The sequence below is a fragment of the Oreochromis niloticus genome, linkage group LG6 (assembly GCF_001858045.2).
Source record: "Oreochromis niloticus isolate F11D_XX linkage group LG6, O_niloticus_UMD_NMBU, whole genome shotgun sequence".
Classification (NCBI taxonomy): domain Eukaryota; kingdom Metazoa; phylum Chordata; class Actinopteri; order Cichliformes; family Cichlidae; genus Oreochromis; species Oreochromis niloticus.
The window spans coordinates 14871186-15097078 of NC_031971.2; the positions used below are offsets into that span (position 1 = coordinate 14871186).

At 40.6% G+C, this 225893-nt stretch overlaps 12 protein-coding genes across 23 annotated transcripts; 5 read left to right on the forward strand and 7 right to left on the reverse strand.

Moving 5' to 3' along the window:
* The first annotated feature begins 868 nt into the window (after positions 1-868).
* stox2a (storkhead box 2a) lies at positions 869-23269 on the forward strand. 3 transcript variants are annotated; one of them, XM_005469812.4, is made up of 4 exons: positions 869-1483; positions 11674-11826; positions 15194-17765; positions 21837-23269. In XM_005469812.4, exons 1-4 carry the CDS (start codon positions 1144-1146, stop codon positions 22036-22038), a joined length of 3267 nt encoding a protein of 1088 aa, XP_005469869.1. In that variant the 5' UTR covers positions 869-1143; the 3' UTR covers positions 22039-23269. The 3 variants fall into 3 exon arrangements, with proteins under 3 accessions (XP_005469869.1, XP_005469870.1, XP_025763943.1); XM_005469813.4 differs by lacking the exon at positions 869-1483 and adding an exon at positions 8796-10264; XM_025908158.1 differs by lacking the exon at positions 869-1483 and adding an exon at positions 11161-11314.
* A 2698-nt stretch (positions 23270-25967) lies between these two features.
* Positions 25968-84798, reverse strand: tll1 (tolloid-like 1). Of its 3 annotated transcripts, none has more exons than XM_013274116.3 (22): positions 84344-84798; positions 82534-83009; positions 64194-64316; positions 63943-64023; positions 61733-61906; positions 61520-61637; positions 58655-58833; positions 57981-58086; positions 56644-56768; positions 53293-53408; positions 52940-53042; positions 52136-52252; positions 51748-51893; positions 51143-51338; positions 50916-51041; positions 47945-48105; positions 47651-47831; positions 39696-39821; positions 36133-36260; positions 29312-29525; positions 28776-29026; positions 25968-27692 (listed from the first exon to the last, which is right to left on the reverse strand). In XM_013274116.3, exons 2-22 carry the CDS (start codon positions 82712-82714, stop codon positions 27558-27560), a joined length of 3087 nt encoding a protein of 1028 aa, XP_013129570.1. In that variant the 5' UTR covers positions 82715-83009; positions 84344-84798; the 3' UTR covers positions 25968-27557. The 3 variants fall into 3 exon arrangements, with proteins under 3 accessions (XP_013129570.1, XP_025764075.1, XP_003449738.1); XM_025908290.1 differs by having other exon boundaries at positions 82534-83012; XM_003449690.5 differs by lacking the exon at positions 84344-84798 and having other exon boundaries at positions 82534-83246.
* Positions 84799-96478: 11680 nt separating this feature from the next.
* Positions 96479-113884, reverse strand: cpe (carboxypeptidase E). 2 transcript variants are annotated; one of them, XM_019360082.2, is made up of 9 exons: positions 113483-113884; positions 103740-103951; positions 103398-103565; positions 102282-102399; positions 101638-101820; positions 100561-100700; positions 99935-100034; positions 99623-99741; positions 96479-97676 (listed from the first exon to the last, which is right to left on the reverse strand). In XM_019360082.2, the coding sequence occupies exons 1-9, from the start codon at positions 113718-113720 to the stop codon at positions 97578-97580; spliced, it is 1377 nt and encodes a 458-aa protein (XP_019215627.1). In that variant the 5' UTR covers positions 113721-113884; the 3' UTR covers positions 96479-97577. The 2 variants fall into 2 exon arrangements, with proteins under 2 accessions (XP_019215627.1, XP_003449737.1); XM_003449689.5 differs by having other exon boundaries at positions 97578-97676; positions 103755-103951; positions 113483-113720.
* A 1448-nt stretch (positions 113885-115332) lies between these two features.
* On the reverse strand, positions 115333-121709 carry msmo1 (methylsterol monooxygenase 1). The gene is made up of 6 exons (XM_003449688.4): positions 121562-121709; positions 120502-120798; positions 120234-120382; positions 119620-119746; positions 119300-119454; positions 115333-116012 (listed from the first exon to the last, which is right to left on the reverse strand). The coding sequence occupies exons 2-6, from the start codon at positions 120754-120756 to the stop codon at positions 115823-115825; spliced, it is 876 nt and encodes a 291-aa protein (XP_003449736.1). The 5' UTR covers positions 120757-120798; positions 121562-121709; the 3' UTR covers positions 115333-115822.
* Positions 121710-125211: 3502 nt separating this feature from the next.
* klhl2 (kelch-like family member 2) lies at positions 125212-136014 on the reverse strand. Of its 2 annotated transcripts, XM_005469814.4 has the most exons (15): positions 135549-136014; positions 133308-133427; positions 133105-133211; positions 132869-132990; positions 130795-130957; positions 130521-130630; positions 130309-130425; positions 129080-129229; positions 128866-128983; positions 128471-128668; positions 128232-128333; positions 127825-127953; positions 127516-127656; positions 127279-127422; positions 125212-126738 (listed from the first exon to the last, which is right to left on the reverse strand). In XM_005469814.4, exons 1-15 carry the CDS (start codon positions 135614-135616, stop codon positions 126710-126712), a joined length of 1818 nt encoding a protein of 605 aa, XP_005469871.1. In that variant the 5' UTR covers positions 135617-136014; the 3' UTR covers positions 125212-126709. The 2 variants fall into 2 exon arrangements, with proteins under 2 accessions (XP_005469871.1, XP_019215626.1); XM_019360081.2 differs by lacking the exon at positions 133308-133427.
* A 2511-nt stretch (positions 136015-138525) lies between these two features.
* Positions 138526-141931, reverse strand: med28 (mediator complex subunit 28). Its single transcript, XM_003449687.5, has 4 exons — positions 141571-141931; positions 139331-139397; positions 139140-139252; positions 138526-139000 (listed from the first exon to the last, which is right to left on the reverse strand). The coding sequence occupies exons 1-4, from the start codon at positions 141727-141729 to the stop codon at positions 138797-138799; spliced, it is 543 nt and encodes a 180-aa protein (XP_003449735.1). The 5' UTR covers positions 141730-141931; the 3' UTR covers positions 138526-138796.
* Positions 141932-142417: 486 nt separating this feature from the next.
* On the reverse strand, positions 142418-148177 carry lap3 (leucine aminopeptidase 3). The gene is made up of 13 exons (XM_003449722.4): positions 147987-148177; positions 147697-147818; positions 147561-147615; positions 147369-147474; positions 146352-146511; positions 146094-146258; positions 145383-145541; positions 145157-145281; positions 144974-145062; positions 143416-143518; positions 143229-143308; positions 143038-143150; positions 142418-142917 (listed from the first exon to the last, which is right to left on the reverse strand). Exons 1-13 carry the CDS (start codon positions 148083-148085, stop codon positions 142731-142733), a joined length of 1563 nt encoding a protein of 520 aa, XP_003449770.2. The 5' UTR covers positions 148086-148177; the 3' UTR covers positions 142418-142730.
* Positions 148178-148613: 436 nt separating this feature from the next.
* Positions 148614-152456, reverse strand: clrn2 (clarin 2). Its single transcript, XM_003449686.5, has 3 exons — positions 151032-152456; positions 150430-150609; positions 148614-150362 (listed from the first exon to the last, which is right to left on the reverse strand). Exons 1-3 carry the CDS (start codon positions 151282-151284, stop codon positions 150094-150096), a joined length of 702 nt encoding a protein of 233 aa, XP_003449734.1. The 5' UTR covers positions 151285-152456; the 3' UTR covers positions 148614-150093.
* A 359-nt stretch (positions 152457-152815) lies between these two features.
* tapt1b (transmembrane anterior posterior transformation 1b) lies at positions 152816-166292 on the forward strand. Its single transcript, XM_005469826.4, has 14 exons — positions 152816-153043; positions 155609-155739; positions 155839-155957; positions 157460-157622; positions 157726-157861; positions 158281-158378; positions 158479-158548; positions 158722-158802; positions 158994-159103; positions 160781-160840; positions 163516-163584; positions 163673-163749; positions 163843-164015; positions 164095-166292. Exons 1-14 carry the CDS (start codon positions 152872-152874, stop codon positions 164346-164348), a joined length of 1713 nt encoding a protein of 570 aa, XP_005469883.1. The 5' UTR covers positions 152816-152871; the 3' UTR covers positions 164349-166292.
* Positions 166293-167135: 843 nt separating this feature from the next.
* prom1b (prominin 1 b) lies at positions 167136-194055 on the forward strand. 6 transcript variants are annotated; one of them, XR_003220376.1, is made up of 28 exons: positions 167137-168048; positions 178088-178149; positions 178923-178949; positions 179048-179253; positions 181501-181621; positions 181728-181791; positions 181891-181980; positions 182540-182757; positions 182850-182924; positions 183036-183099; positions 183239-183247; positions 183372-183531; positions 183726-183878; positions 184256-184379; positions 184497-184600; positions 184729-184813; positions 184906-185052; positions 185394-185465; positions 185620-185712; positions 186698-186751; positions 186868-186948; positions 187667-187735; positions 187964-188053; positions 189924-190039; positions 190509-190571; positions 190723-190821; positions 191873-191907; positions 191993-194055. XR_003220376.1 is itself a non-coding variant. In XM_025907722.1 (27 exons), the coding sequence occupies exons 1-26, from the start codon at positions 167778-167780 to the stop codon at positions 190790-190792; spliced, it is 2688 nt and encodes an 895-aa protein (XP_025763507.1). In that variant the 5' UTR covers positions 167136-167777; the 3' UTR covers positions 190793-190821; positions 191873-191908. The 6 variants fall into 6 exon arrangements, 3 of the variants coding, with proteins under 3 accessions (XP_025763507.1, XP_025763509.1, XP_025763508.1); XM_025907722.1 differs by lacking the exon at positions 191993-194055 and having other exon boundaries at positions 167136-168048; positions 191873-191908; XR_003220378.1 differs by lacking the exon at positions 190509-190571 and having other exon boundaries at positions 167140-168048.
* Positions 194056-195850: 1795 nt separating this feature from the next.
* fgfbp2b (fibroblast growth factor binding protein 2b) lies at positions 195851-197178 on the forward strand. Its single transcript, XM_005469827.4, has 2 exons — positions 195851-196720; positions 196887-197178. Exon 1 carries the CDS (start codon positions 195916-195918, stop codon positions 196699-196701), a length of 786 nt encoding a protein of 261 aa, XP_005469884.1. The 5' UTR covers positions 195851-195915; the 3' UTR covers positions 196702-196720; positions 196887-197178.
* Positions 197179-198880: 1702 nt separating this feature from the next.
* Positions 198881-200572, forward strand: LOC102079821 (fibroblast growth factor-binding protein 1). The gene is made up of 2 exons (XM_005469828.4): positions 198881-198989; positions 199073-200572. The coding sequence occupies exons 1-2, from the start codon at positions 198919-198921 to the stop codon at positions 199746-199748; spliced, it is 747 nt and encodes a 248-aa protein (XP_005469885.1). The 5' UTR covers positions 198881-198918; the 3' UTR covers positions 199749-200572.
* The last annotated feature ends 25321 nt before the right edge of the window (positions 200573-225893 follow it).

Here is a 225893-nt window from a genome sequence, read left to right on the forward strand (position 1 = left end):
CCTCACATTGCAGCTATTACAACACATAACATTAATAGTACAAGAGTCCAGGTGTAGACTGTAATTCAGATCTTACACCAACTCAAAACACAGCATGAAAGAGAAAATACAACAACTAAGACCCAGTAGCTAGAATCGTATTTTATATGAGAATACGATGATATTCAGTAGTTCAGTTTCCAGATGTTTGCAGACTGTTTTTAGAAGAAGAGGTGATGATACACAGTGGTAAACATGGCCGTGTCCTACTTTTTTGGGGGAGAAATCTTGCTACCATCAAATTCAAAATGACCTCTGTAATACCCTTTTTTAATTTTTGAATTAAATTCTTTTTAAATTAATTTTACTTTCATTTAGGCTCCAGGGTGTGTGTGTGAGAGAGCGTGTGTTTAAAAACTTTATTACTAGTTTTAGTTTTAACCAGTTATGTCTGGGTATTTTAAAAAGAAATGAAAGAAACTGAACTTAATGCTTGTGTTTACAAATGTGGCAAATACCGAAATCATTATTTTTTGTTATTATTATTTTAAGTATTGGCTAGTTTTCATTTTTCATTGTAGCTGTCTACGATCACTTTGGTTGTAAAGCTGCCTGCTACACATTTGCTTTCCATTCAAGCATCGCGAAAGCTTGAATTGAAATTCCTTTTGCATTTCTTTTTGTCTCATATTAGTGTGCTCGTTTGGTGTTTTAAGTCACTGATGACATTAAATTGTTGTAGACGGTTAAGTAAGGATTAGATCAGATGCGGATTTCTATCAAAAACGTGGATTTTGACCGTCTAAAGTGAAATGTGGTAGTTTACAAGGAGTGCTTGAACGCATCACAAGTGCTCGCCTTTTTTGTCGCTGAAAGTAGGACCTAAAAGTCTTTGACAGTTTGGGAGAGGTGGCTGCAGGGGACGGGTATCAGGTTGCTGATTTCCCTGGTTTTACATGGAGCACCTGTGTTTGAAACATTTAAAACTCTTTTACTGGGACGTCTGGAGCTTTCAGAGGAATCTGTTTCTTAAATATGCCCAAACCAACAAAAACTCTCAGTTTGGAGATAGAACCGCGAGGGAGACCTGCACTGTCCGAACCATGCAGTGCAGAGAACAGACTGTAGTTTCCTTTTGAGTCCCAAATTTTGACCGGAGCGACTATGGACAAGTTCCTCCAGATCGCTCCGCACTCCCTGGCGCTGGTGCTGTCGCGCCTTGGCAGAGGAGATGGAGAGGACTCACCGTCGCCGCCGGCCTTGCTCTCAGTAAACTTAAAGCATCACTCTGGCTATGAGGTCTTCGCTAATTTCAAAGCCGTAAACATGCAGCATTTCTGGAACAAGGCGCTGACATACGCGCTGACAGAAATCTTCTTCCTGGGCTGGATAGATGAGCATGTGCTGCTGATCCAAGGGAAAGAGGTGCACCTTCAGGTCCTCAGGAACGGATGGACGAGACGGACCTTGCAACCTCCTGAGGGCTTTGACATCAAATACATAGGTGGGTAAATTGTCTAGACATGCGTGATAACAACTACAAAGCATCATAGAAAGTTAAATGTAGCCTCAGGGTTTTCTTCCCACATGGATGTGTTCTGATATGGGTTGTCTGGGTTATAGAAACAAAGTACTGCGTCCTTTAGAAGTTTAAAATACCCAATTCATAGTTGGAGACAGTATTCAGCAGTAAAATAGACAAATCTTATCTCAAAGTTAACAATGTGTGTTAAGGGAGGTATTCATCAGAGTGAACTTGCTCAGATGTCCTTATAATAATAGCCGAAGGAAGAAGAACAAAAAAAACGTTCCCCATGTTCACCTTCTAGTGCTAGACTTAGACTAGGCCTAACTGAGACTTTTCTTCTAAAACATTTGTGAGGATTAAATTCTGACCCATGAAGTTCAGGTGCAAACAACAACAACATTAAGCCGTACATATGTTTTTATTATAGTTTCATATTGCATTCAAAGCACTCATTAAAAGAATTACCAGCTTCATTAAAAACAAAAAACCCCCATTATAATTACTAATTATCTAATGATTACTATAATTACTAGTTATCTCTGGCTCTCTTCCACAACATGTCTTTGTCCTGTGTTCCTCCCCTAACCCCAATTATTTGCAGCAAATCAATGGCCGTCCCTCCCTGAGCCTGGCTCTGCTGGAGCTTTCTTCCTGTTAAAAGGGAGTTTTTCCTTCCCACTGTCGTCAAAGCGCTTGCTCATAGGGGTTCATGTGATTGTTGGGGTTTCTCTGTTTTCTTTGTATGATTGTTGGTCTTTACCTTACAATATAAAACACCTTGAGGCAACTATTGTTGTGATTTGGCATTATATAAATAAAACTGAATTGAATTGAAAGCTGGATCGCTCTATTAAAACGCTGTCCACTTTATAAACTCCCTTTCTGGTGTGTTGTGTGGATATGTTCTCATCAGCAGATCTTCTCGTCTTTTCTGGCTCTTCAGAGCTCTTCTGTTTTTGTTTTTCATGCTGACGTCCACGCCTCTTTTTTTACGAGCTGGCAGATACTACTGATTGGCATTTTTAGAGGTGAGAGCTCAAATATGTTCTCCTGAAGTTGAATAATTGAATAATGTGAGTCACGTTTCGACTGGCTAGTCTCAGTGAAAAAAAAGGGAGTTTAGGCATCATATCACCTTTTAACCTCAGCTGCTTCATGTCATGAGGCTTACTCATCCAGATAGCACAGACAGGATTGGAGCCCAGTTTAACTCCAGTTCAGCATTCCCACACTCTGATTCCGATTCTTCTGACAAGGCCATAACTCATGTATGTGCTGAGACAGGTTGGGACGACTTGAAGTGTTGTCAGCGAGTCTAACCACTGCACCATCATACTGAGAGTTCATCATACTGGGTTTGCTCTGTGCGTGCGTACGTGTGTGTTCAAATGAGACAGAGGCGTGCAGCTTGTCAGAGATCATCTTATTTATGTTTATTTCACAATAGAGCCAGGGTTTGAATCATCTTGTTCTATCGGTGAGCAGCATCAACCTGCAGCAGGGTTGGGTGAGTGAAAGAAGTGAAGACTGAAAGTTTTAGTACTCGTCTTTTACTGCATAGCCTGATATCAAGAATCTGCAGTTTGAAGAATATGAGTAAAAGCATGGTTTCCAGGATTATTTGCCGTGGACGTGGATCCTAAAAACTTAAATGTGGAGGAAATTATTGTGATTCAGATGATTGCAGCCATGACAGTTAATAACTTGGATAATGCTGACAACATTAGTGGTCATTTGAGAAGTCCTGTCCATATATAAGGTTGGTCACTGCTTACTCTCTGGCTGGAAGCTACTAGCCCAACAGCATCCTTTGCTCCTAGCAGTAACAACTTAAATTGATTGCCTTAAAGTTGAGATCAGTTTGACTGCACATGAGTGGTATGTTTGCCATTAGAACATTAAATTGACGTCACACACTCATCTACCATACTTTCACTGCTTGTTAATATGAGTATCTACTCAATCAATCATATGGCTGCAGCTCAATTCACTTAGGCATGTAGACATTGTCAAGATGACCTGAGGTTCAAACCGAGCATCAGAATGTGGAAGAGAGGTGATTTAACTGACTTTGGTTTTTGGTTCCAGACAGACTGGTCTGAGTATTTCATTAACTGTTAATATTCTGGGATTTTCCCCCACAACCATGTCTTGAGTTTATAGAGAATGGTCTGGAAAAAAAGAAAATATCCAGTGAGCGGCACTTCTCTGGATAGAAATTCCTTGTTGATGCCAAAGGTCAGATGAGAATGGCCAGAGCTGATATGAAGGCAACAGTAATTCATACTTGTTACAACCAGACGAGCATATTCATCAAAGCAGATGAGCTACACAGCAGAAGGCCACACCAGCTGCTGGTCCTGTAAGCTAAGAACAGGAAGCTGAGACTGGTCTGATGGGGGTCAGAGTTTAGTGCAAACAACAAGAAAGCACACATCCATCCTTCCTGGTATAAACAGTTCAGGCTGCTGGTGGTGTAACGATGCAGAGAAAATTTTCTTGGCACACTTTTGTTCCTTCAGCACCAACTAAGCATGGTTTAAATGCCACAACGTACCTGACTACTGTTACCTGAGTACTCACCACGTCCATCCCTTTATTAGCGCAGTGTACCTATCTTATAATGGCTGCTTCTAGCAGAATAACACACCACGTCACAAAGCTCTGTTCATCTCAACTGATTCTTGAACATTGCAATGAGTATATTGTACACAAATGGCCTCCACAGTCACCAGCTCTCAATCCAAAAGACTACATCTGGGATGCGGTGGAATAGGAGATTTACAGCTGACAAATCTGGAGCATTATTGCTGAAGCAGCGTTATGCTATCATGTTAAAATGAAGTTTTGTAAATTGTTGCTAGACCTTTTTCTTAGGTGAATCTTTGGATTGGGTTCTTCATATCATCAAATAGCTCAGCAGATATTTTTCAGGTAGACTTTCAGGGTTATTCACTTCATCTTGCTGTTTAAACAGTTGTAGAAACCATCAAACCAAACTCTTCACTGTTAAATTTAATAAAATAAATAATTCTTTTCCTCTTGAGTGACTTTACAGTGAGTGTCATCATAACTCTGTCTTTGAGCTGCTTGAAATCAGCTCTGCTGAGCTGAAAAGCTACTAGTTCTGTTACAAAAGACGTGATAGATTGGGATTGTGTTGTTCTGTGAGAAAAGGTGGGATAGCTTGATTGTTACCGGTGAAGCAAACACAGATAAGCTCTGGAATGTTTGTCTTATAGCTAATAACTCACCAGACGCTATAAATCCTGAACCAGCTGACTTTGTATGCTGTGAATCCAGATGCTCACTTTCTCATGTATGTAAGCTTTGTGTAGGATACATATTTTTAAAACCAAACCCAAAAAAGACAGACTGACATCATTTAGAAATCATCGATTAGTTGTTGTTTTTGTTGTTCTGTTGTAGTACAGTATAAGGGCTTGTGTTTTTGTACTTACCACCACATTACTGGGAAACCTATTCAGTCTCTGGTTTTGTGGTGTTGTGTTGAACTTGAACCATTTTACCTCTTTTCGCCTGATTTCAGTTTATTTTTTCCAGATTGAAACACTCAATATGTGTTTCTTTACTTCTTTGTGAAGTAACAAAATGAACTATAATTGTGATATCTCAATGAAATCTTCTGATTTTCAAAAGTGAGCTGCAAGTTTCACTGACTCATTTTCCCAGCTGTGGTGTCAGGATGTTACTTTTTGGTAGACAAGTTCTAACAAAGATCAGACAAATTTCCACCATAGGGTACTCATTAACTAGAGGTAAGTGTTGGGGGGTAATGCATACACACACACACACTGATATGATATTTCATTAGCATTGCTATGGAAAAAAAAAAAAAAAATAAAAAAGCTCCAGTGGGCTTTCAGGACTTAAACTATGCAGTGAATTTAAAAAAAGGACTGCACTTGCACATAGTCCAGATTATCAACCAAACAGTCTGAGAATGTTTGATTGGGGCTGTGAGCCAAATAGCAGCCGGATTAATATATTTAGAGAAAAGTTGTGGATTTTCAGCTATGTGGAAACAAAGTGTTTTTTAATAGGCGACTCAGTCTGATTAACAGAGGGACTTTGTATCCTTTAGCAGCCTACAAACAATAGACAGGGGACGGGGTGTACCCCTTAGGAAGGAAAAGTCGAGTATTTGTTCAGGAAAAAAAATTCTACTCAGCTGCATTCCCAGCCACAGCACAGCTCTCCACTGGAAGGAAAGGGAGGGTTTTAGCAGAGAATTGAGGGAAATGTTTGACGCAGTGGAGAGATGGGATGCTATATATCTTAATGTCATATCAGGATGTGTTATGGTGGCTGTTGTGTCAAAAAAAACCCCAAATATTAGTCTCTTAATTCGAGAGCTTGAGGGAACAAAAACATGTAATGCTACAAATGTGCCGCAGGAGGGCAGACCGCTGGGAAAAATGCTTCTGCTTCTGTTTGTGAGGAAGTTGGATGTGAGTGTGTGTTGAGTGGAATCTCTCCAGGAGCATCACTGTTAGTCAGTCGACCAGTTTAGTCCACTTGTATGGTGGACTAATGCTATGGTGTTTGGTGCAGTGTCCCTTTGGGTTTTTTTTATTATCAGGTGACTATTTTTTTGCACGCTGATGCTGGACAAGAAGGCCTGGCTCATAGTCTCCTCTCTAATTCATCCCAAAGGTGTTCTGTCAGGTTGAGGTCAGGACTCTGTGCAGGCCAGTCAAGTTCTTCCTCACCAAACTCTCTCATCCATGTCTTTATGGACCATGCTTTGCACACTGGTGCTCAGTCATGTTAGAACAGGAAGGGGTCATCCCCAAACTCTTACCACATGAAGCATTAAGAGTTCCTTTCACTGGAATTAATGAGCTGATCCCAACTCCTGAAGAATAACCCCACATCATAATCCACCAGACTTTACACTTGTCCCAAACCCAGACTTATCCATTGGATTGCCTCATGGAGTAGTGTGATTCATCACTCCAGAGAAGATGTCTCCACTGCTCTAGAGTCCAGTGGCGATGTGCTTTACACCATTGCCTCCAATGCTTTGCATTATGCTTGGTGAAAATATGTAGTCTATCTTTAAAAAGTAGGTGAACTAGCAAAAGGCGACAAACTGTGATCAGGAATGGGTCACCATCAGTCAGGATGTGGCCCAGAAGCTGATATCCAGCATGCCACAAAGAATTATGATAAGTCAAAGTTATGATGAGGAGCGGTCTTTATAAGTACTGACTCTTAATTAAGATTAAATTGCCACTAAAAGTCTTCAAAGCATATTGTTCTTCACGAAAACTTTCAAAGATCTATTCCTGCCCTGTCAGTGCTTTAATCACAACTTGTCGACTTCTGCCCATCCACCTGCTTCTTAGCGATTGAGCACAGATTTTTAATGGATTGCATTTATAAAGCGCTTTACAATTCCACTATTCATTCACTCTCACATTCACACACTGGTGGAGGCAAGCTACAGTTGTAGCCACAGCTGCCCTGGGGCAGACTGACAGAAGGCTGTCATATCGCACCATCTGCCCCTCTGGTAGGTGAAGTGTCTTGCCCAAGGACACAACGACCAAGACAGACAGAGCTGGGGATCGAACCGGCAACCTTCCAGCTTCCCAACCCCCTGAACCACGCTCGCCCTAACTTTTAGTCAGATAAAGATCTGATCATTGGTCCAAATTGTAATTTGACAATTTCTTCCCTCATTGGGCTCCAATATGCTGGAAAACGCACAGATTGTTGCCAAAATGCTCCTGGAATCATTGGAAGCCCACAAACTGTGATCAACTCAAGCTCTGATAAAGCAGGAATGCAATGTTAATTTCTTATTTATTTAAAAAAGAAACAATGCAGTTTAGGATAGTTCCACTATGGAACATGAAGCGAATGTGCTGCACATAGAGTTTATAGCCCTGTTATTTTTCAACCTGTCCCTTGTTGGGCTTTTACCAATTCATTATCAGCTGACTGGCCAGTCAAGTGTCTTAGTTTGTGCTAACTTTGTCTTAGTAGTCTCATCTTTACATTTCCTGAGGATATCTTACAAGTATTAAAAGTTGAAATAATCAATAAAACAGTAGATTCACATATTTATGTGAATTTTTACATCATTGCTACTTTCTCATGCATGCTCCAACTTCAAACTTTTCTAGAATTACCCTCGGGAGATGCAAGCTTAAAGGCAAACAGCTCACTTATGACAAAGTCCATGTCATGTCTGATAAGGACAGCAGCTGATGCACACTACCTACTTTGGTGTTCTGTATTAAAAAAGGAAAACTTGAATCATTCTCTCAGGTCCAAGTCACCAATTTCAGGAGAAATTTGTGAAAACAGCTCATGATGCATTTTTTTTCTCTCAGTATATGTAGCTGTGTCTTATAGGCAAAGTTGAAGGATCTCCATTTTTCAGCATCACTGCAGGAGCATCGTGTGTCCGTAGAACAGGCAGTCCTTGTGCGTGCGTGTGTGTGGAGCCTGTCTGCTTTCTATTTTGAGTCGCTGGCTCTTTAAGAGAACAGCACTCAAAGGTAACAGCTATGAGATCATCGGCTTGCGTCGTCATGGCAACAAAGGCTGTTGCAGCACTACTGAGAAATAAAATGGCTGGCATGGTGGTGTCGCTCTCCCTCCTCCTCCTCCTCCTCACCACCCCTCCTTTCCTCTCCTCTTTCTTTTTGGTATCAGTGAACTGGAGCAGATTGGTTGTGACACCGTCCACCCCTCTGCCTGCACCCCATCCTGCCCTCACACTTTTTGCTCCTTATTCTATCCCCCCCACCTCAACCATCCATTCACACTCCACGCATGTGAGTCAGCACGAGCCGGCTTCGAGCGGGGGAGCTGTCGCTTTTGGACGTTATTAGGGTGATGCTTTGGGGTTTTTCGGTGCTCGACACAGTTAAGTTACTGAATCAACTGGTGGAAAGCGCTGATGAGAAAGACACAAATCAGCAGGTTTAAATTGACTCCCACACTAGGTTGTGGCTTCACAGTCAGCTGAGAGACAAAAAAAAAAAAAGAGGAAGGCTGGTTGTTTAAGGGGCCCCTCATCCTTCAAGAGTACAGCCAGTAATGCTGAGAGGGTTGGAGAACAAGAGTAGGAAGGGAGGATGTAGAGACTGAGAGTTTTTGCAGTTCCCCTGGCTATCATCTGGATGCTGACATTTATTTATTTTCTTCTTGTATCTATTTTTCGAGCTGTTAATATTTGCTCTCCTTTCTGCCTTCTCTACGTCCCTTCTCTCTCTCCCTCTCTCTCTCTTGCTCTCTCTTGCATCCTCTCCTCTCCCCTCCCCTCAGCCTCAATCACCCAGACACAGACGCATGCATGCTCACGCAGAATCGCGCGCAGCAGGCGGATGCGCGCATACACTCTCTCTCACACACACATACACACACACACACACACTCACACACTCTCTCACACACACACACATACTCACACACCCTTCCTGGAGGTGCTGGGAGCAGCTGCAGCATTAGCGTTGAAAGAGATTTGCCGTTGACTGGAGTTTGCATCCCCCCCCGTTAATGAATGGATGCTACGGCGATCAGCTCAGGAGCTTCTTCCGTTGGATTTCGGGATATGGTGGATATCTATTCTTGAATTTATTTATTTATTTCTATGCTCTCCATTTTTTTCTCCCCACCCTCTGCTGGTGTGCTGTTGTCGAAAGGACGATGGGGTCTTGTGCTTGATCGGATAAAGATGGAGGTGAACGTGGCGTCTCCGCTGCTTGGCATACTATTGAGGTTTCACTGCCCATTAGGGTGAATGGAGCTTTTATTTCTGTGTTTTTCGAAGCGGGCTCTTTTGTTTTACGGGGATCGGCCGAGCACTCCTGTGGTGAATTGAGCTATTGTCGAAGACTGGGCCTCTCTTAAGCTTTGAATCTTTGACCATCCATCCGTCCCCTGCCTCTCTCCCCCTGCTACCTTCTACTCGAAAGGAACAAGCAGATCCCAAAAACCTCCGCTGAAATCTTCCCTCACCATCCTCCTTCTTTCCAATGCCCCATTTCCCTCATCTCTACCCCTGCCCCCCCACCTCTCTCCTGCTCCCTCCTCCCACATCAGAGTGGCTACGTAATGTGCCTCCCTACGCATGCAAATGGGGATGCTACGAATGGTGGCTGGGACTGATGTCGATGAAAGGGTGATGCCTCGCGCAGTCACCTGCACCTCTGCTGCCACTGCCATCAATCCAGATCAGCCTGGGAGAGCCCAGCAGCCGATGACAACCACCCACAGTGCGAACACGGTCGTTTGTAGCTTGCTCGTGGATGTAAATGAGACATGTGTATGTGTGTGAAGGAGCACACTGGTTCCTGCCATGTCTGGTGTGTGATCGCTCTAGCGGGACGTTCTTACTAATGCGGGGGAGGCACTGAGCCCGAGGTTTGTCGACCTCCCCCTGCACACCCCCCCTTCCCCTTTCCCCTTCTCCCTCCTTCCCTCCCCCCTTCCCTCCCACCCCATTCCACCCCCCTCCCTCCAACCTTATCCCAAGGGGGTGAAGACCACCTGGTTTAAAAAAAGAAAAAAAAATAAGATTTTAAAAAAAGGGGGTCACAATGAAGAAGAACCGCAGCAGCAATCTGCGGCGGGCCTGGCCCAGCTCGGAGCTCGCTGAACGGCCGCTGGAGCACAACCTCTCTCGTAGTGAGAAAGACATCCGTGTGCAGAAGCAGCATCTTCCTCCGCCTCCTCCCCCTCATTTCTCTCCATCCCCGCCAAGTTATCGTGCGCCAGGTGAGTCAGACCCTCCCACTCTCAGAAGCTCCACCCTCTCTACTCACGACTGCTCAGTCAGTAAACTTTGGTCACTCTGAAGTAGGAGGTGTTAACAGCTCGCTTTTTTCCTTTTTCTTTAGTTTTCCACGGTGTTATCATAGAATCAATGACTTTATTTGCACTTTAGTGACTCCTGCTTTCTATCTTAAGGTTTAGGGCTTCTTGTTTTTCATTGAGGATTAATTTCATATTCTGAATTAATATTGTAGTGTTTTAGTAGATTTTTACAGTGTGTCTGAATAGTCTCAGTACAAGAACAAGTTGTGCATTCTGTGGCAGATTTGTATTTTGTGTTTGATAAGATTATGTTAAAGCTTGGGGCCATCCTAGTATCAGGAATTCCATTACCAGGAATTTCTTTATCCTTTCAGTACTTCTGTTACAAACATTAGCTTGTTTCTCTGCTCTCTTTCTGTTTTTTATTTTTTGCTTCTTTGCTATAAGACATTATAAAAGCAAACTAGGAGGTGATTTACTTTTGTGCCGATCTTGAGCATACATGGCTTTTCTTATGTTTACTAGAATACACGTAAAGCCTTATACAGCCACATAAAGCTTAATAGGGACTGTGATACTAAATAGAGATAACGTCATTGTGTTGCTTAACTGACCATTCAGCTGAGCAGGCTGAGGAGGCAGAGCTCTGCACACATTTCAGCTTAGGCAGAGGAACCATGGACAGCGAATTTTAAGGAAACGGTGGACGATGTGGCAGCACCAGATCTGTTTTCAAGTTGCTGAAGATGAGGAAGCACAATGCTTAAGCAGAGATTAAACATAGAAGCTCTGATGTTGCAGTTCCTGCACCTTGTCATATGATTGTCAATCACCTGATGCAGGTCAGAGGACAGGGTCACTACAGCAGATGCCGCAGCAGTGGATTCAGTGTGTCGCTTTGCAACCTTTCAGCAGAACCAGTGTTTGCTCTTTAAAGGGCTTGAAGCTCGGCCGCCTGGTTGTAAAGATGATTTCACTACTCACTACAGCTGACGGCAAAGCTAGCTTATGGTAGGTCTTCTAAAATAGCTTTTCATTTAAATTTCAGATATGTTGATTGTCCAAGCTCCCGTTTCTGTTCGTAAAACGATGTTAATCAGATAGCTGCGCTGTGGAGATTCAGATGATCTCATACTCCGGTCGCCGCAGCAGCAGCTGCCTCGCTTTGCTAAGCTACGAGAAACGGGAGGAGCAAGAGGCTGAGGAAGCAGAGAGGAGGGGTGGAGCCGTTACAGGCAGGCGGCATACACACTGCTGCTGTTTGACCATTACATCATAGCTTCACACGCTGCGCCTGCTGTTCATTCATGATCTAACAGTTGTGCTTTTGCCTCCTCCTCCTCCTCCATCTCCTCCTCCTCCTCCTGCAGGTGACGTGTCTCCGATCAGTATGTCACCTATCAGCCAGTCACAGTTCATCCCGCTGGGAGAGATCTTGTGCTTGGCCATCTCTGCTATGAACTCTGCCCACAAGCCTGTCAACCAGGAGGCACTGGTGGAGCACCTCACTGCCAGCTTCCCAGGTATGCCCTCTCACCCGCGTCTTAACATGGTACTACACTCAAACATACAGGAAAAATTTTGAAAAAAATGTTAAAAATCTAAGCCTGAAAATCTAGATTTTTTATTAATTTAATAGATATGCATGTTGTTTATTTACAATTTATTTGTCATATCTTGGTTTTTTGTATTTTGATGTTTTACATTTAACTAAATTCTTCAAGCAGAAGAGTCACGCTCTTTATGTTTCACATTTTATGCACGTCAAATGCAGACGCTTTGTTCAGAGAGCAACTTAAACATGCTGATATACAGTCACTTCTTGTAATATCTCACTAGTGGCTGATATCACTGAATGGGTTCTCATGAGACGCCTGACACTTTGTGTTGATTTGTTTATCATTAGACACTGAACTGGAAAGCATTTAGAAAATAATCTCATTTCAGTTTTTCACAGATTTTGGTTCCTGCCATTTCTTTATTTATTTGAACTAAGACAACCTGTTGCTTTTCTGCTTTTCGGTGGTCTTTCTTATGTTTTCTGACATATTCTATGAGCTAGCTGAAAACCTGACAGAAAATATAAAATCCATCTTTGCACTTAAATGATGACCCAAGTCTAAAATATATTAAAATACAGTTAATATAGATATATGTGACACTGAGTGATGGTTCTGTATTTGTGGACTGTTTTCCCAGTTTTTAGCTTTACAAATACAATCGTATTTAACATTAATAGCTGGACTTCTATCTAGAATCAGATATTACTATATTTAGTACTGATGAATATCTCTTGCATGTTTTTACAGTTAATATTTATCTGTATGTCCTGAGACACCAACAGGTTCTAAGACTGACACAACTCTGTAATAGCGTCCATATAGTATTAAAATAAAATGGATCAGTTTTCATATAAATATGATCAGTTTAACACAAAATCATCCTCCATTTGGATATATTCAATATAATTAATGTAGTTTGAACAGTGTTGGCCAGTCAGTTTGTCCAGTTACGTTTAAATCCTCTGAAAATGGGGAACTGTGTATAAAAATGGCTATAAATCTTGAACAGTTACAAACTTTAAACTCAAAGCCTGCACTTTGATAACATCCTGATTATTTGATTTGGAATCTACTGTTGTACAGAAGAAAAAGTGACAACAAATGTATCATTTTCCGAAACATTATGGCCCTAGCAGCATCTTACTTTCATATTAAACCTTGTAAAACTCGAGCAAGAGAATTCAATTTTATGAAACTAGAGTGTTTATTGAACAAGTACAAATTCAAAAAAAAGAAAAAAAAAGAAAAGACATTAAATCAGTAATATCAGTTTGCATATGTGAGTTTTAAATTTAGCTATATCCATCATTTTTATACAGTGTTTTCCTCACAATAGCTCTGCATGTGTCTTGACTGGTAGAGGTCTCCAACTGTGATCACTGTGTAGCCTGTTGTCATTCACAGATATGCTTGCATATGTTTCCTTGCTGTAAAGCAGTTAAAATAAATTGTTGCATCATTTCTGTGTTAAAAACTATAACTGATATAATGTCAATACATTATATGAATGTCTGTATAAAGCTTATGAGTGAAGCTTTTGATGATAACTGGGTATTTATGAAAGGGTCGGTCAATGTCAGATCATCAGATGTGAGTGATTATCCCAATCACTTGATGCATGTGGATGTGATATTAACAGAAACTTACTTTTTCTGAAAAAGGTGACTTGAATGATGTACAGATCTGGAGGATAGGATGATAAAAAATGATTTTTTCCCATATTTAAGTTGGAACTATTCAACAGTTTTGGACTGTTTCTGAATTTAATGTGACTTGCATTTAATAAGGTTTACACAAAATATCGCTCCTTTCCTGCAAAATTGTGGATTCTGCAGGTCTCCAAATATGCTGTCAGAGATTACACATCCAAATTATTAGCGACATCAGGCATCGATCATTTGATGTTAACTTGAGCTACACTTATAAGAGTTCATATTCAGAGAGCCATATTACCAGCTATTTAACTTTAAACATTTGAAGGACCTAGATCAAGCAGTTTTGTAGTTAATGGAATTTTCAAAAGGTCCCTCAAAAAAAGAAAAAAATGGAAAAACATCTAAAATAACATCTAAAATGAAATAAATATTGTTTATTTTTTTAGGGACTTAAGTACATTAGGGACCTGAAATTTTAATTCCCATTGAGTGTGTACCTTTCCCATTTAAATTAGGGCAAATCTGTGCTGATCAGGTGGTGTTCTGTTTGTTTGTTTTTTAAATTAGGAATTGAATGGAATAGCCCAGAAAACAAAACTTTTCGGAAACTAAACGTGCATTGAATCCAGACTAGAAATTCTCAAAGTTTATCTGGAGTTTGCATGGAGACACTGGCACACATGGCAACAATAATTTGCACATTTTTGAAGGCAACATTGAAACCTGAACAACATTTTCAGGTTTGGGGGCAGCATGTGCTGCTATCCAGATGGCTTCTAATGGAGGGCTTTGCTTATTTCAGCAAGATAATACCAAAGAACATTCTGCACGTATTACAACAATATGGCTCAGGAGTAACAGAGTCTAGGTGCAAACTTGGCCTGCATGCTGTCTCAGACCTGTCATCCATTGAAACCATGTATTGTATTATGAAAAAAAGCATACTGCAAAACATGCCTCAACTTTCTAAACAGCAAGAATGGGAAATGCAAGCTAAACACCAAAGAGCTGTAAAACACTCTTTTTATTTAAAGTGAAAACCCCTTCATTCTCATGGCATGGTCATGTTTAACCTAGAAAACACACATTTATTTGGGATTATTAGGGAATTAAACAGATTACATTTAAAATTAAAATACTGGATCTGTTTTTGTGGTAAACTTTCACCTGTGGTGCACCACCAACAAATCAGAATCTTAAAAAATCCTGGACTAGATTCACCAAACATAAGAAGCACACTAAAGATGGCATATGAGTAAAAAAGTGGGACTACTACCACTACATTGTCCTTTAAGACACGGTATTTAATAGCCTGGAGTTGATTACAGTTGCAGTTGGAAAAAAAACTTCCCTTGGTTAAGACTGTTCAATTGGGTAACTTTATGCGTATAAAGAGGGAAATTCACTTTGAGCAGTGTGTCATGAAAAGGTGAGGCAATGCAAAACGTGTTAAACAAAAGTAAAAAAAAAAAAGTTTAAAAAATTCAAGATATTCCTGATATGATCCCCTTTTCCACTTCTTTCTAAGTCTTAGTCTCTTAAGTTTTTTACATTCCACTTTCTTTGCCTGCAACAAATGTTACCTACATCCCTGTATTTGAAGTGAACTTCAGGAATTTGAAGCTTTTAAAATTAAGTTGTGACTCAACTAATTTTTCATCTGTTTTCTGCAGGTGTGCCTACACCCAGCTCAGAGGTTTTGCGACATACCCTAAACATGCTGGTGCGAGAGAGGAAGATCTACCCAACTCCAGAGGGCTACTTCATTGTCACTCCCCAGACCTACTTTATCACTCCCTCTCTCATCAGAACAAACAACAAGTGGTATCACCTGGATGATCGACTGCAAGAGCGTCCACAGCAGCAGCAGCAGCAACAACAGCAGCAGCAGCAACAACAACAACAACAACAACAACAGCCACAGCAACAACCTCAGCATTGTGCTACACCTCAGTCTGGCAATGCCACACCATCCACGCCTGGCTGTCTGAGGGAGAGGCCTCCTCGCAAGAATAACAATGATTCGTACAATTCCTATCGCGAAGACCCGTCCAAACATCACCCCCCTGCACTCCCGAGCAAGTCACCAAAGGAGCACAGGGGAGATTCCTATCAAAGTAAGCCACCCAAGGATCACAGCGGCGGGGATCCTCCGCCGAGTGCGTCAGCCAAGGAGCACCGAGGTGAGCCGCCATCGTACCCCCATCCCCCGGCTCCCACCTCTCCCCCTGCCCAGCAATCGCCGTCTCAAGATCCAGCTGATAAGGGCAAAAGCATCACTTCTTTCCCCTATAAAACTGACACTCTGACCAAAAAGAAAGAAGGAAGTGGTGGGGGCGGCGGAAGCGGCGAGAAGCAATCCAAAAGGTTCGGACTCAGGCTCTTCAGGCTGAGTTTTAAGAAGGACAAAATGAGGCAGCTGGCAACCTTCTCAGCCCAGTTCCCTCCGGAGGAGTGGCCGCTTCGTGACGAGGATGTGCCGACCACGCCCATCCCCCGCGAGGTGGAGATGGAGATCATTCGCAGAATCAACCCCGACCTAACGGTGGAGAATGTTGCGAGGCACACGGCTGTGATGAAGAGGTTAGAGGAAGAGCGCACGCAGAAGAACAAAGCGGGGTCTTCAGCCCAGCACAGCGCACGCAGCAGGAGGGGCAGAGGCCACCGGAGGGCTCCACATGGTAAGTCTCGCTCTCATAGCAAACCGCGGACCTCCAGGGGAGACCCATCTGAGGGTTCAAACTGGGATCTTGTGTTCATGGAAAGGGATTACCGCTTCTTTAGCCACTCGTTAGTTCGCTCACCCCGAGAGGCTATGTACACCTTGGAGCGCAGGCGAAGTGGCGGCGCGACATACCTGGTCCACAGCAACCCAAACATCACTGAGTCATACTGCCCTGTTACCCCCGAGTGGGATGTGTCTGGGGAGCTAGCTAAGAGACGGACAGAGATGCCCTTCCCCGAGCCTTCACGTGGAACATGCCAGTCCAGAGTGCAAAGGAGTCACAGTCACAATCAGGACAGGAAGTCTCGTCACGAGAGGTCAGATCAGGCGAAAGAACGATCTCGGTCCATGGACAACTCTCTAAAAGGCCCGTCACTGGGTGCACCAGAAGACTTTGAACCGAGTCTGGAGGAGCGTAGTCATTACTACACTGATGATGGCACCCTGCGGGCCACGCAGAAGTCCTCCCATTACTCAAGGATCATGTTCTCTGCTGCTAAGTTCCACTCTGATTTCAATGTGCCTGATTTGGGGAAAGGGAGTTTGGATGAGTCAAGGATCCGGAGTACAATGGAGAGGAACAAAAGCAGAGACAGCCTGCCAACGTACAATGAGCTAATGGGACTTTCTTCTAAGCCCTCAACAGATGAGTACTTCCAGTGCAATACGTCAAATGAAACAATCTTAACTGCCCCTTCGCCTCAGGCAAAATCAGAATATGACACATTAACCTCATCAGGGGGACTCCGAAAGGGCTCTCCGGCTGACCGCCAAACGCCTCACCTCACCTCTCCTCACACGATGGAGTACAAAGAGGACTTGTCGGCAGCAAAAGGACAGAACGGCTCAACGCGACTGACGCCAAGCCAGACGCCGGAGCCGGCGCAAAATGCCCGTTTGACGCCACACCAACACAATGTAGATCCCGGAGGGGGAGGAGGTGGTATGGTGATCAAGAGGAAAGAAATCTTCAGCAAGGACACTTTGTTCAAACCTCCACACAATGCCTTGTCCAGCGGCTACGTGGACAGCAGCTACACCAAGTCTGGCACATTGCGGAAAGCCTCACATGCCAAATCAACAGAGGCCCTAGACAATCCTGAGCCCCAGCAGCCTTCCAATTCAGCGACTTCCTCAGCGTCACCTGCAGTTTTACAGGGCTGCTTAGAGCCAACAGTCCCCTCTGCCTCCTTTGACTATTATAATGTATCCGACGATGAGGACGAGGAAGAGCCAGAGGAGGACTCGCACAAAGAGTTGGCTTCGGCAGAGGACAACAAAGACCACGGGGAAGGGGGTGGTAATGGTGGAGGCAGTGGTGGTGGTGGGGAGGGAACCATGCAGTGGCTCCTGGAACGGGAGAAGGACCACGATCTGCAGCGAAAACTGGAGACCAATCTGACTTTACTCAGCCCCAAGGAGACAGAGAACAGCAGCAGCCAGAAGTCAGCCCACTCTGCCCGTTTGGACAGCATGGACAGCAGCAGTGTCACGGTGGACAGTGGATTCAACTCCCCCAGGTATGTGCTAAAGTAAACTGCGTATGACATAAAAGTGCAACTTAGAGAGCGGTTAGGATGCTGAAGTAGAGCACATGAGGGCCTAAATATTTCCTCTAAAACAGATGTCGTGGTTATGTGTGGTTTGTTGAAATAAATCAAAGCTTCTTGCACCCAGACCTTAGTGAAAGATGTCATGGGTCAGTGTGAAGGCTCCAAGACCAAAGAATACTTAATTATAATTGATATTTTATCCCGTCGTCAACCTTCCTGGTTATGAATCTATTCACTGTAGCTGGCTAACAATCAACTCATCTGAGACTACTCATATCAGTGTCGTGTTACACTGTTTGCTTATCACTAGGCTGAAGAAATATGAGCTTTCAGCTTTGGCAATAGTGCTGTAAAGGTTCTGTATGTATGTCAAAGTCCATCCATTGAAGATGCTGGTTTGTGCTCATCCACCGATGTGCTTATTTAGCCGCTGACTGCTTTGTTTAAAGCAACAATGAGGTTTGTACATGTGTAAATAGGGTGTGAACATCCTCACAGATATTCTTTTCAATAAATAGATGAAAGTGTGCAAAATGGCACGCATTAACATCAGAGTCTTGATGGTGAGCAATAAACCAGTCTCTGCCTATCAAACCTCTATTTTTTTGGTCTTACAGGATCTGCACAGTTTTCAGTTTAAACACACACACACTCGGTGGATGACACCGAGTTGTGACAGGGTTGTGTCATCATACACAGTATGAGCTTAGATGGGCGTAACTACTGTGATGTCACTGTCGGCATCTGGCATGGTTGGAGAAGACAAAAACAAATGTGAAGAGGATGAGCGGGTCTGACTGTGAAACTGCACACTCATTGATTTATGCCTTGTGATTGACAATTTATTAGCTAATGACTGTGTGGTTTCATACCATGGGAAATCTTACCACAGATGATCAGGATTTATAGCAGGAAACATACCTTATTTTTTCTTTTTTTTAAATTCTGTATAACCCAAAATGAGTGATCGAGCCCATACAATCAGACTTCTACAGGACCAAAGTCTTTTTGACAGCACAGCCCTCTGCTGGCCTTCAGACAGAATGCAGGGTTAAGGCACCTCTGCTTTGGCTTTATTGTTCAAACCTGGAAGCTACAGCCATGTTTGCAGCTAAAAAGGACTGTATAATATACTATATGGACAAAAGCACTGAGCCGCCTACATAGTGCATTTTGCGAAGCTCCGGGTGTACAGTTTTTGTGCTGATGTTAATGCCAGAGGAGGTTTGGAGCTCTGTAGCTATGCAGTCAACAGAGTATTGGCAACATTTAAGCGTCACTGATTTGGTTCTTTATAGCAAAGTTGCTTTAGTTCCTAAATGCTTACACTTTCCAATATTGCCACTTATATCTGATTGCGGAATATCTGGAAGGGCGAAAACTCCACAAACTGACTTGATGCAGCATAGCATCCCATTACAGTACCATGCTCAAACTCACTGAGAAACATCTCTGAAAGAACAAGCCTTTCTTTCAGAGATGTTTGTAAAGTCAGACTGCATGGCTAGGTGCTTGATTTTATGCACATGTAGCAATGGGACTAAAAACACTTGAATTCAAAGATTAAACGGCGTATCCCAATACTTTTGTCCATCGTGTAACCAGAGATGGGCGTTACTGTAATCTGATTACTTTTTTTCAAGTAACGAGTAAAGTAAGAGATTATTATTGCAAAAAAAGTCATTCGATTACAGCTACTTTCCCATAGGCACGCTGCGTTACTGCGTTACTAAACCGTGATTTTGTTTGTGAGTGTCTCATGTCAATGGCGTAAGCGCGTATGATGTCCGTGGCAGCAACAGACGTGTGTAGATCAACATTGGATAACATGGAGGGCGGGAGAGAGTAAGACTATGCAGCGTTTAAAGCTTGGAAGTACTTACATTACTTTTGAGTTTGATTCCATAAAAAGTGACAAAAACATTAGCGTCCGCTGTAAACTCTGCATGGAAAGAAAACTTCTTTCTACAGCGAAAAATTAAACTTCAAATCTGAGCAAGCACCTAGCACACTGCCACGGGAATGTGAAATTCACAGAGAAACCCCCGGATCCCCCCACTGACATGACCGCTGTGGCACCGGGCAAACCTCCGCCTGCACCACTCGTGCTTAACAGGTGAAAATAGACTTAAGAGCGACAGGACTTAGTGCCGCTGAATCTTTGATTTTATTTATTTTCTGCTGTGTTTTACTTGCATCTATTTGAAAGAGTGAGTGCAAACACAAAAAAATATTTTATTTTATATGCTGGAATATGCAGAAAATAGGTTTAAATGTTAAACAAATTTCGTCCAGTCAGAGAATGTTGCATATGATTTCATTTTTGCTTGATGCAATGTGCATAAAGTTAAAAGATTAAAACTAATAAAACAAGTTTTAAAAAGAGACTTTTTCCATTTGATTTAATTTTCTATGATGGATTATGCAGAAAAAAATAGAATTGGGCTGAAAGGTCTATTGCTTTATTACGTGTTCAGGTTGTGTATCATGTTTTTACAAAGCAACTAAGTAATAAAGTAACTAATTACTTTTAAAAATAAGTAATCAGTAAAGTAACTGGATTACTTTCTTGGAGAAGTCATCAGTAATTAGCAACTAATTACTATTTTCAAGTAACTTGACCAACACTGGGTTTAACTGTAACAAACTTAACTTTCAAAAACACCCAAAAGTAAACAGAGGTACATAAAGGCATCATACATGGCTATTCCAACTCCATATTTTACTGGTTGCAACCATCTGTTTTACAAGCCATTTCTGTTTCTTTGAGTGAAATATGAAGCCAGTTTAATGTCTGAGAATCTTGTGTGAACCAGTTCTGGATAAACTGACAGACAGCATAGGGGTGTATATCTTCCAGACGCTTCTAGAACGCATGCATGCTCTCACTGAATATTATCAAAAAGTAAAAATTCAAACCAAATGCAATTGATGCTGGGCAAGCTCCAAAAAATGTTGGTTGCTACACTTGGTAAAATAGAACATCTTCCATTAAACCTGCCTTACTGTTATGAAACTTGGCTTTTCAAACTCACTTGCAGTACTACAGTACTACCTCGCATTTTGTAAATGTCTCTAGTTGATAAAAGAGAATACAACCTTGATGGCAGATGTTTTCACACACTGATGATCATGTGTAAAATGAAATAGCCACTGTAATACATATTTTAATTGTGCTGTGTATATAGCCTTGATACAAAGACTAATATTTATTTATAAACTAATAAATATCCTGTATTTTGGAACTTAACATTGGGCTTTAAGATACAAGAAAGTAATTAGCATAATGTCTTGATGCATCCTCAATCATCCAGGAAAGTAAATCTCCAAAAGTTGAATCTGTTCATCTGGACGTAGCGTTTTGTGGGAGAAACGTTTCGTCACTCATCCAAGTGACTTCTTCAGTCTCAGCTGACTGCAGGTTTCCCCAAACCTTATAAACAGTACATTTGCATAATGACTGAAACCAGCCCACTGAAGGAACAATGGGCTGTGAGGTCAGTTCCTTAATCATAATTATGCAAATTCCCATGACCATTGATCAACAATCACTGACCAAAACCCACTGATCAAAGAACACTGATCAATGGCCATGAGTACCATTCACAGAGAGTTGGGGAATGGCTGCAATCACAGCATTGTAAGATGGTGACAGATGTACCCTTAGGCCCCCTCCTCGATTCAGAGATGGTCTTTCCCTTTTCACGTAAATGGCCTCCTTGACTCCGCGCTCAAACCTGCAGTCAGCTGAGACTGAAGAAGTCACTTGGATGAGTGACGAAATGTTTCTCCCACAAAACGCTACGTCCAGATGAACAGATTCAACTTTTGGAGATAATTAGCATAATCAACATGTGGCAGATGTAATTGTTAACACTTGATTTACATTACCTTTTTGTTTAATAGCATGCTAATTTTGTCAATAACCTACAAGCTTTTTTCCCCTCAGCATTCGAAGTGTGCTTTAAAATGGTGTCAAAAGTATTTCAGTGGGTTTCCAATTTTTTTTTGTCATGTCATGTCGTCTTTGTCGTGCAGGACACGTGAAAGCCTTGCATCCAACACATCCAGCATAGTGGAAAGCAATAGACGGCAAAATCCAGCGCTGAGCCCCGGCCACATTGGCACCAGTAGTATCGGACTGCCATTCAGCTTTCGCACCATCCCAGAGCCCCCCACCACACAGCCTGAGAAACTCCAGAAGTCATCGAACTGCCTGGCCTCCATCACCAGCGTCTGACAGGCAGCACAGACTGAGACCATAACGGTGGTGGAGGAGAGAGGAAAGTGGGGTGCTTCACCAGTTTTTTCCACCCACGCTTTCCTCAACCAATACACACACATAAACACTCACACGCGTACATCTTCAGACTCCTGAGAATCCATTTACTGGGACTGTTATAAAAACAGGCATGGCTTCAATAGACTGTTCCCACAGCTTCAAGAACTTAACTGCAAAAAACAGAAGAAAAACTACAGAATATCCAGACAACCGTAGGTGAAGGAACCTACCTGAAGTACTTTGATTTTGGTGACATGGACTCTAGTTTGGCTTATATCAAGATTCTTGACTATTGGTATTGGAAAGTAGTAGACTATAGGATTCAAGTTACATTTGGAAATATCAAGGAAAAAAAACAACTTTTTATATTGCTTAACAATACATGTCCAATTAAATGTTCTCCTTCCTGAAATAGTTCTTCAGGACGATTTAATGTATCAGCACAATGTCAAGATAATAAAAGTTGATCCTGAGAACAACAAATGAAAGATATTAACACATAAATCAGCTCAGATTTGTGTACCGCAATGCAAATTATGTATGTATACTCGATACTTTTGATATCCTAATTATTATAATGGTGGTATTAAAGATGCTATGTGACCAAAAATGATGTTTGGGTAAAATTAGCTGCACCTCACCGCCCACACAGGCATTGCAGAAGATCAAACGGCTCTTGCAGCACAGCGTGGTTTTGTGTCTGATTTTGGAGCTTTTCTTCGTATCACATGTGATGTTCAGGAAAAAGCAGATGTTTAAATTTTATTTTTGCCTCAGGACCTGAGTGTTGGCCTAAAAGCTGAAGTCATAGGTAACGGCACACTTTCACGCTCATGCTGAAGTTGTTTTGGAGCGCTCAGTAGTCTAATCATAATATTCCCGAGCAGATGGAGTGTGTTACCTGTGTTTTATCTGCTTAATGAAAGGTAAAAATGTGGTGCATTTTGGGAAAAAGTGGGCAGATTTGCTACAGCCGAATCAGTTGTGGATTTTTGTGAAAATTTTTGTTGGTACTTTTATTCTTTTTTCAATTTCATTAGGTAGGTCGTTCCTGTGGCTTTCACGTTAGCCTGCCAAGCAAAAGATCCATGGCGCGATTCCACAAGGAGATGCAAATCGTTTTGGGGTTGCATCTGGTGTAAATATCAAACGTGCTGTTGTGACGCCCAGCAAATATGACAGTAGCCAACAGTCACTTAGTCCATAAAAGTTCCTGTTAAAAGTCTCAAACTGACCAGAGGTGATTAATCAGTTAACTAAAAATCAACCTTTCTGATGAAAGTTTTGGTTGATCTTTGACCAAAAAATTATAAAAACTTGTTCCTGCTCTCACTATGTTTTTTCGAGAGGGCTTCTCATAGTCCATTATTAGTCTCACAAAACGACTCACTGTGGGCTTTGAGTGGACTTTGAGGACTTTTGATGATCAGATGGTAAAAAAGAGAATATTAATTAGATCGGTCAATAATGAAATTCATTATAAGGTTTATCCCTACACATGGTGCACTAAGGCAGAGTTCATAAACTGTATGAGTACAGCTACAGTAACTAAGCAGTTGTTGATGTTTGTTTAGAGAAAAAAAAAGGCACGGAGATTTTCAAATTTTTGTTTGTTTGTTTTTGACCACAAAATCAGTCATTTATAACTCTATAACACAAAAGGTGTCTTGCAAAGCTGAAATTGTAAGCCCAGCACTACTGCCTTAAAGGGCATAAAGTCTTCCAACCCAAGTGGAAGGAGCTGTAGTCTCTATGGTATTCATTTAAAAAGCCTTTCCTTCAATTCAAAACAAAAATGTTTCAGATCTCTATCAGGTTTCAAAGCCTTTTAATAAACAGATCTATCTTTTAAATAATAAATTGTACAATATTTTGGACCAGTGTACAAGAAAGCGTGATGTTTGCTCGTTTTTCACCCTAAAACGTTGAGAGATGGTTACATCAGTCTGGCTGCAGTTCTCTGGGTGAACTGTAGGTGGAGACAAACACAGCTCTAACACACTACTGCAGCAATATTGGGAAACAAGCATGAAGGGACGCTTTAAGGTGTCCAGAAGTTTATGGTTTAATTTTCTCATTTTAAAGACTAAAAAGTGTAAAAAGTGTTGTACAGCATGTACATGAAAGTTTTCCCCATGATGAAAAATTAACAGCCTTGTTTGCCTTTAAAAGATTATTCAAGAGTTTTAAATATTTCTAATCAGTGTCGTGTTCATCTGGGAGAATACCAGAAAAACAGATTTCTAATAAAAAATTTATTTCTTTTATTTTTGGGGGCTCTGACCTTTAAAAAACTCATTAAGGGCGCACTCTAGTGGTTGTCTCCTGGTAAAGCAGCGGAATCAAACTGTTGGGAGTTTGTTGCGCCGAATGAGAGATAAGTGAAGCTCATTAAATTGATCTTATAAAGGTAAGATGAGTTAAGATCTTCTCATGCTTGAAAGCTGCGGGGTTTTTTTATGTTTACAGGAGTCCCACAAAGACAGAAAAAACTAATTCACAAGAGCGAGTGGACTGCTGTTCTCTGTGGCTGTGTGTTTTTATGCGGAGTGTGCGCCACTTGAATACTTATAGATTTTTTTTACCAGTTTATTTAAAAGTATAAAATTATTTAATAGCGTCAAAGTCCAAAATCTCATTGGACGACTGTTACTTAGCTCTGTGATGACGTTCCTGTGTGATCAGCAGCTGTCCAATCACGTCTCCCGCTCTGGCACGTTGTGTAAGCATCGTTAAATATACAAATAGCAGTGTTTGAATTAAGAGTTGAAGCCAGAGAATAAAGCATCGGAAGACTATAAGAAGACACAAATCAGGAATTCATCTCGAAATGCGGAAAGGTAGAAAGCAGGCATTCGAGCTGCAGGTGCATACTGCATCCAAAGGTCAAGAACAAGGTGTCAGGGTCAAAAGTAATAATGGAAAAAACAGCATGTATGAGAAACCCTTATGTTTCCATGGCAACTTGTCAAACCAAGACAAATCTTCTACAATTTAATTTTAGAGGACAATGAGGAATTCATATTTTCAGCATGACAAATAGAACTGATGATCCACGATTTTGTTTTTTCTTTTATATATAAACAATTATTGAACAATGAAATTTAAATTTAATCCAGTAACAAAGATAGAGTTCATCTGTACTGCCAGTGTGGGTTTGCTTGTTGACTTGACTGTGATTGTTTTTCTGTGTGTTAGCTCTGTGATCCACTGCCCTATAAGACATACCTTAAATAGGTTTCTGCCCTTCTGAAAGTCACAGGGCTTTATGTTTTACTTTGTTCCCAAAAGCATTCTCTGAAGTTTCTCTGAAAATCTTTTTAAAATGATCACTAAAAGTGATCGTGTTGGTAAAACACGATGCTGTAACATCATTAAAACATTTTCGGTGGCAGGTTATTTAAATGAATGCAGGCTGACCCCTGCTGACAGCACAGAAAGGACCCAGCTGCCCAACAGTCTCAGACCCAGTCAACAAGTCAAGTCTTAAATTGAGGTTTTATAAAATACAATATATGTCACTGGATAAGTGATGAAGTCACAAAAACTGGTTCATTGTCTGATGACTATAAATTTGATCACCAAATTCAGTGAAAATCCATATGGAAGCTTGTTTCTGACACCGAATCTTGATGTATTTACTTAAATAAGTCCAAATTATGGGTTATTATCTCAAAAATAGATTTAGGGTCAGGTTTGGTCTTAGACTCATTTGAAATTCTCAGAAAATGTTCTGCCATCCCCGAAAAAGTGGGAAAGTAATGCTGTGAGAAGGTTTCAGATATCGGATATCATGCTGTCACATGATAACTACCTCAAGGTAAACGCTGGGATTTTATGAACAGATTAATATTTCCTTTAAAAACAAAAGACAAAGAGAACACGAGTGTGGCTTTAGCCTGTGTGTATTTTAATGACCGATGCAGAGGACGTCATGTCAGACCCAGAGGTGGAACGATAAAGCAAAAACTACAGTTAACAGTGGGATCAGGGTCACCTGGAGCTTGGCACATACAGCAATGAGAGATTCAACTTAAAAACACACAACTTAAAAGACACACACGCACAGAGAATCACCTACAACACATTAAGAGAAACAACGCAGCTCATTTGCAGCACATATCCTTCGAATTGTCCTTTTTTCCCCTAAATGCACAAAAAACACGAGTGTGTGTGCATGTAACCACGAAAGTGACACAAACACACATGCACTGCAGATACCGTCTCACACCCAGACTTCACGTCCCATGTTCTTTTGTTGTTGCTATTTTTTTTTACAATAAAACCAATCTCACCAAACAAATCAAAACATGGCTCCGACACGAGACGCCTGTGCAAGAGCGTAAGAGCGACGTCCGATAGCATACATTTGGTTCTAAGGCAATATTGTAGTTCCATAGGACTAGTGCTGTTGATTGCAGAGTGCTGTTTGCACGCTGTCTCCATTTGAAAGCCTCCATTCAGTCTTTCAGTGTATTCTTTATTTTTAGCACCATGGGAATCTCTCCTTCAGTCACTGACTTTCAAGAGACAGCTGTGTAAAATATTCCCTTCTGCTATCCACTGGGGAAGAAGAAGAAAAAAAGAAAATCACATGTTCACTGTGGAGGAAGGGCAACTGGACACACCCACAACTTACAGTGAGGCTTAACATTAACATCACACATTGTTTTGGAAGTCTTTATTTGCATTTAATATTCTTTATTTTCTTTTATTCCACAATCTGCATAAGCTGTAAGCAAGAAAAACAACAAAAAGGGCAAAGGTCAGACTCAAGCCTCTTTGTCCCCCCCCCACACACACACACGCACGCGCACACACACAGTAAACACAATGAGTTTTACGATACAAAGACATGGAATAAAATAATCTGCAGCCGTTCTGAGCTGGGCTGAAGAGACCAGTTCCCAGGCCTCAAAGGCAATAAAAATGTTTGTCAGCAGTTTGTCGAGGGTTACTGTGGGTGATAAGCAGCCGTCTGATCACAGTACGTCGCACGGTTCCAGACTCTGGACTCCCTCCTTGGATGCATTTTTAAGTTCTTTAGTTTCTTTGGCATCCGTGGTTTATATCTCCGAATATGAAACTAGTGTTTGTGCTTTTTATTTGCATTTGTTCAGCTCCGGGTATCTCAGTGAATCTATATGGATCTCCTGCAACCCTGTCGTCCTGTACTGATCACATAGCTTTGATGTGCGGTAACGAAACCATCTCCTCCGTGAAAACAGCTCGCGCGGTCATCAGCGCAATCCCCCAAGTGTTTGCTGATAAGTCTCGATGTTTTTTCCCCGCCTCATCTCGGAGTGCAGTGACCTGTGTGGAGCCACAGAGGGAGACAGATATCCACAGAAGAGTCATCTTCTTCTCATAGCTGGCCAAGAGGGGACGAGCTGTACTTTTCTCATTGCCGTGGTGAAGGTCAGGGTAACAGTGGCTGGGGCTGCACAGAGGTCAGAGGTTACGGGCTACGACTGTAGTCATTTCCTGGTGTGAAGGTTCTCCTGGAACTTGGTGCTCGTGTAGAGGATGTGGAAGCCCTTCTTGCTTATTGTGTCGTCGCTATGGAAACGGATCAGCATAGCATCTCCAGGTGAGTAAATCCCCTCTCTAGGCTGAGGAAGGGACAACAGACACACAGTGAAGAGGTTGTTTTTATATATTTCAGTATACAGTACTATGCAAAAGTTTTGATCCACGTCTTGACTAATTTCTATATATTTTGCTTCCAAGCAGCCAGACTTTCTTGTGCTTTTCTAAAGTGCTTTTAAGCAACACTTATCCAGGCTTTCTGAAGGTCTTTTAAAGTTTTTTTTATTGGACATTGGCTGCTTTTTCACAAATTTTCAGTCCTTGTACCTGAACATTTTCACAATGATGTTGTTTTTGTTTGTTAAGCCACTTACACTGACATATGATTCATTCAAGCATTAAAAAACACCTTCTCAATGGATGAAACAGTGTTGTATATACACAAAACAGATAACTTAGCAAAGAACAAGTCTTAAATCATAAATTTAGGCAATTTGTTATGAGAAACCTGTTTGTTGAATTTATAAAATATGGCACAGGTGTCAAAATTGATGAAATTATGAATGCAGTAATGTATCATCACACTTGGTTCCACCACGCATTATATCATCTGGACATTGTCTGATTGGTAGACAGCTTCATTTTTAGCATGACAATGATCTCAAACACACTGTCAATGCAGTAAAAAGCATATCTGGATAGAAAAACACACAATGTAACACTATCATGGACTGGCTTCCCCACCATTACTGAAGCAGTGTGGGATCATCCAAAGAGGAGCTTTGACTGCCCTTCAAGAAGCCTGGAGAATTATTCCTGAAGACTACTTAAAGAAATGAAAAGAAAGCTGCCTAATAGAGTTCAGGCTATGTTGAAGAATAAAAGTGGACTTTCAAGCTAATTAAAACTGCCTTATATACTGCATTTCCTATGTATGTTTGCACATTTCAATAAATCGCTGCACGCTGCAAAAGTTAACATTGCAAAGTAATACAATGCACATTTATAAAACTAGTTAAAGCTTCACTGACTCAAAGTGCCAAAGCAAACTCTAATGTCTAACCTGAAGTGTTTCATTGTCGACCACTAAAACATGTGGCGAGTCCTCCACAAGTCTTTCAAGTTTACAGAACTCAGAGACCTCCCTGAAAATAACGGTGACTCACCCCTGAACCGCAGAAGCGTCCCAGTCGGTGTGAGTTGGCATCATATCCATTATAGAGCTCGATGTAGTCATAACCACAGTCGGCCTCCTCCTCAACCTCAAATGTAATGAAGCTGAGCTCGATGCCGTAGCCCTGTTCTGCCGTCAGCAGCCACTCGCAGTCAGTGTGACCCGGATAATTGTTGTCTCCGAACTGGGAGTGGGAGTAAAGGTTCTTCTGATGAGCTTCTGCTTTCAGCCGACCTCCACACTCTAAAGAGGCACAAAGAAAGAAAAAAGTATGAAAAAAATGGGTTTTGGGGGCACTTTTTGTTCTTCCCAGCAGTGAAGAACTAAAGTTGGATTTCATGAAGGGTTATTTCAGCATGCACGTGCTGTTAAAAACCACTAGAGGGGGACATTACTCCTAACTTCAAGAGGATTAAGCTGATGACTTTGAGTGATGCTCTCAACAGATATGGTCTTGCACAGTGTTCCAAGAACAGACTTAAAATGCTGCTTTATTTACTACATAAGGATATTTATATGGCCACAGACCTGTTGAGTGTGAAGCTTGGAAACCCTTCCTTTGCACTGAGGCGTCAGAAATGAAACGAAGGTACATCTTGTTGCCAGTGGACACCAGCGACTCCGGGATCTTACTGCCACACAGTCGCCCCAAGATGGCCGCTGTGTCACTGTCCCCGTCAAACGCCTCCAGATGGTCATAGGCACATTCCTGATGCTGCTCGATCTCAAACTCATTAAAGGTCTGAAAAGAAGGAAGCGGGGAGAATTGCAGAGACGGAAAATGAATGAATGAGTGGGTGTTAGGACAAGAGGAGCTACCAGACATACTCAAAAGGATACTTCCGATATTCGCAAAAGTGCTGAGAGCGACCTTTAACACAAGGTGGTGTCGATACAGTTCTCTATTGATGAAATCATGAACTTACACATGTATCTGCATGATTGGCTGGCAGGTGACCAGTCTTTACCAAGCAATTCATTTCATTAATAGGCATGGCTTTAATTCTAAAATACTGGTAAGTTGTCGCTCTGAGAATTGAATCTTAGGGTTTTACAGCTCTGAGTGATGGTAGCATGCTTATGGTGTCATATGCTAGATCACGGATGTCCAACTCGTTTTACATCATGGGCCGGACCAGTGAAAATCCCCTTTTGTCTGGTGTGTAGAAGTTTGTGTCAGGTTTTCTACATGATAAAGAAATGCTGCTGTGATAAAAGAAAGAAATATGTCAGCACATCTCTTAAACTGTAAGAAATGATTGTGTAATGTCCTTGTCCTTGATGTAAATATGTAAAAATTGTGTATGTTTCTGTTCTGTGTCCTGTGTACTGTTTGTTTGTATATGTGTCTTTCTTGCTGCTGTTACACCCAAATTTCCCCTTGTGGGACAATTAAAGGATTATTCTATTCTATTCTATTCTATTCTATTCTATTCTATTCTATTCTAAACTTTTAGATGAAGTTCTGGTCATTGGCCAGACTGTTTAATAAATTTAAAACAAGATGTTTTTGTTAATGCACAGATTATGTCCTCTCTTTTTTCAACGTGGATCTACTTTTCTGTCATGTAATTGTTTATCTACTACTTAATTACTTTGGTAGAGTATGAATGGGGCATTGGGGGCATCTTTATCAATAGAAAAGGCTGTTAAAGTAAAAAGTCCAAAATGTATGTGCTCCTTCATGTTTTCCAAAGCTGTTCAGTGGGCCGGATTGGAGTCTGTGTTGGGCTGATTCTGCCCCTGGGCCTTATGTTTGTCACCCTTGTAGCAGGTCAAGAAAACTACATCTAAAGCTGAGTTCTTGATTTAACTCTTGGCACTACATCTTTGCTGAATTTCATTTTGCTGTTTTCACTATCTCTCTTTTCCCTTTGTTTTCGATCTGTTTCTGGTATCCAGTGAAGGCAACACGCTCCCAAAAATCTATAAATATGCAAGAACCCTTTCGTAAAGATGCTGCACTACTAATCTAATCTCTCTTTTCCTGAATTTGTATCATCCTGGCAACAGGCAGGCAATTCTGAGGTCCCTCACCGGTCTCTCTGAGCGACATTAGTTGGAGAACGGCACGAATAAAATCCCTAAAGTTGTTCAAGTCACTTTTCCATCTCACTTCTTCATCCAGGTGCTGTTGAAGGAAAGGGCTTAACTTTATCTGCTTGCTTGGCTCCGTAAAGCAGATTAAATTTGTCCATGTGAGGCACGAAGAGCAGAACTCGGAGATCAACAAGCTTGTAGGTACGAAAAATATTTTTGTAGTGTTTACAAAGCCTGAAAATGTGAGGGCTTTATTATTTTAAAGAATTATTTATAGAACTCAGGAATGTAGACAACATGTGCGAGCTGAAGGAAAAAATAAACACAAAGAAGAGCAGACTGAAGGAAGAGAATGGATTATTTCCAAATGTATTGTTTGTTTTTATAAAGAAATATCTTCACGGTGAGTCTTTCATTAAGCATCAAATCATTTTTTAAACACAGAGAAGTAAACATGAGTTAATGTAGCTGGAATGGAAATGCATTATTGCACTGTTATTGGGTTTTAATTAAGCATTAGATACCCAAATTCCGTCCCCAATGAACTAACTGACTGCCTGTCAGGGGCATGCTTAAAGCTTCCCAAACATCCCTGGTCAATAGTACTGTCAGTCTAAGAAATCCCAAAGCAAAGTGAAGTTATTAGGAAGTAATTAAAATGAGCTGAGGCCACAATACAAAAGAAAATACACACTGTATCCTCAAGCCCATATTTATTTCTGATTTCATTTTCTTTCTCCCATTTGTGGCAGATTAAAAATAATTCCTGGCATTGTCCGTGCTGCATGATATATTACACTGGGTTGTTTTTTTTAATGAAAGATGCAGGATGCTGCATATCATGTTTAGGCTGTTAATCTATCAGTCTGTCGGCTATCTTTCCAAACATTCCTTCATCAAACGTCACTCACTGATACGATCTCGTTTTAGAAAATAAATGCTATTTTCTTTCTAAGCGTCAGAGAAGAAACCCCTGGCCCATGCAATGCCTCCACGCGGACAAGCATGTACACAGTGTCACGATTTATAATCCAATCATGTCACCGTGAGCTGAGTCATAACACCTTGCAGGCCTCGCTCCCACACAGTCACACACTGGATTGTCTCTGTCACGTCACCATAACCATCACAACACTCTGATTTTTTTTCTTCTTTTTTTCCATAAACCAACTGAGTTGAAGCAGAAAGGAGGGTGAAGGTGGGCTGATGCGTGGATTTCATTACACAGATGGGAAGTGTTTGATTCTGAGGTCGTGATGGCTTCCAGATGTTTCTAACCATACCTCAAGCGAGACACTGGTTTGATGGTCTGACTTGAGCCGTGTACTACATCCAGGCAAGTTGTGTGTGTGTGCCAGACAGAGTGAGGAATAATTAAATTATCCTAATGCCATGTTCAGATTTCTGGCATTTTATATGTCCTTCTTTGATGTCATTACTGTGGAGAAAGAGAGCACCCCTATTTATTATATGCACACATTTGTACTCATGTCTTTGTGCATACTCACTGAAATGCATAGGACTTTATTGAAAAGAGAGTTTGCTAACATACAACTACAAAAACCCCCTCAAAATCCATCATAAGGGGAATACATCGGTTTGATTTTGGTGTGATCTCTCTCTTTACCCATGCATAACCTTAGCCCTTACCCTGCTTCTAAGCTGATCTGTAACACTAAATGAAATGAATTTTAATGCCTGACCTAATTCAACTCCCCCTAAAAAAAACAAAAACAAAAATGCCCTCACTCCTCGAGTCTAAAATTTAAAACTGGTCCTCACAGATATATGTAAAGCTAAAGTGCACAAAACAACAAGTAATGTTAAAAACATAAAAACAAAGGAGTGTGTATTTAGTATCATTTGAATCACATAAAGTTACAAAGTTACGTTCAAAACGGGAGCAAAACCTCGTAACTGTGCTATCGCAGATGATGATGTAATGTGTTTTGGTTACATAAGCGGTCATTAGAGATTATCAAAAACTAAATGACGGTGGATGACAGTTTTGATAACAAGCCCATATTGTGGCTGCAGAGTGGAAGTAAGGTGAAGAGCCAAATGTATAATGCATCCTTTCAGCAGGGTGTGTGTGTGTGTGTGTGCATGTGTGTGTGTGTGTGTGAGAGAGAGAGAGAGAGAGACACATGCATGGGAACATGACTTTAGGAGGATTATCTAAAGCATCCTGTGTAAATGTGAGCATGTGAGTGATTTCCATCTTCTGTATTTTTTTTTTTATTTTTTTTTTTCTTTGAAATCTTTGTGAGGACCAGCCTCTGGAGCTGAAACATGAAGCCAACACAAGGATTGTTTGAAAAGTTAGTCAATCCACACAGACCTTCACGATAAAAAGCCCAACATCTACATTACATCTGAAATAAACAGCTTTATCCCCCATTTAAATTGCATTAAGACTTCAAATTATCCATGATTAAAAGAGTGGCTGTTTTGGTGAGGGCGGCTGACATAGATGGCTGTACTGTAGCTGGCAGAGGTCTGCTAGTCACAGAAGTGGACTATTGCTGTAGCAGGTTCCTGTGTCTGTTTTGTGCACCCATACAGTGGATGAGCCTTGCTAGACAAGCTGATAACACAGGCACTCTACCCTGTTGTTTAAATATGCTCACGGCAGTGTTTTTATACGAGAATATCGGTGACGCAGTAGCTCATCTGGCTCATAATCAATCACAATTCACAGGTTATTGCCTCTAAAATGACAAATGTGACCTTGACCTTGAACACAGACTGTGTGAAGACCTGTTAGGGCAGGGATATTAAACTCATTTGCATTACATTTTACATTGTAGGTGTCATGCTTTGATCTCTGGTGGGCCGGCCAGTGAAACTCCCCTTTCTGTCAGTGCAATGAAATTTTACTACACATTTAATCTCTTATATCTTAAGATCTTAAGATATAAGATAAAGAAGTGCAATTTCAACAATGCATCCATTCTTTTCCGCTCATCCTTATCAGGACCGTTGGAGGGGCCTGGAGACGGGATATACCCTGGACAGGTCACCAGTCTGACGCAGGGCTAACACAGAGACAGACAACCATTCACATCTATGGGCTAATTTAGAATCACCAATTAACCTAACCCCAATAACTGCATGTCCTTGGACATGGAAGGAAGCCAGACTACCCGCAGAGAACCCATGCAAACACGGGGAGAACATGCAAACTTCTTGTAAAACTTAGGAACTTCTTGCTGCAAGGCAACAGTGCTAACCACACCACCATGCTGCCTCACAATGTCAACAATTTACCTCTCTTTTTTTTTCTACATAAGAACACAACGTCAGATTAAACTGTGAAAAATAAAGGTGTAAAATTATGGAGAAATTTCTGCAGCTCGTAGTATATATTAAACAAAGTTTTTGTTATTTTACAGAAAATGTCTCTTTTGCACCGTAGACTCATAGTAGTTCTAGAGTAGATGGTGAAAAAACAGAACTTTTCTGTAATCTAATTGTTTAATTTGGTGTAGTATGAATGGCCATGGAGGATGACTTTATCAGTAGTAAAAGCTGTAAAACTACAATAAAATGTCTAACATGTATACCGGCATTCACATTTTCAGTCATTCAGTGGGCCAGATTGGAGTCTAGTGTCAGTCTGATTGTGGCCACTGAACCTTATCTTTGACACCCCTGTGTTAGGTGGTTATTTTGTGTAAATATGATTAAATTCTAACCAGTACTGTAGGAGTACTGATTCAGAACACAACTCCACAAGCCAATTAGAGGCCAGGTTGCTCCTCCCGTTATTTAGTCCCTTGTCAGACCAAATTTGAGCTCTGCACTTATGACGTTCATACCTTTAGAAAGTAAAAGTAGTATTCTAACAGTCAACTAACAGAAAGTTACCTGAAGGCTGCAATAATTAACAGATTAAAGCCATTCTTTAACCTTAAATGCTACTAAAACTCAAACCAATTTTGGCTTCATAATTGAGAAGTCTTACTAATATTCGTAACAAGTCACAATACATGTTATAGTTTATCTTTGGTGGACTGCTATTTTCTGAACTTTTGAAATTTATAAACTAAATTATTAATATATTGAAGAGACAGTTACAAATAATCATCTTTTTGCAACATTTCTTGGCCAAACAGTGAAAGCAGTCATGATGTAAAGTAAGGTTATTTCTTCTTCACAGCATCATCTCAACATGTTTTAGTGCACCTGTGTTGTGCTTTATTACGTTCTTAAATAAAATGTTTGGTCAAGATGAACATTTTTAGAAGCTGAAGACAAACATCAGCTGTCATTTTATCATCTGAAGTGAAAGAAAACAAAGATTGTATGTCATCACTGGTTTTCTGTTTTGTTGTTCTGACGTGTCTTCATCTCTATCCATCCATTCTCTTCCACTTATCCAATTCAGGGGGGCTGAAAAGGCAGGGGTACACCCTGGATAGGTCGCCAGTCTGTTGCATGGCTAATGCAGAGAGACAGACAACCAATCACACCTATGGGCAATTTAGAATCATCAATTGACCCCACAAACTGCATGTCTGTGGACTGTGGGAGAAAGCCGGAGTACCCAGAGAGAACCCATGCAAGCATGGGGAGAAATGCAAACTCCACACAGATAGACCATTATCATTGCCCCTGGCATCACCTCCATCAAGAAAAAGTTCAGAGTCAGATATTCTCCCTTTAAATGACTTCCTAAACTGCCAAGGACCAAATAACCATTCAGATTTGTCTTGGAGCTAAAACTATGCTTAGTTTGCAATTCTCACATCACTTTCTCTAGAGAGGCAGCACTGAAATGTCTGAGTTTCTGCAGCAGAAACAAACACTTCACCAAATGGTACTGGAGCTCAATTTTAATGGTGTCTTATAAATACATACATGTGCACCACATTAGAAAATACGCAAAAGACTTTGTATGTATGTATGTATGTATGTATGTGTGTGTGTGTGTGTGTGTGTGTGTGTGTGTGTGTGTGTGTGTAGGCAGCACACATGCATACACAGGCATAGAAAGGCACACTGACACAGATGGCCACTGCCCAAGGCCTTTCTCTAATGCATGAACACTCACTCACAGTTAGCCCAAATATACAAACATGCACTTTCTCCCTCATTCACATTTGGGTTTCATAAGTGGAACACGAAAGGAGAAGACTGTGTAGCAAGAGGAGAAGCCAACCCAAGGCTTTAACATACAAGATGACCCCACAGACAGAACGGTGCGTCGTTACAGTGGGGTGGCATTCCTGTGATTTCCAGGAAAAACACACAGAGAAAGAAAAGCCTGACAATGTTGAACCCGTTTTTACGTGATGCACACTTACAATTTTGACTCTGTGTCCCGGTGTGGCTGTGATGTCCCAGGTGCACTCTTTCCGGCTGGGGTACTTGTCTGGCCAGTTTGGGCTGCTCAGGGTCCCACTGGGACTGTGGATCTTGTGCTCACACTCGGCTGGAGACACACACACAAACACGCAAGAGCACACACAGAGAGGAAGTTTAAAAATCATGGCTGCACAGGAAAAGGTCAGAGGAAATGGAAAAGGAACAGGAAGGAGAGAAACACAAGAACTAAATGAGAGAAGAAGATTTCAAAGAAGCACATCCTGGTGACAAGTTCAGAGTGGGTTTCACTTGAAATTGGCAGCAAGCTTTGCACAAACACTGCAGTGGGACCTTTGCACTTTCTATACTGTACCGGCATACAGAACTGCTTAAAGAACTGAAAAGCTTACACCTAAACAGCAACATGATAGAGCATAACTGTAGTGGTAACAGAATAGCTGAGTACATTTATATAGGTACACTATTTATTTGTATACAGTAATTAAAGTAACAACCATATCATTATTTTGGATTTGGGAGAGGAGGTGGGCCTGGATGCTTTCTATATGCATTCAGTGACTTTAGACTGACAAATAGTGTACATTTGTGTAACCATACCTGCATATGTAACATTCAGAGTCTGTTTAAGATTGAATGCTTTTCCAAACACCATTGCATTCATTGGACAAGTATCAAACTCAGTGGTTTTTGTTTCATTCCTGATGACTACTCTGTCATTTGACCCACTTTCTTTGATTTTAAGGCTTTGTCAGCTCCACCTACTCATTACAGTATAGAAAATCTTACTCAGCAGTCAGCTCTTTGTTGCCACAGAATCTCAGAAAGCGTACTGAAAAATATCAGCTGCACTTCATTTGTCACTGATGGACGAGTCTGGGAACACACAGGAGCTGCTTGTTAACACTGACTACTTTCCTCCTGGAGTCTGTCTCAGGTTAAAGCTGTCCAGAGCAGCCCACACACAGTCACACATGGCATTTTCATGCATTCGATTTTAATGAGACAAATGCTATGGCTTTATGAAGGTGCGGGGAGGCAAAAGGCATGCACACGACAAAGACGATGTGTTTGAAGGTGATGGCTTTTATTTCTCAGGAAAACCAAACTCATGTACAGCATGAAATGGCATCCACAAGAACAACACATGGGCCTGAAAAAGCTTTTTTTTCCTAGCATGCAAAGTATCACATACAGATGTCAAAATCTCCACACAGTTTTGTTTTTACAGAAGAGTGTAACATCTTATGTTACAGATAGAGCCATGGGTACAATCTGATCAAGTTGCTGGTAGAAACTAACAGTTTCAAAGTCATTGCAAGAGTTTAAAATGAGATCCCTGAGACTTTAAAGGATGCCGTGTGTCATTTTTTATATTTCCCACTGATGTGAAAAGCCATAACGGTGTGTAACAATTGTGCTTAATGATGAATCCAGGGTGTAACAACAATTGCTGAAATCTTCTCAAACACGCTGAAGCTCATGTATGTATATAAACAGGGGCACAGGCCGTGTGACGGGAATATGAATTAGTATGACACGGCAAGGCTAGCTTACACTGGTGTTGTGCACATATAAACACACATGTACACACAGGAAGACAACGCTACACGCAAAGCTTTCAAGGTCCCAGATGTTTGAAACATGAGTCTTTTTTATGAGCATCACGGGGAGTCTTTAGTGAGGTGTGTATGTCAGTGCTGATGTTGTGAGTGTGTGTGTACGTGTTCAAAAGTTCAACTTCAAAGAGCTGTGTATAATATGGCCATTCAGCAGGGTGTGTGTGTGTGTGTGCGAGTGTGTGTGTGAAAGTGCAAATAACTTTTAATAAATAATGTTTTCTGTCAAACTAAAACTTTTTTCCACCCTTTGTCCGTTTCTCACACACATCACAGTGAACAGAGTTTTAGAGACTGCCAACTGGTTTTTAGGTCATCTGAGAAAAGTTCAAGAGTATCAAGTTGTTCAGAGTGGAGCATCTCCTGAATTTAATCCCCTACATATAATTTATAATGTCACAGTTTTGTGGGACATTTCTGTGGTAATTAATTTGGACTTGGTGTGTTTCTGTTTCAGGAATGTCCTTTAAGAAAAGTCCAAGTGAGTCCAGTGTAAGCCAACTGCCCTTCAGGGCCAGTAAATGTCAATGTGAAAGCTGTTTCATTTTCAGTCTCACTACACAAAATAAATACTCTTAATATATAATTAAGTTTTTAATTTTTGCTGATGTTGTCCTAAATCTCCCCTGGTAGAGGGTTGCGTTTATTGTTCCAGGATCGGACATATCAAGTCAATGAGGTGAACACTTGACACTTTTTGATTTAAAAGCTGAGACTAATTAGCCTAAAGAAAGACTGTCTGCAACTTAAACAAGCAGTTCACCCCAAAACTGAAAACACAGTCACATTAAAAAGAAAGTGTAGTCTCTGTCAGTTCTACAGTTTTACATATCAGGACATAATTTTAAAAAGTTATCTTGACTTTAGCAGCTCTTAAAATGAGGTAAATACAACCTGAGATGAATAACAATGCATGACATATGACACTGTTTATTTAACAAAAATGCAGAAACAGTATGTGAAAGACAAAGTGCGCCCCGTCATTCCTTAGCTAGGAGAAATACCTCAGCTGGTGGTAACTTTATCAGTCTCTCACATCATCTCACATCATGTGATGACTCCTTCTGCATTTTGTCTCAGTTTTTGTTAAAGAAATGGTAACGTTGTGTAATATGTCATGTTTTGAAGTTCACCTGAGGTTGTATTTACCTCATTTTAAGACCTGCTGAGGACTAATTTGTTCTTAATATGTCCTGATATATAAAACCTTAAATTTGCGTTCCCTTCGGGCTGTAGTGCTGTTTATTTGTCTGCATTGTTTTGGTCTAAGCAGGTTCACCCAGCACCTATTTTCTTTCTGTCTGCCAAGCTTTTCATTACCCAACAGGAAGAATGCCTCTACCTGTCCCGAGGCTCATGCGAGTGACAGCGTGACAGGATGTAAACACTGATGGCGTCTCCTCTCTGAGCTTTAATGTTAGCTAGCTGCATGCCTTCTTTGGTTGGTGGTTGGTGTACTTTGACAGAAAGAAAGCAAGGTCATGATTTCAGAAAAAAGACATTCCTGCTGAGTTTTTCAATTTCCTTTTTCACTGGGGCACACTCCAAGGGAAATGCCATAAGGTTTTATTATATTCAGGATAAGGCATTCATTTCTACAGCGGACATCCCAAAAACTGGACAACTCTCACTTCAACAATCTAGATGAATAAATAGTGCCACAGGCCAGAGAAACAAATACATGAATTTGGATTTTGGGGTGAACTGTCCCTTTATGTGAAAAAAATATAAGCCAGAGAAAAAAATCCTTCAAATGTAAAGCCCGCTGTCATGTGGATGTGTGTAGACAGCGTGTGAGCTGTGCGATGGATGATGGCTATTCTTATGAATGAGCACATGCTTGTGTGGATGCGCGACAGCATGCACGTGCGCTCTGGTGCTTTTATGCCAGTGTGTGTGTGGGTGTGAATGCACATGAAACCCACCTTCCTTACAGTCATGTTTGTTCTCATGCAACACGAAGCCATGGCGACACTGACACACGTAGGAGCCCACCGTGTTGATGCACTCGTGTTGGCAGCCGCCGTTGTCCTTGCTGCACTCGTCTTTGTCTATGAGGGATACACATGCAACACGTCAGTGATGTGGAAACATCAGAGAGATGAGATGGTGGGAAGGGAGAGAAATAAAAGAGGACAGTAATGAGGTGGGGGTGCAGTAGCAAAGGAGAAAATGAAGACAAGTTAAACATTTTATTACAGGGCTGAGAGTTAAAGCCCAGCAGGATGATCAAGTGAGCCATCCCGGCTTTGAACGCTTTCTGCAGCTTACATTTTTTTTACTACAGTAACAGCTGGAGATCAATAAAAGAGAAGTTACTCAAAAAGGCAAAAGTTTGCATTGATTGGCACGGAGAAGAATATCTAACGAAAGAAAAAACAAAAAAACCTTTCTGAAGTTTGTTAGTCTGTGTAAGTCTGTTGTTGTGTTGCAATCTTCTACGTTCAGGTCACAGCAGCTGTCTTATTTAGGTTTACTGAATTGTGATTATTCTTTGTGTTCCCTTTTTTATTTTGAAAGTATTACTTTCCCTGTGTGTCCCAATGTGTTGTTTTGCTTCCTTAGTTGTCACTACTTTGTGATCTATTAACTTGTCCTTGATTAGTTTCATCTGTTTCTTGTTAACATACCCTGCTTGTGTATCTTGTTTGTGTACTTGTTTTAGTCTGGGGCCCAGTTGCAGTCCAGCCCCTGTAACCTCTCTCTTTGTTATGAGTGTAACACAGACTGAATGCACCCGTGGCTGCTGAAGGGTCTCTTAATTAATGGGTAGAGTAGAACCACAGGAGTAAGCTTTGGGATGCTCTTGGCTTTCTCTAATGGTAGAAGGAACTTCAAACCATCTGCAGTGATTTATACTGCTATCAGATGGAAGTAATAACATCATGTCCATAACTTGCAACATGCATACACTCTAATGAACAGTCTCTGTTTATGTTATTCGTATTTTAGTGTAGAGAGACAGAATATCAACCAAAAATCCAGAAAAAAACCCACATTACATAAAATGTATAAATTGATTTGCATGTCATTGAGTAAAATAAGTATTTGAATCAACACAGTCTGAATTTTGGCTCCCACAAATTGGCTGTGTGTCCATGTGGCACACAAATTACAAGATTGTAGACTTGCACAAGGCATAGGGAGCTACAAGGCCATCTGCAAGATGCTTGGTTAGAAAGTGACAACCACTAGTGTGAATATTAGGAAATAAAATGACCATCAATTGCACTCAGTCTGGTGCTCAAGGCAAGATCTTGAATCACAGGGTTAGGATGATCATGAAAAAGGTGGTAGATTTGGTAATTTGGTAATGACCTGAAGACAGTTGGGACCAAAGTCACCAAGAACACCACTGGTAACACACTACACCATGCAGCACCGACGGGGTCTCCCTACTCAAGAAGGCATATGTAGAGGTCTGTCTTAAGTTTGCCGTGAACATCTAATGATTCAGAAAAGGCTTGGGAAAAAGTGCTGTCGTCAAATGAAATCAAAATAATACTCTTTGGTGTCATCTTCATCTGCCAAGTTGGAAAGAGGAGAAATGCTGAGTATGACCTAAAGAACAACATATCCACAGTCAAGCATGGAGATGGAAACATTATGGTTTTGTTTTTCTGCTAAGGGTACAGGAGGATTTCACTGCCTTGAGGGAACAATGAATGAACCTCCTTCCTTCAGCCAGAAGACTGAAGATGGGTCATGACACCATGACAATGACCCAAAAAATATCACCAAGGTAACAAAGGAGTGGCTAAAGAAGAAGCAAATTAATGTCATTCAGTGGTCTAGCAAGTCTCTTTTATGTAATGTGTTGTAATGTGTTTTTTCTGGATTTTCAGTTGATATCTCTCTCTCTCTGCATTAAATTGAAACTACAGGGTGGGCCATTTATATGGATACACCGTAATAAAATGGGAATGGTTGGTGATATTAAAGTCCTGTTTGTGGCGCATTAGTATATGTGAGGGGGCAAACTCCTCAAGATGGGTGGTGACCATGGTGGCCATTTAGAAGTCGGCCATCTTGGATACAACTTTTGTTTTTTCAATAGGAAGAGGGCCATGTGACACATCAAACTTATTGGTAATGTCACAAGAAAAACAAAGGTGTGCTTGGTTTCAACATAACTTTATTCTTTCATGAGTTATTTACAAGTTTCTCTTTGTTCACAGCCATTGACATGTCGAAGAGGTTAACACGTGAGGAGCGGATCGAAATTGTGTTGATATCTGGTGAACGCAGTAACCGGGTCATTGCAGCAGATTTCAATGCAAGACACCCTACGAGACCACCCATCTCCCATGCTACAGTTAGCAAACTGCTTGCTAAGTTTCGTGAAATTGGTTCAGTGTTGGATTTGCCAAAGTGTGGACGCAAGAAAACTGTCTCTAATGAAGAAACATCAGTGGCTGTCCTAGCTTCATTCAGCAAGAGCCCACAGCGTAGCACTCGCCGCATGTCACTGGAGAGTGGCATTAGTCGAACATCCCTTCGGCGGATATTAGCTGCTCACAAATGGCACCCTTACAAACTCCAGCTACTGCAGCATCTCAATGAGGATGACCCAGATTGGCACACAGAATTTGCAGAATGGGCAAAACAAAAATTGGAACAGGACCCTCAGTTCACGCAGAAGATTTTGTTCAGTGATGAGGCAAACTTTTATGTGAATGGTGAAGTTAACAAACAAAACCACCGCTGTTGGTCTGACACTAACCCACATTGGATGGATCCCTCCAAGACTGTTGGAACAACAAAAGTGATGGTTTGGTGTGGTATATGGGGTACAACGATAGTGGGTCCATTCTTCATCAATGGAAACCTCAAGGCCACTGGATATTTGAAATTGCTACATGATGATGTGTTTTCCTCTTTATGCACTAAAGCTGGCACGTTCCCTGAGTTTTTCCAGCAAGATGGTGCACCACCACATTATGGGTGCCAGGTCCGAGCATTCCTAGATGAACAGTTTCCTGGAAAGTGGATTGGTCATCGTCTGCCAGTTGAATGGCCCCCAAGGTCTCCCAATCTGACCCCCTTAGACTTTTATCTTTGGGGTCATCTGAAGGCAATTGTCTATGGTGTGAAGAAACGAGATGTGCAGCACCTGAAACTACGGATACTGGATGCCTGTGCTGGCATTTCTCCTGCGGTGTTGCTATCAGTGTGTGAAGAGTGGGAGAAGAGGGTTGCATTGACAATCCAACACAATGGGCAGCACATTGAACACATTTTATAAGTGGTCAGAAACTTGTAAATAACTCATGACAGAATAAAGTTACATTGAAACCAAGCACACCATTGTTTTTCTTGTGACATTACCAATAAGTTTGATGTGTCACATGGCCCTCTTCCTATTGAAAAAACAAAAGTTGTATCCAAGATGGCCGACTTCTAAATGGCCACCATGGTCACCACCCATCTTGAGGAGTTTGCCCCCTCACATATACTAATGTGCCACAAACAGGACTTAAATATCACCAACCATTCCCATTTTATTACGGTGTATCCATATAAATGGCCCACCCTGTATAGTGAAAACTAGAGACCGTTCATTTCTTTGGAAGTGAGCAAACTTATAAATTCAGTGGGTGATCAAATAATTATTTGCCCAACTGCATATCATAAACTGTATGGTTTCTTTCCACTCATCATTCATTTTTGCTATGTGCTGATACATAAAAGATTTCATCATTCATCAACTTTTTTCAGATCAGCTGTACAAGGAATTTGTCAGAATCCAATAAAAACTTCAGTCTTCGTCACTTTTGGAACCTTTGAGCCTCTGCATTTATGTTTATACCCCACCATCGTACTTTAAATGGTAGGTTGGAAATAAAATCCCATCATATATTAAATAATTATATTAGATTATTATTGGAGCTACATATTGGTTGCACTGAGTAAAAGACTCCATTAAATATGCAAAATATAAAAAAATTATTCACAATCTTAATATAAATTAAAAAGTTTGATTTATTATTCAATACACATTGCCTCAAAAGTCAGAGTGAACATGCGGTGTCTTGTGAATGTTTTGGGAATCTGCTAGAATTTTAAAATAAGATTGTCTAAGTTTGAACACCAAGTAATGCGCAGGCTACAGTATTGTTTGGTCTGTCCGTCTTTTAGTCCATTGTTATGTGGTTGCTAGGTAACATGATGATGTTGATGAATATATCAAGCATCAATAAATTTGTTGCTATAAATTAGAAATTAGTTATTGTTGTGAAATGTCAATGATACAGCGCCTTTAGGTGTTATAGATGCATAAAAGCTGCAAATGGATTATTTTATCCTCTTGGTAACTGGCAACATGATGACATCATAATATTTGATATAGATGAGAACCTTCAGGGCCTAAGATGTACTTGTGTACCCATGTTGTTTGCACCACTCCCGATCTTGTAAGAGGAGTTTTTAGGTAAACAGACACAGATTGTTTGTGTTACAGTAAAATGTTTGGCTTGGCACAGAGTTTGATCAAATTGATCCGGTTGCAGGTTAAAGGTGGAAACGTTTTAAAGTCCAAAAACAAACTCACTTCTCAATCATTTTCTCTCCCTCATACTCAATTTGTGGTGTCCTCTAACCACGTGGATTCACCACAGGATGGGCTGGGTGATAACAAAGCCCTTTGGTGAGGCTGAATCCCGGGTGGAGGCGGAAGAAGCAACGGAAGGTTCGCTCTGCTCGGGGTTGCCACGTTAAGCGCGGAGACAGAAAGAGGCAGAGGAGGTGAGGATGGATCGCAGACCGCACAGGAAGACAGAGGACGTACGGGGAGAGTGTGGGAGCACAGTGTGTTTGTGACTGTGAGAGAGAAACAGATTCCTATAAAGAGATGTGAGATTAGACACAGACGCCGAGTCTCACTTCAACTTTGGAGCTTGTGAATTAAACTAGATCTGCTTTTAATGAAACCACTAAATCCTCTCTCTCTCCCTCTCTCTTTCTCCGTGTGTGTTTGTCTGTGTCTGCTGTGGTATTACAGTGCTATTGTGGGCTCAGTCTCACCCTATCACAGGCTAAGAAGCTTTGCGGTCGATGCTACACAGTGTTCATTGTAGCTGTCTTCAGGTCAAGCACAAAATGTCCACACACACACACGGATTAGTAGTATGTGGGAGGCTGAGGGGACCTCCCTAAAGCTGCTGGCTGTTTACCAAACCAAAGCTATCCCTAAAAGCTTCTGACAGTAACTGAGCCACACAGCAGCTTTTAAAACACAAGTGCGCACATTATTCGTATCTGAGTAATTTCCTTTTGCAAGCCTGCCCCACTGAACTGTGTTAAAGGTGTGCTGCGGGTTAGTTGGATGCAGTTAACAGCTTTTCTTCCTCTGAAGTTTAAACTGTCCTGATTTTCTCTTTTAGTTTGCAGTAAATTGTTAGAGTAAAAAAGAGAAATCTGTATCATAACATCCAACAAATTTCTCCCTCAAACGGCAAGCGGGGAACATTTGTTGTATTTTTAGTTGAAAACCGGGCTGTGTCCCAATTTCATACTGTTTAAGACTGTCGTTGAGATTGCAGTTTTAAAAAAAATCAACTTAGGTATATTTGCATAAGATAATCATGGCCTGGATTTATTAAAATACATCATGGTGACAATACTTAAACATTTTGGATAATAAAAAGCTATTTTCACATCATGTATGCTATATTTCTTTTGGCCAGCTTTGATGGCACAGATTTGAGGGGTGTTGTTTCAGTTTGCACTGTCACAACATTCATTTTCATCTAGACTTGGACTATTTTTTCTCCTGTATTGATGATGGGAGAGTCTTTTCCAGCGCATCCCAAACATTCTTAATGGGATTAAGGTCTGCACTCTGTGATTACCAAGCCAAAAAGTGATGTGTCATGCTTCCCAAACCGCTCTTTTACTCTTTGAGCCTGATGAATCCTGGCATTGTCATCTTGGAACCACCAACAAGGAAGTAAAAATCTGCTGATGGAAAAACCTGACCGCTCAGTATATTCAGGTACTCAACTAACCTCATTTTTTGCAGGGCCACATTACGCTGCTGAATCAAGACCTGACCAACTGAACCAAACCCAGATCATAAGACTGTAGCCAGAGGCTGGTACAGTAGGCAGTAGGGAGTATTGCTTCATTTCCCTCTCCTCTTACTCGCATCACTGTCCTACTTTCATTGTTCCAGAGTCCACTCATTATGGCCTTCAGCAAACTGGAGCCACACTTCTTTGGTGAAGATGATGGTTCTCCATTATACTTCAAGGTCTTTAATAATGTGTAAACCTGATGTTACTAGGTTCAGCAATCTCCATATTTGTTTTATTTGCCTGGTGCAAACCAATAACCTTTTCAATCCTTCTGAAAAACAGTAACATGTTTTTCACAACCACACGATATGTCTTTTAACATGGTTGGTTAAGCTCCTCACAGCATCAGTTATGGTTAAATAACCTGTTACCATCCAAAACATCGTAATCACTGCAGTAATTATCTAGTGTAAGTCTTAGTTTGCTTAGTTAACCAGGTGACGACTTGTTTTTGGCATGTACTGTATATTACTTTCATTCAATAAACAGTAAGTAGCCATATAGTACATTTATTCGCTGAATATTTTAGAATCTGTAAATTGATCAAACTCACCACTTTCTTCATGACTTTTTCCCATATTAGCTATCATGCAAACACTGTGTGACAATAACCACACACACATTTTGGGTAATTCCATTATTTACTTTACTTACTAATTTTTTAAGGGTTTTATTTAAAGCCTAGCTGGAAGCTTTGATTTGGATGACAGAAAGTTGTAGAATAACATCTCATTACTCCATGTTATCACAATTTTATTCCACCGAATCATAGATTTGATCAATATTTCGTACGAAACTGGGACACAGAACGTTTCCTTCTGGAGCAGAATGGATAAAGAAAGGATCCACATCAGTAAAGTAGGATCTATCCATTCCCTTAATTGACCAGAGCCAATCAGAGATCAATCCCGATTGTGAGGTCATGTTACCTCTGACCTTTGATGAGATTGCCAGCTTGGTGCCGACATGACCACGAGTTGAACTGACGCGCGTTACGTCCTGGCACGACTCAAACACAAACATACGCTCCTGACACTGTGCCAGTCTGTCTGAGGGAGAGAGGGCAGAGAGCAGGGTGGGTGGAGGAAGCCAGAGAGCAGGTGGAGGCAGCATGAAAAAAAACAAAAAAAACAGACAAATATGCAAACAGCTCTGCATACACATGAACATTTCACCTAATACTAAACCATGCAAACAACCTCAAATGAATTCACAGCAGAGGGAGATGGGGACACAAAATGAGGCATGTAGATGCTCAAATAAGAGTGTTTATAAGAGTGTTAATGCCTCCTAAAGCCACTTCTTCTGCTCTGGACATTACACTGTTATTTAAATCTCTGCGGCACAGTCAGTGATGGCTTAGATATCAGTAGCAGTGTGATTACTATCTTTTAAACAAGTGTTTTATTTACCTAATCTAAACAATCTAAGCAATCCAGATTTTTCGGTGAGTGCAACATAAATGGAAAACTTTAGCACAACACATGGCTAATTCTGACTAATCTCTCTTATTTCTCCTGTGTGCATCTCACCTTAAGACTGATATGTCTCGTTAGTCTAAACACTGAAACGGCTGCCAGCTTCAAAGGTTAAAATGTTTGCAGAAGGGGAGGATCAGTGTTCGGCATGAGTTTCTGGCAGTGTGACTGAATTCCAGTGGTGCCGAGCATGAAATACCAGAAACCGCCCCTGCACCATAATCCACTTCTCCTGTGTCCATCTCATTTGAAGACTCCTGACATTCCAGTAAAAAACAGGCCTGACACACACAGTCTCACACACGCTGAGTCACACGTGTGTTTTACCTGAGAAGAAGTGAGCTTTAAAGCCTTTCTTAGAAACGGTGTTGTCCGACTTGAACTCAATCCTCATGTTGTTGTACTGAGAGGTGATGACCTCCGGGACCTCGGTACCACAGTATTTACCATGCAGCTTAGAGTCGGATGAGAGGCCGCTCCGCACTTCTACGTAGTCGTATTTACACACCTAAACAAACAGGCAAGGCTCTTGTAACAAACCTTCACGAGGTGGCTGCTATTTTTACCTGCTTTCTTTTTCTCTCACTGAAATGTTGCATACAAATACATGGACGCACTCACCTCGTTGCCTTCAAGCTCGAACGCTTCAAACTGCATGGAGATGCGATACTGAGTGGGCGCGACCACCTGCCACACGCAGTTTTTGTTGGGTGGGTATTCTTTAGGCCAGCCAGGTGTGCTAATGGTCCCATTTAACTTTGATAGAAGACCACCACATGCCGCTGGAAACACACAGGTGTAAGCAGTTCAGAAAACACACAAATTCAGCTTTTTTGCCTTCATTTGACAGTTGAAACGAACAGAGAAAACTGAGACAGTGTAAAGTAAGTTTTTTTCATTGTTATAAAAACTTTGGGATGCACCTTCTCATTGAATTTAGTTTGAAATGCTGCTTGAAAAAAAGACAACATAGAGTATTTGAAAAGAGTTGAATCACTACATTTATAGTTGTGGTCAAAAGTTTGCTCCACTCATCATGGTCAACTGAAGTTTGCAGCTGTCCAAGCTAAATGCCTTGTGGAGAACAGTTTTATAGTCAGACCAGACAAAGACTGAGATATTTGTCTATTCACATCAATGTGAATAGATGTGTGTTTGAGGGGCTTTCAAGTAAGTAAGTATAATTTTATTTATATAGCACATTTCTAGATAAAAGATCACAAAGTGCTTCACAAGTTATAAAACAAAAACAGACAACAGTTAACAAAATGCAATTCTAAAAAGATGTGCTTTTAGTTGTTTTTTAAAAGTGACCACTGAGTCTGCAGATCTTAAGAGGGGCTTTCAAATCTCAGACCTTTGTACTAACTGTGAAGCACGGTAGTGGCACCATCATTGTCGGGGGCTGTTTTGCTGCCGGTGGTACTGGGACATTGCAAAAAGATGATAGAATAATGAAGAAGCAGGACTACCTCCAAACTCTTCAATGTTATCTACAATCAGGATGTAGACAATTGAAACTTGGGTACAACTGGGTGTTCCAACAGGACAATGATCCCAAACACACCTGGGATCATTCCACAGGTTTTGGAATGAAGAAAGCAGGCTAATATTAAGCTTCTGGAACAGCTTTCCTAAACCAACCAACCAATTTAAAGGAAATTTATCAATTTTGCCAAAAAGAGTGATCATCTATCTAGCCAGAATCATGCAAGAAGCTTGTTGATGGCTACTAAAAGTGTTTTATCAGCTTGCAAAGAGATATATAATTATAATAGATATATAGATATAGATATATAGTTGATCCCGTATGTTTGCTTTTGACCCAGTGTGGATTGGAGAAACTCCAAAATAAATTCAAACTTATACACCCTGTAATTTTAAGAGGAAAAGAAAGAAATCATTAAAAGCCATTAAAATTTATTCTTAGATCCATTTGTCGTGGTATTTATGCCCATGATGAATGTATGTAAACTTCCTAGCACAACTGTATATGTTTTATTACGAAGCAGCAGGAATCTCCAGTGCCAAACAGAAGTGTAATGACGTTTTGGTCACTGTTGCAACTACTACAACATGACATGATTTTACTTCCTTCAACAGTGGGAATTCATTAAAAATGACAGGTTAACGTTTGAGTTTAAAAAAAAGGTCAGTTACTATTAGAGGAAATATGGTATTGATGTAACTAATTATAAGGCAACAGCAACACCGTTATGCTATTATCAAAAATCTTTAAGAATGCTATAGCTAGCTAGCCCAAGGTGAGCATACATCAGGTGTCAGACAGATATGTTACCATTTGGTTTTACTATAACAGTTTAACCTTCCACATTTTGAGATGCTCCAAAAATTAAAAGGATGTTTCATTACCTTTTCATCTTTGCTGGTTAACATAGACTAGAGGAAAAACTGATCAAATTCACTTTGCTTCTCTTTAGCAATCGAGTAGCAATTTTTAAAGGGGATCGTTTTCATGCATGCTAATCACTGTATAAATTAGCAATAAGTCATCTAGGTACCTTAAATATAAAAATGTTTTATTATTGTCTCTCTTTTATGACAGCTACTGTCAAGCACCTGTAGTCCAAAACCTAAACTAAAGAGGCGTAAACTTCAAAGTCATTACGAGAGCTTCATGTCTCTGCCCTGGAGAGTCACTCCATTAGAAACACCTGCAGTTCCACAAATTCTGGTCACTCCCCACCCAAAACCTTTACCACAGAAGTACCCCTGATACAAATAATAGCTAAAGCTATTTTCCTTCTTAATCAAAACTGTGCTTGTGTTATTAGGGGCAGGGTCTGTTTGAGGCTTCACCGCTTTTAATTTAAAATTCTGAAATGCCTCTTAGCTGTGTTTGTGGTGTTGGCAGCTGAATACTCTCAGGGGAATTATCTGATAAATAATATTCCTTGTTGTGTGAATCGCTGTGCTAACAGCCTGACCAAGAAGTCCAGTTTCTTTCACTGAGTGCAATCTAGTGGTATTTTAATTTAATTTATATGTTAGCACTAATTAGCGGGCATCTTTATCTGTGCATGTTGTATAACAACATGTGTGACTTTACAGGCTACTCACAAAACACCTGCCCTCATCTGAGACTCTCCTGACTGTCTTTTGACCACCAGATGTATACAAAAATGTGGCTACTTCTCCTCTGAAGAAATACTGAAAGGCATCAATTTAAGTAAATTTCACTAGAATAAATGGTAAATGGTAAATGGCCTGTATTTATATAGCGCCTTTATGGTCCCTAAGGGCCCCAAAGCGCTTTACATACCCAGTCATTCACCCATTCACGCACACATTCACACACTGTGAATAGAATAGCTTTAATTTTCCTCACTCTCAGAAGTGGTTTGTTCATTTGTTTCAATATGTGGCTCATTACAAAGTAATCTTGAGGGATTACAGGGCAAAGCATGTGGCCATGAGTCAGAAAGATGTTTTTTTTCCTGTTGACGGCGACCGTTCGGATGTTTTTTAGTTTATTTTGCCAAGTAACATTCACATCCTACAGAAACACAATACAGAGGAATGCACATAGAAGCAGGAATGCAGCATGCCAGGCACACATGCTAACTGTTACCTTCACAGCTCTTCTTGTCAGGGGCTAGTTCATAACCTGGGTCACAGGCACACTTGAAGCTGCCGAGAGTGTTTACACACCTCTGTTCACATCCACCATTGTCTGGCTTGGCACACTCATCATCCTCTGAAAACACACACACACACGTCAGAGTGCATAACAAATGCTTTGTGAAAACACAATCAACTGACGCAGAGCTTCTCTTTTTCTCATAGTCACACACACACCTTTGAAAAAGTTAGCAGCAAAGCCGGCCTTGTTTACAGTCCCATCTGAGACAAACTTCATCCACAGCGTGTGTGAGGTAGAGCGCACGTCCTCGGGTTTGTCGTAGCCACAGAATCGCCCAATCAGAGGGCTCGTTTCGAGCGGGCCGTCCCGAACTTCCAGGTAATCGTAAGCGCAGCTGTCGTGCCTCTCGATCTGCACCAGAGGTATGCACAACAAAAACAGTGAGATACGCGAAACATGGTCCTTTTTACAAAGAATCACGGCTCGTGCTTAATCGTCTCCCTGCGTCGTAGCTCATTTTTCCCTCTTAATCTAAGCTTCACTGAAAACATGACCTTTGACCTTACCCATGTGGAGTCAGATTGAGTCGTTTAGCAACCTGACATTTTAACAGCATTCAAACTACAAAACTAATCCTCCGCCGCCTGCTGCGTGTCTCTGCACACTCACACAGACACACACATGCATGCGCCACTACATTTATTAACTTCTGAGCAGCTCTACAAGCGTGAAATTTGACCCAGACATTCCTAAGCACAAGCACGGGATACACATAAATGCATGCACAGAAAGACACACACACACAAAAGGAGTGAGTCACCTCGAAGGCCTGGAAGCTGAGCCCAACGTTGTATCCCTCAGATACAGAGATCCTCCACACACACTCTTTGGAGGGCCTGTAGTCATCAGGATAATTGGGAGACTGAATCTGCCCCGAGTCCTTGGTGATTTCCCCTCCACAGATCGCTGCACCGGGGAAGACGAGAGGAGAGAGAAAGGTTGGGTGTGCATCAGCTGCACTGACTAAAGACACCTGAAACACAGTCTGTGTACACTATGAATAATGAAAGCCCCGAGATAACTCACAGAACACACAAGGTCATCAAATTCACAGGCTGGAATTATTATTCACAGTAATTATTTAAGGTCTCTGGATTCGAGTGTACGAATGCTTTTATTTGTTAGTTTGTTTGAATGAAGGCGTTTACCTTCGTAAATGGCAGCGAAGCCTTTTCCTACCCAGTTGCTGCTGCTGCGGAACTCAATCCACATCCTGCTATCAGTTGAAATCAAGACGTCGGGAACTTTATCTCCGCAAAACCTGCCTGTGAAACACACACGCAAAAGCAAACCCTTTAAGTAACGTCATTCACTGACTGCTGGGGCAATGCAACTCACAGCTGACAACATGACACTGTTACAGCCTCCTCATTCATTTCAGTGCGATCGCTGCAGCTGGCAGAAAAAAATTAAGTCATCTGCCACTTAAAATCTACAGGCATTCACACTGTGTATGTAGAGTGCACTATAGTGTGTCTGCACGTATGTGTGTTGTAATACAACAGCATACTGTGGAAGCATGAAGACAAGAAGAGAAAATTGTATTGCTGCTGCAATACTTTTGCCTCAGAGGAGTTTAAACAGCTGTGAAGCAGCTTGTTATCTCATCAACTTTCACCTGTATTTCCTGGCATGTATTTCTCGCTCGTATCCCTAACACCATTATGTGTGTTAGTGCAGATTGTGTTGATGTATACAATTCGCGCAGTTGTCAATCCTAGCACAGCCTTAAGAGCAATTAAATGAGTCAAGAGGAGGTAAAAAGCCGGTTATCTATTTTAGAAAATTGCTCCTACTTCTTAATCTCTGAGTTTTAAAAGCTAAGTGGAGTGGAGGAAAAGTGAGCTGCCACAAGCTAAAAATAGGAGTGTAGTTACTCATTAACTTAGTCAGGGAGTAATAGAGTAATTAATTTTAAGGCAGTCAGCCTGCTTCCTGCCTCTTGATCTTACCAAGCAGCGGAGCTTTCCTCCAGTATCCATCTCGAACTTCGATGTAATCATACCAGCACAGACTGCTTTTGTACAGATCCATGGTGGTGAAGTTCAGAACAATCTGGCAGAGCAGAAATATGGAAAAGCAACAACAACAGCAAAAACGTGTTTAGTAAGTTTAATACAGATCTGTTCATTGAAGATAAGGAGAGTGAGAGGACAGGAAGAGTGGCCTACCTGCGGTGTTAAGACTTAATCAATATCCAGTCACTCTGGCAGAGGTTGCTTATTTTTTATTGGCTTTGCATGCACATTCACTACACTGTAGGGTGCTACTGAGTGTGTGCGCATGCATGTGTGTATGTGCGCACCTTTTCTCCGGGTGTAACAGATATTCTCCAGACACAGTGTGTGTATGAAGGGTATCCATTGGGGTAACCAGGAGATGAGAAGTTGCCCGTTGACTCTTGGAGCGTCTCCCCGCATGCTGCAATACACACACACACACAAATGGAGTTAAATTTTTGTGGCAAACCCTGCCATCGTGTGCAGTCCTTTCAGCTTTGTACCGATGGTTTATAATCGGTACGTTACTAAAGAACACATGGCTCTCATATTTATTATTACTCTCAACCTGCACAAAATCTTTTAACTGCCATTTTAAGTAAATATATTTCAGCCTATTTATTCAAAACAATAGCATCAGACATGCTCTGTTTGTGAGCCATTTATGTGTATATTATCTGATGCGTCCATATGGAACCTGTTAGACATTATTTCTGACGTAGAAACAAACTCGCGTTCCGTGTTGCTTTTGGCTTCTTTCAGTTTTGCACGTAGGAGGCCACATTTTTTTGTTCCTGTATGCATCCATGTGCATGTGAGGTCCAAACTCAGTCATGAAGCCCTTTCACCATTTAGCAGAATCAAACATTCCTCAGTAGTAAAGTCACTGACTGTAAGTGAATAGAAGTGGCAAACTTTTAATTCATCACATAGGGAAAAGAACAACAGGGCTGAATGGAAAAACGATCCCGCTGCTTTTCTCTCTTTATCCGTCATCTTGAGTTCAGTGCTGTCGCTCTCTTTCAAAAGGAGGTTAGCCAAATGTGCCCTTCCAATCCCATGATGCATGCTGTTTTCCCCCCACAATGCCCTGGGGCTCTGTTCATCTGTCACTGAATATGGTATCACTCAAATCTGACCTTATAAGGCTGAAGTTGTATCTGTTTCCAGCTGAGACCCACTAACACAGACTCGCTCACTATATACAATCAAAATTATTAATAGTATGTATGCATATAGTATTGAGCCACCCATCATTTCTTGATATTTTGCTAGGAAAATAGGAAATATGTGCTTGGCGTGTACCGTTATAATGAGGTTGAATGTCAGTATTTGGTGTGACCAGCTTTGTTCTTCAACACAGCCTGAACCCTCTTAGGCAGCTTTCTAGAAATTTCTTTAAGTAGTCTTCAGGAATAGTTCTCCAGCATTCTTGCAGGACATTCATGGCTCTTCTTTGGATGTTGGCTGCCTTTTGTTCTGTTCTCTGTCAGAATGATACTGCTTCAGTAAGGTTGAGCTCCCGGCTCTTGAGAGGGCGAACCATGACTGAAAGTGTTCCGTTGTGGATTTTACTTACAGATCAACTTTGCCTCCTATGTTGATCTTTAGAGTTAGATTAAGTTAGTTTGATGTCTTTCAAACTGTAATATATGTGTGTTCAGGTGTATCAGTAAATGAGACTACATTTACATGTAGGTATGGCATATGCAGCTCTGAATCTTGTGTAGTGTGTGCACCGGTCCTTTAAATTTGTGAGATGACGCTTACATCAAATGACCACCGCCATCCATTGTGGTTCTGTGTAAACTGCTGGCATACACACAGGTCAGATCTCACACGTCTTAAGTAGGCCCGAGTGACAAATTTCACATTAGTTGGCTGAATTGTTTGACACGTCATAGACTTGGGGATGAAACACATTTGAATTCATCAATCCATAAGACCTGTTACCACTGACTTTCATTCCAGTTCTTGTGTAATTTGGCAAACATCAGCCTTTTCTCTCCATTTCCCTTCCTTAAGAATGGCTTCCTGACAGCCATCCTTCAACTGAGAGCATTTCTGATGAGACTGAGTAGATGGATCAACTGAAGGTCCAGCTGCAGGTCCTGTTTCCTGTGCTGGATTTTTTTTATATTACTATTTAGTGAATCCATGAGTTTCAGATACTTTTTTTTTCATTTTCTTTGTCTCTCCTCTACTTATTCAGTTTCCTCAATTTATTTATGGACACACTGCACACCAAGTTTTCAGCTTGTGTTTTTGATTAGCACGTTATTAGTGCAAAAATACTATTTTATGCCTTAAAACACAATCTGAACTCAAACTGTGTTATCACTGGCATTTCTTCATAGATTAAAATAAAGACATAGGACATGTGCTAAGGCACATTTTTATGCTTAAATGATTAATAGATCAGTTTTAAGTGAATTAACCAACACGATTCCTCTGAAAATGGTCAGGTACACAGACTGGACTAAAAATGGGTTGTTAAAAAGCAGCTATGTCTAATAAATAAATCTTTGAAAGAAATTAAAAATAATTTTAAATTAATTTTTTAATAAAAAAATATTTCTAATTTCTCCTTAAACTGGCTCTTTGGAAGCAAAATGAAAAGAAATGAAGAGCAAATCACAACTTTTTCACAGTAGTGTATATGTCAACAGTAATATACTAACAGAATACATACATTAATATAATAACACGCTGGTTTTATTTAAATATGTCATTTATTGTGTCTCACACTCAGTAGATCATGAAACACAGAGCTTATTTTCTTCAGTGTTCAGTTATTCAGCCACCTACTCCACAGTACCTTCATCACATACCTGCTATGGCTGAAGTTTGCCTGCATATATGGCTGGACTTTTGTGTGCTGTTGCAAATCGCACAATAACACTCTGCACTTAACAGTTTGATAGATATCCAGGTGCAAGTGCAGAAGTAGAATCATTAAAGGATCAGTAAATTTTACTGTGTTTCTACAATGAAACCAGAGCAGCTCTTCTGTCTGTAATGCTGACTCTTTTGCTTTAGAGATACGCATTGATTTTGCAGCTGTCATTTTGTGAGAACAGTACACGTAATTAAAATGACCCATGCCATGCCAACAGTTTACATTGTGTAAACTCTTGGCATGCATACTCGTCAGACCTCACACGCAGGCCCGGGTGACGATTTTGACGTTAGCTGGCTGAACTGATGATGCCTCATAGACTTGGGGATGTAACTGTGTGTTTGTGTGTCTGTGTGTTTTCATATGTGGTCAAAAGTAATGGCATCACTTGCAATTATAAACCTCTGTGACATCGCTGCACTTCATTGTGAGAACAGATCCTGATCACATTAGAACGACTCACCGGGGACCAGAGGAACGCCAGACAAGCACGGGCGTGCACTTGAAATGCGTGTGTGTGTGAGAAAAAGACGCCGAAAAAATGGAGGGAAGCATCACATGAAAAAACAAAACATATTACTCAATTTCATGTCCAGACCCTGGAGAATAGAGGGCCGGGCCAGTCTTACGCCAAAGACGTAAGCAGATAAACAGAAGTAATTTTTTTGTATACGTGCTATGACGACAGCACTCACATTCACTGACGCACACAAACATGCACAGACACACTGCAGACTGAAAATAAAAGCATCTGTACCTGGACATCTATACAGCTTTCTTGCCTGTGCAATGTCTCCTTTACTCAGCCTGGTCCGCTGACCAATTGCAGGCCGGACCCCATTTTCATCTCTGGATGGAAGGATGGTGTCGAGGAACATCCCGCTTCAGGAAAGAGAAAAGAGACAACATGTAATATGTCACTGCAACACATCAGTAAAATTAAACAACAATCTAACAGTATGGACAAGCAAACACTTATCACCCCACCATTGCAGTTTTGTGTTTTCTCTAACATGTGCATTGGAACTGACTGGGGAATGGGAGGGCTTATATAAGCGGGTATGGCGCAGATTAAAACGCATCCTCAGTCGGAAAAAATGTAAAGTAAACCCATGACACTTTCTGCTGCCAAATCCAAACTTTTTTCACCATTTTAAATGGTGCAGATGTATAAAAAAATTGGAAAAGATTTCTTAATTCTGAAAGGCTTCCATCAGCTTCACTGCATCATGTAAACACATCTGATTTCAGATGAAGTAAATGTGCTACAGTTGTCAAAGTCAACACAAGCACAGATCAGTAGGGGACACATTTCAGTGGTCACAAATATGCTTCAAATGCAAAACAAATCATAAAACCGATTTTTAATTTTTTAAAGTTGCTAAGCAAAAACAAACAATATGAAATACATGACATATTGAAGAAGAGCATGGTAATGACAGGTGAAAATAGTTTGCGTTACAATAGAGTTTGCCATTTTGACTCATGCACTTTTCTAGACGCCCCTCTGAGGTTCATTTGATATCATAAACTTGCGCAGCAATCAGACTGGACATTAAACAAGCTTTAGCCTGCCAGCTACCTAGTGTAAGCAATGTATGATGCCCAGCTGAACAGATGTAAGAATTGTGCAATCAGGTGGATTCAAAGCTAGAGCTCTGTGTCCTGCTGCCTCCAGCAGCATCATCTCCTGAATCAAACGGAGCATTTATGGTAGTGGGAACTATTTCCTGCTGTGTACTGCATGTGAAAAAGATCAACTTTGGACAGGGTCCCAACCTGATTCTCCTGACGTTATGTAGAGATCATGTGAGAAAGAAGCTTTTGACGTGTGGGCAGGACACCTAAAAATTGTTAATTGGCAATTATACCCACGCTGGTTCACAGTGTTTCTTGTTGTGTTACTATGTAAGTCAGGTAGAGTGTTTAATTTATGCATGGCTGATGTTTGCGCACGGAAAGACAGACTGGAGCTAACATAAACAAACCAAACCAAACAACAACAGCACAACACAGAAAAAGCCCAGACTTTACTGTCAATAACAAAATCAATCTTGGCATATCATAATCTTTGAAATTCAAACCACTGCTTACCGTGAGAAGGTGTTCCTGGCGTAGTGCATGATGCTATCAAAATCATATGGCTCCCCAAGAGAGTTCACCTCCCCTGGCTCCATCTTGAGGAAGTTATATTCCTGGCCTGGGAACCAGAAATTCCACGCACGCCATACAAACACACACATACGCACAAATATTTGCACACATGCAGATGTAGCAGCATGAGGAGGTTTTAGTTTTATCAACAGTCAGACTGTAACTACTTAGTTTGCTTTCATAAGTGCACAAGCAAACAGCCTGCGCAACACAGCTCTAAAAAAAATAAAATGAAATGTGAACAGAAAGGGTATCTTGGGGCTTTTATTCAAATACTTAAAGTCCAGCAGAGCAAAATTGGTGAAAGCTCTGATATGCTTCTAAATAAAGCCATGGGTCAGGTCTGAGATACTGCTGTGTGATTTGATTTCACACCTGTCAGATTACACTACGGTGCAGAGAGGTGTGTTTGAGCAGAAGTGACAGACTGTGGTAAGAGCGGTCCAGGTGACTTCACAGTCATTAAAAGGCTCATTCACACTCACTCCGCTTCTAGACTGAGTGTGAATTTGGAAACGCACACACTCGGTCTAGAAGCGCTGCTGTTTGTCCGTGTCTAGAAACAACCTGATTGATCCCAGCGGAGACCACAGGTGTCTAATAATAGGTCTCACCTGGTTGGATGTTATCCCGGATGATGGTCACGTGATCGTCACGGTCGGGCCGCGTGTGTTCGTGCCAGAAGCCAATGACGTGGCCCAGTTCATGCACCACAATGCCAAACTTGTCACAGTTCTTTCCTATGGAGATGGCCTGGGGCCCGTTTCCACGACGACCCACATAGGAACAACACCTAATGAGGATTAGTAGGAAGTTGATAGCAGAGAGATAGGTAATTTACTACACAGTTGGCAGTGGAAATAAGAATCTGCAGTGTTATGTTCAAGTAACAATAAACGCACACACACACACAAACGCACACACATCTTTTCAGGATTTCCTGGCCTCCACTACATCCACAAGAGGAAAAGCGGCAGGATTTAGGTACATAAAACACTCTGATAATGCTGCGGTTTCATAACCCAACGCTGTGAGAATTCACATATCACTATTCAGAACACACGCATGCACATAGACACACACACACACACGCTTTCCTTCTCTTTTGCTGGTTAGCAGAGTCATTCGTGCCAGGCTAACAAATCTGATTAAAGTTATCCAGTGAGCTGATTGCACGGTAAGGATCAGGAGTCACTGGAGTAGATACAGTCTCACTCTCTGCTTTTTTGTGGGGTGGAGAGAAACCGTCAAGAAATTCATACAAACACACACAACAGATGTACATGTACTGTGGTTATGTGTGCATTTTCTTTTAGGTTTCTTTGTTTGTGTGATTTACACACATCCACACTGCACATCCAACCTGCAGGGTACTTAGACATCAGCTTAAAGTGCCTATTGCAGCCAACCAATCACAGAACACGAGGCAAGTGGCTTCATCAGTTAACGCATAGATATTTTCCTCACCTGCTGGTTTTTACATTTAATTCAATTCAATTCAATTCAATTTTATTTATATAGCGCCAAATCACAACAAAAGTTGCCTCAAGGCGAGCTAACTCATTTGGATTCATCCATGTATAACTTTTTGAGCTTCATCAGGCAACAAATATTATCATTAGAAAAAAAGAAGAAACCATTTATTTACTATGGTTGGAAGTATTTTTGATGCTTGTGGCTGCATGGCTGGAGATATCAAAAATTCAATTTCTTTTTAAGCACTTCATTGGAAAATTATAAAGATGTCTTTCACTATTTCAGAAAAAGAAAACCACAAGTTAAATTCCTTCTTTACATAAACACACTGTCCAAAAACTTCACACATAAATTAGAATTGCTCTAAAATGGGAGAAGTTTATTGTCTCACGTTAACTTTTCCTTTAAATGCTCTTCAATACTTTTCATGATGCCATGGACACATTTTAGTCTGTGAGGTTTGATACCACAGTCTCTTAACATGTTTGCAAGAAAATTTCCAAAGGTACCGAGAGTCTGCAAGCAAGCATGTGATTGTATTTAATTCTTCAGCCATAAAAAAAAAGCATTTCAAGATGTGACTTTGCCACAGTCACCAAGGGTATTATAACGAACTCAAACCAAAAGAGAAACCAAATTAAAACTACAAAAAAATATTACAAGAGACACTAAAAGAATCCTGAACTGAATTGCAAAACATTAATGGTGCTTATATAAGAGGGAAACAAAAGCTTTTTAAAACCTGAACATTTCTAAGCATTTTTTTATATCAAATTTGACTCTATACATCTATATATCCAGCTTTAATGTTGAGTTAAGGTTAAATTTCGCAATGCATCAAAATAAGTGTTAAAAGTTCAAATGACTCAGCAGTCAGAAGCAAGTCTTAGAAAATGTTATGATCTTCTTTTTAAATGTGGTCAAATTTTTGTGCGCTGTTATCGCAGGGAGAGTTATGGGATGTCATGTCTGTGACCCAGCTATGCTGTGATTGTAAATACTAGTACTAAAACTACTAAAAACTATATTAAACATGGGTGTTGATTTAACTCACTGGGTTGGGCAGGTAACCCAAGGCTTATGCAAAGGCACTGGTTTCTTTCCTATTGCAATAAAAACTAAAAAAGCCCCAAATACCTAAATATGTTTAACTCTAACTGAACAAAGACAAAAAAATACATTAAATTGTATTTATACAGCACCAAATCACAACAACAGTCACTGCAAGGTACTTTATATTGGTAAAGACCCTGCACTAGTGGAGAGAAAACCCTAACAATCAGACAACTCCCTATTAACAAGCACTTGGTGACAGTGGGAAGGTAAAGCTCCCATTTAACAGGAACCACCACGGTACTGGATATTTGAATTGTCTCTTCTGTTAACCACAATAACCAGATAATGAGCGTTAATAATAATCTATGTACACATACTGTAATAACTACACAGTCTCTTAATGTAAAACAGTTTGGTGCTGGCAGAACATTGGATAAAAAAATCAATACATAGTGAAAATCCCTCTTTCAAAAACATGATTTAAAATTTTTGTTACTCCAAGTCAAAAGCTCCAATTTTGCATCTATAAAACACTTTCTCATATAAGCAAAAGCACCAACTCTGTAAAGTCACAGTTGGAGCTGGATATCCTACTCTTTCAACCATGTGCACAACACTGTCTCAGAGCGATAAATGCCCTGATCTCAGGCACCCTAAAACCTCCCATCCAGTTAGTTGAAGTGTCACCACTGTACAAACACACTCTGACCCACCGTGCTGCCACTCGACAGAACAATGCACTTCTGCAGAATATGAACAAAAAAACTGCACGAACATACAAACACTTAAGCCAAGCGCCGTGATTGGTGGGATGGGGAAACAGGAGCAGGACAGGAAGGAAAGTAGAGCTATTGTTGAGTGACCACATCGTCTCTCTGTGTGACAAGGTCACTTGTGAACTCTAGGTACACACACAATCACAAACAGACACACATTTCCAAACCAACCCGCAGGGTCTGTAGGTGAAGACTATGTAGCTTTCTTCATCTGTCTTCTCAATGAAAGTCACGCATGTCTGTTTCTCCCAGTGGCGCATGGCCTGCTTGAACATGGCCCTCTGACTGCCTGAAACACACAAATTTTACATCCTCCTTTTACACAATCACTCATGAGTGTGTGTTTTACTGCTGATCGGGCAGCCGTCCAGCGGAGTTGCTTACCAGTGAAGTTTCCTCCTATGACGTAGGGAATGACTCCTCCAGGCCATATCCTCTCAGCTCGGGAAGTGGCTGCTCGAGGAATACGAGTTTTCACAAACTTTCCATTCTTCCCAGCTTTCCCACTTTGGCTCTTTGGACTGGCAGCTTCCTTGCTGTCATTTTTGGGGAGATAGTCTAACAGAATGGTGAGAGGAAAAGCCACAATTAATTAAGTGTTGTGTTCAAACCTAATAAATGTTATAAATATGTGGTCATAATGATGCTTCTTGTTATATTTGACCTTTCACAGTTTGTTTTAAAGGCCCACAGTAATAAAACTCAAACAGACATAATGTAGTTATTCTAATGCAATGCAGCTTTTTACTGAACATTTCATTTACAGACATTTACAACGTTACAGTGAGTCAAGCTCTAAAAATAAAAGTATAGCAAACTTTCAGTGGTGCCAGATATCAGTGTGTAGACCAGAGGTTGTGGTGCAGCTTTGTCAGGTCTATCAACACTTGGAAGAACTGAAAACAAGTAAACGTGTAATGGATTCAGTCTCTAGATCTGCTTCTGGTGTCTCTATTTCCTCATTGTGAAGCACTTCATTTGCCTAAACAGCAAAATAGGCTTTTAGGGTTTGATGAAATTTCAATTTAAAATCATCCCAGAAAGATGGGCAAGTTGTCTGAGGATTCTTGGAAGGAAAAGGCACTTTTCTAACAAGCTACCATGGTTGTTACTTTCTACGATGTGATTATTTGGTGCTTCTTCTAGAAAAATCAGCTTGTCACTGATTTGTGGTATGACTTTGGGTTTCATGAGTGGGCCCTCATAAAAGTTTATGGTGTAGTTCCAGCCATGTGAAAAAGAGAGCTTTCACAGCAATCTGTGAAACATGACATATTTCACTGTGTCACAAAGCAAAACTAAACTGCAGAAGCAGAGGGTGAAAAACTTAGTACAGCCTTACTGCTTCTATTGGAATTAAGGGTTGAAATAGCAGCCAGGTGCTGCTAATTAAATGCACTTAAGTGAGTGATCATGAGCAAGTGTGAGCACCTCTATAAAACCAGAACTTTTGGCAGTTTGCTGGTCTGGAGCATTCAGCTGTGTATTAATGCAGTGCCACAACCTGGATGACCCTGCAATGCTTGGACTGCAAAAAACCCAAGAGCTACATCTGAGACTCTACAGGCCCTAACGTGTTAAAGTTCGTGACAGTTACAAAGAGAACAAGGAGAAACCCCAAAACTTATAGAACAATGTCTTTTGCACAGATGCAATTAAAATGGAGATGGTTACCCGTAATGCAGAGCACTACATTTGGAGAAAACCAAATACAGCATATCACCAAAAAACACCTCACAGCAGCTGTCAGCACTGTGATGGAGCAGTGATGATTTGGGCTTGTTTTGCAGCCACACAGCCTGGACACCTTGCAGTCACTTAGTAGACCACGAACTCCAGTATACAAAAGTATTCTAGAGTCAAATGTGAGGCCATCTGTTTGACAGCTAAAGCTCGACCCAAATTAGGTCATGCAACAAGATAATGATCTCATGCACCACATGAAATCTACAACAGAATGACCGAAAAAGAAAAGAATCAAGGCGTTGTAATGATGCTGTCAAAGTCCAGACCTCAACCCGACTGAAATGCTATGGTGGGACCTTAAGACGGCTTGCATAAGCAAATGCCCACAAACCTCAAAGAAGTGAACGAGACGTTGTTATGAAGAGTGGGCCAAAATTCCTCCCCAACAATGCGAAAGACTGTTAAAGTCATGCAGAAAATGATTACTCCAAATTATTGCTGCTAAAGGTGGTTCTCCTAGCTAAGGAATCATGGGGTGTGCTTAGTTGTTTGCAGGACTGCATAATGTCTTGTGAAAATTTCTTTCACATGGCACAGCATATCACCAGAACGATTCCTATTAAATTGAAAGAAAAAAAGTTAATCTCACTGGGACTGTAGCCTAATTTATGTATCTTAAATGCTTTACTCTGTCTTTTTTTTTTTTCTTGGTTGCAGCTGCAAGGGAAAAAGAAATTTTGCTTGAAAAGAAAACCACTAGGCTGTCTAGGCCATCCAGTTCCATAAACATTAATGACTAACAAAGTAAGTTAAATAAAGTCACTAAGCTCCATCATGCAGACTCAGCAGGTTTCATGAAGATCCTTAAAGTTTGAAAATCAGCATGTGATGAATTTTAGTTTGCTTACCAAAACCAAACCTACGTATTCTTTCTAGCAGAAGGTATAAAGACCCTCTCTTCTTCACAGTTTCATGTTCTTCGATTCCACCTGACAAACAAAAAAAAAGAAAAGAAAAATCAGACAATGACAGATCCTGTTGTCCTCAGGTGACCTGTTTACTTCCTTCCTTTTCAAGCTACTCTACTCTGCAACTGATGTGTAATGAGAGAGTTTCAAAGAAAACACAAGACAGTCACAGTTAGAGTGAGTCCACTTACCGGATGTGTGCCCCTGTCGAGAGTGTGTGTGCATGTGTGTGTGTTGTGTCAGGTCTATCGTCCTGTCAATCTGGAACATGCGCAGGTCTTCCTCATCTAATGCGATGTCGCCCCAAAATACAGCTGGAAGTAAGAGAACATTTTCCAGTTATTATCAAATCCTAACCGTTATAAAAAGTGAAAATGATTGCATTTCTGTTGATCATCTTAGTGCATGCTTGTAAAGTTCAAACACAAAGACCCAAAGCCAAACCATGACCAGAATCACAATGTGCTGAAGTGTAACAAATGTGTGTTTCAGTTTGAGACCAACAGGAGCCAAAGAGTGTGATGCTGTACCGGCTAATTTAACAGCACAGCAATCGAACTAAGAACAAAACAATGTTTCTGAAGTTTGTGAACTTCAGTTTTGATGCCTCAGCTTGAGAGACGGCGACCACATCACGTCACAAGTGAGAGGCTGAGGGACGCTGCACACATACACAGTAGTAACTTAACAATCACAGGTTTACCCTGTGATGATCAGTAATGAGCCGCTCTAAGCAACAGTGGGGAGGAAGAACTCCCTTTTAACAGTAAGAAAACTCCAGGAGAACCAAGATCAGGGACGAGCAGCCACCTGCGCGACCAGGTCAAGGTGAGACTATTGCAATCACGATGATGATTTAAGAATTAAACATAATTTTGTCTTTAAAAAAAGATGCTAAACTTGTAACTGAGCTCATAAACTCACAAGAAAAAATGTTTATTCAGGTAATAAATGCATTGAGCAGTGAGATAATTTCCTCAGAGACTTTTATACAGTTAGACTTCTTTTGAAACCACAGGAGTCGCCCCCTGCTGGCCATGAGATACAATGTTGGTTTAAGGCTAGTTTGTATTGACCTTTCAGACTCTGAGGTCACCTTTTTCTAAATAGCAGTTTTAATAATGGTTCATATGTATGAGGTGTTTTTACAGAAGCATTGTAGTTAATAAATTCTTGAACCTTAATTTGTACATGTTATACATAATGTCTTTGTAATGTGCAGCCATATATGATAAATGCCACTACTCAAAGTAGTGCCATTTATCATATATGGCTGCATAAAAAAACCCTAAAAAAACAATGAAAAAAGAAAAATAAAAGTTAAGTACAAGTTAAACGGAATACTGTGTTTCAAATACCACATGTACAACAGTCTGTGACAGAGTGGAAATGGAAATGTTTGTTTCGTTCTACTTTTATTTAACACATGGGAACAGAAAGAACTTAAATGTACCTGTAGTCCTATTGTAAATGAACATTTCAAGGTTGTTACAGCAGGGATTTATTTGTTCTGAAGTCTGATTCATGTTCAAAGTATTTGACCTATTACAACCTCCAGTTCAGTGGTCATGGTTTCTCGGATTAGGGAAATACAAATATTCTTTTGTTAGAGTCTGGGCAGCTGCTAAGGTAGATGTTACACATACCAGGATATTACTCAGTGACATCCTATACTTTTGAAGTGATGACTTAATTTAACCCTCTGGCAATCAACTGTCTAACTTCCTGCATAGCAAAACAATCAATTGCCAGAAGCTCCGCTCTAATATACAGAAATCTGTATCTAATATAAACTCAGAGATCAAAGCAGCTGCCTATTGCTACTTAACACACACACACACACACACACACACACACACACACACGGCTATCTTCAGTGTTGGGTGTAACATGTTAATCGTGTCTAATTGTGTCACACTACATTTTTCAGTAACACAGTAATGTAACACATTGCTGCACTAAATTCAGTAATCAGATTACAGTTACAATTATGTAATCACTTTACAAAGGTTCCTCAGTTAACTGCATACTGGGCAAAAAAAAAAAAAGAAAAACATATGAAGGTGTCTTTTTCTTCTTGCAAATACAACATCAGCTCTCCGCAAGCAGCTGCACAGACAGCACGTTGACACAAACTAGTCAAGAATCCAGAATGGCCTTAAAGTTGAGTGCATGCTGACCCCAGCCAAGCAGCCAGAGCCTGAATTTGAACAGGTAACAAAGACAATGAAGAGCAGTTAGGCTTAAAGCCTCCTTTACACCTGTACATGTTTCTACAGTAGAATCACTGTAGCAATTACTTTGAAGTCTCTTTGCTCTAGGTTCAAACTTCGCTTTATGTTCAAATTTAAACACTGTAAAAAAAAAGTGTGCGTGATCGATGTGTTAGCATGTGGGGCTATGGTTTATATGCATTTCAGGTCGTGTTATGAAGTAATGTATAAGTAATGTAACAAGTAGTGTAACGAATTACTTTCTCCAGGTAGTAATTAAGTAACTTCAGCACTGGTAACAGTGGCTGTTACAGTGGTCTGAAATCAGGACACTCACTGCTCTGCTGTTTACTCTCTCTACTCCTGCCCTTGCACCACTGACATCCTCTCTTTCCTGGACAAATGAGATATAATCTATCAAGCCTGTTCTGGTGCTACCTCGTGATCTTCTACCAGTTACTCTTAATGAAAGTGGAAACATCCGATCGGATGCTCAGACCACTTCAGTGGGTTCCTCTAAATGCAAAATAGGAGTGGCTCCAGTCTGTGCTTCCTTAGGAGGTTCAAGCTACAAGCGCTCCATTTTGGTGTTTACGTTTCAACAAAAGACAACCACAACATATTAGCCAAGAAAACACAAGGGCTGTATTTAGGAAAACTCCAAAATCTCTAAAAGCTCCATGAACAAAATGCAGGATTTCTGAAAAAAGGACTGGAATATGGCTGTGCACCTGCACTCCCCATTCAGTCTCCTTTCAACCATCCTGCTGAGAACAACAGATTAATGTTGATGATGCTGACTTTCCCAAGACAACCTGAGAAATTACTGACAATGATGCTTTGAGGGTAAAGAGTCTTAAACTTTACTCAGAATTAAAATTAAAAAACAGTCCAAAAACCTGTTTTTGCTTCATTTTTTGATATATTAATGAGATTAAAGAGAAAACATAAAATGTAATCATTTCAGGGTGACCCTGAAAACAGATAAAAATGTGCATTTATCTATGTTTGTACATGAAAAGGACAAATCAAAGACTTAATTAGAACTTTTGGTCCAACATCACCGTCAGGGAGCATGCTGCTTCGATTTTTCAAATGTCAGGTCTACAGGCGAGCTGCAATGATACCTCGATACCTTTGAGAAGCTACACGGTGGCAAAAACAGCTGCAGTGCACGTACTGTAATAGACCTTCCCTCCTCAGTCTCTTCATCACCTCAGTCCAACACACACACACACATACACATAGACACACACATAAACACAATTACCCCGCTAGCTTGTAACAATGGACAACTGAACGATAGTCATCTCTGAGTGATTAGCTGAGCTGAGTTATTGGCCTCCACAGGGATTCAAGACACTAATACACTAACAATGGCACGGGAGAAGATTGTCACTTAGCTAATCGGGATTGCCGCTAAAGGAAAAGGGGGTCAGGGTGCCATTGTGCTCAACTCGGCACTATTGTTACAGAGAAGAGCAAACCACTGCGTCCATAGATTTATGAATAACAACATCAGATGCAGTCTGGGAGTGTGTGTGGCTTAGTGGTGTTTTATATTTTGCTTAGATTGGAAGGATAGCAATGTAAATTAGAGCTGGATGTGAAGCGATGTGTTTATTTTATATATATTATGTAAAAAGTCATCTTTTAAACCAGAAAGAGCCAGCATCTGATCAGGCTGCCTGAGGTAGCTTGAAACAGTAAAAGAAATAGATGTGCGAAGATATGCATTTATTAAACATCATGTTAATCGCTGCTTTTATTGCATAACTTACTGAATGCACACTGTACAATCAAGAGAGAGCAACGAGCAGCTGGCTTTGTTCGCACAATAGTCCAAAGTAGTCAACACCAACAAAAAGCATCAGAATTTAACTTCTGAAAGTCTGAAAAATTAATTCTTTTCAGTCTTTCTTTAATTAATCTTTCATGATTCAGTGTCTTGGTTGCTAAATCTGACTCAAACTCGAGCTGCAGGTGGTGGTTGCTACATAACTGGGTTCATGCTGAACTTCACAGAGATGACCAATCAGTTTTTGGTATTTTAATGAGGGCAGTACGTCACACACTTGTGCACAGTTCAGCTTGGAAAGAGATTTGTTTAGGAAAATCCATTCTTCATTTGTCATGAATGGTACTAATCAAACTTCTAGCTGTCATTTTTCGAGTATTTGCAGCTTGGTTATTTATGCAAGACTGAATGCAAAACAGACTCTGCTATCCCTTTAAATATATTTTTTCCCTGGGCATTTTATAACAACAGTCTGGATTGGATTAATCCTTGGTTGAAAGGAAAACCATTTAAAAACACATATAAAAACAAGTTTAATAGTATGTGAAAAGGCTGATCTGGGTGCGACTTTGACGCATAAAGTCGCAAAAACCGCACAATTACACCAGCACGTTTTTTAAGATGTGGTCTGGATAGGCCTATTAGAATTGTTATTTCTGACACCAAACTGCTGTGGGTGTCAAAGTTTTCCTCTAGTATGTTCTCTGCTGTCATAGTGAGCCACAGAATGGTGAAAAAACAAAAAACACTGAACAAACAATCGACTTAAATCTGCCACTTCAACAGCGAAAGGACAATGTGACAATCCTCATACAAACACAGTCTGCATCACCTTGCATGTGCATTGGAAAAAGACTTTCCCTTCATTTTTGCTTCTATTTGTGGGCCAGCGTGAATGTGACAGTGTCCTGAGATTACACTTCTCTTGGTTCTGAACATTTCAGGACAACAAGGGAAAAATATAAGGACTAAAAGTTTTCCAGAGAAAAGGAGCTGACACAAGCAGAGATACAAAGTGAGAAGTGGAGGGGGAGTACAGTGATAGTAAGTTTGGCCCATTGATTGTTAGGGTCTTGTTAATCCATAGAGATACCATAAATAGCCCAAAGTCAAGCCATGGGGTGAGGAGGGATGAGAACAGTGATGCAGGGAGATGCAGGAGGAAAGGTATTGATCCAAAAACCCCAGGACGTCCCAGGAGGCCTACATCATGCTGACCAGGGCCTTACTGTTCGCCCTTCAGCAGGGGCACTGCAGCAAACACACACAGCAGCACACAGGGACACACACACACACACAACAGTAATGCACCAAACACAGTCTGAGAGGTAGAGTCATCACTACTCACACGTATTCACCCCACCAGCCCACCATGTTGCCAGCTAGCAGCTAGACTGCTTTGTGTCTTATTGATCAAGTTCTCAAGCAGACACAGCTGAAGTCGGCTTTCTGCAAGTAATTCTGCAGCCCGACAGCAAATGTCCAACAGACGCAAGCGTCACTCATTGTCATCTGAACAAAGCATGCACACACTGATGCAAAAGAGCAATCAAACATAAGCTTTTAATACAATGATAACACAATGCGATTCAATTAGGATTTAAATAAAAAATAATAGCTGCCCTGTTTTAGTAATGTATTATTTTTCCCTGCTTGAACTTTTGTGGTTGTTTATGATTGTTTTGTGATCACCAGATGGAAAAGATTTTTGTTTTTGCTTGGGTTTCTCTTAAACTAGTTTAAACACTCACAGTCGTTGCCATGTTCATTTGAGTACTGCCACAGAAATGTTTCACTGCATTATCTTTCCCAGTAGAGTTTGTGATAAAAGCGTTAAAACTGGAATGATAATATTAATCCTAATGCTATCAGTGAAATGCGTTTTTAATGTCGATTGATGTATGATTTGTAATTTCTAACTACGCTCAAAATGCGAGTGCAAAGAGGTAGAGAAAGAGCCTATAACTATAACTGATGAAGTTAAACAAGAATTCAAAGCAGTTAGATCGAAGTGATTATTTCCTGTGTAGTAATACTTGTCTGGCTTCAGCTTTGTAACGTACCATCTGTTTTCAGAACAACCAGGTTTTAATTAAAAAATAGTCTGAATAATAAGTATGTGTATCTATAAATGCTCAAAACACCCTCAACACACAGCTTACAATATCATAGACATCTGTAAAGGAGAATCTACATATTATTCATTGCATCTATGCTGATTTATTCATTATGCTTTCACTACCCTGAAAGTGCAGGTCTATAGAGAATGAGGTCAATCTTCTGTTATTCCATGCAATGAGTTGCAACTCAGATGTCCAGTTAGCCCTTTTAATTACTTGGCAGGTTTGTAACACAGCCACTGATGGCCACGTTCCAACCAAACAAGGCATCATGGGATTGCTAAGAGCTACGCTAACAACAACAGGGGCGTTTCAGGCATTGAAAATTGAATATGTGACCAGAGAACACCTTCATTACCGCATCTGTCGGTACGGATTTATTGTGCAAAGTTTCCAAAAAGACAGAGAGACTCCAGGCTTCATTACAAAGCTTTTAAAAAAAGGTTTTGATCACATCAGAGCCCTCGTTTAAAGGAGACGCCAGCAGCTTTCAAGGCATGAAAGTAAACTACTGAGTTCTCAAGATATTTAATCTGTCACATAAGACATTGTCAAACTAAGATGGTGAAAATGCAGCTAGATTAACTGTTTTTTTTAAACAGATTTGTTTGCTTGAATGTTATTTGTGATAAATGTTGCAGGTTTTTTTCTGTACGTTTTGACTGCACTACAGTACAGTACACAATTATGCACTACTGAGTTCTACACTCATGCTGTACTCACTGGGGTGTATCTAACACAAACACACATACACAATGACCGCACACACACACCTCACTAAGCTCCTCATTAAGCAAATATAAGGTCACAGTGTAGGTGGGCTAAGATGTGGGCGTCCATGTGTGTGAACATGTGCATGTATATGAGCCCGTTCACTCGTGTGATATTATTATGCTGTATATAAATGTGGCTGCGAACGTGCCGTTATATTAAAAAAGAGATTATCTCGGCCCCGTTTGAGGATTTTCTCCAAAACTAATCATTGTGCAAGCTGCTTTATCTACTTTAACCCTTCGCGACCAACAGCAGGTGCTGCAGTTCGACACTGATGGTGCCGGAAAAGGTCACGATGAGCCAAAGTACCAAAAATGCAGGCCTCAAAGCGTTACAATACGGCATGCTTTTGAGCTGAGAGGCTTATGAAGTGGATTTATTAAATTGGTGTTCCACCCAAATATCTGTTCACTATTAAAAACTCAGCTTTGTTAAGAAGGAAATCTGTGTTTATACTGTAAAGAACCTGTTTTGTGCATTTTTAAAAAATATATACTGTGTGTATGCTCTGTTGTGTAGTGATTACCACATTTGCCTTACACATGAAAGATTCCCGGTTCTAGACCAGGAGGAGACATGAACCCAGCCTCAGGGGTCGCAAGCTGGTGTAATCCTAGTGCCGGATAAACAGGAGGGTTGCATCAGGAAGGGCAGCCAGCGTAAAATTTGTGCCAAATCAAATATGTGGATCCATCCGCAGTGGTAACCCCTTGGGAAATAAGGGAGCAGCTGAAGATAGTTCCTTTGCGTTGGTCAGAGCTGGATTATCACACTTTGATTTACCCATTGGAGCTCCTGATATTTTGAAGCATTACTTCACTGTCTGGCTTCACATTGTTTTACTTCTTTAGGCTCAGCCTCGATTTAAACTCGACTCTGCTACGAATGATTCTGTTTTAACGGAAGTCCTGGATGAGCAAGCAGCCTGTGTGATGAAGGCCAGAATCAAAAGCACTACCAGGACTAAAGCAATAGTGCGTAAATACTCAAATGGAAGCCATTCATATTGGCTTGTTTTTTAAAGACTATAACTGAAACATGCAGTAGAGCAAACCAGTGCAAAGTGAGGGGAAATATCAATGAGCCTGGAAGCTAACATGATCTGTTAAGTGTAAAAGGGGAAAAAATATGATTACATTAAAAAGCCTAATATGGATTCAAGATTTCCATGTCCCTTGTAAGAGACAACGGTGATACCGAAGATTAAAAAATGGATATAGATGCCTCCACTGGTTTGTCAACTAATATTCTGAAACCTCGACTTTTGCCCATCACCATCTCGGTCTTTTAAAGTTAGGCACGACAAGTGAAGGCTGGAGCTGACTGAAAGACTTGGACACTGCTCAATGCAACACCAAAATCTTTAAAATCAGCTCCATGATTTTTTTATACCAAACTGACAAAAAGCTTTATGACTTAGAAACTATGAATCTTACAAGTTCAGTATGTATTGTCAATATGTATAAAGTACCATATAAAGAGTTAAAATATCATGTCACATTTGACCTCTGACCTCACTTTTACACTTCTACTCCAAAGTGTGTTGTATGTTTAAAGACAGCGTTGCTAAGAGAAAGAGAATGAGCTGCCTAGTTAGTCATAGTGGTATAATATCATATACTAAGATCAAGTTTTTCATGTCAGGTCATTTACAAATCAATGCCTGTAATCTCTTATCTGACTTTTACTGCACTACAAACGTCTTGAATTTAAAAACCCAAATGAATTTATACAAAATACAATATTTCCTTTAAAGGTAAATATTGGAGAGTGATCTGGCTCGGTGAGTTTGCTTCTTTTTATCTATTTTACTCCTAATTTACAAAGTTTGCAAAAACCATATTCAGTAAGTTTTGAAACTGGTGATTGAAATCATAGATTTCCCCAGGTTAATACATACAGAGGTCATAAATAAGTAAATAGTCTTATGGTCTTGTATAACATTAGACTGATTTTACCAACTAAAGGAGTCAGGCGCCCATGACCATTCCAAAAAATACAATTTTAAAGCACTTTCAAGTTGGCCTTCCTTTACAGAGCACACGGAGGGGGCTTGTGACACGGCTTATGTGTGACACAAGCCCACGTATCAACCTTCGTAACGTTCACAACACTCTGATCAAACATTAGGTTCAAACACAAATTGTAAAGTGTTGACATTCCTGGAGATGTTACATGGATTGTCTCTATGGATTTTTTTTATCCCGAAACCCAAAATAACTGCTGTGAAACCAAACTGTCCACAGCCCCCATTGTCCATTGTGAAGCAAAGTATGACTTTGAGTAGCACTTGAAACTGAAACGGCCATTTCTATTCTTCTTTGAGTGTTTAAGATGGAATACTGACGAGCTACTGCACTTACTGCAAGGTGCTGGAATGTAAAGAGATGCTGCAGTTTTTCTATCACTGGTCAAAAATGTACTTCCAGGGGGGGGGAAAGGCGAAAAATGTAGCTGCTTAGTCCAAGTCCAAAAATGTTCATATCCACACCCTGCTGCAAGTAGGTTTGACAGAGAGAGACACAGAGGCAAGAGACAAGAGTGACATGCAATAGAAAAAAATCCTGAATAAAACTGGGTATTTACAGTATGTTGGTGAGTAATCACTGAATTGAAACCATAATTAGAAACTTTAAAATCACCAGTCGCGCTGAGGTCTGACTCTTAGGTCCACACAAAACACGCAAACTCTAATTATATGTTTTTACAGACGTAAATATAGTCCCAGACACTGACAAAGACCCAGTTACACACTTCTACACTGACACATCACTGTGTTTACCTGCGCCACAGTGTGCGTGTGTGTTTGTCTAGAGATTAGAATAAGCACAGTTTCTTCATCCGTGAACACAGCTGAAAACAGATGGCAGGGCCGTGAGGCACACACCTGGACGTTTGAAATGACCCGGAATGAAGTCCAGACTGATCATAAGCAAATCCAGTGAACAGGAGCTTTTGTCCATTGGAGCTATTTTTAGTTTTTTCAGTAAATACTTCTAGTAGTCTATGCCAAGAGATCAAAAGCAAAAGACAAAAATGCTGTAAAATGCTATGGATGGAAGATAAAGTGTAGAAGAGCACAAATATGTTGAGTAAAAATCACCTAATCTCCACTGTTCATTGCTCAAAGGGGGTTTTCTCTTTTTTCTAAGGTCTTGACCTTAAATGTGCTGTGACCTGAGATGACTTGTGTTGTGAACTGGTTGCTGTGTAATTAAATCTGAAATGAATGAAAAGATTTCAAAGGCCTTGCTCACTTAGAACTCTGAACTATAAATTGACAGCGAGATCGGGCGAAGAAATGTTTGGTACGAGACAGAATAACATAATATCATATGACACATGCACACACACTTACTGGTGTAACCCCCTAATCACTTTACTGTGACACTGGGATTCCTCCCTAGCGGGTCATGGGTTTGGCCAGACATTGTGACGGGACGTGATTACGGCTCGGTTTCCCGTCAGCGTGCCCCGGGTCTGCACCCAGGGAACGAGCAGCCAACGGGCCTTTAAATGCACAAATGAAAGTCATAGAACGGAGAACAATGTTGTTCTTGTTGAGATCGCAGATAGCTGAACCCAGGTGTGACTACATAGTTTCGATTACCGGATGAGTAACTTCATTTGAAGTTGGAGTTCAGCGCAGTTACCATAAACGATGAGTTTCAGTTAGATCAAGTGAAGGCATGAAATCTGACAAGGCTAGCTCCATCCATACTTCAACTCTGCTGCTGTATCAAAGGCAGTTGGCTAATAAAGTATTTGTGTTTGTGTATGTTTTTGTACTTTATTTATTTATACAACAGGAACAACACATATTATTTAATCAAAAAGCAGACGACATATATAGGACTTCTAGGCACAGCTAACAATAATAATAGAAGCAATAGCAACTCATACTACAAAAAATAGAAACCTTTGAGAGTAGCCATTAAGACCAGCAGAAGGCCCATTTCAGTGATCACAGAATTTCTTTTGTTTAAGTCGTAATTTTGCCTTTTGCATTAAACAACTTAAGATCGTCTAATGTTTTAATTTCTGGAGGCAAAGTTATGGTAGCTACTGCTGCATTTCAAAATCATCTGACTGAGTGATTTAAAAGTTAACATTAAAAAGGAAAACGTATGAAATTCTCAAAGCTTAACAAATTATGTTACGCTTTGGGTAATCAAGTAATAAAGAGAAAGACTATGTCGTGAAGTTAAGTGTAGAAAACCTGGTTAGTATGCTAAACTTTAACCTACATTTTACTTTTATTTTTTTGTGACAGTGAGCAGCACATCAGACTTCTTTGTGTTGTAGCTCTTTCCAGTGAAGCAGCCTTCACATGAGACTCAGGCGGAATTGATTGACTCACATGGGAGGAATTTTTGAAATAATCAACTTGTAGCTGTTGTTCGTCCATTAGCTGTGCCTCAAATTCCACTAAGCAGTATGATATTGAGAGGGAAATGGAGACATCGCTTGGTGAACTCTGTACAAAGGAGAAGCAGCACCACAAGGAGTCGTACAGCAGCAGAAGACCACAGAAGAGGAAAGAAGAGGTACGATGAACTGCCCTCCACAGTCACCTGATCTCAACAGTGCTGATTATCTATGGGGGCAATTAAAGACTGAGAAAACCAGAATTTATGACATCATAAGGATCCTAAAGAGATCCTTGTCAGAGATCTCAACTCAAAAAAAGATTTCTCTTTACCTGGTTTGGTTAAATGTATCTGTCTTCAGCCACAGGTGACATTACAGGCTTGCTCAGGTATATGGTCATCACTCCTGTAGGGTTAGCTTGCTTAGGCATCAAAGATTGCAACTGGAGCAGGTGGAGTGTAGGGAGGAGCTGTGAGCATAGCTTTGCTGCTACAGTACTTAGACAACAAAACAAGTTTGACTGCCAGGAGAAAGAGGCTTTCCTTTAGACATTAATGTGTGAATGGGTCTGATTTTTTATTTTTTATTTTTTTTGCTTCTATAAATACCATCAGGGAAAGCTGGGTGACATAAAAGCACCCAGACATTTAATAATTGAACGGTGCGTGGCAGGTGGGCAATGTGAAGGCGATGCTGACTCATGGCTTCTGCTGCTCCGGAACAATGACGCTCCAGAACAAACAGTCGGCCCTGGGCATGGCCGCAGAGTTTGTGCTGAGGCGGGAATCCTGAGGAAGACTTCGGAAGCTCAGTGGCAGGAGCACTCTGCTCGGGAAAATCCTGTTTAATATAATATGAGTGAGACCACTTGCTCCCTCGCTAACACACACAGATGCAAGGCAGCCGCGGTGCCAAATGTACACATACACATGTTGCTCTAGTTTCCTTCCTACTGATGAATGGGGGAAGGGATGAACAGTAGCTGCAGCTCACTGTCACGACTTGGTGGGCTGCATGTACAGTACACAGCGAACATATACGTGCACAGGCGTTCAAATCCCAGGATCCAAGGTACGCTTGGGACACTTCTAGAAAATTTAAGTGTGAGTTCAACTCGTACTAATCAGCTGTATTGGTTATCATTACTAATTTCTTTCTCTCTATGCCACTGCAGTGGGTTTTAAATCAAACAATAAAGATGTGATTGAAGCACAGACTTTCAGGTTTAATTCAAGGGTTTCAACAAAAGCTTTGCATTAACTGTTGAGGAATTAAAGTCATTTCAATATACAGTCTCAACGTTTTCAAAGGCTCAAAATTAATTCAACAATTGATTGACAAGCAGCTCTTTTATAACCAGGTTACTGCTGTTCCTTTATGACAAATTAAGCAGATAAAAGATCTGTATAATTAGCCCAGTGCATTCTTTAAAAAAAAGGAAGCCTGAAACACCACAGACGATAACTAAAGTGGAAATCCATAGAATTATTCCCATTGTTAAGAAAACCAACAACAACAAAAGCATGGAGAAGGAGGGAAACAGTTCATTATCAAAGTATGCCACATCATGTATAAACCATGTTGGAGGTAACGTTATGGCGTTAGACATGTATTCCTGTTTGTGCAACCAGGCTACTAGTGTTTTTTATTGATCATGCAACTGCTGATAGAAGTAGCAGGATAGATTTTGAAGTGTACAGGGTTATATTCTCTGCTCAGACTTAGCCAAATGCTGCAAAACTGATCAGACAGTGCTTTACAGTGCAAATGGACAATGACCTAAAGTATAAAGCAAAAACAACACAATAGCTTCTCCAGGCGAATAAAGGCCATATTCTTGATTGGCCAAGTCAGTCTTCCGATCTCATCCCAACAGAGCAGCTTCTAAGTTATGGAAATGATGACAAAGAAACCCACAAACAAGCAGCACCTAAAGGTGATTGCAGCAAAGGCCTAGCAGAACATTTGAAGGTAGAAAGTGTACACACGCATAACACATTGCATGGATATATGTATGTATAATGTTCATCAACCTGTATAACAACATCAGATTTTTTCCCTCAATATTGATAAGAGCACCTGGTGTGCATCTGCAAGCCACTTTGCAACCTCCACCACAGCTCCTCCTTTTCATGCTACAGTATGTCTGACTTAATCCGTGTCCTGTTTATTTTGGATTTGTTTTGTTTGACGCTCTTTCTGCTGTCCTTCTTGACTGAAACAAACCTATCCACGAGACTTTCAAGCAAGCACACCTTGCATCTGGTTCTGTGGTGAACAAGATAACGCAATTCCCTCAGTCTGTGGCGTACACTTTAAATGGTTCTTTAAATCCCATGTGCCAGTATCTGCATATAAAATGAGAAACTGATAGAACAGATCACAGTTATTTTACAGTAAAGTACAGTGTAGTATAGTACCTTATATATTCCACCATCACATCTGAATGAGCGTCAGCCAATATGAAACAGTTTATGAGATGATCCCTCCAAAGAAAGGTTGAATTGAAGACTGTGATGTAACTAGCCATGTTACCTGACTATGTGCAGTGACAATCTGCTTTAGGTGCACATGATGCAGAGAATAAACAACTTTGGTTCATTCATTAATTTCATTCATCCATTCTCCAAACTGCTTATTCACATTAGCATTGTGGGAGACCTGAGGCTATTCCAGCTTTCAAAGGGCAAGTGGTGAAGTACACCCTGGACCGGGTGGCGTGGCTAACGCAGAAATATAGAAGTTGGCAACTGTGGCAGACTTTTAGACTCACTGCTTAATCTGACATGCATGACTTTGGGAGGAAGTTGGAGCACCAGAGAGAACCCACACAGGCACAGGAAGAATATGCAAATTCCACACAGATGTGCCCGTGCCGGCCGGTGGATTCAAAGCTAGGACTTTCTTGCTGTCAAGCAACAATTCTTAACTATTTTGCCACTGTGCCACCCCTCCAACAAATTTTGCTTTAAAAAAATGTGTTGTAACACCTGATCTCAGTGATGTGTGTCCATAAAAAACAACACATTGTGCCCACACACACTCCTACGATGCCCGACTATTGTGTTTAAAGTAGAGAAAAGGTAGTTATGTCTCGGATTCCTCCTGAAGAAAAGACCCACAGCCTTTAGATACCGAGGTTTGTTTAGCTTTCACTCGATGTGTGTGAGGATTTTATGAGAACAGTGATTTGGAAGGAAGCATGAATGACTCTTGAGTGAGCGTAGGGGCACATACGTGTGCGCATTTGTGTGTGTGGGCGTGCGCGTATGTGTGTCATCTCCAGCTGAGTAGCAGGATGCAGACAACCAGGAAGAGATAAGCGCGGGTGAATGGAGGGAGCTTAGCATGTGTGTGTGTACCGTGTGTGTGCGCATGTGTGCATGTGTGTTCGCGTAGGGAAATCACTTCACAAAGGCATGGAAGTGTGTGTTCCCCTGTCTACCAGCGCGGGACTCGGAGGAGATAAGCAGACAGCCAAATATTCCCCTTGTGTTTTCCCAGCAAAAACAGGAGGCGGAATACCAACCACTCAGACCGATGCCATGGGGTCAGGCGTGGAATGAGTCGCGCTTCCACTTCTTACAAGCTGCATATAGCTGCCAAGTCAGTGCATTAATTGCAACACGATTACTCCAGAAAATCTCAGGAGACAGTCAGATCTGTGCGTGCGAGTGGGTTTAAATTCAGCTGCACATCAGCAGACACTCATGAGTGTCTGTCAGAGGCTCTGCAGGCTCACACTGAAACATTTCTGTGTCCGTATCTGTGGCTGTATTAGCATATTGAAAGCTTATATTTCAGAATGTGCAGGCAGATATTAAGTGACATGCTCCCACACAGTACTAAGTGGGACAGTTACAGACACCAGGTGGTGAGGATGCAGGCATAAAACAAAAACAGAATCATTTACTCATTTGTATTTACAGTAATGTTATTTTTTAGCCCAAGACTTGTGCATCTAAACAATAAACTGACACCATAAAATGAAGAAAACTTTGCAAACTTTGAGCCGGATGAGAAGATAAGCAAACTGAATCTGCCGATGAGCATCATGCAAAACAGGCCAAAGCTCCAGAGCACCCTCCACACCAGTGGCTCTCAATTTTTTTTCCGCCTTCAGAACCCGAAAAAACAGTTCATTGACCCCACCACACACACATGCACAGCTTTTAGCAATTATTAACAATAAAAAAATGACCCAAATTAAATTTTAGAGAAATAAAGGTCATCAACATTGCATCACCAGACTCATATTTATTATCTCTGCACAAATCCATCCATCCTCTTCCGCTTATCCGATCCTGCACAAATCATTCAAGTTAATTACATATTTTTTTTACCTTGGTCGTCCACACCCCACCCACAGCAGTTTCATACCTCACCAGTGGGGCTGGATTCACAGTTTAAAAAACCTACACTGACTCTGAGATGTTATGGTTTTGTCATTTTCTTATTATAAACCATATCATCAGAGGAGAAAATAAAGGGAGAATGAAATTTGGGGACTCAGTATTTAATATAAATGAGCTATACATGTTCAAATGATGTAAAAAGGTGCCAATTGTCAAATGTCCAGTAAAACAGAAATGCCTAAAAGCAAATGGCACTTGTAAAATTATAAGGCTTATAAGATGAACATATGTGTTGATTATTAGGAGTGTGTGTGCCTGTGTGTGTTTATGCAATGTGCTGCAAGAAATCTCAGCAGCTGAGTATAGAAGGTTCTTTATGTTCGTCGATATTTTCAGAAAATAAATGCATTCGCTGTGTTTTTTCTCTCAGTTATTTTAACCTTAAAGACTCGCTCGGTCTCGCAAACATGCGTAGACTTACGGACTCCCTTTAACCTGCCGGGCTCCCATCAAAACACACACAAACGCATGAACGGTAAGTTCTTTGCATAGCTAAAAGCCACAGAGACATGGGATTGCAGAGTCAACATAAAAATCACCCACATAGAGATCAGTGTAACATGCACATGAGCAAACACACATGCAGACACACACACACACACTGGCCAGTGTCCACGGTTGTCAGGTTTGTGTATTTGGTATGTGAGGAATGTGTGTTGGTCAGCTTGCGGACGCTTAGCGCTCTGGGGTGGAGTTCTTATCAGTCCAATGTGTCATCGCAGACAACATTAAGTACCACTAAAACACACATGGACATGCATGTACACAAACACACACAGAGAAAGACACACAAAGTCAGGAGGGTGTAACCCCAAACAAGGATCCAGATTTTAAAAGATGCTTATTTATTTTACACCCTCCCAACATCCCTCTTATAAAAAGAGGAGAGGAGAGGGTCAGAAAAACCTTAAAAAATATATCAAAAAAATAGTAAGTTAGCTTATGAAATTCATTGTTCTAGGATTAAAAGCAAGAAGATCATCACACATGTGTCCCGTTGTTGGCGTTTTCTCTCTAATTTTGGAGCAAACTCGAGCACCTTGAGCCTACTGTGATTGTGAATTGCTGCTCTATATATGAAACTGAACTGAACTGCATTTTCGCTTTTACCTAAGACACAACTACTAGGTGCCAAATTTTTCTTATTAATGGTTTGTGCACTTCAGGGATCATTAGGGGAGGCGCCAAGTAGTGGCCAAGGATGGCCAGGGCCACCACACAGTTAACTGTGGTCATCCAACACAACACAGGATGGAGCTCCACAGGGCACTGTGTATATACTCATCAGTCCTGAGGTACATGTATTCTTCTGTTTTACAGGAACACCTTTTTGCAGAACAATTTCTCCATCACTTTTGTTCCCAAATGAACAAAAACATAAAACCTAAGAAAAAAGGTAATAATTTTATAGCTCATCAATAATTAAAAATTAATAACTTGAGCAGCAGCACAAGCTTGTTTTCATCAAGTGAAGGTAAAAAAAAAAAAGCATTAGATGTATTGTCTGTATAAGATAATAAGAAGAGTGAGGACTGAATCTAATTACTCTTTGGCCTACAGTCATTTACACAGTGACTGGTGGTAAACACCATTACCTCACAGCAAGAAGGTCCTGGGTTGAATCCACTGGCCTGTTGGGCCCTTTCTGTGTATTTGTATGGTGTCTTGGTGACTCCGTGGGTTCTCTGCCGCATATTTGGTTATTAGTGATTCTTAATTGATTATAGGTAAGTGTGTCTGTCTGTTTCTCTGTCAGCCCTATAACAGGCTGGTGACCTGTCCAGGGTGTACCCTTCTTCTAGCCCTAGTACAGCTGGAAGAGGCTCTCACAAAAATCGTAACCATTAATTGGATAAGCAGAAAAACATGGATAATTCACACCGCTGAAAACGTAATAATACCAGTTTCTATGCGACCCTCTATAAATTATCTGGTGCTGCCATTGGTCGTCATTACACTAGTAACAGTCTAAAACATTTCCCATCATCGCCAGCCTTAATAAAATGGGAATATGTAAATGGTCACCAACAAGTACTGTATTTAAAGGATATGGTCCAGGCGCTAGCAGAGGAGAATAACTAGGAGGAGAGGGACTGGTTAAGTGAGCGACTATATAAAATCCAAAATAAATCTGCAGGCTTTGCGGTGAAAAAGACAAAGACACCCCCAATAAAACACCTATTTAAAAAAACTACACTTTTTATGTATAAAACCAACTTTAAAAACTGGCAACCACTCGCCGACACAACCGACACATTTATTTTCGATCCAGTGAAACATTTTCTCTCTTTTATTTTTTACACACAAGAAACTCGTTCATAGCCTATTAAGCCACATCAAGGTGTTACTCCACAACAACTACGTAAATGTTAAATGTTTATCACGTGTGCACGCGCGTGTGTGAGAGAGACAGAGCGTGAATCCGCGCCTGTGTAAATCCAGCTGTTATTTTTATCCCTGTTATTAGTTGACTTGACATCTGCACACGCGCGCAAACCTACACATCCATGCGATCCATGCGCGCCACCAACATTTGGACTCTGGGGGATGCTCGAGCTGAATGTGAGCATGTTTGTGTGTTTGCATGCATTGAAAAGTGCATCAGACTTAACGTGACCGTCACCGTGGCATGCACGTGGCATGCATCTGCGAGATCGCCACAGACACCGACACCGGTTATGCGGTTATAGGCAGAAGCGCGCTGTCATCCCTCATACACACATGCACGTGCCGCCTCGGAGCCAGCTGTAGGAGGGCAGGATCACCGCGACCAGAGTAATAAATATAGTTCTTGTGTTACTTTTATAATTTAAAAGCTAAAATAAAGTAAAATGACTCACCAGCTTTGCAGGGGTCCTTGTAGTCAATGGTCTCCGCTCTCTCTTCCTCATAATATTCATAGTCTGGCTCCTCGTAGTCGAAACAATTACAAATAGTAACTTTGCCCCAGAAAGTCAAGCCGGCAAGCACCAGTGTGATCCAGCGCATCTTAGCAGCAAGTGCGGATGGCACACGGTCCATCTGAAGACTGAAATAACCAAATAACGGCCTCTCTGCTTGTCTCCTCCGCTACTGAGAGATGGACAATCCAATCTCCGAAGCACGGCGTCAAGAATTTATCGGGCCATCTTGAAGATTGGCGTCCTTTGTGACAGTCTGTTTGTGGATGGTGTAGGTTGTAGTAAGTTACCCTACTCCGACTGACTCTCCTCCATGGTTAAAGTACGCTGAGGGCTCTGTGCGTCCGTCTCTCAGTCAGCAAAGTGTCCGCTGAGAAGCTCCGCTGTCCTCCGCTGTGGCTTCGCAGGTGAAGCTGCTGCTAGACAAGCAAGAAAGAGGAGAGGTTAGGAGATCAGAGCTGGGTGATCTCTGAGCGTAAAGACGCACGGTGGTGTGTCTACTGCTGCTGCTGCTGCACGCACGAGAATCATCCACCTTGTGTGTTTCCAACCAACACTCTTGTCTCTCGCCTAGCGCAATCTCCCTCTCTCTCTCTCTCTCCCTCTCTCTCTCGCTCTCTCTCTCTATCTCGTGTCCGGCGGTGGTACTGTCTCTCTCTCTCAACCCAAGTCAGCGCACCGCCCATTCACACACACACACACAACCGCACTGTTTGTCCCAAGTGGTGCAGAACCACAACGTCTCTGTCTTCTTTTGTCTCCATTCACTGGACCATTCGCAGTCTTCATCTTTTTTTTTTCATGCGCAAAACTCCTGAGGCTTCTCTCTGATCTCAGCGCGCTGACCGCGGAGGAAGCCGCTCACTAATCATCACCGGCTTAATTGGACCTTTATTCACATTGACCCGCAAAATAAAGTGAACTGGCAGTAAAGAACCGGTAGCGGTAAAAGTAACATGGTGGCCACAAATTTGCCTGTGACTCTAAGTAGGTGTTATCTGGTTATTCTGAGGCAGGTGCCAAGTAGGTGAGAGCCAAACCATAAACACCCAGAGGCAGGTAAGCTTTACAGTCATGGCTTGACAAGTGGTCCTTTATTCTGGCCCCCTTCTGAGTTGCTCTCATAGAGAGAGGGAGAGGGACACCAGTTTTAAACCTTTGAAACTTAAATAGTGAATTTCAGTAAATAAATGCCTACTAAACGATGGCCTTTAGAGTGGGGGACAAGTAGAGACAAGAGAAATCTTTAATATGTAGAGCATAATCACATCAACCAAAACACTAAACCAGACTAGATAGATAGATAGACCAGTCTGCCATTCACCTATGATGTCTTCTCTAATCTCTCATAAATACCCTTGGCAGCAGTAGGTCGGTCAACAACAGATGAGTGAACCGAGTTCACGTGGGTTCGTGATCCTCCCCTGCATCCCTGACATCCACAGGTCCAGCGCAGCAGCCTGAGCGTGTTAGTTCATGAAAAGACCGCTAAGAGCATTTAGGCAAGAGGGGGAGAAAAAAATCCTTTACAGTCAATTTCATTTGACGTATTTTACTCTAATTTCGCACGGGCTGCAAAGTTGACAGGAACCACCCATAATCTCCCCCAGAGCTGCCTATACACGCGCACATGCACCACGGCAGACTCCAGCAGTAAAAATAAAACCCCAGCAGTTGTTGACAGACAGTGAACACCTTGCCAGTGTAAATCCTCCTGAGACAAGCTCGCCCATACGTCTCCACAGCTTACCTGCTGCGTTTACCTGCCCGGGGCGCGTTGGTTTGCTGCGGAGCCACATAGCGACCCATCGTGCTGCAACTGCGGGGACTTTTTCCGGAGTCTCAGGGGGCCTCGGGGTGTCACTCGGTACCGGCAGTTTCAAACGTGCCCGACTCCCCCCATTTATTACCGGGAGATTACCGGATCGCTGTCTCTGCCGCTCCCGACTAATCCTGCCCTCGGGGAGAGGTAGCGGCGCGCTGACGTCACGCCATCAATCCAGCCGCAAGCTGTCCACTATCCACGGGTTGGACACAAATCCCTTAGAGGCAGCACACACACACTCACACACGCAGGTCAACACACTCCTGTTTTTTGTCCCAAAATTAACCTGCTGGACAACCTGAAAGTTTGTGGGAAAGAAAAAAGGAGCAACAACCAACTCTGACAGGATGAATCTGTGTCAGTTTAATTCCTCATACAAAGATCAGGGTTCTCATATTATAAACGAGTCTTAATGGCATGAATTGCACTAACAAGGATAATAAAAATAAATCGGTAGATAAAGAAAAACTTTGGGGAGAGCAAGCAAATTGCCATCACCAGCAGGGTGTGCTGAAGCACTACTGCTTAGCTCAGCAAAAAGTTTGGCAGGTAAATGCCACGAGCCACTACTCTAAGCCAAAACAAGCTCTTGCCCTCCCACTCCACATTTTCAACCATTGTACAAAAACAAAAGACAAATGAAATTTTAATGAAATAAAAGTCAGCACAGCACCACTGGCTGACACTTGCTTGTGTATGTTTTCCAACCAAATTCACCTTTATTCAGCTTCATTTCCCTTCACAAGTTTGTACTGGTCATCCATGCCTAGGGTATAGTTTGTGACTCACTGCACTAATCGGTGTGTTTAAGTGTGTGGTTTGTTGTCAACCGCAGGTCAAATAAATTCTTTCTACATCCATGTTATGCCGATGCGTGTTGATCTGCATAGACATTTGGGTGAAGCTGGTGGGCATGTTGTTGTGGGAATGCATGTCACAAGACTCGTACTTACCACGAGTACAGTGTTAAAGTTATTTTAAAAAGCCTCCACACTTTACTTAGTGTGTGTGTGTGTGTGTGTGTGTGTGTGTGTGTGTGTGTGTGTGTGTGTGTGTGTGTGTGTGTGTGCATGTGCGGTCTGGATTTCCCTCTCGAACACCTGCAAATTAACACCAGGGAAGGCATTTAGTGGCATTTTTGGCCTTTCAAGCCACTTACAGTCTGTCTGTGTGGTTACTATCCACCCAATCTATTCAGCAAAAAAGCTTCCTTCTTAAATAGGCTCCAGCTATTGAAATTAATGCTGTGTTCAGGTATTTGTGTCCCTATTTAAAGCACTTATCGATCAGTGAAACTCTGTGAAAGTACCTCGCCAGCATTCTGACCCAGCGCGCTGACCACCACCCCTCCCTGAAGCCACACTCTCTCATATCCAAACACACACATACACCCGCACACAAATATCAAGAGAAACCCTCAAACAAAGCAGCAGCCCCTCGAGACTCCTCCAAGTGCTGTGGTCTGCAGGTATTGGAGCACTAATATTAGCTTTGTTTCCAATTCTACATGCAGTAGAATTGAACTGCACCAGGTTTGCTGCACTTTACTCTGACTTCAAAGATATGCATTATCTGAATAAGGCATTTGAGTGATCCACTCTGGTTATAAAAGACTGTTTAAGCTATCTTTCTCACTCATAGCTTCCCTGGTTACCTTGAATTCATTTTTGCTGTAATCCATAGAAACATATCAAATCTACAGCAACATTTCCTTCACTGCCGTTGATCTATATGAGGACAACGGCCACGTTTTCATGATATTCATGTCAAAATACTCCATTCAGCGATGTGCAGCTGTGATGTGCAACATATTCATAAACTTGGTGAAATACTGCTAAAAACAGAGATTTTGACCCAAGATGTGACTTGAATGAGATTTAAAGCATGACTTATCAAGCTGAAAGAAATTTGTAATGTAAAAAATGTATGCCATGATATGAGCATGCAGCTGTTTTTACTTAAATAAATAAAAACAGCTGTATGCTCTGGAAGGCAGACACAGTGGTGGTGGTGGTGGAGCATTTAGCTGAAGAAGCAGATGTTTCCCTCAGGAACATGTCATGTATGTTATGTATATTTACCAGGTTGCCAAGAACATAAATAATACATGTACATTACAAGAGAATGAGAATCTTATTTCTGATGACCTGGTGTATCGCTTTGTTTACTGCTGCAGCAGTATAAGTAACACAACATGTAGTGGTACAATGTGACACCATGTTACTGTAAGCATTGTTCAAGTAAATATCACATGTATTTAACATCAAGTTTCAGGTAGGCTTTTGCAGACTGTACCATGACGCAGCCTACTGAGAACCTCTACTGTGTGTCATAGTCTCAGGTGGATACATCATACAAATAATACAGCACTTCATTTTGCTTCCATTTATTCCATTTGTGTTTGTTTGTTTGTTTGTTTGTTTGTTTGTTTGTTTGTTTGTTTGTTTGTTTGTTTGTTTGTTTCACTTGATGCGGGATCAGCACATCATTTCATCATTTCATTCATATTTCTGACTTTTCTTCAAATTTTAGTTTCAGGCCCTTTTTGGTTAAAAGGTTTTTAAAATGGCTCATTTGTGACGTAGCACAGCTGCTTTGTAACGGAAAGCATAGCTAAACGTCGATTAGTCATTCAGCCAAAATAAACTCCTTTACTGGACTTTAAGGCCAAAGACTTCAAGTGTCAAGTTTTAACCACAATAACAAAAGTTTTTAACAAGCCTGGGTAACTGACTCCATAAAACTGTAGCATTTTTCAACACTGATACCCTACGTAATTACAAAGACATTTCCTGTATACATTTTTTGCCCACTAATCCCTCATTTATTATATCTGTAACTTTGTTCATCCCAGCTGTCCTCTAGTTGTTGTTTTTCGCTGTGTTTTTTGTTGAAGGCCTCATAATTCTATATCCTATGTTCCTATTTTTTTTTTAAATATATATAATAATTACATCTCTGTGTTTATAAATACATATAATAATTTATTTACAGCACTTTGGTCAGTGAAATCTGAGTTTAAAAATGTGTTTATAATTTGTGCCTTATAAATAAATTTTTACTTACTTACTTGCCTACTTACTTACTTTTTTGTCGGAGTTTATCACTACAAATTGCATTGTGTGAGCAAGAACCCCCAAAGGGCAAGGAAAGTTATGCTGACCGCCTTTGATCGAGCTGGAGAAACTTCACCTTTCTGTAGCTTTCTTTTCCCTCAGGGCTTACAAAGCTATGACTGCTAGTTAGCTGACGAGCTAAAGTCAACTACAGTAAACTATGTAAATTATGGAGAATTTTTGGAGAAAATGTGGGACTGTTGCTACTGTTCAACTTTGTCTGTGAACTGCTGCTAAAAAGTCATTTCCACCCACCTGTGTTGGATAAGTAGCAGCTAAATCTATCACAGTAAGTTGATTTAAAAACTATGAGTGCTGCAAGAAGTTACTCTACAGATTTGTTGCATTATTCTTGTTCCTTGTGTTAAAAAAAATGTGGTTACAAGAGCAAAAAGGTTTTTTTCTCCAGAAGTCCTCGATAAAATGATTATAATTTTACAATTTCATACAAACCATTGACACACTCCGGGGCCTGATCGACCCTGGCAGGGCCTCCTTGGATGAGGGTGTCTAGTGATAATGGCCGAAACACCCAATGAATCCAAGGTCCACTACTGACAATCTGTCCAAATTTTAATATGATAATCTAGATCAGATCTCTAATCCCTGAACCTAACCAAGGAAGAAAAAAAATGGCAGATTAGCTCGGGTAAAAGACCGAAAGTTGAGACACACAACGATGTGTTTCTGGGCTGCCTTTCCTCATAACAGCCATCCCTCAAGATTCTCTCCATTTAAAGCAATGCATTATCAGGGATTGTAGCATCTAGTCCTTTTACTGAATAGGACTACAGAGCAGGTAGATGGCACTCCTCTAACACAAATCCCTACATATCCAAACACCTGCTGGCTTTGAGTTTTCTTTTGAAAGAAGACAAATTTTCATATGATTTGGTGGCAAAATAATAGCAGCAGAGGAAAAGCTGGGAGCTCACTGGCAGGTTGAAGAGAAAAGTTTAGATTAATATTTCTGCCTCTCCCACTCTGTCAGTTAGTCTCTTCACCGCCGGCTCGGATCATTTCTCCAACTGAATTGAATGCAATTTTTATTTATTTATTTTTGGCTACAAATTATGAAATCATTTGAAAATGGTACTCGTTTCAAAACTATATAAAAGCACGCAGTGCACAACCAAGCTGGTCATTTCAGCGTTTAAATGGTGTTTCTACGACAAACACTGCGGGACTCGTGAGGCACAGATGTTTTGGTAACGTTTTTTCCATGCAGCAACATATACTGGGAAAAGCAGTACCTTCACGTTTCTGCTATGGTAGTGATTAGTGATAAGAAGGAAACTCTATTGGAAGCCCTCTAAGAATACTTCTTGTTTTACATTTAACTTTACTTTAGTGGACTTCAAACAGAGTTATATTACTCCTGATGTTAGAGTCAGACCTTCCTTAGAGTCTTTTCCTGACAGTGTGCTTGCTTTCTTGGGCATATCAAAACTGTTATATAAAAAATAATGACCTACTCTTTTACAAAATAAAAGATAAACGAGATTCCTTGGTTTCTTAACAAACACCACTGCGCTTTACACGTAAGACGATAACCTCTACTACAGCATGAACATCGCACTCTTGCCCGATCTTTGTAACTTTCACTGAAGTAAATTAGTGAAAGATAAGTCTTGGATAGCTGATGAAAGAGGGAGACAGGTTAGAGGGGGACAAGCAGAGGCGGAAAATGAAGACAAAGCTCAAACGATAAGAATACCTTAGGTAAGAAAAAAGAAAATATTATGTGTTCTCCTAGGTCTGCTGACTGTGGAAGTGTCCTAAGAGGTTTATGAAATTCCTCAAGAGGGAGCAAAGAGGTGGCCAGAGACATCCATCACCTTTTGGCTAAAATGCCACAGGAAGACAGTCTGCTGACACCACAACAGAGCCCAGCAGAGGATGATGATAATGCCTGGATATTGCTCGGTAGCTTCAAAAAAACGTCGAGGCAGTTTAATTTCCTCATAACTTTTACTGCTGAAAAAGAAAAAACAAAACAAACAAAAAAATCTCGAAACAATGTGAAACTTGAGGTTTTTATTTTTAAGTTCAGCAGCAAAAGAAATGAAGGCTCCCACGTATGCTATTCTCCGTGTTACTGGAAAGTGCACATATATATGCAGCGCTCACATACAAGACACACATGGCAGCTATGTGAAGTGACTCCTTATGTAAACAGAGCGAGCGGAGGGAAGACGAGGTGTGGAGAGGAAATCCTCTGTATAAATGCCAAGCTGTGCGTGCCATTCGCTCTCCCTTGTTCTTATTTCCTCTTTTCTGCACCTCTCATGGCTCCGATTCTGCTCCTTCATCTCTCCTCCGCTGCCTCTCGTGTGTCCGTGCGCGACTGTGCGGGTGTGCGCGTGCCAGTTTGCAGCTCACGTTCACAATCCTGGAAAGATGACACAGACCGGCTTTTTGTCTTTGTGCCACCAGAATTTGCCGACACGGGAGAAGAATGAAAGCAGGATGCACATTGGTGTTAAAAGATGGCCGGAGCTGCAAGGAGGTAGAGACGGGAAAACATATGCTGGAAAAGGAGGAAGGGAAGATGTCCCAGTAAACGCCTTACTGTAAAAGGGTCAAAGGGGCTGTTGAACCTTTACGCTCTTATATACAGTGTCTTAGATTCTTCCTTAGTGTGTCCTGCAGAGTTCATGGATATGTTATTTTTTTTATCTCAAATCATTTTCTGGTACTGAAAATGTATTTAGAGCCCAGTGATGATGTATTCATCAATGAGAATATAAAAGTAACATCTACTATTGGTTTTGGACTTTGAACTGTTTTTTAGAACCAGAAGTTACCATATTTAGATTGAAGGGTGGAGCGCTAAGTTACTGTATCATCAGTAAATTGTGCAGGTACACAGACACACGTATCAGCTCATTTATATAGGCTGCTGACTAATAAAACACTGGAATTTCACCATAGCCCCATAACCGAAGCCCAACCTTCTCAGATGGTCTGTACTACACAGCAAGCTAAAACAGAAATCTGATAATCCATTAAAAATGCCCCAAAAGGCACCGATGACTGACCCACAGGTCCAGTTCAATGATTTAAAGTGGGAGGACAGGTGACTGGCTCCAGGACATCTATCAGTCATCCTTAACTCAGTTATCCAGATGGAAAAGTTATTAACAGGAAAAACCCTCCTCACAGTTGTTGTGAAGGGGAAAACTATCCACAGAGGCCAGCACTGTGTTTCGTTTATTTGTTTGTTTGTTTGACCAAGTTGTAAAATATTCTTTTTAATTATGTAAAGTTGGGCATTATAACATGAAAGTCTATGGGGATTAACTCATTTTTGGAGCAAGCCTCAAGTGGTGGCTAGAGGAACTGCAGTTTCATTTTTTCAGCTCTCTGCGTTTCAACTTGATCAGGACACATTATGCTCCACATTTTTACCGACTGGGTTAAGGTTTATTGTTTTGTTTTTTGTTTGTCTTTTATCTACAATATGAAATTAAATGGAGAATGTCCAGACACAAGATTAGTGCGTCTGAATTTTGTGTCACTTTCATCCTCACTTTATGACACTCACTTGGACTTATTGAATTAATATCTAAGATGAATTTAAAAAAACAACAACTTTTTGTTGATCCAGTAATTACTGAATTACTGAACAAGAAGGAAGAAAGTTGAGTTGAATGTTGAGTTAGAATTTGGGGAACAGTAACAGACAACGCCACGCACTGAGTGAGACCGCCTTAACAGACCAACCACCTTGCTTCTCTGAAAGCTGAAGATGTTGTGTGTGTGTGTGTGTGTGTGTGTGTGTGTGTGTGTGTGTGTACACTAGCCATTTGCTGACATTGCACTTCTTCTGGAACTTGGTATTGGGTGTGCACTTGTATTACTCGTGTTATGGGGACATAAATCTATTTACGCTGTCATAACGTGGAGGCTCAGCTTTGTTTTGGAGGGCAAAAAAGCAAGTTTTCATAACATGATTTGCCAAATTTTAGAAGAATTGATTTAAGGTAATGTAAGACTACACTAGGGTTAAGCTCCAGGAACTTAATGTAAGTCAATGCAATGTCCTCTGAGATATGGTAACACAGCTGTATGATCAACGTGTGTGTGCTCTGGCCTCTGCTTACTGCAGATATGCTTCCTATCAAAAAGGCTATAGAAATATGCAGTGTGTGTGTGTGTGTGTGTGTGTGTGTGTGTGTGTGTGTGTGAGAGAGAGAGAGAGAGAGAGAGAGAGAAGAGAGTGAGTGAGTGAGGGTTGATTTGCTGTATAAGACCTTTCAGCTGCAAAATCAGCTTTGGCACATTGTGAGAACCAATGTTTTCCTCAAAACTGAGAAAGACATTGCACATCCTGTTAACCAAAGTCAAGCGACAGACCATAGCCTGTGTAAAAGTTAAACAAAGAACACATTTTAAACCATATCTTGAGACACTTTGTTGATAGCAGCCTGTTTAAAAAACACATCATTTATTCACATTTCTTTATTTGAATCTATTAAAAATGCAAAAGATAACACAGTGTGAGAGGCAAATTTTAAACTTTTATTCATATTGTCACTAGTAGGTCAGGAGAGGGGTACAGCAGTGCACCACCTGTAAAAAATGTTGGAGGCTCTATTATAACTTGGGCCTGGATTTTGGCCAGTAGCATCTAATTGGCTTCTTTTTTCAGCATGCCGATGATCCCAAACTGCTAATACAGTAAAATGGATAGAAAAACACACAATATAACACTATCAGTCATGGATTGGCCTCACCAGAGCACGCACCTCAACATTACTGAAGCAGTGTTCATGGTGACATAGAACAGAACAAATGGCAGAAATCCTCATATCAAAGATCAAACCCAGTTTCAGCTCAGAGTTAATACCACCAGTTTGGGATTTTAAAAATGTGCCCACAGTTCTTGTTGAGTGGAGCTTTTAAAGTTCAGAAAATGTTGTTGCTGTGTCTCAAACAATTTTAACCGAGTCAGCATGAACTCAGCTGAAGACAAGTTTTAAAATTTAATAAATCTGGGCGAGTGAAAGAAATTTATGTATTGAACCTCTGATCCCACTCTTCTTCTCTCCCATCTTATTTACCATCTTATTCACCTGTAGGCTGATATAAATCAGCAAGTCGATATAGATCATTGCAACTCTTGTAATCAAAGAGTTTTAGCATTATTATAGATTGCAAAGGCTATCAGGTGTGATTTATCGTTACCACTCCTTGCACATGTATCACAAAAGAAGGAGCAGAGGCAGATCAATTACTCCTCTACTATTTATATGAACACAAGGCTGCACTGCATACTTTCAGTCAACCTGAGAATAAAACAGGTCTATATTTTTTAGTTTTTACTTACCAAATCATTCTTGGGTCATTTTTTAAACAAACAGTCTCACTTTGTTAAAATAAGCCAAACATTTTAACAACAAATGCAAGCAGGCTACAGCTGCAAAACTTATTCTAGCTTTTATATTTATGACTTAATGGTTTAATGACTGAGAGTTTGTTGGCAGTCTTCTGATTTGCTCACTGATCCTTGCCTTTACTTAATTCTTAACTGAAGTGCAGAAGAGAGAAGCAGATGTACTATTCTCTGCTTTAAATGGTTTTCTATGTGCTTACAGCCACTAATTCAGTTTTTGTAACTAATTTTTTGTGGTACGATTTTCCGGTTTGGTGAGGTTGTTTCAGCCACTTTGACTTCCTGGGAGTCAGCGAGCGCTGAAAGGTAAAGAATAAGGAAGCAGGATTCAGTCCACAACCAACAGAAGCAACTATGAGCTCAAATCCACAGTCAAATAATGACCCACGCCCAGATGATGAACCTTCACACAGGGTGCAGAAACCTTTAGAAGATTGTAGTCTTCATGTGCAAACACTTCTTCTCTCTGTGATTTGTCAGGTCGTCAGCACACTACTGTCATCTGCAGGATTTAAGGAGTAATGACAAAGATGTGCTGTGGCAGCAGGAGTGTAAAATTACACATGCAACCAAACAAACTTAAGTAATCTTAAAAGTCCTGGTTTTCTAAGTGTGTGTGTGTGTGTGTGTGTGTGTGTGTGTGTGTGTGTGTACAGAAAGAACATTTCATCCTGAAATGCAGTAAAACTGAATCTGTTTTCAACTAAATCAGCAAAAATCACGATAAACACCTCCATGTTGTTTTCTCTAGTCAAAAATCAACAGTGGATCCTCATAAATGATAAACAAGAACCCGACCCCCTATTTTTGCTTTAAATCGCTCCAACACTTATCAAAATATCTGCTGATTACTTCAGTCCAATAATTAACTAATTAACAGCACAGTGTCATCACATTTTTACTGGCCCCATTGCCAAAACAAATAGGTCTTCCTGCATTATTGATGAGGGAGGAGCTGTCTAATATCACGTTTGACTGATCAGATTAATGTCCTCGTCCCCCTCTCTCTCTCTCCGCAGGTCCCCTCTGTGTCCCGCTCTGCCCTGAAGTCAGAGCAGCTTGATCAATGGTATTGATGAGAAGATGCTAATAGCAGATGCTAATAGGGTCGGTATGAGTAATAGACCGAGGTTGCCATTGATCTGCAGAGTTAGCATCTAATGCTAAAACAGCTGATTCAACCGCATAGTTGGACTAAAAGTGCCACCCTTGCTCTGCGTGACTGTGTGTGTGTGTGTGTGTGTGTGTGTGCGCGTGCGTGTGTGTGCGTGACTGCAAGGGGTGAAAGTTAGATAACAATGCTTAAGGCCATTTTTTTCTACCAATATGAAGGCACAATATGTACAAGCACGCAGTAAGATTTATATCTGAACACAAAGCTGAAGTCAAACACTGGCACTGGTTTGTCTGCGTATCTCACATAAATTATGTCCTTCCTTATTCAAGATTCATAACTTATTAGACTAGGCAAGCAATTTCAATCCAAGAACTTGGAAGTGAAGGGGTCTTTTGACAGCAGGTTTTAGTCATAATATGAAGCACAGATGCTTTTAATAACATTATTGATGGCTCTGATCTTTTCAGAAATCCTTGTAAGTTAGGAAAGAAGGAAAGCGAGCCAGCAGACACCAGAACCGTGAAACTTGGTGGAATTCATCCATCTGTAATTTTAGCACTGGACAGCGTTTTTCCTGCTGTGAGATATCAGATGTCCTTCTGTGAAAACAGACTTCTAACTGCAGTAACTGAGACAGTGAACACAGGCTGCTTTAAATCAAATCAGATCCGCCCTTTTTGGAGTTAAATATATGGTAAAGAATAAATAAGCTGTAATATCAAAGCAAAGTTACACTGAGCTAAGTATCTCCAGACAGGCGTTCAGGTAAGTTTCAAAAAGGCTTTTTCCACAGGGCTAACATCCTACAGGTACGTTTCTGGGAGTGGTGGTGTGAGAGTGGTTCAGTCAGATTTACAGGTAAGTACAAGGCTGGCACACCAGCAGGATTTGTTGCAGGAAGGAATCTCATATGTGCAAGAAGCACTGTGAGCTGACAAAGGGGTGAGGAAAGCAGTTCAAAGATGCCTGAGCTATACGGCCTGAATGTGAGTAGAGCAACAATTTAAAAGTGAGTGCAGACGAGAGTCAGGTTTAAGTACTGTCACTGGTGAGAGACGAAAAGCTGGCGTACCAACTATAGGTGTGTCCTCTTTGGACCACACCCACTCCCGTACACCCATACAGAGGAGAAGGAGAGACAAAGAGATGTTTCAATCTGAGCAAAAGGATGGGGAATAAAGATGAATGTGACATAGTCGTTCGTGCCGGTTTCAGTTACTGAGTATTTTAGAAATTACTGATCTGCCAGGCATAATTTGGGCACACTGAGCATCATTTAAACGCCACTGCTCACCAGATGTGTAGTCGAGGTGAAGTGGTTAAGTGAACAAATCCATGAAAACACCAGCTCACTGTTTCTTACTTGTGAGTTCTCATTGCTGTTTGTTAAAGGTCAGTCACACCCACACATCTGTTTTCACTTATTCTGCCTGATTAGACCTCAGTTTGGAGCTACTAAAATTGCATGAATCCACTGCACTATGTGTTAAAGTGGCCATTTACCATTTACCATTTGTTGGAGATCCACTTTTTTATTATCCTGATTTATAAAACTCTTTTTTCCTACTCCTTTGAAGCTTGCTATACTGCTGGTATACAGGATCGAGAAGCTCCTGCAGTGATCTTACTTCCCACTTTTTGAATTGTTTTTGCTTTTCACCAATAAATTCATAAACTATAACATAAGTTTAAGTTTTATGCAGAAATTTGCTGTTTCTATGTTACCAAGTCAGAGAGATGCACAGCATTGTACTCAAACAGAGTAGGAATCTATAACTTTTATATTCTCATCTAACTTGAGCTGTAAAATGTTTAAAATGCACACATCATCTTCTTATACAATAATCAAACAGGCACGTGTTTGTACCAGAACACCAAACTTGGTTTGTTAAGTCAGAATTTGCAGTAGTGATTGTTATATGACCATTTCACGGATGGGTGTTTGCTATAATTATAGGCGGTAACTTCTCTAACCATCCGTAAGCAACACCTTATGGCAATGGCTGTGAGCACTGAAAACCTGAAACTAGATGAGCTGACATCATAAAGCGAAATTGTTTTACTCATGAGGAAATAAAGAAACCATAAATAAAATGACTTTTTTAAACAGATTTGAGGCATTAATGCAAAACTTCTGCTGAATGTTTCCCCTCTAATCCACTGTGGCATCTCGCCATCGGGGCTATTTTTAGGGACTGTTTCTCCATTTCCTTGCAAACAGCAAATGTTTTCCAAATTATCCCTGTAAAAATGTAAAAAGCTCAAAATAGAGGGTCTATTTTGAGCTTTTAATGAAAACCTAATGGAGGCTTTAGCCTCACCCATTTGCTCCCATCAGCCTCATTAAGAAGTGAACAACTCCAGTTGTTCTTTTGTGGATCACCTGCTGTCACCCAAAAAGAGCTGAAACAAAGGAGACCAGACGGCAGTTCGACAACATAAAGAGGGGAGTTTTATTGATTTGTTTATTCTTTACATTGTTTAAACCCTTTCCATAGCCATACATTCAATAAATCCTTTCTGGGCTCTAAAATGAGGTGAACTGCATCCATGCAAGTCAGCTAACTGTCCACTCAAAAGATTTGTGTTACAGTAAACAAACTTTCCTCCCAGAGTTCCTTATGTTTTACAGTATTCCCTGTGTAGTGCACATACAAAGGAATGGCTTTGGGTTGACTGATTTATTAGTGTCATGATCGTGGTCCTTCATATTTTTTTAGTTACAAAAAAAAAACTTTTCTTGCTATACCTAGTTCATAAATACAGTATATATTATATTATTATAACCATTCATCTTGTGCTGGAATCAAAGCTGTGCTGCAGTTTAAAAAAATCGTAACATCAATAACATATATGGAAACTAGCTTGCCTGTATAGATTGTTTACAATATGATGTTTACAGTGATTTTACAGTGTTTTCAATGTCCCTGATTATCTCAGTACCGTAGTGCGATATCGGCTTTATTTTACAGGACAGAAACAGCACGAGTATCAGAGTGAGTGTTTACAGCTACTCAGACTTGGAAGGTTTCGTGTGTAGTAGCCTTGAGAATGTATTGGTACTAAAGCCTGGAGAAACAGAGACATTTAAAACAGGGGGGGAAATGAATACTTAGAGACAGAGCCATGTGGCAATCATGTAAACAGCTCTTTTACATACATTATTACTCAGTCAGTCATTCATTGGATATATAGGTGAGTGCCATGGTTACCAATCACGTGTACGATAGAGAACACAATACCACGGAAGTCAAGACCAGTCTCACTGCCAGCAAGCTGCCTGCAAATTCCTCCTTTTGTCTTTCACTGCGCGCGCAGGATATTCAAACAATCTACAGGAGTGTGAGGCAAACTCTTACATTAATAAACAACAAAATTAATTAAAGTAAGAATGGAGAGAACACAATCAAAAGAAAGAAGAAGAAGAAGAAGAGACAATATATTCTTTTTCAGAGTGGACGGGCACACAGAATGTTGACTATATTACATCGACGTGTGGACGCTCCGATCGTCAGCGAGACAAACGCGTTAGAAGTTCAGTGTCTCTGACATCATCTTCCACCAATCCATCAGCTCCTCCCGCTCCTCCTCCTTCCTCTCCATCAGGGACTCCAGCTCAAAATCCACCTGAGACACACAAGATACAGCAGCTGAGAACCAAGGAGGATCCAGCGGACTTTGGAGATAATGTGTTGGTTTTGTAAGTTGTTCTTTAACTAGAAACTTTTCTATTCATTCATTAAAATGTTGCTTTTTTTTCCTACTTTCTCTATCCACATATCAATAGTATCAATAGGCAGGCATTGGGATGGACTCAATACTGGCTCAGTAGGATGGATACTTTGTTTCTATTCTTTAATTCCAATACGTAAAATATGCATTACTTTTTTGGAAATGGAAAAAAATATACCTCAAACTGCTCTATAAAAAAAAAAAAATAGCAGAACCTTTTTGTGTTTATTGTCACGTCTACAGACTGAACAGAAGATGACCCAAAGGGTTTTAAAAACAGGCACATTTACACTCCAGGTCTCCAAAAAAACCCAATTTCAAAATACATGAAAAGCTGAAAGGTGTGTTTTATTGTGGAAACTTATTATTGTGGAAAGTAAAAATCACAGTGATTTATTGGTCACTAAAATGTTCAGAATTTGCTACGTGATGATTCATCTCACAAGTCATGACACATTGCTCTCCTCCTCATGCCTCTAGGTTAAAAGGAATACTGGAGCTGTATTTACTTGAATCACACCAAACGTTTCAGTGTGGCACACGAGTAGTTTATATACTAAACTATATGATAGGTTTTCTGCACTTCTTGAGCTCAATTGGTGTCATCGTACTTAATTCACAGTTACAGCTGGCCACATGTAGATGAATATCACTCCTCCTTTCTTTGATCTCTCTCCAGGCTTTTACTGACTCACAACAGATCACAGCATCGAACAGCGATGTAGCAGCACCATCAACCAGGACAGGCCCGGTTGGAAGACAATTCTATTAAACTACAATTGACACCAGATCTTATCTTAAAACACTAACAGGGTTATCATGACCCCCCATATGAGACCATATCAACATAATAATAATAATATCTTTACTGTCATTGCACATATGCAATAAAATTGGATGCAATCTATAAGCGCAGACATCTGAAAAAATGATAAAAATGTCTTGTAAAATATACATGTATGTAAAATGTAGATATATATCAAAAAGAAATCTATGAAGGTCTCTAAAATTAGCCATTTTCCTGTGCCTTCAATGTGCGATTCATTCTCTTTTCAAATTTGCACAGTCCCAGCAGTGTTTAGTGCAGTTATTACTTCAGTTTTTTAATCTGTTTGTCCTTGTTTTTAACGTCCTGAAAAGTCTGGGCAGAAGTTCAAAAATATCAGAGCCGGTTCCATCTGATAATAAAGACTCTGTGATGCAACTGGAAGCTTTGAAAAGATTTTTTTTTCTTAAATGAGCTATTAGTTGATAAACTAAAGCATCCTCCATGACAGAAAAACAACTGGTTCCCCAGAAATTAATCTGGGCGATCTTAAGATTGTTAACAGGGCTGGTAAGAAGAAAAAATAGAGACTCTGATATCTTTTCTCAAGAATATGCAATCCAGACTGATTTTGAATAGAATTCAGTTTAAATACTCATAATGATTTTTCTGCTGCAGGCTCACTTGGTAGCTTGCAGACTTTACAAATTCTGCCCTCCAAATTCCATCCTATGCAGCTTGACATGAGGGCTACTGAGTGAGCAAACTCTCCTCCCTTTGTTACACATACTAAGCACTTAACAGCTGTTAAAAGTTTAGTGGCTTATCATGAACAGACACTTCAACCGAGACCTTACATTATTACGTAGGCGGTGCCAACATTAGTCAGACATACAGCATCTGATGTGTTTGTGGTGTCTGCTGGAGGGACCAAGGTTCAGCGAGTTATTCTAGATTGTAGAGTAGTGCTTAGAGATCCAGAAAATATGGCTGGAGAACTTCCACTCAGGTTACCTTCTGGAAAGATAAAAGACCCCACAGGGAATGTGATGGGTCATTTGTTTGTGTGTCTTACTCTGGTTGCAGGGCTGTAGGGTACAGCCACCTTCTTGATGACAGTCAGGTATCCAGGGGCAGAGGCTGCCACTTTGTAGTTTCCTGGAGCCAGTAGGCGCCAATAGTCTCCATCTTTGGCTATAAAATACAGATTGTCTTATTAAAATGTGTTTAAGCAACACAGTGATGCTCAGAGCAGCGCCAGGCAACAATTGCAGTACCCACAATATCCACGAGATGGAGGCATTGCACCATCTCTCCATTATATTTCTCACATGGAGCAAGCAAGTGCTGTGACAGCACTTGTGCTTTGTGAATTGTGTGAATTTACCTGTGGTGATGTCATGGTCAATACCCTCCACAGAGACAGTGGCATTGGAAATGGGGTTGCCCTGAAGGTCACGAACAAAGCCCTTAACGCCACGGTGAACCTGCACACAACATGCACATTGACACATGAAGAAGAACATGTTCCCTCTGAAGACTGATGGCAGCATTTTTAGAGTCAGGTGTAAAAGATTTGTTAGTTTTTGGTTGAGAAGAGGCTTTTTCTGGTTGAGCAACCTCTTGTGAGCAAACAAAGGCAGAAGTGGCGTCACCACAAATTAGTGTCTGACGTCTGGATGGGCAGTTGCAACTCTGACGCCGTGAGGCTGCATTATGTGTCCGATTATGTGGTTCCTTTTTACCATCAAAGTTACGATTCTTTCACCTCCATTAGCAGAAATAGTCACATAAATCCTGCCAGATCCAACCTAAGATCTGAAAATGTGTTGTGACTGCTGTGTTGTGAAGGTCAACTTTGCACTTATAGATGACACATTTTGCAGTTTATTTCAAGCATTAGCACTTATAGACTTGAGATTGCAAGCCTTGGTATTGTTTCTGGGTCAGCTGTGCAAATGGAAGAGACTGCAAACCGTGATTTATGGCATCTGTATTTATAGTCCTGCCTACCTGTTCGATGTAGTTGACGAGCGAGTTGCGGTTCTGCTCCCAGTAGCTCTTCAGCGTTTCCTCATTGGGGAACTTGTCGCAGCTGAGCTCCAGAGTGATCTCGAAACAGTTGCTGCTGAGATAGTTGAAATCCTGCATTCCTGTAAGCCGCAGAGAGAAAGAAAGCAAAACCAAAAAAGTTAACGGAATTCGGGATTATATATTTGAAAATGGGTTAACCATTTACCTGAAAACAATATACATAGTGACACACAGTGACTTGAGAAAGTCTTCACACCCATTTCATCTTGTTCAATTTTGTTATGTTGCAGCATGATGCCATCAATTATTTTTTCTCGTTAATCTGCACACACTATCCCATAAGGACAAACTGAAAATAGAATTTTTGTAACCTCCATCCATTCTCCACGACTTATCCTTTTCAGGGTTGCAGGCGCGCTGGAGCCCTGAACTCAGGACCTTGTTGCTGTGAAGCAACAGTGCTAACCACTGTGCCACCATACTGCCCACTTTTTGCAACATCTACATAAGAATTCAAGCCTATTGCAAAAAACATATTAGCTCAATCCCTCCAGTTTCTCTTGACGGTTGCTGAGACATTTCTACGCCTTGACTGAAGTCTACCTGTGGTAAATTAAATTGCCTCTCTATAGAAGGCCTCATGGCTGACAATGCATATCAGAGCAAAAACTGTGAGATCAAATTAACTGCCTACAGAGCTCAGAGACAGGGTTGTTGCAAAGCCCAGATCTGGGGAAGCCTACAAAAACATTTCTGCTGCATCAGAGTTCTCATGAGCACAGACGCCTCAGATGGAAGAGGTTTGGCGCAACCAGGACTCTTCTGAGAGCTGGTGGCTCGGCCATACTGAGCAATCAAATGAGAAAACCTTATTGAGAGAGGTAAGAAAGGACCTGATGGACATCTTTTACAGGTTCAAATGCACCTGTAACTGGAAATCCATTATTGTTCAACTACAGGTGAGCAACGTTTTAACCACTAATTCAGATGTTTATAGGGTTTTTTTGTTTGGGTTTATCCAATCACCAGTTTAAAAATGCTTCAGTTGTCTCTTACCTCCAGGCACACTGTACCAGGCCCCGCCGTTAGTGATGCCATCTTTGAAGCTGGAGTCGTCATCGTTCTTGCGACACGGGGCTCGGTGAGGATCGGACATGACGGGGTTATACATGGAGTAGGCTCTAGCCAGAGACTTGAACATCACATCATCCGGACTGGCGCTGTACTCATGGGTGGATCCTTAATGAGAGGAAAGAGAACAAACAAGCGCTCGCCATTTAGAGAGCGGCTATGATGAAGTGTTAGCAGAAAACGTGTGCCTGCTCAACAGATTGTGTTTGCTTTGAGCGATGACGCAGAGGAGGAAACATTTTCCATCTGATTTAAATCAAATTTACGACATTCTAAAGAAAAGGGAGTAAAATGTTTGCTGTTACATAAACGGTTCAAATATTTGTCTTGATAAACATCCTCACATGAAAGAAAGGAACAGTTTACATACAGTTTAACAACCCAAACAGGAAAAATAGGTGTGGGAGTGATCTCTTCTACTAAAGGCGAAGCAAAAACTTCACTTGCTCTGTTTGGGAAGTTTTAAATGTGGATATTTGGGTCGCATCATCAGGAATCATATCTGCGATGACGATGATGAAGAGCAACACCAGTGTTTTATAATGTTTAATGTGTGTGTGTGTGCATACCAGTGCGGGTTTCATCATATGGATAGTTGGCCACAACGTCTCCTCCATGCAGGTTTGCCGAGAGGACGAAGGGGATGTCCATGATCCAGTGGATCACAGCCTTGGTCTCTGGAGCCAGCTGCAAATGTGAACCATTAAAAAATTACAATTACAATAATGTTTAGATAATAAATATCTAAAGCAATATCACCTTCGACCTACACAAACTCAAAAAAAGGATTCTTGACCCTCAATAAACATGGTACAATAATTTTGAATAAAATGCAGCTGAAATATCAAATCAAAGTTGTATTTATTCAACTGATTAATCATTAAGGAAAATGTGCTTGGTATAAACTGAATGCATGCCAGTCAAGTCAATTTAATTTGATTAGATTCCATTAAATTTCATGTAAGTATGTCACAAAATTAGAAAATTTACAAGTAATCAAATTACTTAATATTCAGAGGATTTCCCATCAAATTTGGTTACTTTTGATGAATGAACATGACAGGGCTAATAATAAATGAAAATGCCATTTTTGAATTGCTAGTTATCAATTCATCATTTCTGCGCATGCACACACAAAAAATGCCACCCACCCACCCCCACACACACACACACACACACACACACACACACACACACACACACACACACACCACAATACCAAGGGTCGATTTTGGGGGGATTTTAATTCCCCACTGAGCTGGTTTTATTAAAAAGACCTGGCAACCCTTGGAAGCAGCCATTCATTTACTAGCTTTGTTATAATATACACTTTTGATTATAGCAGCTTTGGTTCAACCTCACATTCTCCATCCTTCTGCTGTAAATGTACCGTAGATACCCACCGATGTTCAGCAATCCACACATGAAAACAGACCAGAGCAAATGCACTATTTATTCCTTTCTGTGCAACATTTCTTAAAAATATTTAACATGCATACAGTTAATATCATTTATTAATGAACTTATATAAGCATATTTAATACACAGTTTGAATTAGCTTGACACAGAAAAGGTGAATAAGACTCAAAGATTTGAGTGATACATTATTGCTACTTCAGTCTTTTCATGGTAAGTAAGAAATAACGGCCACCTTATCCTGTAATCAGTAAGTCAGTTTGTTTTACCTTGGTGTTTTCGTCCACAGCCTTCTTCATGTTCTGCAGCAGGTGGTTGTTGGCTCCGCCTTCCCGCTCGTTGATGTAGATGATGCGGTCCAGATCAGGGAAGTTACGATTTAGATCCACCCCCTGCGCATTACTGCGGCCCACAAACCAGTCCTTAATCTCTCCGGGCTGCGCAGTAAACAGAAATGAGATGGGGACAGATTAAAAGACAGTGTCTGGAGCTTTAATAAATGCTGCTCTTGCTGTGTAGGTGTAATTTAAAGACTTGTGGTTCCTAAATGACTGTTTGCAGGGCTGCAAGCTTAAACTGTCCAGACATAAAGTTCAAAAAGTGATTTTTACGTGCTGTTTCTTCACCTGTGAGGCGGCCTTCTCAAAGCCGTCGGGGTTCATTGAGGGCATGAGGTGGATGCGGGTGTTGTGGATGAGATCGACGATGGTCTCGTTGCCCTGCTGGTACTGGTTGCACAGGTACTGAGCCAGGTAGATGAGCAGCTCTCTGCCCACCGCCTCGTTGCCATGCATGTTGGCGATGTATTTAAACTCAGGCTCACCTGCAAGAAACCAGAAGGCTCCTGTTGAGTCACTGTCACACAGACGTAACTGTGATTGGACATAATGTAACCATCCCTGTTGTGAAGAGCAGGTTTTTGGCTGAGAAGCAGAACTGAACACATATCTCACAAAGGAGGAGGATTTGACAAAGCTGACAATGAATCAGCATAAACCGCTCTCACGTAATCGCACAAAAAGAAAGAAATACACACATACAGCTGGCCACATAGACACTATAGCGGGAAACCGTCATGGAAACGACCCTTTATCTCCTCGGGACCAAACAGGTCACTAATAAAACATTATGATTTGTTATGGAAGTCATCGTGGACACAGAGGACGTCCATGCTCGGGGAGTGACGAACACACTGACTCATCAACAGAAAGGTTACATCGTATTGAATGTCGGAGCACAGTGCTAATGAGAGAGACACAGTGGATTAAGCAGCGACTCTGTCACACACCGTTCTGTCAGACACGTGGCACAGAGGAGCCTGCTGCTGACGGGTTTGAGAGGGATTTTAACTCGAAACACAGAAATTAATTCCCCAAATCACTGATTAACAGTCACCAACTATGATTACTGATGATTGATTAAAACCTACTAATTAACAAAGTCAGTTAAAATCATCCCAGTTCCCAGATTATCAGTGTATTTTACGTAATATATTTGGGGATAGTATTTTATTATTATGTCTTTTACATCTAATTATGAAGGTGTTTGTCTTAAATGAGGCAGGCGCCCATGGCAATCTAATTTTTTGATTTTTTCAAAAGCTTTTAAAGGTTTACAGGCCAATCGTCATGACAGTAAGCTCTTCAGATCCTCAGAAAAGTTGGTAAATTGTCTGCTTCTTATACGTCACCTTTCCACTCAAAGTACTTTAAAGAAGTCTCATTCACACACGCATTCATACGAGCACTTTTTGCCTTCTATGTAACATTCACAATCTGATGAGCGCATCAGGAGCCATTTGGGGTTCAGTACCTTGCTCAAGGACACTTTGGCATGCAGACTGTAACAGCCAGGGATCAAACCGCCAACCCTCGCGATTATTAGATGACCTGCTCTACCTCCAGAGCCACAGCCACCCCATAGTTACCAGTTACATTTCAGATTTTTTAAAACATTTATGTTTTGCAAATAATGGATTTGTCAGCAGTAAAAACTGTGTACTGGTCACTTGTAGTTGTCATTGAAACTTTCCACCTTGTCTGCAAACACTCACCAACAACTCATTAAGCAGTATTTAAAAAAAAAAAAAAAAAAAAAAAAAAAAGTAAAAGTTGTGCTTACCACTGAGACCAAAAAGATGCAACTTTAACTGTGAAGGTCTACGGTTTATGTTTCTGCTTTGTGTCAGAGTTTTTCAAATTTTCCCTACAGCTCGGAAAGTAAATGCTGAGGGTTTGCAGGCAACATTGCCTCAACGCCAATCTGCTAGTGACCAAAGCAATTGCAAGATGATTTTTGGGAGAGCAATTTCACCACTTGCCAAATGATCAGGAGATACACATTTGTCCTCAGTGAACGGTTACCAGTCAGCATCTAGACCTGTGTGACTGGATGACGAATGTTTAAGAAATGTACTTTTATCGTTACTCACTGCGCGTCTGTTTAAAATACATATATTACTGTATTGCGCCAGAGTCGCATCCTGATAATGTTTTGCACATTTCAACATCATGTCCTGTTTTTGAGAACCTTGGATCTGATTTGATTCTAAATTTGGTTCCTTTCTCTGTATTCATCTAAAAATACACACTGTACCATTTGGTGGATTTACTGTTATTGGCCACGTCAGTGTGTGGGTCTGTGTGGCTGCATCTGCTTTTCTTTATCAAAGGTGATCTCGCTTTCATATGTAAAAGCTATTTCTGTCTTAAGCTCAGTGAATTTGCCTTGTAATAAACCCCCATGAACCCACCATCTGTTTTAGATACTAATTAGGCTCTTCATCTATACAAATATATACAAAACACAGACAAGTTTGAAATTGGACCTATTTAAAGCCCTTTAACAAAATGACAAAGAAGAAGACATATGAGCTGCAGTGAGCTGTAAACATTTTTTGATTGGCTATGAATCAAAGATTAATGGCTTTCTGCGGCTGTACGAGAACAAAGTCTTTTGTTCAGATTGGTTACAAGTTATAAAATGTAGTTCAAGAATGGCAGATGTTGAAAAGCAAGCGAGTGTCCAAGTGTGCTGAAGCCAAATCGCTGCAGGGGTACTGGTTTTACTGAGAACTGTGTTTTTATTGTTCTTCCTTCCACCCTGATTGGGTCATTTCGTTTTCCTTATTTTTCCCTTAGAGAATAATTACTATTATTATTATGTGTATCTTATATATATTCTTCTATAACTAAATTATTGTATAAAATGCTTTCAAGACTTTTTAAATCCATTTTGGCTGGTCTCGTCATGTATTTGTAGAGTAACGCCAGCAGCTTCATGCGTGAGTAATACACACACACACCACCCAGCCACATCTGGTAGTCAGGTTATTTTTAAATGTTTGAATCTCCTCACAGTTGCTACTAATGATTTCAAGCCTGCAATTAACTCTTTCTGTCCTGGCGTTGCTGGATGTTTTTGTTTTTACAGCCTTCAGAAGCCCGACAGAGCTGCCATATGCATGCACACACACACTCAAACACACACTTTGATGTTGCATTCAGCCAAAAAATGAGTTACTGTGTTTCAAGCTATTAAACAGATGCTCAGTATCTAGAGACACTTCCCGTCTCCCTTACGAAACATGCTTTTATGCTGTTGAACTCCATGTTAGCATGCAAACTACAGAGCTGTGCATGTTTTCTATCTTTAGAACCCATATATGTGCAGACTCATGTAGCTAGTTATGAGGTGACATGAGGAGTACGCCTGTCATTTGTTTTCATATGTTTTTTTGCAGATTCACGCTCATTAACACTTCATCACAGCTCCATCTGTTCTGTTTTAACACATGCAAACCCTTCCCCCTTATTTCTCAATCTATTCCTCTTTTCTGTTAAGGTAAAACTGAGCTTTAACTCTGACACCCGCGTAAAAATAAACTGCTCACACATGAAACTGCAAATGGGGATTTTTCAACATATGAAACTCATGTAGCTGAGACCCTTCACTTCTGAAATGTAAGATGTCACCTGTGATAGCGTCAGTTCATAACAGGAAACATTCCTGTGTGAATTCATCTGTTGTTTCTTTTTATTTTAAAGCTTGAAAGTGAATTTGTGGTGTGACCACCTTTGTTCCTCAACACAGCCTGAACTCTCTTCAGCAGCTTTCTTCTAACTTCTTTAAGTAGTCTTCAGGAACAGTTTCCAGGCTTCTTCAAGGACACTCAAAGCTCTTCTTTGGATGTTTGCTGCCTTTTGTTCTTTTCTCTGTCAAGATGATCCCACACTGCTCCAGGCTCTGGGGAGGCCAATCCTTGACTGTGTTTTTTTTTTTCTATCCAGGGATGGTTTTTATGTACTGGCAGAGTTTTTGGGATCATTGTCATGACACTGTTAACCATCAGATGCTTTCTTGATGGTATTATTTGGTGGATCAAAATCATAATTCCATTAATTTTGACAAGATCTCCAACACCACTGTCTGAAATGTAAGCCCAAACCATCAGATAGTCCAGACAGTCCCTTTTATATGACTCTCCTGAAGTCTTCCTCAGGTTGTCATTGATTTTGGGTTCTTGTAATTATATAATTTGGCACACCTAAACCTTTTCTCCTTGTTTCGTTTCCTTAAGAATGACTTCTTCATGGCCATAAAGGCCGTTTTATTGTATTTCTTTTTTCTTTTTTTATGTAAAGGAGATGACTTTCAGGTAGTGTTTAACTGCTGTAGACAGTTTCTTTTAGGCCTGCCACTTCTTATTTTGTCCAATTTCCTCCAATCTTTTAAGGAAACACTGCACACCATACTGGAATATGCCAAATTTTCACCTAATAGCACTTTGTGCAAAAATAAAATTTTATGCTGTCAAAATGTGTTATCTTTGGTGTTTTTCATAGCTTCAGCTAAAGAAATTAGAACAAATGATGGGGTTTTTTGATAGGCTGCTAGTAACAAAGTCGTAACAAAGATGTATCCGATTCTTAATTCATCTGAAAATAGCCAGGTACAAGGACTGGACTAAAAATGAGTAAAAAGCAGCCAATGTCAAAAGAAGAACTTTAAAAGACTTTCAGAAAGTCTGGAGAACTATTACAAATTAAAAGAACTATTGAAAGAAAGTTGGACTCCTTACACAAAATATCCTGCTGTTTTGAACTGGTGATATATAAATGAAATTCAGCTGAACTGAAATGAAGAAACAAGGGTTGGTGCAAGACTTTTGCACATATATTTTTTAAGTAGTCCAAATATGATACTCACAAAAGCAGTTAATATTTAATTTTTAGGACTGAAAAGGTTTTACTAGTATGTAAAATATGACAAAGGTTCAGATCAGTCACATCCTTCATGTGGAAAACACCCCAAAGCCAAAACACATTCCCTTTACAGTCATCGAAACAGAAATGAGGTGAGGATGAAACCATTAAAAATTCAGTGTAACTAACTAAGGTTATAAGCTTGCAACACCAAATCATCTTTCTCTGTTTTTATAGATTTTACATATGACAACTTAACTTCAGTAACAACCTGAGTTTCCAAATGCTCTTTAACTTCAAATCACTCCCTGCTGCTAAAGGTTAATATGACACATGTGACGCTGCCAAAATCCAATGCATCCTCCGACCTTTGTCACAAACGATCAGCAGCACTAAAGTCTCCTAGGCGACCGAGTAATTATGGCTGCAGCTACAAACGTCATTTGGGAATGACCACATTAAGCACGCTCTCAGTCGTCGTGGCAACCCTGCCAGGGGCAGGTTCTAAGGGAGATAAATGAACTGGGAGAGCGAGTAAACAGACTCTCACTCCGCATCTGTCTGCCTGTCTCGTGCTCGGGTACACAAACACACTCATATACACGCTCACATTACAGACACATGGACAAAGACAAGAGAAAGCTCACCAGTGCTCAGTTTATTTCTCCTACATGAAGTCCTTTTATATTCTGTCACTTATCTTTAATCTATATTCTTTGTTTTAGATTCTTTTTGGCATCGATAGAAAATTTCTTAAAATAAATGAGGATGCTCATTAGTTGCTGTAGTTTGTAAATGCTTGATTCCTCCATCCCCCATGAATGCACCAGTTCCTGCTGGCGTCTAAATACCTTTCTAAACACCTGTGAAACTGTTTTCAGAACTCAACAACCAAGATTTGAAAGCCTCTACATTTGTAGTCACTAACATAGAACTTGTGCAATTTTTGCCTCTCGTTTGCACATTAATGGCTGTTCTCTCCTGAAAGAGGACTTTCACAGTCTTGTGGGAGCTATAGTTGCTTATAACCGATGCCTGCCAAAAGAAAAAAAAAGGATCTGCTGTTCTGTACATACCTCAGAAATTGACAAGTGTTAGAAGGAGTCTGGGTTTTTTGGTTTTTTAGGACATGGACCTCATCAAAATCTTTCAGGATTCCACTATTGAAGAAATGGGAGAGAAGTGCCTACATGTCGGCTGTGAAGCCACACAAAAATAAACTGCAAATGAAGAAACAAAAAATAAATAAAATGTAAAGAGAAAGAAAGGAACAAAGAACAAAAAAAGTGTAGGAAAGGGTGAGAATAAAAGCAAAGCTGACAGTGGAAGAAGGAGGAAAAACATGTCAGAGCAGAGTGAAGGCGAAGAATGAGGAGGAGGTGGTAGATGGCTGTGGGTGTCTGATGTATAATGAATGACCTCTGGCTGATGCCTTGGCCTTTCTTTCATCCATTTTTTTTCCATTTCTGCTGCTCCCTTATTCTCCCCGTGTTCTTCTTCACCCTCATTACACTTGCACTCCTGTGACGCTCCTGTTTTTTCAATCATCATTCCTGTCATTTTTAGCTCCTTTTCACATCAGCACCTCTTGTCTCTCGGCTGTTTTCACCATCTCTACACGAAGCAAAATGTCCTCATTTTACACCCCCTTCACCTCCACTGTAATGTCTTCTAACAGGAACGTGTAGCTTTTAAAAGGACAGGTTATAGTCAACACACCCAGTGTGATCTGATATGTTATATTCAGCAGTGTGTCTGGCTGTTATATGCTTTAACTGGGCATCTGAGTGTGTGCTCACTGGGGATTACACACTTTCTCTGTCGTATTATAAAACAGACCGCCGTGGAGTCTTATGACATCTTCCACCTCGTGAGATGGTCTACAGCAGATTGGATCAAGCAGTACCTCATACTGACATATTTTTTTTCGCCTTCAGACAAAGCCAAGCATATTACAATATAGGGTTTCTCCTCCTGGTATTAGAAACATTGTAAATGGTTCCAGACACGAGAGTCAAAAGAGTTTAACCAGAGCCTCTTTTCCCCTGATGAAAAGAAGCTTTTAGCTTAAATATAAGCCAGCTGTGAGATCCAGTCTCCTTCAAACGATGGAAGCATTCAAATCCTTTACTTTAAATAACAATCATCAAATGGCTCCTTGAGTATGAAAAGTGCATAATGTGCACTTTGAGGGCCATTCACATGTTTCTTATGTACAGTTTAAGCGGTGGTAGTAGCCAAACTATATTCAGACAGATTTAATGCAGCAGTTTCGCTTTTAAAAAAATAGAGGTTGGAGAAGTAGCATATGATGAATCTACCTGATTACATAAAAATGAAAATACTTGACATTTAAAAAAAAGCCTACATGTGATCACTTTCTGGCAGGCTGGTGTCATGAAACGGTAAATGAATGACATGCCATTTTCCTCAAATCGTTTCACTCTTCCTGTTTCTTTTTCAAGTATCATATCATGCCAAGTAGTTTCAGTCATGAAACGCCTAGTCCTGAACTTTTCATGCCATCATACAATGTTAAAGGAAACGCCAAGCTGAAAATGCATATATATGACACTCGAAACAGGTCTGAAGCGCTGCTCTGTGATGTCGTATCACCAGCAGAAAGAATCAGGAAACGTGACATTTACCCCTTTTTAATGGTAAGCTTGTCAGATAACAAGTGTCTAGGCAGACCTACACATCCAGCAGAATCAGTGTAGTGTTGTTTGTTTGAATCAGGTGTCTGTCCACCTGGCACACCCCAGTCCATTACTCACTCTCCTTTTTTTTTTTTTTTTCTTGTTGACAACAAACTGCTGCAGGAAAATATGTGGCCCTTAGCTGCCTCATGTTCTGCTGAGTTCATTAGTTTCCTGGGCAGGCATTGCTGTCAGCTACATATTTTTTTTCACCAGCAACATAACCAAACATACAGGCGAGAAACAAAATCAATGAGAGCAAATCAGGTACTAATTTGGGTTCGGGGGGTCTGTTTTGGTGAGTGGGAATGTGACCCATTGAAAATATAGAAAGACCTACTGATCCAGTCTCCATCCACACTATGCGCACTTAATGTATACTAATATGTCACCAGTGTTTATGACTATAGGCAGGTCCAGTGCCGCAGCGCATGACAGATGGCTGCTTACTGACAGATGCATCCGCTCAGGACCATCACCATGGTCTTCCCTGAGCCAGACAGTCAGCCAGCCAACCACGAGCCGCTTGTCGGCTCAGTGCACTAAGCCGATCTGTTGCCCCGGCAACAGCTATTTTGGCTCCACCTTAGCTCGAACACACTGCAGGCTCAGATAAAATATGAGCAGGACGCCTTAAAGGAAGCTTGAGTTTTATCCTTCTCGTCACACATCTGCAGTTCCCTCCTCTCACTCTGCTCTGCCCCATCTGGAGCTCCTCTCCCTCTGCGCTTCTCTGTTTCATCGTGCTCCTGCCCTCTGTGGATGTTTTGCTCAGCAGAGATGCAGAGGGAGAGGAGGAAAGGGAGGAAAAGGAAAAGGCTGAAGGAGGAGGGGAGGCCCCAGCCCTGCTTAGCAAAGTAGCGGCTTGGAAACTCATCTGGTAGTAATAACGGCTCGCTACTGTGACTCATGCCTGCGTACGCCCACCGGACTATTACAGACTTATTTAGTATGTATGGTCATTAGACTCTGTGACCATGTGAGCGGAGTGGCACACCAAACCTGTGGTGCACCATTAACGAGGCATAAATACACCGATAGAAAAAGATACACCTCTCCACACAAAAAATCCCACAAAATATTACCTTTGTGCTACAATATAAAGAGTTTCCTCTTTCCTTTGAAAACTCTAGCTCAGGATTATGAGATGAAATTAATTATTTCCTGCAGTAGATCACGGTTAAAGCTACCATTTGGAGAGAGCTGGCTAGGAATCACTAAACCATTCCCAAATGTTCATTAAATGTTAAATAAACTACAGGCTAGGGTTGGACCAGCAGTGTTCCTCTCACTGTTTCCATACTTAAAGCACGCCAGTGAGTCTGAGCGGGTCAGCAGTGAGGTTTGGATTAAGAGGTCAAAATGATAAAAAGGACTTTATTACTAATGTATGTGTAAAACAAGCCAATGCTCAGTTAGGGATTGGATACTAACATTTTTAGTGTTTTTAATGTTTACCATCATATATACAAATGAAGACATGGATTCCAAGTCTGGCATTTTAAAAAGAGAGCTAAAAGATTACAAATAAATAAAGAAACCATACATTGTTTCAGTGACATCCTTCCAAGGACGGCTCATATTCTGGGAAAATTTAACCACAGTCATTTTCCACAGAGCTTATGATCATTTGGGGCCCCGGTACAAACACCCTCTGTGTTTAAAACATTTTGGAAAGCCATCTGATGAGTCTGAAGATGCAGCTTTCCTCCCAAAATGGAAGTTTCCCATGTAGGAGAGGAAAAATTGGCAAAAGGAGAAGGTGGATTGCATCTAAAACGCGGTTAACCACATCTGTAGTTGTTTTGCCTAATGCACCGCATCAGTAAAACTCATCATCTGTTGTTTCATCCAGTAAATAGTACAGAGCACTGAAGCAGATAGGGCTGTAATAATAATGACTGTAGAGCCCTGCTAATGACTAATGGGTCCATTTAAGTCAAAGCCTCATTCCTTTGAATTGAACTTCCTTTTTAAGCTGGAAAGGCTAATTCGAAACACCTCCAAATGGGTCACGGCACGATCCACCGCTTCTGTGGTGTTTTCTAAGAATCACGAATCGGGATAAGCGCAAAGAGATCATTATCAACCAGCAAAATGGCGGCTTTGCACGGCTGATCCCACTATCTACCATCTAGATTCATCAGAACTGATGCAGCGGGGCCCTCGCTCGCCCCTTTACGCACAGCACGACCCACCTGCGCTCCTCCTCTGCTGTTATCTCGGGGACACAAGTCATTTTTCTATAACCTTTACACACACACAGAAATGAGGGCACAGCCAAACTGCTGCTATGCGCAATAGTGCGTAATGTATTTGTGTTATCCCAGCGGGTGGTAATGGATTTCAATTAGTTCATACCGCGACAGAAAGCGGGGACAAAGGGAGTGGGGATGGTGATGGTCCCGCGCGTTCGGTGTGAAACAGACTTTGTGTGTGCGTAAAACTGACCAGGTTCGTGCGTCCCCGGATTGTCGGACATCTCTAGCACCAGCAGCTCGCGGCCTTCGAAGCTCTCCCCGATGGTATAGATGCGGGTGATGGTCGGACACTGCAGCCACACCGACACCAGTGCTTTCCGCAGCTCCTCATAGCGGTGGTACTCGAAGGAGATCGCCCCATCGGTACCGGCCGCGCTGACCAGGGTGACTACCGCAGCCCCGAATACAACAGCAAGGAAGTGTTTCATTTTGACGCGTCCTCGTTTTCCTAAGCCCTGTCTTCCTGCTTGCCGGCGGCTTGGCTCCGAGCCTTATCTCTGCGCTGCAGCCTCGCTTTAGGCTATAAATATCCTTCCCTCTGCCTCTCTCTCTCTTCCCTCTGAGTGTGATGCGCTGTACCTGAGCTCAGGCTCCCCGTCAACATACTGCGAAAAGCCAGCCACAACCAATCCCACATCCGGTCATAATTTTCAAAATAAACTGAAAAAGCCAAGATTTATTTCAATTGCTTGTATACAAGTAAAACTCATTATTGATAATACAAGAAATAAAAAGGGGGGAGGATGGAATAAGAACGAAAAGTAAGCGAGACAACCCGCAGGTTGCAGCAGGGACGTAATAAGTTAGTAGAAGAGTATGAATAAGCATAAATGACAAATTAACACAAAAAACACAAAAAAGATTGTATTATGGCCCTTACAGCAACTCATTCAGAGCATTATTTATGTTAAAACACGCACATTCAATTTAGAGAATGCATGCTGCTACAGCTTCAGATGCTTCTGTTGTCATTTCCTGCTCATTTGTCCTGTCAGACAAATGAGCTTGTTTTTGTATAATTTTTTCTTTTGTAGAAGATATTTTACACAATAATATACAATATTGCAAATTTAAGGATCCTAAATCCTAATCCTAAATCTCACCCCCAACCAGGCATGGCAGATCGCTGCCCCTGCCTGAGCCTGGTTCAGCCAGAGGTTTCTTTTCCTGTTAAAAGCGAGTTTTTCCTTCTCACTGTTGTCAAGTGCTTGCTCATACAGGGTTTTTACCTTAAAATATAAAGCACCGTGAGGTGACTGTTGTTGTGATTTGGAGTTACATAAATAAAATTTAATTGAGCTTTCACCCTTTTAAACTTCTTTTTTTATACACTTATACACCTTTTTCAAAACAATTTTTCAAAACTTGCAGACATGGTCTTAGGCTGTTGAGCAACACAGTTCACCAAAGCTGTGGTATTAATGTAAAAGGAAAAGGTGTTTTTTTTTTTATTTTATTTGTGTGCCATAAACAATTAGAATTTGCCAGTTTTATGTATTAATTGAGTTTTTCCCGGGTCACATGAAATGCCTCACTTCCTCTTTGCTGCTGGGTGCTATATGCTCACTTGATGCAGCTGTCTGTGTGGGGGTGTGTCCACAGTGCAGCAGTGAACCAACTCCATGTACACCGTAAGGCCACAACATTAAAACCACTGACAGATGAAATGAAAAACACTTATCATTTTTGAGAAGATGCTATCTTCACCCAGCAAGCCTCTGGTATGCTACTTTGACACATACAATGGGCCTAAACATGGCTGCACTTAGTCAGTGTCAGTGTTTCCACTCACTATATTAAAAATGTCAATTTAGCAGTAATGGATAAGTTTATAGCTCACTGGCACACATGTTCTTCTCTAAATTCGGAAAAACAAAACTGCTACAGCACCAACTCCTGTTTAAATTTGTTCACATATTTTATTCTGACAAAAACAGAAAAACAAAACACCAAAGATTGTTTATTTTTATATAAAATTAGAGCAGCATTTAATTATTTTTACAGGCTTGAATGACCTAAAACACATCCCCTTTTCATCAATAATTTACAGTTTGCATCAAACACGCCTGACTGGTTTGTTTTCAAAAGTCTGCATTGAGTTTATACAGTTTCCACCGAAGTGCAGATTCAACTACAGGAAGGAAAGACCGCATCAGATCAATTAGAGGAAGTGCTAAAGTGCTGAGACATTCAGAGGGTTAAAGAAGCATTTAAGTTTAAGCCTTTTGATAACAAAGCAAAATCGAAATGAAGACTTGATGGTTTTTATTCAGCCAGCTGTTGGAATAAAAAACAGACATTGCTTCTTTTTTAAGAAGGCACAGAAGGCAGACCAAATCAACACGCAGTCTGATTCATAATCAAACCACAGATGTGCTGACTCGTTTTTTTAAAACACCTTTTGCATGTGTTTTATTAAGTGTACAGAGATGAAAATCAGCAGTAATCGCGTGTTTTTGTCTGTACGGCTCACTGCCTCTTCTCCACCTGACAGGACAGGCATGTGTCCATGAAGGGAGGCTTGAGCGCTTTACTGCGTCTTCTTATCTGTCTGCTTCTCCATGTAGCTGTTGTACTGGCTGTCTGTCTTCAGCAGTTTGTCCCACCAAGTGAAGGTGGAGGCGTAGTTCCCGACAAAGTTCATGTGGTGGAAGTCGTGGAAACGAGCGCCGGCGTAGAACGGGATCAGGTGGAGCGGGTTCAAAGGAATGTCGTAACCGCTAATAGAAATAAGAAGAGGAAAAAAGATAAGTCATAATGTCAACCAAAAAATGACCAACTTTCACAAATAAGTAAAAATCTCTGATGATAACTATCCTCCTAAAACAAAAACATTTGTCTTTTTCAGAAAGCAAAATGGTTCTCAAACTGTGTTACTGAAGAAAAGATGGGTTTAACTTGGTTCTGTCCTCAGGCTGATGTTTTCAGTTTTAGAAAAGTGTGCAGAATGTTTGTACTAGAGATGGACCAATCCGATATTACGTATCGGTATCGGTCCGATACTGACGTAAATTACTGGATCGGATATCGGAGGGAAATAAAAAATGTAATCCGATCCATTAAATATCAAAAAAGCACCTCAAAAAACTTGCGACATGGCGTAACTCGGCTCATAACCGTAGCACGTCGGAGCAGTGTGCGTCACGTGATAGAGCGGCTGTGTGTATTTGTAGCCTTGCTAGCAATCCGGCAGTTCATCTCCAAGGAAGTGATCCCAGAGAGAAGTAAAGCAAGTGTGTAAGTTCATCTCTGAATGTTTATAAAGCATTCCAGCGTTAAGCTTAACAACCGATATATGGAGCGACTGCCTCTTCTCTCCCCCTCCCTCTCCTGCTGCTACTTCAATCATGAAACTGATCAATGATCAGCTGATCGGCTTTTCTGTCGCGAGTCCGTCTCTCTTCTTTGTTTTTGGCCCACTTTGCACCAGAAAGATGAAACCAGCGGATGAACAACAGCAGCACGTTTAAGCTTGATAAGCTGTTGTTAGAATTTATTTAATATTACTTTCTAGACCAGGATCCTTTTCTATGTAGCTGACGGCTGGTAACTGTGCAGGGGCGGATCTAGCAAAGTTTAGCCAGGGGGGCAAGTAGGGCATTAACAGGGAAAAGGGGGCACAAAGACATACTTTTCTTTCTTATTCTCATTTAAAATGTCTAGCTTTTAATAAATAATTATCCAAATCTTACACCCAAAGTTTTAATCTGATGTAAAATGTATAGAAGTCCATTACTGTATATAGTAACTATTAAGTCTAATATACCCTAGTAAGCTAGTACTTTTTCCTTTGGGAAGATACGATCTGTGCAGTCTGCAATTCTGTAGAAGAAAGATGTTGAATCTATTTAATTATTCTTGAAAAATAATTTATTTTTGTGCATTTCTTTTCACCCTGCATCAAATTAAAGTTTATTACATCGATTAAGCATCACAAGGTGGAGGGTGGAGGGTGGGGGGTGGTTCCCTATTTTTTTTTTGTTTTTTTTTGCTGGGAGTTTTAGAACCCTATTAGTTAGGTTGCTTACTCTTTAAAATACCAGAATAGGGAGGATGGAGCAGGTTTAAGTTTATTAGATTGATCAGTGTTGCTGAACTATGAAATATTTTGGGTGCAGTGTATTTTTTGCATACAGGTATAACAGAATAGCTTTAGTGTTTTTGTTTTTTTTAACTTGAGTATGAACTTATACAAAAAGCAGCAAGATACTAAAAAAACAGTTTTATTGATTAAAAAACACACTATATCGGATTCATATCGGTATCGGCAGATATCCAAATTTATGATATCAGTATCGGTATCGGACATAAAAAAGTGATATCGTGCCATCTCTAGTTTGTACAAGACTACTTAAGCTTGGTTAATCAGTTAATTAGTTTGAATCATTTTACTTATAATCACAAGAAATTAAATAATAAAAAGAAGAAATCAATTGACAGATGGAAAGGGCGCATGTCGTAGCTTCAGCTTATGAACCCCTAACCCTGATTATAAATTATTGACACTTTAAATTAAAAAATTAAATCAACTACTAGTCAAGTGTATATTCCCTTTGTGTGTGTGCGTGTGTATCTATATGTATGTGTGTTGTACCGGCAGACTGTGAGCTTTGTGTCTTCCCATAACTTTATGGTGTTCAGTAACTGTATGCAAATGTTTATGATTTACTTTACTTTGACTGTTAATTTGCTTCATCATTTATGTTTAATGTTGATTGTTATCAAACTTATCAAACTGTATTTCCTGAGTTTTCTGAATATCTTGACCTGAGCCTTTTCTTAAAAAGACGCTATACAAATAAATGTGTTATTTTGATTATTATTATCATTATTATTATCATTATTATTATTATTCAGTAAACATTGTTTTCATAGAAAAAGATAATTAAATAATATTATTATCAAAAGTACTATTACTAAACTACAAATGTGTGATAATGTGCCCTGTATTAACACAAAGGAGTTCATGAAGACTGTTTAACAGAACATCTGATGAGCTCTGTGGCCCTCTAGCGGACGACCTCGACACACCACAAACTAAAGTTAAGATGTATGCTTAATCAGTTTGATCGGGCTCAGTGATGAAGCTGTAAAATAAAAATGAGTGAAAACAAATTACATTGTCCTATTTACAGCCACCATAATAAACCATCTGGCACAAGGCTGTTTCTGGACAAGAGGTTCAGGTTAAAGAGGAATTAAAACCTCCAACTTCTCTCCTCACTCCCCACATCTGTATCTTTCCCACAAATCTCATTTGGTTGAAGGGAGAGAATGAGAGAAGGAGAGAGATGCAAGGAAAAATCCCCCTGTGCTTCCTTGAGCTGCATTTAAGAGATTGAAAGATCATCTCTGATTGTGGAATGATTTTCAGGAGAGCGAGGAGTTATTTAGGCTACGTCCACACGTACACGGGTATTTTTGAAAACGGAGATTTTCCGTTTTCGTTTTAAAAAATAATCCCGTCCACACGTAAACGCAGAGATGAAGGAAAACGCTGCTAGGAACATGCCAAAGCAACAGGTGGCGATATATTCCTAACCGTGTAGAAATGTTGGCCAATCAGAAGTCTAGAAGCCTCGGTGGGAAATAGTAAACAAAGATGGGGCATAGAAGCAGAACCGAGTTGTATGTGTGGAGGGACAGTAACTGTGTGTGTATATGTAAGCATTTAAACACTGCAGAGAGTACAATTAATGGTAACAGTATTGTAGAAATTCATTTCACCTAAAGAATAACGTGGCGCACAGTGTGACGTCAAAAAAGGCGCACACCTATGACGCTGCGTTTTCTCCGTTTTCCTCGTCCACACGTAAATGCGAAAACGGAGTTTTCGAAAATATCCACCCTGGCAGGCGTTTTTAGAAATCTCCATTTTCAGTGACCGAAAACGCCGTTTACGTGTGGACGAAAGGTGCAAACGCATAGAAAAATCTGCGTTTTCAAAAATACCCGGGTACGTGTGGACATAGCCTTAGTAAAAAGGAAAGCGCCCACTGTGTCCTACCTGTGGACATCGATGGTCTCCATCAGACGGAAGGCGACCCAGGCCCAGAGGAAGAACACGTGGTTGCAGAAGATCATGATGCCAATGAAGAAGCCAGCCCCGAGGATGATCGTCTCAGCGGGGTGAGCGTATTCTGCCTGCATGCCAAACGGAGCCTGAGGCAAAGGAGAGACATGCTGAGTGTACGTACACATAGTTTTTTTTTAGTTATTTTTTTATTGTAAACAGCTGCTAAAACACGCTTAATAAGTAACTCTTCTGTAAAGAGATTCAGCAGAAAGCTGTGTTTATTCATCTTATCACTCATCTGTTTTACTCACAGTGAACTCATGGTGGACTTTGTGGATGTACTTGTAGATCCGGCGGTGATGCAGTATGCGATGAAGGAAATAGTGCCAGGCATCCTCAACAACAGCACAGCCGAAGCACTGAGCCAGGAGATATGGCCTGGAGAAGAAGGCCAAGAGAGGAGGTTTACAAAAGCACACTGAAATTATCCCAACAGACAGATCTGACAGACAATTAGCAGCATGTGGAACAACTGTGTTAAATGTGTAAAGCATATTAAAATGTTGCCTTTCTATTTAGAAGCAGTTCGACATATCAGGTCATGTATAATAAAATGTAAGTATATTTTTATATAAATTATTGCTGTGCAAGAGCAAAAAAATTCTTTCAGTCTTAAAGAGTCTCATTGTAACCATAACTATTGTATTCAGGGAGTCCACATTTGATTTCACAGTTACACTTTGCTAAATAAAGCTGGGTTAATACCAGTGTTAATATGATGTCAATACATTTTTTAAATCCTATAGTTGTGGTTAATAGCAATGCATTACAGGACCCATAATTCATATGACAGTTGTGTAACTGCTCTACTCTATGTCTAGGTCACTTTAATCCATTTAGGTGTGCATTATTGATCTGCACTGACCAGCGTGGCATGGAGTCCCAGTCATAAGGAATGTTGAAATACTCGGTAAAGTAGTAAGTGCCACAGATCAAAGGCAGCTGGATGCAGAAATGGTTGAAAAGCAGCATCTTGAAACACCTCCACTGTTTCTCCCACGTCTCTGGCTTGTCCTGAAAAAAAACAATCCAAAGGGATTTGTGTCTCTTCCCGGGGATCAGGAGAATGCGTAAACCATCCATCTTCAAACAAATAAAAAACAACATCCATATCCAACAATAAAAAAACAAACCTGCTGAATCTTGTATTTTTGCATGAAGGGCAGGAACTGGAAGAGAAAACCGGGCAGGCAGAACAGGAAATAGATTAACTCATGGACGATGAGCGAGCCCCAGGTGGCAATCTGGAATTTGGTGTAGTTGTCCAGCATGTAGCCCCAGGCGTGTTTCAGGGAGGGCTGGAACGGGTTTTCTGGCAGAACAGCATCGACATACTCGACTGCAAGATAGGCAGAGCTCAAAATGTTTGCAGTGCCGTTCACCGCCATGCTGAAAGATGATGCAAGCTGGCTGTGGGTCAGGAGAGAGGCCTGAAAGACAGGAACACAGCTCTTAATTATATAAGGAACAAAAATAAGTAGAATTGATGCATAATTACATTTCCACTAGAGTCATGCTACTCCACTGTGTAAGTTTTAAAATAAAAATATAACAGAAAAATCAGACATAATATTAAGGATAATTATTAACTGAAAAAGAAAATACAATAGTAGAAGGAAAGTATTCAAAGTAGGACAACTATTAAAAAACCCATAATTTTCATTGTTAAGTCATTTAATAATGCCACTTTACCATAAATTTTGTCATTTAACTGGGCTACATCTATTTGTTCGTCATTTTTTGACGAAGTTGTTGCCTACAGTAAGCAGACATTTTTTACAAGTTTTCTTTTAAGCTGATAGAGTGTAACTATTTTTATCAATACAAACACGCATAACGACACTAATAATACAAGTATTGACACTTTCCCATCTAACAAACGCATTCAAGCTAACAGCTCTCCACTTTTAAACCCTACTACCTCTTAACACATAACACCTCATAAAACCACCGCCAATTGCAGGTGGCGTAAATAAAATGTTTATTAAATTAGTTTATGAATCATTAACAAGCAAAGTAAACAAGCTAGCAGAGACCTAAATATCTTCTACAGGCTTTCCCCCGAACTTATGGCACTACATTCTGGCACTATTTGCTGTTTTTACGCCTAAATAACAAACAAGCATTTTCTATAGAAGCTAAAAATTTTACTAAATGCCCTGTTTAGTCCCGACAAGAAGCTTCAACCCTCACCTTTCCGTTGTATGTCCCGTCTACCTGAGCGAGAGGTGGCGGAGCGGGTGAAGTACAGTAATATCGGATACTCCGATTGGCCGAGAGGAAAGGAGACTGACGTCGAGGGGCCGAACTTCCCCTCTGATTGGTCCGCGAAATGGAGCGACGATAGTGAGACTGGGGGTTTCTACAGCAACAGCCAATCAGAAGTGAGGTCTGCTTTCGTAACCGAAGCAGAAGTTAACAGGCTGTATGAGGGAAGAGATGGGGTGGTTCGTCCCGAGATACTTGAGCCATGCGTTATCTTCACTTTTAATTGTATTTTATAACAGATTCTGACTCCAGTGTTTACTGTGGAAATACTGTGGACACGTTGAGACGCACGTAGTATGAGTTGTGTTTGTTTTTCTGTATTAAAAATAACTAATTTCGACACAAATTAAACTTTTCTAACAGGCTACCTGTTTGTTACCATATTATCGAACATGAAATATATTAATTTCTGTTCCAAAACAAACTATGTAGATAGTTGCCAACTGTGCAACCCCCTTTACACTACAGTCAGAACCATCATTTGTTGGATCAAGACGCATTTATTTTATTTCATTTTTTGTAATTTTGCCTCTGTAGACCACCACAGTGCATTTTAAACCAAAAACGTGTAACATAAAAAAGAAATTCTTTTAACTGTTTACAAGGAATTACAGACATTTTTAGAGGATCCAAATTAATTGATCAAACTAACACAATTTTACAGTGTGGATTGTTTTTAATACTTGGATGAAAATCTTTTACATTCAAAAGCTGCCTGAAGTCTAGAAACCATGGATCTCACCAGTTCCGCTTGTTTGTGGATTTGTCTCCATTTAATTTTTAAAAACTAAAAAGCATGTCTGTAGGGTTGAGATCAGGTGACTGACTTGCCCATTGAACAGAAACCATGCAGGCTCAGCCACAGGGGCCAGGCTCCGCCACTGTCTCAGCCAATAGGTCCAGGCTCCCCCAGGCCGAGCCACCAGGACCAGGCCCTACCAAGCTCAGGCTTCACCAGGCTCAGGCTTTAGGCTCAGCCACCAGGCCCAGGCTTCACTAGGCTTAGTCACCAGGACCATAATTTTACTAATTACATCCCAGTTTCCTTACTTAGACAGTTCTCCAATATAACTGGACATCTATTTTTATTTTTTTGCAGGGCTTGACAACTTATTGAGAATAATACTATTTTAACGGAGAGTTATTATGGCTTTAGATCAACTAGATCAACATTTATGGCAATAATGAAGTTAGTGGAAAATATAACTGAATACATAGATAATAAAAAAATATGAAGTGAGGATATTTATTGACCTGAAAAAAGCTTTTGATACAATGACCACAGAATATTGTTACAAAAATGGAAAGATATAGTTTGAGAGGGGTAAAAAAAACAACTGGTTAAAAAGTTATCTTGGCAATTCATACAAACTGCTCAGTCAAAATCTGTGTGCTTGAATATTACCTTTGGTGTCCCACAGGGTTCAGTACTGGGTCCCAAATTGTTTACTATGTATACCAGTGACATCTGTAGCGTTACAAACATACTGAGGTTTGTTGTTTTTGCAGATGATACAACCATTCTTTGTTCTGGGGAAGGGTTTAAAGATTTAAAGTTATCTTTAAATTCATCCAAAACCAAATTTATGTTGTTTGGAAATCGAGAAATGTTTACAACTGGAGACTGGAAATTGATAAAGTATCCATTGAAAGAGTATTTGAAAAGAGATTTCTTGGTGTAATTTTGGACCACAAGCTTTGTTGGAAACTATAAATCAAACCCTTGTGAAACAAGATGTCAGAAACCACAGGGATTTTGGGAAAAACAAGTTACATCCTGAACAATACAAGATTGCACACACTTTACTGCACATTGCTACTACCATATTTAATTACTGTGTTGAAATCTGGGGCAACACCTACGAGAGTTCTCTACAAAAAATATGCACAATGCAAAACAGAGCAATAAGGATAATACATAATATTTGGTATCGTGAACACAAATACATTTTTTTTAAAATTACAAGGTTCTGCTCCCTTTCGAACACCCTTTGTTTTTGCTTTACAGATCTTTTTGTTGGAAATTTGTTATTATGTTTTCTGTTTCCCGTGTTTGTTTTGTTGAAACTTTAATCATTTGAAATGAGAGAAAGAAAAGAAGAAAGAAAGAAAGAAAGGAAAGATAAAAAAGAACAGTATGTCATTTCTTTTCCTTGAGAAACTCTTTCATAGTATGCTTGGGGTCAGTATTTACACTGTGAAGCACTGCCTGTATAGTTTTGCAGCATTTGTCTCAATCTGAGCGGAGCCTGTAGTCCCGTGCACATCACAGTTCATCCTGCTGTTTCAATCAGCAGTCATACCATCAATAAACACTCTTAATGGTTATGGACGAATCAAGTGTGTGATCATGTATAAGTTGTATAGTTTTAATGTTTTACTTGGGAATAGAATGGTATGTATGTGTGAGTTTGGTGATGGAGTTCTTATTATGTATGAATTATGCACTTTTTTTATGAATTATTTGTCCATTTTTAATATGTTTTTTGGACAACAGATGGAAATTAGCCTTTGGCTATAATCTGGTATGTTTACATTCATGTAATTTCTTTTTTTACATGTATGTTCATTAACATGCGCTGTGCTAAATAAATAAATAATTGCATCCACCATGTTTGACCGATGTGTTATGCTGGGCTGTTCCTTTTTTCCCCTCTATACCTTTCTCTTCCCATCATTCTGGTACAAGTTCATCTTGGTTTACTTTGGTCACTGTTTTCCCAGAACAGCCTAATCTGGCCTTTATGTTCTTGAGTGTAATTAGTGGTTTACACCTTTTTATAAACCCTCTGTGGTTCTATTCATGAAGAGGTCTCTTAACCATAGACTTTAACAGTGATACACTTACCGAGAGAGTTCTTGACTTGGTTAGGTGTTGTGAAGTTGCTTTTAACTCTGTGATATACATTAATATTCCTTTGTTTTATTATAACAATGTACCAGATTAAGGATTTCACGACTAAACATTATGCTCTCTGTGTGGTAGATTTATTTAGTTTTTTAGCCTACCTTGCACCGATAGCTCTTTGGGCCTTATATTGATAATTACAGTGGAAATCTGTAAAACAAAAATTCAACACTCTAAATTAACTTCAACCTTGTTTGTTGTGACATTTGAAAAAAAACTGAGGGAAAGTGTTTTACCGCACTACAAAACTGTTCATAAGCCAGTAATTCCATATTTTTGAGCCACTGAGAATAGAGGCAAAACTACTAAATTAGTTTGTTGTACAAACTATGGACATAACTGTAGTCCAACAGTCCTACAGTCCAAGAAACATTAGTATTTTTGGCAAATTGAAATTACTAAAAGAATAAATGCCAGTTTTTCAGAGGAATGCACCAATTAAAAAAAAAAAAAAAAACATTGAAAAATGCTTTGTGTTACTCTCTATTTACTTCATTAATACATTTAAAGGAGAAAGAAAATACAATATTTGCCTTTAAAACAGAATAAAGCATCATGAAGTGTATTTTGTACCAAATACACTAGAGTATGAGAAATGACCAAAAGGGACACTGGACATTATGAAATATCAGTTTTTGTAACAGGAGTAAAGCATCACACACGGCACTTTCCATTTCAAGGTTTTACTGATTTGGCAAAATATTAAAAACGGATTATATCATTTCACAGCTTTAAATACAAGAAGCATATTTATTAATGATAATATAAAACAAGTAGTGAAACATTGTCAAAGTCATTAGCCTACATGACATTCCTCAATACACTGACAAGAAACAGCGATACCAGTTACTATTTGTAGCAAGTTCTCAATATAGTAGGAGAGGCGAGAGACTGAAGAAACAAAAGAAACTCAACAGTAAGTTTGGTCACTTTCCAGAAAGAGAGAACAGATTCGTGAAGAAGAGTCATAAAAGAGAGACAGAAAAGAAGAGACATATTAAAATTGGCACATTCATAGTATGTCAGGGTGTGCAGTAGTTAATAGAGTTGCTACACCGAACGAGAAGAGGGTACGGTTTGGAGTGTAGCAGGTTAGAGACAGGAACCATGCAGTGAGTTCAGCCTGCTGTTGTCATGAGTGGTTACAACCACACTAAATATGGCAGCCAGGTGAAACATCCAACTGGTTTTTGTATTTTTTTCCCCTCTACCAATCACGGTTTTGTTTTGTTTTTTTGGCAAGGTGAACGAGGCTCCTGGCTCCAATCAAAGTCAGCTTCCTCCAGAATAATTGCACACCGTCACCTGCTACAGCTGCTTCTCATGTTGCTGTTGTGGTTGAAAGCGAGCTAACACAGCCATCGCATCCTACCTGAAGTCAAAATGTGTCTTCTCTATTCCAGACCAGCAGCCGCTCTCTGTCCAGTAACAGTACTGAAGGCATAATAGAGGAGAAGGGGAGACAGACCGTACTTTGACATTCAGGCACTCTTGAGCAGCCCCCCTGCAACACTGTAAAAGATCGGAGGTCACACGGAGTGCGTTCATGCGGCGTCGAACCAGGCGTCACCACACCAGATGCACACAAACACACATGCTCACATGTGCAAGCAACGGAGCACCTTTAAATGCTAGCGTACACACACACACACAAACACACACACACTCCCACAACTCACTTCTCAATAGGATTTTTAAAAAATGAAAGAGAAACCTATTTCAGTCCCAAATGGTCCTTCTCTGCCTTCCTCTCCCATAAAGAAGGTCAGTGGTCTTTCTCTGAGCTAACATTACTAATGTTAAAATAACTCTGGAGTTAAAGTAGCTTCACATCAGTAGCGTTTCTGTGGCACTGCAGTGGTACACGGATGCTTCAAACTGCTTTGTCCAGTCGCTGCTGCAGTCCTGCCACGAGAGAGAGGAGGGGAAGGGGTTAAAACACAGGTTTGATCCCCTCGTTTGTTACAGCTCCCCCCATTCAGGTAAGTGCAAAAATCCTCGTCATCTTCAACAACAACAACATTCTTGTAATTTCCTTCATCTTCGTCAGTGCCTGTGCTAATGCTGCCCAACATTTGAAGCATTGGCATCGTAGACAGATCCAAGATCAGTACTCAGCAGGAGAATACGTTCTGCTCCCAATCAGCGGCAGGTGTCTAGAGCAGTCATAAGGGCTTGTCAATCACAGTCACACCTGAAGTAAAAATACAAATAAAATAAGTTAAGTTCAAACAACTATATCCTCGTTTTCTTATACAACAGGCTTCCCTTTTTGGTAAAGCTTACAGTGATGGCCTGGATCAGGTGACTGAATCCTCCTTTAGTTACACTGCAATAGCTCTAAGCTGCTGGGGGTTTCCCATGATGCACTGAGTGTTTCTTCTTCACTCTCTGTGCATTGAATCTTTAGTTATTATTAAGCGGTTCTCTTCCACAGTGTGTCTTTTGTCCCGTTTTCCTCTCCTCACCCCCAACCAGTCACGGCAGATGGCTGCCCCTCTGTGAGCCTGGTTCTGGGAGTTTTTCCTTCCCACTGTTGCTAATTGCTTGTTCATAGAGGGTCATTTGATTGTTGCAGTTCCCTCTATGTTATTGCAGGGCCTCTACCTTACAATATAAAGCACCCCTTTGTAAATCATTCTGCACAGTATGGCTCAAGTAACCACAAGAAGTGACAAAAACCAACTTCAAGACAGCACTGAAAACTGTGTGGCTCCGTGTGTGGAGCGCTGACCTGCGTAACTGCGACCTGTGCTCATGCAGGTCGGCAGTAGCGTCCACTTGTCAGTGATCGGATTGTAGAACTCCACCGAGGCCAAATTACAGCTTCCGTCATCTCCTCCCACCACGTAGAGTACATTATTTACAGCACACACGCCTGCACACACAAACGCACAACGATTAAAAGACATCTAACACAAGAGCACCACACATCCGAGGCTGCTTGGTGAACACACGCCGTGTTGCTTACCTGCATTACGTCGACACATGTTCATGTCAGCTACTTGTCTCCAGCTGTTAGTGGCTGGATCATAAACTTCACAACTCTTCCTCACCAGTGGACCGTCGTGGCCCCCCACAGCATAAAGTAAACCTTTTAATACACCCACACCTGAGGAAGGCATTGGACATGCAGTTACTAGAGGTCACGATCTACTCAGAGGAGCACGCTGTGCGATGTTTTAAAAAAAAGTAAGCTTCAGTAAAGATTTGTACTGACAAACAGATCAGTTGTTTCATTTAGTATTTTAAACACAAATAACTTCAAAAGTTGACACACCTGCTCCACTGCGTCTTGTTCCCATCTCGGCTATATAGCTCCACGTGTTGCTTTTAGGGTTGTAAGCTTCTACCGTACTTAAACACTGCCTGGTGGCTCCGTCATAACCTCCAACAGCATAAAGGATCCCTGAAAAACATGCAATCCATAATTTAGAACAAGGTGCAGGGGCAGATAAAAGACACAAGTGATGGAGGAACTATGATATTTTTAATCACACCGCTCTTGCCATAGTATATATCGTAGTACTGTAGTATTTTGTAATAGTGGTTTGTTTGAAAAAAGAAAAATATGAGCTCTACTGAAGCTGTTTTTCCTGCCGGAGTAGGTGTTTCTGTTAGTATGTTCACCTTTAAAAATCCATTTCTAAAAGCTGATTTTAGAGAGAGTTTGGGAATCATATTCACCATTGACAACGCCGACTCCTACACTGCTGCGTCGGGTGCTCATGGGCGCCACATGGAACCACTCGTCTGTCTTAGCGTTATACGCCTCGACCGTAGACAGACCTGCAAACACGCAGAGCGTCAATCAAAAGTACAGCAGTCAAACATTTTGAAAATTCTCTGCTGTCACATTTTTAAAGGACATTTGGTGTCACACGCTGAGGTCACGACCACACGAATTAAAAATCGCAGCAACAGACCTGTGCTACCGTCAAAGCCTCCAACAGCGTACAGGAGTCCGTTGAGCACAGAGGCCCCGAGCGTCGATCGACGGTCCTGCATGCTGCTCACGCTCGTCCAGCGGTCCATCATCGGGTCGTAACAGTCGACCGTCCGCACACGCAAAGAACCGTTGAAACCGCCCACCGCGTACACGCACCCGGCCACATACACCACACCTGACAGAGAAGACAAAGTTTAAAACATCTTTCATTCTCCTGATCAGTGCTGACTGACATAAAACTTTATGTATTTTTTATTCTCACTTTTTCTTGGGAAAATCCTGGTAGGCGGATGAGAATCAAACTGCCTAATCCGAGGAGCCTTCAGGTGACATTCTTCAGCTCATTTATTATGATTACTGAGGGTTTCCTACCTGCTCGGCACCTCCTAGTTGGGAGTTCAGCCACTTGGTACCATCGCTGCTCCTCAAAGTCGTAACATTCAACACTTCGAATGGCCTTAGGAGCCTGACCGCCAACCACCACCATCACCTACGCACAACAGCGATGCCATTACAAGAAAGACTGTGGATCACTTGCTGTTTTGATTTGGATGTAAGTGCTCATGTGTTTATAGTGTGTTAGTACCTTAGGACAGCAGGCTGGAGTCCTCATGCGTGTACGGGCGGTCTTCATCAGAGCTCTCTGGTCGGCCGGCAGGAGGTGGTACTTCATGGCCTCAATCAGGTAGTCTTTACAGGCACTGCTGTTCTTAATCAGAGACTCCTCCTCCACCCGCTGACACAAGTGAACAGTGAGGGAGGAACCAATCAGCTTGCATGATTTACCGTTACAGTACATCACAGTGAGTGTGATGTTTCTGAGCTAAAGTCAGCATAAGAAGAAAAAAAAAAATCTTTGGCTTATAAAATATATTCTGTGTTTATATCAAACTGAATACTGTCAGCAGACATTGTTAACTAAAAAAGTTTTTTAATATTCAGGAAATGACTGGTACAAGGGCATGATGTTTTTTCAGTAAAAGAAAAATGCTAAAGGATTTCAGCTGCTGTCACTTTACTGTACAAAGGATCACACATCAGTAATATCGACTAAAATTCAGCCACAGCAAACACTGCACTCAGTTTTGCACCAAGAAATAATCAAATCCACTTCTTTAAAACAACAGAAGTGACAAAGAAAAGCAAACATTTATATGTATTTTTAATTTCATCACTTTCAATAAAAGTGCCCTTTCTGACAAGTGAAGCACACATTCACTTTACATCAGATAGTTTTGTTTTTTTATAGATTTCTTCAACACATCAGTGAAGTGTACACACAGAGACTCACACACGCACACAGCATCTTCCTGTCATAACCAACCTCACCAGCAAGATGACAGAATTAGAAAGCTTTCCTTTCTTGCGTGAGCTTGTTTGAACGTCCCAAAAACAATAAAACGGGACATCGTGGAATGTTGAAGCACTGCTCCCCTGCACACGAGTCTAGTCTTTAAAAAGTATAAATTACATTATATTGTGTACATCGTCTACATTCAGAATTTACTGTGGTATCTTATTCCTGTCAGCCCCTCCTTCATCTTTTATTTCCCACATTTTTTAATGAATTCACTTTTAATCACCTCTTCCTGCCGTTTTTCTTTCTGTGACCTACATTTTCTCTTTAAGTGGTTTATGTTCTGTATATAGTGCTTTTCTACATCACTCAAAGTGATGAGAAAAAAAAAGCATCAAACACCAGCCCAGTTTCTTGACAAAACGATGACAAACAAAAGGTTACTGGCAGCTAATAGTGCATAAAACTTTAACTCTATTTCATTTAAGAGCAGCATAAAAAAGAGCAGCCAAACACACCTGCACCAGGTATTCTCTGGAGAGGAGCGGCAGGCGGACATGTTCCATCAGGTGAGCCAAATGCTCCTGGCGGACGTCTTTATCGTGGTTGACCCAAGCTATGACGGCCTCAAAAACCTACACAACAGTGCACACAGGCACACGCACATCATTGTATAGTTTTTACTTTACTTCTGCTATACGTGCATAATGAGAACGACACAAGAGCGTACCTTCTCCTCCGAGGGTATGGTGAGCTTGTCGCTGGCGATAAGGCTGGACACTTGCTCCATGCCCAAATTAAGAAACTCCTCACTCCCGACCACCTCGGTGAAATGTTGCTCTGCGGGCACAAACTGCAGATAAACACAGCTGCTTCTCTCCACAACTTCATTAATTACACCTGTTCTCATTCTGTCTCCCCAGATCCTCCCGGACACGCGGACTCGTTTAAATAAAGGAACGGGAAGTGCTGCCACACACATGCAGACTCCTGAACGCACAAACCTGCGAAGCTGTTAGCCTGCGTGAGAAGCTGGGAGCAGGCGTGTAGGTCAGCGAAGGCTCTTATTCCCAGGCAGTTGGACGGATGAAGCTGAGAGCTCAGGAACTCACAGCAAGCCTTTTTCACCTCGTTCAGCTGGAGCAGCCCCGCTGCAGGCAACAGCGCCTGAGAAACAAGAACACGAGGTTTGCACACAGGTTTCGGCTTTACTGCCACACCGTACAGATCAGTACATTTAGAGCGGTGACAGGTTGGCCTGGTGTGCAGAAGAGCAATCTGGGACTCACTGACAGTTTACTTTAACAAAACTGTTCCAGTCTTTTTCAACTTTTAAACCAAGAAAGAAGTGAAACCCTAAAAAATAAACTCAGCTGAGATTAGAGCACAGCTACCAATCAAAGTGATCACGTGCTGTACGTGCATCTTTTATAGTGCCTTTATTTGCACTGTGGTGATCTGATCCTTCCCAAGTTAAAAAAAAAAACCCGTCTGTTCAAACATGGAAACTGCTTTTCTGGTTTAATTTGGTGGGTTTTAAAGCAAGTAGAAATCTTCTAGAGAAAAAGCCTGATTAAATCACATCTCATCGTGTCATGAACTGAACTCATTTCAGAAAAATTTACGTCGGAAAAAGTGTCTTGTCATGGCATGGAGTCATGGAGTCAGGGCAATCTTTTTTTAAATGACACCAAATATAATCACCTTATTTAAATAGCAATGAGAGTTTTATATTTTTCCTGAAACCAAGGAGATTTTTCCAATCACACTCACACCAATTTAGAATTACCAGTTAACCTAGCCCCACTAACTGCATGTCTTTGGACTGTGGAAGTTAAAGTACCAGGAGAGCACCCATGCAAACATTGAAAGGCCCCAGACTGGATTAGAAGCCACGATCTTCTTGCTGTGAGACAACAGTACTAACCGCTGCACCACCTTGTCTCTCTAGCTTCTGGCCATGCAACAGGGCTCCAGACTCCAGACCTTAACCCGACCACAAGCTCTTGCCCTGATCATAACACACGACTTCCTACAGAGTTAGAAAATTTCAATCTACCAGCCCTCTGATTAGTAAAGACTGCTTGAGCCACAACACCAAAACGCTGAGCCTACCAGGGTTAGTAATGTAAGATCAAACCACCAACCTTTCAATTAGTAGCCACCCTGCTTTACCTCCTGATCCACAGTCACCCCAAGATAAGAAAAGCTTAAGAAGCATGAAGACATGATATGGAAAATATCATGTATATGACCTACTTAGAATCATCAGCTAACCTAACATACAAGTCTTTGGGCCATGGGAGGAAACAGGCATCCCACACAGGTTTGCTGTGGGCTGGCCCGCAGGTTCAAACCCAGAATCCTTTGTGTTGATCATGTGTTGCATGATCAGGTATGAGGAAGCTGTTTATTTTTCACACGGCGAGCAGTGGGGCTTGCCTGCTGAAAAGTTGGACGTTTTCACTGAGTTACTGTTTTCCAGCATGTTGAAGCACCCATAATATCCTGTTTCCTAATTTGCTCAGATCCTATACAGTTTTTTTCCTTACTAATAATATGTATATATTTAGGTTTTTCTTATATTGTTACATCTATATATGCTAGATTCTTTTTTTATTATAGTTTATACATTTAAATTTAGATTTGTTTTTTACTAAATTATACGGTCAGTTGGTGAGTAAAATGCACTGAAATTTCATTCTGATGTGCACTAGCTGATGTATTTTTTGAATGACAGTAAAGCGGCTATTCTATTCTACTAAATCTTTAAAGACAATCCAATCAGGTCTAACTTATTGCTCATCGCCCAGAAGTTTGGATTTGAAAATAGCCATTTAACTCTTTAACTTAACCTGATAACCAAAAAGAACGTGTCTTTGTGTGAAGCTAACAAAGCCTTTGATGTGAATGAGCTTTAATGCATCGAGAAAGCTTGAACTGAAATGTTATTTTTGCCTTACAGGTAAATCAGATCCTGCAGAGTTTACAAGGAGCAGTGTGACGCTGCAAATGCTGCAAGCCTGCTCAGTGTGATTCCAGGCTGTAGTTATTGAGCTAATGCATGTGTGTGTTTACCTGCACATTATCCTCCGTGACCTGTATCTCCGCCGTGTAGATGTAGTCAATCAGCAGGCCCAGAGTCCAGCCATCCATCTCCTTTATCCTTACTCGTTTTGCCCTACTTTCTGCCATCTCCCCTGTTAGTACATGTGCACACGTTAAGATTTTCAGCACCACAAAGGTAGCAACTGTTTCAGGCACTAAAAAGAACGAAAGAAACCGAATAGATGAGAATGGAGGAGGGCCGTTACCTGTGAACATAGCGTGAAAGTAAGGGCTCCCAGCAGCCAGAACCACTCTGTGAGCAGCGATCTCGACGTCCTCTGCCACTATGGTCACATCACACAACAGGCTCTGGCTACACGCACGAGTAGGAAACAGAAACCGTTACAGTTTACAGAAAGGATTTGGTGAGGACGAGGCAACAAATAACTGAAGAGACAGTGTGGGACACCTGCGCAGCTCGTTCATGACTTTGAACGCCTTCCTCATGTGGCGAGGGTTCAGAGTGACGGGACCGTGCCTTTCCACTCCGTCCTCTTTGTCCAGAGAGTGTGGACAAAGTCTAGTGCACCTGAGAGGAACAGTACAGATACGTAAACGAGACGCAAACACAACTTACAAAACGCGTAACTTGAGAGCTACTCGGGTCTCCTGGTGCACAACAATCACAGTGAGGACATCTTTTTGTTTAGAATCACTTCTAAACACCATAGCTTTAACCAAAAGCACAATCAGACACTGCGTTTAACTTCTCATTAAGTTTTCCAAAGTGTCTTTGCAATCACTTTAAACCCCGACTCGGCTGGTTTATCTCCTAGAGAAGATAAATTACTGTTGATTTGGAAAGTGACGGTGTAATATTTCCTGATTTCCTGACAAAAAACACGCACACACTCAGAGGGCGCTGTATCAGGACCAAGCTTGATTTTCACACGCGTAAAGAAGGCATCTTCCCAGGAGACCACAATTAAGATTAAATGCTCATTTGTAAACTGTTTAGCAGTCCAGTCAAAGCTGCAGTATCAGGTAGTGCTTTGTCTTGTTTAAAATCTTATCCAAAGACCTTAATTATTAGTTTATATCAACAAGGTGCAGACTCTCAGTTGTAGCATGTAAAAGCTGAACTGTTCTGCTATAAATTCTATTATCATTATTATTGTTGATATTATTAACTGTTGTTGTTGCACTAGCATTATGATTAGAATAGGGGATGCACTGCCTGAGACAATGCTGATACTTGTGTTTGAAAGAGCAGTTTAGCACATAGCCAATGTTGCCAAAGTTATACGTTTTGCATGCAAATTTATATTGTTTTTGTTTATTGTTATAATTTGTAGTTACATAGAATGCAGTCAATCAGCATTTGTAGTGCAGCATTTGCATGATGCTGCACATCATTACTGAGACATGCTGTGATGTATGGTTTGGAGACGCTGGCACTGACAAGGAGATGAAGATGTTAAGATTTTCATTGGGAGTGAGCAGGATGGACAGGATTAGAAATTCATTTATCAGTGGGACAGTTCAGGTTGAGAAGTTTGGAGAAAAGGTTAGAGAGGCAAGGCTGAGATGGATTGGATGGCGAGTGGATATATCAGGCAAAGGATGTTGAAGATGGAGCTGCCAGGCAGGAGGAAAAGAGGACGATCACAGAGAAGATTCATGGTTTTAGGTAAGGAGGCCATGCAGAGGGTTGGTGTGACAGAGGAGGATGCTAGGGATAAGGAGAGATGGAGGCGGGTGATCTGCTGAGGTGAGAAGAAGATGCTGCACATCTTAAAATACAAACACACCCTGCATAAGTTCTCCAGTCACTGACATAAGTAGTGAAACAATGTAAGAACACTGCAGCACTAATAAAAGTGCTTTATTCAATATTAATAGCGAAAATGTTCGGAGAAAAATAAGAGTTACAATTTGGAAGAAAAATGACTCCTGTGTGTAAGATATTATTATACTGATGAATCAAGTAGCACTTTCAGGTGGCACTATAATCCAGCAGCTCTACTCAGGGGCCCTTCTCCTGAGGGTTTCATGATAAGTCTGAAGAGGTTGTGAGAGAGAACAGGAAAAGTCCTGCTACAGAGATTTCCATTCATGTTTGAGACTCTGGTGTATGTCCTAAAACATTGATTAGGCTTAACCTAAGATGGAACCTTTTGACTGCCTAAGGTGTTTGATAAGATCATGTGTGTACTTTAAACCTTCACTATTGACTATTCATTGAAAACAGATCGATCAAGTTGGCTGAACTGTGCTGGACTAGAAGTATATGATATATAATCCACACAATTACTTTGTTATTCGCACCTCTGAGCGCACACCTCTGCCCTCCCTCTCCTTAAATCAAACATTCAACATGTACATTTACATGCTGCTCCTCTGTTTTCTGTCACAAATACACCCACACACCCACACACGGCTGTGAAGCACACGTCCTCAGTGCCACGAACAGAAACAGAGGCGTTAGACCAACAAGCACAATGTTATGACACCACCACAGAGCCTGCAGCCTGCTCCTGCAGCCACAGTCCCCGGGTATCAGTCCTCCCCACCCGGTCAGTGAGCAGCCACACCGGCTGGCCGCTGTCTTTGTCAATGCGGCACCATCCGTCAAGCAGCCACTGGGAAACGTCAACACACACACAGAGAGCGAGAGCGAGGGAGAGATTCAGCAGCTTTTTGCACTTACAGCGGATGACTGTCCATGATTCTGGTGTTTTTCAGAGGCTGAAAACTTGGCCCAGCGGCATGCACCATTCCATATCCACACAGTGTCGTCTTCGATGGGTCTAAATTCAGGCGTGAATCACGGCGATCATCTGTCCAGAGGCGGAGAGACGGGCTGACGACAGCCCCATTAAAGCAGCCTGTTCCATAGAAACACACAGCCCGACTGCTGCGGTGACACTCTCCACAGACACGTTGCGATTCAGTCCGGCTGTTGTACCCAGCGGACTGCTCCTTATGTGGGCCGAAAAACGCGCAGGAAAGGCGCACACCGCCAGGTCAGACGGGGGTTGTTTTTACTCAGCGTCCCCTCTCTTTTACTCCTGGGTGTTTATGGGTGCGAGAGGCGGACGGACAAGGATACCTGTTATTTTCCAATCGCTGATTAAAACGCACAAACAAGGACATGTCGGTAAAGACGGTCCTCTGAGCAGCCAAGGCGTCCCAGAAGAAAGCGCTGTCTCCCTCTAGCTGTGGGAGACTCACGAAACTGAACAAACACTCAGTTCAGTTTGTTCATATAGAGACAGCTCATAACAAACACGATCAGAGGACCTTACATTATAAAGTAAATCATTTACAGTATCACAAGGGGAAACTGTAAAGTGATGCTTTAAAGGCTTTAGACTTCATCATTTAGTACAGGTTGGGTCTTATTATGATGGACAATTTTGGCCCTATTTTTGTTGCATTACGTTTTATTTTTTATTAAATTTAAAAATAAGAACATGAAACATGTTCTTTGCTTCTCATCAAGCCCAAAGTTTTATATCTCTAAATCTGACTTTGTAAATCAGAAACTGCTTTATAATGTCACAGTTTTGATCTCATACTCTAAATGTAATCCTGTTATAAATTTGACTTGGTTGACTGTTTATGATCTACGTTTGTGTCTTTTTCAGCTACATACTCAAGGTGTTTGATTTACTTTCATAAACTATAACAAGTTATTTTGATATACTTCCACGATTTTGATTAAAGGACTCAAACTTTAGATTTTTAAAGTCTAAGTTACACTTTATTAAATAAGGTCAATTTATAAATCAGTAAGTTGGAATTTAAAATTTTCGTGGCAGAATTTAGATAACATGGATTCAGATTTTAGATATCATATTACTGAGTGTTTACCTGATGCTAAACCTGCCTTAGCATTTCTCTGTTTTGATTTTATTGCTACATTTGTATTATTATATTAAGAAAGTCAGTTTTATTTATAGAGCAAAGTTAAAACCAATGTGGTTTGTAGTAAAATAAATAAATACATAAAATGATGCTATACTATAATATCTAACAATAATTTTTCTTTACACTACTTCAAAGCACTTTGCAACTTGTTCTATAATGTGTGTCTTTCTATTGTTCTTGTATATATTTCTCCTGTATGCTATTTATTCCTGCTGTCTGCTATTTATATTTTATTCCAACACAGCTGATGTGGAGCACCCACGATTTCGTTGTACATGTACAATGACAATCAAGTTTTATTCTATTTTATTCTTTTCTATGTCTTTTAGCTTTATATCTTACACTGTTGGCTTAAATTCTTGTTATTCTGTTCCTAGTAAGTCACAATTTTGACCCTATTTTTAATTTAATTACATTTAAACATAGGATTACAAAACATACTTTTATTTATCATCAAGCCCAAAGTTTTATTTAAGCATTTTACTTTGTAAGTCAAAATTTGCTTCACTGGCATCATATTTCTCACTTATCAGTTTACTTTTATTTCATTATTTGGACACTTACTCAGGACCCGTATACAGCGGTACATGCCTGGGGCTATTGTCATGCTGCACAATGAGATCTGATTGAGACTGATTGCTTCATTATCTAATAATTCTTTGTGTATCTCGCAAACATGACCACAAATACTCATATATCTCATCCTTGTGACTAATATGTTCTGCTCTTCTCTCCTAAGTCATGTCTTTGGAAGTCAAAAATTGACATACATGAGCATTTATGTTTTTCAGTCTTTCTGTCAAGTTAGCTACCTGCCTGCATTAGGTACACATGGTAAATCTAGTCTATGTCAATCAGAAACTGTATTAAAAGAGTGGATAACTGCTAATTAAACACATTAGCATTACATTAAAATACAGGTTTCTTCATGTCAGGACCACAGACCCGTTTGCAGAAATTTTTGTCCTCGGAGCACCATCTGTGATATTTTGCCTGGCTGTACTGTTTGTGAACATGCAAGAGCTGTGAGAATGAGCAGAACAAATCTGCTGTGGTGTGAAGACACCAATTACATCAGAGACAACACGCTTTCATAATGCTCTGTACTCACTACTGACTCAGCGTAGTGGTGACCTGGAATAAAAGCTGTTGGCAGGTAGATTTGTTTAAACCAAAATGACAAGATAACAATGTTATTTTGTTTTTATGTAAACACAGAGGACATTCCAAATAATTTATTTGTAAATTATGTTCTTTGAGCCACAGTCTCACGTGGGTTCTATTGATGTAATACTTAATTTCCACAAAACTGAGGGATTTCTAAAGGAACAACACTGAACCAAAATGCCACAACCCATTGTTTTTATCCTTTCATGCCATTTAAACACTGACCCTCTGGTTTGCACCAAAGGCTCGGTTCAGTGTTTTATCAGAAGACGACACAAAGCTACTTTTGGAGGATGAGTACTACTCATTTGTGACCCACCAATAAACCCGAGGAGTGCACCTTAGGAATTTTACAGGGCGAGGTAAACCCTGTTTCAATCACTACATCACAAGTGCACTCTGTTAAAAAAATAACTAAGACTTCAGTATAGTTTAAAAAATTCTCATATTTTATTTTTACAATTTAAAAAAATCAATAATGAAAATTTACATAAATGAAAACGGGGAAAAAACCTGCTGAAATATTGTAATAACCTCCCCACATTTCTGCAGGAAAGTGCTCTTCGTTTTAGATACAGTCACATTACTCTGCCGTCCTTCAAATACAGACTTTATTTGCCCATTACTTCAAATGAAGCATGCACAACTGATGAATGCAAGCTCACATATCTTGTTTCTGTGTCATCTCCAGCCAGCCTTGGCGGACTCAGGTCAATCCCAACCTTGCAGAGCATAAGTCATTATTTTGGCAAGCGACTGTTTTGCTGTTTCCAGGTGGTTTATTACACACACTGGATGCATAACAGCACATTTTCAGAGCGGGGCAGTTTCAAATGATGTGACTGTATATGTGGTGTGTTAGTTTGGCTTTAAGGGGGCAGGGGGCAGATTTGCAGAGGCCTGCTCCAGAAAAGCCAGCGGTCCAGGAGGGGGAAGGTCTGAGGGTTTACGATGCTGACCGCTCACATCCTCCAGCACTTGTTGCCAGTGGTGCAGCTTCGTCAAGTGCTTCTGAACCAGCATTTCTTTTCTCTGTAGTTCATTACGCAACTCTGACACATCCTGAAGTGAGAAGACAAGTTGACAAATTGAGAAAAATGAATAATACATACATTCATGACTAGTTGTTTATTTATTTTGCACAAATAACAAGGAAATTTATTGGAAACATAAGTGGACCCAATTCATTGCAATAATTTACCTCTTTCACCACTTGCTCTGGTTTCTGCACAGACAGCTGAAGCCTTTTCTGTAAGAAGAAGCACTCAGTCTGCCGAGCCACATCCAGAAACTTTTGTATGCACTGGTCCACACCTACAATAAGCACAACACGTGTCAGCATACAGACTAAAATGTGAGACGTGAAAAATTAGAGTGTTGTGCTTCACTGACCTGTTCGAATCTCCTCCTGGTCTGTTCCATTAACGTAATCTTGGCTCACCAGGGATGCAAAACATGCCTAAAGAATAAAAAGAGACAACATTCTTAAATCATAACAGACATTCTGCTCAACCATCTCAAATTTGCCTAAAACTTTTAAGGTCCAAAGTCTTGACATGTATGATGATTTCTGTGAAATGTTACCTTTATATATATACGATTTTTTACTTTTTAGAAAAGTTTTTTTTAGAAAAATGATCCGTTGACCCACTTCCAGCATGTTTTTTTCTCACCCTGAAATCTGCCTTGGGGAGTCAAACAAGTTTACAGTTCTTGCAACATTCATGGCAGTAGTCAACATGCCGATTGCCGATCCCTGAGTGCGCGTAGCAGTCGTAGTATTAGGGTAAGGGTGTTGCATTGGACTGCTAATTACGGCATGTGGACATGGAAACCTGGACTACTCACGTGAAATGAGTTACTAATCCCCTTTTCCCCGATCTTAATTGTTTTGCTGTACCAGAAATGTTGAACTGATACTTGTTACGTTGTCATGCGTTTATTTTTTAAAGTTTTTGAGATATTTCTGATCAAACACTGCCTCAGACTGCTTAGCTATCTAAAATAGTATTTAACAAATGAAGCTAGAATTTCACAGCAATCATTATAAATGTCTAAATTTCAAACCCTGAAACTTTCAAGCAAATCAAAGGTGCTTAAGCAGAAAATGTTCTTTAAAAAAAAGTGATGATTTGATGTGGAATGATTCATGTTCCAGCTTTGAGTCCAGGCTGTTTTCTAGACTGCTTGTCCCGAAATAGATTAATTAAACTTTAAAATATGTGACTAATACCTGCCTTCCAACCTACACAAAGAAATTAGCAATGCTGTTGATTTGCAACTGAGGATAGATATGTTAAAGACACCAATGCTAGTAAAAACTGTAACTAGAACTACTTCTATGTTTATGCCTTAGTGAAAATTAAATACAGTCTGCATTAAAAAGCTCCATTCTTGTGTTTGTCACTGGCTGCAGAGATTTACTCTGACAGCAGCATTGTTCACAGTGGTCTCTGATGTCAGGTGATAAACACCTGGCACATAAATGGCATTCATTCGGGCAGTGAGGTCTGACAGTAGCTCTTTATCTGTGGATCTCCACTGGGACATCTGTGGTTGTACCCCTTTTCTTTGTAGATTACATTTGTGTGAAAGTGTTTGTACGGGTCTGTCTCCAAGCTTTGTCATCTTGTAAATTTTATCAAAGGCATGCTGAAACTGGCTTCACAACATAAACCCACAGCTATTTTGAAGAACTAAGGTCCCCAACCAAAAGCAGTTAGAAGCATGTGAGAGGATCCTTCGTGTAATTTATATTGTGCAAGGAGAAGTCAGCATGGCAGTGCAGCGTGTGATCTGGACACAAGCGATGGAGGCCCAACTCATAGAACTTTGGCAAGCTCAGCCGAGCCGTGGCTCGACGTGGCTTCACAAAATTAAAACGACCGCAACAACCGTGAAAAGAGTTGGATGGACATTGCTGCTCCATTGCAGCTGCCTGGTCAATGTTTTCCATTAGCAATTTAGCAAAGTTGATGGTGGGTGTGTGGGTGTGTGTGTGAAAGACAGAGAGGGAGAGCAAGAGAGACAGTGTGAGCACTCAGGTCGCACCAGAGCATCGGGCCGTATCATTGACTGTCTACAGTCAATGGGCCGTATAGTGTGAGACCATGCATCGTGACCTACGAACTTCTAATACCTGCGATTCAATCGTACAGTTTGAGCAGGAGCTGAATAACGCGACTGGAAAAAGAAAATCGCACAGTGTATGCCCAGCTTAATGCTAGAAGCATAGCGCATTAAACCAACGAAGAAGTTGGGTGTGCATGATGTGTGAAGTGTGTGTCTATTGTGTTTTTTTTTATTTTTAAATTTAGTTAAGTGACAAAGAGGGAGGATTACGGTGTTTTAGGTGTTGGAAAAAAGACAACAGCCCATGTGTTTGTTACTAAATGTCTGCTAATTAGCAAGGCACAGACAGGGGGCGAGGCTGGGACTTTGTTACACACCACAGCATTATTACTTCCTCATAATAATTATTATTATTTTTAATAATTTTAAGAACAGGATTTGAATGTAAAATGGGTACACCCTGCGGTACACCAACACCAGCAAACAAACACTAACCGGCTAAAGCTGCTAGCGACAGTTAGCATACACAGCTAAAGGAAGCCAGCACTGAGGACTCCTACCTCAAAAGAAGCCTCCAGTTCATCCACCAACGTGTTGCTTCCTTGGGTCCTGGGAGCGGCACTAGCGAAACTCGGCTGGCCCGGTCCGCCGGGACCCCCGACAGGATGAGCACCAGGAGGCTGCTGGCCGGTAAACATCCCACTCATGGACGAAGCCATCTTGATCCGATTGTTGTTACCTCTACAGCCCGCGCATGCGTATACAGTCCACAGAGCTTTCTAGCCAAAGGTATTTGGACAACCTTTTAAACATCTTTTCGGACACAATGGCTAAATCTTTCTGGTCTGTTGCTTTTTTGTGGGGGACATAATTTAGTCGAAGCGTCCTCCTGGGAGATGATAGGAATCTATATCTTTATATACATTAAAGCTTCTGAGTAATGTCTGAATTATATTTTGTACGGTTATGTACCAGAAATTGGCAGCAGCTGCAGCACTGTAGTAGTACTACGTACAAGTCATTGTCCTTAAAGTAACGGTTTTCCCAATTTACTGTGGGTGCACTTAAATGATGCACAGAGTCCTGACCTCAAACTCATCAAACACCTGTGGGACGAGTGAGTCAGGTTTCATCCAGGAAGAGAGGCCAACTCACTCATTGTGCCATCTCTGAGTGGGAGCAAATCTGCAGCCAGGTTTCCAAAATCCTTTAAATAAAAGAAAATAAATAATTTAAATAAAAGATTGGGGGCAGCACATTGCCTCTAAACCAGCAAGGTACTGTCCACATTCCTTTTCTTTACAAAAAAAAAAAAAAATTATCACATGACTATAATGAGGTACACAGTGTACATCCATGCTCAGTAGAGCATGTCAGAACAGTGACAGTCATACAAAACACTTTTTATTTACCAGTAAGAATTTATTTATTCATACTACAAAAAATACTGTTGATGCTACACAGCTTCAGGATGACAACAGGACCAGGGACTGGTCTGAGACTGATGCATGTGGTTTACGGAAACAGTGAAGCCCAGATATTTTACAAAAATATCTCCATTTCATATAATTATATCAGTTTATCCAGTGGCCTGTTTCACACTGTGTGGCATTTGACCATTGTGTTAGGCCCTCAGTCTCTGTTCCTACTGAACAATCACTGTTGAGTCTTGCTAGAAGATTGCGAAAGAGTCTAATCAATTTTTCTTGTCCATCTCCTTTTAGCCATTGTGGGCTAGACCAGCAGCAAACTCCACCAGTGTACGTGTTGGTCTTCCAGACATGCCTTTCCTCAGGTAGGGGATTTCGTCTTTGTTACTCATCACACCGGCGATGTCCAGATGAGCCCAGTGAGGAGCTTTGACGAACTCCCTCAGGAATGCAGCTGCAGTGCATGCACCACCAGAGCTAAAAAGAAATCACTCATGAGAAGAAAAAGAATTCCAATTCATTGCACACTGGAGCATTGAGTGGACGTCTCTCTGCTGCAGCGATGCCTCTAACAGGAGATGAGACACAGATACGTACCGGCTGTACTTGCCAATGTTGTTGAGGTCAGCCAGCTGGCTATCAGTCACCTGTTTGGTGTAGTGCTGGAACAGAGGCATCCGCCACACCCTGTCACCTGTCACAACACTAGCCTACAAACACAGACACACACACGTTAACAGAAGAGCTGATGGACTGAGGCACCGTGTTTTAACGTGTATCTGCGGTACCCTGTGCAGCTGCTCCCAGAGCCAGTCAGAATTTGTAAAGACTCCTGCTGCTGCTGAGCCGAGCGCTACATCCATCGCACCTTGAAGACAAAATACGCCACGATTTTAACATTTATCTATGATTAATGTCTTGCAGCATAATGAAAATTTGATGTCACTGTGTAAACAACTGCTGAAGAAATCCTACCTGTTAGCGTAGCAACATTGACAATGGCTCTGGGGTTGAAGACATGTCCATAACAGAGAGCATCAGCGAGAATCAGTCTGCCCTCTGCATCTGTATTATCAACCTGGAACACAGAAACAAAAAACACTGTACAACTGTACAAATACAGTAAATGGCCTGGTACTTACAGTGGTGTGAAAGAGAAAAGTTATCCAAACCTACCCAGTCCTGTGTGAAAAAGTAGTTGCACCTCTTATTAACTGCGATTAACCACATTTTTTGGAAAGCTGAGTTCAGTTTCACTAAATACACTCAGGCCTGATTACTGGCAGACCTGTTGAATCAAGAGGTCACTTAAATAAAACCTATCTGACAGGTTAAAGATCTCAAAAAGCAACACATCATACCTTGATCTAAAGAAACACCTTAGAAACAAAGTAACTGGGATCTATCAGTCTGGAAAGGGTTACAAAACCATTTCTAAGCATTCCAATGAACCATGTTGAGAACCATTATACAGACATGGAGAAAACATGGAACAGTGGTGAACTTTCCCAGGAATGACATTACTCCAAGAGTACATCGATAAATCATCCAGGAGGTCACAGAAGATCCTGAACAACAACTAAACTGCAAGCCTCACTTGCATCAGTAAAATACGGTGGTGGTAATGTTATGGTCGGGGCTGTTGTGCTGCCTCAGGACCTAGAGGATTGCTGTGGTAAATAGAACCATAAATTCTGCCGTCTAGAGGCTGCCTGAAGGAGGCTGTCCAGCCATCTGTTTGTGACCTCGAGCTGAAACGCACTTGGGTTCTGCAGTAGGACAAGGATCTAAAACACACCAGCAAGTCCACCTCAGAATGGCTTAAGAACAACAAAATGAAGACGCTGGAGTGGCCTAGTCAAAAGTCCTGACCTGAATCCAAACGAGATGCTGTGACATGACCTTAAAAAGGCAGTTCATGCTTGAAAACCCTCCAGTGGGGCTGAATTACAACAATTTTGCAAACAATTGGGCTTAATTGGTTGTTGATCAATGGTCATGACAGTTTGCATATTAATGATCAAGGAACTGACCTCACAGCCCAAGAACTGACCTGACTGTTTATAAGGTTGGGGAAACCTGCGGTCAGCTGAGACTGAAGAAGTCATTTGGATGAGTGACGAAACGTTTCTCCCACTGAAAACGCTACCTCCAGATGAACAGAATCAACCCTTTGGGATCTGCAAAGATGATTGGGCCAAAATTCCTCCACAGTGCTGGAAAAGACTCACTGCCAGTTATCGCAAACACTTGATTGCAGTTGTTGCTTCATGGGTCGTCAACCAGTTATTAGGTTTAGGGGGCAATCACTTTTTCACACAGGGCCATGTAGGTTTGGATTTTTTTCCCCCCTTAATAATAAACACCAGTCAGAAACACATTCATACAGCACTTTAATCTATGTCCAAGCACCTTCTAACATTCAGAAGCAACTAGACGACCCACTCCAACACTTGAGCCACATCTGCCCACATATCGAAGCACAAGCACACTCAGGTAGCAGTTTGATGCCCCTTTTTAGGAGTCCACTCACCTGGATTGTTTTTCCATTCTTGGCTCTGACAACATCACCTGGTTTAGTAGCCTTCCCACTGGGCATGTTCTCACATAAGGGGGCTAGACCTGAATGAATCAGGGCAGTGAAATGCTCAGACTTACATATATTACGTATGACAAAAATACCCCCCCCCAGGGTATTTTATATCAAGATGCTCACCGATAATGTTGACAGGGAGTTTCAGAGATGCTGCTGTGACGATGGAGGCGCACACCGTGGCAGCTCCGCCCATGTCGGCCCTCATCGCATCCATAGAGGCAGAGGGCTTCAGAGAAATGCCCCCACTACAGACAGAGAATCATAAAGACAGCACTGTATGGTGTAATGAAAAGGTTCAATGAGACATTTACAGTATCTGATCCCAGCCCGTGTTGCTGTGTGTTACCTGTCAAATGTGATGCCTTTTCCTACTAGGAGCAGCGGAGGCTGCTTACTGTCAGGAGAACCGTTGTAATGTAGCTCCAAGAAGACAGGGGGCTCCTCTGAACCTTTAGACACACTAAGGAAGGCTCCCATCTGTTGTTCCTCTATCCAAGCCTGCGGTCTACAACGGCACAGTTTATTAGAGAAAAATCTCCTCTACTTTATCTACCTTTCAGAACAAAAACAGGATCGATAAATAGACAACAGTAATTCACTTTATTGGACCTATTCAAGTACTGGACACCCTGCGACAGTCTGGCAATCTGTCCAGGGTGCACCCTGCCTCTTGCCCTGTGGCAGCTGGGATAGACACCAGCCCCCCTGTGATCCTAAATTAGATAATTGGAAGAGAATGGATGCATAATAATATGCCTTCAGCCAGGGGAATGGGACACCATCTTGTACAGTATTTGATTAGACACTGATGAGAGGAGGCAAAGGAATTTGAAAGGGTCTTGAAACCTGGAGGGGAGTTTCTTAGATGCTAGAGCGCAGCAAAAAAAAAAGAAAAAGAAAAAAGAGCAGAAGTAGATGCAAAAAATTGTTTTATGATTATTTGTGACAATACATGGAATAGTTTCCCCTGAAATATGCAACAGATTAAAGTCCATGTTTTTTTCTTCCTGATTTTGAAAGCGGTGCCGGGGATGATGATGATTAACGAAACACTGACCTCTTGTGTATGGTGACTCGATCAGCATGTGGAGCCAGTTTCTCTTCAATGGTTTTGGCAAAAGCAGTAGGCGTGATGTGATTGGCGGGCGCTTCCATGAGAAGCCGTGCCAGGTTTTGGCCCTCTCCATACATGACGCCTTTCTCCCAGCCGACCACGTCAGCGCTAGGAAGAGTCAGACACAGGAAGTAGCATGTCGCTGTATTTACAGTGTTAAAGGCCTCTGACAGTCAGTGAGCCTCAGTTTGTCGGATCTACCTGCCGTGAAGCTGCGTTGTTACTTTGGTCTTCTTCTTGGATTTGAGCTGGTCATACTGAAACAATCCCAGAACGGCGCCTTCTGCTGCTGACTGGGCATCACCACAGCTGTCCACCTCCACGTGGCTCACCTCCAGGTCCTGAAGTAACCGGCAGCCAGCTGAACGTGCATGAATGACAGAAACAAACCAGGCACGAATTCAGCATAAACCGGACTGAGTGCAGAAGAAGATGTAACATGCAACAGAAGCAATGCTGTGCAATAGAACCTAAAGGTGACAAATCTGCATTACCTCTGAGCTAAAATTCAAATCTGATGCATTTATTTTTTACCTTTTAAACATCCCAGAGGTGTTCAAGCCAGGAAAATTCCTTTCCGAATCAGAGGTTGCACTTTTTTTCTTTACTTTCACTTTAGGATCCAAAGCATTCAGAGGTGCTGTGCTATGCTCCAGTACCCAGAGTACACAGATTACGCAAGCACCCATTCGCAAACGCACCTTAGAGTTGTACATTTCCAAGGGTGTTAAAGCATAACGACAGTTTCCACACTGACAGATTATTATAGAATGAGTATTTGATTAACAAACGGAAAGAATAAGAAAAGGCCAGTTAACTTAGTGGCTGATACAATTAAAGGTCAGTGTCCTTGGGATAGGTCATAGATAAAGAAAAAAGAGCCAGATGAGGGTGGCTCATGCATCTGGTTAGGATGCCTCCAAATAAAGGTTTTCTAGTCATGCCCAACTGCAAGGAGATCCCGTGGTGGACGCAGAACCCGCTGGAGAGATTACATATCTCGCACCATGGGATCCATTATAAGGAACTGGAATCTACTATAATCTACTAATCAGAAGATTGGTGGTTTGATCTCTGGCTGATGAAGTGTTGACTGAAGTTTGAAAAAATTGCTTGTATGAATGGGGAATGTTGTATAAAGCATTAAGTGCTCAAACAGAGAACAAAAGTAAAGTGCACAACACTTTACTCCTTCTGTTATACACACCCACGCCATACCTGACACAGCCTGCCTGATGTTCTCCTTGCTGGTGTCCCAGTTTTCCGTGCCACAAACACCTGCGTTGTTCTTACCCAAACCGACTACTGCTACACATGGGAAGTCCTGCAGGAGACACACAAACATCATCCATCAGGAGATCTCAGACTGAGGAGACGGGGGTTCATAAACATAAAGTCACACCTTATTACCTTGTGAAGTCCATAAAATACTCTGCTTTTGCCGTTCTTGAGTGCAGGCCCAGAGCTGGGAAATACAAAGGTTTATGAGGCTAATCGCACACAGAGAATGCTGTTCACTCTCAGCCTGCAGGTAACAGAGACTCACAGTTTGAGCAGCTCAGAGAGCTTTCCGGAGAGAGACTTGTCAAACCCTGCAGCCGCCTCTGTCAGATGAAGAGTGCCCTCCTCCTCCTCCTCCTTCTTCTCAAACACTCCCAGCACCAGACCCTGCAGACACACAAACACAGTTTAATATGATAAAAGATGCAGACGGCCACATTCTCACGCATGAACCTGCAGAGCATCTGAACCAACACGCGGAGCCGAACTGATATAAAACCTGAATGAGTCTCGTGTGATGATGATGATGTAACTGCCACCAGATGCTAAACTCACCTTTCTGTCGCTCAGGTGAGTGTGTGAGACACAAAACGACCTGCAGGAGTTTGTCCGCACCGCCGTCCGCGCAGCTGTCCTCACCAGAAACATTGTCATCTGCTGCACACACACCGAGAGCCCAAATAAATCACTTTTAAAGGTCGTACACTGAGCATGTGCGAGAGGGAGCCGAACGGTCGCGTTTATTTGTACGTCACAGTGAGATGACGGAGAGGGGCCTTTGTCGCCACCTAGCGGCAGATGGATAATTGATTAAGGGCCAGTATTACGGATACTGGTGATATTATTTGGCGATCAAAGCAGTTTAAGAAGACCTAAAGCTGAAAAAAATATGTGGCAACTTCATACTTTTAATGAACGCTTTATATTTATTTTCACAGGTTCCTTATTTGTATGTTAAAATGACTTTAATATAAACTGATATGAGTTCATTAAGTAAAACAATCTTGACATAAACTGCAAAAAGAATAAAAAACACACAAGTACATAAATTTATCTTCATTTTTTTTAATTTTTGACTATAACATGAATCTACTAATAAATATTCTTTCAAGCTTGACATTAAAAAGCATCATCAGTCTTCTTCTGATCAATATTAGTAGTAGCTACAGCAAGTCTCCATTATAAAAGTTAACTTTATACATGGAATGATTTTTAGGGGATTCTCTAACATCATTAAACAATGTGTATATGTGTGTGAATGAAGGGATATGGGACATTATATGTTGTGGACCAGGGGTGGGTAGTTAATCTTCCCAATGGGGTCACATTAGAAACTGACTGTTCTTCAGGGACAGTCCAATAAATTATAAAAAGTTCAAATTAATGTCAGGCCGCATAAGAAACAGTCTCAGTTTGTCATGTGGCCTTCTTTGGGAAGATTGTCCACTCCTGCTGTAGACAGTCTCTTAAGAAGAAAAACAAAGCTTTGGTGTCAAGGGAAGTCATAAATTAGTCACAAAAAAGTAAGCACTTGATGTTTAATGCTATCTTATATACAGATGCCTGAACACATGTTTCTATGAAGAAGGGAGAATGCATCTTGAAGACTGTGAAATACCTGCTGATTCAACATGAACTCTTTTTCAAAATAATTTTTTCACTTTTTTTCTAACATACAACTTTTTTTGTCTTCATAGAAAGATGTTATAGGAAGACTTTACTTAAAAGCACTGTCCTTTATTTAAACACATCATACAATTATTTATTGCATCATCGGCTAAGAATCTCTTAAGCTCAGCATTTAAAACTTATTAAAAATGAATAAGTAAATAAAATATATCAATAAATAAATTTTTAAAAAGCATCAGAAAAGGACCTGACAGAGACCAAGTACTCGAGACATTACACTGTCTTTGTCAACACATAAATGTGATTGAAAAATAATCATGTATTTGCAAACAGTATGTAGATGATGAGTGGGGTAAAAGGTGTAATTGAGGATGGACGCTTTGCAGCCTTTTCATTCATTCAGTCCATCTCTTCTATCTCGATGGTCCGTCTCCTGCATGAACTGACTGACCAAGGAGACGTGAATCTTCTTCTACCGTGAATGATTGACATAACTAAAGTAACCCTCTATGTTCTTTTGCAGACATATATCGCTGAGCTTTGAAGTGTCTGAATGAAAATCATGATGTACAAACATAGTACTGCGCATTAACACTTTATTTACACAACTATTTAAAAGAAAAAAATCTATTTTCATACTGACTTTAGGATCTGTGCTGCACACTGCAGCACTCATTCAAAGTATGAGATTTGGCATGTTTACTTTTAAGCTTGACTTTTACTCTGAAAAATCAAACATAACAATGTATAAATCCATATGCATCAAAGGCAGATTTATACTAATACATTAGTCATTTCAAACAGCTGCATGATCATCAAGGTAAGGACGAATTTGCCTGGGCTTTGTATGTGAGTTAGGCGCCACTTTAGTCCCAACTTGTTAATTTATGTTGTTATGACTCTGTAATTCTGGCTGTAATTAACCTAAAACTCAGTTACAGCTTCAAACGAACAGGGCCCTGGCACTGTGTTGTTTTCACATTTGGCGCTTGTCCATCACTAGTGATGAAAATGCTAAAAAAAAAAATATTCTTCAGTACAGCAGGTCCACAGCAGAGACAGTCGGTTCTTCAGGTTTTTTGATCTCCGGTTTGGGCAGCTTGATCCGACTCATCGCGACCACTCCACAGACAGCAAAGTGAGTTGCAATGCTGCCTACGCCAAGCCAGAAAGACCAGTCCAGACTGTCATCCAAGACGACGAGGACGAAGAGGTTCTCCCGAAAGTTTGCCACTCGCTCAGTCAGACTGTGGTGTCTGACAGCTGCCAGGAAGCACAGAATACCCAGGGCACCAAACAGAGCTGCAGACAAGAGCAGGCAAGTCAGGGAAAGGACAAAGAGCAAAATGATGCATCATCTGAGACATACCAGCGATGAAGTTCCACAGATAGAGTCCCTTGTGCCCTTTGATGCTCTGGTATGGAACCTTGCGTGCGTTGTAAATGCAGAAAGACAGACTGACCAGCGCAAAACCCACAGCCACCAGCAGGAACAGGATCACCATCATGTGGAGGCCCCCATTCAGTGTCCGCACAAGCTTTGGGAAAACTGAAGAGAGCAGAAAGAATCAAATACTGTATCTTGTCAGCTCTGTTGGACTGTATAAAAAGTAGAGCTGTAACCCTCTACATTATTATGTAAATTTGTGGATAGCAAACAAACTTAGATAATTTTAGTATTTTGTTTGCTACCCAAACCCTAAAATTTTGGTATATTCATTAAAATAAGGTCACACGCTGATTTTTGTGAGTGTGAAATTGGTTTGAGTTCACAGCATCAGCTTCTTTGTGCCTCTCTAAGGCCTATGATCATATCTTAGTAAATGTTTTATACTCATGTCACAACTAAAAGAACAAAGTTTGGGTTCAGGGTGAACCCCCCTGTAAAAATAAACAAAAGTAATGCTCAGGTGTTGTTCTACTCTAATAAGACAGCATCTGTGTAGTTTTAAAAGTCTGAAATCGTCTTACTGTAAATTTTGGAGCGCCTGTGCCCGAGCCCGCACCTCTTGGTCTTTCCTCCCTGGAACAATCCGTAATAAATGCTCCCGATGAACTTGTCCAGCTCGGGATTTGACGCATTCACTATCTCCACCCCGGTTTTACACAGGATCCGCCCGGTAACCCACCGCTCCGTGGATAAAGCCACCACCAAGAGGACCACCGAGCCGATACAGAGCGCCGAGGCCACCGAGAATGTTATCCGCTTCCACAGAGAAGGCATCTTACGAGCCCATGGTGCCCTGAGGCAGGGACCGCAGTGCGCGCTCGGCGATCACCATACGTTTATCCCACAATTAAAAAAGAAAGAAAGAAAAAGAAAAGAAAAAAAAGCATCATAAGTTGCTCGCACTGTTTTGTAGCATCAACGTGCTGCATTGACGTGAGTCACAAGGAAGGGGAAACTAAATCCACGGAGGTCAAAGTGATCCCTCACCGGGAGAAACTCTATCCGTGCTGCGCGCTTGGTTTCTGCTCTCTCTCTCTCTCTCTCCCTCTTTTCACTCTCCTCTTTATTCATGGCATGAATTAACCTTTGCTGCTCGGCTTTTGCATGCAGAAATCTAACCGGTGACCTATAATTCTGGTTACAGCTTTAAAAGTCATGTAACCGTGTTAAATTATGACAGATGTGGTTCATTATGTCCCAGAGCCTGAAGGTCAGTGTGGACTATTAGCTACCACGAGGGTTTATTGGCCCCCATCTTTGTTTTTCGACTTCCACTTTCTTACCTTCAAGGCATTGCTGAAATTAAGCAGACATAAAGTCTTGATGACTTTGACCTCCAAATAGTAAATAGTTTGTGGTCCAAGTGAATGCTTTTGGCAAATTTGAAGAAATTTCTTCAAGATGAGATGTGTTCAAAAGCGAGTATTGTAGATGTACTGTTAATCTACTTGTTCCATCCAAGGTACGCAAAAGAGCATCTCTGAACACAAACTAGATGGTCTAGAGCAGCAGAAGGCCGGACCAGGGGGTTTTCTGTCCGGAAACACGAAGCTGAGGCTAGAAGTCACATTAGCTCACCAAAATTGCACAATAGCAGATTAGAAAAGGTTGCCTGGTTTCTGGGTTTTGATTTCTGCTGTGACATCAAGATGGCAGGGTCCGAAATGGGCATAAAAGACATGAAAGCATGAATTCATCCTGCCTTGTGTCACCTTCTTGGAGGTGTAATGGTCTGCCAGAGCCCGCCTTCAAAGTAAAAGTTGTGTCTCTTGAGATGCGTTGGCTGCAGCGATATATAAGAAGAGCACAACCACGCAAATCAGCAAATTCCTTAAATACTGAACACATTTGTGTGTGTGTTTCTGTTACTTTCACACAACTAATTGCCTATAGGTGCAATTGGAAAAGGGTTATGATGATAGTGAATCAATTGCATATACGGTAATAAAAACTCAATCAGCTTTCTAATAAATGACGTCATTCTACCTAGCATCTTTCTGGTGTCTGATGGGGGGGGTTGGTGGTGGGGGGGTAACGGGTTAAAGAAAAAAATTGTGAATAAATTCTCCTTTGGGCACAAACCGTTTTGTTTGTATGTTTTATTTTGTTCATTCACAGTCTTTCTAAATTCAATAGGTTATAATGAAACGCAAGCTGATATTTGTGTCATTTTATACACTTTTTAATGTCTTTAGCTTCGTGGGATTATAAACAGAGAAAAGGGAAAAATAAATAACGTGCGGCAAATAATCTCAGGGTTTTGGCGACATCTGCCGGTGAGTTGGATAACCTGCTGTGCGTGATGACGTCTGACCGTCAGTCTCCCAGGCAGCAGCGGCCTGAAACTTTCGTTTTGCGAAGATGGCGGAGACGCTGTCGACAGGTCTGGGTGAGGAGAAGGAGAAGGAGGACAGGGAGAGGGAGAAGAAGGCTGCCACAGCGGGGAAGAGCAAGGAGAAAGACGGAGTCACGGAGACGCTGGGGTTCAACGATAAAAATGGCGCTAGCAGGGGAAAGAAGAGCAACCTGTCAGGTGAGAGCTAGCTTCGTTTCCACAGGCGCTGACTCCCAGTTTGACAGCGCTAGCTAGCAGCTGAGATAATTATTGTTTACGGCGGCTATAGGATGTTTTTTTGCAGAGTTTCTCGAGAAGGCATGTAAAAATGTCAACTGAGCTTCTGCAGCTTTGGGGGTTGCTCCGAGTTTGCACATGTTGTGGGGATGTAGCTGCAGGCAGCCAGCAGCTGTTTGTGAAAAACTGAGCTGGAGTAAAGTAACGAGCAGGTGGCACAATTTTGTGATATGCATCCAAATTAAATCTAGCAGGAGGATTTCTGACTGTTAGGAAGACAGCAGTACGGCATGTGATCATGCAGAAAGTCCAGTTCAGCCAGTTGGCTTCTCGTGCGGTTTGTTTCTCTGCACAGGCGCACTCAGATGAGTCGGTGGACACTGTGTGAGCCATAGGTGCACAGACATCCGTGTTGACTTGAAAGATTGCTCAATGTAATGCTGAGGGCAATCATTTTTGACCCAGTTGCAAAAAAGCATGTGTTTTCAGAAGATTGGCAACATAAATTGTAATGGTTTATTCTAGTAAGATTTGTTTACTGGAAAGCGTGGACATCACGTCCATACAGCTCAGCTGTTTCTAAATTTTATACACTTTTTATACAATGTTATACTCTGTGAATTTAGCAGGTGCACTCTCGGTCTTCTTATGTATATACTCGATACTGCTATTTTTAATCCAACTGGATAAAGATTTTTTTTGACCATTCTTGCTTGCTAAACACCTACATATTTTGAACTCTGCTCCTCTTGTTCAGAAAATAAACCTTATCTATAAAGTTCCCCCAGAGCTGGAAAAAAAATACAGTACTGTTCAAAGGTTTGAGCCCTTTTCAAATTTGTTTCACATCAAACAATTTAAAATTAGGATTTCATTCAATAAGGGAAAAATACTATCCAAACCTACGTGTCCCTGTGTGAAAAAATAATTCCCCTCTAAACCTGATGGCTGCGTCACCCTTGATAAGACCGCAAGAACTGCAGTCAGGCATTTGCGATAGCTGGCAATGAGTCTTTCTCATCAAGCGTGAACTGCCTGTTTATGGTTGTGTGGAAGCATCTCAATCAGATGTAAGTCCAGACTTTGACCATGCCACTCCAAAACCTTAATTTTGGGTCTTTTTAGCCATTCAGAGGTGAACTTGCAGGTGTGATTTATTTATCATTGTCCTGCTGCATAATCCAAGTGCTCTTGAGCTTCAGTGCACTGATGGCCGGACATTCTCCTCTAGGATGTTTTGGTAAAGAGCAGAATTCATGTTTCCAATTACCCCAGCATGTCTTCCGGGTCCTGAAGGAGCAAAGTAGCCCCAGACCATCACCCTACCACCACCATGTTTGTGTATGAAATCTTTTTATGAAATGCTGTGTTAGTTCTATGTCAGACTCAAACTATCCAAACATTCAACTTTTGTGTCATCAGTCCACAGAATATTGTCCCAAAGTCATGTAGGTCATTAATGTTTTGTGGCATTTTTGTGGGACGAGCCTGTGTGTTCTTTTTCATCAATAAAATCAAAAACACAAAGGTCTCTCCCATGGAAGCCATTTTTGTCCAGTCTCTTTTTTTATTGTTGACTCGTGAACTCTGACTTTAATTGAGCAAAGTGAAGCTTGCAGTTCTTTAGATATTGTTCAGGTTCCTTTGTGACTTCCTAGATGAGCCCGGAGTAATATTGGTCAGCTGACCGTTCCTGGAAAGGTTCACCCCTGTTCCAAGTTTTCCCCATTTGTGGATAATGGCTCTCACCATGCCTCAGTGGAGTCCCAAAACTTTAGAAATGGCTTTGTATCCCTTTCCTGACTGATAGATGTCAAAGACTTTGTTTCTCAGCTCTTATTGAGTTCATGCTTATAAAATATTGTTACTATAGTTTAGATTGCACTGATTTACAGGTCAGATTAATTGTTTGTTTAAAAGCACTGGATGTTAATGACTCCTAATGACAATCCATTTTAATACTAATAAAAAGGACTTTTCTATTATTGGATTTATCCAGAAAAAGGGAACAAAATTTGCTGCGAGTAATTAGTAACCAGATTAGTCTGAACAGAATACTGAGTATGCAGCATCTGATATATAATAAAAATAAAAGAAGGAGCCTAATATTTTAATAAAAGAACACAGTATAAGGCGTAAAGCCGCTTCAAACATGTAAAGAAATGAAAAAAATTAATATAAAACCAAGTGACCGGAAGAGCTTCAACTTTCAGAATCTTAACACCTTTGGATGAACTGGAGCTCCTGCTGTTAGCCAGGCCTGATCAAACCACATGAGTGGCCAACCTCACTCTAGTGGCTAAACGGGAAGAAATCCCTTCGTTCATGTTTCTAAGCTTTAGCAGAGGAGTTTAGACGGTTCTAGCAGCAGATTAGTTGGAGTAGTTTTGGTTTTAGTGTAGCCATTTCTTATCTGATTGAGTTTACCATTAAGTAAGGACTCTTTGTTTGCTGTGTTGATAGTGTTGTTTGTGATAGATTCAAAACCCAATATAAAGAATAATTTATTCCTGTCTGTATCTCCAGACCTGTCTCTGGTCAGATTTATTACTACTGAGCTCACCAGAGGTTACTTCCTAGAACACAACGAGGCCAAATACACCGAGCGCAGAGAGCGGGTCTACACATGCCTCCGCATCCCCAAAGAACTGGAGAAGGTGAACACACAATGCACCCCCCACTTAGGGAAAAAAAAAATTAAATGAAATAAACACTGTTGTAATAAATGTATTTCTCCCCTCTCTTCCTGTTTTCAGCTGATGACATTTGGCTTCTTCCTCTGTCTGGACGCCTTCCTCTACGTGTTTACACTGTTGCCCCTCAGGGTGATTCTGGCCTTGTTGCGACTCTTCACAGTGCCATGTTGTGGCCTCAGGTACGTATAAGCATAAGTATTAGAGTTACATATTAAAGTACATTTCCTTATCCCATGATTTGTTATTAACAGGGAATATTTTGATACATGTGCTTCTCATCAGTACAACTCCACCATCATTAAAGTATATTTGCATAGATTGTGTTGGATGTCATTTATGTACGAGGTACAAATGTTGTGATTATCATGATTATCAGGTCCTATGAAGTGTAATTTTGGAGTAGAGCCTCAGCAAAAAGGTGATTTCATCAGTGATTTTTCTGTCTTCTAAATTAGTTAGTAAAAAATAAGAAATTTAGAGAATAATAGAGTAAAGTCAACGTCAGGCTCGACCTAGTCATTGCTCTCATAATGCTGGAAAAAAAAGAAAGAAGCAAACTCTGGCTATTTAAATTTACTGATTTGTGGCAATTTGAGCAAGATGAATAAAATAAAGAAAAAGTTGTTTACTTTATTCACCTTGTTTATTTGCACCAATCTAATTTGATTTCAAAGGGAGACTCATTGGTTACTGCATGCTTTTATTTACAGTCTCACTAGTTTCTTGTTTACCTGTTATCACTGTGACTGCACCTGCTCTCACAGATGTGGAGTAATAATAGACTCTGAATCCTGCTGGCAACAAGTTCTGTTAGCTTTAGTGCAATAAAAGCACTAATGCAACAAGCATTACATCGGTACACTGAACATAATGGGAGTGAGAGCAAATGGGAGGGAGACACCGACATGGAAACCATCGTGTTCATCTGGGATTTTCAATCATGTCACCTAACTTGACCACAGTTTGCAGTCTAATAATAAACTTCTATCAACATAAAAATGAAAGCTGCTGATATGGTAAAGTTGACATACCTATAAAATGCAAAACCTTTGCCTCTATATTTCCTCAGTTGTGATTGCTTTTGCATTAGGAGCTGGTTCACTGTGCAACAAAGTAAACACAGAACAATGCTGAACAGATTGGCCCCATTCGTCTGCTCATTGTCACCGACACCCAGTCTGGCTTTCTGAGTCAGGATTGGGCTGATATACCTTCCATATTTTTATTAGGCAGGTGCATCCCTTATTAGTCCTTTGTTGATCAGTTCTAATATTACACTGTTAATCAGTTTGATTACAGTCACTTAATTTTTTGTGTTGCGTTGTGTGCACTTTTTCCAAAATCTGTATATCTTGTGGTATGTACAGTGTAGGCAACATGACCCATATTTAGAGCTTTCCCTGCTTTCCTCAAATCCAGAATTCTTTTTAGAAACTTTAAAGAATCAAATTGTGGTTCATTGAGAATATTCCAAAAAACAGGAGCAAGGAATAAATATGTTCTGCAGTCCTACTTTAAAGGGGGCTCTGTCACCCTGGGCAGGGTCTTTGCCTGAAGCAGTGCAATGTTGTTATTGACCTCCGGGGGGCAGCAGAGCTCTGAGACTACAGCCGTCACTATGCTGTTCTGTTCTGGTGATTTTCTTGTGAACATTTTCTTTGTCTGTTTGTGCGTTGTTTAGCGGCTCCCGCTTGCTTCAGCCAGCCCAGGTGTGCGACGTACTCAAAGGCTTCATTATGGTGCTGTGTTACTCAATGATGAGCTACGTGGATTACGCCATGATGTACCATCTCATCAGAGGACAGTCTGTCATCAAACTATACATCATCTACAACATGTTAGAGGTACACTGTGTAATCTTCCTCATTGGCCAGTTCAGCATCTGACGACACTGCACCACTCATTGACTAGCTCTCCCCCGTCATCCTTCCCTTGTTGTGTTGTCAGGTGGCGGACCGCCTGTTCTCATCATTCGGCCAAGACATCCTGGACGCTCTTTACTGGACCGCCACAGAGCCCAAGGAGAAGAAGAGAGCGCACATAGGCGTGATTCCTCACTTCCTCATGGCTGTTCTCTACGTCTGTATCCTCAAAAACATCACTGATATTAAAACGGTTAAAAGTTAGTGAGTTTAAAGTTGATTTGGAACATTAATCAGTTTTATCATTTATCATTCTGAAGTGTATTTAAAACAAGTAACATTAAAAGCTTAAATTCAGATTTCGAAACTGACAGAAAAAGGTCACATTAGAGGCAAAAGGAAAGACAATACTTGGAAGAATAAATGCCCCCAGTGATCCCAAACAAGTGTCTTTCATCACTCTGCTATTTAATCTTCCCAGTCTTCGACTTTCTCCATAAACCAAACAGTCAATCAAAGTTGAAGTAATCATTAGCAGCAAATCTAACAGCTGTACTTCAGACTAGTAGGGCACATAAAGTCATTGCATCAGTATTATTACAGTGCAGAAAATGTGTATTTTTCCTCAACATGTATCCAGTTCTTCATGCCATCCTCATCATGGTTCAGGCCACAACTCTAAATGTAGCTTTCAACTCCCACAACAAGTCCCTGCTCACCATTATGATGTCAAACAACGTGAGTGTTATGCACAGACATATTACCCCGTTTAAAAACGTGTGCAGCATCTCCAGTTCAGTCCTGATGTTTTTGTGTTGGGTTTTTCTTATTTCTGCAGTTTGTTGAGATCAAAGGGAGTGTATTTAAGAAGTTTGAAAAGAACAACCTTTTCCAGATGTCAAATAGTGGTAAGTGGTGGTAAAACAGCTAGTTACGTTCCACAAAAATCTAAATTTTTGAATACTTTGTGCCTCCTCCTCTCAGTATGATTATCTAATACAAGGTAAATATGTGGAATCGAGCTCAGCTGCAATGAGGACAAAGTAGGTTAATCCTGGATTGATTTGTTTGTTCCCCATAGACATAAAAGAGAGGTTCACCAACTACATCCTCCTGCTCATCGTCTGTCTGAGAAACATGGAGCAGTTTTCATGGAATGCTGGTAACCTAATACAAAGCTTTGCAAAGACTACTGAAAGCTATACAGCTGCATACAGATGTGCATTATCATAGTACCCCACTTAGGTTCATAACCAGCTCTTTTCACTCTTGCTAAGTAGCTCACTGTTTCTTTTACTACTAATACTGGATTAAATAATTATACTGATTAGATCTTAATGTGTTTGTTTTCAGACCACTTGTGGGTGCTGTTTCCTGATGTAGTCATGGTGATAGCCTCAGAGGTTGCCGTGGATGTTGTCAAGCACGCCTTTATCACCAAATTCAATGACATCAGTGCTGATGTAAGTCCTTCCTTTCTACGTTTGACGGTTTATTAACTTGGTTAAGGTGCACTTGAGTGTTTGGCCACTAGAGGAGAAACACATTTGTTAAAACTGTTCTATTCTATTCTATTCTATTGGGTGAACTATTCTATCATGTTCACCCAACAGCAATTCAGTACAATGAGAAACACATTTTAAATCAGATAAAATAAATCTGTTAATTAGAATGAACATCTAACAGTCTTAGCAAGCTCTGATGCGAAAAACTTGGAATAAATCACCATAAAATGGTGAAAACAGATCAAAAGCTTCATAACAGGACTTGGGCGGTGGGACCTAAGAAGACTTAGCTTTCCAGACTGTGAGTGTTCATATACAGTATGTATATGTTTTAAGAGAGTTTTGTGGGGAGAAAGTGGTTGAAATATGATTAATACAGTTAAAATTGTTGACTGTTGTCCATCAGCTTCAACACAGTTCAAATATTTGTGTGGAAAAGATTAGTGGGGAGTGTCATATTATTCTAGGTATAAAAACCATTTTAATGGGATATTTTGTCATTTCTGTCTTAGATCTATTACTTTCTACATTTGGATGTGCTTTTGCGCATATAAGCACATCTAAATGTAGTTATCGTGTCACCATGTATCAGCTGAACTTAGAAATAGGCTGTAGTTTTATTTAGATATTCTTGGCATCGTTAAACGTCTGCTGCAATGTACAGAGAAAAATCAGTGGACTATGATAATTAAGTTTTAGAGCTTGTTTTTTCTCAGTTATTGTATGGGCATTTATCTTCAAAGGATGTCATCATTTGGAAAACGTGTCATACCTGTGAGTTCAGATTTGGTATCTGATAACCCGTTTTACAATGTTGTGATCTCACAGCAAAACTAACAGGAGTGATAGAAATTACTTTGAAGAACTGAGATGATGGTGCATATTTTTCTGTCATGTTTAGGGTTATATACATGTTAAATCTATAGTGTTGTGTTTTAAAAAATAATAGGTAAACAACACAAGGTAAAACATAGTATTTACCATGATATGCACCTCAAATTAAGATGATCTAGAACAATAACAGGGTTAGAGTTCTGGTCACTTGAGCCATATAAAATATGTTATATTGTAGTATTTCATGATTTGCAAATCTGTGTATTTTCCCTGTGTTGGTCTCTTTAGCACTATTGTTATACTGTTAGAGAATCATCCACCTGCACGAGAAATTGTCAGCAGGCCCATTTTTTCCTTATCAATTTCTCACTTCCTTCCCTCATGGGTCGCCTTTCTCTTTGATTTTCCTCCAAGGAGTTGTAACTATGCTTATACAACAGAAAGCAGCCCCACAGGAAGGGATTAACCCCTTTATCCCCAAACTGTCAAACCTAATCACACAAACCTCACTCACATTGTAAGTGTTCAAGTGCCTGTGAGTCCATACTAATCCACGTTTAATCCGCACACGCACATTTTTGCTTCTTTTCGGCTTCATGAATTTACCTTTACTGTGCTTTCACCTTGCATTCATGCACCAGAGTAAAGAACAAGCAGGTAAACCAATTATGAGACTTGCAGTAAACAAGTTAACATTTATCGCGTCACCACGACAAGGCAGGCGCTCTACTCAGTAGCTTTATATTTGTTTCATATTTTGATGTTTCTCTTGTATTGGTTGACACGTTGCCTCTGTCTCAGGTATACGGGGAATACAGAGCCAGCCTCGCCTTTGACCTGGTCAGCAGTCGACAGAAAAATGTGAGTGAGGCAACTCAAATCACTGCAGTTTAAGAGAATAAAAATAAAAGGACAAGGTGCTGTTTGTTTTTTCTCTAATGAAAGACAACATTTTTTTAAGTAAAGTTAATATAAAGAACAGAGCCCAGAACATGATATTGTGAAACAACTTTGAATGATTAAAGGAACATTAGATGAACACAGTAGATTAGTGAGGTGTAGCAGAGAGAGGCTTTTTGTTTTCTATCCTTTACAGCAGCGGTCCCCAACCCCCGGGCCTCGGACCGGTACCGGTCCGTGAGTCGTTTGGTACCGGGCCGCGAGAGTTGAGGCTCAGGTGTGAAATGTATGGTTTTCAGGGTTTTTATCGGTTTTCAGTGTTATTTTGTTATCGTTTTTATCGTTAACTCAGTTTTCCTGGGTCTTTTCACATGTGTTATGAATAAATCATCTTTTTTTCAGTACCGGCACTAGTTTTATTTTGTTGTATTTATCCGCGACACCTTATTGCCGGTCCGTGAAAATATTGTCGGGCATAAACCGGTCCGTGGCGCAAAAAAGGTTGGGGACCGCTGCTTTACAGGAGAAGATTTCAGTACCACAGAGACCACAGGGGTGGCGAGAATCCTGGAAGCCCGAGACTGAACGGAACCAACCAGAGAAAGGAGAAGAACAGAGCACAAAGACACCTAGTTGTTTATATTGCAAAGAAGTTTAGAATCTTGTTAGACATAGTTTATAATGGGAGCAAAAGTAATGAGAGGGACTTTACAAATAGTTGCAGGATTTATATGTTATGTAAACTGCCCAAACACAGTGTTCAGACTGGATATGCGCTACCCGTTAAAAGGGGCGAAGAAATCAGGACTAAGTTTTAAAGATGAAACTCTATAGAGGATGTTTCCAAAGGTTGAGAAAATAATCTAGGACCTTTACCAGGAAAAAGCTAATTGTATCTTTTACACTTTACAGTGTACACTGAGGGAAGTCAAGAATAGTTTTAAACTAGGATTAAAAAAAATTAAACTGGGTGAAAAGGGGGTGTAGCAAGTAGATTTAGGGCAGCTCACAGCCCGGCGTAAACACAAGGTGCTGTCACACAGCTTAACTTATTTGTTTGATTTATTTTTATGACAAAATAATTAGGAAACATTGAAAACATACAACCCGTTGAGGGGACAGATAGGGTTGGGTAAGTGAAAGGTTTTGTTTGTTTAGCATAATCACTTTTGTTATATTTTAGCTTTTAACATGGAACATGCCTCGCCGGAGCTTCTCTCCTGATGCTACCCCGCCAAAAAACCCTTATCCATAGAGACTGTGTCAGCTCCCAGACAGACAAAAACAAACTAAAAACCAGCAATAAACAACTTAAACATAATCACAAAGAGAGAACAATACAGAATCCACATCTGAACCAAAGAGTAAAACAGTGAAATGTGGATTATTAAATATTAGGTCTCTCTCCTAAAAGTCTCTGTTATCTCACCCCAACTGGTCGCAGCAGATGGCTGCCCCTACCTGAGCCTGGTTCTGCCAGAGGTTTCTTCCTGTTAAAAGGGAGTTTTTCCTTCCCACTGTCACCAAAGTGCTTGCTCACAGGGGGTCAGATGATTGTTGGGTTGTTCTCTGTATCTATGAAGCGCCTTGAGGCGACGTTTGTTGTGATTTGGCGCTATATAAATAAAATTCAATTGGATTGTATTGAAGTAAACTTACTGGGATAAATTAGGAATTAGTTCATTCCTCAAGTGAGAAATGAAAAAGGGGGACTGTTAGGAATAAAAGAAATATTTTAATGTGTATCTGCTCATTATATTGTTTTATGTACTTTAATAATGAAGGCTTGTAGAGCAAGGCCACCTTTGACTCACAAATAAGTGCTCAGCTGGACTGAAAAACAGGAAGTTTTAGTGCACAAGGCATATTAATAGATATAGACACAAAAAAGAGGAACTCTCCATATAAACAATGTTCAAGCCTGTGTGACTTGTAAAGTACCGAAATAACACCATATAAGACACAGCTGATGATTCTAATGTTAGAGAGCTCTTGGAACTGGCGTTTGAGCTGTGCAGGGTTCTCTCTCTCTGGAAGATGATTAAATAAAGAAATATAACTGTTTTAACACACTATGAGTCGGTTTTCTCTGTTTTGTCATGGGGAAAAGGAATCTGGTTTAATAGACTAAATGCTGACCGGTGTCTGGACATGCTCCTGATCTACTGGCCACCGTGCCACAGTAACAGCCGTAGGGTGGGGTGCTGCCACAAGAATGTCACAGGTGCAGGTTGGGGCGCCTCATCTTGGTACCTCTGTCCAGTCTTATTTCCACCAAGAACAGTCAGAAGAGCTCAGACACGCGTGCCAGCATCCAGCATTGCCAGTAGCCCTGCCTCATACACCTTGAGTCAGTTGCAGCATGATACATTGATGACAGTGTTGTGCATATGTCCTTTTCTTTTCTGTTATTGCTATTCACCTCTGATCATAACATCTGATAATTATTGATTCTGTTATATCAATCGGTGAGTAACATTTTAACAGTGAATGAGGAACGTGTTGAGAGCACATCCAGCAGTTTTTCCTGATTTTTAGCTCATGATTTCATTAAAAGAATGGACTGAGTTATTCATGAGTAAAACTGTGCTGCTTTGGTAATGTTTTACATAACAATGTGTTAACTGTGTCTCCAGGCGTACACGGACTACAGTGACTCAGTCTCCAGGAGAATGGGCTTCATCCCGCTTCCTTTAGCGCTGCTGGTCAGTCGTTCTTTCAGAGGATGGCTTTTGATATTGAAATGTTTGCTCCCACGTTTGCTCGCTTATAAATGTGACGATGTTTTTTCAGCTGATCAGAGTGGTGACCAGCTCAGTGAAGATCCAGGGGTCGCTCTCGTTCATGTGTGTCCTGCTGTTTTACTTGGGGTAATTGGCCAACATGTCTTCATCATTTTTAATTATTTTCTTGACACTGTTTGTTTTCATGTCCACGTGACTTTTGCCCGTCTCTGTGAGCAGGATGATCACTCTGAAGGTTCTCAACAGTATCGTTCTCCTGGGAACTTCCTGTGTGTTTGTGAAAGAGGCCAACATGGAAGAAAAGCTCTTCGACCCTCCACCTTCTGTCGCCTCCAGCCGTGCAAACTCCAGAGCTCACCGGACAAAACATGTTCACGTTTCACCGCAGCAAGGTAGCTCAGTCACTCTGTCTCACTGTCTCTTTTCCTGATTTTAACTGCTGCTAAAAACTCTTAACTTGCTTTATAACAGAATCCACAGCTGACAAAGGAGAAACTTCTCTGCCGTCAGACATCTCTCAGCCCACCAACACAGCAGAAAACGCTGCCCCCTCCTTCCCGAAGAGTGACTCAGACACATTCCTGACGACTCCTGACGAGGAGGACGATGACAAAATCATCAACGCTGACACGGGACTGGAAGGAGGCGGACTCGCACACCGACCACCCAAGAAAGACCTGCTGGAGATAGATCGCTTCACCATCTGCGGCAACCGAATAGACTGAAGGACTAGTGTAGCAATCCTGGCAACACTACAGGGTTCAGGGATCAGACATGGGTCATGGAGCATGCTCAGACCGTACTTACTTTTGTGCACCTGACCCCTCAAGTATTTATTTATTTATTGACTGACAAAACCAGCAAAGGCATAAAGCTGTTACTACAAGCATCCGAGGCGGCTTCAGACGTTTCCAGCTGGTCCTGCGTGTGTCTGATGAGCCAAGCGGGCTGTGGTGCGGTGACGCACTCGCTGATGAAGACAGCATGTAAAACACGGGAGGAGCAGACTACAGAGAGAAATCTGCGTATGTTAAATCACGTGTGTTCAGAAGCACAATCAGTGAATAGCTGTTTTTAGAAAGAACAAAAGTTTTTACTTCTTTTTTTTAATTATTCCTAAAAAAAAAAGGCTGATGATATTTGAAATGAGGTTTTTATGACGGGTTTCAAATCTTTTTTCTAAATTGAATCACAATCACATGGAAGGATTCAAATCATGAAGTTATTCTGCAGACAGAAGCTCTAACACACACACACACACACACACACACACAGAGGTTGATCTGAGGTGATGAGGTGAGCTGCAGTCCCAGCAGGTTAAATATGGCAGCAGTGACACTAAGAATGGCTTTGCTTGGCTGCATCAGCTTCAGTTGTAATGTTTGGGTTGGTAACTTAAGAGACATAAAAAGCTGGAAGGCTTAATGTCATTTGTGTTGGTATTACCTTAAAGCACTGAGATGATGGTGCAGATTTGTATTTATTTTGAGATGGCCTACCAGGCCTGACAGGTGTGACTTATTTATGTGCTTAATTTGTACCTTTTTCATTGAAGCCATGTGGCCTACAGATAATCGTGGCGACACATCACAGGCATATAACATTTTCTTCTGTTTGCTTTTTGATGTTGGAAACTGATCTGACATGTTTTCTCATTCCTCGCTATCTGAGTGAGTGGACTGAAAAATCACATGAAATGCTTCATTGTATGCTGACAAAGTGTTTCAGGTTACCAGGAATGAGTAAGAGGCGGGGTCATAACAGCACTATAACCGCATGAAACCAAATTTCACTATCAAAATCAGTGAATGCTGTTGTTGTTGGCTGCTGGTTTGGATTTTTTGGAAGCGGGATTAGGCCTAAATGTTGTGATCAAATCCAGTTCGCTTTTTATTATTTTAAAAAATAATTTCTTCATAATCCAGGCCAAAACTAGCTTGTCAATGAACAAAGTGCAAGTTTTCTGTGTTGAAGCTAGTTTATATCTTTTTATGCAAAACGATGGATTAAGATTTTTCTGGGGAAGGAAGTAAAGAGTTATTACAAGGATGGGTTATGGCTGCGTGGAAAGAGAATTGCAACTTGGGCTTGCTACATCTTTGACTCCAAAAGGTCTGAGCAGGAGGAACGTGGGACTAAAAACTGATCAGGCACAGTTAGGTCCTTAATTTGCTGGACAGTGACACAGTTTTTGTAGTTTTAGAGTGGATTTAAATCAAACAGTGAAGATGTGACTGAAGTGCAGACTTCAAACCTCAGTTCAAGGGGATTTACAAAAATGATCCATTAACTGTTTGGGAATTAGAGACATTTTTATGCAATACTTATACAAATTATAGACCCAACTGTTGAACAAGATTTTTATCTTAACTGAGACCAGTGAGGGTCCATGAGGGGCACAGCCAGGGGCCAAGTCCAGTCTCACTACAGGGTCATGGTCCGTACAGTGAAAAAACAAATAGCTGTATACCGGTGAAAGGAGGAGCGTGAATGCAGCATTATTGTTTGTGTGTGTGTGTCATACGTTAGAGGTATTTTTCAACGTGTGGATGGATCTCTACCTAAAAGTGGACAGTGTATGAGTTTTTTTTTCTTCCATGTACAGCTCATTCGTGTAATGTATCTCCTTACATGGTAGAAGGAGAATAAAACAAGACTTTGTTTTGTAACAGTTTCTGGTGTGACTTTGTGCGTGCGCGCGCGTGCGCATTTCAGTGAAAGGAGTCGATGCCCTCCCTGTTAACCAGGCAAACACTGCAGCTCACTGTTCCCCTTGAATGGACATTTAGAGGGGGTGTATGTCATCACACACAGGGGTAGGGCGAGGGCTTTTTGACAAGGTCCAGCTCACATAAATGGTCTGGCTACACAACATCCCTGATTGTGTTAACATATTTCAGGTTTTTCACATTTAACCCATCCAGTGCCACATAAAAGCTCCATGTGAGATGAGAGAGGATGAAAGAGAGCACTGACTCATGAAGCCATCAAAGTGGTTTTTTTAAGGCTTAACCAGACTATACTGTTTCCGTTAAACTCAATGCTGTGTTTCCCCACTTTCTTGCCAAGTCAAACCTTGCATCTTTTGCCAGATGTTCCCTTCCCTGAACTATCTAACAGACAACTGCTAAGTGTCCAGACTCACTTTTATACAGAGGCCCAAGGTGTAGCCAAGTCAAACAGTATTTGAAACAAGATTATTTTGAACTTCTGAATCATGCAAAGCTACTTTAGCAGGCTCAGACTAAATGTATCAAGCTTGAAACATGTTCATAAACAAAAGTCTCCCCATGAATCAAACCTTTCAAAATGATGATTGCTGGATCAACTGCAGGGTCAAAAAGGGTTATGTAAAAACTCAAAAAAAAAAAAAATTACCAGTTGTGTTATTGGCTGAAGCAGAATTAATTGTAGTTCCTGAGAGAAAAAGCACAGAAACCAAAGTCAAATAGTAAGACATTATTAGTATGAATAGCAGAGGCAAGATTTATGATTCTTGTAAAAACATTTTTGGTTTTTATTCACTCATTTTATTTTTAGTTAACAAAAATCTCCACACCTTGTTATATTCTACTGTATTGACTCTGGCCTGGACAAACAAACAGCCTGCTTAAATCCACCTTTTGGTTTCCTGTTGTGAAGTCAGCGGGCCTGCTCAGCTGACCCTCTGTGAACCTTTGCTTGAACAGTACACCTGGGGATATGAGAGAGAGAGCGAGAGAGAGAGGGTGACAGGTGGCTGGTCAGAGCGGTGTCGCGCGCCACACATGCTCCCGACCAGCTTTCAAACGCGCGCGAGCGTGCTCGAGCCTTTTACGTGCACGCGAGATTAGGCTGCTCGCAGCCCGAAGCCGGTGAGAGTGTGTGAGCGCTCGTCTTCGGCCGCCGGTCCTCGCAATCGTCGAAGAGCCCCGGGAAGATGTCGGTGATGACTCCGTACCGGGAAACCCGTAGCTAACGGCTGCTACTCCTGCGACCATTGGATGTTGTTTTTAAAACTTTTCCTTAGGACGGTTGTTTTTGCGGTGTGGGGATAAAAAACACCACCCGGAGGGACAGGTGTCACCCACCCTTCTTCCTCCAGTTTTGTGTTTCCTCTCCCTCTCACACTCTTTTTTTTTTTTTTGGGAAACCGAGCAGGACCTTGGGGAGCCATGCTGTGGACACGCTGGCTCGTGCTGCTGCTCTGCTGGGGGGCGACAGGCAGCGAGCAGCAGGCGGATGAGAGGGGCGCGGTACCCGCTGAGGTCCGGTCGGACTCCCGCAGAGAGCGCTCACCTCCGCCGGTGGAGCCGCTGGATTTTGGGTTTGTACCCGCGGCGGTTTACAACACCCACGCTTATTACGAGCCAGGGAGCATTGGGATCCTCTTCCACATGGTCCACGCGTTTCTCTACATGGTTCAGCCGAACCTCTTTCCCAAAGGTGAGATTATTGACGACACCCCCCCGTCCACCCTCAGCCCGTGTTTCCTATTCCCAGGACGTTGTCTGTACGGAGTACCTGCGCTTTTAACGCGTGGCCTAGTTCAACTTCAACGTTAGTGCGGCTCGAACAGGTGCGACCAATCACATTTAATTAGGCTACCCGAGGAGAAAGTTCAGCAAGTATTTTTAGCACCAGGTTTATTCTCTATTATTTACAGGAGCAGAAATCGTTATGACCACACACTGGACTCAACCTTACTTGTCATCCAGATGCTCGGTATACATATGTTTATGCATATCTGCCTATATATGAAATACAAGTGCACAGTCCATTTAAGTAAAAAGTGCATTACTTGTCAGTGTAATCACAGGCTTTTTAAATGCACGTCACAATCACAGGACATGAGACAGAAAGATACTTTATTGATCCCACAAGTGTGCAATTGTGGTGGAAAAGTGTACAATTGAGAATGTGTGTATGCAGGGTTTCTCTTGGCTTAAAGCAGGCTTTCAGGGGTGAAACTCCATTAGTCCACATATGATTAAGCTAATTAGTTTGCATAACCTTACTTAACAGATGTCTGTGGATTTTTCTTGTTTTTATCCATTTGAAAATCACAAATGTGTTTTCTGATTGGATAAACCCCATTAAAAAACCCCATTATAAATAGATACAGCTATATTAAACATATATTTCTACATGAAAGAAAAATATTGATATGCATTTCAATATTAAAGCAAATAAGTAAAACCTGATATTTAAAAAAGAAATAAAGTGGATTGAAATATGGTAGTCTATTCAGCACCATTGTTTTTTATTTAAAGGTCTGGGTCCACTCATGGTGTCCACAGCTATGATTAATGTGAGAATCTAAAAATATATGTCCTGATTAAATAAAGACATTTATTTTTAGACTTTAATTCTCCTCACTGCCCATGCTGATGCCATGATCTGTTTTAAGGCATCAAAAGTCAGGCAGCTCACAAAACACTGACTTGGCTTAGAGGTCGGGGACCTGACTGGCCTGTTGTACATCATAAACCAAATAGCAAAGTCCAAATAAACAGTAATGACCTCAACAAGGCTGCTGTGGCGCGAGTTATTTGTACTGTGCTGCTGTGTCTGTAACCTTAAACCCAGAGGTTAACCTGTGCCATATCATCATTATCTAATTTTAACACTGCCCCCCCCCCCCCCCCCCCCCCCCAAATTAAAATCCCTCAAACTCAAAGAGCACAGAGGGGGCGGTATGCTGTGATGATGTGTGATTGTTGAGCAGCTTAAAGGGATTCATAGCTGTCATAAGTCATGAATGATCACCTGCAAGCCCATACTCCAGGTGATTAATAGGTGATCACAGGATCAATAAAAACAATGTATGTTGCTCTGTTGTCCCTGTGATGAAGGCCAGTAATCCAGTGATCACATCCCATTAAAAAACAGTTTGTTTATGTGTTGTATGCGCAACTATGGGTGGTCACGTTGGTGGATGACACACAGCAATTGGATTGAAGGTTTTAAGTTGCTGCCATTTCGGTGTCCAGGGTTAGGGCCGCTGGCTAGCTAATCAATTAGCAGATCTGCGATTAAGGGAAGCTTTCCCAGTCACCTGCATCACAGCATAATACCTTAATCCGCTGCACCATATGCTGCTATTCCATTCCAGTATGACTCACTATCACCCACACACACAGGTAGCCCACCTGGATGCCACATCATCTCTCTGTACGTATAGGTATAAATGCTTTACACGACCTGAGCCTCGTAGACAGTGGCAGGTGCATGTGTTCATTTGTGGTGAATGCAAAACTGTTATGAACATTAAATCAGAAGAAGGTGCCATATATATATATATATATATATATATATATATATATATATATATATATGTATATGTATATGTATATATATATATATATATATATATATATGTATATGTATATATGTATATATATATATATATGTATATGTATATATGTATATATATATATGTATATATATATATGTATATATATATATGTATATATATATATATGTTTTGTTCATTTGCTTCTAAAGCCTCCACTTTCAAGCTTACAGTAGGGGAAAAATTCTTGAACACGTAAATATATTTCTAAATGAAATTCTCACAAGATGTCTCTAACAACCCATCCAGCCCACACATGCAATGAAATCAAACCATAGATGTCCATAAATTATGTGTAATAATGAGAAATGACAGAGAAAAAGACATGGAAAGTCATCACACCAGCTGAAATTTGACAGTACTTAAATAAATGATATTGATTGGCCACTTCATATCACCTGGTTCAATCTTATCTGATGGCCCATAAAAACTTGTCTCATTACTTAGGTATCATACAAGAAATATGTCATCATGGGTAAAACTAATGAGCTCTCTCAGTGAGCACTGTTGGGGCCGTAATCAGAAAGTGAAAAGAACATAATTTCACTATAAAACTGCCACGACCAGCTACTCCCAGCATGATTTGGGACAGAAGAGTGAAAACAAATATCAGAAGAGTTGTCTATGAGCCAAGGACCACTTGTGGAGAGCTACAAAAGACCTGGAATCAGCAGGTACAATTGTTTCAAGGAAAGCAAAAAATAATGCACTTAACTGCCATGGCCTGTATGCACACTCACCACGCAATACTCCATTGGCAAAGAAAAGGCATGCTGAAGCATGTATGCAGAACAACATTTAGACAAGCCTGTAAAATACTGGGAGAGTATAGTCAGGTCAGATTAGGCTACAATTGATATCACTGGAGGCCATAATACATAATGTTCAGAGGTCAAAAGGCAGTGCATATACCCCAGAAACACAATACCGACAGTGAAGTTTGGAGGTGAGAGTATCACAGTGTATGGCTGTTTTCCAGCCTATGGCACTAGCACACTTCATCTAATTGAAAGAAGGATGAATGGAAAAATGTGATGAGACATTCTTGATAAAAATCTGCTTCTATCTACCAGGATGATGAAGATGAAATGACATTTCAGGACATTTGAAAGGACATTTCAGGAAGCAATGATCCCAAACACAGCCATGAAACTCTCAGCTGGTTTCAGAGGAAGAAAACAAAGCTGCTTGAATGGCCCAGCCAATCTATAGAAACAAGTAAAACTCAGAGTTCATAGAATGGGTCCACGAAACCTTCAGGATTTGAGGACTGGCTGTAGGGAAGAACTGGCTAGAATCACACCCGAGCAATGCATGCGGCTAGTTTCTCCATACAGGGAGCATCGTGAAGCTGTGATCACCAACAAAGGCTTTAGTACGAAGTATTAAATACATTTCAGTAAACACTTTTTCCTGTGTCATTTCTCATTATTACATGTAACTTAATTATAGACATCTATGGCTTGATTTCCTTGCATGTGTGGATTGGATGGTTTGTTACCAACATTAGGTGATCATTTCATGTCAATATCACCTTTAGAAATATATTTACATAGAAATTTACCGATGTGTTCAATAATTTTACTGTAAATGCATTACACATCCTGATCCTCTCAGGTAGTGACCAGTGCATGTGTTTGTTTCTGGTGGTTGCAAAACAGTCAAGCAAAGCTGCTATAATCCCTAAATCAAGAGAAGGTTCAATAAAATACATATTTTTAAGCCTCCACAAAATATTTTCTCATAAGAAACGATAATTGAGTAATTGCATCTTCCTTTATCCTTAAAAAAAACACATTAACTGATGTCATGATATGCAGATAACCTTGATATTTAAACCTAAAAATGTGAAAAAATTATAATATGGTTATATTAATTGTAATGTTATAAATAAATAATCCACTAGTGTTGTTTAAATCCCAGAATCCCTTCCATCTGCCTTCACTGAAATTTTGAATGATATTAGTTTTTACAAATCAAAAGAGAGACAAAACATAAAAGAACTTTAAAATAAATTTTTATTGAAACATTGATTTATTTTTATTTTTTTTACATTTCTATGGATTTGAGAGATACTGATAGCTTTACTCCCATGTGGGTTAGTTGAGAGCAGTCTAATTTTTGGTATTATCGATCCTTACATTCAGATAAATAGCTTTTAACATAAGTTATAAACCAGGCTAATTTCGTTAGCCTTTTGTATAATTTTTTTATCTACTAATAGAAGGAAGTAATAAAAATAATGTGCTGAGAGGCTGAAAAAGTTTGTCCTAAACAAAATAAAGTCCTAATAAACATAAAAATTTATGTTTATCTGAGAAACGTGTTTTTCACATACTGGATGTGTCATGACGTTAAAGTTGAGGTTATACACTGGTGTGTAGTGTTTTGTGGTCTTTCCACATGCAAACACCTTTTATGTTTGCACAGCTACATTTAAAGACTGGCACATCTGCTGTGTGGTCTAAAGAAACACCACATGTGATCTGAGTTTAAAGTTATTTGAAAAAATGAATTATTAGTAGTAGTATCTGTAAAGCTTATACATTTATTTTAAAAAAATAAAATAAAATACTGGCAAGTATTTCCCTGTATTTTTCCAAAGTGAGAATTGCCAGGAAAGCAAGGGGTGGGAATCAGTCTGGATATGAATGCATCGTGATACAACAGCAATGGGACTGAAAAAACTGAATTCAAAGAGTAAGAGGTGTGGTAAACATTGTATAACTAACTGTATAACAACTGAAAAGAAAAAAAACCTCTTAAAATGCCAAAAGTATTTTTCAACTGTGTGGGGTAATCAGTCTGTTCACTGAGTGAGACATCTGAATTAATTCGATTTATTGGCAATCTGATTCACTGATTCACTTCCCCCTGCTGTCTGCTTGTTCTTCGCCTCCATTCAGAGCAGTTGACAACTTTTTGAGTAAGTTTGCATTGTTCCATGGAGTCCTGCACTAAACTCTATGTGTTAGTGTTTTCTCTTGTGCTGCGGTGCATGCTTATGTGCTCAGCTTAGATGAGGTCATCGTTAGTTGTTGCAGAGGTGGCAGGTTTGTGTTCGGCTGCAGTGTTAGAGATGAGATTTGTCAGGTCTGTCAGAACATTGAAAATTAATCAGTAAAGAGTTAATCAGTGTAATGTGGCACAGTTATCAGACTGTGTCCAAATCCCCATAAATCCCCTCACTTTGTAAATTTCATTTATTTTTGGCGATTCCACAGAACTGTTCGCATATGAGTGTTAGCAGAGAATAAAACATGTGTGCTTAGGTTCAGCGGGGTATCAGCATTTCCTGACACTGGGTTTCCTCTGGGACTCACTCATCCCTTTTTCCACTAACAGTGAAGAAGCATTTGGGGCTCTTTCACTGAGTGTGGAGGCAGCGTCTTATCCCTCTGATACACACAGGCTGGATAAGAGGATTAGCATCCACAGGCTAATGCTAACACTGTCCTGCTACCACTGCTGCAGATGGCATTGTCACACACACACACACTCACAACTTTGGGTAAATACATGCACAGGCGTGTGCACACACAAATACCGAAAGTGGGTCATAGTCCTGGTGTTTGTCTGCTTGCCTTAATTACTGTGATTGGTTGTGGGAATGTTTACCAAGCGTCTTAAATTAGATCACTCTGAAGAGGAACTCGCACATTTTGGAGAATGAAATGACTTAAAATCCTGCATTTTAGCATCTGAGACTGTAGACACATTTTCTGCAGTTTTTGTATGCCTCTTTATGTATATTAACAAAAATAATTATTTCCAAGCACCGTGTTTGTGAATATTAGCTGATGTTCTTATCTTTGAATGTTTGGGCAGCTGGATATCGACAGCTCTTTAAATAAATTAGCTTTGTTTTTAACTTTTTTTTAAGGCGATCCATTTTCTTGACTTCTCATCTAATTCTGTAACACAAGAAGCAGGATACAACAAACCTTTCGCAGGGCTAACATACACACAGAGACTGACAACCATTTATGTGATGATTCACACCTATGGCCAGTTCATAATCACCAATGCAAGTCTTTGGTCTGTGGGAGGAAACCAGTTTTTATTCATAATTTCACTTGATAATTGAATTCATCAAGGAAATGTTGAGTAATACATTTGAAATTAAAATTCTTTGTCTTCATTTCTCATCTCTTCAAATGTGAATCTGAAACAGGCCTGAGTGTGTTGTACAAAAGCATAAAAAGACATGGCACATAATCCTCTTAGTAGTTTTGCTGTAGCAAACAGTTGGCTCTGACTTCCTTTAGTGTCTCATGCTGACATGAAGTACAGCGCTTAATGGATTGTGTAACACTCAGTAAAACCCATCATTTATTGAAAGTAACAAAAGTCCTCTCTTTTTGGCAGATCTTATATCATGATAGCGACACCTTTTTCATTGCGACCCAGGCACCGATGCTCTTATAGGCAGTAAATGAGGAGCGCTTTTGAATTTCACAGACTTTTCATGATTCTGTTTCATATGAAGCGAAAGGAAAAGAAATTGAATCAAGTCAGCGTCTGTCTATATGTTAGCTCTTGGTAGCTGCTAATATTGGAAGCAGCTGTTCCTAAAGTGGGGGTTGGTCAGGATGAAGGAGTCAGATGATAAATCTTGGAGGAAAAGACAAGAAAACATGTTTAGGACTGATTACATTTCTTATTGCAGAGATTTCCACTGTAGTCGTCTTATTCACCAAAGCAAAAGTATATAATACTAACAAGCGCTTGACGAGCTTGCATTGCTTTTGATGGCTAAATTTAAAAACCCTCTGATCAAAAATATAAATTTTCATACATAATGGTGAATACATGAGTCTATTATTTTGTTAACTGCAACACAAAGGCAAACACTTATGAAAAGAAACTGACTAATATAGTCATTAAGTGTATGATTCATGCATGCAAATGTCTCCTAAAAGCATCAGAGGTGGTGGTTGGGTTGCATAAGGTTTTGCCCACACCTTCCAGTAATCTCTCAGAGCAGGTCAGTGTAGAGAATTGTGTTTACCTACATTTACAGATTACAGTAAGATGATTGTAAATTCTGATTTGTAGATCAGATTAGCTAACTAGAGGGTTCATTTTTAGATTTTTATTTTTATTATAATTTATTTTTGATCTTACCTGTGTCTTTCTTGCAGTTCTGATACACAACTGCCTTTAGTGTAAGAAAAACACTCAGGCCAGGCTGGGATTTATTGAAATGTCTTTAATTTAAAAAAAAAATTCACTAACTACACTAAAACCAATCAAAAGCTTCTCACGCCAGACACTAAAAGCAAGAAAATGGTAATTTTTCTAACTATATTTGCTCATTTTTAAAAAAGAAAAAAAGAGTTGTTTTCCTCGGGGACTACTGAGGTTGTATGAGATCATGTTGGGCAGTGGTCTGTTCATCCTTTTAGGTATAAGTCTGATGCTTGTTTATCCCTTCTCTTCCTTTCGTTTCCCGTAGGTAGCTCCTATACTGGGTCACTGAACTAAGCTGTCTAAGCTTAGCTGCCCTCAGTGGCTAATGCTAACTAAGTAGCTGAGCAACAGCAGGTGGCACTGACCCTACTGTGAGGTGCTCATATGCAGCATCTGCAGAGTTAACCAGTAAAGATGTCTTCACACTATGTGACAGGCCGGTCAGTGTTAGCAGCATTTTCACAAAGATGCAACAGTCGAAACAGAAATGCGAGTCCCCTCCCACCATGAGCAGAAACAGTATTGGGTACTGAGAGGATTATCTGTGTTGTTACAAAAGAAAGGCACACATCACTGTTACTTTTGTTTGACTGAGCAGAAATGTTCAGGAAGTCTGAGAATGCAAGAAGAAAAAGACAGTTTGTTGCCAGTCAACAAAAATAAATGCAAAAAGTAAATTTAAACACAAAAAACAAAGTGTTCGTTTCAGTAATCTGGAAGATCTGTTCCTTTGTTTTGATAGTACTCAATACAAGATCTAGGATAAGGTAGCTAATTGATTTGTTGATTCATAATTAACTCTGTCAAAAATTTCCAGCACGAAATGTTAAACATTCTCTGATTTGGATGGATTTGCTGCTTTTTTGTGTGTGTGTAACTCACCATGTGATTTAAAGACACCGCCTCAGACTCACAAAAGGTATTTTCTGACATGTTATCAATAAAATCTGCTATGAAAACAGACATTACTGCACACTTTCCACAGGAAAGAAAGAGAAATTAAATATTTGGTAAGCTTGGTACAAACAGAAGGTTAAAAAACATGCAGTCTGAGGTGCATTTTATCACCTCACCTGATGATCAGCAGGTGTGCAAGCAGAAGCTGGAACCAGAATCTGTGTGTGTGTGTGTGCGTGTGTGTGTGTGCGTGTGCGTGTGTGTGCGTGCGTGTGTGTGCGTGCATGTGTGAGAGACATCTGTTTGCTAAACTGGTCTCCATCTGCTTGTTGTGTGCAGTGGCACATGACACGGTACTAATCTGAGAAGCTCTACTGTGAGATAATATGAAGTTCTTAAAAGACAGAAAAAAGGGGAAAAGGTATGTCTATAACATGATTGGAATTAAGTTGGATAGTTCTTTTTGGGAAAATAAACAACTTTGCCAAAATTATGTTGACCTCAAGCTTATTATAGTTTTCTTTAAAACATGCTTTTTGTTAACTAAAATAAAAACTAGGTTTTTCTGGTAAAAATAGCAAACAGTGTTGTGCACTAACAACAAAGTAAAAGAATGTAGTGGAAATGCTCTCACTTTTAGTTTCAGCCCACCCGGCACAAGGACTAATTTTTAATCCGATTTTTTGATCACTTAATGAGTCTTCACCCAAATTATGCTCAAGATTGTATTTTTGTTGTTTCCTAGGAGCTTTTCACCATTTTCACAAGAACCACTCCTCCTCCTAGAGTACTGGTCAGATTAGCGCCTTGAGGCGACTTTTGTTGTGATTTGGCGCTTTATAAATAAAATTGAATTGAATTGAATTTTAATGAAACAAGATGAATTTGTCCTGGATATGACAGTTTACAGAACTCCTTCACTTCTCAGTAGATTTTAATTCTCATTAGTTTGTGCAATACTAGGAAAACATAACTTTCCTTCTGTACTTTACATATTAGGGTTGCCTGGGAGTTGTACTGGATCATGAGCTACTATGTGATTGAAATGTATCAGCACAGCATGCCGAACAAGGCCCGGATGCAAATGTCTACCGAGATTTGAGATCTCTAGACGACTGAGAGTCAGCTGCTTTCATAAAGTGTTGTTTTGTTTTGTATTGTACTCTGTATGTCTTGTAGGTTGCCCATGACAATCACCTGTCATATTAGAGTAATTAAAGACTAAACCCTACACTGAAAAGAATGAAAACTAAACCCACTCTGGAGACTGTCTGGAAACAAAAACTTTAAATAGCAATAAAAACTAATAAGAAAATGCAAAACTATAATAATGCTGTTTGAGTTAAATAATGTGTGTAAACGACATTTTTATCTTTTTGAAGTGAGACCAGAAAAAAGAAATTGTGAACTACTGATTTAATGTGAGAAATCTGGCAAACAAACGCTGTAAAATGATTTAATTGTACAACTTCAAATAACTTCTGCGGAGTTTTCAAATACAGTATTTTGATGTGAGTGTGTTGGAACGCTTGGATGTGATTGTATCTATAAGTGGCACAGATATCCTGCATCTGCTTTTAATGCTGTCAAATAGGTGTACATGTAATATGTATGTGTGAGCTTGTGTCCATAGAAGCGTATCATAATCATCTTTTACATGCTGAGTAACACTGCTGTGAGTCACAGTGCAGGTAGGCTTAGCGCTGGCTGACCTATATACAGTAAACACACAGACAGCTGGACTGAACTGAAGTCACTGGTGACAAACTACACAATTCAAACAGCTCCCGTTAAAAACACTGAAACACGGTCTCAGTGCCGTCCTCTCCTCGGAAATTAAAAAACGATCCCACGTAATCCGCGTTGTCTGCTTGTGAGCACATAAATGGATTTTTTTTTTACCCTCTCCAACTTCGCTTGTCATCACCTACCTCCAGTTGACCTGCCTGTAAATCACTGCCGCACAACATCTACACTGTGCGGCAGTTTTTCTGTATGTAAGCACTCGTCTGTAAGCCTGTGTTCTTTTTTTTTTTGCAGATCTCATTGTCAAAGTCATTCAGCAAAACATGGGTGGAATCAAAATAGAGGAATGGAGAAAGGTATGTTAAGTGTTAAAATTACTGGCAAATGGTAATGGAGTGGTTCTTATATAGTGCTTTTCTATTCTACATGAATACTGAGAGCACTTTATAAAACATGGCTCATTCATACAAGCACTTGTTTTTTACACTGAAGTGCTTTCTAACTTTCCCATGATGAATGGATCAGGGTTCAGTATCTTGCCCAAGGATGCTGAGGTATGCAGACAAGAGCAGCCTGGGGTTAAACCACCAACCTTCCAATTAATAGATGACCTTCTCTACCTCCTGAGCTGCAGCCACCCCATTTACCCCCCACAGAACGCCCACATGCTCTTCAGATACAGTAACATATTTTGAATGGATGTTAGACCATTGAGTTTCAAAATTGTGTACTTGCAGGTGTTTTGCAATTGTATTGGGGGCACACTGCTCACAAATAAGCTGAACATGTTACTAGTAGATGACACGTCACTGTGAAGTATAATGTTTTTTAATTTAAATCTTTATACTTACTGGTCAATTGTTTAGTCTATGAAAAAAACATGTTTTGTGTCTCACTTTAAAGTTTATTAGTTTTATATGTTTGGATAATTTTAATGAAATTAAAATATCACTTTGCAGCAAGAACCACAAAGTGACTGTGTCACATCATGCAAGACTTTATTCATTTAGAAATGAAGATTCTCCTCTTTTTAATCCCTCTGTTGTCACATTGACCTGGTTTGCATGTCTTCTTTTTGTTCATGCTTGTGTGATTTTTGCACACCTCCACATCTGGTTTGGTGCTCCAGCCAGAAAACGTCGTCTTGTTGCTGCAGGTAAACTCCTCTCAACACAGCTTTCACTGCATATCTCTGTAAAAAGTAAAGAGAGCAGAGAGCAGATTGATGACCGGGTGAATGCTCTCCTCCCGCAGTGGATCCAGTACGAGTCGGGATTTCTCGTATGTGCAACCTTCGGCGTCGTGTTTGTGGTCCTTATCCCCATCATAGCTATGTGCTTCTGCATGTGTCGATGCTGTGATAACTGTGGAGGGGAGATGCATCAGAGACAGAGGAAAAACGCAGACTGTCACAGAGGTTTCTATACCGCCTCGCTGATTGCTACAACCATCTTCATCATGTGAGTCGTCATTCCTCTTCTTCACCGTTTTTATCATTATCAGTCTGCTATACTCCAAAATGAGGATGATTTTAATGACACTGGTTCTCCTCTGCTTTGATTTCGGTATTGTGAAGTACCTGTGTGGTTTCACCTTCTCTGGTGATTTGTTATTTTTGCATATTTGTCACATATGCACATTTCCCGAATAATCACAAAATGCAGATTTTAAATTTTTTCACTTTTTAAGGGAAAAAGCTATCCAAACCTACCTGGCCCTATGCGAAAAAATAATTGCCCCCTTTGCTAAGTCATGAATTAACTCTAATTAATCACATGGGAGCATAATTTCATTAGTCATGTCCAGGTATGATTATTGCCAGACCTGCTGAATCATGAAATCATTTGAACACTTGTTTAAAGCACCTGTTTTTGATACGACTGTGTAAACATTAGACAATTTTAATTTTATTGTTGTAATTTTAATATGTTTGTCAGAAACGGGTCTCTTTTGGAAACAAGACATTGAGTCTCACTGGGACTACCTGTACAAATAGAGGTTAAATAAAAATAAACAGAATCTGTCTGACAAAGTGAAGTAGACTAAAAAAATCTGAAAAAGCAACACATCAAACCACGATCTAAAGAAACTCAAAAACAGCTGAAAAACAAATTCTCTGACATATGCCAGTCAATGAACAGATGGGCACGGCATCTACAAGCCTGACTGCTCATTACTGCTTTTGTTATCTGTTGAAGTTCAGGGTCTGGTTGCTGGGCTGAGGTCAGCATTCAGTCAGCTTTATAGCGTCAGTCTGGGGTCTTGGCTGGCTTAGCATTAGCATGCTGTCTGTGCAGGTGCTTGAAGGAGCCAAAGTTGTGTGGCAGCATAATGTGGTTTTTTTCTGACCTGGATGCACTTTCCACTTTACCATCATGCTCTTGTCCTTTTGTGCAGTAAAACTAAATGTAATACCCATATCCAGGCTGTAGACCGTACCACTATCTTCCATCTCCGGCACACAAACTGAAATTAGCTAATTGAACTGCGACTGAAACCGATAAACAGTATTGATAAGCAAACAGACTAACAATTCCAAGGAATTGGACTACTGGGAACCGGTTCTTGTACAGAACCAGTTCTCGATTCCCATCCCTACCAGCAAGCTCACCTCTGAATGGCTCAAAAATCATATAAGAGGCCATTCATGCTTGAAAACCCTCAGATGTGACCAAATCAAAACAATTAAATAAAGAAGAGTGGAGCAAAATTCCTCCACAGTGATGTGAAAGACCCATTGCCATTTATCACAAACACTTGATTGCAGCTCTTGCTGCCAAAGGTGCCACAACCAGTTATTATGCTTAGGGGTCAATTTACACAGGGTAGGTTTGGATAGCTTTCTTCACTGCATATGAACCCAACAAGTTACACAATGTATCTATTCTTTCTCAAATAGATTTCAACCTACAAGCTAAAAGACTGTCAGGGGTCATGCCAGTGACTTTTAGTTAAAATTAGTTACAAGTTAAAATAGTGAACAAAAACGCTCCTGAAAGCAGTCTGACCAAAAAGTTAACAACCCTTGTAATAATGAACAGATCTCAGCAGGTCAATGTTGGAGTCACAGATTTACATGTATAATTTTTCACATATGTAAAAGTGCTTGCCTTTACGTGGGTTAAAAAAAACTCCATTAATTTTATTTGCTCACATGCAGAGAGTGTGCGGAGTACCTGCTGTGTGGAAGAGGCAAGCCCACTGAAATTTGATTTAAATGTGGAGGACAGTTATGTGTTACCGATATTACTTGGCTGACCATGAGAGGCCTCGCCATCTGAATGAGTCCTTTCACAGCACAAATGTGCATGCTCACATCCAAAGCACAATATAACCAGTTTGTTGCTTTTGTTGATTTGTTTTTTTACTGTTTCTACATTGTTTTTGTTTGTTACAGAAAGTGTAAAATATCACTGCTGTAAAACTAATAAGGTGTTTTTGCAGTGAATCAAAGTGAATTCTAGCCGCATAATCCTAATGCTTAGATTCACGTTGCATGTTTAGCTTGTACACTCAGCAGTACACTCATCTGACATGATCAGTTTTTCTTACATCACTAACTGCGGAGGGCAGAGGTGAATCTTCAGTGAGCAAGAATTAAAACTCATAATGCAGGAGTCCCCATTATGTAGCTGTGCTGCCCTCTGCTGCTAAAGTGTGGTGACTGCACTGCTCTTCTCCTAATCGATCCTGAATGTGTTTTTCAGTGTGGGAGTTCTCATTGCTCTCGCCGCAAACCACAACATCAGCTCACAGGTCAAAAGCACTCGGCGGCTCATTAACACCAACATGAGAGACCTGAAGACGTTCGCTAACAACACGCCTGCTGTATGTCCTCACACTTACACAAACAACCCTGTTTATTTTTGAAAAAACAAAAGCCAATAATATAATATAACCAATAACTATTAATACTGTGTGTCTCCTGCTGCAGCAAGTCGATTACCTGACAGCCCAGTACACCACAGCCAAGAACAAAGTCCTGTCAGACCTCGACAGTAAGCTCGACCCTGCATGTTTGCACACAGTGTTTGTCTGATATCTCTCACTTTACATAACTGTGCTGAACTTTCTGACCTTTCTGTGCTTCCTCACAGACATCGGCCCTTTGCTGGGGGGTAGGATCCACATTCAGCTGGAGAAATCAGTGATTCCTTCGCTGGACACCGCCCTGCGTATGGCAGGAGGTAACATCTCTGTATAAACCTCGCGTTGAGGTTACGCAACTCAGACGGAGACTCACAAACCAGTGTGCAAGTTCTTAAACAATGATGTACTGTAATACACGTGTAATTTTAAATTTTATAGGAAATTTAAGTTTTTTAAGTAGTTGCTACAGTTACAGCTAATGACTGCCATTTAAATGCCACAACTTCTCTTGTGGGTTTAATACTAAAGACAGTCTTTAAGGAAAAGTCCTCACCATTTCTTTATCATTTCTTTTTCTTTCTTTTTTTCCCCTCTATGATTCTCTCACATTATCTTTTGTCTAAAGCAAAAGTTGAGAATGCCATCAAAGGTAAAGTGAGCTGATCGGGACTCAGTGGTGCAGTGTTCGTGACTGTGTCTGCAAAAGTGTTAGAAGCAGATGGTGATTCTGAACCTTTGTGTTAAGTTGGAAACAGTTTTTTGTTGTGGTTTTCCTCTGTGGGTTGTGCCTCTGTAGTCAGTGTAAATAAGACCAGCATGCTGTTGTCTCAATAAAAAAATAGTTTCACTGTGTGTCATATTTCTTGTTGTTTGTAGCCATGCGGGAAACCAAAGAGGCCCTGGAGAACGTCAGCTCGTCCTTGGAGGTGCTCCAGGACGGGGTGGGGAAGCTTCAGGCCAGCCTGTCAGGGGAGCGCGCCTCTCTGTCCAACACCCTGTCCGACCCCGCCTGCACCAACGGAGCTGTGTCGCATACCTGTAACACCATCCGCTCCACACTGTCCCAGCTGGGAATCAATGCTGACTTCTCCAAGGTGATAAGAAGCAAAATGCCCTCTAATACTGGAACGTTTTAACCTTGAGAAATATTTCCAGGTTTATTCTGCTTCTTTTTCCTGTCTGTCAGGTCCCAGATGTTAATCATGCCTTGGCCAATGTCAATACTGTCCTGAAAACAGATCTCAGCAACATTGTACAAAAGGTTAGTGGCCGTTTCTCACTCATCATCAACATCATCATCGTCATCCTGTCCATCCTAAAACTTTTTGTCTCACCTGCCATCTTTCTTTTCTCTTATTCTGTTCATCTACAGGGTTACGCATCCTTTAACGACACACCAAGACTGGTTAAAGAGCAAACAAAAAACATTGTTGCAGGTACAAGTGTGTGTGTGTGTGAGAGAGAGAGAGAGAGAAAGAGAAAGGTCTGTTTTATGAATGAGATAGGAGTGAGTATAAAGTGTTTCATGTTCTTCTTTCACCTTTGTCTGCATACTTGTGGATGATGAAACTGCAGCTCTGCCTCGTAAGTTTCTCTCTTCTGTGTCAGATACATCATCTCTTTTTCACTTCAGCTTAAAACCCCCAGCTTTCCAGTTTATACAGTTCATTTCTGTTTGACTTGTTTATTGTTGCAATTCTGTTTGTAGGAGTAAAGGGGATGCTGGATAAGATCGGTGCAGAGATCACCGGCTTCTCCAAGATGTTCCCCGTGGAAGCTTCTCTGGCGAATTTCACCATTTTCCTAAATGAAAGACACAAAGCTATTGAGTCTTATTACCCCCAAATCGATCAGATGGATTTTTACAGGTTTGTGTGAGGATGTTAAAACGTCATTGATAGAAACAAGACTGTTAAGGTTCAGCTGTGGTTATAACACATGGTCCCTCTCAATGCTTTTAAAAAATAAATAAATAAAAAGAACCAAACTTGTGATAAATAATCATGCTCTAGGTTAAAGTGAATTAGGTTAAAGTGGGTAATCCTCTCTGTCTAACCTTCAGGTGGATCGCCTGTGTGGCGGTGCTCTGCATGGTCGTCTTGGTGCTAGCCTTTAACATCCTCGGCCTTCTGTGTGGTAACTGCGGCTACGACAAGCAAGCTACCCCGACCACCCGCGGCTGCCTGTCGAACACCGGGGGAAACCTGCTGATGGCGTAGGTTTCCATCACAACACTCACTCACCTGAAGGCATCACTCAGGGATCTTTTTTTCAGGGTGGAGTTCAAACTGTAAAAGTTGCTGTAATCCATTTAGCTTACAGTCATAGAACAAAGGAAGCATTATAAGCTCTGAGTAAAGGCTTACTGTACAAAAAATGAAGACTCACAATAGTGTTCTTCAAATAAGATTAAAATTAACAGTAAATACATAAAATAATTATAGAAAGGTCTCAAGTTCAGGGAGTTTCCTCACATTATTACTGGTTTTGTCAAAAGTGGACCCGTACGGGACTATCTGTTGTTATATATGGTGGGAAATAACAGCAAAAATATTATTTTTGTCTCTCACAGTCTGTCTTTTACTCTTGCAGTGGTGTTGGCTTCTCGTTTATCTTTGCCTGGGTGCTGATGGCCATCGTTACCACCCTGTTTGTTGTTGGTGGCAACGTGGAAAAGCTGATATGTGAACCTCTGGCTAACAGACAGTTGTTTAAGGTGTTAACTCTCTTTTGTCTTTTATTTTATTCTGCTGAAGATTTTATTATTTCACCTTTTATCTGAGCCGTAAAATGGACAACACTGCTTCCTTAAACTGTGTGTGTGTGTCTGTAGATCATTGATACGCCGTTCCTGGTCCATCCTGAAAAGAGGAACTTCCTTCCTGGGATGTTGTTCCAGAATCCAAATATTGATTTAACTCTAGGCGGCATGTACAGGTAACATTTAAGTTATCATGAAATCCATTTTTCTAGTTGTTTTTGTAAGAAACTCATTACCTCTGGTTAAGCAGAACACATCACAGCTCTGTGTCTGTGTTTGTGATTATCATGGTTTTGTCTCACAGGGAGTGCTATGACAACAACGGTCTGTATCACGCTCTGCAGTTGGAGACCATGTTCAACATTAACTCCTTCCTCAACAGAACAGTGGTAAGAGCTATGTTACTGTATGTCACAATTACAGGTGCATTGATGGCAGAAGGTGAATGGTAGTTTGACTCTACACGTGTGTTTCACAACAGTACAACAGGGACCTGGCCAAAGTGTTTGATAGCGTGCAGGTGGACCTGCAGGGCATCACGCTGCTGGAGCAGGCTGGCAGAGACAACCTCATCAACTTTGCCAACTCTGGAATTGGACAGATTGACTATCAGGCTTATCTCACTGAGGTGAGCTGTGTGCATGTGTGGTTTATGTTAAATGGCACTGATGCACACCGTTTACTTCCTTTATATCTGTGCACAAAAAGCCCTTCACTCCGCTTACATGCGCATACACTCAGTAAAAATTAATTCAATTATTCTGCTAATTTTATTTTTCTTGTTAAATGTAAAATGTTTTAAATACATTCATAACATCTCCCAGTTTTGTTAATATGCATGAATAAAATGCAGTTAATTTTAAGCAGTGATAATGCAACTTTAAAAGCTATCCCTAATAAAAATACCCCCATCCCCAAACACGCCTTTTTATACTAACCATCTTTCATGTGTGAATTCCTGGTTTTTAGGTAAATAAAGGAGTCACTCTAATAGATCTGCTGTCCTTCTGTAGCGACCTGGAGGCTCAGGCTGACCAGCTGGTGAGCCTCTTCATTAATGTCTGCACATGTGTTGACTAAAAATTTGTTCTCAGTTATGTTAAAGACTCAAAATCTTTTCTACATTATCATGGGAACCTAAACAATATACATCTGTAATGACATATTGTATCCTTAAAACTGCGTTTGTTTACAGCCACGTGGTGCTCTGGAGAACGCACTGAGAGGCCATGCCAGCAGTATTAGATCCATTCACAGAGAACAGGTGGTGCCACTGGAGCAAGCAATGGTAATCAACTAACCACAGCACAAATACAAACAACACTATTAACAGTTCAACACTTATTTCTCATAGCTTGGATAAGCAGATAGGTAGAGGTCTTATTTTATATATTCAGCTACGAAGACGATGATGATCACCTGTTTATTTTTCTTTAGCAGTGTCCTGGATGAACAAAGCATTTTGAATTGAGGCTTTTTTTATTTCAGGCATCACAACAAAAAAAAACCAAAACTTTTTTTTACCCATTTTTGGGTAAAATGAAAATGATATTTTGACCCTATTAATGACACAAACAGTCAGTTGTTGAGCCAAATGCTGTGTCTGTTAATAAAACAGATGCACACAGGGGGGAGGAGGTGAAGATAGTAGTATTTGAGTTAGTATGAAGCTGTGACCCTCATGTAAAAAACAACAGGACGTATTTCAGCAGCGTGTCATCCCACATAGAAGGAGAACCTGTGAGGTAGCCTAGCACAGGTAAGCTGCTGGCAAGTGGCCTGGGGAGGATTTGCACACCTGCACATACTGAATGAGGCAAACATGTAGCTTTTTTTTTTTTTAAACCATTATTTGATTGATTGATTGAATCTTTATTTTGAACATGTTGAAAAAGTACAACAACATAGAATTCAATTCAATTTAATGGGGAAATAGTAGTAATTATGTAATCTTAATGAACCGAGGATGTCTTCAGGGACAAAACACATCTACATGGTCTGTTCTTCGCTCTGTTCCTCAGTGTTCCTTCTTTTTGTTCTTTTCTTTCATAATGTGGTGACAGAAATATGTCAGAGCACGGGTAAGCTGCTGTCGATGTGCAGCACTGTGACAGTGATTTCTTTTCTTTTTTTGTGTGTGTTGTCTTAGCAACGTCCTTCATGTTGTGACAGCGGTGGCGTGATGTGATGGATGTGTATCTGTAAATAAGGAGGGAGTTGTACGTGTGTCTGTTTCACCGTGTGACTGCTTGTGTTTTAATCTTCTCACACAGAGTACGCTGCACCAGAGTATCAAACAGCTGCAGAAGACATCGAACGACCTGCCAGTAAATACTAAAACTGTTGTAATAGACCACAGATAGCAGTGTAAACAGTTATTTCCTTAACTGCCTATCCACATTTCGTGAATGAATTTCTTTTTTTCCTTTTTTTTCTCTCTGAGGTCAAAGTCACAAATGTCCTGAGTGCCATTGATGCAGCAGAGTACCTCATCACTCATAATGCCTCCCACGTGGTGAAGCAGGTACATCGATCAGGGCTTCATCATAACATGGTGACATGGAGCGTCAAAAGATAAATGTTGAACACACAGCAAAAAGCTCTTTAATCATGCCACAACAGGCTCAGACTGCAAACTTCCCATGATGCACTGGGCATTTGTGCTCCACTCCTGTCTTCTCTCAGGGGTTTTTACACCAACACTCACATCATTAAATTGTCCCAAAGTGTGCGTTTTGTCTTTGTGTCCTTATGGTCACATAAGGACACAAAGACCCCGATTCTGCTGGAGTTTTCTTCCGGTTAAAAGGGACTTTTTACTTCCCACTGTTGCCAAGTGCTTGCTCATTGAGGGGTTGTATGATTGTTGCGATATTCCCTCTATTATTGTAGGGTCTTTGCTTTATAATCTTAAGGGCTCTGAGGCGACTGGTGTTGTGATTTTGTTCTCTGGTAGCAAATGTGTTGCCTCAGAATTAAGACGACTTGTTTTTCTGTAGCCTATTAGAGTCCCAATGTAAACAGACTGATTACATTATTATAAATATTTTTTGTGTTTGCAATCCAAACTTAATTCACTGGCCAAGAACGTCATTATCGTAGTGCTCAAAACAGGTTACATTTTAAAGAAAATTTTACAAAGAGCTAATCTTGATCCAACAGGGAAATGAACTCCAGAGCGTGAAATCTCAGTTGTGATCATAGTGAGTACTCCTAAGTGTTTTAAATTTTTTTGGTTTTAGGAAACAAAGGTGTATGTGCAGGGCTTGGTGGGATACTTCAAACAGTACACAGAATGGGTTAGAAACTCTGTGAGTACTCTGCCATTTTTCTCTGTTGTTTTCTTCATTGTCTTTGTACAAAATTTGCAGTATAGTAAATCCTTCCTCTGCCTCTTCTGATTATCTGAGTCAGTGTTTAATTTACTTTTAGTTTTTAAGTTTTAATATGGTTTAAGAACTGCTGATTTAACTTGAAGTTAATGAATAAATGTGAATTCTGAAGAGAGATCAGCCAGCATGTGTGTTTTTATCCTACAGCTAAGTGCAGAGGTGGCCCAGTGTAAACCCATCAGCAACATTGTGGACAGTATGGAAATAGTAGGATGCAGCTTCATAATCGACTCAGTGGTAAGACGTGATTATGGTTACCTGTATGTGTGGATGTGTGCTGAGTATTTTCCCAGCTGTTTGCACAGTGCATGCACCTTCATGTATCTGGATGGAAACTAAAAATATATCGGTGGTTTTATGTGAACCGTTTGGGGAGCTCAGAGTTTTAGGAGGAGAACGGTGTGTTCTTAAGTTGTTCACAAACACTGAGATTAAATAAAGCCTGTTTTGTGTCTGGGCCGGGGATTTACACACACATGGATTCTTCACTGTTTTTACTCCTGGCCCTGAGGAGTTATAAAGGTTTATGTTTTTATACTTGCTGTATATCAAGCATGCGACTTCCTGAGAGTTTAATGAGCCCAAACAGGCCAAAGACTGTGAGCAATATAAACAGGATTTTAATTAATGCACTGCCTGCAGCTACTGTACATTTAGATGTGCTTTGTGTTTGCATGTTTGTGTGTCCGTGTGCATGGTGCACACATTTTTTAGGTTTCTTTTCGTGAAATTCAGCTGCAAAAATGTGTGACACTAGCAGTACTACAACAAGTATATTTAGTATTAATTCATTGGTCCATGATGTTATTATGTCTTTAAAAGTCACAGTCCTGACATTTCATTCAGTGATGATTACAAATAAAAGTTCCCTGATTTAAGAGTTGTTGCATATTAACAAGTACCTTAGCTCAAGTATTTACAATTACTCTTTTAGTCTACTTTAAACTTATACATTAGTACATTTCTGAGTTAAACAAGTTTTTATGGGACTTTCTACAGCCCTAAAAAAAAAGTAAATACACCCTTACTTCTTCAATAGGAATTAAGGTCGTCAGTTGCAGCCAGATGCTGCTACTCACTGTTAATCACTTGATTCACTGATCATCAGCAAGTCTGAAGATCATTACGAAGGTAGACATTTTGGTAGTTTGTTGGTCTGGATGTTACAGGTGTTGTGTTAACACACATCTGGATATTCAGATGTGTGTTAACACAATGCCGCAATCTCTCAGGAATGGATGTCCCAGCAAACTCACACTCAAGTCAGACCGTGCAATGCTCAGAAGGACTGAAAGTAATCCAAGAGCTACATCTCAGACTCTACAGGCCTCAGTTCATGACATTCCAATTAGAAAAAGACTGAATAAGTGTGACTTCTTTAGGAAGGGTTGCAGGACAAAACCTCTTACCTCTAAAATGATCATGGCAGCACGATGAGGTTTGCAAAGTAACATCTGAACAAACCACAAGACTTCTGGAACAATGTCCTCTGGACAGACGAGACCAAAGTGAAGTATTTAATGCACAGCACCACATTTGATGAAAACCAAACACAGCAGCACAAACACCTCATAACTGTGAAGCACGGCGGAGGATGGATGACGAATTGGGTTTGTTTTGGAGCCACGGGAACTGGGCATCTTCCACTCCATCTGTCTGACAGATCAAGCTGGACTCAAACTCTGTCTTCTCACACAGAGTCCTGTGTTATCAGGCCAAAATTCCCAATAAATTCATACAGGAAAAGTCTCAAGTTATTGATGCTAAAGACGGTTCTACAAGTTATGGACTGAAAGGGTGTACTTAGGTTTTCACAGAACTGTATTGTGTTACAATAATGTTAGAATAATATGAAGTAGGTGGACCATAAATGATCCAGTCATTTATTTATTTTAATTATGCAACCTTCGTCAGGTACAGAAAAACAGGAACAGCCATTGTACCAAATATGAGTTCTTATTATACCCACATTAATATCAAGATTTGAAACCTTTTCAACAGTGTTTTAGCACTAAAAATCTAATCCAGAGAGTTCAGTGTTTAGTTAAAAGCAACAGCAATGAATGAAATGTAATAAGATGTGATTACTGGTACGTTTATTTTCCAGAACACATTCTGGTTTGGTCTCGGAGGCTGCTGCATCCTGCTCATCCCCAGCATCATCTTCTCTGTCAAACTGGCCAAGTATTACAGAAGGATGGACACAGAGGACGTCTTTGAAGAGTGAGTCCAAACCTTCTTCGTTATCCTCCTGGGGTTTTTTTTTCTGATGTAAATCAAAGCCAAATTCATTAATAATTTTCTTTCCTTTTCTCTGTCCATTATTCCTTTTCACGGACACGGATTCTCCTCATATTTTCTCCTTGTGTTGTATCCGCTCATTCCAGCTCCTCTTACCCATGGCTTGTTGCACTTTAACATCGATAATTCACGCACTTTTTCATCTTCTCCCACACACTTACTGGCTTTTTGGAACGGGACTGTTCAGCTTCGAATCTCTTGAGTTTTTTCACTCTTTCTTCTGAAATCACGAGCTCGGCATTTTAGCTCTTAACATGGACTTTCCCATCACTGCTCGCGTTCTCTTTCTTTCCGATGCGAGCGCCGCTCTCTGTGGATCACTCCATCCCTGTCACTTTCACAGGAGTCTTCCCCTTTCTCATCTGCCCCTCCCCTCGTTCTTCTCTTGCAGTATGGCTAATACAGGTAATCACGATGAACAGGTGTGTGATATCCATGGAAACCTTGCCATCAGGTACGAGCCGCGTGGAGCTAAATCTGACTTGCATGCTGGAGTGTTAATTGGTGAAGGGATATTTGGAGTCCTGTCAGCATAAATTTTTATTTACCACATATAGAGATATAAAGAATTCCCTGTGTGTGTGTGTGTGTGTGTGTGCATTCAGCTCTCCCTATTGTGACACTCTGACTCGGTTCCCTCGGGCCTCTGCCCCCCCGAGCTACTCAGTCTGGTGACCCACTGGAACTCTCTCCCTGCTGATGAGGTATTGATGATCACTGATGACTCCACTAACTCCACTCCACTCACAGCTACGCTAACAACCAGCCATCTGAGACCATCCAGTAACCCACCATCACCCTGCTAATTTCACTCTGACAAAAACATCCTTCTTTTTCCTGTCTTCCCTCTTTTCTTCTTCATCCTTCATCCATCACTGCATTCAAACATCAGAGCCCACTGAAATGAAGTTTTCTGTGATGGAGGTAACTGCTTATATCCACATGATACTGCCACGTGTCAGGCATCCAGATTGTGCCTCAATTAGATCAGTTTTCATCCTTGGATATATGCAGTGTTCAGTCAAAGCTGCACAGGAAGAGAGAAAAATATTTGCTTTTGTGTTTGAAGCGCTGTGTTCTCCAGTTAAAGGAAAATGAGCTTCAACAGGACAAAACAGAAGAAACCTAATGCTACGCTATTTTTCTGAAACATGTTTCTTGTGTTAAGACCAAAAATGAAAGAATCTAATACTTCAAAAAAATCAAGAAAATCCTTTTTTAGATTCCTAAAAGTTCCCTGGTTTAATCCTGGAAGGAGTCAAAAATCAACATGCAAAACTATTTTGTTTTGAAAAACTCATGTTTTCCCCACAAGTTGTGAAATAACAGTGAAGGCCCCAAAACACAAGTCCTGGCTTTGAATGTGTGCAGGTGAAAACCTCACAGGAAAATAGATTAATAAATGTTATTCAGTGTGCAAGTCTTACATATTTCAGCTATAGAAATATGAATATAATTCCTGTGTTCCTGTGTACGTTTACCCTCCAATCTTCAAACATGTGTGGAAGTGATTCTCATCGTGTGGACCACAGGAAGTTATTTGCTTTTTATAATCATCTACTATATGGTTTAAAAAACCCATCATCCTCACCCTGCAACTCATAATAATAGCAATGACAGTAACAGTCACAAGGTGTCGCAACAGCTCCAGATGCTCTTCCTGATGATTTGACTGATTTTCCAGTCATTAACATAAAAACATTACCTTTTACTTCCAAAGGTTTATGTTGACTTTGTTATTTCTTTCCTCCGCAGTGGACAGGAGAACTGGAACTGATCTTCCCTTTGTGGTAAGCGCTCACCTGTATCTCTCCCCATATTTCATATCTGACTCTTAGTGCACTTTATTTTTCTAAACACTTTCTTCTTTTCCAGGATCACCGGCTGTTTAAGCTTCCGATTCAGATCTTTTAACACTTCCAAGGACAAAAGCGAAGAACAGTCATCAACTCTGCGATGAGGGCGTCTTTCAGCAGTCCTTCAGGCCATTTGACAAAACCATTAATGCCAGCAAAATCCTATGAAGTGTTTTCTCGACCCCTTTACCATTTTATTATGTACACCAACAGCTGCATGTTTAGCTGCATAGAGAATCAATTTGTACTTACATGATCAGTTTTAAACAGGGCGACACAAGTGTACAGTTTTTACACTTTCAAGTCTTTTGAAAGTTTTATATATTTTTTGTTAAACTTTGTTTTATAACATGTAAGTAGGTTTTGGAGTAATAGCTTTCTTTTTCTCTGTGAATATTTGTAATATAGCTTACATAATTTGCATCAAACAGGTTGCACTTAGCAGGTGTTTATTTAAGGAATTGTTTGACCATTTGAAAAAAAAAAAGTAGCTACTCCCTTTCTTTCAGAGGGTTAGATGAGAAGTTTATGTGAAATTCAAGCAGCTGGAAAGCAAAACAACGAAGAGAAAAACAGGCTAACATTTGTGTTACATGCACTCTCAATAGTGCCCAAATTGGCAAAAGTAAAAAAGGGAGGAACCACCGACACAGTTCAGCCAATAGGAGAAAAATGCCATTGCTAGGTAACAGAGTTATCATCAGAGTATGGTCACTGATGGCCATGATGTTACTCACACAGTATAAAACACGGATGTAGCTTCCAGGTATCAAAAGTGAAGTCAATACAGACGCTGCATTGTTTTTATAAACCACCAGGGGGCAACGTGTGGCTAAAAACACTGTAGAAGTCTCTGCTGAGTTCATGGGCTCTGTCACTTATTTTGGGTCAATACTGACTAACAAGTTAAGTCTGTTTTGTAAGTCTTGGTCATGTTATGTTTCAGAAAGAAGGATTATCCAGGATCTGCTCACTGACTTGCGATCGGTAAGTTGGTAGCCAGTGAGCGAGCAGTTTCAGTCTGACCCGCCCATCTGTCATCGTATCTCGTTTTAAAATACGAATATGGCAACAAAAGCTTCAGGAAGGGAATTCAGAAAGCAGCAGGTGATATCACAGTAGTAAGTCCATCTGTGACCCCCCCCCAAAAAAATAGGCAAAACATTGTGTAGAGTATAAAAGAATTTGTCGATATACTTTGTGCGGTCAGAGGATCCACAGTTTTTAAACATTTGTAAAACTCGGCAGCTAGAAAGACGATGGTGGTCAAACGGTGGATCGTCTTTTCCAGTAAGTGCAAAACTTGCTTTGCTCAGTCTAAGCACATTCTGCAGCCAAGCATGTAGTGTACATGTCATCCTTCATAGAAGTGGATTAACTGAAATAAGACACAAACCAACCAGCCAAACACATCAGATTTATGAATCAATGGTGAAACAAGGACAAGTAATCTATCTTTGATTTAGGCTGCAGAAAACTTCATCAAGTAGCCACCCATAAATATCACCAGGACACAAAAGCACACACCACCTGGTGCTTCAGGTGAAAGTGACACAGATCTCATCTCTCGTGGGAATCTACCAAACAGCTGTGCAGCTGTGTTTTTGACCAAAGAGTTGAATCAGCTAACATTCGGTGAGAGTTTGTGTCTTTTCTAAGCATTTACATGTCACAGCAGACTAGACATGTTTTGAGCTGTTTCCACACTTTATGTCCAAATCTCAGTTAACCACAGAGCAGAAGTGCTAATATTCTCAGCTAACTCAAGACAAAAGCGAAAAGGTATTGAATTATTCATTTAAGCAGCAAAGCGGCAGCTCTGCTCGGCTCAGTACATCCTGGAAACATGAAGACTGCACAGTTTACTACAAAGTGTTACAAGCTATTAAATACACATGTTTGCTTAGTCTATTGAATCAGCCTTTATTTAACTAAATTTAATTCAGTCCCTGTTTATGTTGTTGTTTGTTGTTCATAAAAACTGTATGTAGGCTGTCAACTTGTTTGATCAGCTTCAAAAGTTTGGTAAGCACTGTTTTAACAGGATTTAAGGAGAGATGACACACAAAATATCATGTTTCACCAGACTGTTAATGAGGGTCTATTGTTTGTGTTGTCAAATAAAATTCCCAGAAGCCTCTGCAATATTAAAGGTCTGAAAAACACAACTGGGCTGGTGGTGAGGATGCAAATCTGTAAATAAAAACTCAAATCCAGTGTCGTCAGGTTTTTATTGCATAACCATGGTTCATAAATCGCACGTTCTGAATATAAAGGAAATGTTTTATTGTGTGCAAAACCTTTAAAAAATGACTTAAAAGGAGTTTGATACGTGCTCAGGAACACACGTGATGCTCATGTGCCACACGCAGAGATGAATTATAGTTAACTAAAACTAGATGAGAAAAATATTTTAGCTAAAATAAAAAATTAAAATGAATTGAAATGGTTTTATGAACTTTTTTGAAGTGTTTTTTCTTATAACATCTCTCTTGATTTTCTGAAAATTGGCCTCTGACACGCGCTAAGTAATAATTAAAAAGATGGAAACTAAACTGAAAATTAGAAAATCCATCCTAGAAACTAAACTGAATTAAAACAAGTAAAAAAATAAAATAAAATAATAAAAGCTAATTAGAAAATACAAAAATATAACTGCAATGCGCACACAGCAGCTGGAGGTAGACAGGTTTGCAGGAAGTGATGATGGTGATGGTACTGGTGGTGTTTGAGGTGGTGTGATGCTGTTGCACCCTATGAGAAGAGAACTAAACTTAATATAGGAAAACATGGTGCAGACAGCCCACACACAAACACACACATCCTCAGCATTTCTTCCAGCTGAACTTTTTCTCCGCTTCACCAGGCTAACCGACATAAAAATACAAACTCCCAGAATGCACTGAGGCCATGCGTGCACTTACACACTCTTCCACTCAGCGAACAAACCCGCTAGGTCATGCGGAAATTTTCGGTCTGGTCTGACTTTGAACTCAGGCTCTCCAGACTGGTGGTGCCCAAGGAATGGGAGTGTTTGTGCAGTAGGGGGGAGGGGGATATTTAAATTGAAACTACCAGGCAGTAGACCTACGCCATGCCCGCTCAATCCAAACAGTTCACAACATTAACAGCTCATGTATGCAAGAGCTCCCAATAGAGTCGCTGTGTGCATGTGGTAAATGATAAATGGGCTGCTGTTTCATTACGGAGTCTGGAGTTCACTATCTTTAGATAGATCCCCGGCTCTAACTGGAAGAGCCACAGGGATCAAACCGCTGACCTTCCACTTAGCAGATGACCTGCTCTACCTCCGCCCACAGACTCTAGAGGTCCCCCCAGATGTGAGGTTTGCAGTCAGACCCTCTCAAACTATCAGGATAAAACATTTTCTCCAGGTGCAACCAAAAACACTGCTGTAGTGTAAGATATGTACTGCAAGTAAAACATAATTTACCATCTTTGGAAACTTTGAGAGACATGCTAGAAGCCCATTTCAATTAATTCTGCAACAAAAGTCATCAAACATCTAAAGATTTGTTGTTTTACTGAGTCACATATCAACTCTTAAGTCACCACCAAGTAACCTGAGCCTGCAGTGTGGCTCTGGAGCCTTACTGCTCTCCCCTCCTGATCAATGGTCAATGAACCTCTTATGTGACACTGCATAATGACTTGCAGCTATTTGGCCTCATGCGTGTCCTTCAGACCTCTTAATTCTCCCTCGGCTCCCACAAGCCAACCCCCCTCCTTTTCCTGTCTTCATCCCTAAGTTTATGTTCACCCCTTCCTTCCATACATTACTCCTTGGTGTTTTTTTAGCGTACCACACGTACCTTGTGGTTGCTCTGTGTGTATCTGTAGCATGAGGGAGGGGTTAAAACCTTTCAGCTTACCTGAATAATGCCTTCTTTGTGAGCTTCAGCTTTATAAATTCACACTCGCATGCTTTCCGTCCTTCCACACCTTAACTTTCGTTGCGGACACATCACCCCTGAGCCCTTGCCCGTCCATCGGTCCATGCTGAACACCATGAGAGCTGGGTTGAGACTGTTGCTGCTGGTTTCGGCAGCAGCTGTTTGTGTTTCAAATGCTCAAACCGACAACAGCAGCGACAATGACAAGCAGCAGCAGCGCAGCATCTGGGATGAACCCATCAGATTCAGCACCAAGACCAAAGACTCCTGCACCATGGTGGTGTCTGCACCCGGGAACTACACCCGCCTTCGTGTCTCCTGCACGGGCCAAACCCCAGGACGCTCTTACTACTGCGACTTCCAGGGCAAACCCACCCTGTGCCGGGCCTACAACCAGAAGCCTCGCCACTACTTCACGCAGATGATGTGGGAGTTGAGGAAACTGAGTCACGCCTGCCAGGGAACTAAAATCTACCGCCCGCACATGTGCAAGAAATACCCAGATGAGACTCAGATGACCTTGCTGGCCTCCTGGCCCAAAACAGCCAACTTGAAGCCCTCCAAGCCTGCTCAGGAACCACGTAAACCAGCACTGCCAGCTCAGACCAAGCCTGTTACTTCTCCTAAACTTGTGAAGCCCAATAAGCAGCCGGGCAAGGGGCGTCAGAGCAGGAAGACTACTCCTAAGCCCGAGAAAACGAGTGATCACCCGACAGAGCTGCCCGAGTCCACAGCTTCCCGTCTCGCGTCCGATTACTGTTGGAAGAGCTTCCAAGGCATCTGCACCTACGTCATCAACTGGTTCCAAAACTGAGACAATAACGCAGCTACAGGTGAGTGACGAATGAAGGAAAAGAAAGGGCGGAGAGGGAGAGATCTTAGCAAGGAATATGCTTATGAAATTACATTTTTAATGTGAAAATTTGACTTTTTCTTGTCATTTAAGTTTGAAAATGCTAGTACAATATGTTCCTGAGTGCCTTTTTGTTTTTATTTCAGTTGGAGTGCCCTATCCACACTTCCATCTTTGACCTCTGTGTGGAAGCTCCTGGAGTCATTTGATCGGACTCCTCGCATTACAACACCCTACAGACTGAGAGCAAAACCCACGACCTACACCTGTGTGCAATTAGCAGATGATTTCTTTCCTGTTGTGTCTTTTTTTTTTTTTGAATGTGTCAAAATTACAGCAAGACAAAGGAGAAAATATAGCAGGCATGTGTTTCTGTTTGTATATGATGGAAAATTCCCTCCAGCTTTAATTCCAGAAGAGAATAAAATCTAAGTGGTGGCCCTGCTCTTTTCTGTGTCCCTCTGTTTCTTCTTCTGCTGAGCTGAAACAAAGCAGAGAGCTTTCACGCTCGTTTATTTAAAGGAGATCTTGTTTCTTTCCACCCTTCGGCTGGAGCACCGCAACTGCTGTCCAGCTGGGGAAGCTGTTACCGTGCGAGACGAAGTCTGAAAGAACCCATGTGGTGCAGGAGGTGTCTGAGCAAAGCTAAAAACTTCTTTGTATGAGCTGATGAATTGAGTCCTAAGAGCTGCTGTGTGCAGGAACAGAGGGGGTCTGTGCGCATGCTGAAGACGAGTGGAAATGGACGTGGTGACCGTGAAACACACACACACACTCTGATAAAGACGGAAGAATTACGTCACTTTTAGCACTTTGATTTTTTTTCTCAGTCCCGAAGACAGAATAAGCAAGAAATATTTATTTATTCAGCATTTTTCTTTTAAACTTTTCTCTCTCTCTTTTTTTTTTTTTACAGACAAGAGCCATAGAGTGCTTTAAAGATAAAAAACTGAAAGAGGAAGTAAAAGTCCTGTGTGATACTGCAAATTTCTATTATTTACTATAAGTTCTATAATTATAGGAAAGTGTCATTTGAAATTTAAATCTGTTGTTGTAAAAATAAATAGCAGAACAATGTTTGGGAAAAGAGTAAGCTAAGCAAAAAAAAAAAAAGTGAGAATGACAACGAGCCAAATCAAAGTGAGAGCTGTGTTCTCCGTGTTGTGCTCTCTGACCATAAGAAAACTATAGAATTTGTTTTAGGTATTAATATAAGACTAAAACAAACTCTATAGCTTATTATAGGCCTAATTTAATATAATTACAACACTGGAATACATGCAGATTTAAAGAGGAAATTGAAAGCACAAATATAAATATAAAAACCTGCAACCATTATTGCTGGAGTCAATTGTTCATCATTTTACTTTGTGTATAATCTTTGCCTTTTACTACCGTGTACTTGTGATGTGTTTTTAGGCTGTTTAACCTGTGGTGAACACAAGATGATGCTGCTGAGCTGGGAGCTCAAAAACGGATTGAGGCCCTGTTCTAGCAGTGCCATGAAGGTGTGAAGAGGAGCAACCAAAAAGTTGTAGAGATGCAGAAGTGTCCTCGCTGTGAGATTTTCCCCGAAATGTATCCAAAACAAACATGGAGACAAACAAGCACAAAGTCATAGTTTGCATCACTTTAAAGGACTTTACACTGATTTGCAATCATTTCCTGAAAGCAGACGATAACTCTCTAAACCAAGTCCTCACCTTAAAATGTAATGATTTACAATTTACATTATTTAATGGATTTTCCTCATATTTAATTTTCATTGTCCTCTTTTTAATCTTGGTTATTATTAGATGATCAAGAATCTTTAAAAAAAAAACAGGGGAAAAAGAAGAAGAAACACAAAACCTGTGAACATAATCTGGGACATATCTCGGAGGGTTGGAGTTGGAAGACCATCAGGATGTGCTGTGGAAGCTGTAATGGTAATCAGGCTCATGATGGCTCTTTAGGATCACCCAAGAACGTGTACCGAACATGTACCTGATCATCTTCACTTCAACTCACTGTAAGAGATGTAAAAAATAGTTTGGGGCATGTCATAACAAAACATAATCTGATAAGGAACTGCTGCCACATTTTCTCATTTCTATAGAGCTCTCTGTGTGTGTGTGTGTGTGTGTGTGTGGGCGTGCGCGCGCTGGACGGAAGCAGTGGGCGTGATAGTACCTATGTATGAAAGCCATGTGGCAGGCCAGTAGCAGCACAAGAAGAAGTTTTACGCACAGCAACACTTGTCATTGTCGGTAAGTTAGGAACAGCACGTGTTGAGACATTTTAGCTGCACTTTTTTGAGTGTCACCATTTATAGACATATATTTGCTTTCAGGTGGAAAGATATTCTGCTGAAACACATCATGCTGTTACTAAAGGCTTCAGCTCCCTGGCTGCTGCTGGCTTTCCTCGGACAGTTGGTCTCTCTGTCCTGCGGTGCGCGGAAATCGGATAGAGCCGTGTCCAAGGTGGATGTAGCGGGTGGCCGGGGAAAGTTCTCCACAAAGGAAAGGATGCAGTGCACGTGGATCGCCAGCGAAGTCAGGGACGCGGTCCAGCTACTGGTCAAATGCGAGAACCCGGAGGCGCGCGTCACAGGCGGGATCGCCGACCTGCGCTGTCAATACAACGCCAAACCCCGGGGTTGCCCGGGTTACATGTCCGAGCCCCGAAACTTCTGGAAGCAGGTGGCACGCGCGCTAAAACGGCTCCAAGGTAAAGTGTGCAAGGACGAGCGCGCGCTGGTGAGGGCCGGGATGTGTAAGCGCGCGCCACGAAGTGCGCACTTCAAGCTGGACATCTCGAGCTCCCGTGTCTCCGCTCAGTCCGGAGACCCGGGGACTCAGCCTCCCCCACCGCCCCCATCATCTCACTCCACCTCCACTGCAACGACAGCGTGCACGAGGCGGCGCGCGGACCACGGCAAAACGGCTGAAGAGTACTGCAGCAGCTCTTGGGCCAGCGTGTGCTCTTTCTTCCTGTCCATGATGCAAAGCGAGGAGGACTGCTAGCTCCAGGACGCATGAGCGGCTTTTCTGTGTGTCTTTTATTTCTAATCAGCAATAATCAAATTATTCTCTGTGCCCATGCGCACCAGCTTTAGTCTACACATTTTACTCAGGTGATCTTATTTATGAGTTGAGTTTGACTCAACAGATCAGAGCTGAAGATTTTAGTTTCTTGGAAATGCCATAATTTATGGGCAATTGTGAAAAGTATGGATTTTCTGTGTTACTCTGGCATTTTTTAATCCTTGTGTTTTATCCCATAAGTAGACATGCTCTAATTAGCTTCACTGTTAAACGCTGCTCACACATTCATCATCCACAGACTTTTATTTTGTATAATTTCTTTCATCTTAATATATTAAAATATAACATTGTGATCATTTGTACATGTATAATCGAAAAAGACACGTTTATTGCATGATCAGACATAATCAGAGCCATAGATTGTGTATAAAGTGTCAGTTTCTCTGTGTGTTTATGTATAATCACCTCATGTTGTGTCATTGAAGCGCTGTTCTGATCCTAGGATCTAAAACCTATAGTCCCTGACCTGCAGACAGGAAACATTTCAATGCTTTTGCTAGTAAGATTAACCGCGCTGCTGTTGTTAATGTTAATGTAACTGACTCGAATGCTTCTTCCACTGCTGTTTGTCTCGCAGAAGTGCTCATTATGATGAGTTGTCTGTTTTCTTCTACCTCTGGTCATCATTCAACCACTAATGGAAGAATCTGTGTGTTTATCCTCCACAAATAATTTTTTTCCTATTTGTGTTTCTTGGTCCTTGAACAATTTGATAAAAAAATAAAAACAACAAACATGTCAGATTTTATCGTTTCTTGTCCTCACTAAGTCTTATTTTATTAAAACTGTGTTTCCAACAATTCAAACTTTTTACTCAAAGACTTTTTGTGCATATTATTGTTGGCTGGAGTGACTGTGTCTGCTGATTGGAAGATTGGTGGTTATTTCTCCGGTTCACCAGTGTACATTCTGAGGTGTCCTTACACATTGAATAACAAACACTGGGTGACTGTGGTTCGTAGTCTAAATGAGCTCTGAGTGCTCAGCAAGGGAAGTAAAGCCATATGTTGTATATACAAGTCCATTTACCAGTCTCATTAATCATAGTCAAGGTTTCAAATAAGGAGCTCATCATCAGTGGTGGTTTTTGATAGAAGAAAGAAGAAGAAAAAACATATACAAACCGAATCCACTAAGGTGTAGGTCTGTTAGATATTGTTGTGGGGGATGGACAAGAAAAGGTCAAAGCTATCAGGTCCTCAGTTTAGAAAAAAAGAGAAAAGAAGAGGAGAAACGAGCAAAAGATACAGGTAAGCAGATGTGTCTTTGGATAATGGCATGTATTATGTATCCTGAAACAAGATAACATTCATCAGTAGGGATTGGGAAAACTTTCGTTTACTTTTGTCAGCCACTTGGCTATGATAGTAAACAGTAGGTAGACAGTAGACACTGATGTGGCTTAGTGAATCTTTTGGACTTTGTTCAGCACAGTGTTAATTAGCCATTAATTGGAAGAGGTGTATTGTTGTTTTGTCTGCTATTCTCTATGTATAACGAATTATAATGACTGTTTGTTAGCATACTCTCTCTCACACACACACTATATAAAATATTTATCAGGTCAAATTCAGTATGGTTCCGACACAATAAAATATGTTAATCTACAATCCTTAATATGTGGAGGGAGTGTTAGCCCAGGGCACCAAACAGGACCCTGCTCATCATGTACAAATAACTGCTCAGACTGCTTTAACTTTTTGAAAAATATTCTTTCTGCTCTTGGCTCCATATGATGTCAGTGACAGTGGATATTTCTAATATGATCATAGGGCACACAGCCATACATCTGCTGTTTAAACCTGTTTTTGAGGGGCACCCAATCAGAAGAAAGTTGGGATAAAGATAGAGGAAAAAATATAAATGAACTGAGGGACAGGTCTAGAACCCGTATGAGATAAATATGGAGTATGATCTGTGAAATTATGCATAGCTGCTCTACAAGTCCAAGAATAACAATATGGATTTGATAATGTACACAAACAGTCTCTGTGCAACGCACATATCCATCCATTGTATCCCTCCATCCTCTTCTGCTTATCCAATCCAAGGATTGGGTGTGGGCCTTTTCCTAGCAGGACAAGAGGTAGGGTACACCCCAGAAAGTTCGCTAGTCTCTCACAGGGCTAACAACAGGGCTAACACAGAAGACAGATAACCATTCACACTCACATTCACACCTACAGCCATCTTAGACTAGACTTAGGGACAGGGGGAACATGGAAACTCTATGTGTTTTAAAGCCCTCCAACAATTTTAAACTTTGTATCTGACATTTGTGCTCCTTTGATCCTGAACAAAACATCTTCCACCTCACAATCAGAGCACACTTCTGTATGGATGAAATGAGACCCAGATGACATGCCCTGAGGTTAACACTCCACAAAATCATGAAAGACTCAAATGCATAACCGGTCCATTTGTGCATGGCATCCAAACAGGAGGCTTGTTCCTGAAGTTTCCTGCAGAAGCCTCTAATTATCTTCTCAGTGACAGCAACCGGTGTCACGAACGCTTGTTCTCACAGAAATATAAGTAGTAAGACTCGAATGTTACAGATGTGTGCACTCGTGTGCGTATATGTGTGGTCAGTGGACAAGGGAGTGTTACCTCTGACCTCTTTGCTTCCTCAGACAGACACATAAAAGTTGCCTAGAGAGTGACTTTCACCTTTTCCACATCAGTCCTCTCTCTCAGACAGCGTAAAAGGGATGCTCAAAGACAAACAGCTCAAGGGTGCAATCAAGTGTCACCACACAGCCAGAGGTTAGAGGTTAAGGGTGAAGTGGGAAATAGTACCGCCAAAATGTCTCCCCACCTCTATTTTTAGTCATCTTGTGGGTTAATTTGTTTTACCCAGGGGTGAGTGCAGATAAGAAGGAAAATCCACAAGCAGGATACAGGGATCAGATCCTTAAATGTTTGCTTACGGTGATCCAGTATCCAGAGCCGATTCACTTTAAAAGCCATTTGTAAGTGGATTCTTCCACTCAAATTCAAGGACTGACTTCTTTGCCGTGTTTGTAAAATTACTGCAAATTACAAAAATATTACACATAGGAATATCAATGGACACCTAATAGATTATTATACTTTAACCTTTCTTACACATAGAATTTTCTTTTTAAATCCATGATTTTGACTTGATATCTAATGCGTCATTTTTTAATCTTCTGCTTGTGCTTTTATATATGTGATCATGCCGGGGCCTTTCTGTATGGAGTTTCCATGTTTTCCCTGTGGTTGCATGGACTCTCCCTGTACTCCAGCTTCCTCCCAGTCCAAAGACATGCTTGTTAGGTTAATTAGTCATTCTAAACTTGGCATAGGCATGAATGGTTGGCTTTTTCTGTGCGTTAGCGCTGTGAGAGTCTGGTGACCTTTCCACAGTGTACCCCAACTCTCACCCTTTGACAGCTGGGATAAGGCCCACCCCAGCTTTGGATTGGATAAGCAGAAGAGGACAGATGGATAGATAGCGGGAGGGATGGATGGATGGAAAGCCTCATAAAGACTGCTTCTGTGTTTTCAAGAGTGTCAAAATGAACAAGTCAAAATGACAAACAAATGAGAGCAAATACCAGAGGAAATTCAATCCCAGGCAACTTGGTGGAGTTGTCGGATGACTTGAAGTTACTCTCGATGGTCGGCAAACTGATGAAGTATATCAAACACACTCACATGTGTTTGAGCACACAGGCACACACACTTTCCTTTAGTCAGTTAATATTATGTAAAGAAAAGAAAAGAAAAAAAAAGCATTCAAATATTATAATATGTCCTCCTCTTGTGAATCCAGTGTCACTTTGTGAGCCCTCTCGACCTCAAACAGAAGTCTATTTTAAAAAAAGAAATGTGTTAAACAAACTGTACCTAAAGTCTGGGCTTCTACCAAAGAGACTTGCAGACACCGTTAAAGAAAGGAAATCAAACAAAAATTAATGGTAGTCTCTTTGTTTCTTTAAAATTCATGAAATACTGGTCAGACAGTTTTGACAGATTGTTTGTGTATTTGGTGCCCCTGGTAGTCCTAAATTGACTTGACGTGTAAATACATGTTGTACAGTATTTGTGTAAAGCCTCTTCACAGCATGAGGAGCCCTGTTAAGACGGATTATCTCAAGCTGTTACTATAAGCCCTGATGAGGCGAAGAAGCCCCTGGGGGGGACACTCATTATTATCAATAATCATCAGCTCATCTGAGTCATATTCAGGTATGTGCATCTCCTTATCCTTCCTGTATAGGTTACGCTGGGCACGTCTCGTCCTGTTTATTCCTCTTATAGAGGAAGCTATAGCTGTGAAAGCAGCAGCCTTTGAGTCCTGGGTTCAAAGTATTAAATCACCTTCTTTAGAAAGCCTCTTTGACGTGTTCCCATCTCCTCTTCAGTCAGATCTGAGTCTAAAGACACAAAACCCTTTTGTACAAGTGTCTTCCTGATGAATTAAAAAAAAAAACATGTGTAAACACATTTCTAAGTCTTCAGTTCAGCACTTTAGCCCTGCTCAGAAACATTTAGACTTTAAGACTTTAATACCAAAACAGCTGGTTTTTCATAGACTTGTAAAACTGTTAAAAAAAACCAAACAAACAGATTTGCTACGCACGATTTATTGGAGTCAGGTGAGAAAAAGACAAATAAATAACATAATGTAATTTTTGGACATTATTACTATGCTTCTGCATAAAGATGCAGACGCATATATATATATATATGTATATATGCTGTCAGCGTTAATGTCGTTAAAATGATGTTAACGCCATAACAGCATTAATGCGGCAAATCTCCATTAGCAACAGGTCGCGGATCACCCCGTGCGTGGGGCTATATTAGTGCTGTCAGCGTTAATATTGACAGATAGATAGATATAGATATATATAGATAGATAGGTATATGCAACCATTTGTCCCTCACAGCTGTAATGTAACTACAAAGGATTTACAAAATGGCGCAAACCACTGGTTAGACTAAAAAACAGGAAGGACATTAGATTAGACTTTGCCAGAAAATATCTAAAAGAGCCTGCACTGCCCTGGAAATAATTCCTCAGATAGACTGAACCAAGATGAACTTGTACCACAGTGACAGGAAGAAACAGCTCATCATACAAACAATACCACATCATCTTTCAAACACGGCACAAGCAACATTATAGTACATGTATGGGTGCACAAAGGTCACACATACAAAGTGTTTTTTGATAGTGTGACAGCTGAAAAAGGTATCGGGATGATTCGTGAAATGTACAGGTCCATACCTTCTGCTCAGTTCAAGAGTTTCTTGAGGCAAAGAAAGGAGATATTCTTCAGTGCTTTTCCGTTATTAAATACAACACTGAATACTAATGCACAAATAAACAGCAACTGAGGGAGGTTTCAGTAAAGCATCTCAAGGGAGGAAACAATTTAATTTATTTCTTATATTTCTCCAATTACCTTTGCTGCCTATTCCAGCTTTATCCCAGTTGATGGGCTTTTCATTAGTGTAACTACACCAGGCAGTACCGTATGACATTGTTAGCATTTTACATTATAAATGAGCCATCTTTTTCCTCTTGAAGCGTAGACAGTCACAGACACAATTAGGCTGCACAACGTTTGTCACAAAGCCATTTATCTTTCATTGATTTGCTTCTTTCTCTGGACACATTAACCAGCGTCTAATCCTCTTTCTTAAACAAACTTCCCATCAGATTCTTTTGTAGTTCACAGAGCCTTGGTCAGTGTGTGGAGCAGGGGGAGGGACTGCATGTCAGAAGGGAAAAATATCAAAGCACAGCTCAACGCTCAGCCAAATACCCAAGACAAAATCTGAAAAGGTGACTGTTCACATGCCCGCTCATAGTCTCCCACACCCAAAGACACACAAGGCAACCGGGTAGGAGGAGTCAAAGATATTGTTCTTCCAGTGACTCGAGGTGGTCTGACCCCACACCCAGCTGTTTGGACCTCATTATTGGCTCCCGGTTTCTGTGGCAACAAACGCCAACCTCTTCCATGAAAACAATGAGAGTATCATAACAAGACCTGAGATATTCCCTCCTTTATCACACACATGCACTGAGGCGTGAAAAGCACATTCCTCTCACTTTTATCATTAGTACGCAGCTATTGACTTAGTTGAAGGTCAATAGTAAAGTTTACAGTGAACATCCATCCAGATCGTTTGGTACAATGAATGCAGTAAAGCTTTTCATTACGCCTCATCACCAGTAGATGATATATATGATATACATGCAGTAGAGGTTTAATCTGACCTTTTTCTTTAGTAATGATGCAATAACATAAAACGCTCCATTGCAGGTAAGAGTTTAAGTGTTCTGTGTTTTTTTATATGTAAAATCTGAATCTGTAAGTAATTTCAATTTTAAGATAAATTGAGTAGATAAAGAACATATTTGCCTCTTATATGTAATAGCCTTTTTTGTAAGTGATATATATATATATGTACAATGGAAAATGAGTTTGACACCCTTGGCTTAAAGGGAAGACAGCCTTAAAGGAAGAGGAGTCAAACCAGCTTGTCCCAGACAGAGGAAGAACAGAAGGGCTGCACCAAGGCCCAATTTAAAATAAATATTTTATTTTGAATTACTTAGAATTGTAAATCATGCAAAGCTGTTTCAGTACAGCCCGGGAATAAAAACATGCAGCTCTTCTGTGACGTTGAAGATGAACACTGAGTAGTGAGTGACTTCCCCATCTATCAGCTGAAGAAGACGCCTACAGAGGGTCAGAGCTCAGCAGCTTACCTCATCTCTAACAAAACTCCTCTGACTCCCTCTTGTGGTCATGAGAGGTCAATACATATGTAAAAAACAAAAACAAAAAAAACAGCATACGGGGGGGGGGCAAACCAACAAAAGAATAACTTCAGGGAGTCATCTAGAGCACATACCAACGGCAAGGAGGAGGTCCTTCAGGTTTCCACATGTTTCTCTCTTGATACTCTCCTCCATCTCATATCCAGACAGCTTCATGTAAGCGCCGAATACTGGAATGCAAATAAAGTTTGGAATGAGTCTGACATTAGTGCAGCTATACGGCTTATCTCCCGTTTCAGTAAAGCTCAACCCACAGTGTGTAGGACCAAATAAGAACCTGTAGCAGTAAGTGGAGGTGAGTAAACTTCAAATCAAAGCTGGCCTCAGTTCAATCTTGTCATATATTCATGCTTCCTTTAGCCAACACAAAACTGACATCAATGGCTGCAGATGTAATTTGTTTCAGAGTGCAAAACACTGTCCACACCCTGGACCACTCTGTCTTCACCCACTCATACAAACTCTTGTGTTTTTACCCCACACTCACAAACCTTTCCTGAGGTGTTCTGAACTCCGGTTACCCAGGATGGTAACAAAAGATTGTTCATCAGTGCCAAACTTCTGCTCTCCAGCCTTGAACAGGGCCTAAAACCAGAAAATGAAGCGTTATCCATGTTATCATTTAAAGCGTGTTCTGTTGATCACAGGGAGAAACAGCTGAATTTATAGTGTCTATGGCAGAGTACAGGAGAAAACTTGAAAAAACTACACATTTTTACTGTAAACACTACAGGAGATTATCCTGCTTTCATATCATATGAACTCTATTGTAGAGATGAGAAACATTTCCACCAAGTCAAGGATTTAGTGGTGATTTCAATAGATAATAGTACATGAAGCCATCGAGGGAATGTGATGAGCTACAACAAATGATTAGGATTATGGAAGTCTTAGAGGTCCAGAATGTACATTTTTGTGGACTACCGAACCTGAATACCTCAGATCCTGAGGTCCAGAGTCTTTGTACTAGACCCAGCATGTTGCTGTCAGATCCAAATCTCTCTGAGCTTCACGTTGAAGTAATTTCGACGTGACAAAATAGATTTGCAACAGAAATCACATCTAGATACATTTCACTAAGCTATCTATGATCAGATTTGGCAGTAAAAACACCAGAAGACACCACAGGACCTTTCTCTAAGCAAAAACATGACAACGTGAAGCCCTGTTCTGAACAACATTTTAAGGGAAGTTTTGCTCATGTTGTCCAGAAGAGGGCGTCAACCCATCTTTACAGACTAACTGAACACCTGACCAAACGCATGTGATGGTCATGCCCTGAGACTAAAAACAAAGAAGCCGCTGATGATGAGGAATCAAATATTTTAAAAAGCCTACTTGAGCGTCACTCTCTATGCTTTCCGCCTGGATCCCCGTCTGCCTGTTTGCCTGAGAAGGGAAAGAACATTTTAATTAAAGAGAGGAGAGGATTGTATTTACCTGAAGAAGAATAACCAGAAGTCTGGGGGGGAGGGGTGTGGCCTGTGGACCCCCAGGCCACCCCGCTGGACACGCCACTGCTGCTCAGTGCTGTCAGAGTCTCCTGCATGGGGTGGGAGATGTTGTCCATCAGGGATGACAGCTTAGCCACCATTCTCCTGTCACTCACCACCTCCACTGGGTCCAGAGGGCATCCTAGAATAGAGCTGGCCCTTCTGATCAGCCTGTTCAGTCTCTTCCTGTCGCCAGCAGAGATGCTGCTGCAGACCACACCGTAAAAGATGGCTGAGGCCACCACAGAGTCATAGAAGGTCATGCATGTCTCATTCATTTTTTGAGAATCTGCCCACTTTTAGTTTTCATGGAAAATAACATGTCTTATTGATGACATGACATCATTTCAAATAACTTTGTCAGGTCAGTAAATAGCTGCCACATAAGTATAAATCTAAATGATACATGTGTATTATAGAAAAAAAGCAAAAACAGTTGTGCTGTTTGTTCATAATAAATGGGTAGGGGTACATAGTCCTCTGCCACAGACAGAAGAATCAAAAATGTGCGCTGGGAGCTTCATGGCATGGATTTCTACAGCCAAGCAAATCTATATGTATGTGGCCAAGAACCTTAGTCCATGTAGGGTATCTTATCACAGTTTACTTGGGTCAGCTAGTGGGAGGGCAGAGAGGGCAGCCTTTACATTATTTTATTGTAGAGTGACAGGAACTGCCTATGAGCTTCTAATCAGGCAGAAATATTGACAGAAAATATATCAAAGGAAATACATTGATGAAAATAAAAGAAGAGAAATATTTATGTGATGTTCCATTTTCCTGAGAACTGATTGGCTGTGATGACTCCTTCAAGTACTGCGTGCTACTTTGTCCTGCTAGTTAAGCCTGCTGTCTGTTCTCAGGCCGCACTTTCAGTTTTTCTTAATTCGTTTTCTAATTACACATTGTGAACACGTGAACATTCCCAAGTGTGTTTTGGCGTCTCAGCCTGTGCTTGAAAACTCCCACTTAACCTGACGGCCAAGCTTTATCTTTAGGCTAGCCTTCCGGCTAATGTTATCGTTTTGGAAGCTGGAGGGCCAGGATCGATTCCCCAGCGTAGCAGCACTTTTACATTTTTCTTAATTGTCTGTGAAGGTTCTCAGTCATCCAGGTCATCGTAATCAAAGGAGCTTGCAAAGAAAAGCGTCTGGACTTCTTTAAGTTGCTTGAAGACGTTTCACCTCTCATCCAAGAAGCTTCTTCAGTTCTAAGGTCAAATGGCCGAGAGTCCCAGATTTAAACCCAGTGGGAGTATCCCCCCAAAGAGGGACAAAAGGACCCCCTGATGATCCTCTAATCACCTGAGCCAAGGTGTGAAAGCGGGTGTGGGTCCCAATCAGCCAGGGTTTCGGGTGAGCTCATTGTGAAATCTGGCCCCACCTTATCATGCGATTTCTTGAGGTCAGATGGCCCAGGATGTGAGTGGGCGTTAAGGCGTCTGGGGAGGGAACTCAAAACTGGATTATAGATGGCAGACAGTTGGTGTCGTAAACCACCGCCTCTGTTCAAAGATGGTCGCTCACAGTGGACATAGATGGCTTCCCTCACTCCTCTTTCAAACCATCTGTCCTCTCTGTCCAAAATGTGAACATCTTTCTCTGTTTCACTGGGTTTATGATTCATGGCATATTACCAGACTCAATGCTGTGTATTTTATTGGTACCAGTTATGAAAGACAAAGCTTCAAAAGTGAGCTGTTTGGATAATTACAGGCCGATTGCACTAGCCAGTATTTTATCTAAGGTGTTAGAAAGAATCTTGTTTGACAGAGTTAGTGTGTTCATCTCTTCTCTGGATAATCAGTTTGGCTTCAAACCAAAGCACGGCACTGACATGTGCATATATGCACTCAAGGAAATAGTCAGTTTGTATAGGGCTAAAAAATCATCTGTCCTCATGTGTTTCATTGATGCCTCTAAGGCTTTTGATCGAGTGAACCACAGAAAACTTTTTGATAAATTGAAGAGACGGGGAGTTCCTCAATACATCGTGAGGATTCTCTCTTACTGGTACGCTCATCAGAGCATGCAGGTTAAATGGGGAAGTAGTATTTCTGCCCCCTTTGGTGTCAGCAATGGTGTCAGACAGGGTGGGATTTTGTCTCCAATTTTATTTAATCTATATGTTGATGATTTGTCCATACAGCTGAGAGCCTGTAACACTGGGTGTATATTAGGTAAAACACTAATAAATCATCTTATGTATGCAGATGACCTGGTTGTTTTTAGTCCAAGCAGTGCTGGGTTACAGGATCTTCTTAATGTCTGTACTGAATATGGTGTGCAATATGACATAGAGTACAATGCTGCTAAAAGTGCTGTTTTGATATGTAGAACCAAGCAGGATAAACAGCTAAATTTCCCTTTGTTTAAACTGGCCCAAAAAACTCTTGAAGTTCATAAAAAGGTGAAATACCTCGGTCACTTTATTACTGAGCAAATGAATGATGATGATGACATTTACAGACAACGATGTAAGCTCTATGTGCAGGCAAATACTATTGCACGCAAATTCAGCTTTTGTTCACTTCCAGTTAAAGTGGCTTTGTTTAAAGCGTTATATACGCTATATACTGCCCCCTTGTGGTCATCCTACAAACAATGTAGCATGCAGAAGCTGCATGTTGCATATAATGATGCGATGAGAATCCTTTGCAGGACACCTAGAAGTGGTAGTGCCAGTCAGATGTTTGTAGCTGTGGGTGTTTGGACTTTTAAAGCACTTTTAAGAAAGTTAATGTACAATTTTAGAGAACGACTGGATGGTTCGAGTAACAGTATAATTTTAGCACTTACAGATCCGACACTGAGTGGTTCCCGTTACTCATCCAGTCTGAGAAAGCACTGGTTAAAGTGTTTGTGTATTTATTGATTTATTTTAAGTAATTGTGTTTTATGTATATTATGGTTTTTATTTTTTAACAAATGCTTTATATACTTATTTATCTACATATATATATATATATATAATATAATGGTTTATACCTTGTGTTGGGGGGGGGGGGGTGTTGTGTGTGTGTTTCTGTCTTGTTTTTATGGACATGAAGTCTGCCAATAAAGATTGAATTGAAAATTGAATTGAATATATATATATATACATATATCTCTCTCTATATATATATACATATAGATATATATAGATATATATATATATATATATATATATATATATATATATATATATATTTAAATGACTTACTTTATGTAAGTCATTTAAATAGTTTCCTGTGATATTAAGAAAAATATAAGTAACAATACCTAAAACACTACCTTTCAGTCACACAGGCAATGTCACATATTAAGAAAAAACAATACATTTCACATGTGTTAGTTAATATTCTTTAAAATACTTCACAACATTTCTCTTTGCTTGTTCTGAAGCTGCCTCTCGTTCTCCGTCAGTTCTAAAAGCCGTCGGCTCGGCCTCGCTATCGCCTTCACTGTGACGGCCTACCATCGCTCGCTGCGCTCCTTCCTACCTGGCAAAGAAAACCAAAACATAACCTCATCAGTCATCTACTTCATCTGGAACCTGGTACTCATCTCTTCTCGTCTCACTGCCCTCGCTCTTTTGGCCTCCGTGCTGCCCAGTGTTGGGTAAGTTACTTTAAAAAAGTAAATTAATTACTAATTACTAATTACTTAGTCAATATTGTATTTAAAATACTTATCTAATTACTGTGTCAGAAAAGTAACTTAATTACTAAATAAGTAATTTAACTAAATACTTCTTAAAGATCCCTATAAACCTTGAGTGGGCAAACAATAGAAACTCAACTCTTTAAATAATAAATAATTTTTTTAAAAGACGGAGACTCTACAGTACGCAGCGGTAGCATGTTTTCCACAATGTAGCCTGCAATCATTTTTTTAAGCTCACCTTCAGACGCTTTCTGTGCTGCTGAAGTAAAATCAAGTTTTGCCTGCTTAGCAGGAGTTGCCGCGGTGTTATCCATGGATGATGAACAAGAATCACTCATAAGTGTTCGTCTATGCTCTGGTGTCAGGCGCGTCAGTAGATATTACTGTAATATTCTTGTCTGCTTGTTTCAGAAAAGTGAAGAGACGGGAATATGTCCACTTCATAAAACACTCGCTTCAGCCGAGTCCGACATCTTCCGCTTTAGAATACAACTATGTAGCAAACTGGCGCGAAATGACGTGCAGCTGCACTACAGCGATGTTAAAGCGGCAGAGTTTACTTCTACGTTTAGAAGATAAATTATTGAAATTAAATAATGATATTCAGCGAGTTTAATTATTTTACAATGTAACGCAAGTACATTGTAAGTAACTGTAATTAAAATACCTAAAAATGAACAGTAATTAGTTACTCTACTTTTTCAGTGGAAAAGTAATTTAATTACAGTAACGCGTTACTTAGTAACGCATTACACCCAACACTGGTGCTGCCCTGCTTCATCTTCGCCCACTTCATCTGCACTTGGCTGGTTTTATTCTTCTTCGCATGGCGATCCAAGACAAACTTCATGGAAAGTCCTTGTGGAGAATGGCTTCATCGAGCCACATCCTCATTTGGTATTTCAACTGGTTTAATGTTGCTGAGGGGAAGACGCGGTACAGGACTGTGTTCTAGCACAGGTTTATACTGACTGATATTTGCATCCTCTGTGCTGTGTGGTGCTGGAAGATGAGCACACATCCTCCTGATTTTGTGATAGAGCCCATGTACGCTTTAATTATAGCTGCCTGTGTTGTTGCAGTTTACGTCCTATGTCTTATACTTAAATTTATTTATTATAGAGTCTTTCATCCAAAGATGAGCTGAAAGGGGCCAACACAGGGCAACAACCTGGAGATGAGGTAGGATTTTGCATGTTTGCCACTGCAGCAAAGATTGCAGACCACCCTCCATCCGCCCCATCAGCACACTGCAATAAAAGAATGAGGAAGCTGGCTGAGAACTTCTACTCCTGACGTGCACTTGACATCCACAAGACGACTAGAAAGAGACCGATTCATGCAGAATGTTTTAATCTAGATCGCGTGGCTGTGTTTTGTAGCACTCTGACCTTTGTCTAATTTAGCCACAGATATAATGTCTCAAGGCATTACTCATCTTAATGTGGAGATGAAATTGAATATGCACTTTCTGCTGTGCATTAAATCATTTGACTGTGTCAAACCATTTCAAGATATCATTCATTAAATTAAAGGGGAAATGAGAGGCTTTAATTGTCAAATCTGGATTAAATAGTTGTTGTTTACATGTGAAGAGATCCTTTTTCAAAGGCTATTTCACTGGATCATCTTTTCTAAACAATCTAACAGGTTAAATTAGGATAAAATTATTGTCAGCAGTGACTGAGTCTGCCATCCCACCTACCAGACAAGAAGGTTTATATGACTGTCCATGCAATCAGTCTCACTGTGATTAGCACTGGATTAAGTTACTGCTACTAAACACCGAGCATGCGTGCCAACAAAAAACAGACATTTATAGCAGTTATTCCTCTTCACACAGTTAGCTGGTAGATGGCAGGCATCTGACTGTGGGGTAAACTGCTGTATATGTGTCACGGTACTGGATCTGCGACCCAGTGTTTTGTGTATTTTAGTTTTATGTTGTTGATAACTGTATTTTTCTCCATGTTTCCTGTTTTATTTTGAAAGAGTCTGGTGTGTTCTTGTTCGTTGGTGTTAGTTTGACTTTCCCTGTGATGTCATGTTTCATTTCAGTCAGCTGTTTTCCTCATGTGTTTTCACTTCCCCTGAACACATCCAGTGTGTCCATAGTTGATTAAAGTTTTTCAGTTTGTCTTAGTTGTACCTAGTTTTTCATAGTTTCATGTTACTGCTACCATCAGCCAAAATAAAGGCTTTTTCTTTTACCTGCATCTCCTCTCTCTGCATCTGCTTCTGGGTCCTGTTCACAACCCATCGGCGCACCCTGCCGTGACACATCAACATGTGGCCATGCAATAAAAACATTTCTTACCCATATGAGTAAAGGGGCTCTGTAGCTTCATGATTAGTTTGCTGTTTTTCTTCCTTCACTTTGATTTGTGTTTGTGGTCATATAATGTGTGTAGCAGGGCGTGGTTTGTGGCGCGGTTGCAGGGGAGGCTGACACAGCGGAGCTCCATCAGTTCATCACATCTCCCCTGCATAAGACGTGCTGGGACCTGAGGTTGTGTTGTTGTTGTGTGTGTGTAGCTGGCAGCTGAACAGCTGCGGCCGAGGGTTGGAAGAGACAAAAACTGAATACAAAGTGTAGTAAAGTGCGATCTGTGTGGTTGGGTCCGTCGTTCATTCGTCACTATGTGCAATGTACACTTTCCATTAATCTCACAGTGGAAAATTCCTGGAAATCAAAGCCAAATGTTTATCAGTTGAAGAATCAGACTCCTTTTAAACATTATATTTGTACTAAATGTGTATGTAAATATGGTGTCTGTATATTTATGGCCTGTATTTGTGACTGTGTTTCTTTTGTAGTTTATTCCTGTATGAATATTAAAAACTTGACTGAAAGTATTAAAAATGTATTTACATTGCTTTACAGAAAAAGGGAAAAATCATAGGACTGTGGGGGAAAGAGTGATTACCTTAGTTAAACAACTAGGGGATCTGCAAGACGGGAGTAGAATATCCAAACAAATGTAACCAGCTAACATCAAACACGGTTATACCTTATGTATCTCTGATGTTTTTTCACCACCGGTTTGTACACACATACAGAAAGACATTACTATGACATCCACTTCAAATTGAGAAACGATGCTATGATACATGATATTGAGACACATGATTCTAATATAATATTACATTCTTAGCAAATTTACAGCAAATGAAATGAAGCACAAATTCAAAGTTTTTTTATTGTATTTATTTTATTTATTTTTTAAAATTGTGGTTGGTGCTGGGTTTTTTTTAACTCAAAATGTCCTGTTGTAATTGGACATTTTGAATTAAGAAACAGCACCAAACCCCAACAACACTTCCCTCATGGTGCTTTTAATTGTAAGGTTGTTCTACAATAACGCACAAAGACTCCAACCCCCTAGAGCAAGCACTTTGGCAGACCCAGGCTCTGGGATGGGGTGGCCATCTGCCTCGGCCAGTTGGTGATGAGGGAAGGAAGTTGGGAGAAGACGAGTAGTTATTTTTAACCACTCTGGTTTTAAAATTAAATTTAGAAAGCCCAATTGAAATGAATATTTGAAGCCAATTTAAGAGTTTTCTCACATAATCACACGCACGTGTCAGTTAGATTTTAGCGTGCACATGAGAAAGCCCTAAAGATGACATTTTGGCTCCTCAATTTTGCATGTTTTTTGAAGCTGCTGACGATTGCTTCATCCATTACTGGGTTTCTTGACCACATTAAGAGTATTGGAGAGTCCCACCTGTCATGGAGTTCATTGTATACTCTCAGGGCGAGTTGTTCAATGTTCTCCAAGGACATTTTGTAGTTCTTTGACAAAATTTTGTTCCAGATCTTCTGGAAAAGCCTCTCTACAATAAACTCGGATGCTACTGGATTCATTGTCATCGTCTCATTTCCTTCGCTCATGGCGTGCATTACCAGATCTTTAGTCACATTTTTTACAACTTCCTTGTACTCTTGCCTGTCTTTAGAGACACTGAGCACTCTTGCTGGTAATGCCAACAGGTGTTTGGTGAAGATTGAGACGGTAATATTGTCAAGCTGTTCCCTCAGATTAAAAATCAAAAGGTTTTCTTTGCAGTTGTGTGTTTTGCAAAGATCCTTGAGAATGGCCTTTCCCAGATTAAAAATGCTGTCGTGGGATAAATTCAAGTGTTTCTCCTCAACTTCAGGCCAGATTTTCTCAATCAGACGATCGCTGATGCAGTCAGGAGTGAGGCGCTCTGTGAAGATCTTGTATTTGGAGGAGACTTTTTCTTTGGCCAGTGAAACCACCAACTGAATAACCCAGTTGACGCGCACCTTTTTCTGCAGCTTCAGTGTCTTTTCCAAAGCTGATATTTCAGCCTGGTTGATCTCATCTTTGAGTACAAACTGCACTTCTTCTAACACTTGTTTTTCCTGTTCAGTTTGTTTCTTTGCGTCCTCTACCATTGTCTTCTCCTCTGACAGTGCCGTCTGCACTTCATTCACTGCTTTTGTTGCCTCTTCACACTCTTTCTTTGCCAGTTTGGTCGTTTCTTCAAGTGCATTTTCCACTTGATTCAGTTCAGCGTTTTCTGTGGCGTTTGAAACCATCAACTGAACAACTTTGTTGACACAGAACTTTGAAGAGGAATCTGGGGTTGCCGTGTCTTTTGTCTCTGTCTCAGCCTCCGCTAATTGTTCTGTCTGCTCGTCCACTTTTTTCTGCATTTCTTTTGTGTCCTTCACCACTTTCTGCTCTTCCAGGACTTTCAAATTTTCTTCCTCCTCGACCTCCAGGTTGCCCAGTGTACTCTTTGGCAGAGTGCACACAAATTCTAGTTTTGCTTGTGGGTCACTCATTTTTCACATTTAAGCTACGGTGTTACAATGAATCAGACTTTCAGATATGACTGAGGGTAGCAGAACAAAAGCTCATCCAGTGAATCGCTCGTGACTGTCAGCAAGAAACGTGCTGGTCCAGTGTGGGTTTCACCTGCTATTTATGGACTTGGGTTGACCGTGACGTCACGGCCTGATTCTCTTGCCTTTCAACGTTGAAAAAGGCCCCGCCCCCAACAACGTTCCCTATTGGCTCACTGAAAATAGGTAACGCCCACAAAGAAAATGCGGTCAGTTTCTGACCACTCTGGTTTTAAAATTAAATTTAGAAAGCCCAATTGAAATGAATATTTGAAGCCAATTTAAGAGTTTTCTCACATAATCACACGCACATGTCAGTTAGATTTTAGCGTGCACATGAGAAAGCCCTAAAGATGACATTTTGGCTCCTCAGTTTTGCATGTTTTTTGAAGCTGCTGACGATTGCTTCATCCATTACTGGGTTTCTTGACCACATTAAGAGTATTGGAGAGTCCCACCTGTCATGGAGTTCATTGTATACTCTCAGGGCGAGTTGTTCAATGTTCTCCAAGGACATTTTGTACTTTTTTGACAAAATTTTGTTCCAGATCTTCTGGAAAAGCCTCTCTACAATAAACTCGGATGCTACTGGATTCATCGTCATCGTCTCATTTCCTTCGCTCATGGCGTGCATTACCAGATCTTTGGTCACATTCTTTACAACTTCCTTGTACTCTTGCCTGTCTTTAGAGACACTGAGCACTCTTGCTGGTAATGCCAACAGGTGTTTGGTGAAGATTGAGACGGTAATATTGTCAAGCTGTTCCCTCAGATTAAAAATCAAAAGGTTTTCTTTGCAGTTGTGTGTTTTGCAAAGATCCTTGACAATGGCCTTTCCCAGATTAAAAATGCTGTCGTGGGATAAATTCAAGTGTTTCTCCTCAACTTCAGGCCAGATTTTCTCAATCAGACGATCGCTGATGCAGTCAGGAGTGAGGCGCTCTGTGAAGATCTTGTATTTGGAGGAGACTTTTTCTTTGGCCAGTAAAACCACCAACTGAATAACCCAGTTGACGCGCACCTTTTTCTGCAGCTTCAGTGTCTTTTCCAAAGCTGATATTTCAGCCTGGTTGATCTCATCTTTGAATACAAACTGCACTTCTTCTAACACTTGTTTTTCCTGTTCAGTTTGTTTCTTTGCATCCTCTACCATTGTCTTCTCCTCTGACAGTGCCGTCTGCACTTCATTCACTGCTTTTGTTGCCTCTTCACACTCTTTCTTTGCCAGTTTGGTCGTTTCTTCAAGTGCATTTTTCACTTGGTTCAGTTCAGCTTTTTCTGTGGCGTTTGAAACCATCAACTGAACAACTTTGTTGACACAAAACTTTGAAGAGGAATCTGGGGTTGCCGTGTCTTTTGTCTCTGTCTCAGCCTCCGCTAATTGTTCTGTCTGCTCGTCCACTTTTTTCTGCATTTCTTTTGTGTCCTTCACCACTTTCTGCTCTTCCAGGACTTTCAAATTTTCTTCCTCCTCGACCTCCAGGTCGCCCAGTGTACTCTTTGGCAGAGTGCACACAAATTCTAGTTTTGCTTGTTGGTCACTCATTTTTGACATTTAAGCTACGGTGTTACAATGAATCAGACTTTCAGATATGACTGAGGGTAGCAGAACAAAAGCTCATCCGGTGAATCGCTCGTGACTGTCAGTAAGAAACGTGCTGGTCCAGTGTGGGTTTCACCTGCTATTTATGGACTTGGGTTGACCGTGACGTCACGGCCTGATTCTCTTGCCTTTCAATGTTGAAAAAGGCCCCGCCCCAACAACGTTCCCTATTGGCTCACTGAAAATAGGTAACGCCCACAAAGAAAATGCGGTCAGTTTCTGACCACTCTGGTTTTAAAATTAAATTTAGAAAGCCCAATTGAAATGAATATTTGAAGCCAATTTAAGAGTTTTCTCACATAATCACACGCACATGTCAGTTAGATTTTAGCGTGCACATGAGAAAGCCCTAAAGATGACATTTTGGCTCCTCAGTTTTGCATGTTTTTTGAAGCTGCTGACGATTGCTTCATCCATTTCTGGGTTTCTTGACCACATTAAGAGGATTGGAGAGTCCCACCTGTCATGGAGTTCATTGTATACTCTCAGGGCGAGTAGTTCAATGTTCTCCAAGGACATTTTGTACTTTTTTGACAAAATTTTGTTCCAGATCTTCTGGAAAAGCCTCTCTACAATAAACTCGGATGCTACTGGATTCATCGTCATCGTCTCATTTCCTTCGCTCATGGCGTGCATTACCAGATCTTTGGTCACATTCTTTACAACTTCCTTGTACTCTTGCCTGTCTTTAGAGACACTGAGCACTCTTGCTGGTAATGCCAACAGGTGTTTGGTGAAGATTGAGACGGTAATATTGTCAAGCTGTTCCCTCAGATTAAAAATCAAAAGGTTTTCTTTGCAGTTGTGTGTTTTGCAAAGATCCTTGACAATGGCCTTTCCCAGATTAAAAATGCTGTCGTGGGATAAATTCAAGTGTTTCTCCTCAACTTCAGGCCAGATTTTCTCAATCAGACGATCGCTGATGCAGTCAGGAGTGAGGCGCTCTGTGAAGATCTTGTATTTGGTGGAGACTTTTTCTTTGGCCAGTAAAACCACCAACTGAATAACCCAGTTGACGCGCACCTTTTTCTGCAGCTTCAGTGTCTTTTCCAAAGCTGATATTTCAGCCTGGTTGATCTCATCTTTGAGTACAAACTGCACTTCTTCTAACACTTGTTTTTCCTGTTCAGTTTGTTTCTTTGCATCCTCTTCCATTTTTGACATTTAAGCTACGGTGTTACAATGAATCAGACTTTCAGATATGACTGAGGGTCGCAGAACAAAAGCTCATCCGGTGAATCGCTCGTGACTGTCAGCAAGAAACGTGCTGGTCCAGTGTGGGTTTCACCTGCTATTTATGGACTTGGGTTGACCGTGACGTCACGGCCTGATTCTCTTGCCTTTCATCGTTGAAAAAGGCCCCGCCCCTAACAACGTTCCCTATTGGCTGATTGAAAATAGGTAACGCCCACAAAGAACAGGCTGTCAGGCTGTCCGAGTTTCCGTTGTCATGGCCCGATTCTCTCCTTTAATGTTTGAAACAGGCCCGAAAACCATTTTCACCACTTACGCAAAAGCTCTTCTCTGTGGTAGAAAACCTTTATTTTCCACTCTCTCTTCACTTCCATCCGCCTCTATCACGTCTTTTTGCCCACTCCGAGATTATTGCCTGTGGTCCTGTGGCTTACTCATAATATTTCGAGCAAGCGGGCGAACTGATCTATTAATGTTTCCGACACACAGTTTACTTCTAACTGCGTTGATTTTCAACAATGAAAAAATGACGTCTTCGTTTTCTGTGGTATATATATAATGAAAAAGCTGAACTCTCCTCTGTTTAGAAAACAATGAAAATTTTTAAATCAACCTTAAAACCAACCACACCGATAAAAGCTATTTGATGTTTTAATAACGTTTAATTGCCACTGTATGAGCTCATCTTGTGTTACATCCTTAAGAGAGAGACCTGCGGCTGCCTCCTTCCTTTGGCTCCTTGACTGTCTTTATCTGAGCATCACTTTTGCCTCCACTATGACGCCCCTGGTAGCAACATTTAACTTTCAAGGCTGTTTACAATCAGACAAAAAAGAAGTCTCCGTTTTGAGCGTAACCAGCTCTTAGTTATTCTGACCTCTGTTCAACATCTGTGTGCAGACTCATGACCGTTATGTCAGACGTATTAGAACACATGAGAGAGATGCTGGTTCATCACAGCCATAAATATGTTAAAAATGAAGATATGTCACTGTGTTCAGATGCCGGATTTAGTGCTATATGAGGTATTTTAATAGAAAAGGCTGCGAGACAGTGTTTGGATCCCCGTTTTTTCATGTTGTCTGCAAATATCAAAAGTGAGTGTTAAACTTTAACCTTACCTATTCCCTGCAATAAAAATACACATTTGTTAAAAACTTCTGTTTGTTATAACAGTAAGAATATGCTTACCTAGTTTTGCTATGAAAATTTGTAATTGTCATGGTTCTGGGTTGCTGACCTATGGAACGCCAGGACTGCCATAATGAATTAATTAAATACACCATTAAATAATTAATTAAATGTGGCAATAATTAATTAAAATTGGAAATAATTAATTACATAAATATTTACGAAACATGTAATTAATTAATTATAGACACATTTAATTAATTATTGACATATTTAATTAATTATTGCCACATTTAATTATTTATTTATTTATTTCACATTTAAATAATTATTTAATGGTGTATTTAATTAATTCATATGGCAGTCCTAGCGTTCCATACCTAAGGACCCCAAAGCGAGTCATCCACCCATTCACACACACATTCACACACTGGTGATGGAAGGTCTGTGTCTCGTTATAGACATTAGTTTCAGCTGTGTCCATCCCTGCTTGTCTTTTCCTAATTACCTGGTGTGTATTTATACTGTGTGTTTGCCTCTGCTCGTTGTCGCTCCGTCTGTGTTATTTGGTAATCGCTTCTCTCTCTCTCCAGTCTCCGCTCGTCATCCCCATATCAACTCCATATGTTTTTACCTGTGTGTTATTCCGTCAGTTATGGTTTGGTTTGTTATTAGTTTCTCCAGTTTAGGTTTAGGTTTAGTTCTGTCCTCGCTTTTGTTATTTTCATCGTCCACAATAAAGCTCCCGTGCATCACAGCAAGTGCCTGCATTTTGGGTCCTTCTTTGCAACACCACACGACTGCTGCCCCAGCCGGGACAGTATTTAATTTTACTTTTGGAAAAGGTTTGTTAACTTCTGGACCCTCTCATTAATTAAGGGATTAAGAGCACCCTGGAGGGGTGTGGTGGAAATGTTTTATTTACCAAATATCAGATGGGACGACGGGAGAGTTCAAAATGATTTTTTTTTTTTTTACCACTTTTTGAACTTCTTAAATCAGATTAAGTTAACTTTCGTTTATGTTTGAAATTATTGGGTTGATTTTTGTTTATATTTTTCAACGAAATAAACTTAAAAGGCCGTGACACTGGTCTCTTCTCGTCTCACTGCCCTCGCTCTTTTCGCCTTCGTGCTGCCCTGGTTCATCTTCACTCACTTCATCTGCACTTGGCTGGTTTTATTCTTCTTCGCTTGCACAGCCAAGACAAACTTCATGCAAAGTCCTTGTGGAGAATGGCTTCATCGAGCCACTGTTGGCCTCATTTGGTATTTCGACTGGTTTAATTTTGCCGAGGTGAAGACGCGGTACAGGACTGCGCCGTTTCACGTGTATATAATAACTGATATTTGCATCCTCTGTGGTGCTGGAAGATGAGCACACATCCTCCTGATTTTGTGATAGAGCCCATGTACACTTAATCACAGCTGCCTGTGTTGTTGCAGTTTATGTCCTATGTCTAATGCTTAAAGTTATTTATTATAAAGTCTTTTATCCAAAAATGAGCTGAAAGGGGCCAACAGAGAGCAACAACCTGAAGATGAGGTGCGACTTCGGCTATTCACTGGATCATCTTTTCTAAAGAAAAATAAGAAAATAGAAGAAAATAAATATGCAATCCTTCTGCATTAGATTACTTGTAAAAATGCCTCTGAGTTCATCAGGCTAACATTTAGCAGCTGTATGATATGAAATAACGAAAGAAGCAATAAATTGTTTATGACATAAAGTCTGTATATCTTTTTATAGCTCGAAAACATTTTACTTACCAAAGCTGGACACTTGGTGGGTGCACAGAAAAGTGAGTAGAAAAACCAGAAGAATAAAATGAAGAAACATTGTCCCAGATAGATTTTTCGAAATCAAATGTGTGAAAATGATCATGAAGTCCAAACGTGGATGGAAAGGGAATGGGCTCTGAGTTCCCCGTTTTGCTTTTCTGTTGCAGAGAACAATGGTGACAGTGGAGGCTGTGTTTTGTTTGTTTTCTTTCTCCCCCAGCACTGCATCCACTCGTTTTGTTATAACAGCCATGCCTTCAGTGAAAGTGAGTGTTGTAAAATCACCAAACAGGAGGCATGACAGAAGCAGGGCAGGTCTGCTTCCTGGGGAGGTTCCCATGTATCCCTCTGCAGAATATTTTTTCAACTGACTTTACATAATGTGAGGAAGTATGGAGCGTTGCACCTTTTTAACAGGGCATTAGGGAAAAAGTAAGAACAGCAGTTTTGTAAGTCAGCCCTTGACTGGTTATAGTCTGTTCAGACGCTGACACTACTAGGATAGAAAGACCCTCACATAATAATAATAATAATAAAAATAATAATAATAATAATGATAATAATAATAAATAATTTTTATTTATAAAGCGCCTTTCAAGACCGCCAGTGACAATTTAGAATAGGATAAAACACTTAATGGAAAAATGACAAAATGAAGAACAATAAAACAAAAACACAAGATAAAATTAACAAACAGTGGGTTCACAGTGAATATGCAGATTTGCAGACGTATCACTTGTATCTCATCTTTTAAGCTTCATTAAAATCCATTTTTTCCCTCTGACATACAAAGCATTTATAAAAGTAATCTGACTCTTAAAAAAGTCAATCTTAAAATTAGACATACACAGCATGCGCTCAGCTGGATGTGTAGAGACAGAGCCGTATGTTCTGGAAACTCTGACTAGAGAGTCAGTTTAGGAGATGAATCCCTAACCACTTCGACCCGGGTCTGCTGACACCAAAGATCAGAAAAATGAAGATTTCTGGTCATTTCCAGGATGTGGAAAAAGTTACAGCTGACATTGTAAATGCGATAATTACTAACATTCAGTATCCTGATGCGGAAGATTTTACATTAAGTGAGAAGTGTAGCTCACCCAAACCTGCTTTTAATGTGAACATAATTATCGAAAAGGGTGAAAGACTTTTTTTTGCATCATGTGCCCCAATTACAAAACCAGATGAAGCAAAACAACACTTCTCCAGGCTTGCCAAAAAGGAATTTGAAAAACTGAACAGTGAGCTGAAAGATCAGGTGAAGAAAAGCAAAAGGTTTTTCACCTTTCAGAGAGAACAGGCAAACTCCCATGAGAGAGAGAGAGCTGACGCCAGCGAAAGTTTACACTTAAATCCCTCAGGTTCAATCCCAGAAGTTCCCAGAAAATCACCAACCTTAGAAACCACAGTTAAAAGTTCTTCTCCACTCAAATTTAGAACAGTCATGCCAGTTATGAATAAACTGTTTAGTAAATTAACCCACGCAGAACACCTTGATCTGACAAGTAAGAAAATCAAGATGATCTCAAGGGAGCTGACAGATATAGCGTACAACCATGTCCAGTCAACATATCCAACCCCCACAATGCAAATGGGTAAAGATCTCTCAGAATCTGAGGTCTCTAAGACTTCACAGCGCGACAGTAAGGTACCCTCGTCTTCTGAGGTGCTCTATCTGCTCATAGAAGATTCAGTAGAAAGGTTGTTACAAAAAATGCTTTTCTGGTTGGAGAATGAAACTTTGGTGCAAACTATTACAAATGATAACATTTCTGGTGGAAGATGTAGTAAGAGCGCTGACCCCATGGGAGGAAGAAGATATGATTGGGTTAGATGCCAGTGAAACAAGCGACAGACTGTCTACATCACAGTCTAGTCGGGTTACTGATCTCACAAATCAAGCAGTCTTCTCTGTGAGTGCAGTAGAACTGGACCTGGTTTCAAAAACAGGCAATGAGCAGGCATCAGTCTCTCACATCCAACCCACAGAGGGTCAAAGTCAGCCGCCAACCTCTGAAAACCTAGAGGAAGAACTTTCAGAAACGTTAGTGTCACTGGATGCTAAGGAAATTGCCAAAGATTTTAGTCGGTTTCTATTAATGAAAATCTACAGAAAAACCCACATGAATACCAAAAAGCTTGTGGATCTAAAAGAAATGGAAACCGCTATCAACTATCTGACAGAGTTGGTCCATTCTGAAGTAAGATGTCCTAAATCCCTGAAAATTCTTAAAAATAACATGTATAAAATAACAAAGGCCACAGCTAAAGGCGTTATCAAGGAGTTTGGATCTCCGGACCATTTCTTCTCTGTACTGATATCAGAAGATTCCTCTTTTGACGACACTATTCTGAAGTGCCTAACAATTAATCTTGGTGTCTCCAAGAAAGCCAAATATGGTAGGTTTCTTTTCAGCATTGTTAAAAGCTTAAAAGAAGCCATTCAGCTGCCGCTTCAAAGGCAGTAGTGATGACTAAATTGTCATCTAGATTTTTTTTTTAAATCTTAAAGCAGTCTTAAAAATATGTAATATAGCATCACACCACCATAAAATGAACAACTGAAAAATAAAACAAAATAAAAATGAAGACCTAAATTAAAAACAGTTTGTGATTTGTCTTGTGCTTTCAAAATATATTGGCAAATATCAAAAGTGCTGCATATATATGCTCTGGTCATCAGTACTGGTATCTAATGTAAGCAAACTCTTTTTAGAGAACCGGCTTGGCTCACTAAAAAGATCCGGCTCTTTCGGCTCTTCAGGTTGTTTTGTTGCTTTAATTAATTTATAATTAACAACAATGTAAAATTATGCACAAAAGGAATTACTAATGTAAAAAAAAAAATGGTTTTATTTATATATGTTTATATATAAATATATACGGTGGCTCCTAGGGACAAAGCATGTACAAACTCCAAAAAGAACGTACACATTCCAAAGCACGTGCAAACTCCAAAACACATTTCTAGCCTGGTAAAACCTGGTTATTCAAGTGGTAAGAAAATCAGGTGAAGTCATCAGTCCGGAAGAAGTTCAAGCCATCTGCAGGAGACTTATCATCAACATCTTGATTCAAATCGAGGATCAATTTGATGAAATCCCCTTAAACAAGTCGAAAAACCTCCACAAGATGATTTTCAAAGCCCTATTTGAAAAGTGGAATAGTGCAGAAACAGTTCTGCTAATGATGGAATTAAATCTCTCACTCATCGATAACATAATAGCTGTAACGTTCTGAATCCAGAATGGGAGATCAAATCAGTGTGCCAGCTGGTAATTCAAAACCTAAAAAGAAAGAAAGAAATTTTTGCATTTGTGAATGCTGTAACTGTAACTGTACATGCGAAAGATGCTGTGTCGACTGTGAAGCCTGTCATAACATCGAATTCAGCTTTCCTATCAAGATCCCATGCTGTACAAGCTAATGGAAGCAGAGAAAGAGATACTAAGACCTGAAAACTTCCATGAATGTTCATCAAAGCCTGCTGTATCTTACGTTGAAAGAATGACATCC

Excerpts from the sequence above, each read along its gene's own strand:
- stox2a (XM_005469812.4), top strand. The coding sequence starts at position 1,144 with ATGGACAAGTTCCTCCAGATCGCTCCGCACTCCCTGGCGCTGGTGCTG. Across the intron at positions 11,827-15,193 it reads CCTCACTGCCAGCTTCCCAG|GTGTGCCTACACCCAGCTCA; the intron begins GTATGCCCTCTC and ends TGTTTTCTGCAG. Across the intron at positions 17,766-21,836 it reads AGTGGATTCAACTCCCCCAG|GACACGTGAAAGCCTTGCAT; the intron begins GTATGTGCTAAA and ends TTTGTCGTGCAG.
- tll1 (XM_013274116.3), bottom strand. The coding sequence starts at position 82,714 with ATGGACCGTGTGCCATCCGCACTTGCTGCTAAGATGCGCTGGATCACA. Across the intron at positions 53,409-56,643 it reads AAAGCTGTATAGATGTCCAG|CATGCGGGGAGACGCTCCAA; the intron begins GTACAGATGCTT and ends TGTGTATTGCAG. Across the intron at positions 29,027-29,311 it reads CCAAGCTTCACACTCAACAG|AGTGTGGAGGTCGGCTGAAA; the intron begins GTCTGTGGCCAT and ends GTGCCTCTTTAG.
- cpe (XM_019360082.2), bottom strand. The coding sequence starts at position 113,720 with ATGAAACACTTCCTTGCTGTTGTATTCGGGGCTGCGGTAGTCACCCTG. Across the intron at positions 103,952-113,482 it reads TCCGGGGACGCACGAACCTG|GTGAGCCTGAGTTTAAATAC; the intron begins GTCAGTTTTACG and ends GGTTTCTTGCAG. Across the intron at positions 103,566-103,739 it reads CACAGGTGAAGAAACAGCAC|CCCGGAGAGATTAAGGACTG; the intron begins GTAAAAATCACT and ends TTTACTGCGCAG.
- msmo1 (XM_003449688.4), bottom strand. The coding sequence starts at position 120,756 with ATGGCGGTGAACGGCACTGCAAACATTTTGAGCTCTGCCTATCTTGCA. Across the intron at positions 119,455-119,619 it reads AAGTCCACCATGAGTTCACT|GCTCCGTTTGGCATGCAGGC; the intron begins GTGAGTAAAACA and ends CCTTTGCCTCAG. Across the intron at positions 116,013-119,299 it reads GAGACCATCGATGTCCACAG|CGGTTACGACATTCCTTTGA; the intron begins GTAGGACACAGT and ends TATTTCTATTAG.
- klhl2 (XM_005469814.4), bottom strand. The coding sequence starts at position 135,616 with ATGGTGCATGCCGCTGGGCCAAGTTTTCAGCCTCTGAAAAACACCAGA. Across the intron at positions 132,991-133,104 it reads CTTTCACGCTATGTTCACAG|GGGAGATGGCAGAAAGTAGG; the intron begins GTAACGGCCCTC and ends ATGTACTAACAG. Across the intron at positions 130,426-130,520 it reads CCATACCCTCGGAGGAGAAG|GTTTTTGAGGCCGTCATAGC; the intron begins GTACGCTCTTGT and ends ACTGTTGTGTAG.
- med28 (XM_003449687.5), bottom strand. The coding sequence starts at position 141,729 with ATGGCTTCGTCCATGAGTGGGATGTTTACCGGCCAGCAGCCTCCTGGT. Across the intron at positions 139,398-141,570 it reads AACTGGAGGCTTCTTTTGAG|GCATGTTTTGCATCCCTGGT; the intron begins GTAGGAGTCCTC and ends TTTATTCTTTAG. Across the intron at positions 139,253-139,330 it reads CCAGGAGGAGATTCGAACAG|GTGTGGACCAGTGCATACAA; the intron begins GTCAGTGAAGCA and ends TGCTTATTGTAG.
- lap3 (XM_003449722.4), bottom strand. The coding sequence starts at position 148,085 with ATGACAATGTTTCTGGTGAGGACAGCTGCGCGGACGGCGGTGCGGACA. Across the intron at positions 147,819-147,986 it reads CTCACCTGAGCGACAGAAAG|GGTCTGGTGCTGGGAGTGTT; the intron begins GTGAGTTTAGCA and ends GTGTGTCTGCAG. Across the intron at positions 147,616-147,696 it reads CTCTCTGAGCTGCTCAAACT|CTCTGGGCCTGCACTCAAGA; the intron begins GTGAGTCTCTGT and ends TGTATTTCCCAG.
- clrn2 (XM_003449686.5), bottom strand. The coding sequence starts at position 151,284 with ATGCCTTCTCTGTGGAAGCGGATAACATTCTCGGTGGCCTCGGCGCTC. Across the intron at positions 150,610-151,031 it reads CAGGCGCTCCAAAATTTACA|TTTTCCCAAAGCTTGTGCGG; the intron begins GTAAGACGATTT and ends TGCTCTCTTCAG. Across the intron at positions 150,363-150,429 it reads TCTGTGGAACTTCATCGCTG|CTCTGTTTGGTGCCCTGGGT; the intron begins GTATGTCTCAGA and ends TCTTGTCTGCAG.
- tapt1b (XM_005469826.4), top strand. The coding sequence starts at position 152,872 with ATGGCGGAGACGCTGTCGACAGGTCTGGGTGAGGAGAAGGAGAAGGAG. Across the intron at positions 158,379-158,478 it reads CCATTATGATGTCAAACAAC|TTTGTTGAGATCAAAGGGAG; the intron begins GTGAGTGTTATG and ends TTATTTCTGCAG. Across the intron at positions 164,016-164,094 it reads TCACGTTTCACCGCAGCAAG|AATCCACAGCTGACAAAGGA; the intron begins GTAGCTCAGTCA and ends GCTTTATAACAG.
- prom1b (XM_025907722.1), top strand. The coding sequence starts at position 167,778 with ATGCTGTGGACACGCTGGCTCGTGCTGCTGCTCTGCTGGGGGGCGACA. Across the intron at positions 185,053-185,393 it reads ATCAGGCTTATCTCACTGAG|GTAAATAAAGGAGTCACTCT; the intron begins GTGAGCTGTGTG and ends CCTGGTTTTTAG. Across the intron at positions 187,736-187,963 it reads CAGAATGGGTTAGAAACTCT|CTAAGTGCAGAGGTGGCCCA; the intron begins GTGAGTACTCTG and ends TTTATCCTACAG.
- fgfbp2b (XM_005469827.4), top strand. The coding sequence starts at position 195,916 with ATGCTTTCCGTCCTTCCACACCTTAACTTTCGTTGCGGACACATCACC.
- LOC102079821 (XM_005469828.4), top strand. The coding sequence starts at position 198,919 with ATGAAAGCCATGTGGCAGGCCAGTAGCAGCACAAGAAGAAGTTTTACG. Across the intron at positions 198,990-199,072 it reads AGCAACACTTGTCATTGTCG|GTGGAAAGATATTCTGCTGA; the intron begins GTAAGTTAGGAA and ends ATTTGCTTTCAG.